Here is a 288,358-nt window from a genome sequence, read left to right on the forward strand (position 1 = left end):
ACAAGAACGAGGAGAAGGAGGATCCAAGGAACTACAGGCCTGTCAGCCTGACCTCAGTGTTGGGGAGGGTCATGGAGCTGATCATGAATGCACAGATCACAGCGTGTGGGACAGCTGGGAGATAAGGCCTAGCCAGCATGGCATCATGACAGGCAGGTCCTGCTTTACTAATTTGACTTCCTTCTATGACCAGGTGACCCTCTGGTGGATGAGGAAAAGGCTGTTGTTGTAGTCCAGCAAAGCCTTTGACACTGTCTCCTGTGGGGGAAGATGTAACTGTGAGCAAGTCAGCAAAGAGTTTATCAGACTCCTTGATAGACCCTATCACTGTGAAACTTTGGGAGTCTGGAGTGTAAGACAGAGAGCAAATGGGATCTGTTTGTGTCTAAGGGTAAACAGGAGGTTCTGTTTGTATGCACTGTTAATCTTATCACACTTAAGAAACCTTTCATCCTTTATCACTGTGTTTTGGGAGAAGTTAGGCCAATTAACTGATTAGAGGGACAGGAATTCCTGGCTTGTAAGTGAATGGTATATAAGATGTCTGTTGAACACAATAAAGCAGAACTATTCGGAGAACTATTCTGATGCTACAAGAAACTGTAAGAGCTCTCTAACTCGACTGAGCGCCAACAGGCTCCCATAGTATTCTCCTGGAGAAGCCAGCAGTCTGTGGCTTGAACAGGTACACTCTTTGCTGGATAAAGAAATGGCAGAAGGGCCAGGCCCACAGAGTTATGGTGAATGGAGTAAAATCCAGCTGGTGACCAGTCATGAGTAGTGTTCCCCAGGGGCTGGTATTGGAACCCATCCTGTTTAGTATCTCTTCTGATTATCTGGATGAGGGGATTGAGTGCATCCTCAGTTTGTTGCTGGCAATGAGCTGGGAGGAGATGTTGATCTGCCTGGGGGTAGAAGGCCCTATAGAGGGATCAGGACAGGCTGGGTTGATGGGCAAAGGCCAATTATATGAGCTTTAACAAGACCAAGTGCTGGGTCCTGCATTTTGGTCACAACAGTTCCAAGCAATGCTTCGGGCTCGGGGCAAAGCTAGCAAGCTGCATGGAGAAAAAGGATCTTGGGTGCTAGTGGACAACCATACAAATGTAAGCCAGCAGTGTGCTCAGGTGGCCAAGAAGGCCAATGGCAACCTGGCTATCAGAAATAGTGTTGCCAGCAGGAGCAGGGACGTGATTCTGCTCTGTTCTCAGCTCTGGTGAGGCCACACCTTGAATACTGTGTTCAGTTTTGGGCCTCACACTACAAAAAAAGACATTGAGGCCTTGGAGCGCGTCCAGAGAAGGGCAACAAAGCTGGCAAGGAGTCCGGAATGCAAGTCTTATGAGGAGTGGCTGACGGAAGTGGGGTTGTTCAGTTCGGAGAAGAGGAGGCTCAGAGACCTTCCTTATCGCCCTCTGTAACTCCCTGAAAGGAGGTTGAGGTGAGGTGGCATTTGGCCTCTTCTCCTGTGTAACTAGCGATAGGACAAGAGGTACTGGCCTTATGCTGTACCAGGGGAGATTCAAGTTGCATATTAGGAAAAATTATTCTGTCATTGAGACATTGGCGAGGCATTGTAACAGGCTGCCCAGGGGTGTGGTGGAGTCACCGTGCCCAGAGATTTTCAAGACAAGGGTAGATGTCACTCTGAGTGACGTAGTCTAGAGTGGTTGTAGGCATGGGTTGATGGTTGGACTGGATGATCTTACTGGTCTTTCCAATCTTAACAATTCTATGATTCTGTGATTCAAATATGTTTGACTTCTTAAAATATTTCAGAATAATTACTGGTGTTAATAGGTTAGGGATGGGCTGTCTAAGGATGCCAGCAAAAACTCTGGCTTGAAGATTATCCTTTAGTTTCTCAGTACAGTTTACAGGAACCTTTCTTACAATATGGTTTGAAACCCATGGAAGATAAGGTAATTGAAATAAAAATATTCTTTTACTTACTAAATATTGGGATCAGGAAGCATGCTCCTATCCTGAGCTCTTGTGAGCAGCTGTTCTTCAGTGTGGGCAGAACTGAGCAGGGAACTGGGAGCTGATATGACCTACCAGGGGCTTACATGCACCCTTCTGTAACATCATGTTTCTGCTATGAATCATTTTTAACTTTAAAAACAAAACAAAACAAAAGGACCCATTCTTCTGCAGTACATTTTGTGCTGAAGAAGCTGGAGGCGTGCACTCTAATCCTATCTGGCAAGAAAAGCTGTCTGCAAATATGAATCAACAATTCAACACAACACAAATGTTGGACTTGTAACTGCAGGCTGTGGAAAGAAAATTGCCATGTTTGGCAGGGACCCCCAGCAGTGAAATTAATTCTTCACAACTGCACAGATTTCATCCAATTATAACAAAAAGTAACTATTTATTATTATTATTTTTATAAATTACAGGAAATTCTGAGGAGTAAAGGAATTTTATACTTCCCAAAGGATGCTGAAAAACTGTTAGTGATTCAGGAAAATGTGAAGGGAAGAATCTGAAAGTTGAGAAAGGTATTCAAGTGAGAAATGAAATTAACTTTATTTCATTCATTTAAAAGACAAGTGAAGTCTGTTTGATAACTTCATAATTTGTTATTTCAGGGAGAAGACATTGCTAGCAGTCAAAAAAGGAAAGAAAGAGGAAAAAGGATGAAAAGATATGCACAGAAATTACAAATCCAGGAGGTAAAAACAAGGCAAATTCAGCCTGGGAGTAAGATACACTTTGTAATAACATATAGGATGATCCACTGGAGTTGTCTTGCTAATCAGAAGGCCCATGGTCCATTTTTACAGGGTGATCTCCATGGTACAAATCTAAAACCTTTAGTTATTCTGCATTCTGGGGTATCCTAAAGTCATCTGGAGCTGTCTGCACCTTTAAGGCTCCTGTTCCACAGGCAGGAGGCTGTAGCTGTTTGTAGTGGAAATACTCAGTCACAGCTTGAAGCAGTGATTGAGCACCTGGTGGAAATGCAGGGCCAACCCAGGGGAGCTCAGATGCATGCAGTGTAGTGAGTGACTGGAAGGGGTGGAGCCAGGATGCACCCCTTCCCAGACCTCCTTTAAGTGGCAGTGGGGGCAAGGGTGTCTTGCTGGAGATCTCTGCCTTTGTGGGGTTGGTGAGGATCAGCAGTCATCAGCAGCTTTCACCCTCCTTCTCCCCCACTTCTCCTCCAGTGTCTGTGGCTGCTGCACTTGGGCTTATTTTCACTTGCTGCAGCTTTGCAGGTTGCTTCCCTGCTGTCATTGCTGTGCTTTCCATCGCATCATAGCGTTATGCTGTTCTAGTGGGCTGCTTGTGTACCCTTGTGCTCAAGGTGGATTTTGTTGCAGTACTATAATACGCTATAATTTAAACAGCAGCTCATGAAGTGGCTTGCTCTCACAATCAAGAGTGAGAAGTGCTTGCTACTGTGCAGAGAAGACTACTGCAGGTTGCTGCCTGCTGACACCTATGGCTCCACAAGCACTGCATCAAACAGCTGCAGGTAGGAGAAGATGGGGGCTGCGGATAGGGGCTGATTACTCAAAAGCTGTGTTCTGAGTGAGCATCGTATGGAAATTGCAGGCACTTGTTGGCAGCATAGGGATAAGGCTAGGAGGAGTGAACACTGGGATGCTATCCAACCAATCTGTAGTTGCAAGAGACAGTTTGAGTTCAACATCTGTACTTGGGCTTGCCTGCAGGAGTAGAAATGATGCTCCTCATCATTGCAATGAGCACTCACAGAAAGGTTTGGCTCTGTATTTCATTGTATTTTCTTTTTTCAAATTGGTGTGAATATGAAAGGAGAGGGAAATAGTGGCAGCTGAACCCATCAATGGAACCAGGTGAGCTGGATACCTTGTCAGACAAAACAAATGTGGGAATTTCTTTGCATTTCATTTGCCATTTGTTATGGCCAGATTGTGTTGGGCTGTGTAGTAACCTTTTATTTTCTGAAACACTCGTTCTAACTTTAAGACAACATTTAACTCACAAGTAGTCCTATAAAAATCATTGAGATTAGATTAAGGTGGTACTTAACATGATTAAAGACTATAAAATTAGATGTTACTTGTTAATAACTGCTATATCTGATCCTTATAGGTGTTTTGAGGTGATGGAGGCTTTAGGTATCAGAAGATCCTCTGTATATTAAAAAGGGCTGTTCCAAGGTATTATAGCTTGTGATCAATTTTTTTCTGCAAGCCATAGTGATTTTTTCCTTGAATATCTCAACACTGTGCCAAAAAAAAAAAAAAAAGTCTAACTTTGCTACATCAGGAAAATTGACTTTGTTGATGAAAATGAAGTATTTAGTTGTTGATGCTGTTGAACTCTCAGAATTGATACCATTAAACTGAAACCTTTAGATCTTTGCTTTCTGTAACCAAAAGCAGCAAATCTGAGCTGCCGCAAGGCAGAAATGAGCTGCTGCATGTTTAGCTAAAAATTGCTTAGCTGATTGCTTAGCTGATCTCTTGCATATTTTCTTAATATTTTTGCCTTTGGGAGGGCTATTTGTTATTTCAAAATGCCTTGGCCTTAGTTCATCTGCAAGACTTCATTTATCCTTTGGAAATGCATAGCCTTCAGAAGCTTGGCGTCTTCAACATCCCAGACAATGAATTACTGTGGCTAGAAGTCTCTGGAATGAGAAAACCCTCCTCCACAAGAACATAATTTATTTATTTCTTTCTTTATTTTTACAGAATTGGGATTTGTTCTGGGGAAGTTGGCAAAAAAAAAAAAAAAAAATCAAAGAAAACAGATTTTTCATCTTTCCCCCTTCCCTCCTCAACTAAACGAGGGAGTACTGGTGCTGGGGCTTGCTCTTTAAATAAATGGCATCTTTCTCCTCTCTCTTGGCAACAGCAGGAGTATTCTTGTGTTGTATGACAAGGCTAGCTGGTGCTGTATTTATCTTGTAGCTGCATGCATGGTTGCAAGAGGTCGTTCAGTACGAGAAAGGCAAGGAGCCAACGCGCTTTAAAGAAAGTTCTCCCATAATCTGGCTGTTTGGGCTGGCTTAAAGACAATGCTACATAGTTTCAGAGGAGTGATGAATATCCTTACTGAGATGAGATAAAAGTTTTCCCCAGTTGTCACTGGAAAGATCAGGGCTTTGTAGAGAAGGGGAAACATTTTTTTTTTTTTTAATGGAATTCAACAAATGTTTGGGTGCAGAAGATGAAGAAAGAAGACAGGAGGGTGGGAGAGATGATATTAATAACGTTGGCAGTAGCATTGGCAGTGAAGAACTGGATTTGGTACAAATGTACCTTACCTTTTTGCCTGAAAGATATGTGAAAGCAAAATCCACCTTGGCAGTGTACCTGATGTGCTGGTTATTGCTGGAACTCTGCAAGGTAAGAGATTTCAGTGCAAATATGTGAGATTTTTTGTTAGCTGCCTATTTACTTAAAAGGCAAATTAAGCAGTGCCTTGCTGATGTATTTGATAGTTTATTAATATGTACCAGGCAGTTGTCTTCACTGTTTGTTGTAAAAGGGGCACTGCAAACATTGACACTGCACCCAGATCTAGGTGATCCATCGGGGGAGCTCTTACAGGGGCTACTGCTACAGTAGAACACAGGGCACTGCACGAGTAATTGCTAGCTAGTTTTTACACTATTACTTCATTTCAAAATATTTGTGATTACTTTAGATTGTGTTCTAAATGAAATTTCTGGCGGTGCTCTTTATTGGCTTACATCTGTCTCTTGTGTTGGGTGGGCAACAGAATGTATTTCAGTTCTGAAAATGTAAACAAAAGTATAAAATTGAGATTTTGGAATATATTGTCAGCAATAGTGGAGAAACAGTGTGCAGGCTGCAGTGGGACTTAGCTTAAATGTGATCTGATCACATCTAATGGAAATACTTTTGCCTATTGTGTTACTCTATAGGAGAAAAAGTAAGATATTGGGACACTTGTAAATGCTGTCTTCATTCAATTTCACTTTGCAGAAAGCTGTTTTTATTTTCAGACTTAAATAATGAAACATTCAGTCCTACTCATGTGATAATTGTAAGGTTTAAGTTGAAGCAGAGAAGGACTAAGACCTGTGAGATCAAAATAGTGATGTTTTATGTATAGTGTTGCTGTATGAATAAACCTGGAATCTGTACTATGTCTTCCTTTGTCTTTAATGCAACAATACAAGCCCTGCTGTTGTAGGTATTTAACTGATGGGTAAATCACCAGATAGGCCAAAACAAACGTCAAAAAAATATTTCCTGGGTGTTTGGTTTTTTTTTTTTTTTTCAGAAGTATGTGATAAGTAGGAAGTACATGGTGATGTGGTGCAGACCACAGGTGTGGGACCAGCCTCAGCCTCAGCAGCAAGAAACCCTCTCCTACAAGCATCTCTGTGTGTGTTGGCTGCTCCTTTTCAGAAAAGTTTAATTGATCTGGTTGTTCCTGCTGTAGTTTGACTCCTTTGAAACTGAACACGAATTCTTAAGTTTTAAGAGCCTTAAGAGCCATACCTCAGTCACAGGATAAGCGAGAGGCAGATATCCAGCCGTCAGTCTGGGTGTATCCAGCAGTTTCAGTATCTTGGACTTGTTGCCAATGCGTACATTTTGGGGACATTACAAGTGCAAGAAATGTTAAGTGGCACACAATAGTTCTGTGCACACATGCTGTATTTTAGAACACACAGTTGTATCTGCACGTGACGAGTGGCAAATAATGTGTAGGGTTGGACTGTTGTGAAGAGGCCAGTGCTTGATGGGAGGAAAAGCATGAGATGTCACTACCATGCAGGGGAGCAGGAGCTGGCAGAGTGCAACACAGGAGGCCCAGCATCCATTGAGCTTAAAACCTCACGTAAGCTACACAAAGTTCTCCATGTGGACTGAGCTGTAAATTACACAGTATCATGCAGAACTTTGCATAGTTTGTGACTGAAGTAATCTATGATCGCTCCATTTTTTGAGTGGAGGGCGTTTTGTAAATAACAGGCAGTGTTATTAAAACACACAAGTTAGGAGAGTCGCTCCTGTCTGTATCTGCTTGCATACAGCATTACACTTGCACATTGCATACAAGACCTCTGAGAAATGAAGGGACAAGGAGAAATAAAACAGCTTCTGTTAAAACTGTAGACTTTAGAAAGCTCTCTGAGAATCTTACAGTGTTCTGGCTAAGCTGAGAGGATAATCAAACTTTTTTTTTTTTTTTATTACAGCAACATCTAGTTATTAATTCTGCTTTCTTGCTTCCTTAAAAACTGTTAAGATTTGAGACCATGTGTATGGGGTTGCTGAATCACAGCCTGAACCTCTGATTGATCACCTGAGGTGAGCAATGAGTCAGCCACGGGAGCACAGGTGAAGGCAATTCAGCTGTGCTGCAGGAAGGGATGGAGCCTGGCTGCACCTCTCCTAGAGTCATGTAAGAGCTGACTGCCAGTGGGGAAGGATCTCTTCTGGAGATCCCTTCTCTGGAGTTTTGCAGCAAGCCCAGGACATGGGTAAGCTTTCTAACTATTCTCTTTTTGTTATTATAATCTGCTTAGCCCAACTCTCTTGTTTCTCTCATAATTATATAACATCTTTATATTCATTGACTATACACCAGGTTTTCTTATTTCTTGACACTCTTCCATGACTTCGGCCTCTTCCACATCCTAGTCCATTGAAAGAGCACTGTTTTTATTCTCCTTCAGACTCAAAAGATGAAAAAGCAGGTTCAAAAAACAGTGTTTCTCTTCCTCAGGTTCTGTAGCATGGCAGAAGCCAGTAGGGCTGCCCAGCGGGACAGCCAGCAGCTGGAAATGGTGCTGCAATGTTACACAGGCATCTTTTTTTGCAACCTGTGTGGCAAAATCAGTTCAGTTCCTCACCACAGGTTGGGCTCTGGGTGCTTGTGGAGTGTCAGAGGCTGCCTGTGACTCCTCATCACCCCTGTCCCCAAAGGAGAATAGAGCTGAGTGGCCTTTCTTTGAGTGTAAGTGGTGGAGCGAGATGCACACAGCCCACAGTCTTCAGTCTTCTGCAGGCTGCCCTCTGGGAAGCCTCTGTTATGTGTCTGAAAGTAGGCTCCAGGTTTTAGGGGTTCTCTGCAACTTGTGGGGGAGAAAAAAGACTTGGGACCTTCCCAAATATTCCACATACAGAAAGATAGTCCTTTGAGTTGGTTCTCCTTTTCAAGCCCCACTTAGAAACACTGGATAGTTATAAAGAAAGAATTGTTAGGCTCTCTTTCAAGGGTGCCTGTGGACAGGTAAAGCTTCTTGCAGAGAATCATAGAATGACCTGAGTTGAAAAGGACCTCAAAGATCACTTTGTTTAAATCCCCTTGCTGTGGACGGGGTTGCCAACCACCAGACCAGGCTGCCCAGAGCCACATCCAGCCTGGCCTTGAATGCATCTATGCAGAGATGCCTTTGGCTAGATGGTACAGCTTGTCAGTAGGAGGAGCTTTTCTAGTCTTCCACCTCTAGTCTGAAGTAGTTGCTATCCAGATGCCTTATGAAATGGTGAGGTTCTCCACTTGGGCTAAAATTTCTTGCAACCGGTAGACCTGAAATGTAACAAAGCCCCTTGGATCTATACAGCTGAGTTGAAAACTTGGTGGGAGCCAGTCTAGTGCCCACTCTCACACTTGGGTGTTGCTGTTGAAGGCATTAGGACTTCTATTATTTTGTAACTATTTTCTTGTGTCAAACTGCATAAAAGTGCACACAGATTGTGCTTAGTTGGTGAGATACCAATCTCTCTGCGTTCTGTTAGTGGCTCTTTCCATCACAGACAATCCCTTTATTTTCCAGTTCTTGCCTGCTCAATGTATTGTGTCCAGAACTGCTACTTCACAAAGAAGCAAACAACTTCAGAAACATCAGTCAAGTTTTAGAAACAAATGATTAAATTAACGCAGCCTCTTCTGGGCCATCTCCCTTTTTAATATTTTTTTAGCTTGACTTTTACTTCAAATTTTAAACACTGTAGGACTGGATTATTTCAGTGTATGTGGCAGTGGTAAAGGTGGATAAAGTCCCTCTGAGGTTTTCCTATATTGTGAAGGAATTCTCTAACCATTTGACTTTGTCCACAAGGAAGTGTGGAGGAAATAATTGCTTTGTGTGTCACCCAACTGAGGGAAAAAAGGATGCTGATAGGCAAATTTCAGTCTTTTGTTATTGCTGACTTCTAAAAATTCCTCAGTGGAAGCACAGCCCCTTTTGGAGTTACGATTATCATATTCTATGCCTTATTTCTCATTCCAGCATCTATACACAGCAGCCTGGATGTTAAAGATGTGGGCAATTTCTTCTGGAGAGCAATCCCTCTGTGGATCCCAAATGACAGCCTCTGAAAAAGCTGTCTATTAAAGGGAGGAAAGATGCTTTAGGTGTATCATTATTTTATAGCGACTGTGTATGGGTATAATTATTGCCTGCTGTTACCCTATTTTTAACAGTCAGTGTACTTGCTGAGAACACTTTACCTATTATATTTTTTAAGCAGCAGAACATTATGTTTTGGAAGCCCACATTTTGAGGTACAACTTTCTCTTTTACTCTTTTAATTTGGTCCCAGCCTAATTTACTGTGGTCACAGAAAGCATTTGGCACAGCAAGGAGCGGAATCTTGATCTACAGCGTGTGAGACAGGCTTAGCCCGTGCTTCTTGTTCTGTGCTGGTAGGTGGCAGGCTGGAAAATGAAAATACTGCAGTGGGAACTGGCTGACTCCCTTCAGAGTTATTTTCCAAATGCCTTAACATAAGTGCTGGTTGGAAACCGAAGCATGGTTTTTATAGTTATTTCATAAGCTTACATGCTCTTGCTTCTGTAATTCCTCTATCTTCTGAATGCTTGCCAATTTCAGCCATACCTGACAGAGGCAGAAGCTGCAGAGTTCATATGAGGGAGGCAGAAGTCAGGGAATGGAGACAGACTGAACTCATGCCCCTCCCAAGGGAAAGGCTTCTGCATACATTTGTCCGTTATCAAACATCACATGCAGTGCCAACTATTTCCATCTCCACTCTGGAGAACTGTAGATGCATAGGAAACCAAGTCTGGTTGACTATGGATCCAAGACTGTTGGTTCAGCTGCTTGCAGAAATATGTGTTTTCTCAGTGAAGTGTTCTTCATTTGGCTGCTAATGGAGCTCCACTGAAGCTCACTGTTAGCCTCCAGACCTCAGAGGGAAAGCCAAGATTTTTAAGAAGTGCAACTTGAGACAGCTTAAGAGGGATGTGTTTCAGGAAGCCCTAAGCATTCTCTCTGCCCCTTGGAATGCTGGAATCTGCCTCAGATGTATCAGTGAGGATATTCAAGCTCTCTTTGCTTATTTAATCAAAACCGCTGATCTTTAATTTGGGGTCACAAGCTGTTAGGTGAATGGCCTGATTAGATACATACTTAGATCTGCTCATGATGTTTTTGGAGTTATGGGGCTTATTTTGTTCAAGAGAAGTATTTCTGATTATTTTATTCATTTTCTTTCATTTATGCCCAGATTTTCTGGATTCATTTGGACTAGAAATAAGAAATTGTCTTATCATGACATGGTATTTAGAGTGCTGGGTAGGACCACCATATGACAACCGCAGTCATAAGGCAATGAAATGGGAAAACTGCAGAGTATTGACAGAAGGCTTCATTCAGACTGGCTCTTCATTCTGGGCAGTGATTTGGCTCTTTTTGAGTAGTGTAAATCATTCAGCATATGCTGGGGAGTCTGATTTCCTCCTGTGCCAATCTAAATAAGCCAAGAACAGTATTTTTTCCAATATGTTTAGTATTCATCAGGCCATCTCCCAGATCCAGCTCTGAGTGACACCCAGTGTGTTCAGAGAGGGCATGCTGTGAAAGGCTGGTATGCAGAGCAATGCTGGAACATCCTTTATAAACCTGGGGAATGATCCCTGGAAAACCAGCACGCCTCACTTTTACAGCTCATTCTCTTAGCATTACCACATCTTCATTTGTATGCCTGTGTTTGGAAGCTACTTGTCTGTTTAATGGTCTTTTCTCAGTTAGCATAGTTATCAAACTGTGCTATCAATCAAAGCTGAATCATCATCTTTATGTGTTTAGGTTAAGCCTGGTTCCTGAAATGAACCTGTCCATGCAGACCCCTGCAGTGCCGGAGCTCATACGTGAAGGGAAGGCTTTCTTGCTGAATTATTACTTCATAATTGCTTAAAAAAAAATCAACTGTCTGAAATCCCATGTGACTAGTAGAGAACAGGGTGGGCTGAGAACCTGCAAATAGATGACTGAGAACAAATTATTTCTTCCTGTGAGTGCTGGAACACTTGATATTCTTCCTAGAATGTTTCTCATGATTGCAGACATCTAAGGAGGTGTTTTCAGTCTGTCCCTGGTTATATCTGCTGGAAAAAAAGCAGAGCTGGTGATGGACAGAAAAATTAAGGTGCTCCAAGTGTGATTATTTACAAAATGGATGAAAATTAGCACGTATTGCAGAATTTGAGGTTTGACACCTGCAACAAAAAGCAACAATATGTTGCCAGGTAGCACAGCATCCAGAAAACCACAAACATGCTTGGGCAGGACAGTGTTAAAAGCCAGCTACATTGCTCTGCCATGCTGGAACAGGGAATAAAATCAAATTTGAACTTCTAAATATCAGCAAATGTATCCTTTCCACACAACTCCAATTTTATTTGAAAACTTGTGTTTGCGCTCAGAAGCGTGTGGAAAAAGTTCATCTTCTGGAGCCATCTGACCTTTAACCATACCATCTCATTTCCTGTAAAAGTGATATCAAATAATGTTTAATAAAAAAAGCTGTCCTATTGCTTTTAATTTCAGTAGATATATCCTACTTTTCCCTTGGTTGAAAGGAAGTTTTTCTCTCCTTTATTAAGTCTCAGCTTTGTTTATGGATGGCATTGGTGGATTTATTCATAGATCAGAGGAAGTAGTGTAATTCTGCTTATAATCATGCATGAACCATCATTTTGAGTCTAGAAAAAAGAGAATGGTGAGATAAAGCTTGTCCTTGTGCAGCATGCCAGGTAGTAGCGCTGGTGTTCAGAGAACCTCTTGGTAACAGGGGAGTAGGACAGAAACGTTTCCTAACATTTCCTTTGGTTCAGGTACAAACTCGGTACAGCATAGGTACCTGGACAGATTTTCAGGGTGCCTGCCTAAGTTTGCCACTCCAATTTCTCCTACTGACCCTCAGCCAGAGGTACTGCTGCTGCCACAGGGCACTACAGGAAGATGTGAATCTGCCCCTGAAGCACAGCTTTCAGCATCGCTGCTCACTTTAACCATTACAGCTGACTTTGTGTCAGCGTGATGCCTTCCAAGTGGAACGAGTCCATATTATGTCCTCTTACGTTATACAGGTGACACAAATCTATCCCTGGGACTTCACCTGGAAAAATGGGGCAGTACGTTGTGTTGTGGCGTTAATTATTAAAATTTTCTGTGTTGGCTACTCCTGCTCTATGGTGAGACACAGAACTAGCAGCATACAAGTTACAGTTTTATTTATGGCTCCTTCTGTATTTCTTTACCTTTTCCTCAAAATTATGTACGATATTGATTTCTGGAGAATGATATAAATGCCCTGTACTACTTACCTGGGAGAGAATGTCATAGACAAAAAGTAGAGTGAAGGCTGTGTTTTCTGCAGAGCTCAACTGAAAAGAAGGAAAAAAAAACAACAAAAACCTCCTAGTATTTAGAAACATCCAAAAAAGGTTTTTTTGCTGCCAATGCAGACAATTTTTGCGTTCAGACAAAGTTATGGGGTGGGGCAAGCAGAAAGGATTAATGCTGTTTCCATATGAATAAGTGTTTTTGGAGAGGTATTATTTGCTGTAATCCTATTAGCAAAACAGAGAACCCTAGTACAGCTTGGTAGCTAGTCTCTCCCTGCCGAAAAAGAGACCCAGCCCTAAGGTGTGGTGAGAAGCGTGGGGGAGATGAACTAAAATGTGAGAGAAACATTAATGTCAATGCTCAGGAGAAAATAGATTTCATAACGTTGGCAATAAGAGATTACATTTTTTTCCTCTACAAGTCTCAGCTCCTGGAAGCAAATGAGTGAACAAGGACATTACTTAAAAACAAAGACGGCTTTCAGGTGTAAAATCTGAAATCATAGTTTCCAGTGTAAAGGTATTAAACTATGAATATTTCACACTTGGAAATGTCAATTGTCTTGCAAATCATTTCTTAAGAGCTTGGATCAGTTTGTAACGGGTACTGATTGTAACAGCTACTGACTTCTGTGCTTTGCTTAGTCCAGATGGAAATTCTAAATGGTGCAACCACAGCAGTGTTCATTTGGAAACTGCGGCCTTTCATTTCTCATCCCGCATTAATAATGAGCCAGGGTAACCAGCAGAGAGTGTAGGGGACAGACATCAAAATGTGTTGGAAGCATGAAAAGGCTTCCTAAAAAGAAATGAAATAGCGTGTATGCTGCTGGAAACAAAGGCTCCTAGAGCAAACCTGCACTACAGGCCTTCTGTGAACTTTAGTGTGGGACATTTCTTCTGGAAGTCCTGGATCCACCCCTCTCCTGTGGAGGGGACAGCTATTACATTGCCTATTAAATTGGTACTTTTCCTTGAAGCCCATCACAGCCCTTCAGAAACTGTCCTTGTTTGAATACCAGTTTGTCAGAGAGCTAAGAGTCACAACAGATGATAACAATAAAGATGTGATCTCATGGTATTCCAAACTCTCTGAAACTAAGGCTCTGTGTACATCTTGGTTTTTGTAGACGTGCTCAATTTCACTCTGTTTTCTTTTGGATGTGTTAGCTCTGGAAGATAGTACTTCTGACTTGGCTACCACATGGCTTGCAGTGCTGTTTGCTTATGTCAGGGTACTGCTGACCTGGGTCTGCTGGGACACAGAAGCCTGGCCGGAGCTAGGGCTCATGCAAGCTCTGCTCTCCAGAGCTCTGTACTGTTGGTCCACACACAGTCTACTGTATATGCTCAAACCAGTGTTACAGTTCCAATACAGTAGATTTAATCCTTTCCAGACTGAGAAATTTGCACCACTCTGTGTGAAAACACTGGTGATCTCTGTTCACCTATGTTTCTTCTTGAAGCTTCCTATAGGGTCTTGGAGAAACTCTCCACCTCTGTGACTTGTTCATTTTTCAGGGAATACTGGCCTATCCCCACCAGGAAGTACATAGCTTTTTTGAGAAGGCATGTGTCTATGTGCTCTGTATAACAAACCTCCAATTTGTGAGGTAGCCTCTAGCTATCTCTGCAGAATGGACAAACAGAAGCTGAAGAGGAGACTTGTTAGTGGGAAAGGAGATCTGAAATTTGAATGCATCCTGGTTTAATCTGGGATGAAGATTATTTTTAGTTCATAGTGTCTGCTATGGTGCCATGTTGTGGCTTTCGGAGAAAAACAATGTGGGTAACACAGCGATGCTTAGTGGTTGCTGAGCAGTGCTGCACAGAGCTGAGGAAACTTTGATTTTCACCTTCGTGCGCTGCCCTGCCAGTGAGGGGCTGGGAGGGGCAGAGCCAGGGCAGCTGCCATAAGCTGACCTCAGGGATATTCCGTACTGCATGGTGGCATGTGGAAAACTATGAAACTGGGGAGTTTCAGGAAAGCTGCCACTGCTGGGATTGGCAGGGCAACAGTTGGTGAGTGGCGAGCAATTGGTTGGGAATCACTTCTTTTGTGTGTTGGTGGGAATTCAATCCCACACCTTTGCTCCATGTGCGTTTCCATGTCAGACACCACTCTGTCAGACTGCCCCTCTGATGCCATCTGTCACCAACAACACCAACAAAATATAATGGGACAGTGGAGTTAAGGTTCAGCCTCTAGTGCCATCCCACCAACATCTGCCTCTGATGTCATGGGCCAGAATCATAAATAGGAGGCATTACTTTTGAGCGGCTTGTGTGTAGGTACTGTAATGCTATAGATATATTTTTATCATTGCTATTCTTCTCTCCTCCTTTCCAGTTGCAGCAAATAGTTTTTGATTTCAACCCATGAGTTCTACTTTGTTGGTTTTTTTCCCAACTCTCTCCCCAGTCCCACTGGGAGAAGGGTGTGGTGAGCAGCTGCCTGCCAGGTCAAACCACAACAGAATGACACCTACAATTTGTATGTTAAAAAGCACTGAAAATTTAAAGAACACTTTCTACAGCTCTAAAATAAACCTGAAAAATTGTAGCCATTGCTGAGAAGCTTTCACAACTCTTTGGCTTTTAATGTTTTTTTCATTTTCACACTATCAGCGAGTTTCCTGTAAATGTGATATAGGTTGGTTTGCTTAGCAATAGGGATTAGTACATTAGGTTAGGAACCAATATATTAGTTTAGCAAAAGGAGTCCATAAGTGATAGTTCTAAAACTTTCCATTTCAGTCTTGTTTTTCCTCAATAATTTTGCACTGGGGACATAATAGCATACTTTTTATCTTCTGCCTCAATGATTTTGCCTCATGAGAAGTACTGGAGTCACAGTAGAATACTTTTATTTTTTGCCTCAAAACATGCAAGGACATTTTCCTCGGATTCCACATACGTTGTTTTTAAAAAGTGGTTCATTATGGCCTAACAAGCAACGGAAATCTTTCAAACTGGGGAAAAGTGAATGAGGGTGAGTCAAAGGGTTCAGTGATGAAGCTGATGGTGAAAAAAGGGGAAGAAGTAGGAAAGCACTGGACCACCCTGAATACCACTGAGCCTGCCCAAAGGGCCATTGTCACATATTTATGAGACATTGAAAAAGAGTAAATATGTATGCCAAAGTACTGCCTTTGTATGTCTCAACTGTATAAATGTAGAACCTGAACTCTGAGAGTGTGCGCTCGCTTGTCGAGTTACCCGGTGTGCATCGTGAGGAATAAAGGAATGCTACTTTCTAACACCACACTGGAGCTAGAGAGTTTCCTTCCCGGATTTCAGATGACAAATGGATCTTTGAGATGGTTTAATTCTGTCTCTACAGAAATGGTAATCTTTGTAAAATAAAGAAATAGGGAGGTATATCAAAAAAGAGCCCACAATTAGAACAGGGAAAAATGAGCAGGGAACAAAATGGATATTCTAGAAGTTGTAGTAAGCTTCACTGGCAAGGATAAATTGATTTTTACTTTAAATTGAATGCTGTTTAAATAGTTTGAGTTTCAAGAGTTGCATATGGTGACAAATGGTTCATCCTCTTCTACTCTCAACAAAATGTTTTACAGTTTGTCTTAAAGTTCCCAGGTCTGCAGTGTTAATTTGAACACAGAGGTGTTAAGTGATTACTTCAAAAATAGTTCTTACAATGGAAGGGAGGTACTGCATCAGGAAGAACAGGAATTCTTACAGAAGAACAGTGGGGCCAGTGATATTGGTTAGGTTCAAGTCATGACTTATGCTGAATTGCAAAGGGCTTTATATGTATAAAAAAGCAATAAATAAATACACCCAGTAGAATTTGCGAATCCAGTCTTGGGAGTAGTGCCACTGACAGGACCATCATCAATATGCAAAGTTCTTCTATATAACAACTTTTTTGGTAAATTTTTTCATTTGTTTTTAGAAGACTTCTAAGACTGCATTATCTTTAATCGGTTAAGTAAGCTTTGGGGATCACAGGAGAATTTTCCTCCTGTGAGTGAAAGAAGTGCGCATAACCCACAGTGTTTCTGTAGCCAGGAGTTCTTCCTCATCTTAAAGATCATAGATTCAGTGAGGCTGATGAGTGAGGGAAGTCCTCAGACATACAGGAAAAGATATCTGGGAAAATGCACATAAGGAAAGGGGTTTGGGATCACTGCTCAGGCAGAACAGTATACCGTTATTTTTCTGTAAGGCATCAGAGTAGGCAAAGTACCAAAAAAAAGGGCAAAGCTTTCAACATTAGAGTTTTATTTTACTCCTTCATTTCCAATGCAAAGTTCAGGGCAAGTGCAGTGAAGTTTGTGAACCTTTCAGCAATAGTTGGCCAAGTTTCAAACAAGCCTGAAATGGTATGCGGTTTTGGGTGCAAATCGGGTTGGGTTTGATCCCAAGCCACTTGAATCACAGCACTTTCATCTGCACGCAGCTTTGTATTTCAACCTTCATTGCAGTCCAGATCCTGAAAGATTTCCTTCTTGGGGAATGTCCAGCCTTCCTGGACACTTTTGCCCTTCAGAACTTAAAGGGATGGCATGTAATTGCTTTCTTCCCATTCAGCTTCTGGTTGGGCATTCCTGGGAAATACTCTCTGTGTTAGATGCTAAGCCCTGGGACCCAGATAGGGCAGCTTTTAGCACTGATTTTCTGGTATGAAATGGAGAAGTTCCTTTTCTTATCACTTCAGTACTGTTGTCACTGACTGCTCCCCAGTATTTCATGTCTATTGTCACTCGGGCAGTGAATAAGGAAACACCCAGTTCTTCCTAGTGGAATGTGCAGCACTGTTTACATGTAAGGACTGATTTGCAAACACCTCTCAAGTAATGCAAGCCTGTCAGCATCTACTTTTATGAGACCAGTGTACAGAAAATAACTACCTGTCTGAATTGTTCCACTTGTCAACTACTTCTCTGCTAAAGATGTTAACAACAGGAGACAACTTCGTTTGTGGATATTTTTTGTTGTTATTGTTTTAAGTGAGATTGCACAGATAAGAAATCTTCCAGACTGCTGTTAAGCTACCCAAATGCTGCCTTGTATACACTTTGAAGCTGCTTTGTTCTGCAGTCCACAGCAAAATCTAACTCTTCAAACAATTTAACATTGTTCAGTGCCTTTTTTATAGTGTATTTTGATACAGATCACATAATGTAATCTCTTCAATTCGAATAGTGCCTTTTACTTGGGCTGCGTAACCCTGAGAACTGCTTCTCATAAAAAAACAGATAACCTAGGTGTGTGATTTTTGTAGCAGAGTTAGTTATGCGTGCATGCAGCTAACATGAGGGGAAAATCTGCCACAAACCTCCTTTCCCACCAGTTCCTGCCTTTATCCTTGTTTGCTACTTCTGTCAGTGCTTCTCTTCTCAGACCAATTTCTGCTTTCAGCCCTCAAATGCTTCCTTCCCCAGCCCACGCCCCAGGATTTTTTCCATGTTCTTTTCAAACACAGATACATCTCTACAGGATGTAGGTTACACAGGTGAATGTGTTGGCATGTTCTGAACCTGTGAAAGCAAAGCTCTCACCAGAAGTCCTATATTCCCACAGGGTTTTATTGCATCCAAACTGAGAGTATTATTGGGAGCAGTAAATGTTTGCAGGATAAACAGAATTTCTTCATGGAAGCACAACAAATTGCACCACGCTCTGCCAATCACTTCAAGCTTATCTTCTAAGCGTTATAGAATTCAGGATTTGCTTCTGATCTCACCTTAGCTTTTTCTAATGTTAATTCCAAGGAAGGGAGTTATGCCTTACTTGCATCACTCTGAAGTCCAAGCACACGTCAGGACATTCTGGGATCTTCCTGAATGAATTCTCCTGCTGGAGAATTGCGCACTTGATGGCTACGTAAAGTTAGCCTCAGAGAGCTTCCAAACTCAAAGTCTCGTGTTAGAAAAGTTCTTTGGTGTCCACATCCAGATTGAAGTTTCAATGTGGTAGAACCATATAAACATGATTATTCTCTTAGAGCTGGTAATCTTAAAGAGAAAGGGTAAGTGAAGGGATTTGAGCATGCAGTCTAATTAGGGTGCTGCTAGGCATGGATTTCTAGCATTGCCTTTTTGCAGTGTGGTCTGCAAAGCCTCCTCCTCCCTCCCTCTTATGCTGAGCTCCTTTCTAGGTAACTGCTAGACTCCATTTTTCTAACTGCTGGCTTTCCCCCCTCTTCTTTTAACCCACCCTCCCAGAGAGAGTCCTGAATACATAAAAAGCTTTTGCAGTGTGCCCTGAAGCATGTATACTGATGAAGCGAATACACTGTAATTATGGATAGCACAATGCAACATCATGAAGCGCCTTTATTTACAGCTTCTCTATCATGAGAGCATAATGAACAGATTCAGTGAGGAAATGCAAAAGCAGATGCCTTTGGCTGGCTCCTGCTGTTCTCTTTTTGGCAAAGACAGAGGGACGAGTCTATCCTGGGACAGCCCCGTTGAAGTCAGATGAGTTACACCAGGCAGGAACTGGAACTTCTTTCTTTCCTTCTTTTTCTCCTTCTTTTTTAAAGAATTTGGTTGCCAGATCTCTTTCCCCTGACTATCACAATTTCTCTTTCCACAGAAAGCCTGTGAGAAAAGACTCTCTGCTTCCGAAAAGGTAGGATAACTTTTTAGTCACTAATGGCTAATTTCCTCAGCGGTAAGCAGTTCTGTGCTTCTCTACAGATGCCTGTAATCAAAAACTTAATATCTAACCACCTACAGGAAAAAAAAGATACTGAAATCCTAAAATCTAACTTATGAATGAGTCAGGAACAATGGAAAGCAGTGACAATGTACTAACACGCAGCTGTGATGCTTTAGGTGTATGAAATCTGCTTAGAGCTGGCCTAGGTATCAGCATACAGTATTACTTGAAATGTGTAAATATACCCTGCGTGTTCTGAGGTGCAACGTTAGACAAAGCTGCTATGTGTGGATATCTGTTGAAACGCCCCATTTTCTGGAAACTTTAGGGAAGAGGAACTGGTGGCAACTCGTAGAATCAGCCATATTTGGAAATGGAAATCTTTAAAACAAGTTTATTAGGGCATACCTGGGATGGCAACTCATAGAACTGCTTTAATAGCAGAAGCTACCAGGACTGCTGATGCTTTGTGCTTGCTAGTGCTGTGGCTATACATGTTTTTTTCCTTTACTGAGGGCCTGAATAGAGCCTCTCATATAAAACCTGCCATTTACAATTTGCCTTTTGCTGAGGCCTCCTTTGTGTTCAAGGCAGCTGGCAAAGGGTTGACTCCCCAGAGCAGAGTCTTGCCAGCACTAGCTAATCAATATTCAGCAGCGTCCTCTCCTCATTACAGAGCCATTGATTATCTCTGGAAGGTTGCTCCTCCTGTGTGAGTGTCATTTTTCAGCCTTTTCCCTTTAGCTCCCTTCCCCCAAGCTCCCATGAGGAGAGAGTGCTGGGATGGAAATGAGGTTCCACTTCAGAATGTGAATAGTTTGTCTTCAGATGTCAAAAGTGCTTGGAAAGTAGGTTATTTCTCCACTGCCAGGTTATTGTGTGTATCAACGTTGTACTTTTAATTTCAGCGACTTTCCTAATGACTGTAAACCGTGGCCCTCAGGGTATTTGTTGTAGTTGAGTTAAGCAGGTTGTATTAGTTACAATGAGATTTGGTCTCCTGTGGCAAGAGGGAAAACCCACATCTTTTACACAGCTGTAGCTGACCTTTCTGACCTCCGGCACAGCAGAGGAGAGCTGTGGCTTTATGTTCCATGCCATTCGCATGCAAATAGACCGGGAGGCTCATGGGGAAACGAAAACACGGTGCAAGCCCTCATCTGACATGCTACACTCAGATTATACCCACATGCACTGCACAGTAAATTCCCTTTCTCTAATACAGGCCAGTGAGCTGGTTTGCATGGAACAATACCTGCCCCTCACCCTGCAGTCAGTCTGGCAAAAATCATAGCTGACTATCTGCTTTTAAATGCGAATATGGGCATACTAAGTCACCAGTACTGTAATAAGTCAACAGAGAACTGTGAGATAAACACGCATTTATTCCCAGTGGTAGTATAGATGCCTGATACGTGGATGGATACAAAAGACCTACTTGAACAATTGTTTTGGTTAGTTAGAGTTCCATACTTCATTGTAAATACGGCACTAACAATCACAGCACAGATTACATGTGAAAAATGCAAGGTTTAAGTCTCGAGTGTGGAAGAGACAGCTGGAACTAAGAGATATGTGTGTAAGAAAGGTGGTTGGTAAAGCACACAATGCTCATCTCCACTAAACTAGTCAGTTTGAGGTAGTATCTCTGCAAAGAGCAGAAACTATGCTGTGCTGTGACTGCAGGTATGGAGTGACTCCTCCAGCAGAAGAACTGAGCCTGTTTTGGTGGGCACTAATTGAGTACCTAACATTCTGTCTGTAATAAGGAAGCTGAAAGGCAATAGCTCCCAACCTTTACCCTGCTTGTCTCTTGGCTTGAATCTGAAGTAATTGCTGCATTGAAAGTGGACACCTTTTCTTCTCCTGCCCTTACCACTGGGTGAGGATCTCCAAGGACAAGCAGACTTGCTGCCTAGTTTTGTGCAAAGCACTAGGGAACTAGAAAAGTTCCAGGGAACTGAAAGCCAGAAATATGTTCTTGCTGTGGGGCTTTTCCAAGAAAGTGATGAGGTGCTGGAACAGGCTGCCTGGAGAGGTTGTGGATGCCCCATCCCTTGGAGGTGTTCAAGGCCAGGTTGCATGGGGCCCTGGACAGGGTGATCTTGTATTAAGTATGGAGCTTGGTGGGCCTGTATGCATCACGGGGGTTGGAGCTTGATGATCCTTGAGATCCCTTCCAAGCCAAGCCATTCTATGATTTCATGTCTCCTGTGGAAGATGGTGGCATTCACTCTAGAACAAACGTAGGTCAGACCTGGTTAGCACCTGGCACTGCTGTGCCTTGGTACATGTTGCAGAGAGGTCTGCAACATGTCAGGTACTGGTGGTTTAGCCCTGGTCTCCAGGGGCTGGTTGAGAGCCAGCTCTGTGACCACTGCCAGCAATCTGATCTTGTCCAATGATTAGCACGTATCTGAGAGATGATGGCAGGAAAATGGTGAACTGGGATTTGTTTCATTGAGGAGCTTTCCTGTCAGCTCCCTGTCTTCCTGACAGAGGCATGTGTGATCTGACTGCCAGTGAAGTTTGGTGAAGCCTAAATCAGTAGTTAAAGTAGAAGTGGACAATGGAGAGACAATTTCTCCTCTGATGGAGAGGGAGCTGCTCCTGGCACGGCAGAAGAGTGGCTCCAAATGCCTTCCTGGTTGTCAGGAAGTGTTTTCTTTCCGGTTTCAGTTGTCAGCCCGTGGCTATTAAATAGCCCATGGCTATTTTCAGCAAAAAGGCTGTGTTGCTATTTGAGGGACGGGATCCCTGAGATACAGTTGCATAATAAGCTTGGAACAGATATCATTCTGATCTTTCTTGTACTTCCAATTTAGCTTTCAGCTGTCATTAATATACCTGAGATATATTCAGAGGATGAGGAGAAAGACTCATATTATGCCTTGGCCAGAGAACGTTACCAGTGTATTAAGTATATCTTAAAGAATAGCATTACATTCCCTTTCCTCTACTAAGGGGAATTCTTCCTGGCCCATTTTTACTGACATTAGCCTGTAGTAATCACATCAGTGAAAAGTCCTAGAGGGAAAACCTGAATTGAATGTTTCTTGCTAATGCAGCACATGGAGTAAAGGAAGTTAACATGTTTGAACCCCAACAGTTCACATCATTTGCCAACAAATCTGCTGCTGACAAACTGGCGGAGTCTTCCAGGGTGCAGTGCTTTGGGATGTGGTTGGGTGTTAGGGATGCAGTGTGCTCTCAGGGGTGCAGTGACAGCCAGTGGGCTAAAAAGCAGCAAGCTCTTGGTGAAATACTGTATGAGAAATCTCCTAAGAGATGTGAAATGCCTCCAAAGCCATCTTGTGTGTTTGGCAAGTGAAATCTAACCGGTGCAGACATTTTTCCATCGAGATTTTTATTATGCAGATTATGCCTTCTGGCTGCAAAATGACATTTAAAGTAACAGAAAAGATTTCATATGAATAATATATTAAATATACTGTAGTTCATAGAACAAGGCAAACACACAGTTTCAGCTGTAGACTGTCCTAATGTTCAGTGAATTAAACAAAGTATTCAGCACCATTGATTCTGTTTACGATCTGACGATAGAATTTGCATCATACATTAAACGCATTCATTAGACCTAATTAGCAAGAAGAACTCTGAATTTTAAGCGATGTTTCTCTTAAAGAGAGACCATCTAACTGTCAGTAGTGCATTTCACTTGGCTAGCTTTACCTTCACTAATATGAGGTAAACCTAAGTCTTATCTAGTTAATATTGCTGGCTAACCTTACTCCAGTACGCTCCAGATAGTCTCCTTCAGGTAAAACTAAACTACTGCCATGTTTTATATTAAAAGAAAAAGGCAGTGCTCTGGACATGTCAATAGCTACATAGAATTTGAAGAAAGAAGTGTAAAAAAACAACAAAAAAACCCAGAATTTTATGCATGTGAGACTGAAAGATGTTCTGAGTGTGTGTTATATTGATTATGAAGAGTCTGCATCAAATTTGAGGATGTTTTTTAGTGGAGAAAGATTACGTGTTCCTGGCTTGGCAGCAAATGCAGAAAGGAGGTTACAGAAATCATCTGTATAATGGCTTTTTTTAGTTGTAAAATCATGCATCAGTGTTGTCATGCGGTCAAAATAGGCATTGTGGATTGATTTCCACAGGTGATATGTCAATGTTCTTATATTTGCAAATATGGCAAAAGAAATGTCCTTTGGAATTCATGAGTGCAGAATAAAGTTTTGAAAGATCAAGGCTTTTGTTGAGAGTGTTATTCGTGTACCTTTAAAAATCCCTTGATGGACACAGATACGAAGCAATAGCCCATTTTGGGGGCTATGCAGATTCTTAGAGCTACTTTATGTCTATAACATCTACAGACTTCTCAGACTGCTTTGGTCTGAACCAGTCAGTCTGCTCAAACAGGAGATGGCAGCGATCACTGAACACTTGTGGACAGCGTTTTATTAGGGGACTCCATGAACTGAATATAACACTGTCTGGAAGAAATTAAACTCCAGCATCCAGAACTGTATGGCAGGCTATGCAGACTTCAGCATCAGGTATGCAAGTTCAGACTCTGCTGTGTACTTACCATTAAGTTAACAGCCCAGAAAGTACCTTCAGTGATCCTTGTCCCCAGGCAGAGGGCTGGTGAGCTCTTTGTGCAAAAATCAGCATTTCACACTGCAAACAGAGCAGACTTCTATTACATAGAAGTGAGCTCTTAGCCTGCACAACTAAGTAGCATATTCTAGTGTTTTTTCAGTCCTTGATTAAATGCAAGTAAAAAGACCTGTTAAGTAATCTGCCTTGTGTGTTTATTACCTAAGTTATGACAGTAAAGGTGCTATAATTCTCTGCTGCTTTCCATGCTGAAGCTGTGCCAAGTATTTTCCCCTGAGCAGATGAAGTAGAATGCTGGCTATTCTGTTTGCTGTCTGTGCAGGCTTTGAAAGCAAAGACAGAATCTGGATTAATTTGTCTGCAGTTAGAACTTGCTTGCATTCTGGTACTTCAAAGGTGGTTTTAGGAAGAGTACACTGTGATAGGTTTGTTAGTGCATGACAGCTGAATCTGTCCCCACAACAATTAATCTTCCCAGACACTTGCTCTCATCATCAGCTTTCTGGTAACTTGTGCTAACTTATAAGGAAGCACTTGTAATGACTATGTCCTTTGAAATGAAGGAAAAGAGAAGGAAAACAAGATTTTAATTTTTTTTATGGTAAAGAATGAAACCAAAAGAGCTTAGAGAGGAAGAGCTGTGAGAAGAACACATGGTTTACAGAGAGTCAGGACACAATTCATTATCTTTTCCTTGTAATATGCCCAGACTTTTCCCATTCTTTGTACAGAAGTTGTCACCATGGTGTTTGAGTACCTTCTCCATGGATTCAGTCTTCCAGTGTATCCGTGATGTAGCAAAAGGAGAATGAGGGGTGGATGCAGAAAATAATTTGCTTAAAGTCATTTGGAAAGCCTGAGATAGTGCAAGGCACTGAATGCTAATACCTAACCTTCACCTAATATCTATCCTTTATTTTAGGAATGAATGAAGTCCAAAGGCTGAAAGCAATCCACACTATTATTTCCTGTAATTATTTACTTTTTATATTTACTCAAACCCAGGCTAATCTACTTGTTACTCAAGTGACTCAAGATTATTAGCTTCAGTCTCTCTTTAAAATAAAACTAAAATTGGCATATTATTTATGTTCAGAGAAAAGAAAGCAATGAAAAATGGAATATTTGAAATCTCCCACGTGAAATTGATGAATGCTTTCATATTCATTTGCAATTTCCTCTCTAGACTCATATTACAGATTCAGGATCATAATTAAGATTTGTGTTCTGCCAGTTATATATGTATTTTTTTTTTTAGGAAAAAAACATAGCTATTAGATTATTATCTTTACCATATTTTCTTGAGGGGACATTCTGTGAGTCTTTGGACTCAACATAACATATATGTGAAAGTATTTAAGATACTTCAAATTATAATAACAAATGACTGAGCTGAAACCTTGGAAGATGAAGCATTAAAACATACATTCCAAGTAACATTTGCTTGCTTGCAGTCAGATTGCTACAAATACGTTCTCTGCTTTTTTAAAAATTTTTTAAATTTTTTTTACAGTGTTTATTGTAACAATAAGTAGCGTAGAGGAAAACATGGCTAATGTGGTGAATTTGAGGGTGTATTGAGGGACAAATATCTGTAGGAAATTATCAGTTCTAGCTTTCGGGGAAAGGAAAATACAGGACAGAGATCGTGCATTGATGCAAAGCCTCTGTTACAGTTGAGCTTTATATTGTTACTAAAAGATAAATGTGTTAAGACTCTTTCAACATTACGACAGTGGAGCTGAGCAAAAAAAGAGACCATTATCTACAATATCTGTCAAGACTGGAGAATGCACTGTGCTAGCCTGCCAAGTGCAGGATTTGTTCATTGGAGGATTGTCTGTTCATTTAGTCCAAAAGAGAAAATGATGTAATTTCTTTGGTTCAGTTAGTTTATTGTGACAATTTTTGGAGGCTAATTATGAAATCTCAGCAAGTAAATCTAAGCTCCCTTTTTCTTGTTTTACTCTCCAGGTTTACAAGATGATTTAAGATGTACTAATTTGACTGGCAGGAGTCTCTAGTCCTGAATTTTACTCAGAGGGTAACTTTTTGTGACAGGAGCAACTTCACAGTGGAGCTATCTTGTTTCACATTTGTGGGATAGAGGGCAATAACAGAGCATGCTAGGAGTGTGGGGGTTTCTGTTTGCTCTGGGGGATTACATTTGCGTGATTTACTCAGACGTAGGAAATCTGCTGAGACTGTGTTCAGTTTTGGGCTGCTCACTTCAAGAATGCTTGAGTATGTGTGGAGAAAAGCAGTGCAGCAGGTGAAAGGACCAGAACACATGGCTTCTGAGTAAGGTGAGGAAAGCAGATGGGTCAGTCTGGAGGAGAGGGGACAGAGGAAGGACCTTATTGCTCCCTGCAACCACCTGTGCTAAGGCACAACCAAGAAGTCTCGAGCATTGGAACTGGTTGCCCAGGGGAGTAGTGGAATCCCCATTGCAGGAGGTGTTAAGAGACATGTTGCTGTGGCACGGTTGGGCTTGATGAATCCTGAAGCTCCTTTCCAACCGAGCGGACCCTATCCTTCTGTGGAACAACCAAGAAGGAGGGGGTGCAGCCAACATCCAGCTTGAAGTGTAGGCGCTATGCAACAAGGTGGTGGGTCAGGTTCAGCCCAGGAGCCGACAGACTGCCACAGAAGCAGGCTGTCACAAGTGGTGTCCTCCCAGGCTGGCGGTGGTTCCAGCACGACCTCCCTCAGTGCCAGCACCGCTCTGCGCTTGGTGGCTGGGCACGAAACCCCCAGGGCCTCGTGTGAGCTCAAAGGCCTTCAGGGCCCGGGGTTTTCAAGCACATTTTATTGCTGCCCTTTAACTGCAGATCGCTGTGCCTTAGTGCGATGTTATTCCAAACGAGGAGGTTTGACACGCATTTTGTCCCCCAGGCACTGAAACAGGCCCGCCCTGCCCCGCTCCCCGCCCGGAGCCACGGGACGGAACGGCGGGCGCTGCCTCCTGGCGGCCGCGTCCCTCAGCGGCTCCGGGCGGCGTTTCTATCCGCAGAGCAACGAGAGCGTCGTCCTCGCAGGCTGGAACCATCAGGTGTCAGCCTTGCTCTGCTATCGTCCTCCCACAGGCTGCCTTCATCTGCTTGCCAGACACATAAGACGAGAGCTGTGACCTTTCTTTGCTATAGGATCATAGGATCCTCAGAGTTGGAAGAGACATTTAAAGGTCATCTAATCCAGCTCCTCTGCAATGATCAGGGACACCCACAGCTCCATCAGGTGCTCAGAGGCCCCTCCAGCCTGACCTTGAAAGTCTCCATGGATGGGGCATCCACCACATCTCTGGGCAACCTGTGCCAGTGCCTCACCACCCTCACTATAAAAGACTTCTTCCTTTTATCTAACCTAAATCTCTTTAAGCTTGAAGCCATTTTCCCTTGCTCTGTCATCACAGACTCCACTGAAGAGTCTGTCCCCTTCTTTCCTGTCACTCCCCTTTAGATACTGACAGACTGCCCTCAGCTCTCCCCACAGCCTTCTCTTCTCCATCTGCACAGCCCCAGCTCTCAGCCTGTCCTGTAGGAGAGGTGTTCCATCCCTGGGATCATTTTTATGGCCCTCCTCTGGATGTGCTCCAGCAGCTCCATGTCTCTCCTGTGCTGAGGACCCCACATCTGGACGCAGTGCTCCAGGTGAGACCTCACAGCACAGAAGAAAGGGGCAGGACCACCTCCCAGACCTGCTGGCCACACTGTTTTTGATGCAGCCCAAGATGAGGTTGGCTTTCTGGGCTGTGAGGGCACATTACTGGCTTATGTCCAGCTGCCACCCACCAGTGCAACCCAGGTTATCTTTGACAGGGCTGCACTCAATCCCCAGCTTGTATTGGTAGCGAGGGTTGCCTCAAACCAGGTGTACTTGGATTTGTCGAACATCATGAGGTTCACCTGGACCCACTGCTCAGCTTGTCTGTGTTCCTCTGGATGGTGTCCCATCCCTCTGGTGTGTCAAATGCACCCCACAGCTTGGTGTCATCAGCAAACTGGTTGAGGGTGCTCTTGACCCCACTGTCAATGCCACTGATGAAGAGTATCAGTCCCAGCACCCTGGAGGCACCACTCATCACTGATCTCCATCCAGACATTGAGCCATTGACCACCACCATCTGAACTCAATCCTGCAGCCAGTTCTTCGTTCATTGAAGAGTCCACCCATCAAATCCTTATCTTTCCAATTTGGAGAGAAGGATGCTGTGAGGTACTGTGTCAATGGTCTTACTGAAGTTGAGACAGATGATATCAGTGGCTCTTCTCTTGTCCATTGATTCAGAGGCCACTATGTTAGTCACACAGGATTTGCCCTTCGTGAAGCCATGCTGTTCTCCCATATTGCCTTCCTATCTTCCGCGTGCCTTAGCATAGCTTCCACGAGGATCATCTATGTTTTGATGTTAATTCTGACATTCTCTACTCAGTTCTGAAGAACATGTATTGCCTTTACAAATCCTAAAAAAACCAACAACAAAAAAAAACCAAACACACAAAAAACCCCACCCTTGGATCTTAAATGGTTCTGACTAAACAAAGTCTTCTTAAAATAAAACCCAAATGGAAAAGATCCAGTTGTCAGTCTGCTAAACACCAAAGCAAAGCCCCAGGGAAATGAATGTGTAGTAGTCAGTGGTCTCACTGTTCCTTGGGGGCTGATAGTAATAAACATGGTATATGTCCAGGGGGAACATGGCCTGGGCAGAGAGGAAACCTCTGTCTCGTGTGGATAATGGGGTAAGGCAGTGCAAAAACTGATTTATAGGTGTGAATGAAATCTAAAAGACAAACATGCATACATTTCATAGATGGAAGACTGCTCAGGAAATAGCATGAAAGAAAGTGAAGAAGAAAGTAACTATGATGACAAGAAATAACTCAAAACACTACTGTTTTTTCTTTATCTCCCTAAAGACTGCAGGTCTTTGTTTTCAGGGCATGAGCTACTGTTTGGCAGGATTCCTGAACCACTCTATCTATTCACTTCGTGCTAATGTGAAAGTGCCCAGACTCCCTGGAAGGAGGGCTTTGTTGGAAACCTTTCATTACTGAGGATTAGCTGTTTGGTAAACCCTCCTCTCCTTTAATAGTCTGCGGAAGTGCTGGCTAATGAAGGGCTCATTGTGGTGGTGCTGTGAGTGTGGGACTCGAGTCTATTTTATTGCTCAGATTTTGAGCCAGGGTTTTTTTAGCTCCCAAGGAGACTGAAGGGAAACTGAGTCACACTCTTCGGCTCTGTCAAAAACATTTTTAAAAAATTTGCATTCCTTTCTCAGTATTCTTGCTGAGTTTATGGTCTAAACACTTTATAGAATTGCAGAATCACTAAGGCTGGAAAAGACCACTAAGATCAACCATCAACTCATCCCTACCATGCCCACTAAACCTTGTCCTTTGGTGCCACATCTGCGTGTATCCTGAACACCTCTAAGGATGGTGACTCCACCACTTCCCTCGGCAAACTGTGCCACTGTTTGACCACTCTTTCTAAGAAGAATTTGTTCCCAATATCCAACCTGAGATGACCAAGAAGCTACTTGGGAGGACATAGCCATACATGCCCATGCTCTGGGCTATACCAGAAGTGCATGTCCTTGCAAGTCCCCTCTCTTCATACCTCACAATCCATTGGGATCAGTGGAGTTTCTTGTCAACTAGAAGAAAGGGAATATGGAACACGTAAAGAAGCCAGAAAAAACCTCCACCAATTCACAGATCTGCTAGCTGATCAACCTTCTCCAGGTTCAGGTGAAAATCATGGACCAATTCTCCTGGAAGTGCATTTACGATGACTGGAAGTTGTCAGCATGGGTTTGCCATAGGTAAATGATATCTGGCTCACCTGATTGCCGCCTTGTGATAAAATGAAAAGATTTGTAGCCCTACAAATGATTCTCTCACATTAACAAGACTTTCGATGCCATCTCTCAAAATACTTTTGTATCCAAGTGAATATGTTATGGTCTGCATGACTGAACAATCCAGGGTAAAAAGTAGTTGACTGGACAGGTTCAGAGGTGATTAGTTAGCAACACTCTGCCTGGAGACCAAGAGTAAGGTCTGCCCCAGCACTGGTCCTGTTCAGCACCTTTATCCCCAGTGTGGAGGAGATGACAAAGTGCACTGGGAGAGGTGACAGTTGGCTGATGTGCTTGAGGGCAGGACTGCTATCCAGAGGGGCCTTGACAAGCCCAATGAATGTCAACAGAAGCCTTAGAAAGAAGACTTAGAAAGTGTTGTGCTGAGGACTGTGGACAGCTTATTTGAAACATTTCCTTTTAATACCGACGTAAGAACTGAAAGAACATGGGTGCCAGCTTCAGTTCATAATGCAGCTGTACAGCTCTTGACGGAGCCAAGTATGGACATCCTCATCTCACCCTCCAGTCAGGTGGAAGATGTGACAGGCGAGTTTAGAATTTATTTCTTCACTGATAGTGTTCCTTATTTGTTTTAAAACCCAAACCCAAGAGATTTAAAGTTTGGCTACTGATGTTTTTGTATTAGTTTTTTTTTTTTTTTTTTTAAATCAAAGTGATGTGCTAGAATACACTCCATTTTCTATGAAAAATATTTCAGTAAATCTTAAATAATGAATAAGTAGGGTTGAAAATCAGTCTGTGACGTCAAGCAGGATTTTTTTGTCTCAGTAATAAATCTCTTTCACTAATACTCCCAAGCCATTAGTTATATACAAAGGGGAAAATAAATGCAGTGCCAAGCTGTAACACTGTAAAAAGATTAGATTATTTGGTTATTTACTGTGGGGGAAAAACAAAATAAAACAAACAAAAAAAGCAACCCACCAAAACATACAAAATATTCAAAGCTCGTAAAGATATGGAATCAGTTAAACAACCTTCTCATCTGTGGATTTGTTTTGCTCATTGCTTCACAAACTCAGTGCTCTTGGGATGCATCCAACTGCTTGTCGTACCGCTTTCTGATACACGCAGGCAGAATCACGATTGCCCTAAATCAGAGCACAGATGGGATACAAGGGGAAGAAAAAGGGCTGGCTGTGGTCAGCCAAAAAGCACTTCTGAATCCTAGTGAAGGAACTGCAACAGATCACAGTGACCCAGAGGAACGGATGCAGACAAAAATGTAAGTCAGTGCACGTGCACGTCTGCTGCCAGAGTGCCTACGTTGCAGCTGTGTTCTGTGGTCATTCATGCTTGATGTGTGGGAAGAGGCAGTGTCTGAGAGGAGCAAATATCTGTATGAAAGTCTAATTATGGAGTCTGGACACACACAACTGTTCAGCAAGCCTCTGCACATGAATCAGGGCTCATTGCTGAGACTATTTAGCAGGGGCATCAGCATCAGATTTATGTGTTTTTCCTGTCACTGTGTTGCTATTAAGTTGAAAGGTGACGGACAGAGATCCCATGGGACTGATGGTTTCTGTGTTGTTCTGTAGCTGGTTCCTAGCATAGACTTCTGAATGTAATCGAACCTTCCTCTGCGTCAGTGGGGAAACAGAGGATGTTGAGGTCAATATGGAAGTGTTTGGGATGAAAGGGCTAATTTACATCCATTCCCACGCCATATAATGGAAGCTGTGTGAACTGACCGTTCATAGTAATTGTCACAGTAAGTGTGTTCCTACCTCTGGGTTGCACAGGGTGCATTGCACTGCATTGGGTGGGCTGCATGGGGGCTGCCAGCTCACGCTGGGTGTGCTGTAAGGCTGCTGACAGCCCAGGGGATGCCTTGGGGCACCTGGCTCCCAGAGCTGGGCACAGCTCCACATCCTGCACTCAGGACCTGTGCAATGCCAGGCATCATGTAGGTTTGCTTCCACCCCCTGGCAAATTGCTGTACAGATAACTCACATCTTTGGTACCTTTCCTGGTGTTGTACCATGCTCATACCAGTTTTCTTTTGGGAAAGCAATGTGCAACCAAATAAAGATAGTTGGCTGCAGTGTGTTTGCCCAGCATACCTCCCTGCTGCCCCATTTTTCCTTTCCATATTGCAGATTTCCTGAGGTGCCTAGGGATGCAGTGTTTACATATTGAAATATCTTAGATCTTATTAACATTCACATAAATATAATTTTTCTTGCCAAAGATATTTTAGATGAGTGGCTTTGAAAACCATTTTAATTACTTAATTACTTAGTTGTACTGCTTTTGTAATATAACATTTTGCTCAAAAATGTGTGGCTAAAATCAGAAAAACATCAAATTTGGATTCGTATGCTCCCAGTAATGTCGACTCCCTAAAATCTGTGCTGAACTTCCTGTGTTTAAATGTTACCTGGTAGATATATTTTTTATTTCATATGTGAGTTTTCCCTCTTACCATTGGCCTTTGCTATCTATTAAGGACCATCTTTTACACAAAGTCAGGCCAGAAGAAGTTATTGCTAGATGAGATGCTTGATCTAAAGTTAAAGCCTGCTTAATTCTGAAGTTTCAAAAATAAAACTGAAAGGTGGTTCTGGTCGGATCCCATGTTAGAAATCTCAAATACACTATCAGGCCAAAAAAGATTTTGATTTAGGAAAAGCAAAAGTGGAATAATTCTCTCTTGTTGTAAATGTATGAGAGGCCTCTGTTCCCCATGACTTGCACTGTTGCTTGTAGCACTGCAGAAGTGTTTCCTTTCATGAATTATTTTTGGAACAAATTTATTGTGCTACAGGAGAGTCTGAGGAGATGTCTTTCACTGTACGCCCAGCATTAATACCCACTGAAATCTACACAAGATGCCAGCTAATCTTCAGCTTTGTAGTTCCAAATCCATACACAGTCTTATTCAGCCTCATCATTTATTCTTCTGTGAAGAACTCCAAGCACTTTACATAAACGGTTGTGTTTTGCTGGTTTACCAGTGCTGCTTAGGCAGCAGCCAGAGTCTGATTTGTAATTGAAATAAGATAGTAGCTGTCTAATGGTTCTCAGTGTGATGGTGTTCCCTTGGAAACGGGAAGTTCTGAGGCTTTCAGCATCTCTGAGAACAATTTTTGTCATAGTTGGCAGCAGTTTGCCTCCACCCCAGCTCCCAGCTCCTTGCTCTGCCATGGGAAAAGCTCTGCCAAAAGACCTTACCCTTCTGCCAGGTCCTGGTCTCAGGCCTCGGCTCATAGTCAACGTACAGTGATGAGGGACCCTGCGAAAGGACTGAGGACTCTTACTGTACAGTTGTAGATGAACTTATGGACACAGAACAGTAGCATGGAAACCCTCCTAATACTGAAGGAAAAAATGCCTTTCTCTTTCAAGCTGTACTCGGACACAGCACCTCCATCATCAGTGGGTATAGATAGTGCCCTCCTTCTGCACATAAGACTAACAGGAATATTAATTCACCAGTTAAATGTGACTGCTGAAAGGACAGAAGCATTGCTGCAGTTACTAGGAGTGTGATGTGTTTATTTAGACTGCACAGACTGTGCCCCAGGATGTTCTGTGGGAATGTTTCTGCAATGTTCATGTATTTCAATGCTGAACCATATAGGAATCTTCTCTTTAGATTACTGGCACAAACTACCACCTAGGCTTTCTTGTTTGACACTGGGCACGTATCTTCTGAGGAAATCCTGCTCTGCTAGCAGAATCATATTGTGATCACATCATCTGTATAAAGCAGTATATGCTGACCCTCCTCCTGGTATCAGATGAGAGCTTTGTTATAATGTAACAGAGAGTAATTCTTCCAAATAGAGTCCTTTTTTTTAACTTTAAAGTTAAAAAGCAAGCAAAAGAAAGGAACAAAAATCTGTTTGCATACCCCCAGATTTCCCTTTTTTCCCCCAAGCTCTCTGATCAACCAGTAAGTCACTGCCTGTCCTCACATCCCTCCCATATTTCCACCTGTGGATGCAGCTGTGCTGTCACTGCTACTACAACTTTTTTTCCAAGCACTCTTCCAGTCAGAAGCCCAGATCTTCCTGCTGGAAGCCAGTATATGAAGTCCCATTTTCCTGCAGGCTTGTTTAAGTCTTCCTCTTTCCACACTGTCTTTGCTATCATGTAGTTTCTTTCTCCAGATACACAGCACCTTGTTTGATGGCAACCTGAATTCCATTTTAAATTGCCACATTTGAACAAAACTTGTGAGCACTGTGGGAGGCACAGGCCCCTTCAATATGGCTATTACAGCCTTGTCATCTAGTGATAACACTGGTTATTAACCCCTGGCAGGAAACACAGAGTACTGAGTGGTTACACTCTTGTTTTTCAGACTCCACAGCCAAACTAAACACCAGAGTTTCCGAATGTTGAATGCTTGACTTCTGGTGTCAAGTAATTTGACCTCTGGCTTTGCATTGATCAGACTGGATGAAATACTTACGATCTTAACCTACTATATGGCATTTCTCTATTCCATCTACAAACAAACAGCAAAGTAGAAACTGCTGGTGGATAGCATTAATCTCATTGAGTAAAAACAGTGTGAAAATTCCTGAATTGCTGTGTATGTGAAATAATTTATTTTTTCTTTTTTGACAACATTTCCAACTAGGCAGACACAGCTGTATTTACAATAATGCAGTGTGGCTACACAAGTTGTCCCCTTATATCTACTAGAAGGATATACAGTATTTAATCAAATATAGTGGCTTTCTTTCAACCAAAGCCTGTCTTCATCTGAAAATGATGCATACTTTCCAAGGTAACAGTGAAGGAAAGCCTCAGTCCTTAGGACAATAATTAGGGCTTAACCATTAAACTGAATTCATGAGTGCATAAAAGATTTTGAAACTTATTCCCTGTTTATTGATGTTTTGTTCTTTATAATTTAGAGTCTTATTCTATTATCATAATTTACGTTTTAGAACACAAGTGCAGAAGTCTTCTCAAGATATCTATTTGTTCTGTATTACAAACCTTATTTTGCTGTGTCTTGATCTCATATATTTGTGCATCAGATCTTTGATTAATAATGGTGGGTTTCATGAAGTCATACAGTAAGTAGCATATAAATGTGTTACAAATGCCTTTCCTTTTCATATGTTAATTTTGCAATCATCTCATTATCTTTATAGTCTTCTTTGTAAACGTGCTTTGCTTGTGGTTTTATGGTTTAGACATTTCCTTTCTCTTTCTTTACTCCATTATTCTACTTAAGATGAATGTCAGGCTTATGTACTCAATATTGTACAGGCTCTCTCCATGGTCTGGTAATTTCCCATGTTTTTTCAAAAATACTTGTGAATTCACTGAAGTTACCTTGTTAACTTCCAATATCCATCTATAAATAGAATTGAGACAGCAAATCTTTAGCTGACTTCCTCTCAATTTCTACACCAGTTCTTTGTGATAGCTACTTATAAGGCTGTCTTAACTTCATGTTAATGATTACTTTCTATTGTTGAAACAAAACATTCAGTCTTTGCCATTTCTCAGCTGCTAATTTAATCAGTTTCCTTTTATCAAAAAAAAAACGGCTCTTTTGCAGTTTATATTACCTGTGTAATAAAAGTTCTCATCTTTCCCTAATCTGTCACAGTAACTTCATAGCATCGTTTGAGTTGGAAGGGACCCTTAATGGTCACCTAGTCCAACTCCCCTGCACTGAACAGGGATGCCTGCAACTCAAATCACATGCCTGGTGCAGCCTGAGCTTGAATGTCTCAAGGATGGGGTATCCTCCACATCTCTGGGCAACCCGTGCCTGTGCCTAACCACTCTTATTAATTAGAAACTTCTTCCTTATACCCAATCTAAATCACCCCTCTTTTAGTTTGAAGCCATTTCCCCTTGTCCTGTCACAGCAGATCCTGCTAAAGAGTTGCTAAAAGACCCTGCTGACAGGCTGCTCTCAGGTCTCACTTTCTCCTCTCAAGGCTGTGCATCCCCAGCTCTCAGTCTGACCTCTCCAGGAAGGTCTTCCATCCTTCAGATCATTTTTTGTGGCAAACTTCTTGCACATTCTCTGACTTACTATGTCTTACTGGAGCATTTATTCTTTCTCACTGTCTTCCTTTTTTGTCCATTGTAGTTAGAGGTATTCTCAGTAGAGAATTCAAATCATATTGAGGTTTCTTCATACTTCTAACTATGCTTCAATGGGAGAACTGTAGTCTGTTGAAAAATTAAATATTATAACTTTGAATCTCCCCCCATGTCTAGACTACACTACTGACTACTTCTTGCTCTTGAATATTCTCGGATTTTAATTTTTGTATATTTGAAAAACCTAAATTATTATACCTTTGAATTCTATTATCTCAGTCCTAAAAAAATCACAGATATTGTAGTCAGTATTGATATTATTATATTGTCTAATACTCAGGTCCTTAAATACTTATGTTATCCCTCATTTCCTCTAGTGAGTCATTATTTTTGACATAGATTCTTCAGGCAAACTTGAGTTGAAGTTGTATGTATTAAATAACTTCCTCTGCTACCAGGAAGCAATGAGAAGATTTAATATCTTGCATTTCCTGTACAAAGAAGTGGTATAAGCGTGGCATCTATAAGTTGAAGGGCAGCTTTGGGTCAGAATCAGCTCCAGGATTAGAATCTGTGGTTCTCATTTAGCCTTAAGGGCTGACCTCAGCCACCCAATCTCAGCCTGGCAAAGCTCCCCAACCCCTAGGCAGGCACTGCCTACTCAAGGTTAGTTCCTCCTCATTTACTCCCTGCAGGCTTACCCACAAGTGGTCCATCTGTAAATAAGTGAGGTGAGGCAGAAATGTGGAAGTTGCTGTGGCTTTCGCCTGGCCTCTGCCGGGCCCAATTCCCTGCGTGGGGCTGATCTGCAGAACCTCCTTCCACCAGAGGGCAGCGTCAAAAGGAGTGTGATGGGCCGCCTGGCTCAAGGTGAGACAGCAAGGAGCTTGGGGCTACTTCTTCTGCTCTTAATTTCCTCCATTTAGCCACCACCTATGGCATTAAGCTTAAGGAATGCTTCCCACAATGAAAGTGAATGCAGTGTTTTTTCCCATTTCCCCACAAGATCCATCCTCATCCTTAATGTGAGCTAGTCACAGTACAGTTATTTGTCACCCCAAACTACAAGAAGACGAAGCTTTAAACATCCAGTAATGCATCAGAAAGATGAATGTGCAATCAGCGTATCCCTGAGCTCCATCCTTTGCAGATCTGGCACACTTTCTGCAGTCTAAGGAAGAGCAGAGAAGGTTGGCAGCTATTGACAGAGCTCAGCACTCCATCTCCTCCCTTTATGAATGGTATAGAGCCACTTACACATACTTTGTGTGTGGCTAGTGTCAGGCCATCAGCAGAACTGCAGAAGGCAGCAGACAGCACCATTATCTCTAAGTGACCATAGTCTGGAACAAATGGGATATGGGATGAATGAGGGATGAGAAGGTAGGAGAATGACCAGTTAACCTCTAAGGCAGGCAGGAGTGTGCCTGCACTGGTGCAAAAGTGAGGTCCTGTCAGTCACCAGAGCTACAAACAACAGAAACTTTTCTAATTCTGGAAACTCTCAGTATTACCCTGTGAAACCACAACTTATGCAGTGGTGGCTGCTGACATGAGAGCAAAGGCTGACCTTTCTTTCCCTGCCAGCATGCCTGTGGTTCTCCATAACATGCAACACAATGGAGACACATTGGTGCCTAGCATTGTTACTTCTGCCCCTACTTTGTACACTGAACAGTGATAATAAAGCTAAGTAAAGCTTGAACACTAAGTGAGTATTGTTCATTCCTGTGCTGAATGAAGGTTGGAACTTGTGGAAAACACTTTACGTTGCATAATTAAAACTATACTGTAATACTTAAGAGAACTACTTCAGAGTCATACTGATAAACTTAATTCTGATGGTTCTTAATGCTTGAAAGTTTGGTTTTGCAACTGGTAATCTTCCTTTAACCCTCCTTCATACGTGTCACTTTCACTTCAGAAAGCTTTTTTTCCTCACAGACAAGTGAATTGAAAAGCAGTAATGCTGACAGCTCCTTGTTCCCCAAAGGTAAAACGCCAACTGACTTTTTCTATCCCAATATCTCTGCATAGAAGAGCCATGGAAGAGCTGTGAGAACAACTGCTGGAGAAACAGAAGAGAGTCTTTCTGAGAGGGGGAAGCTCTTTAACCAGGTGCATGCTTATTTTGTATATTTGAGCTGGAAAATGCTTTCATTCATGGGATAGTCAGAAAGGCTCTTTGTGGCAATCTACAGTCCCTGTTCTACCAGTTTAAAACAAAATCCAGCTTCCTTTAAGGGGAATTTTTTTGAGCACTGAAAGAAAATATGCAGAAAAAAACATCTATTTCAATGCTCTATTGCAGGTGCCATCTTGTAGCTCTTACAACTGTTTAAAGAGATTTCAGGAACATCTCTTAATGCAAAACTAATTTGATAGCATAACCATTCTGCCAAGCTCTGACAATGCAAGTATACAATTTTAAGTTAACTCATTCCTCTTATGCAATATTAAATTGTGATAAATTTTTATTTCTGTGACACTACATTAAGTATCATATAGTGTATATGATATATATATATTGTTACATTCATATAACAGGATACAATTGAACAATTCACTTGAAGACACTGCAAGCTAATGGTATTCAGCCTTGTCTTTAATTATGCCCCACTTCTGTACAATAACTACAGCTAAAGAGCTCAAATAACAGAGTAAATTATTCTGCATAATTGTGAACTGTGAAGATTTGATTATTGTTTGATTCTGTCAAACTATAGTTTCCAGAACTGAATCCTTTTTCAAATTAAACTCAGTATTTTAGACCTTTTACCTAGAGCCTTGTTTGATGCTAGTTTTATTATTTTATTTCAGTAATTCTCCTTTTTTTTTTTTTTTAACATAGACCTGTTTTTTGTAGGTTAATAATGCTCTCAGTGCTCTCACATATTTGCACACTGTCAGGGCTTTGAGTACCTTGCATTCTCTGTTTGTTGTTCCATTATAGCAATTTAGGGCAACACAATTATCCTAAGGAATTGGGAGCATAGTAATAAAATGCTGTATCCAGGAAGGGCTGAGGTAGGAATAAACATCCAAGCCCATGGGTGTCCAACCTGCTGTCTTGCCTGGGCTGCACAGAGTGAAGAGGAGTTGTCTTGGACCAATATTCATAGGATGTTCCAAAAGTAATGCCTCCTATTTATTTACATGGAAACTGAAAATTCTCAGCTACAAAATACTATTTTCAACAAAGGCATCACCAGTAGCTCTTCAGCGATGAATAAGAGCCTGCATGCCATGCTTGTCAGAACCTGCACCAGCAGAGATGAGCCGTGGTCACTGTCAACTCCTCTGGAATGCACCACCCACTGCCTCTCTCTTCTGACATCCACTGGTTGGTCTCCAAAAATGTTCAGTGTCAGTGCATGTCAGTGGATGCAATTTTTTCTGTGTGGAAGAATTCAATTCCATACCTTTGCTCCATCCACACTTTCATGTCAGCTGCCATTCTGTCAGACTGTCCCTCTGCTGCCATCTGCCACATGGCAACAAAATGTAGGAGAATGTGGGTGGGAAGGTTCAACCACTACTGCCACACCACCACTCTTTGCCTCTGATGTCACAGGCCAAAACAAACAGGAGGCATTACTATCAGAGCAGCCCTTGTAAAATATACAAAATACTTAGCATATAAGTAACCAAACCAACATTTTTAATATTTTTTATTAAAACATTAAAAAAAAAGAGCAACAACAACATAAAACTAGTGGCATGATTGACTTTGTGAAACTAATACGTTGGTCTGGTTCAATGGCAGCAATTAAATTTTTTACTGAGCTCTCAAGGTGTTCTTCAGAGGTCTTAGATGAAATTTTATTCTTCCTGTACTTCATCCTTGACAGCTGTTCACCACTGTACGTGCTGCCAAAAAGCGATGATATGAGTAAGACGTGATGGGGAAGCAAAGGATATTTATCCCTTGTAAGAGAGGTTTCATCAAAGTCTGGTGAAGAGACATGATCAGGTTCTTGAGCTGAAGAATTCAACTCAAGAATTTATTTCCTTTCATTTATTTCCTCCATCTGCGGGCTAAAACCTGTGTTTCTAACTCTTTGGAAGAATACTCTTGCCCCTCATATCTCAGGGATGCGTTGAATTGTTTTGTGGTGGGAGTATTCTTCTGCAGTCCCACTGAAACTCTTCCGCTCTACGTATTGCAATAAAAGATCAACTGAAGTGACAAAAAACGAAATAGAGCATTACTCTTCAGAGGTCAGCACCTTGAGTGTGGAAGTTGTATGGACTGGAGACAGCGACAGCACAGCTTGTGTCTGCTCAGTCGTTTCACTTGATTACTCAAAAGCATGTTCTGGTGTCTCCTATCTTGTGTCTTCTGTTTCTTTTTTATTACATTTCCATTCTTTCCAAAGACATGAAGCACCTCAGTTCCACCTGACTTTTGTCTACCTGCTGCCAAAAGTGTTCCATATGAGCCAAACTTCCTAGATATAAAATGACTTGCAAGGACATCTTAATATATTGTTGTTCTAGTTTGAAATAAGTTAAATTTATGGCAAACCAAATTGCAATAAGATTGGCAATGGAAGTGTGACTGTGAAAGCACCTGGCCAGTGAAACTTCTTTCTGTTAAGTTACCTTCCTTCTGCTCTCTGTACGTGGTGGAGTTTACACCTCATTTTGTTGCACATTTTTCTTCCATAACTAAAACTGTCTCACCATGTAAGGCAAATCGTTCTGTGTGCTTGTATTGGGTACTATGTGGCAGTCTTGAGGAGGTGTGAGTTGAGAAGAAGCCATTTCAAACACAGTTAAAAACAAAAAATATACTAATCTGCTCAATTCCAAGTAAGGTTGAGAGGAAAGCTTGCTAGCCATGGCTGTCATTGGCCTGTTTGCAGCTTGTGTCCTCTCCCAGGAGGTACCAGTATAAAGTGATTGGTATGTAGTGTCTTAATTCAAGTGTAATTTAAACAGGTAGTTTTATATGTGATTAATTATGTGTGAAATACTCTGCAAAACTCTGTAATTTAGTGCAGCGAATGCATAAATACATCCCATTCCCTGTGTTCTCCTGACAAGAACATCAGACAGCGCCCTGCGCATGTTTGCTTTTGAACAGACAGAATGGTAAAACTGGTTTCATAGAGTTCTTCTCTGAGAAAATACCATTCATCAAACATCCTGAATATTAAATCTCTCTGCTTGCTCCCTAGAAAATGAAGTAGTAAAACAAGCCTAACAGTACATGAAACCTGTTGTAGAATAATTACAGCTGAAAATGAGTTGCCTGCTTATGAGGAGCATTGAAAGTGTGATATTTTTCTTGTAATTAAGTCTTTTCTACTTGCTTATATCATGGGAGCTAATGATTCTTTCCTATTGGAAAGGTGTAGCAAGTATTTGGAAAGATGTAGACCACAGTGCTTCCAATACTGAATAGCTGCACCTCACCTCCTTCACCTGATCAGGAAGGTGCCTGACTTACAAGCAAGTTCAGGTCTTGCAAACAGTATTGAGAATCCCTTGAGATCAAATGATGCTTCTGATATCCGAAGGATGCAGTGTTCCTGGAAAAAGCCGCACGTTGTATTTTAATTCTAAACATTCTGTGAATCCTGGCCCCAATTAAAAAATAGGATACTATAAACAAACAGTGAAATGACAGCTGAAATGATAGGCCTCTTAGTATTCATGTTTGAAATTTTTTTCTGATATTTAAATGTCTCTAGAAATTCGTCTCCTTTCAAGAAGACATTAGGTATTAATTTGAACCTACCATGGCTTACGGGGTTATATGGAAACTATTCTTTAATATGCAGGGCTCCTTAAGCAAGAAAATTATACTGAGGTAATGCTTATTATCTGAGAAATTTATATGAAACCATATAAGTTATCTGGATATATCTTTCACTCATTTGTGGGAAACTGGGCACATGGGCTTCCGCAATAGCGGCTGCTAAGTATGAGATGTTCCACATAGGCTCATGTGATACAGAAGAACATGTGGAGGAAATCAGATTGTTTTTCTATACTGTTTTCCCAATGGTTGTTCAAGTGGATATTAATTACAGAACACAGGATCCCTGGAAGTAGAACCGCAAGTCCACGTGCTTGAGAGAAGGCTTGCACAGAGTTAAAATGAAGGTAAATCAGTCTTCTATGTGGCTTGAACTAATGGTAGGAAAACAAAAGGCCTTAGAGAAAGCTGTGTTGTGGTATAGAGAGGTGTAATACAGACAGCCTTCCTGCTGCTCTAGTGTTGCCTTCATTAGAGAAAAGGTGTATTGAGTTACTCGGGGATACCATCTAGGTGGAGGTACAGCCGCTTGAAGTTTTCAAACCCGTTAGTAGATTTAGAAAAAGGAAAAGCTGTGCTGTCCACAGCTAAAATGGATTTGCTTAGCTGAGGAAGATATCCTAGCATTAGATGATTGGAGGGTAATTAATTTAATGACAGATAACACAGCTGTTTTTGTAGTGGTTGTATGACCTTGATCAATTTTCAAACCAGAATCAGATTTCTGAGGTTGAAATGGATGCATCTAGAATTCTTTTACTCCTGAACGAGTAAGGCAAATTATATGAAAGCGTTTCTTTTCTGCTCTGCAGTAGTTCAGCACGATGGTTGGTTAGAAGAACTTTAAAGAATTACTTCAGGGAAAACACTTAAAGAATTGAGATAGTGTTGGCAATACATGAAGTGGCGTGCTGCTTTCCTAATGTGTCTGTGTTGTCTCAGGAAGAGTAAACTCAGGTAACCTTCTGCTTGTAGAGGAGCTTGCTGGGATTTCCCCCAAAAATCAGCACATAGGGAAAAAAAGAATAAAATACTGTGAACATAAACATTGCTCTGAAGAGATGATGGCAAATGGAGAGTATGGCAAATGGGAGGTTCTTTCCGTGACTGTCTGTGGGTTTCACTGTCTTGGAGCTGTGCAACTAGTTTTGTGTGCATGGGGCAGATGGGATATGACAGGCTTAATCTTGTTTTTCTTGTTGGTGACTCACCTGAGCTTTAGTGCATGTGATTTGAAACCCAGTGATTAAACTGCAAGGACTGAAAGGGCAGAAGGAATGCCATGTCCTGTCAGGGGAGTGCAATTTCCAGCACGGTTTGGTGCACCAACAGTTGACAGCCTGAGCAAACCATGGTCTTCTGATCTTGAATTTTCAGCAATCACATGAGTGTTTTGCTAGAACCTTTTTAGAGTGTATCATACTATGTAGGAAAGAACACATTTTGTGGGGAACCAAAGAGAGCATCTGGCAACCTGTTAAACTAGTAGCTAACCTTGAATGACTAAGAAATATGGTTCATGTCCTGCTCTGATAGACTGTGAAATCACAGACAATCAAACTGTCTTTCAGTATGATTACTGATGTCGGGCATACACCTAGAGATTGGGATGCAGTGACTTTGTCCCAGTTTGAAACATTTCCCATTCTTTCCTGAACTGCACTTCCCTTCAATATTCTTCCTTTTCTATGTCCTTCTTCCCTTTACTGCTGATTGGAAAGAGGTTTCTCTGAGTATTCAAAGATATTTATGAAAAATTTCCTACTCAAAAGAGCCAACTCTAGCATGGAGAAGTAAAATCTAAAAACAAGGAAATCGCAGACATGATACAATACTGCAGGAAAAACACATACAGGAGGACAGACATAGCGAATGGATGTTTGAGATAGTATAGAATATGTATGCCATGATTTCCTGGGAGAAGGAATGCTGTCAGAGCAACAGTAAGTAAGAAGGAAAGCAAATTAGTCAAGATTTTTTATTTTAAATGCACAGAAATGTTGTTTCTTATATTGTATATACAGAGCTTTGACCTGTGTGCTTATAGATTTGAGTTGATCTGCATTTAATATTTGTCACTGTAAAGTGCAGCAATATGTGACAATAATGGCATAATTTGGGGCTGTACAAGCTATTGTGTATCATGTTGACATTGTTTATGTATATACAATCTAATTGTTTCTGCTACAAGTGAAAACATACTGTGCTAACAACACCTTGGTTGAAAACATGTTGGTTATCAAGAATAACATTTGGATGTTAATCAAAGGTGTAATTGTACAAAGGGTACAAGTACTTTGTTTTTTAATCAGTTTTGATGTTATTCTTGAATGAAGAACAAATCCTATCTCAGATAACTAACCTTGTGATATTACCTGCTTGGGAAGAAAGCTCTAGACTTTCTCACTCCCCAGTGATTAGCAGTGGGATCAGAGTCGTTTGAGTCGATCAGACAGTCGTTTGTGGAAACTTCTCTGTTGTGTGTGCACTATTTATTCCTGGAATGGTTTCATTAGAGCTTTTGCTCCAGACACACCTCTCCGTAAAGTACCCTGCCTCTATCACTTGCAATAAACGTACTGGATTAGAAATCTGAATGTCATGAGCCTTTGAAATAGTATCATTGTCCTAACTGGAATCCATCACTCAGTTAAAAAGTGTTGTCCTACCCCCTGTCTTATCACATCTCCCCAGCGGCCCGTTTTTCTTGGTTCCAGGCCCTTAAAGTGGGATTCCATACCAGAGAAAGACTCTGACCTAGTAAGTCTTTTAATAGCCTCGATATTGGCCTTTTTAATGTTGTGTCTCCCATCAGAGGGTAATACGTAGAGCTGGTTCATATCTCTTTCTGTCCATGTACCTCATGGTTTGGCACTATAGCCTTAGCTCTTTGTCTGCTATCACTGTATCTCATCCTACTGGGGGTGCTATCAGCTTCTTTGCATTTGGGACTGGCTGATGCAAAGAAAAGAAAGTGGATTTTACATACAGTGTAGGATGCACTGAGAGTGATGGGCTGGATTCTCATTTGCACCACTGTAATGTTACCAATTATGCAGAGGAGCTATTAACAACAAACTTGAATGATAATTGCCTTGATAATTGTCTTGATTATAACTTTGAGAAAATTGTCATGAGTTTCTGAATAAGTTTGAGAAGAAAAATACATTCATTACAACCTGCCATTTTCCTCATCTGCCTGCGATGCCACCACTTTGCGTCCAGCTGTCCAGGAGCCTGTGGGGAATTATAGAAGTCAGTCTCAAATCTAGCTAACTTAATACCAGCAGGACTTCTCTCAAGGCAAAGGAAAAATTCATAGAAAGTTACTTTCGCACTGCAATTTCCATTTATTTCTGCTGTGCTGAGCATATCTGAGCGTGGAGTTGTATTCTGGGCTTCAGTACTTTCTTTGCTCCAGACTATCTCAGGAACCAGTAATTTTTTTTCCAGAAATTCTGTTTGGAATTAATCTCACAAGGCTTCGTTACAGTCAAAGGTAACTACTTCCCAGTTATTTTTAGTTCTTTGCTCTGTAGGATTTCTAAGTGAATATGAGTGAGGTATATTTTAGACCATAGCAATAACTCTCTGCTGAACTAAGTTACCAGATCTCTAACTCCATATTACTTCTGGCTCCAGTTTAGAAGAGTATGTTGGAGATTTAACCAGCTCTGAATTGACTTTGCAAGGATGCTGTATCTCACAGCCTGGGCACATTGAATTGAGGTGTCAAACTTGAGCAAAACTATCTTGATCAGCCTATGCGTATGGGACTGAGCATGTGGTGACAGCAGTGACCTTCCTGCTGCCCACGGCAGCACCAGCGGCTCCCAGTGTAGAGTGAGAGAGATCAACGTGCGTGCCTTTACACATTTGTAACTTCCCTTCATAGTTAGATCCATGGCTTTTAATGCTCACACTTTATGATGCTTCTTTACAGTCTCATAATTAAAGCAACTTCTTCAACTGCCCTATTGTGTAAAGCAGACTTGACAAATTCTAACTTTGTTGCTGTGTGCTAAGGTGAGTAAGCAATAGAATTGTGTTAGGCAATGGTGGCCAGTGTTAGTGCATGGAGATTTCTGGCTTAGTACAGCTAAGGCTGCAGTAAAGCACAGAAACAACCATCTCAGCTCCTGAAAGTGTCATTTCTCGTTATAAACCCAAAACCTTTAACCTTCTATAAAGACAGAAAACTCACATCACAGGGGTGAAATTCAAGAGGATTCAAAGAGTACTTGAACCAACATGTTAGGATGAGTCAAGAGGTATCTTTTTAGAATAATGGCAACCAAATGAACTGCCTGAGGGCAGATAAGCAATTACACAGTAGATGAAAGTGTCTGACACGATCATTCAGAAATCAGAAGACCTGTTTGGTCACATGAGCCATCTTGCTCAGGAAGTTAGTGAAGGCTGCCTGCACCACGTCCCTTACTGCCCACCTCAAGGTGACAGCTTAAAGTCTGCATTGATGGAGCTTGTTGTTGCCAATTGCAGCATTTCAGAACACGATTTCACTAAACCATAAACTACGATTTCACTAAACCATACTAAATGCCACATTTAATAGTGGACATTTATCTCTTTACCAGAATGAAAACAATGAAATCTCTAGGCTTTGTAACAACATAGGACAAAAAAAGTCATTGCATAAATAATCACCATAATGAACCACAATCCCCTTCCTTGAAAGTCAAGTGTTGCTCCTTGGAGGAGCCTTTCAAAACCATGTGATGCTCTCAGAAAAGGCAGGAGGGCAGGCCCAGTCCCATCCCCATCTCATGCTGACCAGTGCACACAGGGCTTCTTACCTTTGAGCTCTGCAGCCATAAAGCTGGAATGATATCAGCTAATTTTCTAATGTTTTGTTGTTTTGGAAGCCAATGTGATAATACCCAGTTATATTGATCTAACCCTAGAGAATAGTACATGCACCAGTCAAGGCAGTTGGAATCATGGGAAGCAGATTCCTCTACTAGTGGTACATCAGTGGTGTTTCAGTGCTGTTTGTCTGCCTTTAGAGAATCCTGGCCTCAGTGCTCTGCGGGGTTTTGGTACCTAACTTCAGTCAGGGGGTTGTGGCCCAGCCACACCACATTGCCAACCCTGCTGAAGGCAGTGTCTCTATGCCTGGGACTCCCTGTGGTTGTACTGTTGTCAGTAAAGCATTGCAGGATTAGGGGAATACATTCAGTTTGCTTGGGGAAGCAGGTTGAAATAAACCAGTCCAAGAAATGTAACAGTCTCTGAGAAACAGCTCTGAGCTGATTTACAGGAATCTGGTGAAAAGGTCAAACGTCCCATTCCCAGCACACAGACACATGAAGTGTGGAAGGACAGCATGAGAGCTGGGCAGCATTTGTCTCCAGTTTTAACCATAATTTCAGAAACTGAAAGAGGAGTCGAGCTCTTGGGGCTCCCCCTGGGCAATAGGAATGATATGCTCCCAGTGTGCTGTTTGCAACACAGGCAGTTCTGCAGAAACAGAAGGATAGCAGATACAAATCTGGCCTTTGACATGCATAGGTTGGTTCTTATTAAAAAACCTTCTCTCTGATGTGAATAAGGCTTTGTTTTCCTCTGTAAAAAATAAATGCCAAAGCAGTTCAGGGCTGGACCACCCCAGTGGCACTTCCCTCTGCCCCAGCCAGACTCTGGTAGGGCCACCCTGCCCAGTGCTTGCTGCAGCAGGGAGCAGGACAGCAGGACTGCTTGGGACATGCAGTGTACAGGGAAGGCTGTAATGGCAGTCAGTCATCCTTAAAAATAACCTGAACTTCAGAGTCAACAAACAAAAGCATTGCAAGCTCTCAAGCCAGGCCCATTCCCCTCATAGAACATTTGTAAAAATATTATAAATGTATGTATAGTATTTTATAGACTATATACTATGTATTTATATTTGTAATATTGATGTACATACATATCTTTTAAAACCAAGATTTAAAGGAGAGCATGTTTTTATCCATGAAATCCTATGAAAATAGCAGGACTGAATTTCACCGAAGCAATACTGCTGATGGGCAGATCAAACCACAGACTGCATTGCATTTACAGCCCTATGTTGCAATTTAAGAATTATTGGCCTGGCTTAAAACAAGTCAGGTGTGCCCTTCCTCATGGCTGTGTATACCTAACTGATGCTGTTCCCACAACAGCAGAAAGGTCTGTGCGTGTTAAAATACAGCTTCCTCCTCTGGAGTGTTTGATTTATGCATAGGTGTCTGATTTGTACATACTACCAAAACAGTAGTATTTTCATTTGAAACGAGCTGGCAAGAAGGGCTGCTGGAAGCTGCAGGGGGGTTTGCAGCACTGCAGAAGCAGGCTGTGCCTGACTGCTGGTGAGGGCAACTCCAGGGTTGCCGTCTTTAATTCTAAATCTGCTGTGAGCAGTCTACCTGTAAGCCTCTGTCCTGGCCAGATGTTGATAAGTTCTTTGCTACGTGGCATAAATTACATCTTCGTGTTGCTAAATGTTAGTCTTAAGGGACTGTAATGTTTAGTGAGAAAGAAGAAACGGGCGTTTTCTTTACTCTTCTGCTTTTCAAAAGAGTTTTCTGCAGTTTGCCCTCACCTTAAAGACAGTACCCAGAAAGCTCATGCTGTGGGAGACTTTGCTTTTAAATGCTGCAGCACGCATAATGCTCGCTGACTGAACTTGCAGTTGGCAAATGAAAAGCTGGGGGGGATGTACGGGAACATGTGCTGTCCTTTGTAGTTCCAGTTCTTTTAGAAGCACTCACAAATAGCTTTAGTTTCTTTAGCAAATACAATGGCATCATTCTGGGCATGCCTAGTAGAAGTGTTCTGGGGCTAGTAAACTGTGAACAAACCTGTTTGCATTGCTGTACTGTACAGCGCGGCGCAGATAAGCCCTAATTGTTATGCAACTCCTTAGCATAAGCTCCTGGCATGGCTCATATGCTTCTCTTGTACTAAGACCGTCCAAAATAGCAACAAGAAAGCATGTAACTAAAGACATAGCAGGAGTGTAGGAATTCACCCAGGCCTTCAATGTTCTAAAGATTGAACAATTCCTCATTTTAAAGCTTCCAAAATGCTAAGCATTATGTATTTTCTTCGGAGCTTCTTCAAGGTAAGCAATTTCAAACTTTTCCTAAGTGTGGGAGTTTGTTTGGCTTAGTTTTGTTTTGGCAGGAGAGAAACTTAGTTACGAAGCCTTTGTATGGGAATGTAGAAAGCAGTTTTCCTGAGAACCGGTGCCCACTAAGAGAATGCACTCACCAGGTTTGCCATTTGCCTGCTGTGTTAACATCTGTTTTGTAGAAAGCGGTTACTTTCTGCTAGAATAAAAAGGAAACCCTTATTCTGGCTTTGTGCTGGGAGATAGTTGCATGACGAAACCTATAAAACTTATGGTGTAAGCAACATCAGTAAGCAGGGAGTTGTCAGTAGAAACAGATGCATGTTGAGAGGCAAAATGAAGTTGTGATTCACTTTTATTATGTTTTCCTGAAGCGTTTTGTTGTATTTTAAGCATGCCAAATCAAGCAATTGAATGCTACTGTCATTGCAAACATTTAAGGTAGAAAATGAATTACAGGACGTTGCACAGAACTATAAATACATGCTTCACATTAAAGCATCCCGATCAAAAATCTGAGCTTCAGTGCAACTCCGTGAGCCAGTTTCCTTTCCTGTGAATGCAATAAATTCTGCAGCTCAGGGATCTGCCTCTGCCTGCTCTTAGTCCAAGGTGGTTGGCTGTGCTGTGAGCACGGCGGTGGCTGCCGCCCCGCTCACCATTATGGCTCAGCAGGGCCGTGAACGTGTGGCAGCTCTCACTGTGCTCCAGGAATGACATGGCCAGATGATCTGGAGAAGTGTGGACCAAAGGAACTGAAAGTTTAATTGGATTAGCAAATATTGGATTATTCTGCCATCTACAATATTAGAATTTTAAGTGCAACAGACATTGTGCTGACCTAGAAGGAAAATACTTAAGGAATAGAATAATTACAAGCAGCTGAATTTCCCACTTGCCATTACGTTGTCATTTACAAATTTTCATGCTAAACTAATTCTAGGTAAAGCATGCTGCAGGACTGCAGTCACTACTGCAAAGTCAGCAGGAAACCTTAGCCCAGAGTCTCTCTGTGGAAACCAATTGCCCGTCGGTGAGAAAAGCTACAGTCAACACCTGCTAATTGTACCTGGCTCATAAAAAAAAACCAGTGACTCTTCTAAGCCAAATGTAGGCCGTATTTTTGGCAGCCTTCAGTAAGGGGACTGTGAGGAGCTGATCTTCAAAATTGCATTGAAAATAGCATTGAAAGTAACAGTTGCATTGGAAATATCCACTTAGCTTTTCCTCAATTACCTGGATACATCAAGTGCTGCATTCTTTGAGAGGCGGAAATGAGGGACAGAACAATACAATGGACAAGTTTTTCTCCAGTCCTGGGCTCTAGCTGTTGACTCTTTGTACTGGTAGTGCTGTTTTATCACACGGCAAGCCTTTGGCTTTGAAAAACTTTAGCAAAAAACATGCTGCTAAAGTGTATGTAAATGAATTTAAGGTGAGAGACTGTATACTTCTTTGTGTGTTAGTACTTGAAAGAGACTTTGTTGTTATTTATTTATTTATTTGCATACAGATGAGACCTCTACAGCAGTGTTAAGCCACTAGAGCTTTAAAAAACAGGACTGACTAAACAGAGTGGTAACTGTCAGCTCTGTTATGTTGGTTGCTGGACCCATTCTGAAGACGATCTTTTAGTAACAGCCTTGTACTGCCTCTGTTGGTTTCAGTTTGAGACTGACACAGGTCAGTACATATATACAGGTTTCATTTTGTGTTCATTGACTTGAATGTGTCAGCTAAGTCTGTATGACTTTTTCCAGAATGGAAGTCAAATTAAGTCTATTTTAATGGCAGTTTCTTCTCCTTCTCCTTCTTCTTCTCCTTCATCTTCTTCTTCTCCTTCTTCTTCTCCATTTTCTGTGAAGTTTTTATGGAATAGAGAGCCTGTAACTGAAGCTGACTGAGACACATATATTGCTGTGTTTTACTTGTCCTGTGCACCACACTGCACTCAGGCATTCCTGTAATTTGTTAAATGCCCCCAAATAGCTTGAAATGTAGTTTTGAGGTCACAGAATCACAGAATGGCCAGGGTTGGAAGGGACCTCAAGGATCATGAATCTCCAACCCCAATGCCATGCGCAGGGCCACCAACCTCCGCATTTAACACTAGACCAGACTGCCCAGGGCCCCATCCAAGCTGGCCTTGAACACCTCCAGGGATGGACGGGGCATCCACAGCCTCTCTGGGCAGCTGTTCCAGCACCTCACCATTCTCTCTGTAAAGAATTTCCCCCTGACGTCCAACCTAAATCTCCCTTCCCTCAACTTAAAACCACTTTCCCTCATATTAAGGTCTTTGCCATATTCCTTAATATGAGTTAATCTCCTAAGATTCCTAAGATTGCCAGGAACTCGAGAGGTACCACCTCCTCCTGACTGAAGGAAAAAATAGCTTTGACCGAACAGCTAATAGCCTGGCCTCAGCTTTGGGACAAATGGGAAAGCTCACTGGCGACACTGGTCCTCCTCTGGGCTGCATCAGGGGCTGCTGCTGGTAGAAGAAGCAGGAGGAGGTGGGAAGAGCACAAACCTGCAGCTGCAGCTGTAGGAGGGGTTGCTCCCCAGGCTGCCTTCGCTGGGCTCAGCTGGGAGGTTTCCTTGCTAAGGCTCTGAAGCACTGTGGAGTATTCAGCTGCTTGTTGGAGCAGCCTCCCGGCATGGCTTCTTCAGAGGAGCTGGGGACCAGCAAAAGGTTGAACTCTGATGTGACACCATCACTGGCTGTTAGCCTAACGCCCATCCTAACTTTTCATTCCTGCCCTTTCTAGGGGTGAAATATTAAAGCTGTGCTTGGAAGGCATGGGAAGCTGTGCAAACAGAGCTACAGGCCATCCTGCTCTGCCTCAAGTTCGCCGTCTCAGGCTAACTGAATTGTTGCATCCATGTCCTTAAATACACAGGCATCTGCACAGTGTTAAAAGCATGCACTGCTTGTGTTTCTGTCAGGCCTGCAATAGGTTCACAGGGGTGGGATTTTATCAGGTCATGCTGTGATAGCATCACAGCTCTCTCACTGCCTGCTCAGAGCAGACACAAAGTTGCACACACATTTGATCTTCTGGAGCTGTGTTGGCACTGACATGCTGGTCTATCTTGGCCAATCAAGATTTTTATCTCTCATAAGAATCCATTTAAGGGTTTAATATGTTTATTTTTGGTTCTGCCAAGACAAATGGAAAAAGATATTGAAATTGATGCAGACACGCAACTGCATTGGCTTCAACATCTGTTTTTTTTTCTGCTAATTTAAATAATCTTTTCATTAAAATATTCTGCATATCTGTACTCTTGCTTTGGTTTGAAAACATGAAATTTTCATAGCAAATATCAAAACGTAACTTCTAATTAGATGATAACTCAGAACTCTCAGATGATCTGTATTTGATCAGTTTTTGTGAGGTGCAGTAGCAATGTTTGCAGAAGTGTATTATTGTTTTCCTGAACTGCAAAACCAGAAGATGCTGACTAGTACTGCTGTGTTTTATGACAGTCGTAATAATCACCGTGCTTTCACTGATGGCTTGGAGCATTTCAAAACAAGCAGCCTGTTGCAGTTATTTTCAATTCTCATCTAATACCACCGGTACAGCAGTAAACAAGGCACGGATGCAGATCTGCCACTAATACCTTTAATGCCTCTAAAATAGTACGCCTATTGTTCTCTGGAGAGCAAAGCTCCAGGCCACTAATACCAGCTAAACAATCCCTGGCCACTTGGAAAGGCCCGTGTCTGCCTGAGCAGCGATCGCTGCCTCGCCAGGCATGGGCAGGGCTGCAGGGAGCCCTGCTGCTCTCCTAAGAGCTCAGGGCACTGCTCTGGCATTTCTGCTCTGCACAGAGACCGTGGCAAGGCTGTGGCAGCGTGCTGTTTTCTCAGGTAGTGTGTTTTGGGCAGGCCTGTGGGTGAATAGGGATGGTGCTGGCGGAGACCCATGGTGTGTGAACGCCCCTAATCGGACTGTGAGGTGCTGCATTGGAGGAGAGGAAAGAGCACCTTGTTGTTGTTCGTTCCTTGAAGCCGCGTTATTGCAATAAAAGCTTTTGCTGGCCTATTTAGAAAGGATAACAAGGTTCCGTTGCAGCAATACTTAAGTAGAAGATCCTTTACCAGAGAAATGTAAACATGGTCTGAGATTGCAGCTCTTGTGCATATCTCTGAACTATTACCTAACTCTGTTCCACCTGTACAGAAGTAGGTTTGCTTTTATAACAACTTGTTTAGTTAGAACTGGAGTATCTGAACACAGCACATGATGATCTTCAGGAAGCAGTCTTGCACAGCTGCAGAACATCCCAAATCAGATTCAGTCAGATTCACTGTTCACATTTCTCCTTCTCATTGACCACATCTTTAATTCTGCTCAGAAATCTGTGTGTCCTCTTCCTGGCTAGTTTTTGCAGACTATCCAGCTTAGATGTTGGATCTGAACCCAACTTTGCTGGTTCTCTCTTTGAAGAATATGTAAAGATCAGATTTACATGAGTTAGACTAAAGAATTTATCCACAATATACGTGGACAATATATATGTGACTTAAGAAATAACACATCATATTTGTAGTAGTTTTAGGTCTCACATCTATTTCATTAAGCAGCCTCCTTAAATGTTAGTTTTCTGCCTCAACTTTGTTTTCAGTTCTTTTTTTTTTTTTTTATGACCATCAATCCTATACCTGGGTTAATCTTTGCTAGTCTCAGCATTGGCACCTCTATGATAGCTGCAAAATGGACATTAAAACAATGCCTGGCTGTTGTGCTCTGAGGGTGTCCCTTTTTCTCCACCAGACATTTCCATAGAGGCAGAGACCCTGCTGAGTGGACATTCCCTTGGAGAAGTCAGAATATGAAAATGTTTCTTGTCATCCACACAAGTGCTGGTTCAGCTGTAGGCAGCTGTAACATGGCTGTTAAATGAGGCCATGCCTTGACTGTACCAAATTTAGCTGAAAAATGACTCCGGATTTTTCCATATCTAAAACTAAAGGATGATTCTGACATGCAGCTGTCTTAGAAACACATTTATCAGTTGTTTACCATCTAATCTAGATGGTGTGGTGATCACTGCTGTGATCTTAGGGCACGCTCAACTGTTAGGCAAGCAGATATGCTGTAGATATCCTAATGATATATTAACATTTGGCATCCAGTGAGTGTGTGCAACCTCGGGTTTTAATCTTCTAGATATTAATGTGATCCTGTATGGTGGGGTTTTCCATGCACTAATGCTCCAGCTTTCTAAATAGTAACCGAAACTATTAAGAACAGTCAAAAACTCCATCTCAGCATTGGGTGAGAATTGCCTTCTTGTAAAACAGGCTGAAGAAGACTGTCAGTGTTTAGCTAATGACCTGCTTGTAGTATAAATTCAACCAAGCCACTATAGAGCTGGAGCTAGAATGACAATGTCAGCTTAGATCTTGTAGGAACACCTATGGCAACTCACAGTGCTTGAGTAACTCTACAGGTAATACCAGTATAAGCATCTCTTCATTACAAACTTACAAAGAGGGCTGCTGATGTCTCGTTTAATGAGCAAAACAACAAATTTGTATGACCACATGTATGGTTGTAAGAACCCACGGATTATACGTACATGTAGAATGAATATCATACTTAGTGAGTACTTATTTTTGCAAAAAAAAAAAAAAAAAAGACTTGTGTTTTTAAGTGGTTTGAAAAACAAAACTAAGTGCCTCTGAGAAGGTATTTATTTCAGCAGAACCAAATTAAACTGTAGATGAATGCTTTTCAACTCGAGTTAACTACCGTCTCTTAATTTTAACCACTGAATGTAAAATGCATTGGTCAGAGGGCATTTTCCACTGAAACAACACGTATGATGGCCAGAATTAAATTTTCTAATAATAGCTTGGATACTAAGGGAGGGTGGAACTTACATATTTTATTTCTGCAATGGCTTCCATCTAAAAAGCATTTGTTTCTTGATAGTGCATCAAACCACAGAGTGTATGGCAAATGCAGCCTAGGGTGCAGTTGGTCTTCTGGGCTACAAGAGCACACTGCTGTATGTGGAGCTTTTTGTCCATGCAAGGACATGATACCAGCTGAGAGTATGCAGCCTATGCTTTCCTGTATCAGAAGCAGATCAACTACAGGGATTAGGCTGAGCTAGTTCACAGATCAGTTTAAAGAATTAGCCTGAAAACACTATCAACTGAAAAATGAAATGGGGTTTGGGTCATTCATAGCTGTTTTGTCAGTGAAGATATGCTAAGGAAGGAAGTGGTAAATGAACTCTCACCATTTCTGAGTGAAGAAGGGGAGTGCATAATGCTGGGAAGAGTCTTAATGAGATATAAAGGGAAAGGTAGAACTGCTTAATATTCATAGTATCTGAATAATTAGAAGACAGAGTCTCTGAGGAGTTGTGAATCTTTGACAGTAATGGAAACTGAAATAATGGCAGCCGGGTAATTCCTGATTGACCTGCCTGTATGTATATAGATTAGCAGGGATGATAGAAATGCATACATCATCTGAAATACTGCTGCAACAGTCATCGTGGTCTTCAGTACAAGAGTGTTATTATCAGTCATGGAAGGTGTAAGCAAATTCTGTGTTCAAATCATTGACGTGTGTGATAAATATCATTTCCATATACGATATCTAACAACATTAGTTGTTTGTAGGTTAAAGCAGTTCCAATAAAAGCAGTAATTTATGTCTTAGAAAAGAAAACTTGGCAAATTAGGAGAATGCATGTGAAAGGGTGACATCCAAGGATGAGGAATGGTGTGTTTACAGTGAGAAAGAGGGGGAAATTCTTGAGGGTCTTAATTAGTTTTTGTTTAATCAGAGCTCATGTTGTATTGAGATCAAGATTTCCTGCAGAGTGATCACTGGTAGCTCATCAGCAGATTGTCATATCATCAGAATCATCCCTTTGTTGGCTGTGCTGCAAAGCAGTGAAGCTGCTTAGGAGTCACAGTTTCCTTTTCAGAGATGGAATCTTGTGCAGCAAGAATAGCTCTTGGTGCTGAGAAACTTTCAGTAACATTATTGAGGTCATGCAGATGAGCATTTAACTACCCAGATAAGTAAGATTTCAATTAATATGATTGTGATCTTGTAGCACTGAACCAATGTTCCTTAAGAAAAGAGTTTCCCCTGGTAGGCAACAGACAAATGAAGAATGAAAATCTGTGTGATTAAACCACACCGCAGTTAAAAATTACCAAGACCTACACATAGCCTTAGGTTCAACTTTTGAACCCACAAGAATTATTGCCTGATTCAAACTCCTAGGAGTCAAGACAAGTTTCCATGAGATTAATTGTCAATGGCAAAATTTTTGTGGTTTAATGCAATATGCAAGAAGAAGATTAAAATAATTAAGACTTTCTTGCAACATAGAAGCACTCCTGGCATAGGACTGCCTTGTTCCAGGCACTTCAGCGATGGGCTGGAATCTGTAGAGGTGTTTTACACATCTCACTGAAACTGCATCTTTCATATCACACAAAAATAAAGGTGAAATATTGATGTGGTCTTCAGTGGGTGGGTCTCGCCAAAATGACAGGTAGGAATTCACACAATTGAATTGTTCTGGCAGTGGATGACTCCTGATTGTAATACTTCTGCATCTCAACTCCCCTCCCGTGAGCCAATTTTCTAAAATGATGCTAAGTAGGTGGAAACTAATGAGCAAGCTGTTACTCTTGGAAATCACCCATAGTTGGCTTGTTACTGATTCAGTGCCCTGCGCACCTACACTGACAAATGGATGACAGCGTTCATGTTCGAGTGAAATGCTACTTCATCATATATATATATATATATGACCTTTCTGAAAAAAGAGCAAGACAAGTGTTTTTCCACTTCACTGCAGTTCCATAAACATTTTTACTTCTGTTACTAATTTTAAAACAAGACAACAAAACAGTAATGTGGTCATGCAGGGCCTTGGGTAAGCCTTGTTTGTAGAGCCTGGCTCTCTCTACTGGCTGAGCTTAATATTTTGAATAGACATCTCTGAGCAAGTTTGCAGTCTCACCTATTCAGTCGTAAATACAACTTCAACAAATCTGTTGACAGCAGGTGAGCGTCAAACCCTTTGTATTCCATGAGTTTTTTAAAGAGGTTGAGTGTAATAATTTGAGATGCAAATAACCAGCTCTATGAAGGAGCAGAAGGTTTTGAAAAGCAACAAAAGAAAATCATACATTGTCAGCTGAGCAAGATAAGCAAAGTGAGTCTGGGTTAAGAATTGGTATTTCTGCAGTTCTGGGAGGGGAAAAATATCTTCCTTATGCTGTGCTTATACTGTGTCCTTATTAATGGAGATAAAATTACACACTTTGCGTAAGGAGTAAATTACTGCCTATCTCAAATTCTAATTTATATGTTCCAGTGTTTAGTGACTGAAATATAAATGACAAATATATGTCATTAAATGGTATACGAGATATACTTTGTTTTTTGATGAGAATTGAGATGCATGAGAGGAAAGTCTGGAAAAGGTAAGAAGTGTTGGGAAGGTGGCCATGGGATAGTTTGAACTGTAAGAGAGATCAGATCTTTTGAAAGTCACTGTTCACTAAATCTGACCCCTCTGTCTTCTGCTGACACTGGGCCTGAACACTGTTGGATACCGCTCAGAGCAGTCTGCTCTGGGTAGCTAGATCTAATGCTGACATTCAGCACACAGGGAGCTTTCAAACAGTGAGAATCTGAATGCATTTGCAAGCACCAATTGGTAGAAGCAATCATGAGCAGGTAGATAAGACAGTTAACTTTTATACTGCACTGTCATCATGCACAAGATTATTCTAGAGCACACGTGGTTACTACAGTGCTTGAGCTGATGTCTGATACCATATTTCTGTGAATGGCAGTATTTTTTATCATACAGGTTCTGTAATGCTTGCTGGCTGGTGATCGTAGTAAGGCATGAAGGCAACTTCAAAACTCTATGCAGGTTCATACACCTTCACACACAGCACGTAATGCCTCCCTGTCAACACAGATAGATTTTTGTTTATTCTATATTTCAGTTTAGCAGGTCATAAGGCCCTGATGATTGAACCTTAACATGACATCCCCTGGTAAAGGCTCATCCCAGCTTCAAGAGGCTGTTTTGAGGCAGATTTAGATATTTATCATCAGTTACAACGAAGGCAATTATTTCATCAGAGGGAATGGCTATTCAGGAGTTGTAGACCAAGCCGTAACACCCCAGCCAGCTTGTGTGCTGACAGTGAAATAATATGGGGCAAGATGGGGATTGATGTCACAGCAAAATCAGCTCGGATGTCTGGGCAAACACGCAAATCTGGAGCTTGCACAGAACCACTGCTGCCATACACATAGGGAACATGTCCCAAGTCAGCAGTAAGGGTCTTCTCTTTTTTTGGTGATTTTGTGTATGTGTTGTTGGTGGTTTTTTTTTTTTTTTTTCCTGGAAAACTTGGCTGATTTATTTGAGGAAAACAGTGAATACTACCTTATGCTGGGTTTGGCCATCTTCAGAAGAATCAATCTTTTTGATCACCCATCACTCATGAAATGTTTTTCTGATCTGGAAGAGGACATTTTAATGATCCTAGTGGTAACATCTTGTGCTTCCTGAACCAAAAGGGAGATCATCTGTAAAATTACCTCCAAAATTCATCTCAAAGATAGCTATTTTACACTGCTCTATATACATCATTTCAGAGGGTGGTGAGGCACTGGAACAGGTTGCCCAAGGAGGCTGTGGATGCCCCATCCCTGCAGGCATTCAAGGCCAGGCTGGATGTGGCTCTGGGCAGCCTGGTCTGCTGGTTGGTGACCTGCACACAGCAGGGGGTTGGAACCAGATGAGCATTGTGGTCCTTTTCAGCCCAGGCCATTCTGTGATTCTATGATTCTATGACATATATGCATGTTATATATACATATAATCAGGTATGTATATGCATAATATAAACAGTACACATCTTACATTGCTGTAATCCACCATTTCAGCAAAAGAAAGTTCAGAGGACATTCCCTATGACATCTTTGAGTAGGAAAGCCAGAGATGTGCTGCAGTACAAGAGCAGAGGCGTGCTAGTGCAGAGGCATGCAGCTCTGGTCACGGTGTACTCCCCAGCTAGTTGTCTGGTTTCTGAGCATACTTCTAGTGCAATAGAACTGATTGCACCCTGTGCAAAGTATCAGCTGGAGGCCTAAAAATCGTGTGCCGCTCTGCGTTCTCTTCGTTCCTTCTCCCAAACAACAGAACATAGGCAAATCAGCCCCGCATGAAACAAAAGCAGATCTGCTTCCTCAGCTGTTTTCATCTTGCTCAGCTCTGCCCATCGCATTCTGCCTGCTAGGCAGGTTCAGCAGGACGCTGTCAGTGTTTTGTTCAGCCCTGCTGTGCCGATGAGACAGGCACGTCTCAGCCTGGGGGAAAGCAGGCTCGTGGGTTGTTTTTCCTCTAGGGAGACAGGTTTGAACTCCTGAAAAAGTGTAGCCTACACAGACAGTTCTGAAAGGAGGAACAGAAGCCAAAGTCAGCGTGAATAATTACTCCCAGAACTTCTCTTTTGTGTGACAAAATTTAGGAGTGTGCTAAGATCCCCGGTGTTCTGCCGTCACACCTGGCCTCGCATGCAGCAGGCGGTAAGAGCATGGGCCTTCACACCTGCTTTCTGGGCTGCTGTTTCATTCTTGCTACTGCTAGTTTGCTGTTCAGGTCGTTCATCATTCAGCGTCCATCTCACAGGTCTTTGCCAGAAAGCTTGAAGGAATTGTTATAACTGTGGTTTGCAATGTGTTTTTTTCTTTTCTTTTTTTTTTTTTTTTTCCATTTTGAACCTTTGTGACATTTGTTCTTCTGTAAAACTTAATGAAATAGCAAAACTTTAGCCTTTCTGTTTGTTTCTCCAAGTCACGATGAGGGCATTTGCTCCAAGTAATTTGTATTTGATCTTGGTGTATGTACCATTCATAGCTTTCCCAAGGCTGAAAGTTTCTATGGCAACTAATTAACGAAGATTAACTTTTCTTGTGGAGCGTAAGACTGGAGTACATCTTGTTTTGAGATGTAGATAATCTCTTCTCTGTTTTTGGAGGCTGTGCAGACAGGTGTCACAGGCAATCTGTTCCGATTTACAGCTATACTTGGAAGGCCACGGGGCTTTTCTGATAGCTTTTTTCTTCCCAATCCTAACACTCACTTGTCCATTTACCTATGTACCTTAGTACATAACAGTTTCTCAGCTCCTTTAGGTTTGAAGCACATAGAAGGAAACCACTCTCAGCTTTTGCTACCATTACAATTAGCCAAAGCACACACTAGGTCTTCAGTCATCCAAGTTTTGCTAAAACAGACATGTAGGTGAAAGGCATTAAAAAAGTGTCACTGGAACCTGTTCTAAAACAAACTGGGCTCTGGTCCTCCCGAATTATTGTCTGTACTAAGAAACAAGTAGTTGATTTCATAATTAGCGTTTTCTCATCTGTGAGAAAGTGGCTAACAGTGCTGTCATTTTCTATTCATGGGAAAAGGGGAGACACAAGCATGAAAACTCTCTCATGAACTTTACTATCAACTGTACTTGGGTAACATCTGCTGTTTGTTTCAGCCACACTTGGGTGGCACTTGTATGAGCAAGAGTCTATTTATTTTTATGTAAGGGTAAGCCAGGGAAAATCAGTTTATATTTGATTTTACTCAAATATCTGACCAACCTAAAACTCACTTTGTTTGCTAAAACAATAGATTTTAAGTGAAGGTGCTTTTAGATGAAATCAAAGGTGGTGGCTTTTTACAGTCTGAGAATATAAGCCTTACATCCATCCATTTCTTGTCATTCAGTATCAAAATGCATTAAAAATAAGAATGGCAGCCTCTTTCAAGTTTTGCTTCTGATCTCCCTTTCTATCTGTGCCCTTCTCTTTTGAATCAGTGATGAAGTGCCTGGCAGTTCTTTACCTCAGTCCCATGTTAAGCTATGAGAAACTTCTCCCAGTACTAACGGTTTAGAGCTGCATAAGAGTGGTAGCACTCTATTTTCTGCTTTGGAATTACACTTTAGCAAAATGCTTTGTTTTGCCTTGACTTTTGTACCTTCTTGATGTGCAAAGCATTTTTGCAAGTGAAGCCCTTTTTACTGCTGACCTTTTTAATAGGCTTTGGTGGTACTTCAGCTAGCCAACAGGTGCTAGAAGTGTTGTACTCGACTGAGCTCCACTTTGTCTCTCAGGCCTTCTTATAAAAAGGTAGTCTTCAGAAGAACTTGAAAAATATCTCCTGAATAGATTTCTTTCATCCTTCCATTAGTACAGCAGCTTCTCTTGCTAAACTTGCATGCAATGAGCTTGACTGACAAAACAATTTTTGTCAAGGTCTCTCTGTAGCCATTCAGTGCTGCTTCCATTTGCATGAATGGTGCCAAGTGCCCTGGAAATGATGACCGAGCCCCTGAAAGCTGTGCCACAAGCCAAGACCACCCACAACCAGAAGGAATCAGGCACTTGCAACCTGAAAATGTACAGATGCCGCATGTAGCATCATGGCAGCAGGCATTGGGCAGAAGTGAGAATGGGCAATAATGTGGAAGCTGAAAGGCAGTAATGAATTGGACTGTCAGAAATCTGTGAGGAATCGTGTTGTTCACTGTAGCATAGTGGTCTGACTTTTACCAAATCCTGAAAGGCGCTTTGAGTAGCCATCTGCAGCTTGGGTGAATTGTGTTCCAAAGCTTGTTTCATCCTTGTCGTGCTCCTGTTGCCTGAGCAATACCTCCAGCATACCTATCCAGCATGCTAAAATCTTCAGTGTTTATGTGCCTTGCCAGAAGAATGAGATGTCAAGGTAGAACACAATTGTCCTGGAGAGGATTTAATTCATTTGTCTGAAATCATGCTTGTGGAATTCTGCTGCAATTAGCAGAATATGGATCTATGCCAATGAATCACATTAGTTCTGGGTTTCTGGGATTGGAACTGGGCTCATTGTATGGTGCCACTCAAAAATACACAAAATCAGTTTTTGTTGCATGGGGCATGTGGTTACCATCCTCTGGTTCTTCTCTCTTTTTCTTTCGCTTCCATTTTGACACACTTATGCTGTTTTAAGAACAATCTTTCGTCATGTTCTTAACTTGGGGAGTTCAGTTAATAGGCTGTATTTCTACTCTCGGTTCACTCTCAGCTTTTATTCTCAGTATTTATGAACAGTCTAGAAGTTAGTTACAACTCAAAAACTATGGAATTAATTGTGTCACAATAGAAAAACGAATAACTGCTGAACATTCTGTATCAGCATGCATGATTGCTGCGTACATCTGGCACCTCAGATACCATCTCACTCTTCAGAATAACTTGTGCTTGAAAACAAGTCCTCGGGACACCGGAATCCTCAGGTAACACCTCCTGCCTGAGGACAGGGAGCAGTGTGGGGTGGAGGCCTTTGCCAGCAATGTGTTGTGAGCAGCCATGGAGTGGGGGCAGAGAACAGGGGATGATGAGCAGGAACTGCTGGGCAAAAGGCTTTTAAAGAGTTAATCCTCTTCTTATTATCCATGCACGTACAGCATTGCTAAAAAAACAACAACAAAAACAAAACAAAAGAAAACAAAAGGTGATCTCTTGATCTGATTTTTGCAGGTTTTCATAGGTAATATTTGTGGAAGTTTTCCACAGGCAACAAAGATTCTCTGTCTCACTGTATTTTCCCGAAAGAAACCTTTAATCATGGAAGTAGAATAACCTTTGCTCACTGAGAACAGTATTCATCCTATTCCAGTCTCATAAATGAAGCTTTCAAGAGAGAAGAAATAAGACTTTTACTTCTATATCAATAGGGATCTTTTTTGCCCCCAAATGAGGGGAACAGAACACAAGGCTGTATTCTTGTGAACAGGGTACTAAGAAACCCCACTGAAGCAAGAATTCAGTCTTGGAGATAAGTGAACCTTTTCAGATCATGTTATTAGTCACTCTCAGTCTTTGATATAGAGGTATAACATTATTTTAAAATTATTTCTAAATGTTTAGGGCTTGCTGTGCAACTTGCACATTGTACAATGTGGACATTGTAAATTTAAGCTGATGCTAGGGGTGTTCTTTTTACCATGCTCTTGGTGAACAAAGCCCTGGGCCTGGAAAAGAAAACTTCAAAACTATAATAATCTATGGGAAGAATGTGAAATTTGCATGCAACTGCTTAACGTTAGACAGAACAGTGTGTTTCCTTGTGCTGGGTTGTGTACCTTGTACTGCTTTGTTGTCTGGTTTATTGGTGTCTGTCTTCCCCAGAGGCAGAAGTCGCCCCAAGAGAGAAAGCAAATGGTGGTGTTGGTACTTTGCTCCTTTGGGGTTTCAGTTTATGCTTGCAAACATGAACTGAATGAGTTCGCTCTCTTTGAATAGCTCTGTCTCCTTGGTAACTCCAAAGGGAGAAAAGATGTTGGGAATGCCCTTACAAACAGCAAGCTAGAATAGAACAGAATAGTTCAGTTGGAAGGGACTGTCAAAGTTTGTCAAGTCCCGCTGCCTGACCAGTTCAGGGACAACCATTAGTTTAAGCATGTTGCTGAGGGCAGTAGCCAAATGCCTCTTGAACACTGACGTGTATGGGGCACCCAGCCCCACCTTAGGAAGCTTGAAGAACTCTGTGCTGTTCCTGTGTGTCCCGCTGGCTGTTCCTAGGAGCAGAGAAAGTACCTCCCTCTGTGCTTCCCTGCTCTTGAGGTGGCAGGAAGCAGTGAGGTCACCTCTTGGTGTCCTTTCAACCAGACTGGACAACCCAAGCGCCCTTAGCTTCTCCTCATGGCACACACCTTCCTGCCCTCTTATCAGCTGGTTGCCCGGTGCCCTGATGTGTCTGGATCCCTCTGCAAGGCCTCTCATCCTTGCAAGCAATCAAAAGCTCCTCCCAGTTTCATACAGCCAGTCGACAGCACCTCCCAGTTTAGTGTCATTGGCAAATGTGCTGAGGGTGCACTCTGCTCCTGCGTCCAGATCAGTGATAAAAGCACTGAACAGAACTGGACATAGAACAGAGCCCCGGGGAACTCTGCTGTGGAGTTCACAGTTCAGCCAGGCCTGTATTTTGCTCTGCTTGCTTTACTTGGGGTACAGTGGGATTGCCTGCTGCTGGACTTTTAAAATGTGGTTCTTCCATCTATTGTGGACCCCTTAAACTTTCTAGTGCTGATTCCCATGGAACACTGCTAAATAGCTCCCTGAGAAGCTTAATGTCCAGGGTAGCAAACTGTGCTGACCTTTTTTCTCCTTCCACCAACAGTTTTGAACTCGACTACTTCATGTTCACTGTGTCCAGCCACCTACCATCACCTCTCCACAAGGCCTTCCCTGTTCTCAACAACAGGGACACTTGGTTGGCTCACTCAGTATTCATGACTGGGAATCATCTTTCAGAATTTCCCAGAATTTCCCAGTGCTTGTCACAGCACTGTGGTACTCCCAGTCTGTGTCTGGGGAATTTGAAGTCTCCCATAAAGGTGAGGGCTCACCCAGAGCTCATTGTGCCACTCTAGAACTATTCTTCCTCTGCATGTTCTCCAGCCAGCAAAGAACTCGCAGTGAGTCTGTCCAAAATGGTGTGAATGTGAAACAGCCTGCCATGTTCTGGGGGGACACTGAATCTACTTGTCTCTAGAGAATAAGACCTTAACAGCAGGTGTTTCCTAAACTGCATGTTTCAGTAGCAGACCAGGTACTTGGTTTTTATAACTTCTTCCTCTTCTTTTCTCTGCATGGCCAAACACAGATTTATACCAAACACATATTTTGCCTGCTGCTTGTTTTTAGTCATTTCCCCAAAGCAGACGCTAGTAAAGCATCTTCATCTATGTGAAGTCTCCTGGCCTAAAACACAGTAGGGCTTCTAAAGAGTTCTCAAAATGCAGCACTTGTCTTGTTCTATGTCTAGGTAATTGCCCCAGGTGAGAAGCTCTGATATCTGCCAGTGTCTTTTGTTCTCTTGAAAATAGTTGTTGGGCTCTTCCTTTGACTTTCTGAGCCTCAGTTAGTTCTTGTGAGAGCAGTGTATTAAATGAACAGCTCCTATTCCAAATCGTTTAGAGATAGGACCATACATAGGACCTTACAGGACTCAGTGTGCATGCGCTGACTTTGGTATGCCAGTTTGGATGTCTTGTCTTCTCAGAGTTGTACAGACAATCTTGAGCTCAATTTTCTGGATCTCTGAGCTGGAGGCATGTGGCCCTTATTCATCAGAGAATCTTCACAGCCACAATATCATCAAACTATCTGACCTAGTGTGTCCTGACTCATACAGAAGGCACCGTGCACAGCTTTCCGCACCAACCCATATAGATATGAACTAACTTGTGTGCTAGGTGCCAAGACTAACAGGAAGCACTCATAGTAGAGCTTCATCTGAAATCCCTCTTTCCTCCACTTTGAAGACAACAGTAGAATAAGGTGAGGTTTGAATTACCATTTTTGCAATTAAACTGTTTGGATTTTACAGTCAAAAACAAGACAGTTGCAGCCTGGCTGCAAGAGGGAAACAATCTGCAGGAGGTGGAGGCCAAGTTTGAGGGTCTCAGCTTACTATGTGTGTGCAGAATTGTTATCTTTATCCTTTGCAGCCCTCCTCCTTGCTCTGTTCTCATTGTGAGGAGGTCCTTTAGTACAGGATATCAGAGCTTTAGGAGCTTTATAGCAAGGTGTTGTTACAGCCAGCTCTGGATTCCCATTCAGGATGGGGCATGAGGATGGAAGAGTGGCCTCATGATTCAGTATAACGTCTTTTTAGCTGGTGGTGAAATGATTGGTCACAACAAAATGTATCAGTTTCAGTATTGGCACAGTAGTAAATATTGGATGGGGAAATGAGGGCTAGTGTTGCTCCAAAGAGCAGCACAGTGACCCTAAGAGGGAAGTTGCCAGGGTGTATTGAAGTTGTCTGCAGACTGCAGTATCTGAGACATCCTGGTCTTTACTTGCAGGGGGAGGAGATGCCCAGTGAAAATGTTTTGCAGGCATATGTAGGAAAACTGAGTTTAGGTTTACTGAAGTGTATTATGGAATCCATATGTAATCCTATGGGAGTGTTTAGACTTTTCTTTTAAATATCCAGTTGAGAAGACAAACAAATACTGCCTTTCTACTTTGGTAACTATGGTAAAACCAGATACTTGTTTGAACTTTTAATTATCTGTGCAAGAAAAAGCAACAAGAAAAATGGTATGACAAAAGTGGTGAGAGGAGTTCCCTCCGTTATGGCTATACAGTTTGGGTTGGAGCTCTCGACTCCCTCAGGATTCCTAAAGAAGTGTTTTTGTTCTTTTATGACTTATTCCTGCCACACACAGCCATACTCCTTCTGCAGAGAAATGTTTGGAAACTAAAGACTGAACAGAGTAATCAGGAGAGCTGCAGAGACTCACTGAATAACTGAACCATCAGAGATATGAAGGAAGTGTGTTCTGGAGTACCGTTGCATAACCTTGCACGTTTTTACATGCTGTGTTCTGATTTACATTGTACTTTAGAGGATTATTACCCAGTGTTGAACTTCAACTTTGATGCACTTCACCTGAAGTTGAATGTTTGAGCAAGTGGAATTCTGGCAGAGCACTTGTGACTTGTGCTGATCTGCTCCAAAGCTGTTTCCTTCCAGCCCAGCTCTCCCCTGTGCCTCCCCATCAGCAGTGCAGCCTGCTCGCAGAGAGCAGCGGGTGTCAGAAGCAAAGGCTGGGCTAGGTCTGAGCTGAAGTACTTTCCACATTAACTGCTGTGTTGCAGTTTGTGCTGTAAAGCTCAGGAAGGGGTGAGGAGTGCAGTCTGGAGGAGAATGCAAGATGCATTGTGCTGGTATCATTAGAAAAAGAAAACTCTTTAACTCCACTGTGGTGTTAGAAAGCTGGTATTCCTTCATTTTTACAATACTTACTGGGCAACTTGACAGATCAAGTGTGTACTCTTGGAGTTCAGGTTCTGCATCTGAACAGTTAAGACATATATGTGTAATACATTGGCATACATATTCATTGTTTTCTAAGAGCTATCTAATATATGCTAATGTCCCTCTGAGCATGTGTGATAGAGGGAAGAGGGCCCATAGTGATTGCAGACCACCTACATCCTTCCCTTTATTTCATCTTCCTCTTCATCACGGTGCCCTTTTGCCAACCTCCAGCTGCTTCCCCCCCAGCATGCTAAATTTCCATGGCTTTGTTGTGTCATAATGAGCAACTTTCTGTCTTGGTGCACTGTGACTCATAACAATATATATGAAACCCAAGAAAAAGTCCTTGCATCTGGTGGATGCCAAGATAAAGGTATTCTGTTGTGACTGCAGTGCTTCTGGGGAGCAAGGATCATTCAGAAAAACAGGGCTGTTCACATACTAAACTATACTGCTGAACTGGAAAGTTTTAGAATGAGCACACACTAATTCCTTTTGTGAAACCATATATTGGTCCTCAAGCTAATATATTGATCCCTATTGCTAAACCTGTCTGTATCACTACACCTGACAGGTTTGCCAAAGGCTTCAGTTCCACTCCTACAGATTCCCAGTGGCTATCATCTTGATGCTGGGAATTATTGTGTGGCCCAGCAACCAGAGCCTTGCAGGTGTACATTGCTGGCTGAACATGGCACTGAGTTCCTGGTGCATCTCTGCACCAACGTGGGAGCCAAGTATCTGCGAGCAGTGTGCTCAGTGCACAGCTCTCTGGTTCTCCTCAGAATATCCAGGAAAAGAATTTTGAAAAGGTTATGAATATCAATGCTTTAAAAATTGAGGGTGAGGTAGCAAAGTGGCGGGTTTTTTTAATTATTATTTTTATTTTCCCTGCACTACACAGGTCTAGGAGGATTAAGTACAGCTTTACTGTGTCAGGAAAACTCCATTCAAGAAGAACGTGGTGCTGGCACGCTGAGCAGAGCGCTGTGGCCGGGCTCCCCCTGCTGCCACAGCTCGTGTCTGCTCCCTTGTGCAAAACTTACAGCGCTTCCCAAAAGGAAAATTGTATCCTTCCTGCCCCAGGTCACAAATTTCTCTTTGCTCTCACCTGTGCGGTGATGTGAACGCCGGTGGTTTCTCGTGCTGCTGTGCTGAATGCTTTCTGAGGGAACGTGGTGAGTTGGCATCTGCTGCTAACATTACAGTCCAGGCTTTGTGCCTCTTCACCTTTGATAAAGTTTCCACTTTAGTTTGTTATCAGTTTTTCTTCCATTTCGGAACAGAGAGCCATGACTCAGGCTGGACTGTCTGGAAGCTAGGCAAGCTATGCTGGTACACTCAGCACTGCTTCAAACCACAGAGTGGCAGCTTACACAGTTCAGTTCTCTCCTCTCTCTATCAGTTGTCCTTATTGCACTGCATTTTGCTTTTAATCATAAGCAGAACACCGACTGACATATTTTCCAAGCACCCACACTTGCTTTTCCAGTTTTAGGACTTGTTCGGGCAGGGATTTCTGCTTCAGTGCAGATGTGGGTTACTTTATTGATGGCTCCTGGTGAACAGGATGAAATGCCCACACTTACTTTCCTTGAGGCAGACTTGGGCTTCAAATCCATTAACTTCTCCAAAGGCATTGACCTCCAAAGTGTGCAGTTGTCCTCATTGTTTTCAAGCAGGAACCACCCCTCCAACAGGGTAAATAGAAGAAATGCAGAGGGGAGAAGGCAGGACATGTCCAGCAATGATGGGGACTTGTGAGCTTTAAGAATGAGTGTCTGTTTTTCCTGGTCTTTTGTACCAGTCCAATAGCACAGTCCAATTTTGAGAATTAGAATTTGAGAAGCATAATGGAAAGCCAATAATCATCTTGTTCTCTTACTACTTTCTGTGGCCAGCTCATTTTTATTTTTGCTGCTTTCTGAAGTATGAGACAGATAATCTTGTCCTTTGCCCTCTTCCCAAGTGTCATGAAGGTGCCAAGGGAGCAGCGGTGCAGCTGATCAAACAATTGCACAACAAAGTAAATCAATTTTCTTTCCTGCTTCACTCAACATTCATTTCCACTTCTCAGCTTTGATCAGTAGCATTTATTTTATATTCTCTGATCTGATCAAGTATTTCAAATCCAAGTGGTTTAACAAGGTTGTTGTTCTTCCCTGAGAGCTAACTACGGATAATTTGTGATTATTATTTTTAACAGACCGTTGTTCAGGCTGGGATTGCTTTTTGTCCTTTTGGCCAGTAAAGCTCTATGAAGCTGGAGATGCTGCCAGTGTAATTTTTTCCCCTAAGGAAACCTTACTTTTAGAAATCTGGCTTTGCATGCAAAAGTTACATAACCAACAATTCTGCAGTAATTAATTGCAGAAATCACAACATATTCTGGTCTTGGCATATAATCTCAAGCTTTTGAAGTTTCCAAAGCTCTAGTCAAACACCTGTGGGTACATATCTAATACCTAGTGACTGACCTCGGACAGCAAGAGCTTTTGAGGCAGAACAGTAGGGCTTGGCAGTGACTTGGGCTCTGCGTGCCGCTGAATGTGTTTCCATTTGTGCCAGTGCTTAAGCTGCAGAACCATGCAGCAAAATATGTCAGCCATGAATCTGATGCTTCTGATTCAACCTGGTTTTGGCACCTTTGCATCATCATGTTGCGATCCTAAATAATCTTTCCTTTAAATGTTATCCTCTCCAAGGGGTGAGTGCCTTGGCCTAGGATGGACCCCACAAGCAGAATGACAAAGGTTGTGTTAGGAGTCACAGAGAAGGCATAACATTTCTGTCATTTCTCTGTGGCTGTGGGAAGCTCTGCATTTCATCATATGATGGCAACATGTAAGTTATAAAACTATCACCACAAAGCTCTTAAAAGGTAGGGAATTTGTAAGGATGTAAGGGTATGGGACAAGGAATTTGTAAGGAAAACGATTACTTTTTGCTGGGTCAAATTGTGTCCTTGGAAAAAAAAAAAGATTTAAAAAAGTCTGATTTTCTTTTCTAGGAAGAATAAAATGAGATTATTCAATTCCTTCCCTACTGTGAATGCATTTGTGTGTTGTAAGGGCAGGAGATGATGCTTATTGAAGCAGAAACCACAACAGGAAACACCTTTGCTATTGGTTTAATGCTGACCACAGTATTTAAGGATGGAGTCTGAAAGAGAGCAGTAAGGCAATGTTGCCATCTGCTTGTCCTGTCCTTTTTCTCCTCTTTATGAAATCTTCTGTCAGCTGCTGGAGATAAGACACTGGACTGGGTGGTCTGATCAGGTGTGATCTCTCTTCTGTTGGATGTAGGGGAAAGGAAATGCAATATCTGAAACTCGTTTTTTTTGCAATCCATGCAAAATCTTGAAGATATGAAGCAATAGTCATCAGCATGCGCTCATTTGATGAGTCTCAGGCAGAGCTTCTTTTAGTTCATTACCTGATATGTATGTCATTGCTTGGTTAGAGGAACCCACCCTGGCCCTGAAATTGCCCACATTCAAAGCAAAATGACCATCTTGATTGTGAGAACTAAAACAGCTTCAGAGAAGAGCCCTGAAGAGCTGCACTCCCTAGTGCCAATAGTAAGGGAGATGTGCAGACTGCATGCACTAACCTGGGCATCACCACAGCCTCAGAGTAAAGCCACAGCTGTCTCAGAGAGAGGTGAACAGCTCTGGAGGGCTATAAGAATGAAGGGTGGTTCCTGCATTTGGCTTTTATTCGCCTTCTGTATCCTGGATTGCATCACGAGAAGTGTGCCCAGCAGGTCATAGGAGGTGATTCTGTCCCTCTGCTTTGCTCTTGTGAGACCCCACCTGGAGCACTTCATCCAGTTCTGGGGCCCCCAACTCAAGAAGGACATGGAGCTGTTGGAGCAGGTCCAGAGGAGGGCATGAAGTTGATCAGACAGCTGGAGCACCTCCTCATGAGGACAGGCTGAGAGAGCTGGAGCTCTTCAGCCCAGAGAAGTGAAGGCTCCAAGGAGACCTTACTGCAGCCTTCCAGAACCTGAAGGGGACCTACAGGAAAGCTGGGGAGGGACTTTTTATAAGGGCAGGTAGTGAGAGAATGAGGGGAAATGGCTTTAAACTGGAAGATGGTAGATTTAGAATAGATATTAGAAAGAAATTCTTTCCTGTGAGAGTGGTGAGACACTGGAACAGGTTGCCCAGTGAGGCTGTGGATGCTCCCTCCCTGGGAGCACTCCAGGCCAGGCTGGATGGGGCTGTGAGCAGCCTGGGCTATGGGAGGTGTCCCTGCCTACAGCAGGGAGTTGGAAACAGGTGATCTGAAAGGTCCCTTCCAACCCAAACCATTCTGTGATTCTAGGATTCTACGATTCCAGTTCTGAACATGAAGATGGCCAAGAGAAAACAATAAAACTTGAGAAGTCCTCTTATATATGGACAGCAGGGTGCTGTACTTTATGCTAACCTTGAGCCCCACTAGAAGACAAGCTTTCCATGGAAGCTGATTATTTAAACAAAGTAGATGGCTCTTTTATTTCTGATATGCATATCAAGCATGGCTAAATCAAACTATGTAAGAATATTAGCCTTACTTGTTTTGGGGTGATGTAAATCCAGTCTGGGGGTAAGGTCCTCCAGGGTAGGGAATAGGAACAGGCTGCGTTTCTAAGGGATGAAGAGATCCCATGTGCATCTGCTAAGGTGTGTGCACACTGCTGGGCCCTGTGCTATAAATTAGAGGTGAGTTCAGAGCATGTCAGCTCCACCGTGGGCCAAGTATGAGTCTGTGTCTGGGCAGTTTCCTCTGATCTGTCACTGCTTTCTGGTGCAGGATGGAGATAATCCTCAACAGCAAAAATCTCAATTTGAGGAGAACAAACTAGTTTTCCTTTCTCTCTGATTGCTCTTGAGCTGCATCTGATTATGTTTTTGTCCAATCTTATCCAGTTGCTGATTTCTGTGCTGTATCTGCTCTTATCACTTCCCTGCTTGTGTCCTGTGAAGGATTCCCTTGCGAGGAACTCCCTCGACTTCCCAGTGCAGATTGTACAGTGCTGTCACTGAAAAACCTCACCCAGTAAATCTTGTATGAGCTTCAAGATCTCTGTGGGGCAATCCTTTACATGTAAACATGAAGCAGGATTTTCTATTAGCATAAAATCTTCTATTAACCACGAGCCTTCCTATGATGAATCCCCGATCTGAATTTTTGATGAAAAACTGCAGGCTGAAACTGCTGGAGGGCCCTTCCTGCGCTTCAGATCCACTTGCATGAGTAGTTTGGAGGCAGAGATGCTGGAAGAGGGGTTGTGGAAGCCACGCATTTGTGTGCTGTTTGTTGAACAGATGGGTTTGCATATGCCATGTAATAAAACTACTGAGAGGTGATGAGGACACAACCCAGCTTTGGATCTTTAGTGTTTCAGAGAAGCTGTGCTTATTTGAAGCAGCAAAAAATATGGTCTAATGTATCTTTATTTGAAACAGTGACAGCAGGGATGTGGGGGAAACTGAGAGTAGCATTGCTCCCCAGACTGACACAACACACACCTTCCCATTTGTGCTAAGAAATGGATTTTTGGCTGACCGTTCTTGAAACACATTTCTATGTGACAACTTGATGTTGTCTCTGAAGGTCCTCAAAAAGCAGGTGTGTTGCAGCTGGTGGAGTAAGGGTAGGTCGCTATTCTGGAAAAACAGAACGAAGATATAAAAAATGCATTCAGTGTTCATTGTTTGGTGATGCTATCAAAATAGGAAACTGTATTCCACAAATCACAGACTGGTGAGTAACACCTTCACTCAGGAACAATCCAGTGGAAGCCATAACATGGCCTTATGCTTCAGAACTGTCTCCTTTTCAGACAAGGGTTTAAATGTGAGCACCCTGCTTGGTATATATTACTTCTGAGAATGGGTGAGCATTGTGCAATGCCAAAAAGCAGTAGTCCTGTGAACTCATTCTCAAGTTGATTTAAGCACATTTATGGCATGATTTATAAAATACATGTTGTATTTAGTTAGTCTCGTGGATTCAGCGTGGTAATTCATGTTGGATTATTACCCAAGTGTTCTATAAATAAGACCCGCTTCCCTCATTGAGCTGTCCCAATTAATTACTATGGGAGCACTAATTGATTTGGCAGTACTCCCTGCTGTTGCTGAACATTATCCAAACCTCTCCTGTGTTTGCATTGTTGCGGCTTAAAATGTGGATGACACAGCTAAACGCCAAGTCAGCACATGCTTCAGGCACTCTGATGCTTTTGTTTTTTCCTGAGAGAATAAACTAAGAATAGTTACACGGTTGCTCACAGAGGTGGGAAGGCTCTCACACTCCCAGTTCTCAGGGGCTCTGAGACCGTTTTTCATGAAGATGAAAAATAAAGTATTGGTCCATGGATCACTTTGCTGACGTAGGTCCCCACACTGCTCATCAGCCTTCTGCCAGTTACCTTTGGCCTCTGATCCCTACTGCATTGGGAATAAAAACAGTGGGAGCATTACATGCAGTATGTGTTATCTGTCAGATAGTTGGCTTGATGTACAGTTATTTCCTCAAATGGAAGAAAGAAAGAAGCAAACAAAACCACAATACATTTCAGTTATGTGAAACTTCAGAGATAGGAGCTCTGGAAAAAAATGTTTCAGGAAAGAAATGTTGCTCATCTCATCTTCTGGGAGCTCTAGGAAGAAAGTGAGAGCCAAGGCCTTCTTCCAAAGTCCAACATCTGATGAAAAATATTTTATCTTAATTCCCCATATTTGTTTTAAACGACAGCAGACGAAGTTGACAGTGTAAATTCTGCATGTTTTAAGTTGCAATTGAGAGCTTCAGGTATACATGATCACAGGAGTATCAGAATTGGTCCTATGTTAGAGATCAGCTATGGTCTGGGCTTTAATTTTGATGCTGATCTTGATAATCTTGATGTGAATATGAATCTCATCATCTTTTGCAGTTTAACTGCTGTTACACTGATTCAAACTCACGCTGTGCTCATGCTACAGACAGAAGCCTTATGGCACAACATGAAGCAAGTCAAGGCAATGCTGGAAGTCCGGCAAAGCCCAACTGAATTAACTTCTTTAAACTGTCTGGTGTCCCACAGGAGAGGTTAAATTAGAACACTATTTATCTCACCTTGGTAGACACACTCGAGACATGAAGCATTCTACCTTGGAAAGAAGACAGAGGGCAGGGGTGCAAGGGGCAGTTAGGACGCAGCAAAAGACAGATTGTATTTTGCAGTGCAAGTCTCCACTTATACCAATTCAGTGCTGCAAACTTTGTGTGAGCTCTTCTGCACAACAACAAACCTGAATGTTTGCCCTGCTGAAGTGGTCCCATTGCTAACATCGTAAGTGTTTAAATTTGACATATCCTTAAAATTGGACATGGTTCACTGAGAAGAGTCCAAACAATCCCTTCACAATTCCACTTTTTCTCTGTAAAGCAATAACAGAAGAGGCTTCTCACCCAACCCAGGAGGTCTCCCAGCTATTCCTGGTTCTGCTGAATCACACTTTTTGTAGGAAGTCACCATTCAGAACCAGTGAAGTGCCTGGTGAGTAATGAAGGATTGTCTAAAAGCTTCTAGGTGAGGCTGTTGAGCCACGCTCTGCCTGCCTCATCAGAGAGCTGTGCTGGGGAGCAGCATATTTGTTGTGATAGCTCAGCGAAATACAGCTGGTGAAGAGTAATGTTCTGCTGGGGCAGCCATTTGCATCGAGCGTGCCGTACCGCGTCCACCTCTGAGGTGTTCAGTGACCACTTGGCACATGGGGTCCAGCGGCCACTGAAGAACTGGATCAATGATCTCTGCCTACAGAGGTAAGTAGGAATGGAATTAACACGGCTCTTCCTGAGCAGCAGCTGCTGGCACGAGCCCTCGCACCCCTTGGGCCCAATCCATTCATTTCTCATTCTCACTAAGGGATGTGCTCCTTGTGCAGGCTTGTTGCTGCTGCCTTTGTTTGATGCGGTGATGCCATACACCCATGTTGATGAGGAACCACTTAACAGATATGGGTCTTCGTGGCAATATAATGTTCCTGGGATTCAGCACCACATATTTACAGTCTTGTATGGAATCTGCATAATTGTAAAATAATTGTTACAGGTTTGAGCTCAGACTACTGAACTTATACGGTAAAGTAGGAGCCCCTGGATTCAAAGTTACGCAGGAGTAAAACAGAATTGACCTTTTGTGCTGTCAGTATGGGGAGTGGTGTTTTTCCCAGGAGATTCAGGTCATTAATATTAAATACTTTGGCATATGATAGGAAAAACTCTTTGGGACTGAAGAAATGCATCTGAGTGCCTCAAGTTGCACCAGGGGAGATTCAGGTTGGATGTTAGGAACAATTTATTCTCCAGGAGGGTGGTCATGTGCTGGAATGGACTGCCCAGGGAGGTGGTGGAGTCACCATCCCTGTAGGCGTCCAAAAAACGTGTGGATGTGGTACTGAGGGACATGGTTTAGCTGGGAAATATTGGTGGCACGTGGACAGTTGGGCTGCATGGTTTGGAGGTTTTTTCCAACCTTGGGGATTCTGTGATTCTATGATTCTTGAGGTTATTGCTTCTTTACTGAGTATTGCAGTCATCCTGTTTGTCATGTAACCCTGGGGTTCACAGCTTTCCTTGGATGCTCTATGCTTTTAAATGGGAAATATAAATATACGTGTTACTACATGTATTAGTCTGTATATTGCTGACAGTCCTGACATTGCCTTCTTTTTTAAACACCACTGCTTTCAGTAATGTTTTGCCCCTAGTGAGCTGTAATCACCAGTGCAAGGAATCTGTGAAATGCCAACTGGGAAGCCGGACTTCATGAGTTTGCAAAGTGCTGTTGTATCTCCTATTGTTTACTGAGATACAGATTTAATGCCAGCCTTCTACCAATCCTGATCCTGTTAATTTTATTCAAACCTAAATTTATTTTTAAACTCATTATCTTAATTTTACACACCAGTGTTGATGTGGTTCTGCAGTAAAAGCTCTAATAGCACGTTTGCCTGTGCTGGGGAAAATACCCCTTGCAATTTTTCTGCATTTCCTGCTGTTGATGCTTGATGAGGTTTGTGATCACAAAAAAATCTGTCAGCTCATCCTGTAGGACCTGTCTCAGTACTACAGGGTGTTTGCAGTATCATCTTCCTTTAACTTTATACTTGGTGTATGCACAGAGGGCAAATCAAGCTGCATTGCAGTGTTTGCGACATACATTTGAATGAATTTTTGAATGAAATTGTCAGGATGTCTTTTCATACCCCTCTCTGAAAGGCGAAGTCCAGGTTGTTTAGTCAGGCTAGACATTTGTCACTAGGGGAAGCCCCTTGTTTCTTATTTACTGCAGTCTTGTGGATACTTGTTTCCTGCTCCACAGCGGCCCAGATGGCTTCCTTTTCTGTTTAATCCAGGCATCTCCTCCTTTCTTCAAAATCTCAGCATTTGTTTATTGAGGGAGACGGGCGCTGGAGATCAGGTGACAGTGCAGAATTCATCCTGTGCTGCCTCGGTCCCTCACCCTCCTTCTCACTGGGTCCAGCTGTGCCCCTGCTGCAGCAGGAGCAGAGATGTGCTGTGGCCGAGGTGTTCCAGCAGCTCCTTTCTGTGCCCTGACACCTTTTTGCCATCATGCTGCACTAGATGTTCGCTTCATGCTTTTCAGTGTCCATTTCCAAGTAGTTTCAACCAAGGTGCTGTTAGCATGTGAGCTCACGGTTGCAAAAACCTTTCCTGGGAAGGGCTCTCTGACACTTGGCTTGTCAATTTGGTTTTGCGTGGTATGTGATACGTGCTCCTCTCTTTCATTAGAAGTCGGTGGCTGAGAAGGAGGAGAGGAGCTCTTCCTTTTGGGTTGGGGAGACTGTGTTGAAGAATACAGGAGAATAACTGCATTTGTGCAGTTGAGCAATGAGGAGAATGGTGGAATGCAAAGATAGAGATACAACCAGTGGCGTGGCATGGTAGTTGTTTTCTCTTGTTTATGTTCCAGTAATGCTGATGGTTCAGGATTCCTAGCCACTGGGGGTCAAACCTTCCTATGGAAACGTAGGCAGATCTGTGGATTGACCAGCACAGGTAGACCATGATTAACCCTAGCGGGTAACCTCATCATTAACCATGATGATGATGGGTTTTACCCTGATGGGTAAAAGTGGTGTTCTGAAAGCATGGCAAGCAGTGAGCAGAAAAAGCAGCCATTGTTAATCATGTCATGAGCATCCAGAGATCTTTTTTCTTTTCAAAATGACGAAAACCTTGCTATTAGTTGGTACACAGTACATAATGTATAGTTCTTTAACAGCAAAGAAGGCTTAAATCTTAAATCTGGAACAGGGGACTATTTGTAGTAATTTTGGCATGGCATTTAAGAAAAGCCTCTTGTGTTTCTGTGCATTCTATGAATAGAATGGAGATTTTTGTCAGGCCATGAAAGCTGTCAATGCAAAAACAACCTTCTGGCTGTGCAGAATTCTTTGTTTTGTTCTTACTGAAATATAATTGACCTCAAAGCTGCACTGGTGGAATGTCTAAATGTAGATCCTGGGATAAACTGAAACAATAGACTGCACAGTTCTGTGCCATCTGCAAGATGGCTGGAAGCCACAGTTAGCAGCAGAGTGGTCATTCCTACAGCTGGTGTTCCATAGAAGGGGAATTTGGCTTCACAGCAAACCAGAATTTTAGTTGCTACTGTTTTGAAACTTCCTGACTGAAAAACCTCTGTTGCTGTTATAAGTAATGTGAAATCCTGACGTTGCTCATAGGGAGATCTTCTAAGTGCCTGTTTGGAGCAGGGGTGCATGACATTGATGTTTTAGATTGGAAATAGAGCCTAAAGGCAGTGGGATTGCAAGTGCTACTCTTGCCCTGTGCCCTGGAACAAAAACTGACAGGAGAGCATCACCTTGTTCTCCATAGGTTGTGGGCTTATGAGTGCTACCTTGATGCAATGCCTTTTGGTACTGAATCCTTCTTCTGGGAGGCTACACACTGCTGAGTGCAGAGGGGCAGAGACATTTCTTTCAAACACGTTCAGCCACTGTGAAACCCATTCTCTAATTGTTGAGAAGTTAATGTGGTGGGCGAAAATGGGCATTGTCTCAGAAATTCTGGTGTTTTGGTGCCATCCTGCAAAAGACAGAAGGCCAAGAGATGTGCTCAGGATTTTTTCAATGTTGTATTGCAAAGTCATCAAGCTCCAAATGGTTCTTCGTAGCTGACAAGGTGAAAAGCATGCTTCACAGCAAACATACCCAAAGAACTGGCTTTCACAGTGGTAAGGCTGCACCACACATTTGGGAGCTGGGGCTGCAGAAATGCTGGTTGCAGCCTGTGGAAATGTGCAGATTACAAACACAGATACCGAGGATGCAATCTGTGATAACAAGTCTGCTGAAATGGGAAAGATGAGGAAAAGAAAGAGAATGATGAATGATGGGAGACTACACTGATCTAAAAAGAAGTGTAGATTCATTAGCAAAGCTTGCAATGATAAATGTATCATCTTAATATTTCGTTGTCCATAGAGTCATGTAGGTATACAGCTTAGTTTTACCTGTTGGTTTTCAGCCAGTAGGACTTACAGAGACAATCTATGTACCTTGCCCTTTTCTGTTCATGTTGTACTCATGGGCCTTATCTTCTGTGGCCAGATTCAGAAGTATATCTTTTTCGAAGAAAAGGTTTTGTTCCTCAGTTGTCCATCACAAACTTAGAAAATCAGAATGCTTTATTTACAAAAGTAAATAGTGCAAAAAGTGCAAAAGAAACAGTTGTGCCCTTCATTTAATTCAGTGACTGCAAGTATTCTGGGTAATGCACCGTTCCGTGTTTCTCGTATTTCGAGTTCCAGGATGATGTCTCCTGGTACGTGCACAGGTGTGCATCACGCCTCAGAACAGCAGCACAGCAGTGGGTGGGCAATGGCAGGGAAAATGCCTCCGATGCAAAGCAGCTGTAATTACTGTTGAAAACTGATGTTCAGCCACACTAAAGTGGAGCAAAGTAGTAGTTACAAAAAGGAAGGACTTGTTTAAAACATCATGTTTTCCATTGAAGCTGTTGATCTTCTTATTTATAATGTAACTGAGTTGTTTATATTCCCAAGTCAGCAGTTTCAAGTATGATGGAAAGCAGAAACATCTAATCTTCCTTCTCTGGTTTGTCCTGTGCTGTAATCCTTGTAGACGAGAAGGTTTAGGTGATACTTCAGAATTATATTTATGCATCATTTTAAACCTTATGCACATTTTATTTGCATATTTATGCCCCATTGCTGTTCTTATCTTTCTAGGGCACAACGTGGCTTAATCATGTCTTAACAGTGAAGCCAAAGTAAATGGAAGCTCAAGATGCACACAGCTCTTTGTCAGTGCTGCGCTGTTGAAGATCAGAGTCTCTATCGGTGTCCTGAACACTCACACCATTGCTTAGGTTCTGCAATGCTCCTGCCACTGACAGAGCTGCTGGCAGTGATGTGGCTGGGTGACCTGTGAGGACTGCTGCCTCTTGTATCGATGGCATCCTGCCACACAGTAGGCACTGAACACAGAGCTTTCCTTCCTGCTGCCACTCATGTGCTCTGTGATGTGGAGCAGAATGTGCGTGTGTGACTGTGCCTTACTGTCATCCCTTGTATGCCTATCCTGTGCAGGCAGGACTCTTGGAAGGATATTTCCTGAAGGAGCTCTCTGTAGTGTGGCTGGATTAACCTTCTCTTCCCTTGTAAATCTCTTTGGCACTCCCAGAAACGTCCCCTTCTCCTGCTTGGTCAGCTGTTTCTCCTTGCTGAACTTCTGTCTCGAAAGAAGGCACAGGCACACCTGCACATCTGGTTTCTCTTAAGTTAGATAGCAGGTGGGGCACTCAGCTTTTCCTCAGCAATTATCTTGACATTCCTGTAGACTTTGCAGAACTCTCAGGAAGATAATTAACACCTCCAAGAGGAGCAAACTTCCTTACAGCTAACTAGTAATGAAATGTTCTACTAGGTGGATTTGTGAACACCTTATAGTTTATCAGGGTAAATTCTTTCATTTGAGAACGTTTCATAATTAAGGCAAAGGAACAGTAGCAACAAAAAAGCACTAGGAGTTTAAATTAAGTGTCTGAGTACAGCTGGAATCTGTATCTAACCCAGCAGGTCCATTCATACAGGACCATTTGTCACAGCAACTGTCCGCTGCCACCATTCTGTTCCCAGGTAGGTTTCTGGCCCTCCTGTAGTGGGATTCACCTGATGGCTCCTGGGGACGTGCATGGCAAACTGCTTTCACAAAAGCAGCTTCTCCAGCTCAGAAGAAAGAGTAGATGGAGATGGCCGAGTCAATATTGCTGTCAAATGACTCATTCCTCACCAGGATCTCTTGAAGGTCAGCCATGGTTAATGAGCACCACTTGCTCTGTGTGTGCAGCATAGTCTTTCTGGCCATCTCTCCATAAGTTAAATTTTGTGTCACATTAGACTGAGGTCAGATGGTGTGTTTTTGACTCATTACATTGTAGAGGTCAAGACCTCTTCATTTGAAGAGATGTTTTAGCTTTCATTGAAGTAATAGAACCATAGAATGGCTTGGATTGGAAGGAACCTCAAAGATCATCTAGTTCCAACACTTCTGCCACAGGTAGGGTTGTCAGCCACTAAACCAGGCAATGTATCAGGATGCCCAAGGCCCCATCCAGCATGGCTCTGAACACAACAAAACCACTTTGTAGCGTATCTATGCTTAAGTCAATCTGATTTCTTTATTTGATTTTCCACACTACACAGATAAAGGCTTTCAATACTGATTTTTATAGGCAGATATTCCAAAGGAGGCATCAAGAATCATGCCTCTGTTTAAAAATCCATCTTGGAATACCATGAAGGGGGTAACTTTATTTGGAATCATCCTGTTTGAGCTTATTTTCTTTTCTATGAAAAGTAGTGATTAGAATTGCCACAGTGGCCAGGTGGATTTGCTTAGCCCAGCATCCTGCATCTCTCAGCAGTCGAAAGATGTCCAGGAATAGCTCTAAGAGTACTACAAACATATAGTGAAGCTTCTCCAGAGTGTGCTGTCAGCTGCCAACGGTTTGTAGCTCAGGGTCTTCAGTCAGAAAAGTCTCTTTAAATATGACTGTCTTTAAATAGGTTCAGATATAATCAGGAGCTGCAATAGATTGCAATAGATCAACAATTTTTGACTGCTCGCACAATGTTTTCAGAAGTAGAGCTGCAGGGGGAGCTCAGGCTTAATGAGCTGCTGAACTAAGGGGACTGAGATACCGAAGTCTGAACTGCTTCTCCTAGCTTTGTCTTATTTATTGTCAAGACCAAAACTAATAACATCTCTAAGCCTCCTTTCTCTGTGTGGTAGGGGAACTGGGGGATGGCACAAAGCGTGCTGTGGGTTCATATGTGAAAGGATGTCTCATTCAGTGTAGAAATACATAGGTCACTCAGAAAGTACTTCCTTCTCTTTGTCTCCATGAAATGACAGCAGATACGGAGAGCACAATAACACTGTTTGATAGAGCAAATTCTCAGCTACAAAACTCTTTTTCAACATAGTCACCACCAACAACAATGCATTTTTTGCCAGCGATGAACAAGGGCCTTCATGCTCATAAAAACTGGCACTAGTGGAGGTGACCCACTGCTGCTCTGATGGCATCGTTGCAAGAAAAACATTCCCCATGCAGCCCCTCTTTCATTGGCCCAGGTAGATAAAAGTCAGAAGGCACCAAATCTAGACTATATGGTAGGCATGGTGGGACATTCCAGCCAAGATTGTTTTGCAAAAAAAAGGTTATCTTCTTCTCTGGCCTGACTCTGGAATTTTGAGCCTTCAGCTTAGTCAGTGTCGTGATGTAGCAGTCAGAGCTGCTGGTTTGTTCATGTTCCAGGAAATTCAGAAGGATCATTCATTTCTTATCCTGCACATCTTTACTTTCTGATGGCTGTGTCTTCAACTTTTTCTTCAGTGGGGAATTCACATGTCACCATGCTGTGGATTGCCATTTTCACTCCGGCTCATTGTGGTGTCACCACATCCTGTCACTGGTAATGATGCAAAGCAGGAAACTGTTGCCTTCAGCCTCATATTGGTTTAATCTGTCCTGACAAACTTGCAGACAGCGTTCTTTCTGTTCCTGTGTGACCATTCATGTGACCCACCTGGAGCAAACTTTGTGATACTCCAATATTGCTGCCATTGTTTCCAAAGCATCGCAGCTGATATGCAGCTTTGTACACAGTTCCCTGGTTGTAATTGGGCCAATTTGTCCAAATGAGCTGATCAAGATGCTTTTCATTTTGCAGTGTGATATGTCTGCACGAACATGCTCAGGTCGTCTGGAACACGGCTTGTTTTCCATGCTGATGTGGCCACACCACCCATCCTCACTGTGCTACATCCACTGTTTGGTCTCCATCACTGTTCAGCAAGAATGAATGTCAATGGGTGCCACTTTTTGTCCATGGAGGAATTCAATCCCACACCTTTGTTCCATCCACATCAGCTGCCATTCTGTCAGACTGCCCCTCTGCTGCCATCTGTCACACAGCAGCAACACACAGTGGGATACTGGTGGGAAGATTCAGGCTCTACTGCCATCCCACCAACATCTGCCTCTGATATCATTGACCAATATCATAAAGCAGGAGGCATTACTCTCAGAGCAGCTCCTAAATTTGGAAGACTGAGATTCAGAGTCCACCTTCCTCCATTCTTTCTGCAATTATTGTTCTAGTTCATCTGATCTTTTAGGAAAGGAAACATTTCTTTATATACCCAGAAGTGCCTGAATAGCAGCTTGCACTTAAACAAAATACATGATCTAAAAGTTACTTATGCTGCTGAAACTTCACTATTTTTCAGTATTTTCTGACATCATTGGCATATTTCACAGATAGTTTTGTCCAGCTTAAATAAAGAACTGTTAAGAATTTTAACCTGATAGAAATTTAGGCAAAAGGCATTGCAAACACATTTATTCTTTTTTTTTTTTTTTTTTTTTGGTGTGTGTGTGTGTGTGTATGTATCTGTGTACTGATTGAGATGAATAACACTTTTTTATTATGTTAATTACAATCCACCTCCACCTCTTCTTATGTCTTTTTTGTTTGCTAGCATTTGGTAGCATTCACCTTTTAATTAGTGCTCAATGCATTAAGAAGTAAGGAAGTAAATCAGAACACAGAGAGGTGACGGATAATTGAAAACCATGTTCTAGTATTTAAGGCGCCCATATCCCGCCCAAGTTAGTTCTCCAGCTGAGCTTCTCCAGTTTCCTTCAGGATTTTTGTTCAGCCAAAAAAAACCCAGTTTTGTCTTATTATTGTTAAAACAACTGATGAATTCTCCTGAACAAATGGCAGTGGCTACTACAGCATTTCAGTGAGAAGAACATATCTTGGCCTGTATAGGGGTTTGCTGTAGAGAACTTAACTCTGAGATATTTGAATGCAGGGATGGGAAGTGCAGAGCCCTCAGGTCTCTGATGCACAGCGGACACGTAACAAAATGTAAATAAGATCTACAGAGTGCTTCTTAGTAACATACACATTCACAAACGTGCAGGGCAAGCAAGACATCTCCTTCCTTCTCATTATCTGTTCTACAACATGCACTTTGGAGGTGCTGTGTTTCCAGTTGTACCTGTATGTGATCACAAACTCGGAATGGGAGCAGCGACTGACGGCAGCTCTGGGAAGAGGAAAAGCCTGGATGGAGACCTTGCTGCAGTTCTGACGTGACTCTGGGACTGCAGGACTGCAGCCTCTGCAAATGGCTTGTGAAACAGTGCCACTCTTACTTGGGTTAGCAGGCTATGTCCAGGAAGAAGACTTTCTTGGGCATTATTTTTAGATATGAAGACATAAAGAGCCATCGGTCTGCATCTATTTGGGCAAATATATGGCAGCCCTGACTGTAAGTGCAATCTCATTTCCACTTCAGCCTTGCTCGCTTCCTCACTACACCTCAATGGTATGTGGGGTTGTTTTGCTGATGAAGGTTGTGCTCAATGGCCATGAGCAATATTTTGTGTACCATTAAACATGGATTTTGTGTTCAATTCCCTGTAAGCTTTTGACAGGCTTTGCTATAGGATGTTGTTGAATGCAACAAAAACTGCTCCTTTCCATTTTGTCTTCTTTCCTTCCCATGCCCATCGAGTTTTCTCCTCCTGTGCTCACCTTCCCCCACCCTGACTGCCTGTGTGGGAGGAGCACTGCATTTCCTGCCTGGCCAGACAGCTTGCATTGGAAGGCAGGAGTCTTACATGACAAGCAATAGCTTCCTTGTGACAAGGCAAAGCAGTTGTTCCTCCGTGTTCTTGCTCAGTGGTGGTGGGAACACCATGAACCTGTATGGTGGTGGCAGTGAAGACTGGGGAGCTCCAGTTGCATCTTGCTGCTGGTTTACATTGCAGAAATTGCTGGAACTGTAAAGTCTCTTGGGTCCCAGTGTCAGAGGCTAAGTGTGAGTTTTTGGCTGATACAGGAAACAGATGAGTGAAAACTGAAGCTTCCTTAAGAACTACTCTCCCATCTTTGGATATGAAAGGTTAGAGGATTTTTACAAGCCTGCTTTCAGCTGCCTCCTTTGAAGAAACGATGAAGAAGTTTTCAGGGCACATGAAGCCCAGACAGAGCGTGGTATTACAGAGGTTTCAGTTCAGGCAGCGGGCGCAACAGCCAGGTGAGACTTTTATGACCTTTGCTTTGGCATTGCAAGAATTGGCATCAGCCTGTGCTTTTGGCTGTTGGCAGGAGGAGCTGATCCTGGAGCAGCTAATTGACAAAGCAGCAGACTGGAGAATTCGGGAGAAGCTCTTGATGGAACTTGACAGCTTGACTCTGGCCCGGGCAGTGGAACTGGGATCACAAATGGAGAGAATGTTGCAGAAAACTTACCCAAGGCTTATTTTTGCACTGACAAAGCAGTGGGAGGACTGGAGTGACAGGAGTAAAATCTGGAAGATAAGACCAGGTAATTGCTGTAAACTGTCGTACTGCTGGGAACAGAAGAGATTCCCAGCCCTCACAACAAAGTATCACCAGGAGAAGCAAAGCCAGTTCATCCCATCTTATCACAGCCCAATGTCATCTGCAGCAGTTATGGGGATGCAGCACTTGGGCCGGCAACTGAGTTCTGCCACTTCAAATACAACACACAGGAGAGCCAGGCACTGCAAGGTAGGCAGATGGTTGCAGAGGGACTGGAAAGGAGTGATGGAAAGCTGGACAAGGGACTGGACAGTGGAAACTGTGGGTCTGATGCTTTTATATAGTATTGACTCTAGACCATGTTACAGTCCTAGCTAATATTCAACCACTTGAACACTTACATGAAACCTTTCCCCTCTAGAATTAGGTTATTATCTGTGTGACGTTACATTCCGCACTTTTGATTTTTGTCATTTGCAAGAGTTAAATTTTATGTGAAGGCTTTAGGTGGGTCTTGATAATTGTGAAATCAGTGTCTGCTCTTGTGGTGTATTGCTGTGTTGGCTGGAGGCTTCTATTAGAAGCTATCAGAGAAATATTGCTATTCATGGAGTGCTGGTTTTATACTAGACAATTTATACTAGACAAAGCTGTCTGCTGTCTTTAGAAAACATTTGTACCCTGTAGGAGCAGAGTTCACTTCTATAAGAGCTAGGATTTGTAGAAATCTCCATCATTTCATAGCCAGTGTGCTTTGTAATATAAAGGTTGTGTGATGAAGCATCAGATTTATATACATATCTGTAAATGAAGAGCATAATTAATAACATATAAGGAGGGGACAGGCCAATGAGCATCATAGATTTGACTTTGTATCTAGCTGAGGTACCTGTGAAATAAGATCATAGAATCTTGGAATCATAGAATTGTTTGAGTTGGAAGGATCCCTTAAAGTCATCCAGTCCAACTCCTGTGGAATAAACAGGGACATCTGCAGCTGGATCAGGTGCTCAGAGCCCCATCAAGCCTGACCTTGAATGCCTCCAAGAATGGGGCATCCACCACATCTCTGGGCAACCTGTGCCAACATCTCGCTCCCCTTATTGTAAAAATTTTTTCCTTATATCCAATCTAAATCTTCCCTCTTTTAATCTGAAATGCTTTCCCCTTGTTCTATCACCACAGACCCTGCTAAAGAGTCTGTCCCCTTCTTTCTTTCTATCCTTACATCCTACAATGTGTACTGGCAATGGGGGGTGCCACAACGCAGGTGCAAGACCTTGCACTTATTCTAGTCATAGAAGTTCTGCTGCAATGTATGTCTGTTCACAGTATTCTGCTCTACTTTAGTCTAAGGAGAAGACAGGAGGATCAGTTCCTCCTTCTGCCTCTCTTTTTCTATTTTTTTTTAATTAAAAATGATGTGATTCTAACAAGCACTCTTTGTTTGGTTTCTCTCTGTCAGCTAAGTGGAAATAGCCATTTGTGTAAAAAAATCAAAGGGTTGGGAAGAAAGTGTTAATAATTCTAAAGGAAACTTTATGGAGGCAGATCTCAGGATAGGACAGTTGTTTGCAGAAGTGAAAATAAAAGAAGAGAAGCCAAAGCACAGTCTGTGTGGAATTGGGCACTTTTTAAACAAAGTGATCATCAGTGGGCTGCACAGAAGCAACCTGAAGTGTTCTCTCTCAAATATCCTAAGAGGAAATAAGGTTTCTGTGTGGTTTTAAGAGGTATGTCAGTGCATTGCTTCCTTTGTTATTACTGAATTCCATGCTGTGAGCCAAAAGGCAAGCTGCATCCCCTTGCAGCTGCCCTGTCTTCCCCAAGGCAATTATCTGTGATGAGCTACCATATTGCAATTAAATGTTTAGACTGGCTTGAACAATATTGTACCTCTAACATGACCATGATATAATAATGCCTGTTGTTAGTGCTGTTCCTGACAGGTAATGAAAAAAATACTGAGGTTTACAATGACTGATGTATGTTGCATAGTCAGCAGTGAAACAAGCAAAAAGGCTGACTGCAGAGAAATGAGCTGCACTGAGGAGTGCTCTGACCCAGAGCAATGCCAACCGGGATCTTCAAAGACATCAACATGTGTGATTTGCATCTTTTTGTTTCCTTTCAAATGTCAGTTGAACTTTGTGGTTAGGGCCAATGTTGAGGTCTGCTTTGTTAAGTGAAGTTTACAGCTTTTTGGATGTTCATGACGCCTGTGTGCCATTTTTCTTGAAATGACCTTGAAAATGGTATCAAATGAGACACAATTTCTGCACAGCTTTCTTTTGGCCAAGTGATGATTTGGAGTTAGTGCTGTGCTCAGTAAAATCATCTGGTGGGAGGCTGTAGCTGCTGTATTTGTGATTCTTCTCTGAAAGCGGGCTTTGGGCTTACACAGCGCATCTCCAAGGTTGAACAGGTAAGCTTCCAAATCTTTCTATGTGTTCAGGTTAGCTGAAGTGAGGCACTGTGGAATGGATCAAGTGGCTGGAACTTGATCGCCCCTGGCTGTGTGTTCCCTAGCTCTTGGAATGGCTGTTTGCTGATCCCCAGGTGGATATGCAGGGCATCTGTGAGCCCAAGAGCAGGTGAAGAACAAATACCTCGGTGTCACCGCACCCAGCCCTGCCTTTTGCTCACAGATCTATTGCACTGGATTTTCTTCTGAAAGACCTTTTCCTCTTTTCTACACATTGTCAAGTTGGAGAAATTGAGTGGGATGAGTTACTGCAGTTTGTCTCACCTCCTCCCATCCTGTCCCCAGCCTCACAATACTAAACACCAAATCCTTGCCACTGAGCTAATGAGTGATGTCATCAAGATAACACCTTTTGGGGACAGCAGTTTCTATTCAGTTTTTATTCTGTCTATAAGAATCAACCAACCAGCCAACCAAACCCCACCAAAACTGGTACTTCAGTGGTAAAATTTAGGGAAACCAAAATAAACACTGCCATTTTGCAGTGAGATCCTTTCTGGACTAAGAAGCGGAGTGGTTCTTTCAGTCTTCCTTCATATGTTATTCTTTCTATAACTCTCTTTTCTTTTCCAAGATGTTCTTGGGCTCTTTCTGAACTCTGCAACTAATACCTGGTTACCTACATTTGCAGGGCAGCCCAGGTTACTCCTAGATCTGAACTGCTAAAGGACTTCTTTGCTAATGACTGTTCCTCCTTGTCACCTCTGTGTTACAATGACATATTCCTCTGGGCCTGAGTTCCACAGTAAAGCAAGCAAATAATCACCTGCAAGTTAGTAATTATTGAATTAGAGGGCTACAAGGAGCCAAAAGGGGCCTTCTCATCTGTCTTTCCACTGGAGGTCAGCTCTACCAATGTCATTCCTGCCAGATGGGTATCTAATCTGTACTTAAAGACTGAAAGTGATGGCTTCTCCATATTAGCCCCTAGACAATCCATCCCCAGCTGTCATTTTCCATGTTTTGTCTTGTTTTAACTTTTATCTAGCAAGAATCTACTTCAATTTTATGTTCTTTGTTTACCTTCTTGTTTCATTCATTCCAGAGATCACAACCTTGTAGCAGCAGTCAAAGTCTTTTCACATTGATTTCTCTCTCTAGATTACCACTGTTCTTTCCCCACGGTTTATTCACCTTGGTTCATTCTTGTTCTTTTGGGTATTGTCAGTTGCTGCTTGTATCCTGATGTAGGTTACATATCAAGCTGAGGTTACAATTCCAGCTGAGGCCTTGCCCATCACAGGCTTCCCATGCCACTGTAACATCTATCTCTGTTGTTTTAGCCATGTGTGCAGTTGGGAATGTCAGAAAATCCCTCGGAGCCACTGAAATGAATGAGGCAGGAATCTCATGGGAAAAGCTCGGCGGGTAGTTACACTGATTCACTGACATAGTGAGTGTGTATAAATGACTTAAGTCAAATCGTGTGACATCATCAAATGAATTCATGGATGGGATAAAAAGTTCCTAAGGATAGGCAGAATCCCACAGGATTTTGTGAGAAAAGCTTTTTGGTCATGCAGAATCACACATCCCTTGTGGGTCTTGAAGTATAGGGCAGGGCCTCAATTCCTCTCATGAGTCAGGAGTCATGACTTCAGGAGTCAGGATTTCATTCTCCTCTGCCCAGTCACTTAAACTTGTGTTTATGGCATAGCTCTGAGGTAGGGAGGTGTTACCATTGTTTTACACAGATGAAATTAAATACTCAAAGTCAGAGCAGAAGCAAAGCATTATGGTGCATACTGAGCAACTATTCCAAAAAAGACAATGGAATCTTTCCTGAGCCCAGGAGCTAAAGGCCTTGTGCCCACAGGTCACAGTGTGTAGTACCCCTTATCTTCACTCCAGATCTGAAGCCCTGGCAAGCATTCAGTAGCAAAGGCTTGCTTTGATCCTCACAGTGTGCCATGTAGACGCAGAAAGAGTTTGAGCCTGAGTAGCAGCAGTGCTGCCTGATTGCGTTTCAGCTGCAGGCCTGGAGCTGATGCAGTTCTCTTGCCGCCAGTGATGGAGTTTACAATACCTGTAAATAGCCCTTCTTCTTCCCGTCATGTGGGAGGAGCAATGAAAACAGTGAGCAGAACTTTTTTTCAAGTGGAACAACTTCATGCAGCTGAGTCTGTGTCTTGCAACAGCCTTGCAACTAAGTTTTTGTTGAAGGTTGTTACCCTGTGCAAACCGGCACACTACTTGATCTGTTCTGCCTGTGAGAACTTGAGGAGATTTTTCTCAGCCGCTGTGTAGGGAGGAAGAAGGGAGCAAGCACACTGTTTGCCCTGGAAGATCTCACAGTAGGCTGAGCTCAAATAAAGTGTGAGGATGCAAAGTTGTGCTGGATTTGAATCCTTCCTGAACTCGGGAGGAAGAGAACTTTAGTCTTACGTCAGAAACTCATCCTTCCCATGGACTGCTGACACCCAGATCTGATGCAGTCTGTTTCTAAGAGCTGTCTCTGGCTGCAAAGCCTGTAAACTCAATTTCTGTGCATGCAGTATTAGCAAGAGTCCAGAAGACAGATTATACTCTTCAGGGCAAACATGTAAGTGTCAGCTACTAAAGGTCATCAGGGGCTGCTGATGAGGAGAAGTCCTCAGGAGTTTTATGCATATGGAGTGATGTGGTCCAGGAGTTAGCCTGAAGGTGAAGGGCAGTGACAAGAAAAGGAAGGAAAAACCTCATCTGACTGTCAAAAGGCAGGCTGACCTTATTAGCAAGCTATTACATAAAGCTATCAAGAACATGCAATTAGTGATGGTAAGTCAGACTGAGACATATGAAAGAATAATGCTTCTATTACTGACATCTCGTGACAGGGTGCAGGTTATACAGCATCCCTCTGAGTCTCATTGAACTCATCCCAGCTGATACAAAATGACAAACGTGGAGAAAAAGTGTAGTATTCTCTTTCATTCTATATGCTTTATTCCCATCGATGCCCATCTCTTACCTGCTTTTTTGGGCCCATTCTTTCTTCAAATGCAGTTAAGAAACAACCTGAAAATGTATTAAGTGCATTTCTTTTTTGTCACCCCTGTGGATCCCTGGCTGACATACATACATACATACCTTTTAGTTATCGTCTCTTTCCTTGCTGCCCTTGAAGTTTTTTCCTCTGTTTACATAGTAATCTGTGTGAGGAGGCCTCAGCTCTCGGAGAGATATTAGATTCAACTGAGAAATGAAGAGACAAAAATAATGAGCTGAGATGGGCTCAGCTGCAGATGCCCTTGTATGTCTTGAGAGAGTCATTTATGAATATGTAAAATGAAGGGATTACTTCCTCCCTCTCCCTATTCCCCTCCCTTTATCTTACATTGTAAACACTTTGGGGCAAAGGCTCTCACTGTGTTTATCAAGCACATAGCATAATTAGGTCATAGGCTTCATAGCATCCAGGAACCCAGCAGCAAAATGTGTCAGCAAAAGAGTGTTTGGGGTTATTATATTGCGACTGGCATGACCACAGAGATAATAGTTCAAAAACAAACAGCTTAAAGGAGAAGGAGATGTGGTGGCTGAGCGTAATGGGCAATCTGTGATGGTGCTTCCATCGCAAGGAGGCCAAGACACGTGAGGAGATCAAGAAATGCACTGTCAGACACAGCCTTGTGTCTCCCAGTCTTCACCGAGACCCTTTCCATCAAAGTGCTCTTTTAATTAAGTCTGCGTTAAAGTATCTGCAGACTGATCTTCTTGATTAAACAAAAAAAACCTACGGTTCTCAAAACTGAGTGAGTGACTGGATTGATGTATGGAACAAATAAACCGTGTATCTCAACCCTTTTCACCTGACCTCCAACTTCACTGCCTGGACACTGAATAGCTGGGCTCTGGGGGAGCATCAGCTCATGTCTTGTGGCTATGGTTGCACAAAGGAAACTTCTTGGACTATACCTTATCTTTAACAAAGTGTTTTATTCAGCAGCTTTCTTCTTCAGATGAAATTGTCCTGTCTGTGGAGTATTTACTGCCTTCCTGCTCCTCAAATTCAGCATTCCTGGTATAATTTCTCAGTAGATTTAAACAAAGTAAATATGTTTGTGCCAAAGTGTACCTACAAAAAATGGAAAGACAGAAGTTAAGAAATACATGATACATGGCATGCTCTGCTGCACCAGAGCTTTCCAATTCTAGCAAGAATCTTACAGGTTCCCACTCAGCAAATTACTTATTTGTGTCTTTAGATACTCTTGACGTAAAAGTAACCGTGTTCTGTTCATTGAGCAGGACCAATATCACTTTCTGTTGGTAGAAGGCTGTCAGTACTTCTAGCTATCTATCAGAATAGCTCAAGAGTTCAGTGAGTGCTCTGTCTTTCCAGAAGGATTCACAGAGTCCTTGTGCAGGATTTTTGGTCTGTACAGAGCTGACTGTTGTTTCTGCCAGAGAGCTCAAGCCTCTCGTAAGTGCATCTACCTTAGAGAATGAAGAATAATAAAATTATAGAAAAGCAGATGTACATTTGCTTCTGTAACTGTGAAGCAGGAGCTTCCCCGTGGCCAAGTACATTGCATTTCTGTGTTGGCAGAAATTGTTTTCAGTGAGGCTTAGTTTCCTGTTTCCTGGGAACTACACACCTCTTCTCACTATATACTGTGATCATGTATCGTTGTGATACAACGTGATCATAGCAACTTCTGAGGTATACCTTTTTCTTCTGAAGTACTTCCAAGCTTTTATCTGTTTGAAATGCAGGGAGGGTGGTAGAATATTAACTTGTAAAGCAAGCAAAAAATATTCCTATTTTCATGAAAAGGAAATAAAATCTAGCAACGTAGGCCTTCCGTGTGTCAATGTTAATACAGCAAAGCAATGCACTCCCTTTCAAATCAGCCAGCAGAGGGAGTATAGCAATGCAACAAAAGCAGAGTTTCAAAGTACAGTGAAGCTGCTTGAGTCTTTATTTTTTGCTACTCGGGTTCCAGATTTTATTCACCATTGTATATTGTATTTTTTTTTTTTTAATGAAGAAATTACATTTTAATATTTTAGAACTGTTACAGTATTAATAATTGATACGGTTTAATATTTTACATCTTGAGAGTGAGCCAATGCTGTTTGTGCTTCTGCTGAAATCCAGGATTTGCTTTCCTGCAAATGAGCTGTCAGTTTTGAATGTAGCTGTGAGAACAAATCTACAAATATTGTCACAATACTGGCGTCTGATGTTGCTACACTGATAAAAATGCACTGCTGCTGCAAACAGCACTTCTTGCGTATTTCTCTTCTACTTAACACAGCGATCTTTAGCCCTCTTCAGTGCCTCATCTCCTCGTCTGCTGGGCAGTCCTGCTGTGGCTGAAGCTAGAGCTAATTCCTTGTTGAGCTCTGTGACCTGCAGCGCAGTGAGAGACTGGAATGCAGGTTGCGTTTACTGAAGGGAGCATGAATTTCTCTGTGCATGCTGAGTCTGATCAGGCAGCCTCTAGATGGCACCCAGCCTACGAAGATGCCACGGGTTGGCCAGCATGTTTGATCTCGGCCAGATTTCCTGCTAAGCTGTATGCGTAGAAGTGTTAATGTCAAAAGAGGGAGGTAATGGCTTTGGCTTTGAGCTAGAGCAATATTTTCATGTTGGATTGGCTTGCTGGAAGAAATCAGAGAAGCCGTGTGAAGTGCAGCAGGCCATCTGCTTGTGGCAGTGTTCTGCTGACGAAGTCCTGCACCATCCAAGTGTCAGGGAGACAGCATTGCATTGGGCAGGTTTACCTCTGGGAGCCTGGGCTGTAATGTAGGAGCATGCACTGAGCAGAAATGCCACGCTGCCACTCGAGCTGATGAGAGGGCAGCGTGCACTGTGTTTTTCTCAGCTGCTCTCGGAGTACTCAGATACTTCACTGATTCTGCGCGTTTCTTTTCATCTTTGGTTGCAACCCCTTCTCTCTCTTGCCTTCATTGGCACTACCACCTCGAGTAGCTGCCACAGCCTTGTGCAATTCCTTGCACATTGCTGCTAATTTTGGAATTGCTTAACCATTGGGAGGATTTCTGGTGAAGGCACTAAGTACAGCTAGAGCAAGACACTCACACAGAGGACATCTCTGTGTTGTTTCCTCCTGTCAGTAGTTGCTAGCGTAGTTCAAGTTCTCACAAATCAACAGGACTGGCTTTGAGATCTTCTGTTTCAGCAAAAAGCAACTGTTTGAGAACAGTAGCAAGGTCACCTATCTCTTGCAAAAGAGTGAGATACATTGTTGTATTGACTCTATATATATGTGGTCCGTATATAAAAATGTAATGGCTTATGAATGAAACATCCTGCAGCAAAAGATGCAAATAATACAAATACAGAATCTGGTCTCAATAAACAATGATACAAGACTTCCCCACCAAATAAATCACTTCCTACTGCTCCACTGGGAGCAAATGTCACATGGCAGCATCGCCAGCCCTCAGTTTGCTTTGGTTTGTCATTGTAAAGTGGCAAAACCTTCTGTTTCAAAAGTGCTGTTACATAAAAGTCACTTCCTGTAGATCAGCATGCTCAAATCAGAACAAAGTTTCAGGGAGAATAAATGCAATTAAAAGACCTGCTGCAACTCAAAACTCAATTAGCAATTCTGATCTGGCTTTGATGGAGAGTGCTGCCAAGACTGTGATTGGTGTTCCAGGGGAAATATATTTTACTTTCAGGATTCAACATGTACATTGGAGGTGCAGACCTTTAGATCACTTCTGTAGCTCTGCTTTTGACTTGTCAAACCTGGTGAACAGCCCCTTTTTTTTCAGTTTCAAGACCATTTCCCTCGCCTGGCTCAAGTAGTACATACTGTTTGAAGGTGAACAGTAGCAATCTGAGATATTCTTATTGTGTACCTGCACAGCCATCCAGGGAATCAACGCCATCCTTACACATAGCAGACTTTGTGTGGATACTTGGTGGATATTTTGAAGCTTCTGGCTTTCTAATTGTAACTTCATGCGAATTAATGCTGATCAGCATCTTAGCTGAGAATTACTACCACATGTCTACTCATATCTCATGATTGTAAGGAGAGGACAGGGCTACATCAGAGGAGCTGTCTCCATTCCACAAATCCTATCAGTGCACACAAGTTGCCAGTCAGGGGAAAAACAAACTGTATGACAGCTGGTTGGAGCAAAGGTCTGTCCTACAAGAGGCACTGAGAAGTGAGAGACAATAGACAAAAGTCAGGATGGCCCATGTTCAGGGCTGGGCCTGTCCCAGGGATGATGGCTGACGTTATTAACTGCTGTCCTTCATAGCTAGAACTAGATTTCTCCTCTCCCATGAGGTTGGGAGGCCTCCCTTTTGATTGCATAAATTTTCAAAATACCCACCAAAAAAAAAACAAGTAATGAATTTGGTGGTGAGGTGGTCGCAGTCTGAATATCCCAGCATAGCTCAGTTTGGAATGATAGGTGGACTGCAAGAGATCTCTGCCTTATTTTTTTATAATTTAATTCATAATTATCCTTGGGGACAGTTGGACATCTTCATTACTTTGTTCCTACTTGCCTGAACAGTTTTTACCTTAGTTCCTCGCCATCTGTAAATCTGTGCACAGAACGCTGCTGGAGAGGCAGTGCTGTCACCATGGAACAGCTGCTGCGGTACTCACTGCTGGGTGAGCCAACTGCTCACAGTTTGTGCTGCTCACTCGTTAGGGGAAATGCTGCTCTTTGCTGCCTTGATGCTGGTTGCCTGATGGCAGTGGCATTTGCCATTCTCGAAGGGCCTCAGTTGTATGTATTGCTGATAGCGTGCAGTAAAGGACACATTGCTCTACTGATGACGTGACCCAGGCTGCAGTTATACTGCACTTTGGTCAAGTTAATCTGTGTGATCTGTGAGCCACTGAATCCTCCTCTCCCTCCTCCATTCAGTTCATATTTTTCTTTCTTTGTCAAGAGAAAATACCAGTCTTTTCATTGAGTCTTGACAGAGATGCCTTGAGTGTTCAAAACTGCATGAGAGAAAAAGGATAAACGCACTCTCATGAAAGGCTCTCGGAGCTGTCAGAGACCTCCCTTCTCATTCCAGCTTTTTATCTGTTTCAAATCTATTCTGTTTCCTCAGCTTATCACAACTCCCTTTGGAGGTAACCCTGTTTTCCTAGTGCTTTCCCTTTTCCAATTTACCCTCTCCATTTTGGAGTCTAAAATCATAAGTTCTGTGATATATCCTCTGATATGATTTGTAATTTGACTTCCTGTAAGTGTGAGGACTCAGTTCTCTGGGATGAAGCATCTTGATGGAGGTGACATGCAACCGAAGCCAAGGGACCTCGTGTTCTAATTTATGGCTGCTGCTCATTTGTGTTTTGTTCTTGATGGGTTGTTTTGTTTTCTTCCTTTCTGTGTTGTTGTTTGTTTTTTTTTTTTTAAATATCTTCCACTGCTCATTATTTCATCTATTTTTGGATTTTGAAACGTGCTGACCATTCTAGTGATGACTGTAATCACAAGCTGGTGAAAGAGGCCTCCAGCATTAGGGTTCAAATGCTACTGACAATGTAACTTCTCAATCTGCATATCACTGAACTGTGGCTGGAGTCAGCTAAATATCTTAGTGTGTCCTCCTGTTGAACTTCCACAAGAGCTGTGCCTAAAGCTGACAGACAGCAAGTGCTATTTTTACCTGAGGAAATTTTATGATTTCATTGTCTACTTTAAACTTAAGCAATATGTAGGCTTCTTTCTGATGGTTAAAGAACAGAAGATCAACACTCCCTCGGGATGGGACAAAGACATTTCCTAAAGTTGACAGCGTGGCTTTCATCTTTTTGTTCTCAGTAAATGATTTGTATGTGCGCTGATAACTTAAGCATGTAATGCTTAATCCTTCTAATAAATGAAATCAAGTATTTCTTTCACCTTTGGTTCAGGCTTTGGTATGGGTGGTATCCATTACAACAGCTTTGCACTTGGATGTGTATGTGTATGTACATTTGTGTCATCTGGACAGTAACAACTGTGCTGGTTTATGGCAGAAACTGCCTCCTCAGATATGAAGATGGATTTTTAGATCTACTTGCAAGGGATGGTTTCCATTTGACTTTTTTGAATTAAGAAACTTTAAGAAAAGAAAACAGTGGATTTAATACACGCTGATACCTTTGGAAGTTATACTTGACATTTTGCTCATTTATGATCCTGAAGTCTTTTTATTTATTGTTTTTTTTTTCTGTCTCCTTTCTATAAATCACTGATAAATAATTCTTTGTTGTTTATTCATAGAGCCCAGAGCCAGCTGACAACTACGTCAGTGAAGGAGAGTTTGAAGATGATCTGAGTTCTTCTGGTCCAAGTACAATAGAGCTGGAGATACGTGGATCCAGCCAAGACACCGATGAAGACTATTTTGAGACCCTGTCACATCAGAGTGGATCTTTGTCAGATGTAAAAACTGAGCTTTATGAGAGTGCATCAGAGACGGAATCTGTTGCCAGTGATGTAACAGGAGAGACTTGCTTGGATTCAAACTGCCTTTTTACAGAAAAAACAAATCTGTCCTGTAGTGTTCCTACAGCCCTGTGTGAACTTAAGTGCTCAAGACAAGCAGAATTCAGTCAGCAGGTGCAGTTAGACTTGTCTTCCAAAATAGAAGTAGCACCAAGCAAGAATGACTTTTGCACTCACACTACAAAGTCAGAATGCAAAGTGGGTGTTGACGATCTAGCATTAACCAGCAGTACTTCCAACACAGGGAACCAAGTGAGTGAAGAGAGCATTATATCAGAGACAGATAGAAAGTTCATAGTAGGGTTCCAAAATAAAACAGAGTTTGACATCAGTAAAACACAGTCCTGTACCAATTCAGTATCTACCGAAGATGCTGTTACAAGACAGAAGGATTGTCCTGCAGTATTAAGCATTGCTTTTTTCAGAGCTAACTCAGAAAGTTGTTTGATTTTACCTGAGGTACAGCAACTTTCCTTCCGGTCAGATGTAGCATCAAGCTGTAGTTTGCCTAATCTCCATTTTGAAACAAATGGACCTTACCATAAAAGTTCCACTGAGACATCCAACTATAAATGTGAACTAGAGTCCATGTCTAGTGTAAATTGCAACAGGACGAGCTCCGCTGGCAATGAGGAAACTACAAGTGAAAGGGTAAGACATGGCAGTACAGAGGCCATGTTGTCGTCACATTCGGTTTTTTACCAGCACCACTTCAAATCAAAACCTTCAACTTGTGAAGATACAAGTTCAGAGATTATAGGACGTAAAACATGGCACAGTGTACCTGAAAATATCAGTACTCAAAGCGAGGCAGAGTATTTGGTGAACTATATTCATCCAAAAGATAAATTTAGATGGTCTTGTTCCAGAGTACATCTTCAAGGACTTGATTTTGAATACACTTGGAAAAACTTAGGAAGGGTACCTGTCAGCTCTGAAAAGGCAGTCAGAGTAGAGGGCAAATTTGGCATTGAAAGATTCCTTCTTGAAACTAACATAGACTCAAATGAGCTTTCTCAACCATCAGGCACCTTCCAGTGCCCTGATCTTTATTTGCACCCTGAACAGGAGGGTAGTGGCCTTAGTCCAGAAGAAGCAGACACATGTATGGGTAGATCCTCATCCACCCAGACCAATGAATGTGAATGTAATCGGAAACAAAAGGAGACTTCATCTACCCTAGGCTGTGAACCAGTGATTATAAATGCTCAAGAACTTTCAAAAAATAATCAGTATAAAGTTGAAAGAGATCTGAAAGCAGACAGATTCCCTTCTGAAATTAATGTTGAATTTGGCATTGATGACACTGAGAACATAGCAACTTGTCATGTGGGTTTTCCTGCTGTTGTGGAAAATGGAGATTGTAATTGGGCTGTAAGCTGTGTTGGTACTGGTAGAAGACAGCAGAAATGTTCAAAGGAAAATGTTCTGGAATCAGAACTGTCACGTATCAAGGTCGTGATAGGTGAAAGAAACGCAGATGATCCTTCTAACCTTGACTTTGGCTGGAAAGTCCTGGAAACCACATTGCAACCAGGTGTCAGTAACACTGAGATAGAGCACACAGATACAACACAGCAAAATACAAGTTGCCAGACTGGTGCCTTAAGGAGTCCCTCTGAACCAGTAGAAAATGAATATCCTACTCATCCAGGAAAAGATGGAGACAGTGTCTTTGCTGTGGAAATGACTCCCACATTAGATAGTGTGAACCAGAGAAGTCACCTGATGAATCAGTCTGAGTTAAAGTCTGCCCTGATTATAATATCTGTAGAACAGAAAGGATTACAGTCCAAGACACTGAATGATGACCCTTGCACTGAAACGGTAACTGGAACATTGAGAAATGTAGTGAGAAAGGATTTGGTGGATCTTCATATTGCCAGCAAAGCTCATCTTGAGCCAGAGAGAGTTCTGAGTGAGTACTGTGGCTGTGAGGAATCAGTTTTGGCTACCTCTACTGGTAATGCAGAACCACTCCACGATGGAGATACAGCTGAAGGAAAAACAGACATTTCACAAGAGCAGAGCAAGAAAGTAGTTTCCTCCTTTGCACTCACCTCTAGTAATTCCACAGTAATGAGTGGAAAGGTAGAATTCAGCAGTGTCAGTGCTCCGTTGAGCAATGACGTGCTTATTGCAGAAAATCCTGCAGATAAATGTGAGGAAGTACTGCTAAAATCTGACAGCAGAAGCAGTGTTATGATCTTTGAGATAGAGCCACACAGAGCAAAGACTGATTTGGAATTAGAGACAGAACAGTTCAGAAAGCCATGGGCTGAAACTAAGGATGACCAGGTGACTAAAGAAGAGGAATTCCAAGCACATCAAGGCAGAGAGGAAGATGGATATGTAACTAGAGTGGTAGTGCTGGAAACATGCAGTGTAAGCAACCTGAATGAGGGAGATGGTTCTTATGAGGATCTTCAGGAGCCCAGCAGCACCTCTGAACAAGTGGTAGGAGATGAAGGCTGCAGTCGTTCAAATGAACCAAGAGGTATTTGTGAAGAACCTCCTCCTAGGGAAGCAATGGAGGCCTCTCCTGCAGAAAACACAGCTAGCTCTAGAAAAGACAGTGCATGGAATCTAGACGTGTCTGATGTCTTCAACTATTCTGTGAAAAGGGAGGCCCGCAGTGCTTGTTGTATGGGCCTGGATAACATAAGCACCTGCAGTGCTAACAGTGAGGAAATGGATGAGAATTCACTCCACGTCCTGGGAAGTAACAGCAGCCTCTATAAAGCTGTGCAAAAGCCAACAAAGAATGGGAATAGTGGGAAAGCTTCCAGGTTTTTCATTTTCTCAAAAATGACATCTTTCAGGAAAACTAAGCCTGTCACAGCTGACAATCAGGGAAGCAGCAGTGTCCTTGGCAGCGGGGCTAAGACAGAAGAACTGGAAGGTGGGAAAGAAGATGAAGACACTGAAAGTTTACAGTCCTTCAAAAGTTGTTCGTCTGGTTCTACTTTCCACAGGAAGGAAAGCTATGCCTCTGAGTACTCAGACGATGATGATTTATTTTATGAGAGGCCTGCAGGATTATTCAGTAGAATGAGCCTGAGGAAGGCTTCTGGCTCTGGTCGAATACTGATGGAAGATACAGACACAAATTCAACTTCTCCCATACTGCCTGCTGACAAATATGCAGATGGACTCATTCCAGGTTCATCTGAAAGCAATGACAGTGAACCTGTGGAATACACCAGGATTAGAAAGTCCTTTCCTGAAAATGAATATAAAAGAAACAAAAATCCTGAGGGCAAGAAGTTCAGAACAAGGTTGGCCTTGGCACATAAATCCCTCTCAAGTTTATTTGAATCCAAATCTCCAGACAAAGAAAACACTGAGCAAAGTTCAAAAATATCACTGAAAAATGAAAAGGACAAAGCCAAACTTCGCCAGAGCGCCTGGAAAGCTTTTCTAAAGAGCAAGGAGACAGATGGACTAAAAAGACCTATCTTGGCAAATTTGTCACCAACGCAGGAGAGCATCAACACAACCAGAGGCCATCTGATGAGAACAGCGTCAGCTGAGCAACAGGATGGTTCTGATGGACATGCATTCTTGAAAACAGAAACAGCGAATGGTTCTTCACTAGATACCAACTATTTTGACACCTCTGTGGAGCCTGTTAATGTCTCTTCACCTACAGGTATGTGGAGAAAACGATTACAGTCCCATGACTTGGGCATCAGATACTCACAGAGTTCAGACTGTGATGAAACACAAGAAGCTCTGGGCAACAGTTTTAATGCTTCTCTAGAGGAATGCTGGATGAAATCTCCCTTTAGCCCCTCTGATGTGCAGTTACCATTTAATCAGTCAAGTCCATCATGTCCTCAGCTGTCAAATTCAGAAGGTAAAGATATGCCTTGCAGGCCCATGAGTCCCAAACCACAGAGTCCAAGATCTACTTCCCAACGCAAGAGCTTCCGTTATCCTGGAAGAATATGTGCCACGTCAATGATCTCTCTTGGGAACAGCTCTGCAGTTGACTGTGGTTTGGAGGCTCCTGAGAGACCAAAGACACTGAAACCCAGAGGTAGTCTCTTGCTTTCTGTACACTCGTTGGACAACGACTACCAGAGGGATGACAGTGGGATAAGCAGTCAATCCCAGATCAGCTTAAACACGGCTTCTTCCATTAGTGACGTGCTCAGAGATGAGGTGAGTTGTCTACAAATGATGAGGTGGTGCTTTGGTTTGCAGAATCTTTCGTTTCAATGTGGTTTGTGAATTCCAGTGAAATTCTTTAATGGCTAAGTGAACACAGTGATTAGATTGGTGCATAAATATTCCTCTTTGTCTAAGGTAGGTGGCCTTACTTAGTCTGTTAAAGACTATAGGGACTGATGTTTTATTTAAGGGAGGGTTTACCACAGAAATCTAAATGAATAGATTCATCACAGCGTTGCTAATGCAGAGTACACCTCTGACAAGCTACATAGAAGCCAGCCTGTGACCCCATGCTATTGGTGGAAAGGAAAGGAGGAATCAAGCATTGTAAGTGTTATATACTAAATAAGGTTCTCAAAGTGAAAAACAATACAGAAATCAATTCTTGCAGTTACTTCTTAAGAAGAAAAACCTCCATTTCTTTAGACAGTGAGCAGCTGTTTTTCAAAGTATCACCAGTATCAAAGTATCACCTTCTGAAGTCACCATAACTATCCTTGAGGTGCCACTAGGCATTGTGTTCTGCCTTTTTTGCAGCAAATGGGAAAAAAACATGGACTCTCTCTGGCTCTCCTTGTGATACTGCATTATATTCTAATCCTGGTCACAAATTAATTTCCCCTTGATAGCTCAGATCTCAATGAAAAGAGTATATCTTTAGTAGGGATCTCTCAACTGGTTGAGCCCTTTAAAAGCAGAGACTTCCTACTTCTGGAGGCTTTTAATCCCAGAGACAATTTCCCAAATCATAAGGCACCATGAGCTTAGGAATCTCTTTCAGTGGCTAAACACAAACCACCAGAGTGACTGAGCTTGAGGTGAGATCCCAGGACCTGGCTTTTCTAGTATTGCTGCTGATGACTTTTGACACGATCAAGTTGGCAGCAGTATTTTGTTGAGCAAATTTTCAAAACTGTCATTTGAGATTCTCTGTCGGTTGCCTCTCCCCAACCAGATGCTTTTTCATGAACCTGGAGCTGCTCGATCAATTCTGCAGCTAAGGGCTGGTTGTGCGCAGCTCACATGTGCTCTTGCACAGCTTTTACAGTTGATGCTGCCTTTTGTTTGTCACATCCCAGGTTGTACTAGAAATTTAAGATACCCTTCAAAATGATCATAGCCTATGCTTACCTCTGTTGGTATATTACCTTTAAAAAAAAAAAAAAGAAAAGGAAGAACAAAGAGGATTAATTGATTGGAACAGACTGTGGGAGGTCACTTCATTCCATGTACTTCTGATAGGACCAGTGGCAACACAGGGCAGACAAAGCAGTAGGTTGTTTAACCAAGTCTTGAAAACCTGCTGTGCTTGAGATTTCACCATCTCTCTGGGAAACGTGTTCCTGAAGAAATTCTTTTCCTAATGCCCAACCAGGACTTTCCAACAGTTCCTGGTTACTTCTGGCTACACTGGCATCATAAAAGAGTTCAGATTCATCATCCATGCAACTACAGATTTCTTTTAGACTATTCTCATATTGTCGTTAGTGCCATTTTTTCACCTTGAATAAACACAATTCCCTCAATTTCTCCTTACATATTTCCAGTGAAAAGTTTTTGATTGTGGTGTTTTTTGTTGTTCTCTGGAATCCAAAGAGGCATGTGGGTAGCAGTAAGGGCAGTGAGGGCTGTAGTTCTGGGATTGCTGTGGGCAGAAGGGGAAGAGAATTTGCTTGAAAATCTTTTGTTTTCATGGGCATCAACTTAACTTACAAACTTAATACCTTCTGAACAAGACACCTGCATATTACAGCAGCCTAGGGAAATGCAAGGTACTCAGCCTATGGAAAGTACTCATAAAACATTGCCAAAAGACGAGGCCTGTCAGAAGATGAATAAATAATTGATTTGTAAGTCATAACCAAAAAGAACATCTAGAAAAGAGTAGAAAGATGAGGCGTGTATAAAGATTTCAAAAGGCAAGTCCAACTATGTGATCTTAAAGGTTCCTTCTAACCCAAACCATTCTATGATTCTAGGATGTGACCATTAGGAGCAAATCAGTAATCAGTTAAACTGATTGCTAGATGAAATAATTAAAACTGAGAAAAATGTAAATGGTGCCTAAGTCATATAAAACCAGTTTGATTTTACTGATACGTCTGGAGGCTGCAGAAAGGCATCTCAGACTGGATAAATGTAGCTGGCATCTTGAATTAAAGCAAATGTCCCAGCTTTCAGGACACATCATCTCATCTGAGTATATAGGGCTTTTGCTTGTTTCCATTTTCATGACACTGTGAAAAGAAGTAAAACTGCATCCTGATGATCTTTCTTATGTATGTGGATAAGTGAAAAAGTCATAAAATTAAGTTTAATGGTGAAATTAGAGAAATCACTTTCTGTTCCACATCAGTAAAGGCATTACTGCTAGATGAAGGAGCAGGTGTGAACTTCCTTGAGGCTTTATCTGTGTTATAGCACTGTATCAGACTGCAATGGCTCAGCTTCCTCCTGAGACCTACCACATTGGTAAGTAACCCTTCTCATGAAGGCATGCTCTAGCATGATGGAGCTCAGGACATCCCCTCTGTCATTACATGCTAATGGCTGTTAGCATTGTTCAGATTGTAACCAGGACAAAGATTTTGTGCTGGAAACTTTTGAGGCAAAAGAACTCTATGGAATTACCATTTGCCCACGTGGCAGGCCCTTAACTGCATGTTTGCAACCTGATTTCACTCAGGAGGCAAGAGCAAACTATTGTGTTATGTTTGATGCTTGGAGTCTGTGCAAGGTCTTTGTGCTTTTCTAGGCACGGAAAACCAGCAGGATACACTTTCATTTCTGCCTAGCATCTAATAGATAAGAAGCCTTCCTAGACTATGGTATCTCTTGCCAGTGGCAATAAAAAATTGATCTGAGATTGTTGGCTAATTGAAAAGAGAAGTGCCTGCAGTGGTTTAGAAGCCTCATTGTTTGGGTTCTTCAAATAAACTGTGAGAAACTGGGGATGTTGTCAGGATACAGCATTTTCTTTGCAGAAAAGGAGACTCCATTCATTCCTTAATACTGTTATCTCCCACCAGTTCCAGTATAAAAGCTGTAGTTTTGTGCAAGCACGCTATAAAAGCAAATGGGAATGAAAGGTGAAACTGTGCAATTCCTTTATCTCAGGCCAACATCAAGCAGATATGATGGATGGTAAAAGAGCACCATCAGAAAGCACAGGGATTAATATATCACACCTGCAGGCATCAAGGAAACCTTTTCACTTTGTATAACTGAAGTGGGAAAAGCACAGATGAACAGGACTGGGCGTTATGATATTTTCAGAGGCTCTATTTTGTTAAATAATATGCAGGGTGACCCAAATCCCAGTGATGTTATTGTAACATGCCATCTAAAATGAGGGTGAAAAGGGCATTGTGCTGTGCAGAAGGAGTGTGTATCAGCTGTCTCAAAGGGCAGCAGAGCTGCTGTTTCAGGGTGGGTACCCTGAGCCCATGGAGGATGCTGAGGGTGGTTTCAGCCATACTTCTGGGGAAACATTTTCCTCTGAATGCTTGTGGGGCTACACAACTGAGTGTTGCCACCTTCTGTTCAATCTGATTTGAAGCGGACAGAATTTCCTGTGAACAAACTGTGTGTTTTCACCTGCTGTTTGTAAAACAGGACTCTAAACAGCAATGTCCAACACCACCTGAAAAGAGGCCAAATGAAAAAGGGGTTCCCCATCGCAAAAGGAGGTCCCCCCAGGTTCCAACATCCCCACGCCCTTTCTCCACCCTTGAGAACAAAGCCTGGAGGCTTTCCTTCCTTGCTCCAGATGAAAAAGCCAAGGAGATTCCGGAGAGCAGGAGGAAGAGACCTAAATCCCTCTATAAGTGCTTCAGCTTCGATGATATTTGGATGCAGAGGAACCAAAAAAGGAAGCTAGAGAAGGAGACACAGCCAGAGAGAGGGACTCAATTGCAACACTTCCCAGAGGACCAGTTAAAAGTAAGAACCCACACACCGTCCTCCTCCTCCTCCTCCCCTGGCACTGTCTTTCTCTCTCTGCTCTGGCTGTTTTCTACTATTAATCATGTTCATGTCCTTCTGCTTTGTCTGGTGCCAGTTCTCGCTGCTTCTCTCTGGGTATGGCAGCTATGGATGGAGACTGATTATTTAAGCACTAAACTCTCCCATCTCTAGAGGAGATGGGTTTTGTAGTCACTGCAAGCGAGCAGCTCCTGCCCTGAGCCCCGTTGGACAACGGGATTGCCCTGTGGGCTGCAAGATAGGGAGAGCAGGGACAACATCACAGTTGCCTTAAATCAGTGTAAGTGAAACTTTAAATCTCTTTCAGTGCCCTGTGGTATTGCTGTATAACTTTAAAAAGAGACCTTAACATCAGATTTCCCTTGGAGGCCAACTCCATGGGGCAAGTTCCCACTATGAAGTGCCTTAGAGAGTACTGTCATTGGAGTTTTAGCAATGGGTAATCTCCTGCCCACTGGGGAACACTTCTAGGTCAGCATTATGATTTCTCATGACAAACTTTGTGGCTGTTATGACTCACACTGATGACATCTGTTACTCTTGGATCCAGAGCTAAGGTCTGTTCCCTTTAGGGAGAGCCAGGATTCTGTACCCAGGAGCCAAATTTAGAATTTCTGGGGAAAAAAAAAATGTGATCAGAGGGACACCTCATGCAGCTCCTGCTGATAATATTGAGAAAGCTTCTAAGAATGCCAGACATTGGCTGGTAGTCTTCTCCTCAAGACAAGGGCCTGAGTCTGTGCTATTCTGTGCTTATAGGGTTCTTCAGAAAATGTTGAAATGTTGTCAGTTGAGGCTTGGGTGAGTGCCGGGTACATTCTGGAATGTTTGTCTGCTCTGCTCAGTGAGGGTGCTTTCATGCCTATGTGTTGAAGATAAAGAATAATGCTCCTGAGGCAAAAGTGCATATTATGATTTCTTAAAAATAGGAATTATGTTATTTTTCTGCCTTGCCCAGACTTCCAAGGGATTGCTCTGCACTGACGGAAAATGCATCGCTGGGCTGGTTAGGCTCACTAGTGAACAGAAGCCAGTAGAATAAGCTAAAAATATTCCTTACAATTGCTTAACAAGCATGGATAGTGATGGAAATACAGCCCATGCTGCAGGGCATGCTCACCAGCACAGAGACCATAAGAGCCTCTGAGAAGAGCAAGCAGTTACCTCAATAGCATCCCTGGAGCCATCAGATTATGCAGCTTGCAAGCTGCCTGCTTTGCTGACTGACCACACATCTTGATATTGCCAGAAAACAGCCTCTTCCTTAAGCATTTCCACCCTTCTTTCCTGGTGCAAGCTTAGCTCTCAGTGGTGATGAGCTGTGTAATGGGCAGCGCTGCCCTGCTCCCATTGAGCTCCCCTCACTTAACAACACATGCCTGGGGGGCTGAGTGGCTTTTCTGGTTTATTCTCCTCTGGGTAGCAGAGGTGAGTAAAAACAGAGCAAGCTTCAGAGGAGAAGATGCCTAGCAGTGTGTAGTTAGATTGGTTTGGTTTTGTTTTTTACTATCTCTGTTGATTTTAGTATTATTGATCCTTTTTATCTTCGTGAGCAGGCCAAATTTCATCAAAACAAGTGTGGAGATTTGAGGGCTTTTTCCAGTCTGCCCATATGAATGCATTCCTTGCTCTATACTTTTTATTCATAGTAGTCCTTGTGCAGTTTGTTTTTCCTGTTGTGTTCTGTTTTGTGCAGTGCTCTATTCATGTAATAGTGCCGGCTTATTCATGCCCTCAGATGTAGTGGGAGTGCTGTCACAAGCTACAGTGTTTGGGTGCAGCTTTAGAAGGATGCCAAAAATCCTTCTAATAAGGAGAAAGAAATAAACTACCACAAAAGAAGCTTTGTAAGGTTTTTCATTGTCTGCTGCGCTTTTGCAATTGAAACAAGGCAAATACAAGGAGCTTTGGAGATCTGAAAATGCAAGTCTGATGTTTCCTGCCACATGGCTGCCTGGGGACGCGTGGCTTCAGCTATGATAAGTCACACTGTGCCAAGTCAGGCTCAGGTCAGCGTACAAGGTGATGTAATGCTGCAATATTGGGGAAACAACAGAACAGAGCAGGAAAGGGAGGAACAGAAGGTGAATTCTTAACCTGAATGGTGATTTCTGATAGTATATCACTGAGATCAGTACAGACAAATGAGCACATTGGTTATACAAAGCTATTCTGAAGGCTGGCAATTGGGAGTCAGAGGGAGGAGAACAGGAGAGCAGCTTTTAGATAAGAAATGGCCGTCAGAAACAATTCTATTTGTTCTGCTGAGGCACAAGGAGTTGCTGATCTGCCTCAGGTGGGAACAGCCTGTGGAAATCCCTAGAGCCAAACTCAAAGCTTGATCCAGCTGTCCCTTATAACAAAATACTACCACTAACAAGCTGGCAGCTTCTGATCTTTTACCTCAAGATATTTACATTTAGCTGGTTGTGGCAAACCTTTGAAGGTAGTGTTCTCTAAGGTGGAACAAGAGAAACTTTTTTTTTTTAATGCAGTATAAATTCTCTGGCTGGAACACAGACAGTGCCCCAAAACACTGATGAATGTAATGGTGACAGACTCTGTTTTGAGATTTATTTTTGCAAGTTGCTTTAGTGGTATCTTCCAGCTGCCTGCCCGTCTGCTCCCATCCTTTTTCTTCCTGTCATAATAAAATGGTGGAACCTGACTGTTTAAGCCTGATGCTTCTCTAGCACACAGCAATAGAAGCAGAGATGTGGTTGCTATATGCATGCGTTAAAGCACAGTTTCTGCACTGCCAAATTAGAGAGATTCCTAAAAGGCACAGTGGGGACTGAAACCACTGGGGTGCAGTGCAGCAGAAGCTCTATCTTTTGTTTCAAAAGACAAATGCAAAGCTGTGAAAAAGAGCTCTTTAGCTTATTGCCCCGAGTAGGGCACCTGAAAACCTAATTCTTTACGCCATCCGAAATAAGGAAACAAAGTTTTGCGGTGCACTACCATAACTATGAACTCTGTGGACACCTCAGATGCACTTCAAGTGGGCAATGAATCCCCTTTTGGAGAGGGGACTCATGATTGAGATGTCTTCCATTGACAAGGTACGGGCACACAACAGAGGTAAATGCTTCACCCAGACTGTGCAAAAGAGCACAGTCTTAATCCAAAGCAGAGAATGTAGAAGAGAGGATCTTTACTCAGTTCTTGTCCCTCCTTTTCCCTCCCCTGTAGGGTGGGGAAAACCCTGCCTGCTTTTACTAACATCCCTGCAAGCATTTCCCTTCCTGGCTTCGGGCTGTACAAACCTGCCTCCTCTGCTGCACAAATGAAACACTGCCTGTACCTGAGAGCTGCTCGGATGTCCTGGGGGGCAGTAAGAATAAACCCTGCCTTTGTTGCTGCAATAGCCCTGGTGCAGTACAATAATGCTTTCTATCATGTTTAACATAAATAATCTAGGCTTTGATATACTATATGTGATAGAAAACATTGTTCTGCTTAAAACTAGGAGGCAGGATATAAATACACACACACACACACATATACATATGTACTGAGCTATAGCTCAGTATGTTGTCTGTTTTTGTTGATGTTGCTGTCTCTGGAATGGCAGGTGTTCCCACAGAGGCTCTGGTGTGCTTTTCTGGACAAACTGGTACTGCTGAGGTTAATTTGAGCAGAGTTCTTGCTTCCCCTCTGATGGTATCCTATTTGTTTCAGTACAGAAACTCCAGGAAGAATTAAACTGAGCAGAGAGCAGGTGGGTCGCTGCAGCAGAAGGAAAGGGCTGTAGGCACGCAGAGCTGCAAGATGGCTGTGCCCATGGGGACAGTGCTTACTGACCTGCTGCCTTCCAGGTGGTCTCCCAGTCACCTGTGGTCACTGATATTTTCTGTGTGTGCCAGCTGTGACGGGCACGGGATGGAGAAAATAGAGGAAAGAATATACTCATACAAGCAGATCTGCATCATGCATTAAGGACTGCAAGTTTCAGTGACTTTCATTACAATCTGCATCACTTGTCCTGACGGGCTGTGAGCACCCTGACCTACCTGAAGGTGTCCCTGTCCTTTGCAGGGGGGTTGGACCAGATGGCCTTTAAAGGTCCCTTCCATCTCAACCAGTTCTATGGGTCTGTGATTGTCAGATGTTCTGCGGTGTTGTGGGGTCTTGCTCATTTTTGGATATCTGATGAGAAAGTAGGTTAGTCTGGGTGGCTTAATGGCAGTGGTTTGTATGATTTCTTTAAAACAAACATACAAAAAAAAAAAATCTCATTTTTGTTTATATTAAGCCTGACCTACTTTAGCAGTAGATATATTGAGCTGTCTGTATGTATGCTGTCTACCCATGCTGTTTCTCTCTCAAAGCAGCAGAAATTATAAAGTTATAAATTCAATGTATCAATGATTTAGAGTTTTCAATGTTTCGTGAAGTTCTCAAAGTTTTATAAAAACTAACCAAGCAGGCGGAGGGGATCCTATTTATAACTGAAAGGAAGGATGTAGTGTTAGATGTGTCCTGTATGGCTAGGTACTGTTACTAACAGATCTTTGAAGGGAAAAGCTTTATTTAAATGCCAGAACAGAAATTATGCCACAGAGTTACAGGAAATAAGACTTAATTAGTTCTGTAGGTGAGACTTCTTGTGGTATGCTTCCTTCTCCCACACTATGTACTTCAAAGGAAAGAGTGTAACTTTCCGTGAGTACAGGTATGCGTGGTACTATGCTAACTGTAAATCCAGTACCTGACTATCCTCTTCTCCTGTTATTACCTTGCAGCTTTCTTTGCCTTCTCACTGTTTTCTGTCTTCTCTAGCCGCCCACGTGTCTACTAACAGACTACTTACACGACCAGGCATGAGAACGGAAAGAACTCTGTGACCAATGCTGTGTTTTGTTCAGCAAGGTATATGTGTGTACTATACATTGGTTTTGTTTTCCCTCTCTTGTTGAAGGCTGGAAGAAGTCCATCCATCACATCTACCATTGCTCTTGACATCCTACCACTGAAACTGCATCCATTTTCCCAGAGTACTCCGACAGGCCTGGACTGCGTGGGCTGGAAACGGCGCGTCACCTTCCCTGGTGTGTACACTAGTCTTACTTCAGTGTGAATTGTTAGAGGATTAAACCCTGCTTTAGTGAGTATGGCAACTCATAAATGCTCTAACTTATTTTTGCTGAACGTTCCATCCATGTCTCAGTAGAAGTCTGCTTAAAGGCAACGGTTAGCTTTATAGTAAAGGAAAGGTCACTAATGGCAATGATAGTGTGCTTGATGCAGAAACACTTCTGTTGTCTCTAAGAATTCCATCTTACTTGGGATGATGTCATCTATATCTCTCTCTTGAATTAGGTTTCTACAGACTCCCTGCTGTATATTTGCTGGAGAGTGCTTACGGTAGGTATGGTGAGTTGCTAATTAGGAACTAAAGTAACTGAACGAGTCTCTAGAGGTAGAATTTCCTGTACTTAAAACAAATCATCTTAACAAGCATACTGTATTTTCACAAGAACTGTATGTGAGATTTGCTGCCTGCTTCGTTTTCAGTCACAGATAGTTTTTAATGTAAGTCACAGATTGTTAAACAGTAAGATGCATTTTTGCTAGGTTTTTAAATTCTCCATTGGGCGGTGCTGATCCAAACACTGCACAATCTTTGTCGTAGAACTGTGGGGTGGGATAAGAGAAACACTGCAGAAGAGTTGTTTGGTAGGTAGGAACCTAGGCAGGAGAAGCTGAGTTCAGTTGGATGCCAACCTGCCATTTCTGCCTCAGAAAGTCTCTTTGTAACACTGATTAAATGCTACTAGGCTTAAATTAAGGGACCATAACTGTGCTAATTACGTCAAAACTGAATGGACTACTTTGCTTTCCAATGTATTGTACGACTTGTGCACAGAATCACAAAGTTCCACCTGGAAATAAGTAAACAGACTGCTTGTTATTGTGGTGTCGGGAGCCCAGTCTCTGCTCTCTCAGCACTGAGGGCTTTGATCATTTGCTGTCACATACATCTGGCATTGCCCCCACGCTTATGACCAGCTCCCTGGTTGAATTCAGCTTCAGCTCTTGGAAATCCCAGGTGGAAACCTGCCACTGTCAAGATGTCAGTGCATCTCTGACTTAAGCTAGAATCCCTAAGTGCCACTGCCATAGAAGTAAATTGTGAGTCACAGCTGATAGAAATTTAATGATAGCTCCCTCAGGTCCCAGTCGGGAACTAAAGCTGAGGCACCCAAATTCATACATATATGAGGAGGAAGAAGGGAAAATGTAAATGTAGATAGATCCACTGGTAGTCTTCTAGTTGTTTCTATGCCATCTAGACATGAGATACGAAACCTGAATCGCCTACAATTCATACAGTATTCTCAAGAAACAAGTGAGCTTCACATTGTGACTTCAATAATTTAGTGTAAATGCACCAAAACATGCTGTACATGATTTACATGATTCTTGCACAGCTTTGTTGTGATAAATGTTGCTTTTCATAAGCTTGTAAATAACGTCAAAGATAAAGTGAAATGATTAACTAGTTCATTTAATCTAAGTTTGAGGTTCTTAACTCTGAAGTTGCAACTACTTGCATTAATGATCCCAGCTTATTCTTTAACCATAAAAGACACTGGATATGAAAGTGCTATGAAGTATAAAGCTGTTTTATATACTTCCATGTTGAAAATACGAGCAAAATACTCTTTCCCCAGGTTTGCTTATTCACTTGATCAGCTTTTTAAGGGAATGCTGCAGTGACTATTGGGTATAGGGTATGGAGTCCTCTCTAGTTTTTCTAGTTTTATTTTGACAACATCCCAGCCAGAAAGGTAGCACGCACTGCTATGGAACTTGTCATGCATTTGGCTGTTTACCTGAGGATAAGAGCACAGCTGGGTACAAACTCACCTGTTTTAGCCCAGGCCAACTGTTCCCAACTAGAATATATCATGACTGCTGGGAGAAGGGCTTGATTTTTGATATCATATCTGTTGTGCTTACTAGCTTCCTATGACCAGACGCTGGCATTAAAGCGTTGAGACATTGTTCTCTCTGCCTATATGTCAAACTGGGACAAATGATACAAACTCAAACTTACCATATTCCAAGACTTGGATTCAGCCATACTGTGGAGCTCTGATCAAGTTTTGCATACTGCCTTCTGTCACCTTTTCTGTCCAGAGCAGCCATTTGAGAAAACTTTAACAAGCCAGTAGATGGCTCTAACATCTGTGAAATAAAGAGCAGCTGAGGTGGTGCTAATCTCTATTCAGTGAAGATGACTGAGTCTCGACACTCTTCTAGAGAAGTATAGAGGTTAGCACCCCCTGACTCCAAGGTTAGCAAAAAAGTTGACTCTGCTTGGTCAGGGGTGTTTAAATGATTTGGAAGAACCTACTTGGCTTTATCATATGCTTCAGCAGGCACTACTGATGAATATCAAGTCTTTCAAACCCTGCAGTTGTATTGCCTGGCTTACCACATTGCTTGAATAAGCTGAGCTACAGTGAAATATTAGTCTGGGGACACAGGAACACTTTTCTTGCTTCAGAGCAGCTTCTGAAATCTTAGGAAGAGAAAATAGCTGACAGAGGGGGCCCAAAACTTATAGGAGAGAGCAATGATAAGATAACAGGGCTTTGGGTTTTAAAGCAATGGACCAGCAATTTCTTCTTCTTCTTTTATGTATGCTTTTCTTCCATGTCTCTCTGCTGAGCATGATACCTGTTCATTTGCATTCCCCATCTCTCTGCTGAGTCCAGTACCTTCTTATTTGCAACTGAAGGTACTGCCTACAGTTGTGTTGCATTGCTGGGAAGCTGTTTGATGGATGGTGAATGCATCTGTGAGGATGTAGCTGAGCCTGGGCCCTGGTTAGGGGATGGGCATTCAGAGGTTGGAAGCTTCCAGCCCACAGGTCTCGAGCAGAGAGGCGCTGCCATCTCTGAACTTCTCCACAGGGACCCACCAGGAGAGAGACACAAGGTGACCCATTGACAGACGTGGGCAATTGTGTGAGAGTTGGATGTGTATTTCCTAGAAGTCCATTCTCTCACTGCTCTCTCTGTACTTTACAGCTAGACAATTTTCTGGTTTCTTACCTGACTTTGTTATCTTCTCACAGATGTTTCACTCCTGCTGTTTTGCAGAGAATCCGTGGAATTTTTAGGTAGGGTCATATATATGACCTTAAACTTTTGAGGTCTGTCATCTCCCCATAAAGAGAGAAACGCATAACTAGTGCGTTACAAGATCTGGTTCATCTCATATCACTGTGCTAAACATACATTATCTAAAATAATCATTTAGATGCAGGCTGGATCTTCCCAGCAATTTTACCCATGTTTTGTCAGATTTAAATAGCCACAGATCTTTAACTTTCCTGCTGTGCTGTCTACAAGAGATGCCCTGGTGTCTATGGCTGTGCTGACATTGGTTATACCAGCCAAAAAAGCACAAGGTCGTTCTGACAGATCTGTTCTGATGGTGAATGTACTGGGGTGCCTCAGAAATCTTGCACGAGCAATGAGAGTAAGCAAGCCAAATTCTCAACATCTGAGGCTTTAGTGGAGAGCATGGAAAACAGTGAGCACTTAATAATTCTGAGTTATCTTCTGTCCTTATTGGTATAATGGAAAGTTTTTATCAGAAGCAAAGGCTGTTTGTTTACTCAACATCATGTGGCCAACTTTCATCTCCTTTTCCCAGCTATAGATGGGCTGTTAAGCTCACACTTGGCAACAGTTAATGTGAAGATGTTTGACAGCCACTGGAGAATCTATTCAAGAGGGAAAATATTAGCTTTAGCAACAAGACTTTGTTATGTCCTATAAATATTTAGCAGTCCTGTAGCTCAGCAGAATAGCAGAGCTATTTATTCCCATTCTCGTCAATTTAGTTCTTGAAGGGACACAGAAAAAAAGCGAAGTGCAAATCTTCAGTGGTGCATCACTGTAGCTATAGCAAGAAATGCCAGTTCCATTCTGATTAACCCACAGAATTCAAGTGGATAGGTGATTAACCCTGTCGAATTCAAGTGGATAAGAAGTAGTCTCATTACCTACTGTATTTTCACTCTACCTGTGAATCACAGCAGGGATATCAGGCCTTGTTTACTCCCAGCTCTGTGCAGTCTCTGACAGCGTGTGTTTGCTCAGATTTTCACCCAGCATTAAAAGCTGGGCCAAGCCATGGCTGAGTTCCTGAATGTTTTGTCGTAACTGGTTGGGTGGGACTGTGTACATCAGCTATTGGGGTAAAAGACTCAGTAGGTCCATAAAAAATTTCTGTGGGGATGAAGAGTAGAAAAGAAGATCCTATCAAATCCTGAGTGATTCTGCTGGTTAAAGGTATGGAAAATACAGCAGAATCCACCAGAGACTGAAGCATCCAGCAGGTATCCCAGCTCAGCTGCCCAGGGCTGGGGCTGGCTCCCCTAGCTTGACCATGCTGCATGGTGCCAGCCCTAAGCTGTAACTGGAGACAGCTGCTGCTTTGGCAACTTAATAGTACCTCTTGTCTCTATCAAGTGTCACAGAACATCAATGTGCACTGAGAAAAAATAAGCCATGAGGTCTGTGTGAAGGCGGAACACCTCTGTGACAGCAGATTTTAAACTCTAAGATCACGGTTTCCACTGATTTCCAAAGTCTGGCTTTGAAGCATTTTCCCTGCCTTCCCATTGCACTGCAGCCTTTCCAGTGCACACACACAGTGTGCGTGCTGCAGCAGCACCTTCGGCTAGGATTACAGCACGCTGCCACTGAATAAATACATTCTGGTATTTGCCAAGAGCATTTAGGCCACAGTGTGGGAGGGGTAGTGGAAGAACAGATGGAGTGTCCTGAGCAGGCTGGGGGCAGAGATCTGCAGGGTGAGCGCAGAGCTGCAGGGCCTCTGAGTACTGTCTGGTTCAGTACTGCAATCAAAAACTGATAAAGGCACTGAGTTTTCTTCCTTCAGGTGACCCAAGCATGGATTTGAAGGAGCAAGAAGTGCAGCTGGGGCTGAATTGCAGCCTCTTCAAGATCTGCCACATCCCTTCCCCTTCTTGATGCACTGTGCTCCAAGTCCAGCAGTCAGCTGCATTCAGCTCTGTGGTTTTAACTTACCTTCCCCCCTGTTCTTATGGTCAAGCAGTGTTTTTCTCAATTTGTACCTTAGTGCAGACAGTTCTACGAGGACCTGAAAGGATCAAATCAATAGAGAGGTGTGGTTCTATTGCAGGCAGCGGACACCAAATTTCCTTTTCTGTACTGGGAGTCATTAGAGGAAGGTATTTGGTCCAAGCAGCTACATTTAGAAGACCATTGGAGGAATTTTTTCTTAACAGGCTACTGGAGAGATGTTGTACTTTTTTCCTGTAACTGCAGATGTGCTTCTTGTAAGGAACAGATAGAATGTTAAGGACTCAGAAGTTGCCTCGGTGTGTTTGGATGCTCTCAGTGATGGCGAGCAAAGGACATTTTTTTCATTAAGTATTTAATAAGAAACATAATGACCTAAAGTACTCCCTGATATCGCACAGATTGATGGGGGTCTCTGTTGGAGCAGGCTGTGATGGCCACATGAGAATGTGGCTTTCTTCAGACAGAATTACCTACTGCAGGCACAGGGCAGGTCCTTCTGTATTCTTTCAGGCTTCACTTTATAGGGACGTGCTGCATCACGTGAGGACAACAGTGAGGACCTCTGAACTGATACAGCATCACTGGCTACTCTGCACTTGAGGCTGAGCTCTGACAAAGATCGAATGCTGAAACAGAGCCCATCCCAGGGCTACAGTTCAGGAGTGGGTATTGAATCGTTCAAAGCTTGCAGCTGCAGCTTCCCTAAATCTCAATTTGTGTTTTTTCCGGCTTTGATTTCATTTGGAATTCTTTTTCTGAGGACTTATAAAAATAGTTTTTTAATAGCAGCAGCAGCCACAGCCAGCTCTAAACATGATTAGTTTATATGTTAAGTCCTTTCTGAGTTCTCAGGGGAAGCAGACAACACAAGGTCTCTCTCACTTGGGCTTTTTTTAAAAATGCATGAAATTCTACTATTCCCACTTATTTATTTTTAATCTGACAATTCCACTAAATTAAGAGCAAAGATTTCTGTCCCACCCTCGCCTGTTTTCATGTCTCGAAATCGGCTTTAATAAAAATCATCTGCTGGAAGCTGCAGCTGAGAGCAGCTGAGCTGCCACAGCCGGAGCCTCCTTAGTGGACCCCTATGATGTCAGGATGCATCGAGATGAGCGGAGAGGAGGATAGGAATCCAGCTCAGTGCTCAGACAGCGCTACCAGGTACCACTGCCCTGCCAGCAGCTACAGAGCGCTCAGCCCGTTTCCTCCCAGCACAGCAGAGCCCCCGGCTCTCCCTCCTACCTGCCTGCATGAGGACCCAGCAGTGCCCCAGTGAGTCCAGCGGGGCACACAGTGGAGAAAACTGCAGCAGCAGTGGAAGCTCTGGGCTCTCTCCAGGTTCGGATTCGGACAGCAGTGGGGTGGTGTGCGGTAGTGGTGGGATGAGAGGTGTCCTGTCCAGGTACTGGAGCTTGGAGAGTCTTCACTCTGCCACAGGTAAGAGCTGCTTCCTTTTTTTTGTTTTTAATGCTATTGCACTGACCTTGAGAAACCAAATGAAGCCTTCTGGAAAAGAGTATGCCATTGGGAAACGCAGTCTCTGAGTCAGGAGAAATTAAAAAAAATAATAATAAAGTTGTTTGCTAGCTGACCCCTCTGCAGACTTGCAACTGAAGCAGAGCAACACCGAAATACTTCTTAGATCAGAAGGCAAGAAACATTTTCTTCATGGCTTTGGAAATAGTGTTTAGGCTTCTACCTGATAAAAGCTTTAGCAGCATTTCATATTTCAGCTTAAATTTATAGAGCCTGGTGTCAGAGCTGGCCCTTCTGTGTGAAAGCTAGCAGAGTGCTGCTGCCTTCGGAACGTGTCCGAGCAAGGTGCTGTGCAGCACAGGAGGGCTGAGGGCATTTGCACTGCTGCGTGCAGAGAGAAGCAAAGAAGGCTCCCTGAGCCAGCTGTTCTAGTTCTGTTTGTATTTTCCTGTCCTTGGTTTAAATTATTTTTGCACCAGGGATTTAGGAAGTACGTTCACACAGCCCGCAAATGTTCTCTCTTGTCTGCATCCAACATCCTAGTTCTTAGTAACTGATGTGCATTCTTAGGGTGTGGGTGCTAGAACCCCAAGCATGGGAAGGAAGCTTTCTCATTCCCAGCTAATACTGGCAGAGGAGCCTGGCAATGATTTTAGTGGCCAGCAATCACTGAGCTGTTCAGTTTGTTGCTTGCTCATTACAGTTCAGAGAGATTTTTAGCAGACCTGCATTAAATTAAATTCAATACACAGTCTGATAGTGATAGGACAACAGGGAATGGCTTTAAACTGAAAGAGGGAGATTTCAGTTAGATGTTAGGGGGAAATTTTTTACTCAGCGGGGATGAGGTCCTGGCACTGCTGTCCGGAGCTGTGGTGCCCCATCCCTGGAGGTGCACAGGGCCAGGCTGGAGGGAATTATGGGCAGCCTGATTTAGGGGTTGGCAATCCTGCCCATGGCAGAGGGTTGGAGGGGTACAAGGTCCCCTCCAACTTAAGCCATTCTGTGATAAATTAGTTTCTCTCTCAGATAAATTCAGACGAGTACCTTCGAGGCCACCAGTATGTGCCATTTCCTACATGGAAATATTGGATGCTTCCAGCTAGAGGCAAGGCTTAGTAAGGGTTTTAGGTGTAGTTGAGTGTAATCCACCGTAGCTGCACATTCTTCTAATTAATGAAAACTCTTATAGCTGTACCTACTACTGCACATTTTAGGCTGTTGAATACAAATTCCATTGCTGCTTTGGAGTCCTCAGCTGAAGTGCAAGTAACTGCAGCAGGGCAGCTGGCCTGACTTCCTAAATCCACACCGGAGCTTTCAGATGCTCAAGAAACTCAAAACACCTATGTTGGTGTCCTGAGAAACCAAGGCCAGGAAAAAAAAGGTCAGCAGGGTGAGATCAGACCATTGGCTCTCTGTTTTGGGGAAAGATCTGTTCTGGAAATGCAAATGATGCAGCTCTGAGACTTGGCAGCATCTGCTGACTCGTTTTCTCCTGTACCTGGGAATGTAAATAACTCCCAGCATAGCTCTGACACTGGCATAAAGTAGCCCTGGTACTGGAACCTTTTAAAAGTGTTTGAGAATTGCATATAGGGCAATAGCTTTAGCTTCAGTTACCTCTGTCTTAGAGGATTTGCTGCCAGCTGTCCTCCACGGATGCACTTTTGGGCTTAATCAGGTCAGTTGCTATAAATGATGTACAGTGATAAAAATGATGTGAGGCTGATAATAAAAGCAAACTTTGCAGCTGAGCTTCTTTTCCTAAAAGACCTTCTGTTCCTACAGCCTTCTTGTTCCCAAGGATGTGGGGCACGGAGTCATGTTGTGGTGCTGCATGCATTTAGCACGTAATGTAGAGATAAGAGGAGATAGAATAGGGAACAGACTGAAGGCAGAGAGAAACCAAATCAAGTTTCATAGTTACGACATCGATATATCAATACATTAAAAAAAGTACTACATACTCCTTGCTACCTCAAAAATACTATGGCTGGTGAGCATCTTGTCATATATGGATGATGCCTGAGTGGGTTACCTATATGAATAATATTTGTGTCAGAATTAGGATTAAGCCTTAAGAGCAGAGCATCTCCCAGAAGAACTTACAGCAGTAGCCAAAATGCATGGCACGCTCCAAGATGTCTCTTCACCTGAACCAGGGAAGCACAGGAATCTTCAGCCTCCCAGTTTGTGCGGCATCAGGAATTCAGGGAGAAGGTCTGAAGTGTCTGCATACATCACAAACTGCCCAGTGCTGTCTTTTGTAAAGCTGTGAAATGAGTCCATTCCTGTTTTCAATTTATTTCTAAGGGGTTCTGCATTTTCAGGAGTGCTCTGAGGCTGGCAGGGGGACTTGCCAGGGTTCTTGGTGGTGGCTTCTCCCCTAGTGTGAACACAAACTTGTCTAGAGGGATCTTCATACTGAGGTTGTTCTCTGATGCTTCAGAGGAAGAAACTGAGCAGTTGGAACATGGAGGTGAAAGAGAGGGAGGAGGTCTTTAGTGCAACTGGAACACAGTAGTCTGAGTTTCTTTAGCATAATTTACATTTCAAGAGTGAAAAGACAGAATATGTGTGTTTACACGGAAATATATTTGAGAATGTAAGTCCTCAGAAATGTGAGCTGACATCTGCACAGAAAAGATGGATAGTGTTCTCCCAAATTCACAAGGGGGGAAAATGCAGTTTTCGTTCAGTCTTTCTCTGCAGTCAGTAATGGAGTACAATTTCTTTTGCTTTGAAATGGACTTTTTTGTAATGAGTTGATCAAGAAAGTAAGTTATATGAGACAAAGAAACAAGAAAGAAAAGATCTGTTGATGCGACTCAAATGCCATTTGGAAAAAAAAAAAAAAAGAGCAAAACAAAAAGACTGTCTTGTATGAAGTGAGAGAGTCTATTTATTTATTTATTTATTTTAATGCCAGTCAATGGCATTTTTGGTCTAAATGTCAATATATGTTACATTACATGGGAGAGTCCTTCTCCCTGCAGCTAAATATAATCACAAAAAGAGGGAATGCTTTGCAGTTCTCCTGAGCTCTCCATTTGAGGATGCCAGAGGACTTCATAAAAGTTAATAACCCCTTACATATGGCCCAAGAGGCTTCCAGAATTTGATTTAGAGAAGAAGAGGTATGGGTCATTTATCACTTGGGATAGTAGCCTTGCTGTTTAAATACCTGCCTTTAAATACTTGTGGGCAGTTTCTGGATGTTTGGCCTATGGAGTGCTCCAGTGAGAAAATGAGTGGGAGCTCTGGTTGCTCAGCAGTTCTGAAAAGAGTCATCCAAATCAAAGGTCAGTGTTGACAGTGCTCCAGCAAGTGATTCAGTGCCACTCTGGGCACTCGACTGTTTCCGAGGCCAAACACCAAATCCCAGGGCACACTTGTATCCCAGGCTCACGCTGCATACATCCCACTCAGCCCTGTTGTACAGCCCTGCTGCAAACTTGGTTTCCTTTAGAGTATTTCCAGAATCAGGCTTGTGAGAACATCTCTGTTTTTCCAGCTCCTTTGTTCCTAGTCCAACTCCAACATCATTTATAGTCTGTTTATTATTTTGCTTGTCCAAGCAGAGAAGAACTGAAAGAGCATAGAAAGGTGGGGACAGAGAGGGGTCACAACTGGTAAGCTGGTGGTGGCTGAAGTTTCTGTGTCTGTGCATATTCAGCAGTTGTATGGACTGTACTTCAGTGCTCCTCTGCTCCGTTTTATCTCCCTAAATGCGGATGTGCTCATCTGCTGCTCTTGGGAATACGGCCTTTAAACCACAAGAAAACGAAGTATGGGCAGGGAGTTATGTTTTCATATGGAACTTAAACATAACCAAACATAAGTCTCCTCCAAATAAGTGTTTTTAAGGCATACATTTCGTTATTATTGCTGATGAGGGAGTCAGCAACAGAGCTGTGGCAAATGGTTTGCAACTTTCTCATTTGGAAAGAGTTTTTTTTTTTGAGCTCGCTTTTTTTTTCCCTTGTCCTTCCCCTAGTCCTGCCTTTGGGCACTGATGTCTGTAGCTGTGTCCATGGGCTGTGGTGCATAATTCACTACCTTGTCTTTCTCCAGAGTCACCTAGACAGCAGGAGCTAAAGAGATCACACAATGGGAGACTGGGAGACTGATTTAAGGTTCGGAGTGTTTTGGTCTTCCAAAGACCAAAAAAATATTCTGAAAGCGTGCACTGTAGCATGTTGATCATGATGATGTTGTATTTCAACGCAGAGATACAGCTGGGCTCATGGATTGTGTTGTAGCATGACCAGTGTGTTCCACCCCACTCGATATATTTCTGCTATCACCTGCACAAACAATTTCCACTCATCTTCTCAACAATTCATCAATGATTTTTATTTTTTTTTAAGTATGGTGATTCATTTCTAACGGCAACTAATGCAGTTAGGTAAACCTCGGGTAGGTGGTGAATGGGCAACCTGGTCTAGTATTAAATGGGGAGGTTGGTGGCCCTGCCTGTGGCAGGGGAGTTGGGGATTCATGTTCCTTCAGGTCCCTTCCAATCCAGGCCATTATGTGATTCTGTAATTTAGACAAAGAATTGCAATATTAATGTTCCTTGGCTGAACTAATGAGCCAAAATAAGGATTAAGTAGAAGTTTCTTATTTGAAAAATGCTGCTTCCAAATGACGTGTTGTGTTGCCAGCTGTGATTGGTCAGATAGTGAGGGCATCTAACCACCATCGTAGTGCTTGAGTTTAGTCCAGTGGATGCAAACTCAGTGAATTTTGACTGTCTGTGAACATGGCCAGCTAACGCATTCAGTACACTGACAGAAGTATATTTTTCAGTGCAAAATATTTTCCAGCTTCACAATAGAAAATAAACTTATTCAGATAGTGTTAATGTGGGAAGAAAATCACATTTCTATTCCTCTGTGTGCAACAGAACTGCCTTATGTCAGTGCCATTATTTCGATGTTCTAATCATGCTTTAATACACTGAGTGGTTTCTTTTTTCAGTTGACTTTCCCTTGAGACTTTTTGCTTTGTTTTAAAGGAGCAAATGCTTATTCTCACTGCATCCCAGTGAGGTGCAGATTAGCACCTGTGCCTTCGAGGAGATAGATGTCCCCATTTTGCTAATGCATGATGATAAATCTCTGACAAACTGTGAAGCTTCCATGGGTGCACATCACCTTGATCTTCTTATGTTCGTTTTTCCATTTCTTTATCTGCTCTCAAAACAACTCCCATGAAGGATGTTTGGGTGGTGAGTAATATTCCCCTTTCTGAGGAATGCAACATCCTCTAAGTCCATATTTCCTCAAAGATTCATTTACGTTTAAAGCAGCCATTGAGATCAACACTCCCTTTCAGGTTCATCCATGCTTCAATTGCTCTTATATTTTAAGATGGAAGTGAAACAGCTGTAAGTCACCTGATTTGGGTACTGCCAGCACTGCAGCTCTTGAAGCAGGAAACTCACTTGGTCCAAGAGTGTAAATGGAAAGGGGAGCGAGGTGTGAAGCCTACCTGATGGGCAGAGGCTTGGAGGAACTGCTGCAGGTGCTGCTTCATCTGAACCTACATCATGTTGGTAACAAAAGCAGTAAACAAACAGTGCTTGCAAATAGCACATACATTGAAATGCTATGAAGAATGTATGTAATTGCCTGTAAATTATGAACATTCACTACTATGGCTTAGCAGTTAGAATAAACGTTACAGTTACTTTGCCATGGGGATATACCCTTCAACTCTTCAAACATGTCTGTAAGGAAGGTTCTTCCCCAATAAGGTTTTGTTGTCCAATTCATCTGAGACACAATAAATATTTTTGAAGGATTAGAGAAACATAGCCCTCTTCTGAAGGTCAGTACTCACCTGTAAAGATTTCTGCTGTAATTAAAATCTTGCCTTCTCTCAAAATCCTTTGTAGTCTGAGGTTTGTTTAAGCCAACCAACTAGTTCGGTAGTTTGCCTAAAAGCATCAGTGATGAGTTGGGTGTGCTAAGGTGCACAGGGTGCTGTTCTTCTGAGCAAACCCAAAGCAGTCTTTGTAAGTGGGAATGCTGAATGCCTGAGGTGGCTGGTCACAGAGCCCAGGTAAAGGTGGTGTCCATGCACATCAAAGCAAGACATTAGCTGATGTGGCCATGGCTTTCTCCCGGTGAGCTGCCTTTGATCATGTTGTGTGAACACACAAGTGTTGTCAGATGTCAGTACAAATATACCATGGCGTATATTTGTCTATACAGGTAGAGCTGTATTGTTTTCCTCAATTCCTTCTAATCCAGGAGCAGGAGATTCCTTGGACTGAAACGCTGACCCAAAAGAGCACAACATTGCTTGCCAGGGAGTACAGACAGTCCTTTTGCAATCCTTTTGCTAGAGTAATAACACAGTGCTCCTGAACTCATGCGTATCCCAGGCAGCCAGCTTCCATGTGTGCAACAGCCCTGTATGGAAGCAGATTTCTATTAATGTGTTTGGTACCACCCTCTTGTATTGGAAGGTAAGCTTACATGCAAGTGTTTATTAAATAACTTAAAGAAATCTTTGTTTCAGTTGAACTAGAACGATGCAAACCCTTGATATTATCACAGTAATGCATTATGGTGAGAATAAAAGAAGATAAGGCTGCCTATGTTTTCCTAACAGCTGGTAGAGCTGTGTTTCTAGGTGGGAGTGAAATAGCAGGAGTTTCCCTTTCGGTTCATAGAAATGGTTTCTGTTAGATGGTTTTGTATTAGCCTCTCTTTTATTGAAGTGCCTCCTTGTAGAGGTAGGCAAAAGATGATGTGATAGGAGTATGATGATGTGATGTGGTAATGATATATTAACACCAAGTGATCGGTTTAAATGGGTAGAATTAAGCTGTTTATGCTCTTCCCCTGCCAATGAAATCTTTCCATGCCAGGTATTAAAAGCGCTCATCTAAGTATGAACCAAGGTCACTACTCAGATGCACACACAAAAAGACATACTTGGCATTTATAAACTGCAGTTCATAAACTGCTTCAAAAAAGCAAAGGAAGAATGCATACAGTGAGCGTGCACTCACTGGACTGAAAGAAGCCTTGGCAGTAATCCTTTTAAGAGAGTTTATTATGAACAGACAGTGTAGTGGATTTGAAATATGTTAATCGTTACAGCCTTAAAAGCATGAATAAATTAAAAATATGCAGAAACCATCTGTATTGAAGCTTGCTGGCTGGATCTGTCCTCTTTGTAGAGAGCAAAATAATTTTTGGGAGGCCTTTATCTAATTTCAGTTCTGCCATGATGGTTTAATGTTGGTAAGTTCCGTAGAATTCAGGCAGTTGGTCAGGCTTTCTTCTATGCACCTATGGCCAACGTTGGTATAATGCTCACCTGTGTTCATGCTGCCTTTCCTGGCTTGGAACTTCCAGTTGGCCCCCAAATTCTGCTTGTCCATCATCTCAAGGGCATTGGAGGAGTTCTTCAAAGCTACTCTATGCTACACTAAGGACAACTTAGGCATCCTGAAGGCTCTCATCTCTGATGGTCAGCTGTAGATAACTGCTCTCTCTGGACAGCTAACCTTTCTCAGTAAAATAATATGCTTCCAAGGAAAAAAAAGACTTGAGACTTGACCGTTGAACAGAATTATTGAAAAAGCCACTGAATCAGTAGCAGCAGTTGTTAGTTGTTAGTTTTGAGTTAATTATTCCTGATATCTCTGGAATCACAAACGTAGATGAGTGTGACCACTGCTGGGTCAGCTCCTGAGACTCTGCTTGGCCACATAACAGGGTGTTTTACAGTTAAAGATGGTGACTCTGGCCTGGCACTCTGCCTTCCTCCCAGGCTCTGCCATTCCTTTTCTCAATTCTTGTTTTTGAGAAAGGCATCCTGAATCCAAATGCTTTCCAGCTGTAATAAAAATAAAAGATGAGGGTAATTATTTATTTTTGTGTTTGATTTTTATGGGCATATACAACCAATCCAGGGAAGAGGAGAACCCTTCTTCCACTTGTCAGAGGGCTTGTCAGCTATTGTTATGCTTTACACTTCTGTTAGGGCATTCACTGATGGGCAGCACCACCAGTGCTTTAACCTTGTGACTGGATGTGACCCAGTTCCTCTTCCATACCAAGCAAAGAAGGGTTAGTTCATGAGTTTCTCAGTGCATCTTGGCTAGGAGCAAGCTGTGTGCAGATGAGGGCAGAAGCAGTTTCTTCTGGTTAATTTCTAGCCTTTCATATGCCCGAGGCTTTTCACTTGTGTGGTTCACTGTGCTGGGTGGAGTATTGATCCTTTTCCCTGACCAGGCAGCAGTGGGGAGATGGAAGCTTTTCCCACCTCGTTCCTGTTGTAGTTGGTGAGGAGGTTAGCTGGTTGGCTGATCTGATGGGTACTAACTTTCTTTAATCATACTCTTCCTCTCAGAGAACTGAAACATTCCCTGCTTCAGCTGCTCCTGGAAACTTTGCTTCCCACAGTAAGTTCCAGTTTTGCTCATGGGCTTTTAAAGCAGGTCTTTCCCCACCTTGAGTCTCTGAATGGGCATCTCTGGAGACCAGCTGGGCCAAGTGCCCTGCTCCAAGTAGGATCACCTACAGTGTGCTGCTCAGGGCTTAGCCAGCTGTGCTTTGAATATCTCTAGGAGAAACTCCATAGTTTCTCTGGGCAACTCGTTTCAGGCTGTGACCACCATTACTGTAAAGTTTTATGTTTAAATAGAACTTAATGCATTTCAGTAAGTTGTTGCCATCGCCAAGGAGCCTGGTTTTGCCTTCTTTGCCCTCACTCCTGGCAGATATTTATACAAATTAAGATCTGCCTGAGCCTTCTCTTTTCCAAGCTGAGCAGTCTTAGTTCACTCAGCCTCTCCTTGTATGTCAAATGCCGTAATCATCCCTGTGACCATTTGCTGGATCCACTCCAGTACCTTCCTATTTTCCTTGCAGTCTCATTGGCATTGGTTGTCAGCTGACTCCTGGCTGAGTTTAATATGCTCTTTTTTTGTGTCCTGGCCACCTTAATGATCATTTTTCTCCTTGTGGGTAACAGAGCAACTGGTACCACATCTGAGGCTTTATCTGGTAAGTGCTTTCTTCGGCGGAGAGGGGAGGTAGATTGAATTTTCTGAAAACAAAGCAGAAGCAAATCTTTTCTGTCATAGTCGTGAGGATCAGAGTTTGCTGACTATTAACGCCACCGAAAGCCTCCCAACTCACATCCTGTTTTATCAGATGAGGACGTAGCAGAGAAGAAGCTTTGTGAAGACAAGGTGGAGTTGCTTAATTGCAGCAGATCTTGCAGCTGATGGCTTGTTGGTGACATGCACCTGTGCAGACAGTGTTTGGTGCCTAAAGCTTTGATAAAATAGCATTTGGTTCTGTAGTCTGTGATTTGCATGCTGGGGGTGGGGAGTTTTTTGTTGTTCTTTCTGTTTGCTTCTTTTTTGTGGCTTTTGTGGCACAGTTCTGCACTCAGTAAGCATGCCGATGTAAACTGAGAGCTACCAGCTGGCCAGGGCTGCTCCTGCTTTTCTGGAGTAATGCAGGGTACTTGCTGTATCGCAGACTCAGGCATGGTGTGCCTGTGAAAAAGATCTGGCTGCACAGTTTATGCAGAAGTGAGGACTTGTGTGAAGTATCTCCAGAAAGCACTGAGGCAATGTGCTCTTCCAGCACGTCTTGCATGTGGTTTCTGTGCTATATACACTGAGACTCATTCAGCCTCTCTATTTATAGCACTCAAGAAGTAACAAGTCATGGCACAGAAGGGACCTACCCCATGCTGGACACAACAGCATATTGTTTCACTGCTGTAGTGCTCTAATTATTAATCCCAGAAACCTATGTTAGAGGCTAGTGTGCTTGTCAGAATGAGCATTTATGAGTAAATGCCATGAATAACCCAGTTTAAACACAGCATCCCTTGGCTGTGAATGTCATCCCTTGTTGCCCAGCCTGTGGCAAGTACACAGGTGACCTAGCAATGGCTCTGACATGATTAAAAGTATTGCTAAAGGAACACTTAAATAGGACTCTCTCCTGTAGGCACTGATCCAGATTGTTTGCTCCTTGTCTAAGGATTTTAGGAGGCTCTGAGCAGAGGTTTGGGAAGTAGATAAGAATGCTGGAGAAAAAGGGGGTTGGTAATTTCTGGCTTTGAGTGCTCCACCCATGGCAAGCAGGCATGTTAGCTTCATTCGTACTCCTTTCCTCTCCTAGGATGCCTACAAATAAGGGATAGGCTTATGTGGGTTGCTAGGCATTGTCTGTAAGATAATCAAAAGGAAAACAGAGCTGGGCCATAGACCAAAAACATTGCTACAAGTGCCCTACTAGGGCCATCGCAGAGCTCTGACTCCGATGCAGGTTGGAATTTCCTGGCTCTGCACGCAGCACTGAAGCAGGAGCTCAGAGCCACGGGACTGGGAGCATCCTAATGGGCTGTCAAACATGGTCTGTGTGTACCCAGCCGTGGTGAACCTTGCTCAGCTGTGAGGAGGAGGAGGAAAGCCCTGGCAAACCCTGCTGTTGGATCTGAAGATGTCAGTTCTTTGCTTCTGCTGGTTTTCTACCTTATGAGAATGGGAAACAAGTTAAACCTTTCATCAGCAGTTTATGCTCCATTGGCCATGTATCAGAGAAGTGAGGGTGAAGCTCAGCAGTATTTCCTTCCCTTCTGCAGCAGGACAGTGTGAGTGATGGGTGGCAGAAATGTGGTGATAGACAACCACAGAGCATCAGTATCTCAAAGGGCCATCACTGACTCTTCTCTTCTTCTTTGGCCATGGTCATAAGGAAGGAATTGAGTTTAAATACAGTGCAGCAGAACACCCTCTAGTCACATCTCTTCCTTCTCTGTTTGTTGAAGGCAAATATCTATATTTGGCACATCCTAGACTGTTGTCATGGAAATGGTTGTATTGACACATCCATAGCAGAGCAGATCTGTCGGTACAAAAGGATCAGAAGGATGATGGGTGAGAAAGAAAGAGGCCTGCTCTAAACATCTTAGTGTTTGTGATATCTGTTCTACAGCTTCTTAGCTCCAATTGGAAGGAAGCATATTGCTGCTAGATTAGGTTTGAGCCAATACTGAAAGAATTCTGTAGAACATTACTGAACATTATACTCGATATACTCAGCCCCAGTTATAACAGCTACTTCCTCCTAACTAGTGTTAATGCCACTGCAGCACAGCAACATCTCTACTTAGTCCCTTTACCTCGTATTTTAGCTTTGATGAGATATTGCATGCTCTTACAATGAGAAAATGCTCCTAGCATTCTGAAATGGAGTCCCCTTCTATCTCATTCTCTGTGCTCCCCATTAAAATACTGTAACTGGAAACTTCAGGGAATGTCAGACGTTTCTCCCTTAGCAAGTGGAAAAGAGTCATATCTGAGGCATAAGTGAAGGTAAACTTACAGGACTTTTGGCAGCCAGATTTCATGCCTAATGTGCTTCCTGCAGCTGCCAGGTCACCCCGTGCTTCCTACAGGACAGAAGGTCAATAGTGAAAAGGGGAAGGAATAGAAGAAAGAACACTGAATGGATTTGCCTTGTGTCAGAGTATTTTCACAACCTGTGTTACTGGGAGCTTCATGCCAAGGAGAATCAGGAGATAGGAAACTTCAGAGGCAGCGAGAGAAGCTGCATCCTGTGTTTCAGATCTGGGCTCTGCAGGGGTCTGTTCTTCAGTGCCTGAATCTGTGGGGAGAGTTCCGTTGCATTATTATTATTATTATTATTTTCTGTGAAGCACACAAATAAAGGCTGGTACACACTTAGTAAAAGCCATGCTGTTTCTCTTGCAGTTGGGTATGTATCTGTTGTAACTCAGATACTCCCCAGGTATGCCAGAGACCACAAATCATTACATCCACGCTGTAGATAAGAATACCCTTTTCTGGTTCCATGTCAAAAATCTTCATTTTTCATAATGATCCAGCTGATTTGATAGAATGCAAGTAAAGGTAATGCCTAGCCCTATATGACAGCTGTGGCGTGGGCAGCCAGCAGCTAGAACCTAATCCTGCCATGCTCCCAACAAATCCCAAATGCTTTAGTGGCTTCCATTCTTTCCAGTTGCAGGAATATTTGTTACCTGAATTCCCAGGAAGTGGAATTCCTGGACTCTCATGAACTATCTGTAGTAATCAGATGGGTAAAAGGTATTTGTGCTTAAATTCCTCAAAACTTAAGTGTTCAAAGACTGTGCTGCACCCATTTCTGAATGGAAAGTACATATTTGATGTAAAAAAGAAGGATAAAAAAAGGATCTTTGGTGTTTTAACGCAGACAGCCTCTTTCCAGGTGATTTCATTGCTCCTCTGTGCATAAGGGGAACTAGATTGGATTTTACATTTGTGTAGAAATTTGCAAGGTTAAGGGAAACACTTCAATTTTGTAGTTACTTCTATGACAGCTGCTCTGCCTTAGGAAGTTTCTGCTTCCTTTGGGTTTCTGTGGGCCTATTGTGAGCTGGCCACTCTGTAAACATGGGTAGATTAAGGTTATGGAACCCATTATATTGCTTGTGTCCAACCAAGGAATATCAACAGCAACCTGGAACTTGTTGTTTATCTTTGATAAAACCTAATACTGAAAAGTATTCTGTAAACTTGACCCTTGACTGTCACGGCAAACGAAATGAAAGATGGTCAGTGCTTTGGCTTCATAACCCAAGGATAAAGTGCAGATTAATTTCTCCTTCATATTTCTAGTAAGATAGTTTTCGTGATCAGGGGCAGCGTATCTGTATTGCTGCCCTGGGCACAGCTGGCAAGAGCTTTGGACTGCAGGATATGGTTGTAGCTGAAAAACAGAAATGAACAAAATAGAAAAGGAAATCTAATTGGAAGAAGTCCCCAGGCAGTTTGTTTTTCATGGTAGAAACAGGGGGAGACACTGAGATGAAAGGTTTTCCCTAAAAAAGTGACTTCTTTATATCTTTCCCAGCTTCTTGGAGCAAAGGGTCTTCTAATCTATGAAGTAATCTTTCTGGATCAAATTAAAGAAACCCCGTCCCTTAGGAAAGCATGGCCGGTTGGCTGCTTTCAGTTCACTTATCTGGGGAACTTTTTCTTTTCTATCTCGCAATGGTAATGTAGAACCTATATATGTATGTATGTATGTATGTATGTGTGTGTGTATATATATATTTATGTGACTACTTTTGAGGCAAATGGCAAATGAATATTAACTGTGCTGTTTACATAGCCTGGTAGAAAAGCTGGAAGAAACCTCTGGAACTTAGGCATCCTGATGAGTTGTATGTTGACCTTGGTGGTAAATGAAGAAATTTTGCTAACTAACCATTTTAAACATGTAGAAAAGGTGTGGAACTGCTGTCCTTTACTGTCTTCTTTCAGCAGAAGCAGATAGAAATCTCTTCTGATGCTGCAGTGAAAATTCTCACAGGGCGCAGAAGCAGAAAATACCAAATGCAAAAATGCCCTCATTCGTGCTGCCAAGTTGGCTGATGCAGAAAGTCCAGCTCCATTCTTCACAGTGTGAAGCATTTGATGCACAAGCAAGTTAGCCTGGCCAAAACTTGTTCAGTTAGGCATTGCAGCTCTCACCAGTTTCAAACAGGCAATGCTTTCTCCTTCTGCTCTTTGGGGATCCAGTCTGTGTTTAGTGGTGGCTGTAAGTGTGGTAGATGTTGTCTTTGAGGAGCTCAGAATCAGTTGAATCAGCCAGATTTTAAGGGCTGGGAGGCCTTATCAGGAGGTGCAAGGTTAAACTTTGTGATCAGGTTCACAAAGGCGACTACTTACAGGTGAACCTGTGAAGTGTTTTACTGGCTTGTTTCATTTGCCCCCAACTGCCCTGAGTGGGTGCTGTGACTGCTGTCATCTTCAGTTCTTCTCAGACATGCTGATGTGGCCAACTTCTCTCCCCTCTCTTTCCCTCCCAAATTTCCTCCCTCGTCACTTTCTCACTGCAGAATGCCAATCTCACTTCTATACAACCTGTCATTTGGATTTGATTAGGTGAGAGTAAATGGGAAAAGACCCTTCAATTTTACTTGGGCTTCACGAAAACTCTGTTCCCTGCAACCCTGTAGCCTGGAGACCTATCCCTATGGCATAACTGCATTCCTCTATTGGAGGCACCTTCATCTCATGGCTGCTTGTCTTGCAGTAGAGCTGTGGCTTTTTTGCAGGAGTTGGACTCATCTCACATTGTGCTGCTGGCCTCTGCTGTAAGCAGTGGTAGCCTGTACCCTCTGCTGTTAGATGTGCGAAGCTTCCTTCAGTTTCAAGTCCAGATAAACTATAAAGAGGGCACAACTGAGATTTTGCTAGCTGTAAAGCAGCAGAGCTTTCTAAGTTCAGGAGTGCTGGGTGCTCAAGTGGATCCTGTTTTACAATGCTCGGTGTAGCCTGTAAGCATACTGCTAGCTGACTTCAGTTGGCTTTTATTTTTGCAAAAGTAAATCTTGGAAGTGTGCCTGGAATTACAATTACACTTTTCAATAGGTCTTATATTGCTTCTATTGCTATGAACCGAAGTCAGCTTCTGCAGGAAAGAACAGTAGATGTGCTGATGCATGTGAGAAGATGCTATCTTATGGAAAGAGAGTTTCCAAAACAATTGCATGGTGTAAGGTGACAGGGAAAACTAAGAGCTAACTTGCCTGGGAAGTTAGCTCTGACTCACTAAATCTTGCTCTGTTTAACACTTAAAATCAAAATCCAAAATAGAGATTTTTTTCCCATTAGATATCTCATTCCCATTTTAAGATCCTTGCGCTCTGGAAAGTAATTCTGTGATCAGATCGCCTTCTTCAACAGCTGAATGCAATTGTAGATATATAGCACATGTAATATATAAGACATAACTTGGGAGTGTCTTCTGCCCACGTTCACTTTCTTCACCATGCAGGAGAATTTTGCATAAAACTGGTTTTGTGCTTTGAATCTAATTTTAATGGCTTTGTCCTTACAAAGAGCTGTGTAGACTGAAGTAACCACATAAAATAAAAACCCACTCAACTGTCTGATGTAGGGGTCTCATATAATAGGCCTTCAGGGGAATGCATTTGAAATTGGTGACTCGAGCAGTGAAAAAGCAATTAGCACTGTGTGTCAGAGAAATGAACTAGCTGCACTGAGCACATGGAAGTGGAGACTTTCTGTGATATCAACAGAAAATATCAATGGTTTACAGTGGGCAGCTTCTCACCATTATTATAATGGCAATAGGCATGAATTAAGAGGTTACTGTTGGGAGAAGCTCTTAACTGAGACAAAAAAAGAGGCAGGCATGCAGAAGGAATGTTTCAAGTAGAGCACTCAGTACTAGAGAGAAGAGTACACTACTAATTAGACTGTGCCTTAAGCATAGCTCTGGTCTGCATGCACTGCAGATTTTTGTAATAAATAGACACGATGGCCAGTCAGGTTATTTGCAGTTAATGCTAATTTATGATTTAGAACAATCATATCTCTGCTTTGTGTCAGATGTTGCTTGGGAGTCTGGATTAAGTAAGGACAACACAAGGAAAGCATGAGATTTGTGCTGTACAGTGCAGGTTTTATGAGTAAGGTCCACTGATAGAGAGGTATTCCAGCCTTTCTGGTGCATATCTTGTGCCTCTGGTTTGGAGTTGATAAGCTCCCTGTCAGGCTGGCATAGCTGGCTGCAACCCTTCCTGCAGACTGCAGTCAGAAGCAATTAACCTCTGGCATTGCTCATGTGGAAAGGAATTCAAGGAGTGGTCAGTATCCATCTCAGATACATTTTCGTGGCAATAAATACAGAAGCTAGCATACAGTGGTCTAAGTTAATGAGGAATGGTGTATTTTATTTCTGTTGATGCTTTTTTATTTCTATCTCAGATGAAGATTGTAACTCATTTCTAACATGAAGCACCTATTACTGGATGGGACTATTGGAGTGACGGCAGGAAATAGATTGACATCTCGGGAACTCAGTTCTACCCACATGTTTTTGTGCTGGACTTCTGAATTCTGTGCATTCTCTCTCTAGCAGCAGCAGACTGTGAGGTAGTGAAAAATACTGATTTTTGTGCTGGGACTTTTCTTTGTCTGCATAACGAAAGCTTTTAACCTCAGGTTTAATGTCATTTCCCCAGTGTTTCCAATCTGCCTTTATAAATCGAGGAAGTAGGTTGTTACATGTGAGCGCCTGCCAGAGGAAAAATATCTTCCAGCCCTCAGAGCCATGAGCCAGTGAATGGATGTCTCCATGTGCTTCAACTGGATCACAAAGCACCGTTCACCATGGAAGATCCTCTGGTCTTTACAGGCAGCTGGCTCTTTAGGAAGGCCCTGAGTCAGCTAGTGCAGGCACCTGAAGCACAGGAGCTTGAGAAGAATGAAGTTGTATGAATCTAGGCACTAATCTCCATTTCCCTCTGTGTTCTCACTGGGGTTTTGTGGTACTGGTTAGTCTACATGCTAAGGCGGAGGTCTTGGATGCTAAAGCTGAGAGATTGGAGGCAGTGGGATATATTTTCTTTGCACTGACTTTCAGAAGTTCTGTGCTGCCAGGACAGCTACAACCAAAAGAATTTCTTTTCTCTGAGATGCTGATGGATCTGGGTTGGATTTAGTTTTTGCAGAAAGGAGGGTCTGCCACCCTGGTTGTGTCGTGTGACGTGGGTTGGTGGGACATGCCAACCTGCCTCTGGTTGTGTAGCCTTCCCTGTAGCACCATGAACTGTAGGACTGTAATTGCTTAGCAGAGACAATTTGGAGTAAAGTCTCTTTCTTCTTTGACTAAGAATAGATGCGATGCTTTGCCATCTAAATGATATTCACCATAGATGGATATGTTTTCTTGGAGACAAAGGATCACCTGTCTGTGGTCATGCTTTCTGTTTGATCTGATGGATCGCTCAGGCTTGGCTGTGGGATGAGAGGAGAGCTGGAAACACGCTGCACCTTGTCATTCCTGAATGGGCACCACGACCTCTGTTGCATTTTGATTTTGGAGACTTTGTTGTTGCTACTGATGGGTTTTTTTAGCTGCTAGCTGAACTCTTGAATGATTCAGTGCAGTTTCTCTTGCAGAGCAATAGAGTTTTTAATTATATCCTTATTACCTGAGGAACTGAGTTGAGAGCATCTCTGAAATCTTAGCTTGACACCAAAAATGGGATACATGATAGGGCTATCATCCACAGCAGAGATAGAAGAACCAAAAGTATTAGCCTCTGGAGCCAGTCTGAGAGCACATTATGTTTTTTATTTTATTACTGTTGTCTTTAGAAACTAAGATGTACTTGCTCAAGTTTATTCACTTTCTGAGACTAATTTATGTTCTGAGCTCACCCATGACGTTTTCCTTAGTGCTATGGAATTTGGTTGTACTAATAGTGAAGGAAAAATCCAGGAGGTTAACCTGGAGACGGTCATAATTTATGGAAGGAGGAAACACAGTGAGAAATGTCATCATTCTGGTTTTCAGTTACATAGGAAAACATGAGATTCTTTTTGCCCAGATATTATGGCAGACAGAACTCCAGACTTTGGCTGCAACTATTGCACAAAGCAGAGTTAATCACTCTGGAACCTGGGAAGCTAATTTACTATTTGGCTCTGAAAAATGAGAAGCCTGGGAATCCTTATGCAATGCATATTTGGGAGGAAATAACTGTAATGAAGTGAAAAACAATGAGTGAGCCCTAAATGAACACTTTTGGAAAAATGCTGCAGATCAAATAAATTGTTCTAAGACTTCGGGAGGTGGGCTATCAATCCAAGGCTCTTACTTTGAACAAATGTTCATTACTGTATACAAAAGCTACATAGGCCAAGGTGGCAAATACCATTTCTGTTTCCTGCACTTTTCTAAGGAATCTTTGCTATAAAAGCACAACTTTTTTTTGTTATTGTACTGTGACCTGTGAAGAGCAAGGGAACAAGAACATGAGAATTTGAAGACCCTTCTGTTTGTACATTACAGAAGGAGTTGCTTTAAATTTAGAAACTGGACAAGCTGTGTAAACTTCTCCTGCATTCTTGGTTATTTGGTAGGATTGCTTGGATTGCACAAAATTTGTTCAGAACTCTGTCCTGCTTCTGAATGTTCTTGGCTCTGGTTGGCTTCACTGGCAGCTGTGAAACGTGCAGTTCTGTCCCAGCTATGCTGAACACATCATAAGAATGAGGTGAAGATTGAGTTCAAAAATCAAATATATTTCCAAAAAAGATAAGATTCTTGTGTTTGTATTTTACATTTTAGTCTCCGCCTCCACATTTCAGACACCTTCTAGTGGTTTCAGGATGGAAGACAATATCTCTGTCTTGAGTCAGTCATCAACTAGCTGTCGTTGTCAGGAACAACAAACACTTGGGAGGAAAAGAAAGTATTATAGCTGATTATAGGTTAATGCACTAAGACAAGTTGATTGCATTTGTACAGTTGAAGAGCATAACTGTAAAACATCTGATAGGTCAGATCCTCCAACATTAACAGTGACCAAAATTAGCAGAAACTTGACCTAAATTAAGATTGTAGGAATTCAGTGTTTGTAACTGGTTTCAAGGAAAGATTTCAAAGCTTGATGAGGGAAATCAACTTTTTACATGGGTCGATAGAGACAGGACATGGGGGAATGGCTTTAGACTAAATGAAAGGAGGTTTAGATTAGATGTTAGGGGGAAGATCTTTACTGAGAGAGTGGTGAGGTCCTGGCACAGGCTGCCCAGAGAGGCTGTGGATGCCCCATCCCTGTGGGTAATTAGGGCCAGATTGGATGGGGCCCTGGGATCATCAAATGTGCTCACTATACCTTTCAATAAGGATTCCTACTTTAAGATCATCTTTCCACTCTTAAGCTGCATTTTTTTTAAATTAAGGCTGTAAATGATCCAGCTCTAAAGACTCAGCTCTTCCACACAGGAAAAGCAGAAAGTTTTTATTGTATTCAGGACACACGGATGTGGCATGGGTTCTTATTTTGTTCTCCGACTGTATTGCAGAGTCACAGAGTTGGGTCTGGCACGGTGTGTAGAAGAGCTCAGTTAAGCTGACTTTTCAGGTTGTATGGCAACTGTTGAGTCATGGCCTGAACCACTGATTGAGCACCTGGGGAAAGGAGCCGTCAGCCCTGGGAGCACAGGTGAAGGCAGAGCAGCTGTGTGAGCAGAAGGGCTGCTCATTTAAGGGCGGAATGCCACTGGGGAAGGATTTTTGGTAGGAGGTCCCTCCTTAGTGGAGTTTTCCCTGCAAACCTAGATGTTCAGAGACAGGTGAGCACCTTTCCTTTTCCTCTGTAACACTATTCCATTTGTGCTAGTCCCTTTGCTACTATGCTCCTGTATCACCCTTTTACTGTGTGGACCTTTCTGATTGTAACATAGGTAGATGAGAACTTTAGCTGTGCTGTGCAAAATATGCTCGTTGTCTCAGCCCTACCCCCAGAAACAAGTGTCCACATAGAATCACAGAATCATCAAGGTTGGAAAAGACCTCCATCATCCAGTCCAGCTGTTCACCTGCCACCAATATTTCCTCACTAAACCATGTCCCTCAGTACAACACCTAAAGGTTTCTTTAAAACCTCCAGGGATGGTGACACAACCACCTCCCTGGGCAGCCTGTTACGGCACTTGACCACTCTTTAGGAGGAGAAATTTTTCCTGACATCAAACCTGAACCTCCCCTGCTGCAAGTTGAAGCCATCTGCTCCCATCCAGCCACAGGAGAGGCTGACTCCCATCTCACCACGACCTCCTTTCAGAGAGCTGCAGAGAGTAGTGAGGCCTCCCTTGAGCCTCTTCTTCTCCAGACTAAACAATTGAGATAAATGGAAACGGACATTTCTTGCCAGGCATTAATTCATCACATCATCCCACTAGGTTCATTCCTAAATAGGACTGAGGATCTGTGAGCTCCTGCACACAGCTCAGACGGCCTCTGCTCCACCTGCTCTGCAAACAGATGATGAACATGTTAAGTGGTTTGGCACTATGCTCATTTTTCTCAAGTGCTTACTTCCATCAGAGCTGAAGGGACTGCCTGGGGATGTGCCCTTGCTAACCTTGAAATGATCACAACAAGAAAATGAATGAATTCCTTTTACTTCTAAGTGTTCTCCATGCCTTCCTCTGTCTGCAGATAGGCAGAAGATTGTTGGCTCTTCTTTCCATCTCATCTTTTTTCTCTTTCATCTGGATTCACCGGCTCTTATTTTTAGATATTTAGGCTTTGATTTCTGAAAGGGAAGAAAAGGAGTTTCTGATGAAGGAAGTAGGCATGACCATCCTTTTACAAAAGAAGATAAAATGAAGTATTTCATAGTATGAATGTTTGCTGAAGGAGAGCAGGCTATTCAGTGACACAGACTATTTGTGGCTTTACTGTGAAGAAGAATGAAATTCCCATTGGTCAGAGGTCAGACCCAGAGGAGCTGCTTTTAGGGCAATAGCAGCAGCCCTGCTAGGAAAGTATTTTTTCAGAGATTTTTCTACTTGAATAAATTCAGTTTGCACAATGGAGTAAGGAATACCTCTTTTTTTAGCTGACCTCTTTTTGGCTTCTCAGCTTCTTTCACTGTCTAATAGCCAGAGACAAGTGCTATCTGAAATTCCTACAGTTCTTTGTCCCTTTCATTCTCTGGCCACCTAGCAAATACTTGCTATTTCTGGATTAGTGCTGGGAAAAAGACATCTGGGGAACTTTAGGATAAGAGAGTACGTGTCAAACAGATGTCAGGTTGACTAGAGCTGGAAGATGAGGTATAAATGTCTGACAATACTGAAGTCCTTTGGTATGCAGTAATACGTAGAGGGCAGAAGTACTGGATAACCAGGATATTCTCAAATTTATGGCTGTTTTACTGCAATTCTGGGATAGAATTGGGAGCCATTCTCCCATAGCTCTTTACATCTATGCACTGTAGCTGCAGAATTCCTCTTTTTCTGGATGTTCTTTTTTTTTCTTTTTTTAAATATTCTTAACTGTGCTAGAATTTGTGTCTTGAGCAAAAGAACCAGACCTGGTGATCTGGATTCTGATTCCTGTATTAACCTCCTGCACTGCCTTTGGGAGTTACACCTGATCACTTTAAATAAAGGAGAAGAGAAAGATGTTAGAGCCATGTTGGCATCCCTTACCTGCAATCTTCACCCCACCCTTTAAATCCGGAGAAGCGAAAAACAGGGAGGAATAAAAATACAGTATTTAGAGCCATGTCTTATTTTATAAGCATTCTGTAAATGCTGAATTAGGCTGCTTTGTACCATCAGAACAACTGTTTGCTTTTTGTTTTTTTTCTTTTTTTTCCCCCAAGGAACAGTAATTAGCTGATTGTGTTTGAGCCCAATTGCCAAGACCAATTCATTAATACATCTAAGATGCGCTGAAGAAAATTACCTTATCTGACCTGTTCTTGCTTAGTAAGCGTGTTATTTAGCAGTGCCATTAAGTCTGGGGAGCAGCCTTTTGCTTTAGTGTTTTCTGTGAGACTATAACTTCTCCTGAGTCACTCATTATTATTATTATTATTATTTAATACACGCTTTGGGCTCTTTTCTTGCACTACTGCAACCTGCATCCAATGTTGATCTGCAGGCAGAACACTCTTCATCCTGTTTGAGGTGACAGGTGGTAGTTCTAGAGAGTTTTCTGAGAGAAATGCATTTGAACTCAGGTTCAGCAATGCGTGTCTAAACCCAGGCAGCTTCTGTGCCTTCTGCTCCAAGGTGGTCAACAAATACCGTGCAAATTTGTGTTGCTGCTTAGAATGCTTTCCTTTGGATTTACCATAAGGTGACTTCTGCAGCGTATGAAAGTTTGTCTCATAAAGACTTATGTCAAGGTTGTTGGGGTGTTTTTATTACTCTGTGAAAATTGCTTGTAGAATGTAGGTCATAATTTCACAGGGAAAAGTGGGTCAAAGTTCTTACGGAAACACCAAGGGTCTCCTGATACTTAATGTATGTGGAGCTGATACATCCTGTACACGTTTAGTATACATGCCATCATGGGATCTGCATCTCATCCACTGAAAGCATGAGTAGGTCTAAGCTTATAATTGGAAGACTTTACCCAGTGCTGCTCCTATCCAACAGACTGGATGGCCTCAGGGGAAGTCTGTGATGCACAAGGAATGTGGGTCTGCTGCCAAGTGCTATAAAATGCAGAGATGACAGCTCCGTTCCACATAGTACTGTCTAGAAGGATGCACAGAAATATCTTATGTGATGCTGGTGTCTTTGGTTTTGAGCAAAAACAGTAGTAAAGATCGCTGAAGGTCTGTATCATCTGAAGTGTAAACTTCTATTGTGCCTTACATTTGAATTTTTAAAAAATGGAGGAATAATTTTGGAGTCTCTATAGTTATAGCTATATAGTTGTAACTATATAGCTATAGTTTTCTAATGGTTTGTTTCTGTTGTGATGACAGACTTCTTTATTACGTGGCATTGCTGAGTTTTGCTAGATTAAGGTCTATTAAAATGATGCATTGTTTTAATAGCTCTTAGTGTATTTAGTCAGAATTACTGTGTAAGTCTAACTGCAGACTTAGTCACATTGATTAGGCTGTTGATCAGAGTGAAGTTTTTGAATAATTGAAACCAGTTTCACACCACTTAATCACCAAGTGTTGCTGAAATAGCCATTAATATCATAGCCTCTGGTAAAGCAAGAGCAACCCTTGCAAATTCTCCCTTCCTAGACAGAAAGAGAGATTGAAGCATACATTAGGTTTTCAGTGGTAAATGGTGTGGGTGTGATTTCACAGAATCACACGGAATTTTAGGGGTAGAGGGGACCTCAAGAGATCATCAAGTCTAGCCCTCCTGTTAAACCCTCCTGTAGGTCACAAGAAGGCTCCCAGATGGGTCTTGAATATCTCCAGAAAAGGAGACTCCACAACCTCTCCATGCAGCCCGTACCCGTGCTCCGTCACTGAGACAGTAAAGTTTTTCCTTGTGTTAGTACGGAACTCCGTGTTCCAGTTTCTGCCCATTGCCCCCTGTTTTACATGTTACTTGCCACTGATAAGAGTCCAGCCCCATCAACCTGACTCCTACGCTTTACAGATATATAAACAATTGTGAGATCTCCTCTCCACCTTTTCTTCTCCAACTCAGGAGTCCCAGGTCTCTCAGCCTTTCCTCATCTGGGAGAAGCTCCAGGCCGCTAATATTCTCTTTGGCCCTCCACTGAACTCTTCTAGGAGATCCCTGGCTTTTTTGAACTGGGGAGACCAGAATTCAGATCTGTCCAGGTGTTTGTGAAATTTGAGTGCTTGATATTTTAGTCTCTGCACACAGAAGAGGACAGCACACAGTTTTCCAGAGGACCTATTCTGCAAAACCAAGCTGGGGTCTGTTATCCATCTTTCAGCAAGGTCATCCTTCTAGTGGTGTGAGCATTTTCACTCACTGTTGTCTTAAACGTTGGTAGCAATTCCTCTCAGAGTCTGAATTCTGAACGGGTAGATTTAGTGATGCTTTTTAGTAAAGTATGTGTGTATACATATATATATATAGCCCTCTCTGTTCCCAGCAGAACCATTGTAAGCCAGTATGTCAAGTGCTTTTCCTGCACACATCACTAACGATGTGGTTCCAGATAGCTGACTGCACGTCCCTTGTTTGCCTGTCAGATGCTACAGGGAATTTGTGGAGTATGAGCTTCCTTTGGGACAGACCTTCAGGCTGAGAGTGCTAATTAGCACTGCAGAAAAGGGAAGTCTGGGGAACCGTTCAGAAGGAGACTTTAGAAGTAGGCTGGCTTGTTGTTTTTTTCTCTTGGTAAAGACCATCTTTTCCACTGTTTAGTAGTATTTGTAAAGAGAAACGCTACTTGAGCAAATGGCTGCAGTGACAATGTTAGCAGCGATGCCTGTGCTCTGTGCCGAAAAATCCACTTTGTTGAACGTGGTATCTGAGCCTCTACCATATGTTAACAAGAGGGGATGGGAAATGTTGTTCTGTCTGCACGGGCCAAAAGATGGGGAAGGTCAGAAGTCAAAATGTTCTCTTTCCCCTAGAGAACACACCAACTCACATAACTCATTCCCACACATCAGTCCCGAGTCTACGGTCCTGCTGTGTCTTGGAGGCAGTTCTGGCCTGCCATTTAGGTTAAAAGTTAGCTTAAGCTTCAAGTAAGTTTCCTTCTGGCAGCTCTCCCATGCCTTTCCCTGCAGCACACCGACAGACCTCTTCAGTAATGAGTGACTGTTCACTTGGAGTGAGAAATGCTATTCCAGGATGATCTCTTTTGCCAGGTGATGCATGAGTATGAAAAACTTGCTGTTAGGAGTTCTGCATCATTGCCTTTGCTGGCTCTGTGGCATTTCTTTGTGATACTCCTGCAGTGTACGACCCAGAATCTCTTGAAAAGGGTGCAGAACAGAGGAGGGAGAGAAACTAGTTCTCTCCTGTTTGAAAATACCCATGTGTTGATTGCTTTATGCCAGAAAATTTGCTAGTTCCCTGAATCTGAAAACTTGTTACTAGTATTTGCTAGTATCCTGTTACCTTTTTAAAATTATATTTCATATTCTAAAGACATTAAAGAGATATTGAACTCATCAAAACAATGTACATTCTTTTCTCATGAAGACAGCTTTGATGACTCTTAAGACTTTTCCCTCTATCTGCTTGAACTTTTAAACCAATACAAAAGTGGCTGATTAGGTTTTATTTGTTTATTTGTTTGAAAAAGATACAAGTAGATAGTGGTCAAGAGGAGCAGACCATAATGTGAAGATAACCATCGTGTGAATGTGAAGGGCAGACACTGAATTCAGTCTTAATACTGTCAACAACTCCTTTTCCTTGCCCTAGAATTCATTCTCTGAAAAGCTCCCTAGACATGATCTGAACTTGACAGCTGAATTCTATTTCTTCTTAAACTAATCAAGAATTTCTATGCTGTACGAGCAAGCCGGGCTTTGCTTTGCTGTACTAATAATGACATCACAGAATCACAGAATGACTGGGTTGGAAGGGACCTCAAGGATCATGAATCTCCAGCCCCCTGCCACATGCAGGGCAACCAACCTCCCCATTTAAAGCAGACCAGACTGCCCAGGGCCCCATCCAGCCTGGCCTTGAACACCTCCAGGGATGGACGGGGCATCCACAGCCTCTCTGGGCAGCTGTTCCAGCAGCTCTCTCTCTCCCCTCTCACAGCAAAGAATTTCCCCCTGACATCCAACCTCAATCTTCCCTCTCTCAACTTAAAACCATTTCCCCTTCTTTGTCCTACTGTTATCTACCCTTTCAAAGAGTTGACTCCCCTCTTGTTTATAGGCTCCCTTTAGCTACTTGCAATTTAGGTTGCAGTGAGGTCACCCTGCAGCCTTCTTTTCTCCATGCCTTTGCTTCCTGAATGACAGATCAATTAGCAGTGTGTTAACTTCAGCAAGGGTAGGATAAAGCCCTACAAGAGCATCTCCTATAGGTTAATAACAGTGCAATAGTTAGTGGAGAGATAAATGCTTATCACTATGAATCATTTGTTGAATCAATTTTATTTCATCATCTTCTAGATAGTGGTATCTAAAATGTCCAGAGGGAACAATTTGGTAATTCATCTGTAATTGATATGAGCATTTTGTGCAAATAAAATGCCTGATCTGATAACAGGTTCACAAACTGAAAGAGCAGGTTGGTCAGCAAGTGGGAATGAATATGAAATAATTTTCTTGCTGCCACCCTTATTTTTGAAATCTGATTGGAAGCCAAAAATGTTCATTGGAAATGTTCATTAAAACAATCCCCAAAGTGGATTAGTCAGCTAGTTCTGGAATAACACTAACAATTGTGTTCTGCGCTGCTGGCCTCCTTGCATCACTATTAATTATGAAATTTAGCTCTTTAGCAGACTGCTAATTAAATTGGGCTGCACTGATACAGACAAGTATTGTACCTCTTTGTATTCTCTGCCGGCATAGTCTCGTATCCTGGGGATGTCACAAGGAAAAGCCAACCAGTTTGCCAGTTTCCCTTCCTCTAGGGATGCCATGTCACACTTCATTTGACTGCTTGTCTGTTACAGTGATTTTTCTCCCTTCTTTTCTGTAATTTTAGAATTGTTTATCTAATCTTTTTTCAAGGCGAGAGTTCAGTTTGACAGTGCCTTTTTGACTTGGTTTAAGGGCTTTCAAGCAGTCAACTCTGTGATTCGTTCAGTTCTGAAGGTGGTGTTGGCTGTAGAAACTCAAGGCAAGGACAAGAAGTTGCTGCTAGTAACTCCTCTGTAATTGTAAATACTGTCCCAGTTCTATAAATGTGTTGAACTCTTAACTCCAACCATCTTCTCTTGTGAGACTCCCTTCAGCTCCGAGTGCCTCACAGTGCTTTGCTCTGGTCAGACTGTGCCTCATTTCTCCGACCTCACTGGGAAAAGGTATTCCTTTCTTCGTTGTATCATGGGATTTGTTTTCCTCTCGTAGCTAAAGTAGCTGAATGATGGAAGCTGAGCTTTCTCTAACTTCACTCTGTGATTTCCTAATGATGAAAGGATGCTGAAGGAGACAGTAGTAGCAAAAGTGTATTTTTTTATCATCTCGATGAAGGAAGCCAGCTAATGCATACCGAGCTGTGACTTGCATCCTGTTGCACAGCTCTTTACCTTGACATCTTCATAAGATAAGGCAATGGTCGCAACATTCTGATTCAAATGTTTCTGTTAGAAGAGTTACTGTGATAGGAAAAAGCCTACGATGTCCCACTGAATCTAGATGTTAGTGTGGATTAAAAATAGTATGCGAAACTAAATGGTCTTAAAACATTTAGCACGAGAGGATGACATAGTTGCATTAGAAAAACGTATACCTTCAGTGAGTCTGCTATACTGAGATCCCAAGGTCAACATGCACATAGAAACAAAGAGCAAGCTGGCTGAAGGATTCTTTCCTTCAATATTCATCAATAATTCATTCAATAAATTCAGAATTCCCAACCTAAAAACCAGTGAACATAAGTGCAGATTTTGAACAAAAAGACCCACTGCAAATAAAAGCACCAATTAATCAGGACTTTATACCTTTACATACCTAAAGGAAGTAGCATGTAGTTAATTTCAAACAAGTTTCAAGGTGTTTTTTAGGGCAAAATTTTGTTTTGATTTCTTCTAACTCCTGTGGAGAACTGAATGGGTGCTCTTCAAACAGAGAAGGCTCAGATCCATTGAAAAAACATGGGTATTTCCAATGGAGTCTTTACTGGGAAATTGTCATTTTTGCTCTGGACTGCAGAAAGAATTCTTGCCTCAAGAACCTTTTTACATTTACTGCTTGTTGCTGGAGTGGCAGGAGTGCTGACTATTGCCTGCTGGCTGCAGCTGGCCACTTCCAAGCCTGCGGTCCATGGTTTGTTCAGCTATGTGCAGCTCCAGAACTCAGCATAACACAAAATCTTGCGCAAGACAGCATGGTGGATAGAAAGGTCAGGCCAAACAGGTCAGACTGCATAACATGGTAGACCAAATCTAAGCTTTGTCTCTCTGTATTATCAGTTCCCTACCTAATGTTTGTGTTTCTCCCTTCTGTTTTGCACTTGTGAATGGGTTACTTTGTGGATATGCGAAGCTCCAGCTGTAACTGTTCTGTTTGTGCTGTACATTCCCTGTTCTATATTTGGACAGGCTTTAACCAGCACATACAGCATCGGGTGTATTTGGTCCAGGCCTGGCTAGCTCTTTGACAGACTACAGATGGTTTGTTCATCAGTCTGTTACCTAGCTGCTTATCAGTCATGCTTTCAAACTTGAGTCCTCGTTTCAGTTGCATGGCTGCAGTCCTCAGATTTCATTTGTTTCTTTGCCTGCCCAGCATTGCTTCAGTCCAGAAATGGAGTCCTGCAGCAGCCCACACGTGCTTCTGTTAGCCAGCGCCTCCTGCCCAGAGCCTGGAGATGTGGCAAGGCAGCAAACAATCCCTGCTATGTGGCCTGGGGAAAGTCTGTTTTTCTGCCTTCCATTCTGTGCACAGGGATAGGTTCTGATCTTCAGTCAGGAGCCTTACACCTATCAGAAAGAAGAGACCTCAAGCAGAAGTGTTCATGGTAAAGCTGGGAAAGCCTAGCTCTAGAGACGAGGCAATGGAAATGGGACAGAGATGCATGGAAGATTGCAGCTCTTTCCCCTTCTGCCCTCACCCTCCATGAGGTGGAAGAGTGATGGAACTGATCTTTGGAGGAAGCAAGAAAGAACTTCTAGGTTTGAATCAAACCAGGAAATGGGTGTGGTAAAACCATCCAGGGCAAGATTTTGTAGCACAAGCAGTGTTTCACAGACTTGCACAGAACTCTGAAAAAGACTTCAGTCAGGCAGAAATACTGTATCCTGAGAATTGTAAAGGATGGAGTTGTACGAGGAAGAGTAATGTCCCTTCCTGTAACTCATCCATATGGGCTTGAAGAGATCCACAGGAAGAAAATGTGATCAATTCAATTTAGTCTGGTGTCATAAAACGATGATAGGATCTTATTTCTTTCATCTGTATTAAATCCTAATGCACATTTCTTTAGGGAACTTATGTCATCATAGCATTTTATTGATTTTAACATTGTGTGCAAAGTAGTTAGAACTAGAAGTTTCAAAGAAATTGGAGCCCGACCCTAGTATGTTAAAGCATCCACATTCCCTTAGTCTCATGAACCTTTCCTGTACAGCGTCCTACCAAACTTGATTGTGAAGGGATATTATGTGCATGCCCTCTGAGGTGCCAAGGCAGGGATTTCAATGTCTTCAGACAATTCAGAAGGATGGCCCAAATTACAGCTGAGCACAGGGTGCCTGTTAGAGCACTCTGGAACACTCCTGCCTGTAGATTTGGCTCCCTGTGCTTTTTCTTGTAGATGTGGAGCTGGCATCCTGGCAGGTGTTTGGAATGTTTGTGACATGCAGCAGAGCAGAACCCACCTCTTTACAGGCAGTAGTGTCAGGCACAAGCATCTGACTTGGGTTGCTTCGTGTGTTTTTTCCCCAGTGGTGACTGATCCTGTATTTGTCATCTCCAGTTGGTGTAAAAGAAAATATAGGACCATCAGGGTCTTACCAATAAGTCTCAAATAAGACTCATAGTCTCAAATAAGCCAGGGACTTATTAAATAATCTAAAGTAACCTTTTTCTGTTGTCAGCAAACTGATCTAGGTTGATCCAAAACTTATTTTTCAGCGATGTCTCAAAGCCCGGTAGGTTGTCCTGTCCTCATAGCTGCTATTTAGAAGGTTGTTCCATGGCCTTTCTGCAATCTTCTGCAATCAAAATGTCTTTACAGTCTTAAATTTTCTTGCATGATTGTCCTTGTGCCCGGTAGTTCTTACAGTTTAGTAGCTTCTTTTGTCACCTCAGAGTTACATGGGCATTCCTCTTCCAAGAAGCCCCTGTTAATCTGCTGACCATAGGGCATCGTTCACGCCAGGAGAACTGGGCTCTGGGCTTAAAGATTGTTTCCTCAAACAAGGATACTTCTGTGATTTAGGAATTTTATGCCAACGGTTGAAAAGAAACTCAACTTCCTTTGACTGATGGGAGTTCTCCTCACAAAATAGGTCCTTAAATAAAAATCCCCCATGCAGGAATCTTCGTACTCCTGTTAGTTTTCATGGTCTTGCAATAAAGAGAATCCTCAGGTAACCCACAAGCCAGACGTTTCTGAGCAGAAGAGGTTAGAGTGCTGGGGATTTGTGGGTATCGCAGTTGAGCAATAATTAACTGCCATCAGTTAATGGTCCTTCTGCACCGAAGAGACTCTTACCATTGCATTTGCATAATAAATGTAAATTTCTTCCAGAAACACTGTGAACAAATAAGATGTTTGGGTTGTTGCATCTGGCAGCTTCTGTCTTGCATGCTTCTCTGACAGTTACAGCTAATGCTGAGTTAAAGATTTGGACCTCCTAGGCTCTGCATTAATGGCTCTATTGAATTCTTTGTATTCCTCGAGATTTGCTTATGTTGATGGAAGAGATGATATGTTAATTTAAGCTGTGTGGGGGAAAAGTGAATTCCAGCCTTCCTGGTGTGTATTTGGTTGGCTTATACTGAGAATCACTTAGAGCTTTTCCTCATCAGTGTAAACAAGTAATTCTCACTCTGTTTTCAAGATATTGCTGTTCTATCGGCCATCATGTGTAGGTGATTTTCTTGGACACTTGAATATAATCTTTGCTTTGATGTCATAAAAAAAATTGTTTATCCTCCTTAAAAGCAAGATATCAACATTTGGAACAATGAGAGGTTGGACTACTGATTGGCTGATGGATTTGCATTTGTATCCAGCTATTTTACAGGGTAAGAGAGTCTGAGGAGGGATTTCTCTCAGACTGAGACAAACTCTGGCTTTCTGTTTACTAATCAGCTTTGGATTTTAGCTATATTCCATGTACAACTGAAAGTTAAAGGTCTTTTACATCTGCTGAGATAATGTGGCATTTATTACCTGCGATACAAGTGTTGTAGACTCCATAAATGTAGTAGAACTTGAGCTCCCTTTCTTTGAGTTTCCTTAATTGTGTGTACGTTGTTGAAGGAAATGTGTCTCTATTCTCACTTCCCAGCCACTCAAGGAGGAGCGTTCTCATAGATAAGGTACAAAAAATGTGAAGCAACATCAGAAAAATAGAAAACACTGGCTGAGAATCATCTTTACCAAGTTAGGCTGTTAGTAGTGGGTTATCTCCTATCTATTTCCTCTCCAACCCTGTCTTTTGTGTTTTGTTTTTTTTTTTTGTCATTAAGGCTCTTTGTGCCTTTTGAAGGCTGCTGAAAGCCTTTTGAGTTCCAACCAGCAAGCTGTAGCTAAGCAGAGGACCAGCAGGCCACCACGGAGTGCTGTGTGGCAATTTGTGTACTTCTGATACTCGTTCAGCATCGGTGATGTGTTTGGGACAGAGTCGTTTTTGAACACTGGGAAATAAGAGCTTTTAAATTAGAGTCCTTTGTGAGTTTGGGAGTACTGGGAGATTCCATGCCAGCATGAGTCCAATAGAACAATAACATCCTGGCCTGCTGCTAGCGAAACAGCATGCATGTGTGCATTAGGAAGCTTGTGATGCACATCCCGAACGTGACTGCTGGCAAGGCACTTGTATTCCCAAGCAAAGTCACAGGAATATCCTGGCTTGAGTACAGACCAAAGGGATAATGCGCAGTCTGAATTGCAGAGAGCTGATTCCGTAACTGTTCTGAAACCCAAAAGTGTATGGTTCTGGCATCACATCAGCTGCTTCTGGATATTGTCTTCTTCCCTACTATTTTTTTTTCCTATACTGTCATTACTTCTAGGTGTGTGACCCAGCTTGCTAGCCTTGGTGTCATATCTTTTTGCAAGGAAGCAGGGAGGCATCCTGGGTGTTTGCCTCTACCGAAAGAGAAAGCAAGGTTGAGGCATGCATAGCAATGGAAGGACCAATAAATGCTACAAGCCTCGGCTTTGGCTTCCCATTTTGCAAACCAACAATTGGGTACTTGCTGCAGTTTTTCCTTTGGGCAGACTGGATGTGTGACCATTCTTCCACCTGGATGTCCTTGTGCAGACAAAATAGCAAATTTTAGTCTACTGAAAACATTGTAGTGCAGTAGCAGAGAAGTCCCCTCCAAATTGCAGCCTCATTCCAGTCTCCATGGTACAAGCAGCCCTTCAGGGTGAGGCTGTTCTAGGGAGAGTGGTTTTCCAGTGCAGTACAAAAGAGTCCTGCTGCTGACCTGATCATGCAATAACTGGGTCAATAAAACAGGAATCCTGCTGGCCAGACTTCTTGAAAAGTAGCCTTTTTGTTTAACCTCTACCAATAACATTGAGTACTTACTTACGTACTTTTATTAATATTTTTACATGTGGTAACCTTAGGCAAGTCTTTTCTGTCTGCATGTCACAGGACATTATGATCTGAAAGGATGCTGTCATGGCTGATCGCCATTGGATAAGATGATTACAAAAACAAGTCTGCTTTCAGGCCTGTTTACAAGAGCCCTGACTTGGTGAGTCTCTCTCAGTGCTAAGAGCTCCAGGGTTTGATTGACTGGGGGGTGCAGTGGGGCAGTGGGCAGAAATTACTCTTAGTTCTGTCCATGGGCATGATTGCAGGTACTGACATGCATGAGATAATGGCATAGCAAGACTTAAGACTTAGAGGAGCGACGAGGTCTTGCTTCAGTTTCACCACTGTTAGGAGCAAATTGCTTCATCTGTTTTTACTATCGGCGTCGTATCACAGCTTATTCTCTTCCGTACTCCCACCTTGCAGTCCTTAAATTGCCCTGGAGAGTGTGTTGTGATACACTCTGAAGTTTCTTTTGAGTAGTACAAGGAGCTCTTCAAAGCTTTTTGGAAAAGAATTCCTGTTATGGTTCTGGAATAGGCTCCCTGAGCACGTGCCTTAAGCTGGAAAGAGTAATTGTATGCTTGGAGTAAACGGGCAGCAGATTGGTTTCCACAGGGACATTATAGACCATGACTAAGAAGTGACTTCTGCAGAGCTTTGTTTGATGACAGTATGTTGTTGTGTGTAAAATGCATTTTATAAATTGAGGCAAATTCATCTGCATTGGCACTGGCATCTGAGAGGTTATTGTGCATTCACTGTAACCAGAAAGGCACAATAACAATTTTATTCCTAGTTGGCCTGTAAGCAGCTTTGGGATTATATTGCAAAAAGCTCTGTGGTGCCTAGCTTTCATGTATTTGCATTAAACCCCAGCAATTTCAGGAAGCATCTGAGTTCTCATGCTGTTGATAGCTTGTCTCTTCACTGAGGGCTAAATGGAAGAGTACCTGGCTGCAGGTATGGCCTGTATCATCTAAAGATGATAAAGTGAAAGAATGTTGCTTTCAAAACATGGGTTGCATAAGCAAGATCAGAAAACTGTAAGCTACCAGGTCTTCTGGGCTCATGGTCCCTACTGGCTAGGTATGACTGCAAATCTGCATCAAGTACAGGAGTAACGATGTGCACCTCAATTTGAGAACAGGGTAACAGCTGAAGAGGACAGCTGAGGTCAGGTTTCCAGCACCCAGGCCTGGGAGGGGCTGGTTGCTGCCTCAGACCACACTGCAGCACAGCACACCACATGTATCGGTCTGCTGGGTGAAGAGCAACTGCAGACAGGGTTGATGTAGCAATGTGAGCATAGAACCCACAGTTTAGCCTTGGATGCTAAATTTGCGGTTATTGAAGGCTGTATTTCTCTGGAACTTCACATGGAAATCAGTATTTCCTTGCTGGAAAGATCTGTGGATAAAAGTCTTGAAAGTTAGCTTTCACCTGTCAAAGCAGAGCTCTGTTAAAGACTTCCAAGGTAGTTCTGCATGAGCAGATATGTCTCTGTGAGTTAGATCTCAGTAGTCAGGTTGTGCCAAGGGCAATGATTAACAACCTGGCTAATTAACCTGTCTGAAACAGTGAATTGCTGGATCTGTGGTCCAGGAGCAAGGTCACGGTGGGCTGGCGTGGGTATTGCTCCTTCCAGTTTTAATTTAAAAACTTTAAAATCAATTTGTGCTTCCAGAAGCGCATGCTGTGACTGTAAGCTGAGGCACTGCCTTAAACTAACAGCCTCATTCCTGACCCTGGCACAGCCGTGCTGTGCTGGTTGACCACAAGGTATCAGGTGCAATACAGCTGGCAAAGCTGCGGTGTTTGCTGCCCATCTTTGGACTTGGAAAAATGTAGATGAGAGTCTGAGTCAATTGTTAGCTGGCTCCAAGATCTATCAGCTCTCAGCATCAGCCAGGTGCCTTTGTTGTGGAGTGGCTTCAGGCCCTTGTGTTCTCCATTCCCTGCAGCACAGGCAGGATCCCACATGTAAACAAAATCTCTGTGAAAAATGGGCGTATTTACTGAGAGAGAAAAAAATGCGAACTGCAGCTTGGCCAGAGCTGTTTCTTAGTGGTGCTTGGAATGAAGCTAGGGGTGCTCCAACTGCAGACTGCTGTTCGCAGGGCAGCGGCGTTGTGCGCAGCTCTGAGCTAACTGGAACAGGGCGGCATTATCAAGCACAGCTGTTCCATCACTGCTCACACAGGCAAACAGCACAGCACAGACCTTGCCGGCCAAAGCCTTTCAATCCCGATGAGGGCTGAGCGCTGTGTGGGCGCTGCTCGGCTCCCTCCAGCAGCTGCTCCCCGTGGCTGCAGGCGAAGCTGGACGGGAGGGTTCTGCTCAACTCCCTCCCCGCTGTGCCCCGCTGGCTGCTTGACCTGCTGTGCAGCACCAGACTGTGCTCATCCTGCTTCCCATGGCCACTTCCCTCTGGGGGCCGGAGCAGCCTGGGGGTGAGCGTGGTCTGCTTGAGGCCTCCGTGGCCTGGATCCCGCTGGGCAGCGCTGTATGGCCTGGGCTTTGCAGGGGGCAAGCAGCAGCTCTTCAGCACGGCCTGCCAGTGCTCCCGTGGTGGGATATCTGGGGGGCAGCTGTTGTATCTGGGGGATGTTTGAACCGACACCAGTAATAGCATCTGAATGCTTTTCTGCCGGTGACTGCGTGTAATTAAAAGCAAAATGTCACACAGCAGTGCTGGCTGCACTTGTCTAGTGAAAATGTGACATGGTGAGTTGGTGGCGGCAGTTAATTAGCTTGGGCAAACGATCTCTTGCTGTGGATGTTTACCAGTGTTATTGTATTTATAGTCAAGCTAACTGGGTAGGAAAAAGGGAAAGGAATGCTGTCTGCCCTTTTGCATTAGGGCAAGCAGATCATCAAGCTGTGGGACTCCCTGCAATGCAGGGAACTTTGCCCTGTGCCTTTTTACTCTGATCTTTGATTTTTAAAAAGCGACAGAAAAGCTTGTCAGTAGGAGTGTCTCCTGAAGGGCATTGAGCTGCATGCAACAGGAACTGACAAGGCTCTTTCCAGGGCCTGAGCGAGCCACGGTCAGTAAGGGATGCTGGGAGACAGTGGGTTCAGCAGAGCTCTGAGTGCATGGGAAGATCGGGCCCCAGTGCATGCCAGCAACTCACGTGGTGTTCTGAGTGCAGGTGGAGGGAGGTGCAGCAAGAGCACTTCCAAACTAGAGAGCAGGATTGTTGAACACACTGTGCTGGGCTTTGAGCAGGTGTCAGGCGCCTTTCCAAGTGAATTGTGCTGACTTTGCATGAAGTGAGCAATGCCTACTATTGCCCAAAATACAGTGCCCTTAATTTAAGTGAATTTGGCTGAGTTCGTGGTGAGCATATTCTTGTTGACGAGGCTAGTCTAAAATGCACTACATAATCTTCTCTATCATTTTAAATAATGTGAGCTTGAACACATAGCATTACCATTTGAATATCTTGAAGCATGAAATACAGTGAGTAGGTATGAAATAGTGCGTGGGCTGACTTGTTCAGCTTATGTGTCATTGTTTAAAGGATATATAGTGCTTATCTTTTAGTACCACAGTTAAAAATGCTGTGGAATGAACTGGAGAGGTTCCAGTAGTAAGTAATGAGAGTAATCTGAGGAATTTGATCTATGGGAGATATCTGGATGATTTAAGAGTGCAGTAGAGGAAAATGGGGAAAGATATGAGTATTGAAATATACCCCCCCTCAAAACAAACAAACAAAAGTATTGCAAAGGAAGGAGGAGTGGAAGAGGCAGGGAAATCTGTAGTGAAGAAAGCACAGATTGGACATTAGGATAACCACTGAAAAATATTGTCTGTACAGATGATGAATTCTTGGTGAAGGTCTTGAGGAAGAGGTTCATAGAATCACAGAATGGCCTGGGTTGAAAAGGACACCACAATGCTTATCCAGTTCCAACCCCCTGCTGTGTGCAGGTCACCAACCAGCAGACCAGGCTGCCCAGAGCCACATCCAGCCTGGCCTTCAATGCCTCCAGGAATGGGGCATCCACAGCCTCCTTGGGCAACCTGTTCCAGTGCCTCACCACCCTCTGGGTAAAAAACTTCCTCCTACTATCCAACCCAAACCTCCCCTGGCTCACTTTAAAACCATTTCCACTTGTCCTATCACTCTCCACCATCACAAACAGCCGTTCCCCCTCCTGTGTATAAGCTCCCTTCAAATGTTGGAAGGCCACAATGAGGTCTCCCTGGAAGTTGGATAAATCTTTCCCAAGAACTACTATGATAGTTGATAGAGCTTTGTAGTAAACTAATGGGCAAGAAGACACTGAGGTTTCATTTCAGCCCTGGCTCTTGTAGGCAAGGTCAGAATGAACTTTTAGTAAATTCCTTAAATTGTATCTAAATTGATATTTTTGTTTTATTGCTTTACAGTAGATAACTTTAGTTGCATTCCGAAATTGTTTAGTCTAGAAAAACGTCTGTAAAATCCTTTCTGCAGAGTTAGGAGACAATAGCTATCGCTTAAAGCTATTTCCTGCTCGTTTCTTATATATTTAAATGCATTTTGTGTATTTCTAAATGTTAAAGATGACTTTATAGCCCCTTTCCTTTCCACATCCAGTGACATTTGCAGATGTCTGATTTGTGACTAGTGGAGAACTTGGTTGTCCAGATGGTCTCACAGATATTTGAACTATGTGAGTCATGCAAGGAGCAAGTCCTAAATTGTGTAGGGTTCTAGGAGACTTAATACCCAGTCTTGGGGAACTTATCTGTGGAGAGCCTTCCTACAGTTCCATAAAGAAACAAAACGCATCGCTCATGACTGATTTAGATAGGACAGCATTTAATCTTTTTACTGACATCATCAATTTGTAGTGTGTGAGACAGAATCCAGATGCCAAGTGCTATCAGGGAATGTTTCAGCAGCAGGGTGCAGGGTGCTGCTTAGTGGTTAATGGGACATGCAGATTTTGGTGGCTTGCCTTCCAGCAACGCTGTGCTGTGTCTGATTTTTCTTGCCTTCCTGATCTCATTCTTCCTCTAACACAGGTCAGCAGTCACTAAAAGTGGTATTGTGTGCCCATGGGGTGTGAGGGTTGCAGATTCTCCTCAGAAGCTTCAGAGGCTGTTTCCATGTGTTGTGTATTTGTAAGTCCCTGCATACAGCTGCAGACTTAGTCATCTTGCAACAGGGAGATAACTGGGAAAGATGGAAGGAAATAAAAATTCATCTCTGGACCAAGAGAAAACTGAAGCCAGCTGTCAGCACCCTTCCTACTGGAACCACTAGACCATGGGTCCTAGGAACAGAATTTTAAAGTTGGACTCTCAAGTCAGAGTTTATATGCTTCTCACCACTGGATAAATACCATCCATTGGTCCGAGAGTAAAGGGGCTTGTTCCAGTTCTTGAGCTGTTTCAAACTTGTTTCTGGAACCTATTTATGTGGCTTCATATCTTGCTTACAAGGCTCGAATCAAATACTTTCACTACAGTGAAGATTGCTGGGGATTATATTCAGCTAGGTAGCAGCAGGAGGGAAGCTGCCCATCTACAGCATGCTGTGGGTGTGAGTGAGGAGCTGTGCTCCTTTCCGGGGATAGGAGTAGGAAAACAAGCTGAATATCTTGCTGGCATCACTTTGCAAAAGCCTATGTCTGAGACAGGGGTAAGGAGTGTGCTGATCTGGTCAGAGAGCCTCTCTTCACTGCATCAGTCCCTTACCCATTAATCCCTAGGAGGAAAGCTGGTGGACAAGGAGGATTTCTAGAGTCTCTTGAGTTGAGATACCATAGTATTTGTAGTGTTAGGGGATGATTCTTGCATTCTTTTTTTTCTTAGAAAATTGAATTAAAGTAGTAGAACAAAGAGAGGCATATTGTGGTAGGCTTACTCTGTCACTGCACTGTGCCGGAATGTGTTCAGAAAATACTCTGCTCCCCCACCCCAGTATATGGGGGATGTGGATCCTGCCTCATCAGAGAAAGAGACCACTCTGTCTCATAGAGGTATTATGGAGATGGGTGAAAGGGGATTTAGGCTGAGTACAAATTTTTAGTCTCTTTCTTAAAAGCAGAAAATAATTTTCTGCTTGTAAATGTGCTTTAGTAAAAGAGAAGAAAATGATGTCACTTGGAGTAACACAATAATGCGATGCTTTGTACTCTGCCTCTCCTGCTGTTCAACAGTATGTTTGGCCTTACTTTGCTTTTTTCCACATCCCACTGAGGAAAGCAAGAATTTACTTGAATATGGTAACAGCCTCGCTCACTGATCTCTGATTGTAAATGAATAATTAAGGGGGTGGGAAGGAGATATTTTATGCTATGGGCCCTTTTGGGGCATCCTCCTGTCTACTTTTTAATATTACATAAAGTTGTTGCTGTCTGTTTTTGAGTAGAAGAAAAAGAGGTCATCTGAGTGAGTCTGCCAGGCAGTTCTGCATGCTTGCTTATCTTGCTACTGACTCCTGGTGGCATTTTGCATCTGTGATGGCTTAGGGATAGTGTCTGCTTTGGAATCTCTACACCGTATCATCTGGGCTTTCGTTGTTTTCTGGATCGAGGAGATAGCAGAGATTTTAACACAAGGACTTTGTTCTGCCTAAAACTCCTATTTCTAGATAATAAATTCTGACTGTCACAGTGCCAACGATGTAGCTTTTTGTGCCTAGGAAAATACTGACAGAAAGCTGACTTAGATACAAGCGTAAAATCCTACAGCAACTCTATCCTCCTGCAGTTGTATTTCAATCTGCTTTCAAAAGGGAGATCTAATTGTTATTATTGTAAGGAAGAAGATAGATGCTCAATTGAGCAGGTAGCATCAATTACAGTAAGGTGGAGTTCCTACTATTTCTATTCCCCCAGAGGAATGGGAAAATAATGATAGCAATAGAAGCTACTTCACACAGACCAAACTTGGCTCTCACTTGGAACTGTGATTTTGTTGGTCAGCTTTTCACATGTTCTAGCAATTGCTGGGGAATGAGCAGGTGTGTGACAGCCCAGAATATCCAGTGTTTTGTACAATAGCTCTGCTGCAAAGTTGCCACTGGGGAGCATAGAAGCCTTCTTGTAATTTCCAGGGTAATTCTTCAGCTGACATAATTTTGGAGCTGGAAAAAATGTACTGACTTCTTCCTCAATCCCTAATCTCTTCTACCAGTCTGAGAACACATTGCTGGGGATAACATCCTGATAATAAGCTTCCTAAAGGCTGCATTGAAACAGCAGTTTCAACAATGAAGTTGCAGATTGAGTGGTGGAGTCTTTGGAACCGTGATTCTCTTAGACCATAGCATCTGAGTGCCAACATTGCTGGATTCCAGGCACACAAGCCATCTGCCTGAATGACAAATTGTACCTCTGGTGATCCCAGCCACTGCAGAATGTGATGAGCAATGATGAGTGCAAGTAAAAACTCACGTATTTTGCCTATAACATTGCTGTCCCCTCATGTGAAAAACAGGAAGGCTAACCTCAGGAGAGGCTGTCGTGTGTTTTTGGAGTGGGGGTACTTGTGATCATAGTGTATGCATTTGTGTGTCAGGCTGTTTTTCATAATTTCTCTGCTAATATCCCGTCTAGTTGTGAATCTGTCTTCATCCTTCCCACCTAATTTCAGTCTGTTCACCACTAAGAGATGTGTACGGGGGGAGCACTTTTCCTTCATTGCTGAAAGGAATTTCTATCCTGTATGAGACTGGAAATGCCATGCTGTGCTGAACCCAGGCAAGCACAGTTGTGCTTGCTTCAATTGCCTTGCCATTGACATTACACAATTGTGAAATTACACAACCAAGGATCTGTGCAATTTGGTGACAAGAATTGATTCAATTTTTTAAGATTGCTGTGAGGTTAGCAGTGAAAACTCATACAGCTTGGAAAATGTCCTGGAATCAATTGGAGACAGTGCTGTGTACAGAGCAATTATTCCCAAGAACAATTTCCAGTTCAAACAAGCTCAGGCTGCATTCAGAAGCAAAGGACACTGGAGTCAAGGGGATTGTGCAAGTTCTGATACACTTTGACATCCGCTAGGTTTTCAGCAGGAAAGATAAGCAGGCGCCAGGAACACAGTCTAGGAATGGTAGGGTTTCCTGCCTTCTGTAGAGCTGCACCTGCTGTGTTCAGAGAGGAAAAGCGTCCCACTTTCAGAGTGTGTGCCTTGCATTTGGGCTCGAAAGGAAAGGAGGCAGACAGAAACGTAATTAATCAAGGTGGGAGGAAACAGGATTGTAAAGAGATTCATATGCATCATTTGCTTGTCTAATGGCTCAAACTCAGCTGTATGACTGCCTCCATGACTGTAGTCTGGTGGAACTTGGAGCTCAGCAAAACTGAGGCAGGTGAAGATCGGGAGGATGCAGCTGGGTGTGATGGTGGTCCCTGTTCTCCTCTCCTCTGTCTTATTGTGAGCACTGCAGAATCTGGAGGAGGGGATAGCAGAGTTCAGCACCATTTGTTTATCTCAACAAATTGGTGATTCGTAAAGATTTTCCAGTGCACCTTAGGATATTTTGTCAGTAGAAAGCACAAACTGAATGGCCTGAGGTGTCTTTTCTTTGCATGTGTGCTGTTGCCCTGAAAAGCATTGCTGGCAGGGATGTCTGTTTTCATCAAGTCCAAGTGCTGAGGTCTGTTAATCATTTTGCTTTTCTAGGCTGTGGCACTGCCACCTAAGTCAGGCTGATAATATGTGCTGCAATTTAGCTGCATGTTCTGAATGCAGCATGTCAAATATAAATATATGTGTGCTGCATTCACACGGCTTTGTGGACTTAAAATGTATCCTGATTATTTCTTTTTCATGCATTTTACAGCACAATAAACCTCCACGATCCCCAGTACATGCCTCACTCACTGGTTTAATCACTAGAATAATCCTCCGCTAAAGCTCCTTTAGAATACAGCAGCAATACTCTAACTATTCTCTTATGCCCCTCAATTCTGGGTTTTGTTAAAAAATGTATATATATATCAGTAGGCCAGAATCTCCCATTACCTCTTCTGGGGAAAATCTGCAGGAATTAAGGAGAGCTGCTGCAGAGCTGCCTTGGTGTGCACAGCAATGCAGCAAGCAGCACGTGCCCAGCCTTGCTGCTTCTCTTCCTCCTCTTGTCTCTCTTTACATACTCTGTACTTGTCAAATAAAACAAATGTTTGAGATGCTGAGAGCATTGGTCACTGCCACAGCTGAGATAAATGGCTTTCCGGGCAGGACGGACACCTTCTGGGGATTTGTTTTAGGGGTTGTTTTTCCTATTGGAGGAAGGAATTTATTTCTTTTGACAGTAATCTCCTGAGGGACTCTTTCCTTTATTGATACTTCAGTGTTCTCCTTTGAGTTAATAACCCCGCACTGCATAGTCTGTCACACAGAAATGAAGTTGGGCTTCTGGTGTAGAGGAATGCCACGTATTAAATCTACAAGACAGGGACAACAGCTATGCCTTAACTTAGAGGAAGATGCGGCTGCACAGAACCATTCAGCTGAATATGAAAACAAGGCAGCAGCTTGATTTCACAGAAATACAATCTGAATGGACGGATTCTGTGTTTGTACTTCATCCAGGTTATGTCATCAGCCAACTTAAAATACACAGATACTTACAAGTATTCCTGTTGTTGCATATTTTTTTTAAATATGCCTGAACTGTACCTTGCTCTTGTAGCAGCTTTCTTTCAGAAGAAAATCATTTGTTTGAGAATACGGGGTGATTGGTTTTGTTTCCCTTGGCACCTCATTTTGAAATATGCAATTAAAATACTAAGATTATCAGCCCATAGGATTTGAGCCAGGAGAGTCTGTTGCTTTTCTCAAAAGATTTTGATATCCAAGAGTAAAGCTGCACTTTTATGATTTGATTCAGTATCCTTAAAAGATAAATCTAGCATATTTTGAGGAAGCAATAGCTATGCCATATGGTATGGGTCTGTCCAAGGTCTCGTGGCAGATCTTCAAGCTCTGTCTGCCTCTGTGATCACCTAAGATTTTTGAATGTTAACATTTAGCTGACTTGAGTTCTTGCATTGTATTATATGGAAATTAAACTTTTGGTTTGCATGAATGTTAGTGGACATTCTTCCATTTCTCTACACCTCACTGTTCTTTTCAAATCTGTATTTCAACTGAAGCTCTGCTGACAGCATCTTCCTCCGACCTGTTAGCACTGCACTCTGTCTCACATGCAGTGTCAGGAAGGAACTCAGAAAGATCATATAAAAGAAAAAGTTTTTAGCAAAGAAAAATTGAACAATGACTCTCTGTATATTATCTGCACATTATAGCAACAGATGCTGTGTGGACAAGATGTCCCGGTTTGGATTCATCCAGCAGCAGGGAGGCCCTGCTTAGCTGTTGAGATCTTTGGTATGGGAAGGTGGGGACTGGAGGGAGGTCAGGCCCCTTCTATGCATGTTCAAGTTCTTTCTCTACTGGCCCTGTGTAGGTGCATTCACCATTCTTTTTCTCATTTGCACACTTGTGATTTTTGTTCTCTATTACAGACAACTAAATAGCAGTTGTTTTATTCCTTTTGGTAGCCTATGTGAGAGGCACGCTGCTTGTGCTCTTGTTCCATCTGAGATTCAGACTACAATTCAGGCTTGGGACTACAAGTTGTATTTCAGAGGCTTGTTTGGCTTGCAAAGGGTTGATTTTGGTATGCAGCTGTGGTTTTTATCACTGAAGGAAGTGTATGGAAAAGCACATACAGTTATTGTAGTTGGCTGTGCAGCAGTGAGATCTGATTTTGTAAAATACAGTACTTGTAAAACACTGTCCCCAGTTGTCAGGGGGTTTCATTGTCCTGCTCTGTTTAAAAACAAATACAAATAATGCTAGTATAACCTTCATGAGAATATAAAAAATGAATCTACCTCATATGTTTAGCTGACAGTCTATAATATGAAATTAGGAAAGCAGACCCCAGCATTAATTGTGTAAGACTTCTATGTGCACTCCCGAACTCCAGAACATAGGTCGTATTTTATGGTAAAAGTGCCATCTATTGGCACGTGGCAATATTTGGTGTCAGTGGCACAACTGAAGTTCAGTAAAGTTGCTGTTCCCGTCTCAGAAACTGCCTCCTGGCCATGGGTGCTGGGAATACAGTGTGTGCTGCCTCATCCGTGCTCAGAGTGCACATAGAGCAGCCTCGGAGGAATATGCAATGTGGGTGATGCTGATATGTAACTTTAAGCACTGACATTCAGAAAGGCATTTTAAAATTCAGCATTACCAGCAGGAGCAGGCTTCTAAGGGAAATTTGTAAGAACAGGCACAGGGTATAGAGCTTCCAGCAGTGTCTGCTCTGCCGTAACTAAACACAGGAGAAGCTGAACAGAAGAAACTGAACACTTAAATTTATCATTCTACATGAACATGCGTCATGTTTAAGACTTTTGGAAAACAAGGTTAATTTAAATTTAATTTCACTTGGCATGATGCTCCTGGAAGAAATCCTTTGCCATTTACTTTAGTTCTGAAAAAGCGACTTCAGGAACTGAAGGAGCAAATCATTGTGTAAGTAATAAATCACAGAGTATATTTGAGGATAAAGGTATATTTTATACATTGAGTGCCTTTTGTAGGTGGTGTGGGGTTTAGGTTTTTTGTTTCTTCTTCCTCCATCTGTCAGGTAGATGACCATTGTGGCTGGAGAGAAGTTTGGAAAGCCAGAACATAGAACCATAGAATCACAGTATCCTCAGAGTTGGAAGGGACTCTTAAAAAACATCTGGTCCAACTCCTCTGCAATGAACAGGGACACCTACAGCTCCATCAGTGCTCAGAGCCCCATTCTGCCTGACCTTGGGCGTGTGCAGGGATGGGGCATCCACCACATCTCTGGGCAGCCTGTGCTAGTGCCTCATCACCCTCACTAAGGAAAAGACTTTTTCCTTAGACCCAACTTAAGTCTCCCCTCTTTTAGTTTTGAAACCATTTCCCCTTGTCCTGTCACCACAGACCCTGCTAAAGAGTCTGTCCCCTTTTTTCCTGTCACTCCCCTTCAGATACTGACGGGCTGCTCTCAGCTCTCCCCACAGCCTTCTCTTCTCCATCTGCACAGCCCCAGCTCTCAGCCTGTCCTGTAGGAGAGGTGTTCCATCCCTGGGATCATTTTTATGGCCCTCCTTTGGACGTGCTCCAGCAGCTCCATGTCTCTCCTGTGCTGAGGACCCCACATCTGGACGCAGTGCTTCACACGAGCTCTCACAGCACAGAGCAGAGGGGCAGGACCACCTCTCTGACCTGCTGGTTGTTCTTCTTTTGGTGCAGCCCAAGGTGCGGTTGGCTTCCTGGGCTGCAAGAGCACAATGCTGACTCATGTCCAGCTGCCATCCACCAGTACCCCCAGGTCCTTTTTGTCAGGGCTGTGTTCTATATTTTCATCTTCCAGCTGGTAGTGGGGCTAACCACGGTCTAGAGTGCAGGCCTTGCACTAGGATTTGCTGAATCTCATGAGGTTCTCCTGGGCCCACTGCTCAGCTTGTCTCGGTCTGTCTGGATGGCATCCCATCCCTCAGGCGTGTTGACCACACCCCACAGCTTGGTGTCATCTGCAGATTGGTGAGGGTGCACTTAATCTCACTGTCAGTGGCACTGATGAAGATATTCAAGAGTATCAGTCCTGGCACTGACCCCTGGGGGACACCACTCATCACTGACCTACATCCAGATGTATTTCTGGAATTGTGAGCCTGGAGCAGAGTCTTTGTTTTGATTTTGTTTTTTTTTAATCCTTTCTGGATGAGACAACTCCTCTGTCTGCTTCGGAAAGCTAAGGGTTGGGAACTCATAAACATCCAATTCTGTGCAGTAGATTAAAGATGTGAAATTACCAAAGGGAAAAAAATCTGCTTTTAATCAACTGCTTCTTCAGCATGGGTGACTGGTGTGCTGACTTTGGTTTGTTAGCCCAGCTTTCCATCGGTTTTGTTTTCATTTTGAATTTTGCTATTTCATTTAATAACAGAAACAAAGCATTTTCCTCTTCTCATTATATTGGCATATAGGACCTAAATAAGAATCATTTCTTAAATGGAAACAATAGCAGCAGCACTGTGGAATTAAATGTTTTATTTTGGGGGGGTAATCACAGGAAAGGTCAGATTTGTCATCTTTGCCTTATAATGTTTGTCTTATAAGCTCAAGCAATTGATAAAGATCTTCAGGTTTGTTGACCAGCTGTACACTGGAATGTGCAATCTGAATTGCTCTGGAAGGCACTGTCCTTGTATCAGCTGTGGTTTTGCAAAGCTACACATTCACGTCAAGTTACCAGATATTGTTTTGACTGCTTCACCCATCTCCTTCCAGAAGAATGTCCCTTTTCTGACATGTGCCTGAGGTAGAGCTGTGTTTGGCTGTACATCATGTAAGGGTGGAGAAGGCTTCACCGTTATCCTCTCTTACCTTTTTAAGGGATCTTGCTCAGTTTAGTTGCTGCTAATCAGCAGTGATTTTCTTTTTATAATTGAGCCTATTGAGATTATGTTGCTGCCTGTGTTAATATACACCTGTCTCTTAATTTTGCCATCTTCAGCTGAGGTTAGCTTTTATGGACATCTCCAGAGTATCCAAAAGATTATTTCTGTGCAATGATTTGCAAGTGCTAATGTGTCATTTTGAATTCACAGTTCAGAACGCACACAGCATCTCAGACTTGTGATTTTGCTGAACTGCTGATCTTACCAATTTTGCTATTCTTATTTCTGTGTTGCAGCTTCCAGTAAACATTTTAAGTAATTAATTTAATGATTAGAGGAGCACTGACCAACGTGACCTTGCCAGAATGCTTTCTTCTTTTAAAGGAGATGATTAATTATGGCTTCGAAAGGAATTATTCCAAGAGGAATACTGTTTCCCTTGGAAGAGTTTTCTTGCCGTAGCATAAGGTTGCATCTGACGTGTTCAGCTCTAATTCAGACCTGAAGCTGAATGTTATGAAGTCTCTTCTAATAATGTACCTTACACCAGTTTTCTGGGAAACTTAAAACTGTTGAATGTGGAGTCTGTTTCTTTCATGATAATTGAAAACTTGTTGAGATACATCAATCAACAAGTTCAGCATCCAAGGTTAATTCTAATTGGCCTGCAGTAATTTATTCTGCATCATTGGATTCCCAGGGAGCAGGTAGCTGATGACAGGCAGCTCTCTTCCTACTACAGCATGAACAGTACTGATTGCATAAGGCTGTTAGACTTGTCCTTGACTTCTTAAATATCTTTCCTAAGAGTACTGCTGCCCACCTACAGTTTGAAGTTTCAGTGCAGTCTCTTTGATTTTCACATATAACAGGTAGTGTAGGCTGACCATGCAGGGACTGTGGCTGCAGATGGAAGGAACAATCCAGCCGTACCAGGAGGCACAGTCTTCTCCTCTAGGTCTCTATGTTCCAGCATTCTTCACCCATCTGTTTGTAGAGCTGGTCTTCTATACATGTGACTATCAGTATTAGATAGCAAAACCAATAAGTCTTGGACTATTACAGTGAAGTCTGCACTCCCAGAAATGTAAATATCCAATATCTGAGTGAATTTGACATTTCCATTTTATTTCCTTCAGTAAGGTCCCTGTAAACTGAATTACTTGGCTATCCTGCACCTGTCTACCAGTGGAGATGCTCTCATGTCTTTGTTCACTCAGAACAGAAAGGTGGAATTGCGTTTGGCCACGTCAGGCATCTCTCCTGTAGTTTGTTTGGAGCTGCTCTCTCAGATCTGTTCTAATTAACACGAAGGAGGGATTGCCATGGCCACTCAGAGCTGAGTTCTGCCTCCTTTGTGCAGCGCTGTGTGACCCAAAGATGTGCACTAAAAAAAGCTTGATCCCCAAGCTGTCATGGCAATTGCAGTTAAATAACGTAAATCCTTGATTTCCTGTTTTCTCTTTGGAAATATTTGCCAGCTTGATCTCAGGGATTTTCTTAGAACTGAGATTAAAGTAAAATAGGGGCAAAGGGATTTCTGAAAGGTGAAACATTTGTGCCAGTATTGTTAATGAGAAGACTGTAGCCCTGGTATGAAACCAGATCTGTTGCATGTTGCATGAAGGCTGGTCATTCAAAATAATGTCAGCGAAACAATCTTACCGCCTCTTGAGACTTACACTTGATAAATGCACAAGAGCAATTGAAAGCCTTCTCATGGCATTCATTTTTAATTACTTCTGTGGTACAAGGTCATAGATATAAGCCACGTGTCAGCCTGGGTAGCTTCACAAAGACAAAGACTAGATTTATAGCATTATGCAGAATTCTGGGAAAGAAAGAAAGGTCACATTTTTCAAATTTAAGTGTTCAAAGTTAGCCTGTTAAATCTGTCTTCAGACACTTATATAAGCAACCTGCTTTTCAGAAGTACCAGGCAGTGGCTCTTTGCTGGCAGTGGTATGTGCCCAGTGAGCCTGTGTTCGTTGTATTGATAAGCCACAGCTGAAGGAGATGGGCCTCGTTTCAAGTTCTACTCTCAAATAGTTTTATCTTGACCAAAGGTGGCTGCATTTAAACCATTATCAAAATAATTCTTCATTCTTTATCATTAAATATATAATATAAATTAGTCCATCATAAGGAGCTCCCATGCCTCTTTCTTTCTGCTGCAAGTTTGACAGTTGTGAAAGTAGTGTAAGGAAGTTGCAAAGTGGGCCAGAATGGGTGCAACATTTGGAAGTCATCTCTGATGTGAATTGCTTTACTTCCTATTGAGTATTCTTCATAAAGATGACTGTAGCTACTCTTTACAAACTGGTCTTCCCCAGGCTGGTAAGGAAAGTTTGGTGCATGGTGCAATTTTCTTTTTTCCAGACTGTGACTGGAAGAAAGCTCTGTGCTTTATCACAGCTTCACTTCCAAGCTCTCAGTCTTCTGAGGGGTGTACTGAGATGTAGAGACATAAAAGCACTGGAAGTTTGGAAATGTAAATTAAACTGGAGGTTCTTATAGCATGTTTACATTCTTTCCTTTCTTTAAAAAGCATTGTAGGAGCCTATGATAGCTTGATTTTCTGATACAGTACTGTGAATTTTCTTAGGTAGTTGTTTTAGAGGTGAAGCCAATGTCACAGCTGGATCAATTTAATTAAAGCAGACAAGGGCAGCATGAGACTTGGGAGCTAACATCAGCATCTGCATTAAGAAACTCCAAGTGCCTTGAGAGTAGCTGCAGAAGTAGGAGCAATAACACTTTCTGAGAGGGCACGGGAGGAATTTTTTCAATTCAAGGTTCTCATTTGAGAACTGATGATGATTTTCCAATCACTGGCTATGTCTAAACAGTGCTAACTGCGTATGTCTGTGTTGACCAGCGAGAGCAGATGCACTCCTAAAAGCAAATACAAACAGATGAAGTCTTATTGAAAAGCCCTTTCGGATTCACATTTGTTAGGCCTGTCAGCTGCACTAACACTCTTTGATGTTGCTTTTACCTTCTAGATTTGCTACGTTAGATGTTGTCCACAATAAATAACTATTGTACTCATTTCCTGGTTCGCTTACTCAAATTTCCTTGGTTGTTACACATCTGGGTAAGAATACATAGGTGTAGAGATATGAACGTGGTAGTTTCATCTTTGCAGTTGAATTGAAAGCTTGCTTGAGGTTACTGCTGATCTGAGTTGACTGTACTATACTATGCAGCTTCAAATATATTTGAGGACAACAGCGTGAACAGTAAATCACCTACCAGACTTCCCAACCAGTACATCCTACTGAGGATACAGTGAAGAATGTGCCTGGGTTCTAGAATGGATTTGACTGCGAGTTTTGATGGCTACAGTTGATTTCATGCTGAGATTGTGCTAAGGTTTAAGGGACTAAACTGGAGTTGGTCCCCACCACATTCAGCACTGTCCAGGTGTAAAGTAAATAGCATTTCCAAAGACATCCGTCTGAAAAAAATAAGTGCAAACAGGACTGGATGGATGAGTAATCAGACCTGAGCAAATAAACAACAAATAGAGTAGGAGGACATGCCTGCTTCTTTCCACATCAGTAGCTGTGACTGGAGCACAGCCAGTGAATTAGTTGTTTGTTCAGCAGAGGTGCTTTCCAACAAAGGAGCAGGCTTTGTGTCAGGACCATAGTTTTATGCTATTTTCTGTTTTTCCCATCATTTTCACAATTTCACCACTACACTGCTCCCCCCATTGCTCCCACCTGTAATGTAGCTCAGTGAGTGAGGAGTGCTGCACACAGCATGGTGGGCACGGAGCGAGGGGTACCATGGGAAGCAGAGCTGTAGAGCCATCCCTCTTCCCATAATTATCTCTGCTGACCAAGAGAGCCGAGAGCTCTTCCTTAAGCCTCACTGCAAGTCATTTAGTTCCTAAGTGGGATTTGAAAACTTTTTGAAACCTGGGTGGGTGACCTAGCACATTATTGGTGGTGAGAGTTACCATAGGTGACCTGCAGAGTTGAAGAGCTGTCTCCTTTTGGTTTCAATTGTGGACTCGTTCATTGCTTTGTCTAATTGGGAACTGGTTTTATTCACAACAGGAATTCCATTAGAGGCATTGCACCAAACTGCTGATTTCGTTTTGATATGCTGAACACTTTCCTTTATTAATTTTTCTTTATTACGGGAAGATGAAGCTTGCTTTCTCCCCTTAAATATTTTCTGCCTCTCTTCCTTATGTTCTATTTTTACTTTTCTTTCCCCCCTGCAGATTCATTTCCATTACCTGTTCATAAATGTAATCACAAAGGTCTTAGCTATGTAAGGCTTGGCTTTGCAGGCACATGTGCATGGTTTGTGGTGTTGCTTTTTGTTGGTTTCTTTCCCATTATGAAGTTCATACTAATGGGTCATTGTCCGCTTTTTGCTAAATCGCCCCTTGTCCTTCCCTCTTCCTGTTAAACCAGCCCACAGCCATAAGCACAACAACGTGAGAGGATCCCTCAGCACAGCAAAGAGCCGCAGAATGGCACTGCTGGGGCAGAAGTGGGATGACATCACTGATGGATTTCACTGTGGCAGCTGCACAGGGACCTGTGTAGATCAAGCAGCTGATAAATGATGCACGCCATTCAGAGTGGGGTGGGTGGGTGCTGCAGCACAGCAGTGGCAGCTGTGGCAAAGAGAGGAAGGTGGAGGGCTGTCTTCACCTGTGCAGGGGCTCCCAGGTTTGTTTCCCACCTCACACACCCCTTCTGTCTGCTTGGTGTGTTGTATCTCCTGAGCTCCCCTCCTCCAGCTGCAGCTCCCTGCGGGTGCACATAACTGCAGCCTTCTCTGCTCAGTGAGGCGGTGGGAATGATGTTGTTAGCTCTGAATTAATTTGCTCTGTGAATGTAAATCAGGCTCCTACTGTTATTCCAGCGAATTATTTTAAATGTAAATGCCACGTAGAGACAAATGTGTGGATGTGATGCTGGAAGAGCATACTTGAAGAGAGATACTTCCAGTACACTGTTTTTGTTCCTTTTGTCATTAATATGTACTTTTAATAAACTGTGGATGCTGTTGGCTTCCAAAGCTGGCTGCAGCCATCCCTTTTTTCCTGCCCTGTCCTCACCCCAAAAGCTGCGGGCTGGCTGGCTTTGGGGAAGCTGCCTGTGACCTGTTCTCCATCAGTTCTGGGTTACTGCTGAGGGCTCTGAGCCAGACCATGGCAGGAGCTCCCCGCCAGCAGGCAGCCATAGGGTTCAGTCCTGCTGAGCCGTAGCTCTGGAGGCACGGAGCTCTCTGCTATGAGGTGGGCTGTGCCTGGGGCCCAGCTGCTCTGGGGAAGCTGTGCTGGAGATACATCCTGTTTCTCCAGGGAGGGTGGGAATCTGTTTTGATGGTGCTAGGTTTTTGGGTTTGGGTTTTCTAGCTATTTATGTCTTGTGTTCACTACTTCTTTGCACTTAGAATGTGTAAAGCAGGTCCTTGCTTTTGGAGAGGAGCTATGACGTGGTGAACAAATTCATTTCTTGTTGGGTCTCTGGAATATGTTTGCTGTTCCTCATCACTCAGTGCCATTCAGCCCTTCAGCCCATTCATCTTCTGGCTGCCCATCTGTAAGATGAACATCACAAGGCCCCACTCCTCTCTTTCTCCCCACCTCTCTGTTAGGCTCACTTATTCTCCAGGCTCAAGTCAGCTGATGACCCCCAGGAACAAGCAAGCACCCTACATGCAGGCAGGTCCCTGCGAGCAGCAAGCATGCCATTCCCCGTGGCCCAGGGGCAGCAGTGACCCTACAGGCAGGGTGCAGCCAGCAGGCTGGGCTGGCAGGGCCATGCAGGAGGAGCTCATCCCCCTGTGAGCAGTGTCCTTTTGTGGGAAGCCCCAGGCTGCAGGGCATGTAGAGCAGTGTGAGAATGAACCGTGTACCTCATTCCTCCATTTTGATCAAGCTTTATTTACCCACGCTCTTCTCCAGGATGCTCTCACTGCTCTGTGTCCTTGAGGTTATTCCTTGTGTAGACACCTTACTCTCTATTCAAATACAAAAAAAGGGTTTGTGCACACTCTTGTCAGTTGGTATTGGAAGCGTTATCCATCAGCTTTTGTGCTCCTGTACCATGAATTCTGAGCTTGCTCTTGGATTAACAACAGCAGAATACAGAGTTGTAATGCTTGCAGAGAAGAATGTTGTACTACTGTTTGTGACACCCCCTCCCTACGTTCCTCTGTATGGGATTTGTTGCCATATTTAACAGAATCTAGCATGACAGCCATATGAAATGTGGAGAAATCTGCTTGAGCTAATTGGATGTAACTTGGAGCTCAGTGTTATTTTTAACAAAGTGTTGCTCTCTGCTGTCTGATTGCCAGTGCCAGGTCAGATCCGTGGCTTCGGGAGGACACAGAAGCCAGCTGCGGCCGCATCAGTGGATTGCAGTGTGACATGGAGATGAGCATTTGGTGGGGAGGGGAAGTGGGGCACCCAGACCAACTCCTGCACAGTAAAATACTTGTCTGTCCTACTAGTGCTGTGCAGCTGAGAAGCTGATAGACTGTTTTAGCCATTTCGGCTAATTTGTCTTCAAAGATTTTTGTACGGTTCTTGCTTCTTTTCTACTTGACCTAGTTTATACTGTGCATGTTGAGTCATTACCTACATTTAAAGCCTTCATTCTCCCACTTCCCTGATGGATTTTTAGTGCAATGGGTCACCGTTTCAGACTGTTGTTTTATTTATTTGTTTGTAATCTCTTCTCCCATGTAAGCTGCTTCAGAGCAAATTCTGGCCTTTTTTCAGTTCTTCCCTGGAACATAGTGTTTTTGGGAAAACAACTAATGACTATCTTATACCATTCTGTCTTAAAGGACTGAGAACTTCTGAGTGGTTATGGGCTTCATTTTTTGGTAGAGTATGTCCATGTGAACTTTTATTTTTTTTTAAGAGGATTGGAAAAAGGAACTTGACTCTTTTCTGAGAGGCAGGTCAAATCAAGGCATAGAGACTAGAACTGTGTTATGAGCTGTCAGATCATGGCTCAGCAAGAATTTAAAAGAATGGTATCTGATGAAAGCCACAAGCTAGGTAGCATTAAGTTCCTTGTTGAGAACAAGGGGTTAAGGACATCATTTTCTAACTTGAGAGAAGCTAAAATGTTTTCCTAGATTAAGGTAGATGATTATTCTGAGTGAAGGAGAAGCAGTTCATACTTTCTCTGTTCTTCCTCTTTCTCTGCAATATTTTCTTCCCAACTTGTCTTCAAAGACTTTTGTATTATTCTTGCTTCTTTTCTATTTGACCTAGAAAGCTCTGCTTTCATTATAAGCTCTTGTTCACCTCTCTGTCCTGAGCGTCCATTAGTCTTGGATGAGTTTCCAGGTTTAGGTGATGAGTATCTTTGCTGTGCTGTATTTGATTGTTTATATTTTGAATTCAATAAATATTTAGTTCAAGAGCAGCTCATAAACTCATCATGTAGAAGTTAAGTAACTGCACTGAACTGACCAATGCTGCAGTAAATTTACACCTCACTCTTATTAGGCATATTTTTGATGCAGCCTTAATGTATAATGAACAACTTCACATGTAATGAAAGCATTGGCAAGGATGATGTTTGTAGGTCTTGCTACAAATGGAATGAAGTGAGAGCTCAAAAACCAGTCCAACCAATGCTTTCCCTCTCCAAGCTGTACAAGATCAAGATAAATGCTTTTATTTCACTTGTTCTGCAAAAGTTTTAAGTATGACATGATATATAACTTTGACAGGAGTAATGATGGCAGTGTCTGCATTTTCACTTCACTCAGTCCCTGTAGAGAAGCCATGTTAAGCCTGTTAAACTCAAATTATTAATTACATCAGCTGCTGTCCTCTGCATCATGTGTGTCTTTCTGTTAGCTGCTTATTTCATGCATGGAAATTTTCTGTGAAGCCCACCTCTTTGTCATGGAAACCATTTTTCTAGCAGTTGCTATTCCAGAAGAATATGACTTCAAATGTTTTCTTTAATCATTAGCATTTTTCACAGATTTTGAGAACTCTTGCCTAGGCAGGTATGGGATGAGTCATCAACTTGCTCTGAAGTGTATTTGCTCTCTTTTGTATTTCTTTCTTTTTCTAAGATCTTGAGGAGACCTTAGAAAAAGGTTCCTGCCTGTGAAAGAGAGGAATTGTCTATGCAACAAGTGTGGATATCATTTTTTCAGTGTCATGCTTGTGTCTTGAGACTTCAGCGCAGGTGTTCTCTGCAGACTGCTGAGCCTCAGCTTCCTGCAGCTTATTCCATGTTACTTCAAGCAGAACAGCCCTTCTGTGCTGGTGATGCTCGAGGACACTTCTATAGCAAGTGCTCAAGGGGGTTCAACAAAGTGCTCAAAGTGCTCAAGTGCTCAACAAAGGGGGTTCTCGAACTGAATGGGTGGACAAAGAGGAAGGTGAATGTTTTCCAAAGGCTTAGAGTTTCCTTGGCCTGAACTGGGAGACACAAGCTTTTTACCTTGCTATTTTTTCTGTAAAATCACATTTGTGTTCTTTGTCATGGGCATGTCTAGTTTCCTTGTCTCTTCTCTATGCTGTTATCCCTTACCCCTACCAAGCTCATATTATTGGTGCAGCACTTCTGAGGACTTTGTGGTGTATAACCAGTGAGTTCTTTTTGCTGTTGCAGTGATTGCTGATGGGGCCCTGGACAAGACAGCTCTGACAGATGATGTGGGAAGCGAGGAGGATCTGTATGAGGACTTCCGCAGCTCCAACCACCGCTATGGCCACCCTGGGGGAGGCGGAGAGCAGCTCGCCATCAACGAGGTACTGTGCTGGCAGCTTCTGGTGGGCAGGGGGAGGAAAGATGTCAGTCCTTGGCTTGAACTGCAAGATGGATCCAGGACAATACTGGTCCTGGCAGAGAGGATGAGTCTTCAAATGTCGCTTTCAGCTGGTTAATGGTGGGGTCTGAGCTTTCTTTGAAGGCACTCTCCCTAGGAATGGAGGACAATGAGCAACATAATAATAGGATTTAGGAATTTTTTTTTCTGCAAAAGTATAATGGTATTGTCTAATGCATTAGAACTGGTATCCTGTTAACACAGAGTGCTTTTTTCAGTGGGGTGAATTAATAAGCTTTTCCATTGGAAGAGTGAAGAATGTTTCTTACACCCATACATATACAGACATTCTTCTTTTCCCCATACATTAGTACCTTCACATGACCTTCACTAAATGAGAAGGCAGGGATAAGATATTTGTTACATTTTCTTGTGGCTGAGCTATAACTGAGATGATGTTGACTGGAGCTCAGAGCTTGTACATAGTGGTCATGGCCTGAGGTCTCTAAAAGCTACCAGTTCACTATGAACTGCATAGTGAGGATAACAGATTTTTTCTTCAAAACAACAGCAAATGTTCTTTGAGCAGTTTTCCTGCTGCTTGTGCTCAGAATTCATGACTACAGCCCTGGAATGTTGGGGTAAGGAACAGACTTGCTGTATTTTCTTCCCGTGTTGTTTACATGCAGCGATTGTCAAACCATGGCCAGAGCTTTTGCTCTAACCTCAGCAGTTTTGACTGGTTTTGCCCTAAACAGAGGAAGTTTAACTTCAGTAATTCTTTAATTTTTCTTAATTTCCTGCACACAATGTGTTACACTTAAAGGAAATGCAGCTTACCTGTGTATTGCGTTTGTTGAGTTGCGTTCTCTCCCATTAACCTGATATGCTCTTGAGAGAGGCCCATGCACCACAGAAGACAATCCCATACCATGCGCTGAGGTTGTCATGAGAGAATTTGGCTTTCCTGCCATTCAGGTTCTTGACTTGGCAACTCTCTTCATTGTGGCTCATGAAACATGAGCATCCTCTAGACTTTTTTTTTTTTTTTAAAGGAGAATGCAAAATATTTTACTTCTTTCCTTTTATTTGCACTTTATTTTTAAAGGAAATCTTCACAGCTCTTTAAAATCAGAAAAATTATTTAACTTGGCAGTAGATCTCTATAACCATCATATATGTTGTGTTTTTCTCTTCATCGTTCTGTTATTGAGGACATTTGGTCCTTTTTTATTAGTTCATTTTATTTGAGTAAAATCCCATCATATAACTCCTAATAAGGAAAGCATGTGAATGTGTCCAAAGCAGGTATCATTTGTATCCTCTTTGAAGTATGTGTGGGTTTGTTGGCTGGTTGACTTGAAGAGACTATTTTATCTCTGGCACATTTCCTAGAAGCTTGCCTGTTCAGGGGCCAACAAAGCTGTAAGAACAGGCAGTACATTATTTACTTTGTCAACAGATTTCTAGGGGTAATGAATCCATCACTTACCTCTGCTGAGCATTAGTGCAGTGCTTCCCTATGCAATTACTTCCTGGAACAAAAGAGTGCAGTGACATAAAATCTCTTAGAGGTGAAATACTAAATCTGTGAGGTACGGATTTTACATGAAGAGAAATCTTAAGTGCTGGAACTGAACTATCTCCAATAGCTGGGAATCAGAAAAGCATCAGCCTTCAGTTTGATTGCTGGACCAGAATCTGGGTATAGATTAATCCTGACTATTTCCAATACTAACACTAGGAGTGATCTAGAGTGTAGACACCAATGTCCAGTTGTTTTGTCAAGTCTGCTGAGCAGTCTTGTCCTTGTTGCATTGTATTCCAAATTGCATTTTATTGGTCATGGATAAGGAAACTATGGTAACCACATTGTTCTCAAACCTCTCAGAAGGAGCAGCTTTCAAATAAACAGAGAAGGCTAAAATACACTTTTAAGGCATTTGGCAGTACAAACCTTGCATTTAAAAAAAATAAAGCAACTGCTGAGCTTAAGTTCATTTTGGATCAAGAGAAAATGGTTATGGAATAAAAAAGAAGCCTTTCATAAAACTCGAATAATTTGTTGGCAGGAAGACAAGAGGAATAAAAGAACTGGGAAGGTTGTACAGAGCCCACCTAGGAAGATCAGCATGAGTCAGTGTAGGAGCCAAGAAAAATCAGTCAAAAAGTAATAAAAAGGGTTTGGGATGGGAAAAGAGGCTGGGGAAGCAATTTTCTGGAGAAGTCTGACTGATGCTCTTTCAGATGTAGATCTTCACGAAAAGAGATTTTTGTTTTTTGATTGTCCTTGGTGGAGTTTACTTGGTGGTTGCTCTAGGTAAAGACTCTATCCTTTTCTTCTGCAGCATAAGTTGGTAAAATGTGGCAAGAGAAAGTCTGTGTTCTAAATGCACTGTGGTTCTGACTTTGCAGTACGGAATACTATGCACGGGGTAGGCACAGTGTAAGGCAGCATGAAATATGGTACCTGTAGGCTGAAGCGGAGGAGTTGACGAATTAAGCATGTAAAAGCCTGCCTGCTGAGCTCTCAAGTGATGCCAGAGATAATGAGGAAAAATGCTATTTATCAAATAGTTGGCCTTTGCAAATGGTCTTAGGTGTGTTTGCTCGGACATTTCTGATAGGCAGCCAAGAGTCTGTTCTGCCCTGCCGCTGTGGAAGGGGCTCCTTACAGCTATGGGCTTTGGGAAAAAAATGCTGTTGCAATTCAGCACAGAGGTGGAGTATTTGCCTTCTTTTAGCCCTGAAAGCAAAGCAATAAATGTTTGGAAAACAGTAGTGAGACTCCCTCTATTTTCCTTATCTCTTCTGACTCTACGTTTGATAAGCTTGGAATTTGGTATGTGAAGTCTTGTTCCTGAGGAAATGCAGGGACCCACTGGAATCAGCAGTTCAGGACTTTATGATTTTATCTAAGATGTATAACATTGTTGCCTTGTGTTTTAAAATGAGAGTATTGCAATATGTTACATATGCTCGTGTTTTTTACCAGTGCTTGTTGACAGGATGCAATTAAGCTGATTAGTCTAATGTACATATTCCTGATTTAACAAAGTAATGCATATAGAAAAATGTTCAGGAAATGGCGTAAACAAAAATAATCTCCCATTTTACCAAAGACAGCAAATGTTCTAACAGTCCTATCTTGTCTTGCCAAGAAACATGCAACTATTGCTGATGAGGCTCTACAGCATTTTTCTTGCGCTAAACTCTCATCTCTCACTGAGAATTTATCCTTCTGGAGTAACCCAGAGCTCACCCAGGCACACCCAAGTGTAACAAGTAAGATACGTAAACTGTAAGGAGATCTGCTGAAAATAAATAGATAAATATAGTTTTAAAATACCAAAGAAATGTTCATGCAGGTCAGAACAAAGCGTTTCAACTTTGTCAAATACAAACGACCTCCTTCATGGCACTTTGGCCACAACAACCCCGTGCAGCGCTGTGGGCTTGGGGACAAGTGGCTGGATGAGTGTGAAGAGGAAAGGGACCTGGGGTGCTGGTTGATGCTTGGCTGAACGTGAGCCGACAGTGTGCCCAGGTGGCCAAGAGGGCCAACGGCATCCTGGCCTGCATTAGAAACAGTGTGGCCAGCAGGAGCAGGGAGGTGATCATCCCCTGTACTCAGCTCTGGTGAGGCCGCACCTCGTGTTCAGTTTTGGGCCCCTCACTACAAAAAAGACATTGAGGCCCTGGAGAGAAGGGCAACGAAACTGGTGAGGGGTCTGGAGCACAGGTCTTATGAGGAGCAGCTGAGGGAGCTGGCATTGTTCAGTCTGGAGAAGAGGAGGCTCAGGGCAGACCTCACTGCACTCTACAACTTCCTGAAGGGAGGTTGTGGTGAGGAGGGGTTTGGCCTCTTCTCCCTGGCAACAAACAGAACCTGAGGAAATGGCCGCAAGTTGTACCAGAGGAGGTTTAGGTTGGACATGAGGAAGAACTTTTTCTCTCAGAGAGTGGCCAGGCACTGGAATGGCTGCCCAGGGAGGTGGTAGAGTCGCCATCCCTGGCAGTGTTTAAGAAGAGTCTGGATGAGGAGCTGCGAGATCTGGTTTAGTGCTTGTGGGAGCAGTGGTGATGAGAAGATGGTTGGACTGGATGATCTTATGGGATGTTTCCAACCTTGTGATTCTATGATTCTGTGATTATCTATCTGTATTCATTAAAACTTCTTGTGCTGTATAGGATGACAAATTCCGGCAGAAAAAAAAAAAAAAAACAATGCAGCAAAAGCTTATAAAAGCTTATAATCTCTTTTTCTCTTCTCTTCTCTCTCCTAATAATTTCCAGGCGGAAAGCAGAATTAATGATCTTCCAGCATAATGAGCATTCCAGCGTAATCTGGGAGAGGAGACTTGTTATCACTTTTCTATCTCAATGTGTGTTGCTCTCCCAGCTGGCACTAAAGCAAATAGAAACCAGTTAACAAATACCCTTTCCCTTTTTATTCTTCTGGATCCTTCATTCCTACTTTTGTGCCTTGCATATTTCTGCAACCAATTTCTGACAGCTGTGGTTCAGAAGCAGCAATTATGATTTATTTGAGGAGCATTGTAGTCAGCTCCTTGCTGTTGAGGACAAGAATTAATGTTTTCCCTGATGGACATGAATCTTTACAGGATCTGAGTTTCTGGTCTTGTGTGCTTGCATACCTTGTATATGAGAGTGTTCAGGGCAGAACTGGAGCAGAATTGCAGCAGTTTTTGATACCCTATGTGTTTAGTTTTTACAGTCCTCAGATCTGAAACTTCTGATGTCATTGCAGAGGGCTTTAAGCAATGAAATTAGATGAAATCGGTATATCCAAACACTATATAGCAATTGTGTCTCTCCAAAGGCCACGATCCGGAGCTAAGTGCTGCTGGGGGTCACTAGAGCCACATTCCCATTTTGCTATGAGCAGCTGCAGCTGTCCTGAGCTGCTTTCCCCCTCCCTAGCATCAGGACATCGCTGAGGCAGGAGTATGCATACAGGCTGCCAACACACGTTAAATACACACAGAAGTCTTTCTTCAACACATAATTTTTTTTTGCTGGACTACACCAGACTTTCTCTAAAATAGCCCTACTAATCTGATACTTATTAGAAACAAAACAACAGAAAAACTGGCTTAGCTTAGTTCCTGGGGCAAGAATAGCACTCAGGGATCTGCCACACTTCCAGAAAAAATGCTGAGGTGTTACAGCAGAAGGGGCTTTGCTCATGCACAAGGAAATGCCTGCTTTGAGGGGACAGCCACTGCCTTCCAGGAGCAAAGCTGAGGAGGGAGCCTCTGTGTTTTGCCTCTCCGTGGTGTGTGCGCTCCAACATGGACAGACATGCTGAAAGAGGGGGTGGCACTGCCCAGACTTTTCTCTGTGGCTGTAAAACAGACCTAAATATGTCACTCAAAGGTAATAACTGGAGGCTACGTGATAGCTTTAGAGTTCTTACGTCAGCCCTGCCAGCTGTTTAATTGCAAAGACTAACAGCTTCTGTTCTGTTCACACTTGTTAATGATGGCTGTGTGTGCTGGGGACTTGTAATGCTAGCAAACAGCAGACATCATTAAATGTATTCCTAGTTACCGGCCTGTAGAGTCAGGCCTGGCTCCACAAACAGCTTTCCCTTTGAAGAGGAAATGATCCAACATTTAACTCCTGAAGTTACTTTTGCCAGACCGTCTCCAAGCCTGCCTGTGTTTTTTTCAGCATATCCATAGGTTGCTAGCACTCTGCCCGATCCTCCTCATCACTTACAGGAAACACAGCACGACTGCTGATGCTAATAACAAGTTGTCTCTTTGTGGTGAAGGCTCCAACCATCTTCAAGTGTTCTGGCAGCGCCTTACGAAAAGCTCCAGTAGCACAGTGCTCCCTAGGGCTAAGGGTTACGTTGGCAGGAGGCCCTGGCTCCATCCCAGCCTTGCTCACACAAGGGCATCCACCTCAGAGCCACTGGGATCTTCAGTCCTTGCAGTGCGGCACTGGAGGTGGTGTGGCAGGCAGGCCTGGCGGTGCTACCTGCACAGGGCTCTCAGCTGCACCTGATGGCAGGCTCTGTGATCCATGTGCTTCCAATAGTGCTTCCTGGAGTGGTGCTCAGTCAGCTCTGCACAAGGACAGCCAGTGCTGACCTGAAAGTGAAGGACGGGGATGGCACCATTCACAGGTGGGGCCTAGCTTTCATTGTGCCCTGCCTGATACAGTGCAGGACTTGCCCTGCTCTCTGTGTCACTCACCTACTTTGGGAACTTGCTTCTTGATTTTCACAGTCCGTGGTGACACCTCACTCCCTGTTCCATGATAGAACGTGTGTTAGCAGTGCCGTGATATTTGCATTTGGAGTGTAAGTTAGACTGCAGTTTGTAAACTCTAGAAATTGTAGCATGATGGTATACAAGAGCGAGTACAGCGAGTCTGTCGTGCAAAATCTTGTTCTGACAATTCACCAGCCAATGTCTTTATTTTTAAAATAGTTAGGGATGTCTGCACTCAGTTTGCCAATTCAAGAAACACTTGCATCAGATAACTGTACAATAACAAAGTGGATGTCAGAGTACAAAGGTCTGCTGAGAGAAGGGGATAAAGGAGGAATGTGATGGAGCAGGAATGCTGGGTAAAGCTTAGTGTAGAGGTTATTCCAGGTTTAAGTGCTTGCAGAGAGAGGGGTGAGCATATCTGGAACGAACTGGTTTTATACCATGCCTCAGGTTCCTCTCAGCATGCCTTTGACATTAAAAACTTCTTGTATTTGTTCTCCTCTCTCCAAATCCTGACTTAGAGCAGCTCCTCTCTGCGAGCTCTCCTTTTTCCCCCTAATCTCCAGAATGCATTTGAATCATGTGGTGGAAAAATAAAGTCCCTCCTGACTCTTCTGGCCCTTCAGGAAGCACTGCTAATCCCTCCAAAGATCCTTTCTTCAGCTTCAGCCCTGTCCGCTGACCGAGGGCCCTGGTCCTACCCTGGCCGAGGAGGGAGCAGAGCAGCGAGCAGCAAATTCAGCCATGTTTTAAAGAAGGAGCATGTTCCTTGCAGCTGCGTTTTCCTGCTTTGACAATAGCTGCAGAACTGTGGGAGCTGTTTAAAGAAGAAATGTCTGTGAGAACCAGGCGTGCCAGCCCCGCTTCTCTTGGGAAATGCTCCATCCCCTGGGACACTCGGTGCCCCCAGCATGTCCCATTGGGGTTGGTTCTACGCCTGCTCCCGGCAGAGCAAGGGAATGTGACTGGCAGTAACCCCACTGCTCCCACACACAGCACACATGACCACTGATGGCAAACACAGCAGCCCTTGTCTTCAGCGGTGTGGGGCAGGCTGGTGATCCCTGCGCAGCATGTGCCTGCCAGCCAGGCCTGCGCAGGGCTGTGGGGAGCGCCCAGGACCTCGCGACAGTGGTAGGGTTGTGCTGCTTCACAGCTGTTGGATGCCACGTGCAGGTTCTCTGAGCTTCTGGGTGAGGGCAGGTGTGACTGAAAAGAGCAGCAACCTAAGAAGATCTTGATGGGAGCTCTTTTTTAGTGCTTTATCTATCGTCTGTGGGAGGATCCTGCATCTGGACATCTTGCCACTGGTGGGTCTTCATGTCAGCAGGCTTTGTCAAAGAAAAAGCAGTCTGCTCGAACAACAGACTGAACATCCCATCTCCTCGTGCTCGTGCTGACAGATGCTTTGCGAGGAGAGCAGAGGAGCATCTTGTGTGTTAGTATGGAACAACAGTGCTGGGGCAATCCATTTTGCATTTTCACTTTGTTGATCATTTTGAAAGCCACTGTTAGACTGTATTTACTTCACATTGAGAGCTGCTCTCCAGGGCCTGTTGTTCTGCTGCCGTGGGCAGCATGACATGAGCACAGAGCACAGGGACATGCTGTCTGGGGATGTGAAGTGGCAGTAACCATGCTCTTAGTAACACAGAGGACCTTACAGCATTACACATTGTGAAATTCCAGGCAAATTGTGGACCTTCGACAGATGGTTTTCCATTTTAGAAATACATGATCGCATGCAGTTTAAGAAGCTGTACTTGTTCTGATGCTTTTAGGTGGTGGCTCAGCAGTGGTTTCAATTCACCTGGGAGCTGCAGTTGTTGCCAAGGGTTAATTCAATACAGAAGAGCCTGGATAGTCGCTTAGTTTGGATGCTGGGCAAAGTGGAATAGCGGGATATTTTGAAGTTACATAAATTCTTGGAGCAGATGTGTTTTTCAGGTAGCAATGCTTTCTCCTCCTCCATTCCATTCACAGTCCTTGTTTTCAGTTGCTGAACTGTGATAGAGGTCCATCCATTGAACATGTAACAAAGCTTGATTTCTTCTATTTGCAAGATGCATTGAAGTCCATGGCAGCCGGTGTACCACGCTGAGCTGTGCTGTGCAGTCGTGCTGTGCAGGCCCACTATGAGCTGGGGAGCCAGGATGTGTATAGCAATTCCCTGTCCATGTCTCCTGTTAGTTACTGGCATATTCTGCTGAAGCACCTGCACTGTTTATTACACTTATTCATTTTTCACTTTTTTGTACATAAAACTTTCACTTCCCAGCTCAGCTGTGACAATATTAGCACACTCCATTCATCAGACAGGCAGGATTGTCCAAATGCTCCTGACCTTGTAAAGCTGAAAACTCAGACAACCTAAGCCTTGTTTACTCCATTTGCAAGCAAGGTGGCAGCTTGGGGATAGACAAATAACTACTGCCATTTTGGTGAAAAGTAAAGGAAAGGATGCTTCTGTACTTATATTAGACTCCAACTGCTGTGGGCTGTGTGCACCATTGGGCCTCAAGCTGCTCTGCCTTCACCACTGGCACTGCTTTGAGTGACAGCATCATTCCCTCAGAGTGCTTCTGTTCCCATCTGACTGAGGAGAGCTCTTAGAGGAAGACTTGGAAGGAAATGATTGCAAATCAGATTCCAATGAAGACTGTGCAATCATTATACAAACTAAATCCTACTTTCCAACAAGCTAAGAGAGAAAACCTTCCTCTTCTTATGGATGCCACCTTTTACAGAAAGATGTCTGATCAGTGAGGAGGAGGATTGAGACTTTATTTGTGTAGGGGAGAGTGCTGCATGGCATTCCGCAGCACGTGGCAGGAGTTGTGCTTTGTGACACTGTGCATTATCATGGGAGTAGCATCCTCACGCACAGACCTTGCAAGGGGGATTCAGTGCATGGGGTTGGTGACAGAAGCCAGGTTGCAGTTGCTGGCACTTCCAAACTTCTCCTTGCAGGAGGTCTGAATGTAGCATCCAAGAAGGAACCTACTTTCTCCTCTCAGATAGCTTTTCAGGTGTTCAATCAAACTTCCTGTGCTTTTGCCTTCAAATACTTAAATGTGTTCATGAGCTGCCAAGACTTCAGGAGGTGACTGCAGAATGACAGCATACTGGATTTCAGAAGTGGCCCAAAATTGTGTGGCACCAGCAGGGCAGCGGCCAGCCTACCCCTCTGGTGTGTGTCTTGGTGAGTTGCTGGGCTCTGCTTCTGATCAGAAGCACCAAGAGGCTGGAGAAGATGCTAGCTGCTGCTTTCAGATGTGCACAGCATATGTGGCCATGCTTCCTTTTCACTTGGACTGCCTTCCCCTAAAGCTCCCAGCCCCAAAACACTGTTCAGTGGCTTATGCCCAAATTCTGTCTGCTGTCAGACAGACAAGACTTACAGAATGCCCAAGAGCTGAACAATACTATGAATCAATTCTAACCTTGAAGAACTTTCAATAAGTAGAAGCCCACAGTCTCAGGGAGCCAGCTGTAGAATGTATGGGAGGGAGCTGTTTTTTCAAAGCTCTTAAGGAAACGCAGGGAAGAAGCTCAGGAGTGCCCAGGAGCTCAGGCAGCCTGCAGGTCCATGTGCTCGGTGTGGAAGGTGCAGGGCCTGGGCCACGAGGGGAGCACAGCTTCATCCTGCCTGGTGTTCTTTGTTCTATAAGTAGGCTAGAGATAGGATGTGCAGGATCTTTAAGCTCAGAAAATGGCACACTGATGTACTTAGAATCATAGGATCATAGAATCCTTAGAGCTGGAAGGGACCTGTGAAGGCCACGTAGTCCAGCTGCCCTGCAGTGCACAGGGACACCACAGCTGGATCAGGTTGCCCAGGGCCTGATCAGCCTGGCCTTGAAAGTCTCCATGGATGGGGCATCCACCACATCTCTGGGCAACCTGTGCCAGTGCCTCACCACCCTCAATGTAAAAGACTTCGTATCTAGCCTAAATCTTCTGTGTGGGCTTGGTTTTTGTTTTATGACACCTTATGATCACATCTTAATTGTTCCATAAGCACAGGGTGACACTTGATTTTGCACTTTCTGCATAACCTCAGCTGAAACTGGTACAAATCTGGGAGAAACTGAACTGAAAGGAAGCACCCAGCTAGGCTGTAACTGAAGCCTGTATCCTTCTGGATCTCTCAGCTGCTGTGCACCAGGATGCACGCAGTGGCGTTGCAGGCCTTGGTGCCAACACTTGAAAGCACTGAGCTGCTTCTGCGGGCAGTCACACAGGGAGGAGGGCTCTGCTCTGCTCGTGCCTGCTGCCCTGCCCTGCTTTGGGTGGCTGTGCTCAGCACCCCGCCCGAGGGGCAGCTGCCCAAACAGATGCGCGGCTGAAGGATGGGGTGAAGTGCCGAGTCATCCTCTTCGTACCGCTCACCCGTCGCGGTCCCGCGGAGGGCCGACGAGCTCCTGGAGCGCGCAGGTGCGGCAGCGGCAGCTCCCCGGCGCCGGCCGCCCCTCACCGCGCCCGGCGTGGCCCCGCCCGCGGTTCCGCCGCTCTCAGCAGCGCCTGTGGGTGCCGCTCGGGCGCCGCGCTGCCGCCGTTGCCCACGGGTCTGCCCCCGGCGCTCCGCCGCCCGGCCGACTTCCCCGCCCGGCAGCGCGCCGTTCAGCTCCGCAGAGCTGCCTGCAGGAGGCTCCCGGCTGCGAAGGGTTGGGGCCGGCGGAGGCAGCCTCGCCCTCCGGCTCCGAGATCCGTCCGTCCCCGAGCCGTGCTCCTCCGGCTGCCGGCGCGGTGCGGTGCGGTGCGGTGCCGTGCCGTGCCGAGGGCTCCGCCGCCCGCTCGTGCCGCCCCCCGCTCACCGCGCCGCGTTGCCAAGGCCCGCGCGTATCCTGGAGACGGCGCAGCAAATCGCCGCGGCCGGAACGCAGCGCCGCTCCTCGCGGGAGGGATCCGCACCGCTCCGGGGCCGCGGCAGGCGGGGTGCTGCGGGGTCCCGCGGGTGCCATGGCCGGGCCGAGCCCCTGCGAGCTGCGCCGCTGATCGTAGCGCTCTGCCCCAGCGCTCCTTTGAGAAGGGCGCTTTTTATTTTTTGTTTCCCCTTTTTTTTATTTTTTATTTTTTTAATTTTGTCCCTGGGCTGAAGCCATGGCAAAGGTCCCCGAACGCAGCAGGCACAAGTGGAGCGCGCTTCACACCTTCCTCCGCTGCAACATGAACCCGGAGACCCAGCGGGTGGTGGTCTTTGTCATCCTGCTTTTCCTCATCGTCGTCAACGTGGTGCTCATGTTCCTCCTGGCGTTCCATTGAGGGCTGCCGGCCGCCAGCTGCGGGCGCGGGGCCCCCCAGCAGGTCAGCATGTGGCTCTGTGCCCCGTCTGCTGTCACCCTGTGTCTCGGAGCATCCCTGTCTCGTGAGCCCTCGCTCCCTCCCCGCTCCCCTCCCGTCACCGCCTGTGCCTCGCGCTCTGAGCCGGAGAGGGGACAGCCCGGGGCTGTGCCAAGCGAGCGGCCTCAGCCCCCCGATGACAGCACAGGGTTGCCCGCTGCCCCACCGGCCCGGTTGTTCCCTTCGTGCTGCTGCCCGTCTGACCAGAGATGGCTGTCCCGCACGGAGCCCTGCACCCACAGCCCGTGCACCGCTGCAGAAGCTGAGCCCGCAGTGCCCCCGGCCCTGCGAGTGGTGCTCCATTAGCAGAAGTGATCGATGGTCGGCGTGCACGGTGAGCCGGGGCCGAGCAAACGCTGCAGCAGCGTGGAAGAAGCGTCGCACTGGTGTTTATCCTCTTCCCTTTGTTATACCTCAGAGCTTAGTGCTGTGTGTACGTGCACGGAGCTGCGGACTGCCTTCTCCAGGCCGGCAGCATCCGTGCCCGGCAGGGAGCAGTGCAAGGAGTGCTCCTGTGGGGCTGTGGGAGGGAGAGCCCCCCATCTCACTGCCTGCCTGCCTGCAGCCCCACGGCTCTGCCGGGCCGCCACGGGGCCGCACTGCCCATCCTCACCAACAGGAATGGGGCCTGCAGGAGGGCGGCCTGAGAGGAACCACCCCGTGCTGCTCACGTCGGTGGTGGGGGCTGAAATCAGCATCCTCCATCCCGCCCACTGGGCAAAGCTCAGCTGGAGCTCAGCCTTCACCAGGGCAGCGCGTTCCTGTACCGATGGCCGAGGTCACTGCAGGCTCAGTGCACAGAGCCGAGTGCTGACGGCTCCAGGGGATGGTGATGCTGTCTGTTGTCTCGTGGCGATGTTCTCTGTACCACCTCTCTGTCTGACTGTGTGTCATGCGCTAACGTCGAGCGACCACGTTGGCTTAGCACGAAGAAATGCAGTGTGTATGGGCTAAGTGCTGTTCTGTTCCACCAGAGCGTGGGCTGTGTGGAGGGCAGCGTGGTGCTGGGCATGGGCAGCACCGGCTCTGGCTCCTCGCCTTGCTGGGAATCTCTCATGTACAGGGAGACTCAGAATTATTAAAGATATCTGACTTGACTATTAATTCTAAATGGTAATTCTATTAATTCTAGCTAGGCTCTGCCCGGGAAAATGGTGGGTATGGCACAGGCATGAGGTGGGAAATAAAAAGCACTTAATGGAGAGGACAAGTTCTGTGTCAGTATGAAAGCGTGGCTCAGTCCTCATATGGCAGATGGAGACTCAGGTGAGCCGCTGGGCTCGGGGATGGAGAACACTTTGGGAAGCAGCTGCAAAGGCAGAGCTGCAGGCAGGGCTGGAGCAGGCTCAGAACATTGCAGCATTCCAGCAGCATTTTGCTATCAGGAGAAGCGAGAGGTCTCAGCTTCACACAGCCCCTGAGTGTTAGAACTGCCAGTTACTGCTGTGAAGCTTGAATAGCTCAAAGCATCAGATGAACTGGGTGAGAACTGCAGGAGTGCACAGGGTCTACACATACACACGCAGCTCTGGAGTGCTAGGTAGGTCAGTTCTGCTCACAGCCCCAGTGTTTGGCTCACACAGCGTGGTGCGGGCAGCTGGGGAGCTGAGCACAGCATTCTGACCAAGAGCTGAGCTGGGATGTGCAGCAATCCACGCTTTCATCCAGCCGAGCATCGTGTCGCTGCGCTGCTCCTCAGGTGGCTTTTGTTGCCAAACAGGGCTGTCGCTGCCTGCTATGCTGTGCCTGGAGATGAGGTGTTGCAGGGAGGAGCTCCTCCTTCATTCTGGCACAGAACTGAGGCAGCTGAGGCTGATGTGGCACAGTGAGGAAACTAACCGTGTGCTGCTGGGGATCACAAGCTGCGAGCAGGCACAGGTTGACCTGCTCCCTCCTCTCTTCCTAGCCCACTCTAACAGCTCTTGCTGTACCTGGGACAGTGTCCTCATTTCCAAAAATCCATCTGTGCTCTGCCCAGCTGCTTCCCTTTGCTTCTGTGACACAGCAAAGCTCCTGTGGAATGGACCAGTGTGTGCCATGGAGGAGTGTGCTGTCAGCCACTGCTCAGCATCCCAGAACGGCCCTGTTGTCTCCAAGGGCTGGGGGCAGACCACCTGGAAGAATCATGGAATCACAAGGTTGGAAAAGATCTCTGAGCTCATCCAGTCTCAGCCTACCACCAATATTTTCCCACTAAAACACGTCCCTTAAAGTGCAGCCCCAGGGAAAGTGCCTTCCCCTTCCTTGTATGGGGCAATTTCACCAGATTATGGGCACCCAATTACCGTGAGAGAAAATAAAAAAAGGTAGAAGCATTCTTGCGTTTAAAAATGATGAGACAAACTGCAAGATCACAGAGTACTGATTGGAGATGTATGTTACAGTGCTGCCTGCCGCAGGTGGTAATACTGGTTGCTAAGGGCATGAGAACGATCTTCCTCGTAACATTTCATGTTAGATTACTTCTCATTTTCTCTTCTCACTCTCTAGCTGGGTACTGGATAACTAATTCTGACATACTGTGTGCATACTGTTATGGCAAGCCCCTTGTTTACCTCTCTCCTTGACCTCATGGCAGACACAGACACCCGATCACCGTAGAGCGAGTTTTGCATGGCTCTTTTAGAACAGGGAGAGCATCACTGAGAGCCAGGCCTGGAAACTGCAGCTTCCAAACAGGAGTGTGAGCAGCACCTTGTTCCCAGAGGGAGCTGGGGGCTTTAGATTCTATCTTTCCCCTTAATTTGTTCTCTCAGGCTAAGCTCATTTCTGTGGTGATAAGTGATATCTGCTATCTTTGTGATTTATTCGTGGAATCTAAGGCATGAGTTGGCCAGATAAGAAACACAGTAAGCATTTAGAATGATACCATCAACAATTATTTTTAATTAATGCTTCCAGTGTTTTGACTAGGAAAAAAAGTCCCATTACACAGCTTAAAAACATGTCTTAAAAAGAGGGAGTGCTTGTTTATACCATTCATTGGGCTGGTTAACTGCAGAATGTGCTGGGAACTGCAGAATAAAATGATGCTGTCCTTGTGTCTTTGTACCCGCTCTCTGGCTGAGATGGCCATGGCAGACGTGGCTGAGGCCCACAGTGCTCCCACGCTGTCTGCCTGGCGCTGGCTGAGCTGGGATGTGCAGCTGCTGGTGGCCCAGATGCTCTCTGTCCCGTTGCACTGCTGCAGGTTCTGTGCTGTGGCACGCAGTGCAAGGCAGCTTTCCTGGGCTGGCAGTGCCAGAGGGAAATTGTCTGCCCGAGGGCCTCTGACCCCAGCTCATCCCACCCAGCACACTTTCCCTTCAGAGATTACCAGCTTTCATCAGGCACCTAGATCCCTGCTGTAGGAACAGTGGCAGAGCCAGCACAGTCTGGGGGATGGAGCTGCCTTCTCCTCCTGCTCCATGCACTGAGCAGCTGCTGGACCAGGCAAGTGGCAGGGAGCAAGCCAGCATGGTGTCTGCGCTTAGAGATCTTGTGCTTGTTCAGTTTTCCATCCATCTAGCATATCTATACAAGAATAGAACCAGCATGGTGTCTCTTACCTGGCAGTGTGTTCGCACTGCTGGGTTGTAGCGAGCATCCTTCAGGGGGTATGTGAATGTTACAGGCTCAGATTCTTAGCCTTGATGCTAAGGCAGCTGAGAGCAGCACAGCAGAACTGGGTTTGACTGCTGCTAAATGTTCCAAATCGTGGTCTGGGTGTCTGCAGATCTGGAGAAAAATTGTATGGAAATACAAATACCATTAGTAGGGATCACATGTGAACCTGAAGAGCTGTACCACATGCTCTCGTCAGCAACGTCACATAGCTTTCCTCACCTCACCAAGCAAGATAGCTACGCCAGGAGACTAAGAAAAGCTAAGCTGATGAGTTGTGACCTGATATTTTAGTTGGGTAGTGAAGAAATTTGCATTAAGCACCAATGGGAAGGTGCCATGTTCTGTATAGGAACTGCATGTGCTGCATTCTCCCATAGAGAGAGGCTTCTTTGCAGTATGGGCTTGGAAATGGGAGCGTGGCTCTGGCCTGAGGCTCTGGCTCTGCTGAAGCCATTAGCTCTCTTCATCCAGATGATGTGGACTTGAGAAAAGTAAGAAAATGGAAATACTCAAAAGTAATACTGGCATTTCGGAAGATCCCAGAACTCTGCTGCTGCTTGAATGGGTCTCCTTTATTTAGCATGGGATATTTGGTGGTTTGGGTTTCTGAGAGTGTAATTAGCTTTAAGAACCATCTGCAGAACTACAAAAGAAATGACTAATTTTTATCTTCACAAATATCAACAAGAAACAAACGCTGGGCAGCTTCCTTTGCCCAGCAGTGACAGAACATCAAAGACTTTTGTTCTTTGCCTTCTGTATCAGTGCTGCTGATGTTCAGATTTTCCTCTGTGCTGTTTTCAAAGCAAAGTATGGACAGTGTCCTTGGTTTAGTGAAGAAAAGATCTGAAGCACTTTGCATTGGGAAGAAGATGACTGGGAAAAGACAAAATAAAAAAACCTCAAGTTTTGGGTCACCAAAAGCCTGCGAGGTTTTTCACCTGGAAAATGTGAGGAAAGGAAGCAGATAGCGAATTCTGCATGGTTCTTTTAGGGCAGGGAGAACATCAGTGAGAGCCAGGTCTGGAAACTGCTAGGTGATCTCGGTTGGCCTTGGTGTCTGCCAGCACCTACTGGTGTTAGGCAGACTTTGGCACAATGCTGTTAATCCAAAGATATTTTCACAGGAGATAGCGGCAATAAAAGTCATTTTATCCTGTTCTTTGCTGTGTGTTCCATTAAAATTAAATGGTGCATGCACACGGAGAGCAGAGCCGTGCCCTGAGCGTCTGGCTTACTGCCTGCTGTGAGCTCAAAGCGACACTGACCTTTTGATAATTCAGAGCGGTTTGCTAGCAATGCAGTTTGTATCAGCTTTAAAATGTTTTCTTTAACCTTATTTGTAAAACAAATTTAGATTAATTTCTCTTGAAGATATAACTGATCGTGTAGCAGCAATCATCAGAGGGCCTGAGGCTCTGGGCCCTGCATGGTTCCCTCTCATTGCCTTCTGCAAAGAGCGGGGTGCCACACTTGTGCTCGCTGAACTCTGGATTGGATGCACTGGGCATGGTGGTGGTGTTCAAAGGCCCCTGTCATAGGGACAGCAGGGGAAAGAGGCAGAAGGGCAAGAATCTTGGCTTTAAGTCCGGTCATGGGAAACACGGTGCAAGTGGGAGCTGTTCTGCAGAGGGAAGGGGATGGGAAAGGTGAGTGGGAATGCACCATGGGACGGTAATCCTACAGATAGTGTGGAGAGGAGAATGGGGAAAGCTTGTCACTTAAGTGACAAAATCATGTGTTAATATCCTGTCGTATCTTTTCTAAATAAAAAAGTTTCTATTGCCAATCCTCGTTAAAATTAAGGCATCAGAAAATGTAGGAATGTGCTGACTAGGTATTTGTTTCCTATCCTGCAGTGAATGCAAACTTCAGAACTGCTGATGAGCTGAAGAGGGAGTCAGTAGGTCTGCTGTCCTCACCTATAGACTGGAATTGACACCTCGTAGTTCTGTGTGTGCCCCAGAATGGGTCCTGTTCAAATCTGAGCACTCAGTCGCAGTCTCACTCCTTCCCCATCTTTGAAACCAAAGAAAATAAGGGAGGAGAGCGTGGTCAATTTCAGGTGCTGTCCCAGCACCTGCCCGGCCCCACTGCCATCAGGTGAGCAGCTGCAGAGGGGCTGCAGCATTCCCCAAAGCACCAGAGCACCCATCAATGGAGCTAGGAAGAGAGGTTCTGCCATAGCCGTGCATTTGGGTACGTGGGATGGCCTGAACCTGGAGCCACAGGTGCTGTGTGAGTGGGAGAGGTGTGAGAAGTGGGTTAGCCTGAAGTTGGAGATACTTAAATCACTTTTAAGCCTTAGAGCGTTTAAAGCTCCTTAAGCCATTTAAAGGCTTTAGATGGGTTTAAAATGCTTAAAACACTTTAAGGCCTTAGATGAGTTTAAGCTGTTTAAGCTGATTTAGAGCTTTAGAATGACTTAAGTTCCCTTTGTGAGCTAAAGGAGGTTTTTAGGTCCTTCAGGTTCTTAATTGTGGAGGCCCTCTTGAGCACCCCTCAGTGGGGATGCAGCACCTCCCCACTCCTGCAGCCTGTGCTCAGGGACTGCTCTCTGAGTGCATCCCAGGAAATTCCTTGGCTACACTTTGGTCCACCTTTATTTCCCTCCACTTTTTCTCATTTGGGCAGAAAAAAAAGCAGCCAGGGGTTGAAGACCAGTGGCTGGTCAAGGAGCAAGATGTGGCCTTGCTCTGTGTGCCTGCTGAGTGGTGCTGTGTGGGATCTGCTCTGAGCTGCATAGAGTGCTGTAGTGGCAATGCTAAATGAAGGCCTGAGCAGTGATTGAGCACCTGGTGGGAAGCAGGGCCAACCCGGGGGAGCTCAGGTGTATGCAATGTACCTGAGTGACCGGAAGGGCTGGAACCAGGATTCACCCCTTCCCAGACCTCATTTAAGAATGAGGACATCTCTTGCTGGAGATCCCTGCCTACCTGAGGCCTTCTGAAATGAGCAGCTCTTTTCCTTTGCTTCTTTATCTGTGGCTGCTCCCTTGCTCTCATTTGCTGTAGCCAAAACTTTGCCACCCTGCTATTATTGCGGTACTTTCCATCCCATTATAGCATTGCAAGTGCTAAGCTCACTTAGAAGCCGTGACAGGAAGATGGCAGCCCTGCCCAGAGGACATCTTAATGTCCTTGTAATTACTGTGTTAGCAATTGCTAATTTTCCAGCTGAACGAGAGTGTTTCTGTACCTCAGGGAACTTATCTGTCTGTGTCAAATTAACTTTTTTAGGACTCACCTTTTCAAGAAGCGGGTAATACAAATAGTCAAAATGGAAGATAATACGTTGGCTTTCTTCAGTGTTTGTTACTAACTTAATCCTGTAAGATCTGTTCCGTAGGGCTGGTCAGGAACACTTTCAATTACAACTTGGGGTAACTGCTCAGGAATACACCTAAGTATGGCTTGGTTCCTTCCCTTGTGTTTAAGATCCTGGATGTGCTAGAGGTTGTATCCAGATACAAAGTGGCCTTGCTTAATCTCTGTGTGAAGCTATCTGTGTTTGGCTGTACGGCATCCTGTGGTACAGCTTCATCACGCACCACAGGAAGAAGTGCTGCTTTTATGTTGAACTTCTCACTGGGCACCACAGGCCTTGCATTAGGAGCTTGCCACTCCTTTCACAAGCCTTCATCTTGTGCTCAGCCTCTGCTAACCTTACTCTGTTGCAGCTTCAAAGTCTGCCAAGCTTGTGCTGGCCCAGAAGCCCTTCCAGTCCTTGGATTAATGTTGCTCTTTGTGCCTTTTATAGTTCTCTGCCTCTTTCTTTTGAGTCATCCCTGACATTCAGACTCTCTGACCCTGATGCTCCAGGCTGATGGTTTCCTAAATCTGTCTGCAGAGACATTCCTGAGGAGCAGCTCATTTAGAATCAGTCGTCTGTGTCAGATGCGGCTTGTGCTACATTTGTCAGCACAGAATTTCATTTGCTATTTTATCACTCAACTCAAAAATCAGCATTGTATCTGTTTGTGTGAAAAGAATATGAAAGTCTATTTCACTTATACCAGAAAATAAATGTCTTAGGCTTAAGTTTAAATAACCATCCTCTGGAAATGTGCATGAAAGATTTAAATGGAAGCTGTTTAACAACTTTATTTACTCTAAACACTACCAGCAACTGCTGGAAGTAATGAACATTTAACCACTAGATGTGATGCAAAGATAACCTTTTGAAGAGTGCTATCAAGTTTGATAAGGACTCAGCTCTTGTTTCTTCACTGCCAAAGCTTAAGGATGTTAGTTCCACAGATTAATAGGCTTTTAATGTACAGGTCATGTGAAAGTGCTGCTCAGGGTACTTGAGGGCACCAAAGGACCTAGCTGAGCAAACAGCATCCCTGGCTGCGAGTGACTGACCCATGCTTCCATTGGAGCCTTCCTAGCCTATTTCAGCTGAAAGTAAAATGGTCTAAAGCAATTCCTGTCTATTTGTTTTGCATTAAAATAATCAGCTGCTGTACCTTAGGTGAGGTATTGGGAACTTCTTGCATCGCTTTGGTCCTTGAAAAACCACGTGTACCTGGGTTCACAGCTGGAAGGCCCAGTGCTGTGCCCTCAATGCCTGGAGCACAGCCCTGCCTCTGGTCTTCTGCCAGGCTGCTGCCCTCCTGCAGTGCTCTGAGGCTTCTCCTGGCCACTGTGTGGGGACCTTCACCTCTCCTCATCTGCTTAAAGCACTTCTGAGCGGGAGCCCGCATTCAGATGGTATAAACAGAAGGGAACAATATACTTGGTGCTAGTCTGGTTTTGTGGAAAGCTGTTCTTACCAAATAAGACACGGTAACTCAGTGCCCACCATAGGCCTACAGATGTCTGTGAGATAAACAGCCCTTGTCCACCATTAAACAACGAGGCTACAGGTTTTGAGAGGAAACAAGAGTGAGCTGTCAGGATGATTTGAGAACTATCCCATTGGGTTTGGCTCAAGGGCAAGGCAGGCTGACTTCTCTGCGTGCTCAGAAAAGCAGCCATCTATGTGCATGAAGCACTACTGTGGGACAAGAGGAAAGCGGAAATTTTTTTCTGACTCCTCTGCCGCACTTGCATGAGAGAATGTGGGAGAGGGACTCTGGGAAAAAGCAGCAGTGCTGGGGTCTGTACTGCAGGGCCAGGGCTGCTGCAGGAGGCAGAGCTGTGTGTGCTGACCTGGCTCAGCCATTCCTTGGGGAATGCAGCCCTCCTAGCACCCATTCAGCTCCCCAGGAAGCGCTCCAGCAGTGCTCTGCTCATCATGAAAGGAGCCTGGTTTGGTGTCACAGAACATTCCATTTCATTGGCACCCTGTTCCTGAGCTATCCTGCTCCTACTCCCTTCTGATGCACTTGTGCTCCTGTTTTTGCTCTATGTAGTACAGTGTAATTAACATCAAAAGAAAGCTATTCAAATTTTATTCAAATAGAGCCAAGTAGCTCAAAGATGCATGCTTCTTAAAGCGATCTCCATCCCTCCTTCTGTAAGCTGTCTAGATCTTTTATCTCTGCATGGATTGCCTGGAGCTCCTGTCAGAACAGGGAATTGCATTGAGGTGTTCAGCCTGAGACAAAGGGCTGAGCTGCCGGCATGTGAACACACAAGAAGACATGGGCCGTGCCATGCCAGCTCCATTTCATGTCCTGGACTTCATTCGGGGCAGCTGTTTGCAACAGCCCCAAGTCCATCTCCTCTTTGGCATGGCTTGCAGTAGCAGTACAGCAATTCTTCCACCTCACACCCTATTGCCATGCTAGCTCGAGTAACCTGCACAGCACTTTCCTGGTGCCTGCCCTTAGCATCCCTTGTCTGCAAATGAGCAGCGAGGCTGCAGCTGCACGGGCTGTAAAGAAAGCAGCTGTAGATGCACAGCAATGCTAATGCAGTGTTAGAGCTCTAGTTGATTTTCAGAACATCTGCGTTAGCACTGCCTCTGGGTTGCAAACAGTGCTGCCTGCAAACTTGCCATAAACAAAGGGAAACTTGTCTGTTTGTTGTGCTGCCAGTTGTTGTAGTGCCAGCAGCTGAAGGTGGCTGGGTTTGTTCTTCATATTCTAATGCTTCTCTTCTAGGGTCTGGTTTGGGGCAGGAGATGGTGGCTCTTCCAGAACACGCATTGAATTGTTCTTGGTATTACAGAGCCAACACGTAGATGTCATTTCGTATGGACAGAACAGTTGTTTTTCAAACCTTGCTTTAATTGCAAAGATCAAAAACAGTGGTAAGATGAGCCGTCTTAGGCCTAGGAGCTGCTATGCCTAGAAATGAGGAGTATTCCCTTTAACACATGCTCCTCTGGAAGATGAACAGCTCTTGAAATATAGCCAGATGATTGTGCTGTCCTCTAACACATTTTGCAGAAAACCTTTTTTCTGATGGCATGTATAATCCTTCCAGGGATATGGAGTAAGAGCTGCAGTCCTTTTTTTCCCCATTAACAGGATGCTTCTCTCTGGGGATACTGCAGCTGCTTGCAGTGCTGCACAGTGACACGGATGCCCAGAGCTGCCCCACAGTAATCACTCTGGGAAAGGGACTGTCACATTGAGTGTGCCTGGTGTTTCTGTGCGAGCCTGGGAACTGCACTTGGGTACAGCTTCGAGAAATAGTGTAAGACACAGATTTGTACAGGCTGAGGGCTAATAGGAAAACAAGCAGTGACTGTGGTGATCGTTAAGTGCTTTGCGTTGCTCCTGTGCCTGCTCTGCTGCTCCAGCACCCCAATGTGTGACCCCAGATGGAGCAATAGAGGGAGGAGACAGCCTGCAGGCATGCCTGTTTGAAGTGGTGTTTGGATAAACTCAGTAAGATAATCCAAAGCATATATAACGTTTTTTCTTTATATCTTGCTTTACTCTGTATTTATCATTCCTCCCCACAAACACGGTGTTTGCTGTCTGTTAGCCCCTAACCTGCCTCTCGGGTGTTGTTTCAGACCTTCCTTTGGATGAGAGCTGCTCATCTGATCTATCTGCTTGCTATGGTATTTGGACAGGTGATGGTAGGTCAGTCCTGACTTTCTGTATTTGGCAAACATATTCACAGTTTGTTCTTGAACACGGAAAATATAGCAGCCCTGGGCGCCTCCTCTCACTGAGGTGCTGAGCCCCAGCCGGCTGGTACCACAGGTATTGATACCATCACACCACTGGTGCTCTGCTGTGCGATCGTCACAGCGCTGCAGAGGACGTCTGTTTGATCTCCCTCTGGCCACAGGTCTGCCACATGTGCCAGCTGCTGCCCCACCTTACGCAGTGCACAGCAAAGATACTTGATCTTGGAAGGAGCCGTATTCTTTCTGCACTGGTCAGGGTTTGTGTGTTGTAGAGCTTGCTAACGCTGCTCTCTGCGGGGATTTATGCACTGCTGTGGGCGCTCACAGAGCCACAGCCCTGTGTGTGACAACAGCTCCACAGAGCCTTTGCTGAGCTTCTGCTCCCCTTTGACCACTCTGTGGCTCAGCTGCTGTTCCTGTGACAGAAGCTACATTTATGCCCACCTGCAGCTGTGTGTTTTGCCAGGGCAGTCCTCTGCCACTGCAGCCTAGGCTGCTTCAAGGCATGCAGTTTGGCCCTGCTGCATTGCTGGCTGGGTTGTAGGAGCACAGCTCTGCATTCCCAGAGGTGGGACCACACCTCAGTGACTGCTTGGCCTGCAGGCAGCAGAAGTGGGCAGTGTGGGCAGCTGGGAACCTCCCACCCTCCCCTTCCCCATCACCCTGATGTTATTTTTGTCAAAATGGATGCACTGCATTAAGCTGCTTCTGGTTCAGTGAAGGGGCATTTGCTATCCGAAGGCAGACTGTATTTGATTTTTTTTTTCCATGTGTCTCCTGATTCACTGTACTGTGATTATCCTGACATTCTTTTATAACGTGCATCTTTTTATAGCTGAGAGGAACAGTAACCTAGAGCAGCAGGTAGCAATGAGGAGCTAACCTAAGATGCACATCATGGATTATGCCTGCAATACGTAGCAGGGGTGACACTGCTGCAATGTGGGATATAGTCATGGACAGTGGTTTTTCTCTTCCTTATGCCTCCTTGACTTCTCTTTCCATTATCTTCCCAGAATTTATCAGTGTGCCATTTATTTTTTCTTAGAAATACAACACTTTGCAGCCACTGTAGAACAACCAAATCCCTTCTCTAGTGGTACATGCTGCTTTCTTGGGGAAATGTTGGTGTTTGGAGCCTCATTTTGCCCAGGCTTTGTGGTCGGTGCATGATCTGTAGTTGCACTTCAGCAGAGGCTCTGACATGACAGCCTATGGGTGCTGGGCAGGTCTGTCACAGCACAAATAAGGTAGATGGTTGGGAATGGCATCACATACCTACAGACACTGTCATCACTGCATTCAAGAGCTCCCTCCCAGTCATGCTGACACTTTGGTTTGGATTATGTATTCAGTTGCTGAGGATTCCTTTTTTCTAGAATAGGCCCTCTATGAGATGTGTTGTAAATAACCACTGGACCTCAGCATAATTACTTGAACTCTCCAGGAGACTTTAAGCAGCTTAAGTGCTATGTTTAACCAATCTAAAGATTTAAAGCTCTCTCTGTCCTAGGTCAGCTCTGAGGCCTCAGAATACTTTCTGCTCTGAAGTACATCTCTAAAAATATTGACACTCAAGCTTTTATTTCAAGGCTTTCCATAGCAGGGCTGTACTAGCAGCACAAGAGCAACCTCCACTGGCAATATGCTGCTCCGGAGCCGTTTGCCTCATGGAGGCACTAATTCCAGACTATCAAATTTACACTTGTGTCTGAGGGATTGGGAACGAGTGCTATTGAGAGCAAGGTCAGCCAAGGCACGTTCCAGACTGGCACCAGCTCCTTCTCACGTGTGTCACGGTGAGCGAGCAGTAGCAGTGCTCATCTGGTTTGGCTCGGATCGTGCCAGAGCTGCGGCCGCTCTGATTGCACTGCTGTTGCTGGGAGCTAACAGCCTCACCTGCTCTGTCCACAGCTCATCAGCGATGGCAGTGTGGTGTATGCAGAAGCCCTCTGGGACCATGTCACCATGGACGACCAAGAGCTGGGGTTCAAGGCTGGCGATGTCATTGAAGTAATGGATGCTACCAACAAGGAGTGGTGGTGGGGAAGGATTCTGGACAGCGAAGGCTGGTTTCCAGCCAGCTTTGTACGGGTAAGAGTTTGATGTTTTTTTCCATAGCTTTTCATTACCACTGGGTGTTCTTTTTCCCCAGATTTTGAGTTCCTCAGTGAGTGCTGAGCACTGTGATTTCTGGGATAGTTGTTCAACATGTGCTTGTCACTGTTCCTCTGTGCAGGGTCACTGTACATTGAGCACTCCCAGATGAGCTGCCATCAGTGTGGAGAATTCCCTCTTTGCAGTAAATCACAGTAAAGGCAGTTCAGTTGTAGGCCCTGGAGCTGAGCTGAGCTGTGCCAGCTGAGGAGCTGCCCAGCATGGTGGTTTGACACCCTGGGCTCCTTACCCAGGGTGTAAACTTAGCTAGTTTGCATCTAAGCACCCAGCATCACCTTTAAGAGAGAGCAACAAATGCTCCTAGAGGAGTCCCACACACAGCTGACAGGTCTTTGCTCTAGGAGTCACTTCAGACAGTACAGATGAGCATGGCTGTATAGAGCAATCCAGACAGCCTCAGCTTACATAGAGCAGAGGTTTGATCCTTCTCCAACAGGGCATTTTGAAACACATCTGAATTCTCTGTACAAGTTGGGGAGGTAAAATTAGAACCTGGGCACTCCTTTCCTTCTGCAAAGAGAAAGACTTTTGTCCTTTGTTCAGGCTTTGCCTGTTGGTGAGGATGTCTGAATGCATTCACTGTGTTAGGGCGTGAGCGCTGCACAGGCGATTAGGTGCCTAAGGGCAGAGAGATTCTTAGCAGCTCAGCTTCTAATCTGGGTCACTTTAGATCATAAGTGACCCAAAATCAGGTGAAGCATGAAAGGAAGTAATCTGGTGTCTTTAGAAAAGGTACTTGGAGAAGCAGAGCAGGTTGTGCTCTAGAAGCTGTGAAACACTTGGTATAGCTTCTGAGAAACTGTCCCAGCTGGATAACTGTTACAAACAGTGTATGGTTTTGCAAGTAAGATTGCTAGGACCAAATTCTCAGCAGTAGTGGGGACAGAACTGCTTTTTCACAGTCAGAACACGCTCCTTTTTTATTTTCATATTACTGACAAGCTGTTGTCCTGGCTGGCAAAAACCTCTAGCAGTATTCCAGGGGAAATCAGACTGATGCTACCCGTAGGGATGCAGAATAACAAGTTATTTTAGCAGAGCAATTACACCACTTACTCTGGCAACCAACTGAAGATTTCCTGCTAATTATCACCAGGTCTCAAGCTTACTGCTGAGAGGGGCAGTGTGTTTTGGGGCTTGGGCAAACCTGCAGGGCTCTCAGTTACTCCAAACAAGTTTCAGGCTGAAGTCTGAGCTTAAGACCAGCTCACAGAGAAAGAAAGGCCGGACTGCGCACCTGCAGGGCTTTCACCCACTGTAGGCAGTGAGTCAGTGCAATCTATGCCTATGTTGGCATAGGGATGGGTATGCATCTTTTATAGAGATATGTGTACACAAAGAGTTAAATAATCCTGACTACAAGAAGCTACATTAAAAGCTTACAGCAGATGTGTTACTGTACCCAAACTGCTTTTATTTACACATGTTGCTGCCTCAGAGTTTTTCATTTGTTCTTTGTGCTGAGATTGATGATTTGTGTACAAAATATTCCCATGGGCACTCTGAGAGCTACTGAATATGCAGCAGCAATGCTTCTATGGAAATAAAGCTTGCAAGTGGAATGCACAAATAAATTTCTCACTATTAATTAAGGTACTTTGGTACTGCTAACGAAACAGATTCTGCAGAGCAGCAGGTCTACAAATTGCTGGTGTTTGGCTCTGCTCACACTGTGCTGCCATCTCATGGGCAATGTGAAGGAACCACGAGTTACACATAGCTCTGTAATGTAATGCCATTCTGTACTGCACTGTATGCTCACTGGCATCTGTTTTTTTTTTTTTTAATTAAAAATAAGTTATCTGTAAATAATCTTGGGGAAGGAGGTAGTGAGAGGGCCTCTGTTATTTATAGTATGGGAATAAAAAAAAGCAAATATTTACTTGTTCCCTTCTCTGTCCCTAAGAGCAGAGCCCCCTCATGAGTACCCAAGCAGATTTCTCTTGATAAGCCATTTCCTGTCCTGATTTTGTATGTAGTGTAGACAGAACTTCATCTGTCTGGCCTTACATTCTGGAGAAATATGCTTACATATTGCTTATCATGGGAAAATATGTTTATAGGTAATATTACCTCAGTATTACACAGCATTCCCCTTCGCTCCCTATCCCAGCTCAATCCTTGCCCCCATTCAGCCAGCTCTCCTTTCTTTGGATGAGCTGTATTTAGCAGTGTGGATGGCAAAAGTGTTGTGTGTCCGGTCCAGCTCCGAGTGAACCAGGATGAACCCCTGGAAGATTACCCTGTAAAGGTAGAGGGTGGCAAAGACGACGACTCCAGCAGTGGTACCCGGCGCTTTGGGATGGGGCAGACCACCAAAGACCAGATGAGGACCAACGTTATCAATGAGATCATAAGCACAGAACGAGACTACATCAAGCATCTGAAGGACATTTGTGAGGTAAAGGAATACGGGGGAAGTGAATGTGAGGACTTCTGTAAAGGAAACTACAGGGTGTTCTGTTTGTGCCCAGGTGGAGGCTTCCTAAGTGGGTAGCTTTCCTCCTATGAATATATAATGGTATTTCCAGCAGTGTCTGCTCTGCTAAATGACATTGCACGCTCAGAAAACAGAAGCCGATTCATTACAGCAATATCCCAAATGCCTCTGTGTTGGGAGCATCTAGTTGGGCTCTGAATAAACGGAATTAATTGCATTTCCCAAGACAGAGAAAAGTAAATGTCTTAGCACTGCTGTCCTCCTTAATATATGTTCTGAGGTAATACAGTCAGCAACTCCAGCCTTCAGGCAAGTTATGCTCAGATCGAAACAACCAATAAGATCTTTCACTTCCAAATATGCTGAGCATTCTGACACCTCTTCCAGAAGTGACATGCTGTCAGATACACTGGGGCAAATTAAGGTAATTGGGAAAGGAGTTTGAAGGACCATAGATTTTTCACTACAATGACACAAAACCGTGCCCTCCAGGAGAGCCAGCTGGAGAAAAGCAGCATGCACCAAACCCCCTTTCCTCCTGGTGAGTCCAGAATTACCTCATATCCTTTGTCACCTCCTTCTCCCTTGAATCAACCAGGCCTTTGCAAATGTGAGCTCCAAACCAGATCCTCAGCTGGATTTAGTTGTCAGTGCAGTGGCCAGCACAATCCCATAGCCTGCAGACAAAGATGTTTTTCACAGGAGAGAAAGCAGCTCTGGGATCCTTCAAGTGCGGGTTACAGCATCGTTTAAGGCAGTGATATGACTGTGGGCTGATTCCTAGTTCTAGCATATTTTGGTTGGCATTAGAAGAAATAATAGCTTAAGGCATGGATGCACTATGAAGGAAGGGGTACCTGACTGCAGTACTGGGGTTTTCTCCTGAAATCCTAGCACCTCTGAGTCAGTGCCCAGCAAGCTTTCTCATTTGGTTTCCTCTTAGGGTTACATTAAGCAGTGCCGCAAAAGAGCCGACATGTTTACAGAAGAACAGCTGAAGACAATCTTTGGGAATATTGAAGACATCTACAGATGCCAGAAGAAATTTGTTAAAGCACTGGAGAAGAAATTCAACAAAGACCACCCACATTTAAGTGAGGTTGGCTCCTGTTTCTTGGAATATGTAAGTAAATTTGACTTATGGAAAGGGGTAGCTGAGCAGGGATTAGGACAGAGGAAATTGATCTGACAAGTTCTGTTTAAATTAAAAATAATTATTTAAGTCAAACCTCCCCCCAGCCAAGTATCCCCTAGTTCTCCTGGCCACAGGTTGAGCCCTCTCTCAGGTAAGCTGTACAAGCACACTGCTAACCACCAATCTCAGGTCTCTCAGCTTCAGAATGCCAGGGGAGCACACCATTTATCCCACAGCCTGCTGTGAGAGATTCAGAGCCATCACTCAGAGAAAGACAGATCTCCTCATTTCCTTCCAATACTTGAAGGGAGCATATAAACAGGAGGGGGAACGGCTGTTTGCAAGGGTGGGTAGTGATAGGACAAGGGGAATGGTTTTAAACTGAGCCAGGTGAGGTTTAGGTTGGATGTTAGGAGGAAGATTTTCACTCAGAGGGTGGTGAGGCACTGGAACAGGTTGCCCAAGGAGGCTGTGGATGCCCCATCCCTGCAGGCATTCAAGGCCAGGCTGGATGTGGCCCTGGGCAGCCTGGGCTGCTGGTTGGCGACCTGCACACAGCAGGGGGTTGGAACTGGATGAGCATTGTGGTCCTTTCCAACCCAGGCCATTCTGTGATTCTATGATTCTTCACAGCAAACGGAGTTTCAGATATACTCTGAGTACTGCAACAACCACCCCAACGCCTGCATGGAGCTGTCCCGCCTCACCAAAGTTAACAAGTATGTCTACTTCTTCGAAGCCTGCCGCTTGCTGCAGAAGATGATTGACATCTCTCTGGATGGGTTTCTGCTGACACCAGTGCAGAAAATCTGCAAATACCCGCTGCAGCTGGCTGAACTGCTCAAATACACCAACCCTCAGCACAGGTAGGTCAGCGTGGTGGGAAGCAGAATGGCAACACCTGTCTCATGGAAACAGGCTGACGCAGAATTGCATGCTGAGGGCAGCTTGCTGAGTGCAGCCAGTGCTGTGATTCTGCTGTTACCTTGTAGGAACCAGGAAAAAAGAGTATTCTTTGATCTAATACATAACTTTCAATTACAGTAGCACTGGGCTTCCCTGTCTGTTAGAGACCTGACGTTACTAAGTTCCTTTCATTATGGTGCTTTTCTGGTTTCCTTGGCCCACGTATCTGAGATACCAGCACATACAGACTTTGGAATTTGTTCCTGGGGTGATATTATTGACAGCTTTGCCTCCAAAAGCACTGGTTATTATAGCCCAGAACATCCAGGTACCCACACGTACAGCATGTCAAGGCTGAGAGGCAGTCATGAGTTTTGTTTGGTGCTTTCCCGGAGGGAAATCATGGCCTACAACATCAGGCCAGTGTGCTCAGTGAATTCTTGCCCTAGCTCAGAAGCCCACAAACCCAGAGCTCCATTTCAGGGTGAAGGCATTGCTTTTGGCTCAGTTAATTGTGTAAGAAAAATGATAAGCCAAAGAAATAAAGCATGAAAAACGATATTAAGGAGAGTGTTGCTAATGGCCCACTGTGACAACTTATTTAATTTCAACACCTGATTTACAGCACTGCTATTTCTCAGAACTGCTTTATGTGTAAGTTATTAAATCTATAATCATGCTGTTCTGATGTTGATCTCATAAGATACAGCTCCTTAATGCAGCACCTGGATGTCTGAAAATTGCATTAAGCTGTGTTGTGCAGAACAGCTCCTTCCCAGCTGCTCCAGCTCAAGCAGCTCCCATTTGAAATCAAGCCAAATCTGAACTGTCTTATCTGTATGTGACAGAATCAATCCTTACATGAAAGCAATAGTGGTATGAATCTGTTGTATCATGATGGGTAACAAGCAAAGCCTTGAAGATTGATTCATCCACTAGAATTTACAGCTCTGCAGCTGAATGTTGTTACTCGCATCCTTCCCTTCCACACACTGGTCCTGAATTTGTAACAACTATATAAATCTGTGTGTCCAAAGCAGCATGCTTCTGAAAAGCTGCCTGCAGCAACGCATCCCTCACACACACTCTACCCTACCCTAGGGATTTTAAAGACGTTGAAGCTGCCTTAAATGCCATGAAGAACGTTGCTCGGCTCATCAACGAGAGAAAGCGGCGACTGGAGAACATCGACAAAATTGCTCAGTGGCAAAGCTCCATAGAAGACTGGGAGGTAAGGCAGACTTACTTTTCCTAGGAACTGAATGCATTGTGTTTATTTCCCTCCCAGCTGCCTACTGTAAGAGCTCTGTAAGGATTTTGCTCAGTTCTGCTACTCTGTGAATTGCTTTTCTGATGTTTTATTGTTTCAAAGGTGTCACCTTTCAGTACAGACGAAAAGGTCTATCACATAACCCATCTAGACCAGCCACCTGATCCCTGGGATTCTTTGTTTCCCCATTTTCCTTCTGAAATAAAATTGGAGGGTGGTCTGATGAAATCATGTTTTTTTCTCACCCATTTTACTGAGGTCAAAATGGTCAGTGCGGACAGAATCAACCCTTAGTGCTTAATAAGGCACACTATTCTTCAGAATAGGCAAGCTCCAATGGAAGAATAAAATGCCTGTGGGCTCAACATGGAAATGATTCAAAGGAAAAAAAAAAAATCATAGAATCACAGAATGGTTGAAAAGGACCACAGTGATCATCTGGTTCCAACCCTGCTATGTGCAGGGTCACCAACCAGCAGACCAGGCTGCCCAGAGCCACATCCAGCCTGGCCTTCAATGCCTCCAGTTATGGGGCATCCACAGCCTCCTTGGGCAACCTGTTCCAGTGCCTCACCACCCTTTATGTGGAAGAACTTCCCAACCCCAAGAGACCGCAATCTTCTCATTTTTTTGAAGCCTAAATTCAATAAAACCAGCCCTTTTCTATCCAAAATGTCAGGCTAAATTATCAGCTATCTTCTTATGTGGTTTCTTTAATGTCAGCAATGGATCAGCTGCTTAGGGCTTTTCCCTTGAACAGGAGAGTTTTCACTTAACATATTATTGCTCTAATCGTACAGCATCACAGAACCACAGGGGTTGGAAGGGACCTCTGGAGATTCCTCAAGTCCAACGCCTTGCTAAAACAGCTTCCCTAGAGCAGGTTGTGTCAGAAAGCAAGTCAAATTCAGTTTCCATTCACTGGGTACCAAGAGTACTGCAACTGTCTTGATATAACAAGGCCTTTTCTTCAGCACAGTGACCCCTTCTCACTCCTGGAAAAGCGTTTCACTAGCAGGGTTTTAGGCTGCATGACCACACTGACCTTGCCTTGTGAGATTATGGGCTTATGTCTTCTCCCTTGTTTTGGGATGGCACAGACCAGTCACCAGACTCTTCTTTGTGCTGCTCTCAGGGTGAAGATGTTCTCGTTAGAAGCTCAGAACTCATCTATTCTGGAGAATTAACCAAAGTCTCCCACCCTCAAGCCAAGAGCCAACAGAGGATGTTCTTCCTCTTTGATCACCAGCTTGTCTGCTGCAAGAAGGTATTTTGGATAATCAAATACAAACACTACTGCAATGCTGAACCACTTCCACAGTTCATTTTGAGTTGTTCTCTATCTAAATCCATAATACTTAATTCTGCTTGCATCATATGAGCTTCTTGCACAGATTGATGTGCATTCAGTGTGGTTTTTCCTCTGGTGCCCCAAGCCAGGTGCACCTGAGCAGAGCAATACACTAACTGCTGGCCAAGTCCTTATAGAGGAGACAGAAGCACCACATTGCTGTTGTTCACACACACAGTGCAGGTGTGCATATGTGTGCACCTATTTAAACAATAAAAGAAATATTCCTTGGTTGAGCAAAGGTAAGGTATCTTCCATTGGAATTTCAGAACTGAACATGCCATTTTTTTCCATTATCTGTGGTGGCTCCTGGTAACTCAGTAACCATTTTATTACTGTGTTGACACTTTTCATACTATAAATACATTTAATTGGCAACATGAAAAATAAAAACTAATTAGGATTTCTTTTTTGCTGACATGGAAAGCTGCATGCAAATACTACTTTCTAACAGCAGCATAATGGAGATTTGAGACCACATCCAGAGTGCTTCAATGTAGCTGATGACGTCCCAAAAGTGGAGATGCCAGCCTGTTATTGACCCCACCAATAGAAGAAACCGAATGATTCCAGTCAATGCAAGCAGACGGAGCTTAGCACTCTGCATTTCCAGAGATTTAAATCCAGCATCATCTTTTCTTACAGCATTATAGTGCCCAACAGAAAGATTCAGTATTCCAGCATCTCAAAGAAAATGAATGCTTATGGCACGGAGAGGACAAGAAACACAAATCTGTATAATTGTGTGATCTCTTACAGGACCTTCTGCGCCGGGATATCTTATATTATAAAAGTCGGATCAACATGGATGATATGGAAATCCTGGATGTAGAAGATGGAAAGGACAAGGACTTCAGTATCAGTGTGAAAAATGCATTTAAATTACACTGCCGCGACACTGAGGAGGTCCACTTATTCTGTGCAAAAAAGCCTGAGCAGAAACAGCGCTGGCTGAAGGCCTTTGAGAATGAAAGGAGACAGGTTCAGCTCGACCAGGAGACAGGTACAAAAAGCAGTGCTGTGATTCAGTGGGTTTGATGTGTTTTTTTGAATACTGACCAATGCACAGGAGTTAGGGGGCTGTGGGGGTGAAATCCATGCTCTGGACTGCTGACTGTAACATGCTGAACGAATTTATGCAGTTGAATAAAGTACAAACCATGGTGCTCAAAGACACTGCAGTATGCTGTCCTCGCAGAGCTTAAGGTCTTTAATGAGTTCAGGCAGGACTGGCAAAATACTCAATGCAGTCACACAGAATCTTGATTATTTTGTGGTATAGCATGTGAGCTGCAACTTAAGGTTGCAGCTCAGCACCACATAGCATTTTGCACACTGCTCCCCTTCCCAGGGGGATGGAGGGGAGAATGGGGGAGAAAAAAAGTAAAACCCTGGGGTTGAAGTGTGTGTGTGTGTATACACAACATGAATGTATGTAACAAGTGATGCACAAGCAGCTGTTCCCAAACAGTGGAAGAGAGAGAGAGAGAGAGAGAGAGAGAGACAGAGACAGAGAGACAGAGATGAACTCCATTCAAAATGCCTTCCACACGTTGCCTTGTGTTATGGAATATCCCTTTGGCCAGGTTAAGTCAGCTGCCCTCACTCTTTTCCCTCCCAGCTCCTTGGATCCTTCACTGAGAACAGTCTTGGCTCTGTACAACACTGCTTAGCAGCAGCTGTAAACATTGATGTGTTGTCAATGCTGTTTCTCTCAAAGAACCAAAGCAGCATCATACCAGGCACTGAGGAAAACCACTTCTACCCCAGCTGAAAGCAAGACAGCTTGACATAGCAGCATCTGCACAGAATACAATCAGTCAGTGGTGCAAGAGGATTTTCAAGTTTCTGTCCAATTAGTGCTTAGTTCAGACATGGAATCCAATGAGATCTGAGCTGCAACTGCTCTGACCTGGTTCTGTCAGCCAGCAGGGAGGCGTGCAGGCAGGTAGGGAGCCTTGCAGCACAGGTAAGGGGAGCTGTGCACCTCTGGGAGGAATTTTGACTCATGACCTCCCACCTCAGGCTCATTCCAACCTGTTTTTCTTACCGCCTCTGCAAGCATGCTCCCATGAGGTACAACGTGATGAGCTGCTGCTGACAGCCCCTCTTTTTATCTTCAAGGTTTTTCAATCACAGAGATGCAGAAGAAGCAAGCAATGCTAAATGCCAGCAAGCAGCACCACACTGGGAAGCCAAAGGGTGAGTCACTCCTGAGCACAGAAATGCTGCTAGCTCTGGTGGTGGCACTTCTGTTTTACACTGCTGCTGTTTAATATATGTCCTCTGTGGGCTTTGCCTTTTTCTTTCCTTTTTTTTTTTTAATATATATTTTGAAGACTTAAGGTAGTGACTACTTGCTGCTGTGTTACGTTGCTTGAGTTTGGGTTCTCATGGGCACAGAGTTGTGAAACAGGTAGGGAGCAAATTGAAGCAGTCACTCTCAGCTTGCAGATCTACAGAAAACTAAAATCATTCTCATCTAAGAATGAAGAACTGTAAGCAAGGCATCTTATATTTAGCAGCACAATCCATCAAGGAGACAGAAGGCCATGCACTGATGAATATTAAGCATCCAAGAACTGCATGATATGTAATCAGATCACTCTGTAATCTCTCCACAATTGTCTTCAGAATTGTCCTGCCATTTAGTTTTCCATATTGCAAATCATTCACGCTCTTTCTAGTAAGTTCCAAACATTCCATCATTCATACCAGCACTGTCCATTCAGCTGTCTTCAAAGGAATATTGACTCCAGTCAGGACTCCATGGTCCCATCTCTACCAAGTCCTGGTAGCCATGAGCCTCTATTAGATCCATTTGGTTACCTCTCTTGCTGTGGCTGCTACAGCTCTCTTCTACTGAGTTCAAACTAAGAATTCATAGCATTACCTGGGGACCAGTGTCAGAAAGAAGCACTTCACCCAGTACCCAGAAAAAGTCTGTTTTTTGGTTTTTTTGAACTGTATGGACAGTGCTCAGACATGGCTCTTCAGATTCAATAGAGCAATTCTGCTTGCTAAAACTCCACTGCTGTGGATTTCCCCATGCTTTTACCATGCAGGATGTCATAAACAAGTAAAGGCACATGAGTATCAGCTCATGAGTTTGTCACTAGCAATGAGCTACAGCTGTTTAGCTGCACCTTATTGTTGACAGAACATCTGTCAGTTACGCTTGGCATTTCTGGGACTTCCATAACACTAACACTGAAGGGCACTGCTGAAATAAAGAGTAATGCTGAGGCAAATCAAATTCACTGTCCTGCAGCTTTAATGGGTACAGGGAGGGTTTGTGTGCTCAACTCACGTGCTTTGCTGTCTCCTTGCTGTCACAGCTGTCACCAGGCCATACTATGACTTCCTGATGCGACAGAAGCATCCCACCCTGCCTACCACGCTCCCACAGCAGCAGGTCTTCATGCTGGCAGAGCCCAAGCGCAAACCCTCGAACTTCTGGCAGAACATCAGCAGGCTGACACCCTTCCGGAAATAAGGACAGCCCCGCATTTGTGCCTGAACCCCTTCTGAGAAAGCACTTTATCCACCAGTCCTAGGAGGTGGAGCCCAGGTTCTTCCAATCCTTTGTTTACAGAGGATGGCACGTGTGCTCCTGCCTTCTCTATTTATCTTGCAGACCAACTGACCCCCTGGCTCTGAGGTGAGACACTGCATGCGTGCTTGCACACGCGTGCATCTGTGCTAGGTCCCAGTGAGCCAGCCTTGCACAGCACTCAAGAGACAAACTTCCAGGAAGAGATGAGAATGGAGCCTGATCTGTTTCATCTGAAAAGGTTTTGCCTGTCAGCTGTACTTTGAATCATTCCATTCTGCTGTGACCACCGCTGCTGTCTGGCAGCCTACCAGCTCTGTCCCCCACTGACACGCTCAGAACAGCTCAGTGTTGCTGACATTGTATGTTTTGCAGGGAGGAGCAAACCCTTCTGTTCTCTGCCCACCCCTGTTCCCCACCTTTCACCTCAAGGACATGATCCTCCTACGCCCTTCTAACTAACTCAGTTAGCCTCTGCTGGCACTCAGACGAGACAACAGTGAGTATTGCACTGTGACCCTTTTCTTCCCTTTAATTCAACAACACTGATGAACAATATGGTTTGTTAAACGGTGCCAACCAACCTGCAGCATGAGTAACATTCAGGAGTCACTCTAGTGGGTTCGTTACATAAGTTAGAGAAAAATGTGCCTAAATTAATACTGTACTCAACTCCTTAGATTCTCTTCTATCATTCTGCCATATTTCCTGGCCAATGAAAATGCTCATTGTTTGTAATGTGTTTATTTATGGTATAAACCAGAACTGTGTATTTTGTAAGTCTGTAATTGTTCTTGTCAGTTGTTAACTCAATGCCTGTTTTGTCTGTTTTATTTTTATTTTTTAAATAACAAAAGATCAATATTTGAAAACTGCTCCCAGAAGTCAGAGTCTGCAGTTCAATGGCGTAAGAAAGACTGAAACCACAATTGTTATGCAAACTTCTACAGACTCAAATTATTAGAGGGTTTTGATACCTTTACAAACAGACATCCTAAAGCTACTTACAACTGGCCAAGTTTTGACATTAAAAGCCTCACTTTAGGTACCCAAGTTTCAAATGGTGGCCAAGAGAAACTCATCTGTACCTTGGTTAGCAAAAAGAAAGATTTGCCTTACCTTAGTGAGAGTTAGAAGCCATATTGACCTAATTCCCTAGCTTAGAGACATCTTGTGACAGCAGAAAGTAGGCACTCCTTTGTTCCAACATGATGCTATTGTAAATGAGCACTAACTGCCTGCTGAGTTCCCAGGTCTGGTGTTTGATGCTGTAGCTTACTGAAGTTTGGTCATCCAGGGACATCTGAATTTAGTAGCATGTACAAAGTCATTCTTGCACTATATCTTCTCCCCAGACCAGGGGCTACATTTAATTTCATAAAGAAACTTGTAAAAGTGACTCTGTCTGTGTCTGACGTGTCTTATCCATGTAAAATTGTTTCTCTTCAAAATCATTGTTCCTCTCGTAACCTAGAATGTGCTGCTCAGCAGCAGAACCATGCTAGAAGGCCTCAGTGAAGCCAACCACAGAGGGCAGGCAGATGGAAGTGAGATGTAGTACAAGAGATGCATCCACCCATCACTCAGAACATGGACAATGTCCATGTCAAGCAAGTCAGCAGCATCTAATTCCCAGACTCCTGCTAGTTAAAAATGATAAGGAAACATCAATAAAACCATTGGGGATAAGTAAGCTCACTCTGAGTAATATAGAATTAGAGAGGATCATCAAGTTGAAGCTTGGAGGAGAACGCAGCTGTTCCTTATGGGCCCTGCCCACCTGCAGTCTGCTGTCACTGTTTCTGGGAAAACACGCAACTCCATGCTCTTCTCCAAGGCAGAACCAGATGCAACATCACCACTTGATGCAGTCCTCCACAGAATGGTGATAGGAAACCACATGAGAAAACCCTTCCACTCTCAAAGCTGCCTGCCTGTGAAGGTGCAGCGCGCTCCCTCCCCTTCCACATCTCTCCAAGCAGCAGGAAAACGGGGCTTACCAAGCAGGACACATTCTTGAGCTGCCTGCCTCGCAGTAACTTGAACCAGCACAATCATTTGCAGATCTGTTCTGGCATTGCCAAAAATACATCTGTGGTGGGACGCAGCAGTCAGGAAACCAAGGCACTGGGGCATTTACAGGAACAGCCTTTAAACACTGCATAACCAAGCATAGTTCAATAAACACAGACAGGTAAAAACAAGAAAATCTGCACTGCTAACCTCACTGTGCTCAGCACCTTCCCCTCTCAGCAGCTCTTGCTCCTTCAGCCCACACACCTGTATCCCCTCTCTGTCTCCCCATGGCCTGGAGCACTGTGCAGTCAGAGCTGACAGCACCCAGCACAGAAGCAGCAGTTGGGCTGTGCTGCCTGAAACAAGAAACAAGTCTTGATCACTGGAAGGAAAGAGGTTTCAGGATTTTGGGGGTGCGTGGTGGGAGGAATCCGACTCCGTAAGACGGCACTGCAGTAAAGCCCATTTCCTCCTCAACAAATAGAAATATTTGAAGTGCCACCTCCCAGGCCCATGCCCTGTATGCCTTGAGTCGCCTCCTGGGCTGAACTGCAGATAGGCCTGTCCACTGTGTGGGTCCTGTAATGCTGCTGCCCATCCAGTTGGCCTGAGGCCTCCAAAAACCGTGCTCCCAGCTGTGGGGACGTGGCCTACAACCCCAGGCAGCAGCTACACCATTGCCCAGTGTGAGCACAGTGCCATTTCACGTTCATCCTTTGCATATGCACACTTCTTTTTCTGGGGAACAGGCCACTACTACCAGGCTTGCATGAGAGAGTTTCATCCTCCGAAGCGCTGAGCACAGAAACATTCCTGTTGGACTTCACAGCACCCAGAATGCTGAGTGATTACCCTCAGTGCACTGCACCCACCACAACAGGGTCAGCTTTGCAGAAAACATGCATAAGTAACAGGAGGCAATCGTTAACTTTTGTGTTTACCCTGAATGTCTGCACCTCTCCTTTCCTCTTCCATGTCTGTTTTGATTGGCCAGGAAGAAAAATGCATTGGCATGGGATTGATCCATTTGCTGAGGTTAGGAGCTCTGTACTTGAGGGAGGGGGAGGAACGCTGGATTAAGGCAGCCTGACCCAGGCCAGAAGGGGCTTTGGGAATTGATGCAGTGCAACCCAACACCATGTCCTGGAATAAGCCTCAGTGGCACGCTGCATCAGGTTGCTCACAGCCTTGTCAGGCTGCTGCCAGATGATGGATGCTTGATGCTGCTGCCAGATGATCAAGAATGAAGGTTCTCCAAAAACTCTGGGTCCCAGTTGAGCAAAGGACCAGCCATATTCTGAAAAAAGTTACTGCACCCATTTGAGGGCCTATTTGCACCTTCTGATACCTGTTTTTAATGTGTATTTTGTAGTACACGACACTTCAAGTCTACACTGAAATCACTCCAGTACAAATTCCCATCTATTCTACTGAATGAAATGGGGTGAGAACGGCACAGAAACTACACAGCACCCAATGCTCTGCAGGTACTTGGTGCACTAAAAGACATCCCCACACCAACACACAGCTAAGAGCTGGCTACTAGCACCTCTGTAGCAATACTTAGAACAGTACATATGCATCAAGTCACTGAAGTTGCCAGATTACTTGCCATCTTTTCCAGAACTTGTTTCATATCTCATCTCATCAGTGCACACAGAAAATTTATATAGAGAGACTTTATAGAAATATAGAAATGTTTTTAAGTGCCCAAACAGACTTCTCTAGCCAAACATCATCCCAGTGAAAGAAAAGTTATTTATTTACAGCAGAGAGAAATATATTCTCCCTGAGACTGCCTGTCAGTAATATTCTTAATAAAGTGGCTTCAGTTGGGATCCTGCTCTTGTAAGGAACAATTGGAGAGAGGATCTGATTCCTTATGCAAGACTGAAATCAGGTATAAAAGTTGATCACACAGAAAGAGTGGCAACCTTGTAACATAGCAGGTGGAGTTACAGCACTAATTAACAGGTAAGAATCCAACCACACCCCCACATCTGTACACCCATTTGTGCATCTGCACGGGATTTCATCAAAAAATGACATCCTTATTTCCTATCCAGTACCAACTTCACCAACACAAAACCTGAATGAACCGTGTATCCAATCTTGTGTTACTCCACTGATTTCAAATGATCATGCACTCAAGCCATCTCATCTCCTAAGTTCTTACTGAATAAATGGTAAAGTGTACATGTGCTATAAAGATGTGCTAAGCAGAGTAACCGATACTGCATTTCCCTCCTCATCTTTCATCCGGATTTTCAATGGAGGCATTCAGCATTGTACTGTCAAGGAGAATTGTCAGAGAGAATGCATGCAAAGGACACAAGCTTTACAAGCTTTCTATGTGTGCACGTTAGGTGATGACCTTGTAGACCTTCCCAAACTCAGAGTAAAGGGGTTTTCTGACATATGAGCACCAGGTTAAGTACAACTTCTGTCAAGCTTTCTGAGCATACCAGACAGAACCGTCTCAGATTCACCAGAGAAGTCTACCTGAAGCATGACCAAGCAGAGACAAAACTGCAATACTCACCTCCCCTCCTTTGGGATGAACCCTCTATGTGACCAGAAACATACATTTTCATGCAGAAAAACAAACAAGCAAACAAACAAAAAAAACCAACCCAAACCAAACCAAAATGAAAAATCCTAAGTTCCTGCACTGAGTCTGAACAGCAACCACTCAACTCGACCCAGGGGTTGTTGGGTGGTCCTGGTTGTTTCTGGTTGTGAATGCCCTCTTCCCTCCTGTAGTTAAGTGCATGGAAAAATTCTTGTGAAAAGCAGTTGTGTTTCCTAATGAGCAAAGCCTGAGCAGACTCCACTCAGGCAACGCATGGGCTTATGTGAACCAGTCACAAGAATGGCTTGCTGAAGCTGCCACTCCAACCAAAAGAACAAGTGGCTGCTAATAACTCAGTTTCTACCTTTAAAAGAAAAAAAGAATCTCTATTTTGTATTACCAGTCTGGAATTATGGAGTCAGATGGACTCACTGGAAAAAAAAAAAAATGCTTCCAGTTATGATAGCATCAAAAGCAGTACAAATTTTTTTTTTTTTTTTTTTTACATTTAAACCAAGTTCAAAGACATTTGTTCCCATAGAGCCAAACACTTTCAAGAAGCAACATTTAAGATCTATGATTCCATCATCTTTAAGATCTTTATCTGAAATATTGTGGGGTGCAGGCAGGTGAAAGCCCTTCTTTTATCTGGCCTCATCCATGGCCTCGCTGTGGACAACCCCAGCTGTCTGGGCACTGCCTGCATCTGGGTGGCTGAGCTTCCCAAAGCTCTCAGCAAGCCAGGCCTCCACGGCAGTCATCTGGGAGTAATGGGCATCCAAAGCAATCCTGGATTCAGACTGAAAACACTGCATCTCTTTGGATGCCTGGAGACAGAAATGAGCTTTTCTTAAGTTCTTTCATCTTTTGCAGTATAGAAAAAGAAGAACATTGTCAGCATCTGTGCGGTGCTACTGCTTACAGCAAATTCCACTTCTGATGTTACTCTTATTGCTACAACTGTCTTCAAATCTCACCGTCTGCCTACAAATGAGGGTTGTGGGTTGACAGACGTTGTCACAGCAAATACAGGACAGCATCGAGTCCAAAGGCTGTAAGAATGAAGCTATTCCAGCTTCATTCAACTGCTAGAGCCTCACCTGTACCTGCAGTGACTCCAGCTTTCTGCCTGAGCCAGCAGGACCTGCGCTGCTTCTGACACACAGCAGTACATTGGTCTGAAAAGATCTCAGCCACAACATCCGATACAAACAGAAGGTCCCCATCTCCAAAGCTCCTGCTTAAGTAAGGCTGTAGTATCAAGTTTTCAGGTAAGTAATGGGTTAAAGAGTGAGAACTCTGGTAACGGACTGAAGTGAAAAACATCGATGTGTTTTCAGTTGATGTGAATCTACTGAAGGTGCAGTTTCATTCATTTAATAGTGAGGGCAGTGTTGGAAGCAGTGCAGACAGCTCCTTTCAGAACTCAGCTTGCATAAGACAACAGCCAAAAACACGGCCTGGCAGAAACCAGAATGCATCCCCACGTCTCTGCCGAGTGCTGCCCAGAGATGGGGGAGGTGGGAGGATGAACTCCTGCACGCTCAGGAACAGCAGCAACGTGGGCTTCACTTGCCTTTACATTCACAGCTGCCTATTTTGGGCTTGGGAAAGCCCAAAGGGGTCTTCTTGGCCATGCAGCAATCACAGCTCCCCCTGCCTTGGGATTAACACTGCACACCGTATTCCATTTCTCACCACGGCTCCTACGTTTCCTTCACAAGCTACATTACTGAAATCTCATGGCTTTGGCAATGCTGGTAACTATTAGCAAGTAGAGGCTGCTCTTTCCTTCTGCTTAACTGCCGCTTTCCTCCCTGCAACTGCTCCACCCTGGTGTGCATGGTGAGCTTCTCTTTTGCACAACTTTGCTACCAAAGCAGTTCTCTGTTTTACAGCCTGTGCAAATAAGGTACCCATATACTGACCCCAGACTTGTAGACCTTTGTGTGTGACTGTTTACATATATTTGTGAGTTGGGAAATAAACAAGTTATCAACTTTACTCACGCCTGATTCCATCATCTTCCCATAACACACTGCAGACACAGAAATCAGCCTGTATACCCAGTACAATCAAATGCAGCCCTGTAACTGTATTCTGCACAACTGTTCCTCCTATCTGCCCACAGCCGATTCCCCCATTTGCCAGAACCCAGCCCTGCTAGGCTTGGGGTTTGACATTCAGCAACCTGAAGCAATACACTTCCTACATAAATCTTAACATCAAGATAAACTGACACTTCTGCTTCAGTCACATTAGCACTCTAGCAATGAAAGAAAATACAGCACTCATCTCCACAGTTTCTTGCTACCATACTTCTTAAGGTAAGGCTGGTAAAAGTGTAACTGCAGACACATGTTCCTCCCCCCCTCCTATTTCTGAAGCTTCAAATTGTCCAGCACCATTCCTGCCCAGAAAAAAACCCCAAGCTATTGTGAAACACTACAAAATAGATGTATACAGCCCCAAACCAAAGGTTTAGTTGCACCAATTTTAGCTCACTGCCAATTTTTTTCCCCACCAGGTTTGTGCTTTCTGTCCAGCAAGACCCGTGTCCCTGTGTTACTCATGCAGGTGGGCATCTGCAGCCTCCCTGTGGCTCTGCCATTCCTCCAGCACACAGACACTGCAGCACTACAGCTCCCTGCAGCCACCAAATGCCTCTTCCTGTTGAACATTCCTCTGGTTATCACATCGATCCCACCTTAACCTGGGCTATCAGGACAGGACAGTTAATGGACTATCTGGACTTTGAAATAAAATACAACAGAACACTTGCTCCCCCCACACATCAGTATAGGGAATGTAAAACCCTTTTCTACATCAGCACTGTGATGGATGTCTCCTACAAAACCCCCAGCTACTGAGGATCAGTACACAGCTCCTAACTGCAGCACGGCTATCGACAAAACCATTTCTGCTACCTGGATCAATGAACCAACCAGCAATGGAGCTTAAAATGTAATAACATGTGTTAGAGAAATAAGAACGTGCATTAGAGAAAGCAAAACTTTCTTTCTGTCCCTAATTTTTAACAGGAAAACTTGAAGCTTAGAACTTGTAGCTTTATTTCTGGTCTCTAATGGAATAGTTGTTTTTTGGCTGCTACCAGGTGTTCAAAGCTGCCTCTACAACAAGGGCAGCCCTTGTCAGTACACCTGCCTTCACAGCAAAGAGCCAACAGCCGCTCACACCATTCAATAGCAGAGTAGCAGGCATTACAACAGGCATTGTGAGTAACAAACAGAGTAACAGAGACGTGATGAAATGAAATGGGGAAGTGGGAAAAAGCAGACATGGGCAGACCTTCCATTCTGGTAGTCCCACAAACACATTTAAACAAACAAAAAAATCCCTCACACCAAGAAACCACGTCAAGAACAGGATCCCTTCAACCCAACGATGATCAGAATCACTGAAGAACGGTATTCTCCCTTTGTATCCTCCCTGATTACAGCAGCCCGGTGGTTAGGGAGTATGGATTTTCATCAGCTCCAATGATCTGACAAAAAAATCTTAAAAAGCAAAAACAAAAAAAAACGAGAAGAACTTGTGCTCAAAGTTATGCTCAGCCACAATTGCAGAAGCTCAGCTACCTGACTGAGCAGCAAAAAAAAACGCAAAAAAACATCTAACAGGTAGCAATAATCTCAAAAAACAACCACTTTTTCATCATTTTGATGCAGTTATTAACATGGTATTTTCCTCTTCCACACGTGTTGCTTCTCACAGCAGTGTTCCCAGGTATGTTATTTCTGGATTCCTAGAATGAACAAGGACAGCCTGTTAGTTCGAGCAGCACAGCATGCCATCTGTATCTCTCCTCCCCTGGGATGTACGGACTGCCACTGTAGTGCCATTTACACCCACCCATCCTCTAAAGAAACAGCAGGCTGCCCACGCATTGCACCTACTTATTCTTTTCCCTCGGGGAATAATAAAAAATTGACTTTAAGGTTTATCTGTTCCAGACCTGTCATCTCAGGGACAACAGTAACCCGAAATCAAGTAAACTCTATGGTGTTATGAAATGCTAAGAGTTTTATTTGCTTTGCTTTAAACTACTTTGATGCCCAGAAACATCAGTAAAAGCACCACCAAACCCCAGGAAGCGCCTCAAAAAGGAGCGAGGCAGAGTTGCAGCATCTTTGCAGTTTTGCCAGGCAATGCAAACGTTCCACCTTGGCAAGACTCATTACTGTGCTCTGTGAGCCACAGAGAAACCCTACTGAGGAAGCCCACCTTCACTGATTTCAGTACCTCGCTTTGATTTCACTCATTTAAAGGCAGAATATTTCCTATATGGACCATGTCACCAAAAAACAATCCCACAATAAGCAACACAAGTCAATCTTTATTGAAAACTGAAGTATTAATACATAACAATTCTTGTTACAATAAACGTGCTTTTAAGAATTTAAATCTGAGCTCATCTACTCATTGAATTGCATAAAAAATAAAAAAAGTATGAATTTTCACAATTGAACTGGCTCAGAATGGGATCTCCACTCTTTGTGTTGATGTGATAGTTCAATGCAGGAGTGAGTGATGCCTTAAAACTTATCCTGGAAGACAACATTGACCTAAACTTAAAAAAAAAAAAAAAGTACCAATACAACTGTTTGTAAGACAGTTTTCAAAAAGTCATAAAAAGGAAACCTGTGTCTATTTCATAACAAACATGGAGAACTATTACTGGGGCCTCTTGTACTTCCATTGCATGCACTCACTTTTCCAATTCTTAGACATGAGGGCAGCCAATAATAGCATTACAATTAAAAAAGAAACACACTAACAAATTCATTCTACTTAAAACAAGTCTGTACAGCAGCCAGCTAAAAAAGCTTTCCCAGTTTGCCTGCTAAGTGCCCAAAAGTCACAACAGTTTAGAAAAGTCGTGTTCACTTTCTTGGTGTTGAAACTTCAGAGCCCATACACTGTTTAGAATTTTTTTTTTATTATTTTTTTCACAAATGGACCCTTACTACCTACCTGTGGAATTCAGATGTTTAAGTGTTATATTCAACATACAAAAGAAAAGGTTTCCTCATCCCCCAGATAAACACTGTTCTTCTTCCCTCTCTTCCCTCTGCAAAACACACCTTACCTTCTCCCAGCACACACCCCCAAAAAGAAGTTGTCCTCACTGCTTCAGAAAGAACTCGATGCTCTTTGAGGCTTGCACAATCCTAACTTTGCTGCAGTTGCATCTTTTAATTGGCATTCTAACTCAACAAATCTCATTAGAATTGATAAGACACAACATTAGCAAGCTGACACGTTATGTAAGAGCCATCTCAATGAGCTTAATTCTGCATTGTTTTTTGGACAAGTGCTCACAAACACTTCAACGTGAGGACTAACGGATTGCTTTTGAGCCTCAGCAAACATGAAGGTTGGCCAGTGACACCTGCTGGAGAAAACCACACATGGATCATACCAACTACCAACTACCTACCAACTACTGCACAAACCACATCTGGGCAACCGCAAAGAACAACAACCACAGCTGTCCTCTTTCCCCACGCATTCCAGCTGAAGCATCACTACTGCTCATGTGCCTAACATGGGAGATTTCCATTCTCTGGTACGACTCTAAGCCTGGAGTTAAGTGGTGGCATCAGCTATTCAAGCAAAAATATGTTCTAAACCCAAATGAATGGTGCGTAATACCACGCACGTAATACCACTGGGGAGCAATTCCAAGCCAGTTCTGACCATTTCTTGCTCAGATCCCTTCAGCAGCCTACGACCCAAGTGACAGCAAAGCCACAACACCTTGTGAAGAGCAGTCAGTGTTGAGTATCCTGGTATGCAACTCTGTACCATGAAATATCTTCAGACAACACTAAGACATCGTGGTACTTACGGTTTGTTTCTTCCTCCAGTGGACGAAGCGACACAAGGAAGGACTAAAGGAAAGGATTTTTCTTCCTTGTCTACCACTGCCATCTAAGCTTCTAACCTGCACAGCACACTCAAAAAGCTTTCATGAACAGCATCCCTGTACGGCTCCTAGAAACTTCAGACAGGAGATGGTTACAAGCATAGCAAGATCTAGTAGTAGGATCTCTGTTCTCCTTCCAACTGCCTGGTTAATAACCACCGTGCCACTGACTAGGGCTACATGCTTTTGGTGCCAATTATTAGCTATTTCTATTTTGCTGCTGCTACATTTAAAAGACATTTTCATCAGTTGTCACTGACATAGGGAATACTTCAGTCTTTAAAAAATATTTTACCTAAATTGAACACTTGAAATTTGAATTGAAAAAAAAAAAAAGAAAAAGAAAAATCTATTTTGGACTTCTCTCTGTTATTGCTGCAGTTATCTCTTCAGTTCCAGGTTTGAAGTAGTACTTTTTTTTTTTAATCATATAAAGCTGCCATAAAAGTTTTCTTTTTTTTTTTTTCTTTTTTTTCTTTTTTTTTTTTTTTAAGAGAAGCTTGATCTGAAATGTCTCTACAGCACGAGCTCTTCTCACTGTCAAAGAGCTCTCGTGCAAACATACTGCACATTTATTTATAAAGGAATTCTAAATAGGGAATGTTATATAAAAGCAGGAGAGAATGTTTCATAAGACCCTCACTGTGTAAACGCCTATTTAACGATGTACAACTTCCCCCGCCGCTGTTTTATATCCATGCTTTCTACTATTTGCAACAAAATACCATTAAGATAGTTATATACACACACATACTCCCCTCCTGTCCCCTCCGCACTGTGCTTTTGGTAACTTCCCATATCAAACTGCTGGAGATGTGCTCCACCCTCCCAGTACATTACAACCCATCCGAACTGGAAGGTGTGGTACCTTTTTTTTTTTTTAAAAAAAGGAAAAAAAGGTAGTTTCCCCCTCGTGGATGAATCCCATAATGCAACTTAGAAAAAAAAAAAGTGCTCAAGCGTGACTGCCTAAAAGTTACAGAACGTTATAGGGACCAATTCCAAGATGGCATTTAGGAATCTGAATTGAGAGCAAAAATGCAGGATGTTATGTTCATTCCTTAACCATTTATCTAATGCAGCATTCACTGAAGTTCACTCCTATGATTTTCAAAGCTTTAGTTTATAGGGTGATGAGACAGGAGACAGCGAAGCTCTGAGCTTGTTTTGTACAGTTTCTCCTCAGTATAGCACTGGTTCACACCTGAACTCTTGTTAAAATCATGCTAAGACAACCAAAATGTCACGCTACTTGCAAACTGAACTAATGGCCTGGATTCACACTCACTGTACCACCCAGCATACCTGGCTACTCAAAGCTGCAAACCTGCTACACAAAAGGAATCGTTGAACAGACCTGACTCAAGGCAGTACAGATTCAAATGGTTTGTCTGGGGTAATTTTCTGCTCCATATGGAAATCCCTAAGCTGCAGTAAGTGCTCATGAGTAAGGTTTAAAGTACTTATTCCAACGTCATTAATATTCAAGGCATTAAAACTAAAGGGGCTGTCCTCTGACAGTGATTCCTGAAAAATAATCCTAAACTTTATTTAAAAAAAAAAAAGTAGTAAAAAAAAAAATATGGAGAGTGCTTACTGTAAAAAATAAAGTCACTGAAGGCTCCAACCCCAGTTCACAAGGATCCCACCAGGGCAGAGTACTGGAATGGCAGCATTACATCAGCTCTGATGCTATCCCAAAGTAGCTGCCAAATCTGTAGAGGAGCAGAACACCCCAGAAAAACATTAATTAGATAGAGAATTAGAGAAAAAAATATCACTTCTGAATGGAAATTAGACTACGAAAACGATACAGCCTGATAATCTCTCTGTAAACGCTTAAAAGGGAACAACATTTTATTAGCATTTACTGCATAATTTATTGCAGGCAGAATGTATATTAAAAAAAAATTGCATTTTTCTGAAATTGTAAGTAAGCAGGTCTAAGAAAAACCTTGATTTCATGTGCAACATTTTACTTTGAAAATTTAAAATCTTCCTGGTGAGAATTTTGGTATAGAAATGGGTTCTAAGGCTAGCCCTTTATCACCACTGCATTTGCTTTGAGGTACTGTTTTAAAAATTGAAGTTGCAAGAAAGAATACCAGAAATGACTCATTGCAACGAAATGCTAATCTGCAGTCAGTCTTATTTGTACGTGCTTCCAAGTGCAATTTAGGAAGTTAAAAAAAAAAAAAAAAAAAAAAGGAAAATGCTACAAAAATACATCAAAACGCTGTAACCACCGAATGGCTCCCACTTCCATTACAAATATTTTCAGGAAAAAATGAAACAACCGAACTATCTGAAACTTCTGTATTCTGGCAGCCCTACTACAGCATATCTGTAGTCCATACTGCAAGTAGCTAAGAAGGAAATTGTGTTAAAATGATTTGTTCCCCTTTAACATACTCATCAGGCACACCAGCTTTCCTCAGGATAGCACACAGCTGATCTCCCCATCTGTCACAGAAAGCCCTAATACTTGTTAAACATCAGGAAAGCACGCTGGGTCAACTGCACCTAAGTCTGCAACTGACTACAACATCCTTTAGGAAAAACAACAGTGATCTCTTGAACAGAGATCTAAAGGGAAGTGTTATTCTATCAGTCTGTGTGGCAGTCTCACTGTGACACCATCTTGCACCGTATGAAAGGTAGTACTGGATATGTATCTCCCCAGGGCATGCAATTCATTACACAGGTCGCCTCCTACTATTCCTAACGGCAAGTTTTGCCTCAAGGAAGCTTGCTTTATTTACTCGCACACACAGCATTGCCTTCGTCATTTCATTCTGATCCTTGAGAACAGCTCTATAACACTGAATCCATGTAACAAAAACGTAAAGGTATGAAGTAAACTAATGGCGTGCGGGATTCCTACAGCTTTCCTGCCTCATTTTCCAGTCACTCCAATTTAGTATTTGAATTTGAAAAGAATACATCACTTAAATTAACAAAAAAAAAGTGCCCCTTTTAAACTGGCAATCCCATCAACCCAAAAAAGGTTGAAGCTCTTATCTAATGTATCTTACGGTAGTCTACAAAGAAACTCACTTTCATGATTCTACCTTTTAAGACCCTGCATACATTACAACAGTGCATTAGTGATACAAGTTGTAAAATACTTCTCGGTTCCTTTGGATTTGCATATGATGGTTTTTGCATCAGTCACTGCAGGTAGATTGAGCAAGCTTTGTTTTTGTGTTTTAACATGCATTCAACTAGATATGGATCAGAATAAATTTATACTCCCTTTTTATCATTATAATTAGCTAAAAAATTGCAAGACAGTCCACAAAACAGGATTTGCTTTAAGACTAACTGCTGGAGTTCCAAGATGTAAGATATGCAGCACTGGAAAATCTTCAGTGATCAGGAATTAGTAGTGTTTAGCCAAGTGTTGAAAGCATTCAGAAGAAGAGTCCTGGTTGGAGGCATGAGGGCTTCAGCACCAACTTTTAAACCTCAATTTCTTGATTGCATATCTCCCATCTTCAAACCTACATTGAAGGCACGGAAGATATTCCATTAAGTGAGATACTATTAGAGTGGGGTAAGACATCCTACAACTGCATGCACCACAGAGATAATACAAACACATCAGACATTCAGAAGGACCATACAGTGCTATTCCAGCACTTATCCAGTGGAATCTACAGGCCTGTATGTTAAAAATTCATTACGCTGATTTTCATCTGTGTTCCAGCTTTCCGCTACCATAGCAGTTTTGTCTTAGAAGGTGGTGTCATCTTAAAAAGTACTTTAAGCCTAATTAAATTACCTTAGATTAGATACAGTGAAATTCTCACTCTTTGCACTAATGTAATTTGACATTTTTGGCTGAAACAGGTTTTTGTGTGAAACGTTTCAGGTTTGTGTTCTGGAGCACAGCATCAAAGCAAAGCCCAACATAGATGCTGCTCTATTAACTCAAAAGGCAAATTCTGAACTCCCAATCATTGGCACAGAAACCCAAAGAGAGTTAAAACAAAGTTAATAATGTTATCATCAACTACACTGACAAAGTGAAAAATTCTAGTTCAGTTGGTCATTTCATTTCAAATGGAGCAGTTATTGATACAGACTCAAAAAACAAAAACCAGGAGCAAAAGTGAGGATCCCCAAAACATTAATCTTTGGATTAATTTGACACACACATTACACTTCCCCAGGTCCCACTTCATAGTAAGATTTCAAAAATCAAATCTCTTTCCTCAAACCCACGATCTAATATTTATGGTCCGTATCAGAACTCGTCCTCCCACAGTGACTACAAGAAGCACGAGCTGAAGCTTACCAGAATTCCCCCCCAAATGAATATTTACTAATAAATAACAACAACAAACTGCTTTCAGTCTAAATCAACAACTTACACTGACTGCCAGGATGATCACCACTGTGGGGGCACATAACTATAGGTTGGTGTTCCTGGAGCCCGATATGTGGGCATAGTAACTGGATGAGGGGCTACTGGAGTTGGGGAATGAGTTGTCAACAAAGTTCCTAGGAAGAAGAGAACATACATATATTTAAAAGGAAGCACACATTCTGGTATAGAAAAACATACAGGAGAAATTAAAAATCTTACAGCTTGCTCATGTTCTGATTTAAAATTACCAGCCTCATTTTGCACTCCAGACCTAACCTTCCTTCAAACATTTAAGCAACTGTATCATTTTGATGCTTAGTCCAACACAAAGATGCTCATTACTTACAAACAGCTTTAGCAGAAGCCTTGCAACATAAGCAGATTAATCACTGAAATACTTTTTCCCACAGCCAGCATTACAGGCCAAAAGAATATTCGATGGTAGAGATAACTCGACTGACAGATCAGAATAAATTACTTCTCCTGTTTGCATTAGCACAGATACAGGTTTTTTTTTTTTTTTTTTTTTTTTTTTTTTTTTTTACAGACAGGGGGGGTTCAGAAACAGGCTGAGATAGCAGGATCTTAACAGCTTCACTCTGCAGTGCTTTCTAACGATAAAAAATACCTGGCATAAGCGTGCCCACACACGAAACTGAAAGCACTCCAGTTAGTTCAGTTTGTGTTACTTCCCTAGATCTGAGATTCCCCCAGACTAAATGATCAATTTGATGAGATAAAGAATAATCTGGAAACAAGTTCACGGCACTCATTTTATAAACTACAGAATTGAGAATCATTTGAGAGAATGTGGACAATCCTTAGTGAGTTACACTGAGTAACAAAGCACAACACTCCTCAGAAAAAGACTCACAGATGAGTCGACATAGCAGTTAAACATCATCTCCAAAACTCTGTAACTCAAAGACTGTGGAGTTAGGAAGCAAGCTTTCCTAACAATTGCCCATGACAGAAAGGACCCCCGTGCAGTGCAAACACAGAACGTTATCTCAACACACAGAGGTCAGCAATAGAAGGGCGGCCTGAGAGCAAAGTGCTTGGTTCAGCCTTTAAAGGCTGCTGTCTTCATCCAGGCACAGAGGAAGGTTTGGAGAGGAAGAATTCAGAGCCTTTATGTTGATTAGAAGCAAAGGATACAAAAACAGATGAAATTCCATAAAGATACACAAAATTACCGTGTTACTGTAACACCAATAATGCTAATATCTCCATCACTACAGATGATCAAAATATGACTGGAAAAGTAACCACCCAGATCTAGGGTGGAGTCAGTGTGAAGATGCTGGTCTGGATAACCTACAAAAGTCCCTTCTAATAGCACTAAGGTTATGATTCTGCACAGTACGTCTCTGGCATCGCATTTTATAACGCAGTAATGTTTTCCCTCAAATAAAGCAGAGCTTCATGAAGAGGACACAAGGGTTAGAAGTCCACCTACCTGCTGACATTGCCATGGTAGTCCCAGCCACCATCCCCATGGTCACACCGTTTCCTCTTGGTGGTGGAATAGGAGCAGGGTACATGGTTGCTGGCATGCCATTAGGCTGCACAACTGTGGTGTGGTGAATTACGTGGGGTGGTGCTGCATATAAAGGCTGTGTGTAGTAAGTGCCTTGCTGTTGAGAAAAAGTAAGTTAAGCAATTACTGTGTACCTTTTGGGGAAAATAAAAAACATGGTATCTTCTTTCACTAACAAATGTGGTAACATTTAGCCCTTCATTTTAAGGCACTTAGTATAACATTCAATGGCAGAGGCAAAAATAGCTCTCCCATGCTGTCTGCACCTTCAGCAATAAGGTCTCTGTTTCACATCTTTTCATACATTAACACATGAAAGAACATCTTTCACAACTTTTTATTCAACTGGTTTTGGTTAAGAATCCCAGGTTTCTGACAAATCCAAATACACTGAGCAGTCTGGATAAACCCTGCTACATGCTCATTAATCCCCTTCAACCAACACACCATGCGAATTTCCTCTACAGAAGCACCTACTTTTCCCCCAAATACCATGTTTATCAAAGCTTCTTCATTCTGTCCTTTCTAGCAGTTCTCAACAGTTTGCCTGTTAAGATAGTCTCAACAATTTTCAAGAGTTTTGAAGCCAACTTGATAACTCCTTAAGCCATAACAGAGACATCAAAAAAAAAAAATAGTGCTAGCTTATGACCATTTTTGACAAACTGCTGTAGTAGTTACAGTTTCTAGCACTCATTTTTCAAGCTACTGAAACTACTCTGCCTTCAAACATTGAACATTTTATAAATGAGCAGAGTGTAACCATCGTGTAAAATGAAACATAAAAGTGCACACATGTAAATGACTGCATTAAGAATTCTCACTGTTGGCAGCTAATTATTCTCTTCAACCCCACGAAGGAATAAAATGCAAGCAGATATTACAGTGTAGGCAAAGCAGCACCCAACCAGATAAGAGTTGTTTGGCTTTGATCACCTACCTGTGCATATGGATTCTGCTGTGGATAGGCACTTCGGACTGGATACACAGCAGTCTGATAGGGATTTGGTGATGAGGAATACGGCGGGACTGCACCACTGGTGGGTGAACAAGACACTTTATAAGGAGTGCCTGGTGTATAACCTGGAAACAAAGGTAAATTTGCATTAAAAATATGAAAAAAGTGTCAGTGCACTGCTTTCTGATGTCACAGGCAGCAATTTTCTTAATTGCTGATTTCCTTTGTCTTCGTGTGAGTAGCCTAGCCTTAATATCCATGTACAAGTTATATTTTATAGACAGTACGGGTCTCAACTTGACTGTCTCAACTAAGAATGAAGAGTTACTGTATTACTGCATCCACTTGCTTTTCCACTCACTGGATTTTGTATAAAAAGTGGCTTTGGATTTTAGTAGCAGTGTTGTTAAACATCTGGATTCAATGTATTAGACAGTACTCCTACACAGGAGAATTTGGTACATGTTAATATCCGCCCATCTCAGCACAACCAATATTGTAATGACAGGAGATGATGGGTAGCTACCTTCTCCAGAAGAAGAAACAAAGCACAAGAAAAACAGTTTCTAAGGTCAGAACCTTTCTAAGACCTCAAGATGGCTTTTTGGAGAACAGAGACAAAAACATGACTCCTCCACTTCAACTGAAGTTTATTCATATTTGCTTGTTGGCATTTTCTGGACTACCAAAGGCAAGTATGAAAGAGATCCTACCTTTAAAATATCAATGTTGTGGTTCACTGCAACTGCAAACTAAACTCCAAAGGCACTTGAGTATCTTTAAATTTCCTTTCAGTATACTCCAGATATAGTCATACCCTTAATAATCACTTAAGAATTATTTTTATACATTACAGCAAGATGGCAACTCCACTTCTGCAGGTATAAGTAGCAACTGCTGGCTCAGGTTCTACCTAAAGACAGACAATTCTTTCACAATTCCTGCAGCCCTCATCAGAGGCACAGTCTCAGGATTTCATGAAGAATGCAATGGACCTATGAAAAGCACCACTGCTGCCACAGTACGTTGCACATTACAACCCCTAAATTATACTATCAGTGTGGGAATACGTTAACTGAAGCACCCAGCACTAATGATAGGGTAGTAAAAAACAGCTTTGACCTACTCCAAGAAAGCACCTGTGCACTAAAGAAATCTCAGGTCTTACATGGGCGACACTAGAAAACCCACAGAGTAGGTGTTCCTGTAAGCCCCAACAGCTTTTCTTCATTCTTAGTTCTTGGTTCTAGTAACTTCTGAATTTCAGGTTACTGCTTAGACACACCTATTACACATACCTGTTTGGAAGGTAGGATTTGCTCCAGGATACATATTAGGGGAATAGGCAGGAGCAGCCGCTGCATAGCCCATTGGGAAGCCAGCTGGAAGAAAGAGTACATCAAAGTTATTTTCTAGATTGACTGCAAAGCCTAACCAAACTTTATTCTTCCTGTACACCCTTTAATTGAGATGAACCAGCAGATGCCTTCTGATGATGCTTTCTCAGTGTGCCCCTCCTCTCTGAAGCCACCTGAAGCTGAAGGGGACAGCTCGGCAGTCACAAGGGCCATTCTCTTCAGCAAACCTTAATGTTGGCCACACAGTATTAAGTTAGACAGACAACAGAGTTCTGTGCAATATCCAAGATTCCCTAAGTTTTATGACCTGATGAAAATGTTCATCTGGTAAAAAAAACAAACAAACAAAAAACAACCTCTATTTCACATAAATAATGAAATCCCTTAAAGTCAGAGCACCTCTGACTTCCCAGGAGAGAGAGAGATCACAAGCAGAAAATGCAAAGCAGCCTCAGCTGCTTTTGATACAGATACACTACACTCAGGTGTGATAGAAGACAATGTTTTAGCACTGTGCTAAAACACAGATACTCAACAGAAACAATAAGTGATCCACTCAGGCACCAGCAAAACACAGGGAAATACTTCTGCACCAGCATTCGTGAACCATCAGGGCTAAATTATTATGCAACTGACATTTCAAAGATACAAAGTTTGCTAGATTTTAACTAAATAATTTCATTGAGATATTTCAGATTTTATGGATAAAATGCAGTGACTATTCACATCATCACTGCCAGTTTCAAAACGTTTCTCACATTTGAAGCATCCCTGCTTTCTCAAACTCCGAAGTCCTTAGAGTTACTCTCTGCAACAAAAGCTATGCTTACCTTGGGACTGACTAAGTTTTAGAAAGCACTTTGCAAATGTATCAAGATACGTACAACTGGCATTGCTGTCAGCCGGATCCATTCTGACCACTTAAGAGAAGCATTAGGCTTAAAATCAAAGATAACACACAAGTCATAACAACTTTTCAGAGTGCAAACAGCTCTGAAGATTTCAAACTCCCCAGCTCCTAGCAAAAGTCCTCCATACAGCTCTACAACCTGACTGCACAACTGCAGCATTGTTTCTTACATAACTTTTCAGTTCTCCATTCTTCACAGGTTTAGCTCCACAAAGAGCTCTGAACCAGAGAAGTTCAGTTGCACCAAACAGCAGCTTTAACTTCTAGATACAACTTTAATCCACATGAGAACACTTGGATATTGATTCCTTGCTACTGTAAACCAATCCAACAACTTCAAATAGATGTAGTGCAACACAAGCAGCTATTAAATATGCAACAGCCTTTCAGACACAGCGCCTTCAAATAACAACTCCTCCTAGCTGTATGCTCATTACTTTCTATTATCATGCAATCCACGTAAATTCAACGACCCTGAAAGGAGAATCTGTAGTTTCTACATTAGTAGAGGCAAGAGAAGGAAACTTAGTCATGCAATTATTTTAAAGAAAAAAATGATGTCACAGAATCATAGAATGGTTTGGGTTGGAAGGGTCCTTTCAAGATCACCTAGTTCCAAGCCCCCTATGTCTATGGGGGATATGCTGGTCTACTTTTCATTTTACAGGATGTTTTGTGTTTATTCTATGGTCTTTAAGTGTGGATGAGACAGCTCAGTAAGCTCTATCAGCAACACGGGCAGAACTGACAAGGCTGAACTCAGGAGTCACACTTCCAGAAACTGACTAACTTCTGCATGCAAGAATGTAAAGCCACCAGCTTGAAATACAGCAATTCAAGCAACATTTACACCAACTTTCCTTAAATTCCGTGTATTCAGTTATTCCAGTTTATGGCAATGCAAAGACCAGCAGATCTATCCATGTATATACAGACAGTAGTATCTATAACTTCCCATCTTTTATTCTATCGTTCCTGTGTTGTTTAAATGCTACTTACAGGTCTGTAATAGTCCATTTTCGTAAGCAGTACTTCAATTCACTTAGATAAGACTAAACGATGACTGAAAAGCAACGTGTGAACAGTTCTAAGTACAAGGGAAACCCTGGTAAATATAAATCTTGCTTAGAAAATGAAAGGAGATAAAAATATCAGTTAGTATCAGCACCCTGTTGCATCAAAAGAGGGGTGCTGGCAAGGCAAGGGAGGGGACAGTCCCCCTCTTCTCTGCCCTTACGAGGCCCCACCTGCAGCACTCCAGCACAAGAAAGGTGAGCTGCTGGAGCGGGTCCAGAAGAGGCCCACAAAGACGCTCAGAGGGCTGGAGCACCTCTCCTGTGCAGAAAGGTTTAAGAAGTTGGGCTTGTTCAGCCTGGAAAAGAGAAGGCTCCTGGGATATCATGGCCATCCAGCACTTACTGGGAGCTTATAAATGGGGGACAACAACTTTTAATAATGCCCAATAGTGATGGGGACCAGGGAGAATGGATTTTAACTAAAGGAAGAGAGATTTAGATTAGATGCTAGGAAGAAATCAATTATCTAGAGGGCAGTGAGGCCCTGGCACTGCTGCCCAGAGCTGTGCATGCTCCATCCCTGGAGGTGCTCAAGGACAGCTTGAATGGGACCCTGGGCAGCCTGAGCTGGCAGGGGGCAGTCAGCCCATGGCAAGGGGTTGGAAATAGATTATTATTAATGTGCTTTCCAATTGAAGCCATTCTGTGAGTCTGTGATGTACACTGTAATAATCTTTATCTCAATTTGAAGACAGACTTGACAAATCAATTATGAATATAGAGATAATCGTACTGCAATTGACATTAAGTAACTGCTGCTCACCTTATGATAAAATTATTCTAGTCCATATAGCCAATTAAGATGGAGAGTAAGACCATCCTGCAAGACTTACAGTTACACAGCATCAGCTTTACAATTCACAACCATTCCAGTCACTCAACAGACTTAAGCACTGCAATACAGGACTTTTTTGCCTTATCAATACTGTAGAAGAAATTCATAAAGCTACACTATCTTGAAGATAAAATAAAAGTACCTAAAATGGAATCAATAGACAGAAAGATAGAAGGGCCTATAGAGATCTAATCAAAAGCAAACTCACACATCATCGTTTAAAGAGGGAACACAAAAATGGAAAAGAGGAGCTCCAGTACTTGACTGAAGTTGCAACACAAATTTTACAACTGTACATCAGTAGGAAGACCAGTACAGAGATTATTAACATGAACTGTTGTGCTGAATGACTTCTAGCTCCCAACACAGATCGACCTGACTGTGAAGGGAACACATTTTGATGCATAAAGTCACAATACATAAAAGTGGAGTTGATCAACCACGCAGACTCTCCTAGAATGGAATAATTAACTTATACCACAAAGGTTTAAAAAAAAAAAAAATCTGCATCAAGAAGCTGTTTGAAATGCTTCACAGAGGAAATGGTTTCTTTTCAGTCTCCTTGGAAAGTTTTGTCTGTCCACATCTAATTATTGCTTTATTAAAGTTCTGAACTACAGAGAGATCAGAAACCAGAATCCTCACACTGAGAGTTAGGTAGGAGGGTGGAAAACAGCGAGAAACCTGAAAACAAGTGAGAAGCAAGGAAAACAAGAAATACATTTACTTCTCTGTTTTTAAAGTATTTTTTGGTCATTTTCTTGGTCCAAACTTCAGTGCTGCTTTCTCTTCTAATTCTTGTTAACAGTATCAGTCAACTAGAATAAAGAAAACTGGTTCCTCATCTTGCAGGAGATAATGATGTGAGCTCCCCAAATAAGTTACTTTGCAAGACATGTTAAGATTATAAAACAGTACAACTAACACAACTTTTGAAATTCCACTTTTTAAATTAAAAACAAAACAAGAAACCACAAACAAAAGATCACCATATACAGAACCCACTAATGAGCAATTACTCCTTGATTGCAGAGACTAGCAGACCAAAGTTTAATTGAAAACAAAAATAAGGGAGTTACCTGGATAACCAATTCCTTTGGCATTTGCATAGGGAACCCCAGAAGATCCAGGGCTATACACAGGATTCATGATTCCAGTAACTATCAGGAAAAAAAAAAAGAAACATAAATTTACTCAAGTACAGTGAAAGCTTGACATCTCAACAATTAAAAAATGTAAGCAGAACTGAAGAAAAGGAGTAAAAAGCAGCAATTCCACTGCTCACACCATCAGAAGACCACAGTTAGAAAGCAAGACGGAGTTATCACAGAATTATGTTTCAAAGCATCACTAACTCTCATTCAGATAGAGAATCTCCCACAAACGCAGTATTCTCTGTTCAGTTCATGCTTCCAAAACAGTTCCACCCCGAAGAGCTTCCCATGGCACACAGCTCCACAGCCCACTGCAGGAGCAGCAGGCTTCCCACAACCTGTTGCTTACCACCTACTGACGCTGGTTTCCTCCTTTTCTTCATCGAAGCATCCAGCCAAGGGATGCAAATACTCACAGTCTGTTACTATTGGTACAAGACCAGGATTCCAATCCTTTACCACCACTAAATGCAGCCGTTGTCAACAGCCCAAGTATTGTAGAAAGAAGTGGAAAGAGACCTATATTTGAAAGCTAGCTCCATTACTGCTGTGTTCTTCAGAGCATGAGATGAGCTGGCAACCGGGTCCACTCATTTCTGTTCTGTGTATATTCACACACCATAAAGGTACCTATAATTAGCATTGCTGTCAGGAATAAAACCAAGCACCGTTTTCAAGCAGGCCTCAAGCAGACCATCAAGGCAAGTAAAATGGCACTGCAGATGTGTAAGCCTTTCTAGTAAGTCTGTGTACATCTAGGAACACAAATCACATCAGAGCTCACCAAGTGTCTCCTGCAAGAGAACTGTTTGCAACTACTCTTCTAATATTTTAGAAAAAAAAAAATCCCCATATTTTAACCCAACTACCTTCAGCCTTCTGATTCTCTGCGTGTATTTCCAGCTGCTGTGAGTGCAGGTGTCAGTCTGTCACTACAAACAGGTTCTGATGGCACAAGAGGAGGCCTTGCTATGAAAGCAGATTTTCTCACTACTGCTGATACCTGGTATTTGAGTCACTTCCTCTTCTGCACCTCGAGATGCACAATCTTAAAGAATACTGTGTTGTTAAGCAGTTACACCACACTATTTTAATTACAGAATATGTTATGGCAGCAATCTGAGCTAAGTCTATCAAGATAGGTGCCCTGATAAACCTTTGGTAAGCAACCACATGAAGCACGAGCAGTTTGCTTTCTACAACAAGTAACACTAAGAACAGCTCTGCTGCAAGAGTCTCACTATTTTTGCTTTATTCAGGAACTGGTGAGTTTTAAGGTCGCTCCCAACCCAAATCATTATGTGATTCTATGGAAGGGGCTCTAATTTACTTGAGAATTTCCAGTCTTCCCTTATTAGTTCCCTCCATCTCATTCACATCTTTGCTTCTCTTCCACTGTTGAATTTGTCACGTTTTTGCCTCCAAGTTTATAAAACCTCTGAAAGGCTCAACTGTCAACTGAGGGAAGGATATACCCTTCTACTCAAAACAAACATACTCCACTCTCCCACAAACCCATATCCCTACAAATACCTCCCTGCAGTCCATGTGAAGGAAAAGAGGAGCCTTTGATCGCACCGTGGCTCTGAGTGACAAGAAGGAAGCAAGAAAGAAGCCTGGGAAAACAGCAACAGTGCTCTATAAATATTTGAGTAAAATAACAAACAAATAACCAACAGCCATTAACTCTATTAGCAGTCAATGACTGCGGGAGGACACAAGGACATACATTCTGGGGGATGGACAGGAAAGGTCAGGCAACTCAGACTTGATCTTTAAAAGTAGTGATTAAGAAAGGGCAGAAACTACGGCACTACAAAGCTGCTAACTGGCTTATTGGAAAAAAAATAAAGTCAATTTCCACTTCAAATGAAACCATGCCTTGAAACTCACAAGCACTCATCTCAGTCGCACAGTTAAAGCACACGCACACAAGCACAACTTCAGCTGTACAGGTATGTGATTTTTACCGCTGCTGCTTTTGCACTGAAATGCACAGAACTGCCCATATGCAAAAAGCACGCAAGTTTTTATACTGCAGACAAAACTTTGGATCCAGTTCTAATTTAAAATAATTATTTTCAGGCCTTCTCTGAAGGACCCAGCATTGTGTAAACATAATTATACACTATTATCCAGCGGTTGCAATCGTTCCACCCTTTGTTTAATTGTACTTGGAAGCGCATCTGTTACACTGGAATACAGAACCCTGCAGTCCACCTTTCCATAAGGCCTAAAGTCCACATCAAACACAAGGAAAAGCAGTCTGAGGAGAACCCAGAGATGCGTGTTTTTCAGCCTTTCTGTTGGCATCCCCTCCAAAGCATTCTCATGCTAATGTGTATGTATGTAAATGTGTCTACAGTGCATCACCTGTATAAAAATTGCACAGTCAACTGCATATAAATTACCCAGTCAACTAATTCCTTCAGCTGAAGTGAAGCTAATCATATTTATTAAAGATACTTTGATTAAAAGATTTTGCAAGCATGCTTGGCAAGGGCAAATGCTTCACCTTCCATTCTTTCCCAAAGCCAAACAATCCAACAGTTTTGACAAAGCCTGTTACATCTCATCCTGGGACAGACACGAGGTCAACCACCCACCCTCTTTTTAAAGCCACGCTCTGGGGAGCTGAGCACAAAGACCAACTGCCACCAGCGCTGAAGCTCCAGCACTCCACATGCAATGCTCTTTTCTTCCCGCAACAGGCAGAGCGAGCGCATTTCTAGGAATTTTTGCTTTTTGAAATTATTTTACAGAGAAGTATGAATGCAAAAAAGGAATAACAAAACGGGCTGTAGCAATTGCACAGATCAGTATGGTGGGAAAGGTGTTACACTACGGTGTGATGACAGGACCAGCACGATAAAGGAAGGGCAGAAGATTGCTCACCTGTATCAGAAGATTCCAGGTTTGCAGGGGAAAGCTTCACAAGGAGGGGTTTCCAGAAAGAGATTCTTTCCCCAGGGGCAATCACCTTCAATGAGGTCTAAGAGAGGTACAGCCAGGCTTTGCCAGCCCTTCCCATCTCACAGCTGCATTGCCTTCACCTGTGCTCACAGGACTGACCAGGTCCTTTCTCCAGGTGCTCAATCAGTGGGTCAGGACAGGACTCAGCATTTCCATACACAGGCCCATCAAACTCCATGAAACAAATAACACTCTCCTTTTTGACATACATGTTTTCTCACTGTTTATTTTCAAAGTTATACAGAAAAATTGTTGGAACAAGATCTGCTGGACACTCTCTGCTCCTTTTATTATAATTCTACCCCAGGAGTCAGGGAAAAATCTCTCTTGATTAAGTACCTTGCCTAAAGCACTCCACCATGTGCACACTACCATTTTCATTCTTGTAAGCTAAGCAGACTCTCATTAAAACACTACAGTACGTCACATCTGTCCATCCTTGAATACTTTCAGAATGCTCTTAGCATTCTAAAAGAGGAACTTGTAAACAATTCCTTAGTAGATGCTAAGTTAACTACCATCTTTGGAACGTTCCACATTTTCCCTGTTTGATTTCTAGTCAAAGCTTCGAAGAAGCAAAATTCCTGAAAGGAATCTCAGAACTGCAGGGGTTGGAAGGGACCTATGGAGATCATCTACAGTCCAACCCCTCCTGCTGAAGCAGGTTCCCTAGAGCAGGTTGCACAGGAAAGCATCCAAGTGGATTTAAATATCTCCAGAGGAAGAGACTGCAGCATCTCTCTGGGCAGCCTGTGCCAGGGCTCTGTCACTCTCGCCGTAAGGAATCTGTCTCTCGTATTCAGACGGACCTTGCTAAGTTCTAGTTTATGCCCCTTGTCCTGTCACCAGGCACCACTGGAAAGAGCCTGGCTCCATCTTCCCAAGCCTTGTCCTTTAGCTGTTTATACGCATAAGATCCCCCCTTAGCGCTCAGTGCTCCAGGCTGAACAGTCCCAGATCTCTCAGCCTTTCCCCATTAGGGAGATGCTCCAGGCCCCGACCATCTTTACAGCCCTGCACTGGACCCTCTCCAGCAATTCCCTGTGTGCCTCAACTGGAGAGCTCAGAACCAGCCCCAGTGCTGCAGACATGGTCTCCTCAGGGCAGAGCACACTGGGAGGATCACCTCCCTCACCCTGCTGGCATCCCCAGGTACCACTGGCCTTCCTGGCCACAAGGACACAAATCCAGTAGTTCTTACTCTAAAAAAGTTGTTTGCACTGCTACATAGCAAAGAAAATTATTCAGTTTCCAAGGGGCAGACTGTGATTACAGAATCAGCTGCATTAGTGACTGCCAAGACTTCAGCCACTTCAGAGGAGGGCCTGACATCAGCAGGAATTCAACACTTCAAGTCTTCCCACACAGCATTGGTATTTGCAGGTAGCACATGCTACACTTCCATTCAATCTAGATGTCAAAACAGCTAATTGAATTTTACTAAACAATATTGCCCCTTGATCCAAAAAGCGCAGGGACCCGTGGATGTCCGTGATGGATCAGTGCTTACAAAGAACTGCTATACCTCCTGCTTCCAGCACGCAATCCCGCTCTGGCATTCCAACTGGGAAGCGAGACCAGCGCAGTCCATTGGCAGGATTCTGGCTTCGCTGGAGTTTTCTGGGCAGAGGTAGCTGCTCTGTTTCCTGCCCACCAATGTAAGAGAGCTGAGACACATCACCAAACGCATACAACTGCACTGGTTCCAATGCAAGAGAGAGAGCAGGCCCAGACAGCTGCAGCACAGCCTGGAGTGGTGGAACCACAGCCTGGAGAAGGACAAGTAGCACATCTGCCCAAGTTCACACACAAAGCAAAAGACAAAGCTGGAAGCACCATTCACAAGCAAAATTTCCTTTGTTGCTCCAGTTACAAGACATCCCTTTCACAGAGGATAAGGAACACTGACAAACATCCCAGTTTCTGATTTGTGTGCTTGTGTATGCGCAGGCATTCATTTTGTTACCTTTTAAGACCAAACAAGAATAAAGCACTTAAGAATGCTATTGGTCTGAAATAATTAAAAACCCTTATCTGTAAGTCTATTCTACTAGTTATTTGGAGTTTCTTTTCATTTTTGAAGGCTGACTGACAGAACTGAAATAGGCATCCATTAACAACAATAGCACTTGTGCAAAGTGTGAGGAAGGACTGACACAGAGTGCCTACATGTTGAAACTGCAATATAATTAGTTCCGTTTATCATTCATACAAAGGAAACCTATGTGAAAAACTTAGCATTGAGATCCTGCTGGTGAACCAATTTCATTTCTACATTATGCTGTTCTGGTCTTCCAAAGCATTTCAGCAACACAGCAACATCACCAGTTAAAAAAAATAAAAAACCCACTACATCTGTAACTATAGAAAAACTTAAACAAATGGATTAGTACTTCTTGAAGCCTGCAACTCCTTGCTTATTGCTGTTGCACAAGAAGAGGACATCTGCTAACTCCCATCCTTGCATCTCCAGCATAACTTGGAGCTCACATATGCCAATGCTATTACTTGAAAGATGTGGAACTGCACAGCAAGTTTATCAATTCCTTAAGAGCTTCAGAAGCCCGTCTATTGCCAACATTGGGCAAGCTCACCAACAAGGAGACACATAGAAAACTTAAATCTGAAAGATTTAGAATTTCACTTCACGGAAAATCCCATTCATGACATCCTGGTTACATTTGCAGGCTCTGCTTCCCAACAAATCGCTGTCCCATGGCACACATTCCTTTTGGAAACGAGAAGGAACCGTCACAAGTTCCAAACAGAGAGGGGTTCGCTGATGGACGCTCAGCCTCTCCCACGGCCTGAGCTGAAAGGTGAGGTGTGAAATGAGCACCATGGAAGGCACAGCAGAGGTGTTGTGACACCAACGAGACACATTACAGTTCAACCACCTCGGGGCAGACACAAAGCCTGGTCCCGCTAAGCGGGACGCACAGCAGGACGAAGGGCCCAGGAATAGAGCCGTTCGCGCACTGACAGCCAGCAGCACTTCAGACAGAACTTCCGACACTTCTCAGAGCTGGAGTTTCACCCTTTGTTCAGGACGGTCCGGACGAGCGCAAAAAGCACAGCCCGCACCGCGGCCCGGCCACGGCTTCTTCCTCCCTCACCTCGCAGAGGCAGCGGGACAAACCCGCCGCGCACACCGCACACCGCCCGGCCGCACAAAGCAAACGCGTAGATGCGGCGGCGCAGCGCCCGGCCGCGGAGGGCCGCCCCGACACCTGCTCCGCGCTAAGCTTCGACGCGGCCCCGCCTGGCGGCCACCGCCCGCCCGCTGGGGGACGACGGCATCCCCTCCGTGCCGCAGGGCGCCGGGCCCGGGATGACGCGGACGCGGCCCGCAGTCGGAGCGCGGATGGCCGCGGGCCCCCCGAGGCGCCTTACATAAGGGCCGGAGCCGCTCCGGAAGCGGGTGCCGCTCGCGGCCGCAGCGGGCCTCGGCGCCGGGCACTCACCGGGCTGCGGCGCTTCGTGGTGGCGGTCTCGGCTGTCTCGCCGCGTGCGTAACGCGTAACGCGTAACGCGCGGTGCGTGCGTGAGGCGGCGGCAGAGGGGCGGGGCCGGGCGGGCGGTGCCGCCTGTGAGACGCGGTGGCCGCCAGGCAGCTCCAGCCGCTCCGCGTCCGGCCGCACCGAACAACTGCGCACCAACGCGGCGGCCTACGTCACTTCCGGGGGCAGGGAGGGGGGGCGCTTGCGGCCGGCGCGGGGGCCGGGCGCCCACGTCACGTGACCGGAAGGCCTCGGCTTCGCCCTCGGCACGTGACGCCGCTCGCCCGCCTCTCCGCCGCCATTTCCGCGGCCGGGCTCAGGGAGCGGCCGTCCGTGCGCGGCACGGCGTTCTGTGCGGGCGGCTCTTGTTGTGAGAGAGCGTGGCGGCCGGGCCCGCTCGGAGCGACAGTAGGCCTCGCGCGTTGTGGTACAGAGCTGTGCTGTCCTGTGGGAGGCTGGCTGAGGGGGCGCAGCGCTGCTGGCCGTGCTGACGTGACTGCAAATAAAGGCCGCTGTCAGGCTCCTTGAGAAGCTGGCGCTAAGAAGGCTGTGCAGGTGGCAGATCAGAGAGGTTGAAGTCCTGTCTCAACTGAATCTTAGGAGGAAAATAATAAAGGCCTTAAGCAGCATCCCAATAGTGCTGGTAACTTGTTGCTAAGGGCACGAGGCAGTGCTCAGTGCCGTTTGGCATCTGTTGAGGAAACTGCCGGTGCTTAGAGGCAGCCGGAAAGAAGGGCATTTGTCCAGACACAAACAGTGCCATTAATTCTGTGAGGCTCTTTGCAGGCACTGTGACTAATGCTGCCAAGAAAGATGGGGCTGCTGCCATGAGAACGTAGTTCTTAGTTAATCCTGGGTTGCATATGGACGCATGACATTGTGCTGCTGGAAAGGGCGATGAAAACCAAAGCACAGCAGGTAGGAGGCCAGTGGTTGTCAGGTGTCTGTTTAGAATTGGTGACTGTGCACTGCAGCAGCATTCTGTGCAGCAGCTCTGTGCTCTGGCAGTCTGGAGAGACAAATGTTACAGATGAACCAGCAGCTGCTTGCATCCCAGCAGTGAGAACAATATCAGGTACTGCATCAGCTTTTTCTCTGAGAAGGGCCCAGTTACAACAGGTTGAGCTCTGGCCGACATGCAGCCCATACAAGTGGGCCTGGCATCCCATGGGTTTACTGACATTGCAGGGCACCTTGGAGACCTACTGATCTCAGGGAAGTAGTTTCACTACGTTTTCTTTGCTTAGGGATATGCCATATGATTAACAGCCTTTTCTGCTTCCTCACCAGTCACTGTTAATAAAAAGCTGATGGGTATTACTATTCTTACCAGATGCCTAAGAGTACAAATATGCCTAAAATGTATAACTCTTCTCGTTTTTCCAGCTGAAAAAAAAAAAAAAAAAAAAAAGTGATACAAAGCAAATGACAAAGTGGCAAGGCAAATTCTTGCACAAATAAGCAAATGACTGCTTTGTGCAATTTTTATTCTTGTGTAGTAGGTATGTATTGGTTGTATGGTGCATCACTCCTGCCAGCCAATAAAATACAAACAGTATGTGTGCGTAAGAAAAAAATATAAGGGATGGAAATGATTTCTAAAAACTAATAAAGATGAAGACTTCTTAACGCTTCTGATGTTTCTCTCTTACACTGTCATGGTTTCAGTATTAATATGTACAAGTGATAACATAGCAGAATTGCAAATTGATTCACAGCTTGCTGACGTTTGTGACAGATAGAACACCTTGCACTTTTCTAATTATCCTCATATACCTCCCTCCTATTGCAATACAATATCCAGTAATGCAGTGGCACTGGTTAGTCACAGAGGTAGACTGCAATGAACAGAGAGTTGTTACACTGACTTTGGCTACATTGCAGAAAAACTTCTACCTTTAATATTGAGACAGGAGTGAATGTAGTGGTAACTCAGAAAGATGGTGTGGAGCACTACATACAACACAGTACTTCTCCTTTGATTGCGATTTGTTTTGGTAAAAGGAGAGAGACCTATCTGCGGGAATGAGAGCTCATAACTGCTGCAACCACACTAATACTCCAGCAATTTGTTGATGTAATTTACACTTCAACACGTGTTGGAGAGGACTCGAGTTTTAGTTACAAGGAAGCGACAGTAAAGGCAGTACAGGAAAAAATACTATCTATAGAGAAAGAATATTTGCTTTGAAATAAATTCTCATGTTTTGTGGAATATTACATATTTTTGAGAGAAAAAAATAATCACCATCCCCCCGATATCCTGTGTTGCTAAAGATTTTCTCTGCTGTCACCTGGATCATCTGCGACTGTTTGTATTGCTGTGGGAAACGTGTACCTTCAGCACCTACGTGGACTTGCCCTGAAGAGAGCTGCCTTGGATAGCCACTCAGTGGCCGCTAGAAGCTATTGCATTAACGTGACAATTGCTTGCACCTGAGTTTTCTCGTTTTCATTGTATGAGAGCAGTGCTTATGTAGCACCAAGGACTTTCCAGCAAGGAGCTGGGTGATCACAAGATGCTAGAGTGGGACACAGCCAGGACAGCTGGCCCAGACTGGCCAAAGGGTTGTCTCAAACCATATGGCATCATGTTATGTAATGAAAGCTGGACAAAGAAGGAGGAAGGCGGGATATTGGGAGAGATGGTGTTTGTTCAGGGGAAGTTCTTTACTATGAGAGTGGTGAGGTGCTGGAACAGGCTGCCCAGATGCCCCATCCCTGGAGGTGTTCAAGGCCAGGTTGGATGGGGCCCTGGGCAACCTGGTCTGGTATTACATGGGGAAGTTGGTGGCTCTGCCTGTGGCAGGGGGGTTGGAGATTCATGATCCTTGAGGTCCCTTCCAACCCAACCATTCTGTGATACTGTGTGATTCTGTGATTCTGTCTTCCCTGTTACGTGTGCTGAACCCTGGTTTCCTAGGCATGGCTGAACATCTGCCTGCTGATGGGAAGTAACAAATGAACTCCTTGTTGTGCTTTGCTTGCACACAGATTTTACTTTACCAAGTGAGCTGTCTTTACGTCAACTCATGAGCTCTCACACTTTTACCTTTCTGGTTCTCTCCCACATCCTATCTGGGGAGCGTGAGCAAATAGCTGTGTTGTTCTGAACTGCCTGCTGGGCTACAAGTTGTTATATCTTAAACAGTAGGTTTGGGGCAGTTTTGATCACCTTCAGCAGGTAAATACTATACTATTATTTATAAGCATTTCTCATTTTTTACTTCCTCCATTCCACTCCTTTCTTCACCATGCAGAAGCTCTTCTCATGCTCCTCCCCCTTATTTTTTCCTTCTGTTGTTCAACAAGATCAAAATACCATTTCTGTAGACCTTAGAACTGTCTTCATCATTAAACATCTTAATTGTGTTTTTTTTCTTTTTTAACTGAATACTTAGGGTACCAAACACAACTCAATGGCTGAACCAAGAAATGTGCATATATATTATGATTCTCTACAAGCATCTGCTAGAACCCCGCTGACACACAAAACACATAAATATAGCATGCCATTTTGCCCAGTTCTCCTCCTTTCTCAATAGTGGGCACATTCTCTTTTCATGGGAGTTTAAGTTCTTGAGGTTGATGTATAGGACACATGCTTTTCCAGAATCACAGGCCCATCACAGATATATTCATCAGGTACACAAGACCAAAACAAAACGTGGGCACCAGCTGTAGCACAGCTTTAGCTCAGATTCAGGAATGAAAAATGAATTGAGCAAAACCATTACTTTTGATTCTGTTTTAACAGCATCAGGAGTATTTTCCCTCACTGCATGCCTATTTTCTGCATACCTAGCATAAAGAAAGTATGCTCTGCCTCAGATCTTTCTCTCAATGATTTTTCTTAACAGACATTTAACATTCTTAATTCCAAAGCATAAAATGGTAAAAGTAGTTAATATGTAATTTAATATGTAATTAAATAAGCAGATTAAATGCTGTTTCCATTGTATTGGAGAACAAAAGTGTACAACAGCAAACATGGTAACAACTTGATAATGATCCAAATCAAATGTCTGAAAGCCAAGAATGAAATCAAAACAGAACTTGAAATGTGTGTAAATGTCAGTGCCTTGTAGAGTGCTCAGCTCTACTCTGCGATTACACAAATAAATATAAACCCATTAGGTGAAATCCTTCATCTACTGATTAGACTGCTTTAATACTAAATGGAAGCAAATTAACTACAAAACTACAGATAAATGCTTACTGTCATACAAACTAGTATCACTACAATATAATTCCCAAAGAGTTTTATAAAATAATGTCTTCAGCGTTGCCCTATATTTGCCTGAATCAAGAGAACAAGGAAAAACACTTGGAAGAAGAAGCCAATTAATATTCTCTGTCCCTGTTCTGGAATCTGTGGTTATAAACTTGCCATTTATGCAGGATGAACGTAGGAAACATACATTTCTTTATAGAATAGGCTGTGGAAACTAGAATAGACTTTACGTTTGCTTATCAAATGGAGTGGTGAAAAAGCCAACACCTGAACTGAAGTCAGTGATGCTCAGCAATCCATGCTGCATGGGTAAAGGGATTTCACAGACAGCTACGTGCCACTGCAGCATTGGGCAGGCTGATAGTGTTTGAAAGCACTGTGTGTGCCTGTCCAGGAGAGCAAGAAGACAGAGAATCCAAAGAAAGCTGTCAGACTAGCTTTGGTTTCGTGGCCAGGATGAACTCTTCTGGCCAATGGCTAACTGAAAGAGACTAGATAATATGAATAAAGCAACTGTCTTTGCTTAATTTTTCCTCTGTCCAAGGAAATGGACCTTTGCATATTCTTTGTAAATCACAAGGGCTACATCAAAGTAACACACTACTCCATTCTCTGGTTCTTCTATTGGAAAGCAACTGACAAGATTCCAATACTGACTACTTACTCAGGTCAAGCAAAAGCTACATTCTTGATTTATAATTCGACGTTCAGTGGTATTCTGTGTGTGTAAGCTCGATAGGATGGATGGAAACAAGAAGAGGACTGATTGATTTTGCAAGGCAATTTGGGAGGTGCAGGGAAATGGCTTTGTTAAAACCATGCAGCACCTGTTTAACGTTAACCACATGTGAAAGTCTCACAGGAGAGTCCTTCTCCTTTTCTTCCTCTCTGTTTCTGCTTTCACTTCTTGTCTCCAGTCTGCACTTGGACCCAAGCAAAGGCAGTGGGAGATCATGTGCCATTCAGAGCCACAGCAGCGGGCTGATGTCACTTGGGGATGGAGCACATGCAGCCAGGCAGCACGTAGGAGTCCTCAAGGACTAAACAGTGCTTTATGCAGATGGAAATGTAAGCAAATTCAAACTATGAATTTTAGCAAGGCAAGACCAAGTATGTGAGAGCTGAATTTTTTCAGAGGATTAAAGCTTGGCCAAATATGTGTTGAGTAGGACAGCAAAAAGTCTTGTCTGTGACAGCAAGGCATTGACCCATGTGCCCTACAGAATAAATGTCCCAGTGTTTGCTGGTGAAATAGCTGTAAGAATCTTCTTGAAGACAAAATATTGCTTTTTTTCTACAACCACCTGGCTACAAGTGACAAAATGCTCAAACTTCAAATTATCAGCACAAGAGAATTTTCTGAAATGGAACTCAGTTATAAGAAATTGTAAAATAAAGATTTATATTGGAATGTGCCAGAGAATGTTCATCATAGATAAATGATGTGTGTGTGTGCCTGTACACCTACACACAGTACATACTTACACACATACAGTGCTGCTACATCACTGAAGATTACATAAACAGAAATATCCCCTAATAATTAAATGTGCTGGTAGTAAAACTAAGCAATCAAAGTGGGACATTTGAAGGATGTTAAAAATGTGCAAAAAATGTTCAAAGTAGCTAAATGTTGTGTGAAGTTATATGGGTAGTTGCTATTTACAAATGTGGTTACATGCTGTTACCCTGGAAACGTGGGGTGGAAAATAAAGGACAAGTGTAGCTTCATCTTGAAGCAACTCAGGCTGGGAGGAAAGCAAAAGCTGGCGTTCCTCCAGTAGCAGAATAATGGCCTCTCCTAAAGAACGAGCAGTATGTTTCACTGTACTTTTACAGTGCAAAGTTTCGAGACTCCAAGCAAACAAGGGCAAGGATAGAATGATAGATCAATAGCTTGTTGAGAATCCTATCACAGTACAATTTATTCTTTTTTCTTTGCTATTTACTGCAATACTAGTAATAGTAAATACTGAACGTTTTCTAAGTCTGCTTCAAGTTCTTTTGCATCGCTTCCAAGCATACAGTCCGCTAATATCCCTATGGACATCTTTTTTCTTATCTGTATTTCTGCTTTGACGAGGGAAGCATGCTGTAAGGATGTGACTTGTTGCCATCAAAACAAGCTTCCTGAGAACTACAAAAGACACAGAGAGATGACCACTGGCCCTGGACATTTTTGTGACAATTTTAAATGTGGATCAGTTGGCAGCATAGACAGAACAAGTTAGTCCTAAATAAAAGGTGCACCGAGGGACACCGCAGCCAGCACTAAGGCTGAAAACCAGAAAGCCACGCAGATGTCTGACAAATTTGTCTGTCTTCTGGGAATCATTCTGGTGCTGAGAAAGCCCTTCTGAGACAGATGCCCACAGCCACAGACAGATGCCAAGTCTGACTGCAGACACGGATGCCGCACCTGGCAATGTGGTGTTGGATCCCTGGGGTGCTCCAGGTGTCTGCACTGATGGGCTGGCACATTCAGTGTGCAAGGGCTAAGTGACCAGCGAATGAGAGGTCTTATCCATAGGTTGGAAGTTCCACTAAAGATGTGATTAAAATCCTGATTCGAGCTTGACTTGAAATGCAGTAAAAACAGCACTCTATCTCAGTTCCCTTCTCTGGGCCTGGGAGCTGAGCTCCGCGTGTCCCACAAAGCCCTGCATTCAAAGGACGGCAGCAGGCCAAGAGCTGCTGCCATGTTCTTGTACACTGATCCTTTAAGATGAGTGTTTGAACCTCTTTGACATTGGTCTGTCTACTGTTGTACAGTTGGTTCTTTTCTCAAGCCACTAGTTCATCTCTATAGGTGCATGTCGTCCAATTGACATCAGCTGCAGTTCCCACCTATTTGGGAAGAAGTGCCATTACTGCTGTATGGAAGGAAACACCATATGCAAAAATCAAATGATAATGGTTCTACACTTTTGCTCTGATAGATAGCTGTCTCCCTAAAAGCCACATCTGAAGCCCACTACTGCAGAAACATCCACTAGACAGAGCCTTTATTGGGTAAACATATTACCCCCATCTTTCTATTGGATGATCCTGGGGAAGTGAACCTCCATTCAGTATGGCTGTTCTTCATTATCCCAGTGCTGCAAATTGACAAGCCCTATCGTCCCTCCTCCCTCATTAAACATGCATTTCTTCAAGTCCAGAAAACACATTTATGATGAAGTTAAACTACATTATAGAACTCCCTCATTTCCATAGCACAGTGGCACTTCACAGAGGCAAATCCACAAGACATTAATGCAGTAAAAATGCCGTATTGCATATCTTTATATAGGAAGTGTTTTTGCCTACTTTTTCTCATGCTTGATGCTAAGCTACCACATTAAACTAGGGCTATTTCAAGTCATTGTGGTACCCTGGATTTTTCATTCCAGTTTCTGAATCAGCCAGTAGATATGGCAAAAATCTGAACAGAAGCGCTTCCTACAGCCATGGATCTAAGGAGCGCCTTCATTCTACCAAGTAAAATGTCATATTTTCAAGATAAGAATGTTCCTGCTTTTCCAAATAGGCTTCATGTGAATAACCAATGTGTCAGCTCCATGACTAGCACTGTGGTGCAAGTGCTGGGTGCTCCCATAGCTCAGCTGGACATAGCATGTTTATCAGGATATTCTGCTTGACTCTTCATTCTTTATGTTTTTCTTTCGCTAGTTTCTTTCTCTGAAGAACATGGATTTGTAAACTGGTCTTGGTATGAAAGTAATGCCTTTCTTCCACAAACTGAATGCTGGATTTGGGTGTCTCTGTTTCACAAACGGTAATTGCTTTCTCAGGAGTACATTGGTGTGTGTCAAGTTTGCCAGTGACTGTTCAGCCCTGCTCGTCTCTAATAAAATCTTCACTTTTAGCACAAGCAAAGCACAGAATGTAAAGGCTGACTACTTACAGCCTTTACTTACAAAAAGGCCAGGTGTCTAAAATTAAAAGATTAATTTATTTCATTTTTTCTTTCAGCTTAAAAGAGTATCATTGAGTCACAAAAAGAATATTACAAATATCGACTTCATCCCAGTGAGACATTTCTTTTGATAAGCAGCAACATACGGCAAATGAAGACAATTCTATAGTACCACATATTGATGAAGTGAAGAACCATTAAACCTCTGCACGTTGACTGAATTTACTAAGAAAAGGAAGGCAGTAAGCACAGTGACAATAAGTCACGCACACAGATACAGACAATATGCCATTCACGGCTCTCTGCATTGCCTTGACCTTCAGAGCCCCGCGTTTGGCTATAGAGACAATGCTTGCCATGGAGATGTATTATTTTATGCTGCTTAATGACTACATAGAGCTATTCCAAACTCCATTAAACCTAATATTCTTTCTATCATCCCTTTTCCCTCAATTAATGCAAACCTTAGAGGAAAAACAGGACACAGCTTTGACACATCTCTGATAGATTTCAATCCTGTTTGAAAAGAAATAGAAGGACTAAAGTAATAATTCTGAATATCCTGAGCTCTTATACTTTCTGGAGTGCCTAGAAAGTCCCAGATACACCTATCTACACAAACTCTTGATGCCTGACCTAGTAGTACAAGTCTGATCAGTTGTGTGGAATTTCCCCTGCATTTTCCTTCAACCCCAGCTGACTGACCTCAGCATCACCCCCTTTTTTTTTTCTCTTTCTCTTTTTCTCTGCCAACACAGAAAGCTAGAGCAGCTGTGCTTAAGAACGAATAAAACAAAACCCTCGTGGCAGACACAGCGGCTGCAGCCACGCCGTTCCTGGTTCAATCCAGCGCCTGTTCCTGGAGCCGTGTGACCGCAGCCAGCTGCACTCACAGCCCTGTGCCCACAGCTGCACACTCCAATGCCAGCTGGCTGCCTCTGGGCTGCGGCAGCACACGGACTGACAGACACTGAGGATGCGGGACAGACAGTGTGGGCTCTGCTGTTTGGGATGCAGCTGTGTGCGGTGCTGGGAGAAGCAGAGCCTGAAGTGGGTGCAGGTCTTAAAGCGAACTGAAATCTGGAAACAGAACAGTTATCCACCTAGGCAAACAGTTTCAAACATGGCAGTGGCAAGTAAGGACAAGCTGCAGAGAAAAGCACATTGGTAGACTGCATAGCCTCCGAGGGCTATATTAAAACAAGTGGTGTCAGGTATTTCTGAAGTATTACAGGCTTGTACCAACTGTATCTCACCTTATGACGGTTCCTGAGAGCGAGAGCTGTTCTCTGTGCATGTGAGCCAAGACAGCCTTTGTTACATTTGATCAATTCCTCTGTGAAAATGACTTTTTAAAGAAATCAGTAATGTATTCTGAGCTACAATAACCATCATCCGCAGACATGCTGCTTTCATAGCACTTATGCATGTGACAAGAGTGCTAGAAGATGTAAATCAAAAGAGCATTTTCCTCGGCTGTCCCCAGCTCCTTGAAAGCTCTGCTTATTCCCTGGTAAACTGATGTGCTCAGTGTATTAGTGACATGAAAATAATCGGCCACTGTCCTTAGTGTGTATCTCACTCTTTGCAGTCCTCTCAGCTGAGCTGGCAGAGATGACCCCAGCAGTGAGGGTTGTTTCTGCAGCTTTGTGGTACAAAGAGTGACACTGGAATCAGATACCTTACTCTTCCCTAGCTGGCAGTCTTTTGACACAAGGACAAAATTGGCCTCCTACTTCAGCTTGGGATCATTTTTGCCTCCACTTTGTGTGAAAGCAAAGAGTTCCTTGGAATGCTGGAAGTTTTGATTAGCGTAAGTGCATGGGAGTAAACTGGAAATGATCCATTTGCAAAACCTGACATCTGTGCTTTATTTCTGCTATGCTTGCAACTAAATGAGGAGAAGATGCAGTTTATTCTTCTAACAAATGATGTATAAAATACATCTGACAAGTCTGTAAGTAAACTGTTCGGTATACTTGTTGCTGTCTGATAAGGAGAGAGCATTGCTGTAATCACCTAATTTGAAGCTCTTCCTGTCAGCATCTGCTCATGACTTCAAAGCAGAGAATGGAGGTGAGAGCATTAAGGCACACAGAGGATCTATGAACAAAAACAAAAGGGAAGCATGCAAGTCAATTAGCAGCAGAACTCAGCAATGATAGCAGCATTTTTAAATGTATATATGCTTTTTAACCAAACCAGCATTTTTTGGGTACTGTCCCCTCCAAGCAAACAGCTGACAGAGCTCTACGTGGACTTTGGAGAAACACCTGCTCCTAAGCAATGCAATCACTTGAGGTGAGCTACAGTGAGTGCAACAGTCACTATTTAGATAAGCCATTATTATTATTATTATTATTATTATTACTATTATTTTGATTCAAGGCGAATGAGCAAACCCCTGCTCTCTGTGCTTCTTCAGTCATCTTAGACATTTTCAAAACACTTCAAAGTAGAGCAGGAAACCTAGATCAGGATTTCTCTTTCCACTCGGTTGTAGGCCCCTTGCATACCTGAATTAGGAGCAGTATCTCTCTAAGGTTTATGTTCATTCAGTGGAGAGACAGTGGTGCCCTCAGACAGCGGCTGGAATTTGAGGTGGGTGGAAGCAATGCCTGGAGAGGCCTTTCTGTCTTCCAGAGATGATCGAGGGAATTTAGAGTGACTACATCACTGGCCCGGTGTGGCCTAAACAAAGATTATCTGAAATTGGATGGGATGAATTGGTAACACAGATGTATGAGCAAAAGGCTTCAGAAAGCTAAGAAGGAAGACGCCACACATTCCTCAGGTTATAAAACTGATTCCTGAGTGCTTCTTTAGACACTGCATAGGCAAATCTGGGCCTCTAGCTATACAAATGGGGACAGCCCAGGGAAGCTTCCACGAGGTTGTCATGCATCATAACTTGGCTGCTTTTATTTAAGCACTGAGGGATGATACTACATTACAGTGGCTCAATGGCTGGCAGAGAGAAGGGCAGCATAAGGTGACTTTTCAGAAATGAAACCTCTCCAGATCAATAATTATCATCATAGGCTCATCAAGTTTGGAGAATTGCAGCCTTCAAAGAAGTTAATTTTCGGAGTTACCCACTGTATCAGCGCAGCAAAACAACCAATTAGAATACTTTTCTGCAATCCAAGAATCTCAAAACCAATTCAAGGGCTTTCAGGTTCTCCCTCGCTGGGAATTTTATTTAGAGGTAGAATATTCTCGTTGTAAATCTTGATCGGGTTAGATACAAACACACGAGAGCTCCAGAAAAGTTAGGGCAGATGTATTAAAAAAGGTGATACGCTGATCTGTTTGTAATAAGTGCTGCAGAGGAACATGAATTACCCGATCCTTAGATTTTCAATATGGAGATCTCTTTCCAGCTCCAAGTCCCAGGGGGCTGCCAAACGCCAGGCTACAGGAGCCAATCCTTGCTGAATGTGAGAAGAGGGGATTTTTTCTTTCTTCTTGCACTGTCCTCATGGTTTGACTCAGCACAGGTGCTTATCGATAGGAATAACCCCAGGAAAGTCAGTGCCTGACTGATTTGGGATTATTAGATCTTCAGCTGTGCTAATTCTGAGGGAAAATAAACTCTCTTGATATGCCTGGAACTTTCTAAATGCCTATTTTGCAAGCACTTTTTCTCTTGCTTTTATCACAGTAGGCCAGGCTGAGACCAAAACCCATTGCAAACCCTAGTACTACACAAAACACAGCAGGAAGAATTCATGTCTCACAGATGTTAAATTTTTCTGAAGGTCTGTAGCTTTTTCAGAATCTAGAATGACACTTCAGGAAATAATGTTTGCAAAAATTGCCTCAAGCCATGTCTTTGGCTGAATTAATTTATTTGCAGGCATGGATATTTACTGAATGTTATTGCACAGTGGCAAACCAGATGGTGTACCTTGAAATACAGGCACAGGTGGCAATAAAAGTACGGTGAAATCACAATCCATGAAATCACTCTATCTGTTGTTCTTGCGTGATTTTGAAAAACACCATTCTGCATTGCAGCCAGCTTATCAACCCCCCCAAAATAAGCAAGTAGCACCCAAACTAGTGAGTTGGATTCAGAAATAGGTTGTATTAACCCTTTTTTTTTTTTTTACCATGTCTTATAAATGATAAGTATCTGTGAGAGAGCTGTCTGTCTGCAGTCAGTGCTCAGAGATGCCCAAACCTTTGTCGCTACCATGATACAAGCAACAGCAGAACTTCCAGTTTCTGTTTGCTGTTATGTCATGAGTCAAATCAAACCAAGAGCTCTTTAGCGTCAGCTCTGAAGCTTGTTTCATACAGATGAGGTTTTCAGCAATCGATGCACACACACTGTCACAATCAGGGGCATATTGGCTCCATGCCTGGAGTTTGATTGTTCCCATCATGCTTTCTGCAAAGTGTATAGAAGTCGTCAAGTAGTGGTCTCTTAAACTTCTGTATATGAAAAGGACGTAAAATATGGAGAGCTCCATCTTCTTTAGATTTGTCAGCTACTGCACAGATGTGTGTAGCATTTTTCACACTTTCTAAATAGGGGCTGTCTCTTCTGCTGCTGGCCCAACATGAGTATCAACAAAGGGGAAATACCTTCTGTGCTTGAAATAACCTCACAATTCTCACTCTGCAACGTGCAAACACTTCCAGATCTGACAGAGAAGGGAAATACAAAGAGGTAACAATTTGCTCTGCCCCATTCCTGAAGGTGTTCAAGAACCATGGAGATGTGGTGCTTATGACCATGATTTAATGGTCAATATTGCTGGTAGGTGGACTATTGGACTCAATTATCTTGGAGGTCCCTTCCCACCTTATTGAGTCTATAATATTATTATCTTGGCAACATTCAGGTAGTCAGACCCTGAAGAACTGTTATGATGTCAGAAGTGAGGGAGTGAAGGGTGTTTCCCGGCTGGACCCAGGTGTACCTTACCATCCTTCCTACAAGAGGGAAACCTAGGTGCAGGCTAGAAGGAAACTATCCTGTAAGCCAGTCAGATTCGTATCCAAACCATTTCAGGTCAGAATGCCATCTAGAGGGAGTTTGGCTTGGACAGAGAAGATTTTCCTGCATATTTTCTGAGCTGCCCATCTCTTTCCACCTCTGTAAGTTGGATGCTGATGCTATGTGCTGCACTTTCTGTTCTCCCTCTTGCAGCCTACAAGCATAAAATGTTCTGCTTCAGGATCTGTGTCTGATGTTCAACCCAGTTACACTGCAGATGGCGTCCATGGTCGGGTCCTAAATCACAGTGTTATAAATGAGGGGGAAATTTTGACACAGCAGTTCTGCTATAGTAAAACCGGGTAAGGTAAAACACTATTTGACATTGTGAAAAAAAATATCAAGTGGTGCAGAACAGTACGTGTGAGATATAGTAATGCCCACAGATGATAGAGGGAGGCTTGAAAAGAAGAATTAAATGAGAATGATTATTTAAAAGAACGAATACAAAGCAGTAGATGAGGTGAAGCACTCTTCCATGCTGGCGATCTCTGTTCTGGGAGAGATAATTGCCTCTGGCTTGTCTTAGCAGCAGTAAATGGTACTATGCTGGGTGGCAGCCTTCCTAAGGCAAGTTGGTCACATCTCAGGGGGAATATACAGCTGGGCAGGAGTGTTTCTTAGCAGATCCTGGTTGTGTATAATGCAAAGGGCCTTTGTGGAAAGCAGTTGTCAGATTTTCTGTTTTCACTTGGAGAAAACCACAATACTTCAGGACTGTATATGAGAATCACACTGTGGAAATAAAACACAGTTTTATTCAAATAGCTCTACCCTCAGCCAGAGATCCTGTTGCTTAATCAAAGGGCATGCAGAGGCCTCTGGGAGATGCACCTATTGGCGTTTGCTGCTATAAAAAGCAGTAGTTGAGCACGAGCACTTCCTACGCATTTCAGTGCAGATATTACACACCACAATGGCTCCCGAGAAACAGCCAGTAATGGTTTTCTGGTGTGTGACAAAGTGCTCTGACTCCTGGAAGAGAAGGTAAAACAATACAGGGCCTCACACGACACCTTCAGAAGACAGCATGGTTTCCATTGAGCAGGATGGCTCCCGCGTGGCAGGCTCAGCATGCATTGAAAACAGCACAGAGCGGGGTCTTCTGAGCAAGGTGAGGGAATGGACTTCCAACTTCCCATTCCCATGAGCTTTATTCTTAAGAATAAAGACAGGCAAAACATGTGCCTCCAAACCAACAGCCCTTCCAAAGCTGTATAGCAAGCAAGCTGTTCCTGAAGATGGGACAGACCATAATAGTGACCAGGACTGTGTGTTGGTGGTCATTGGACAAAGACAATCTGACAGGGGAACCTAAATACATGTGGACTTGGCACCAACAGGTTTCTCCACATTGGTACAGACCTTCTAAGTGACTGTCCCTGTGCTTTAGTCCCTTCTATGAAAACAGAGCCTAGCTGCTCTCACCACCTCTCCTTCCTTCGAGATGTCTCTCTGTAGACTGCAAGCTTTAGTGTAAATCTTCTCCTTTAGCACTGTTAGATGCTAATGGAACACTGCAGTCAGTGCCAAGAGAAGGTGGGAGTCAGAGCTCAGGTACTTCAGAGGCGACTTCTCATTGGTGCTGTCAGGCCCAAACAGTCATTAGTGGCACAAAGTGTACAACAAAGTGGTACGAGTTGTTTTCCCTGCAGGAGCTTTTCTGCAGAGGCCCTGATAATCCTGTGCTTTTCAAAACTGACAACAAATAAAAGTGAAATCCCAAACCCCGCTGCTGCCAAACAGGCTGTGTCACTGACAGCGGAATGCCCTTCTGGTGCTGCGGCCTGCAGGGATGGCTGATAGATGCAGGTTTTCTCCTGTCTGTTTGTTTTTGATCAAATGCAAACAACAGAAGCTGACGATGACATCCCAGGGGTTCACCCAGAAAATTCCTCAGCTTCTGGCTGACAAACTTTTGTTTGTCTGCTGCTCTCAGTGTGCTCAGCAGCCTGCTGCCCGGAGGGCTGCAATGGCCTCACACCGTGAAGCTGCTGACAGCATCTCATTTGGACTCGTTTACAGCTCTCCCTACTGTTTCCTCTGGATCAGGTGCCCAAAGAGCTCATTGTACTGAGCCACAATCACAGGTCTGAGGGTGAGAGGAAGTATGGCTTCATTTGTAGGTCACGCAGGTGAGCAAGCCTCTCATTCTCACCGTCAGTGTGCCAATGCAGCATTGTCCTGCTTAACAGCAAGCCTTATTTTTAAAAGCAAGTTAGGCTTTTCTCAGTTTTTAAGCTTCAGCCCCATAGGTTTTCCTAAGATACAGGTATGTAAGTTGTTGAATTGCTCCAAAAATGCAAATTTTTGTGTTAGTGCAGCAGATTGTTGCTCACATCACCATTAGCAAAATGCAATTCTCTGTGGTAATGAGAGCTGGGAAGCAAGAGGCACAAGCCCTGCCTGCCTGTCTGCTATCACAGCATGCCTGCATTGTCCCTGCATTTGTTCACTTTTAACGACGATGTATGAACACAAGTAGGAAATCTGAAATATAAATTCTGCAGCACTATCATGAATTTACGAGGACCCTCAAGGAGATTTAAACAGTTATGTTGTGGGCAGCCAAAATTGAATGTACACTGGAGAGATGAACCCAGCTGCATTATGCCAAAGAATCAGCGGACACCATACAGGGCTGCTCCAAAAGTAACGCCTCCTATTTTACGGTGTCGGCCCATAGTGTCAGAGGCAGATGTTGGTGGGACGGCAGCAGAAGTTGAGCTTTTCCACCGGTATCCCATTGCGTGTTGTTGCCGTGTGACAGATGGCGGCAGAAAGTGGAGGCAAAGCTTTCGGAGCTCCCACGTGACACCGGGTTCCCCCCGGCTCAGGCTGAGCAGCGCGGGCAGTACCGGTACAGAGTTGGGATGCAGCCGTGCCCCGCTCTGTGTGAGCGTCACGGAGCAAGCCCCTTCTGGCCTCGAGCGCGCTGCTTGGAGAAAACATTTCGAATCTTTGAGTCTTCGTTACACTTCCACGGCGCGAGATCAGCACTCGCACGTTTATCATCATTCCAGAGAAGATAAAGAAGGAAACACAGCCTCAGTGTCTTGGTTCGATGGGGCAAGGGAACGAAGCCGGGCATGGGACCCGGGCACAGCCCGCCCCGCCCCGCTGCCATGCCGTGTCCGTGCGGCACTGCGCTGCACTGCGTCCCCGCGGCCGTGGGTCGCGGCCCGGCCGGGGCGGCGCGGCGGGCTGACGTCAGGGCGGGGCTGGCACTGCCGGCCGGCGGAGCGAGGCCGCGGCGGGAGCGGGGCGGCGGCAGGTAGGGGCGGCCGGGGGACGCTGCGCGCGGTGTGCCGGCCGGGCCGCACGGAGCTCGGGGACCCGGGGCTGCCGGGTGCGCGGCGGGGAGGCGCGACGCGGGGCTGCGGTGTGCGGCCCTCCCCGCAGCGCCCGCCGGCCCCGAGCCGGTGCCGAAGGGAGCCGCGCGGCTCGCGGTAGGACCGGGCGCCGGCAAAACGAGCGTGGCTCGCGGGAGAGGGGCCGCGGTTCGCTAGGTGCGGAATCGGGAAGTTCCTGACGTAGACGGCTTGGTTGGTTTTAAAGGGGAGGATCAGTCGGGTGAGGCCTGAACGCCGCCGAGTCCGAGGCTGTGTGTCTGCGGCTGTGCGGTGGGAAGGCGGCGGCAGCCCGGCACCGCGGGGCGCGGCAGCTCCGTGTGCGGATCCGCGGTCTGACGGCTGCACCCGGCGCCCGCAGCAATGGCGAGCTGCACCACGGCCTAAGCTGGGTTCGCAGCTGGCTTTTCCCGTCAGCTAGCTAGCGAGAGGGCGACTGGAATACGTGGTTGGATGTTCCATGCCGTGTTCTGTATGAGGGAGCGGCGGGGAGCGGCCCCGCACCGCTGCCGTGTTTGTCCTTGTGCTCCATGAAGGGCGTTCCTGCCTTTAGGCTTCAGCCACAAACAAACTTCTCCCGAGGTTGGTGACACAAAGCTCTGACTTATCTGTGTTTAATTCCCACTTCCCGTGCTGGTCACACGGAGCTGGCTTCACAAGCAGATACTGCACAGCTGCTGCTTATCTGCCACGGCTCCCCTCTAGCTCTGGGAATGCTCTTAGACACGGTGTGGGCTGAATGTAACACTGCGTTGGACTCCCAGTCAGTGCTTGCACTTAAAAAGGATCAGACAAGAATATCGAACTGTTTTTGCACCTCCTACTTCGGTGCTGACAGACTGTTCTGTGTCAGTCATTGCCCTCTATCTGGAGCAGAAGTTTGGGGCACTGAAATTCTGTGTCGGGAGAATGGGAGAACGCAGTCCGTGCATCTGAGATTACGCACAGGGTGCAGTGTACAGTGTGCAGTACAGCTGGAGCCCACGCTAAGTGTGAGATGGCCTGCAATGTGAGACTTGGATTGTCAGGCCCCTTTGTTTGTCAAGAGACAGTTTTTCTTCTTCATTTCTTCCTTCTCTTGTGTCTAAGTTGTATCTAATTATGCTGTTGTGTAACAGAGTAGGTTTAAAGGCAGCATCGAACGTTCTGTAGCCTAATCTAGCACTTGCAGCTGAACGGAAGTTCGTGCAAGTGCTTTATTGGCTCTTACACTATTAAAAGGCCTCTGTAGATACACAGGGATTTCACCTGGAAGATGTGGAAGCACCAGCAGAGTGCTTCCATTCCTGGGAAAAGGATGCACAAGAAGAGAGATTCCTTGTGAGGGAAATGTAGGGAAGCACTTATTGGGGCAGCAAAAGAAAGAGGCTCAGGCCCTTTGTCTACATGGAGGAATAAATTGGCCCCAATTTCAGAAACCCCCCTTCTGTAGCCCAGTGACAACAGGATGCTCTGAGCCGGACCAGGATTCTAGCAGGACAGGAGTTTCATGCTCCTTTTCATTGGGCTGTCAGCTGAATGTTTGTTTTCCCAGCAAGCTGATACCAAAAACAATACTAAATGTTTGCATTGGAGTTTCAACCTTAGCTACACACAGCATTCCTTCAGTATGAAATCCTGCCGGCCATTCCCTATAGTTGTATGCTACAGTCTTTGCCTAGTAAGAGTGATAAATTCAGGGCTTTCAGCAAATAATGAAAACTCCTCAGCAAAACTGACATTCTCTTGGGAAAGTCTTTGCTCCTTGATAATGACATGTGGAGCCTAAAAAGCACAGTCAACACTGCACCAGCTCAGAGGAGGTAAACTGTACCCTGCCAGGTCTGATAATAGGTGCTGTTACAAGGTTGAAATGCCTATAAAAAACGTAGTCAACAGCCATATTTTTTGTAAGTAAGTTTCTGACTTCAAAAACATTCCTTACCTGGAAGGAGTTCCTGGGGCTGTCAAACCTCATGCTGCTACAAGAGCAATGTTACACGGCAGGTTTAAGCGTCTGCCTCTCCTATTGGCTTTACAGGCCCCTCTAGTAATTTCCAGAAGATGCCACGGCCTAAGAGTGCTTCTGTCCTTGCTGTTCTAGTTCTGTCCAGATAGTTGTGTTTCCATTAGTCCCCCCTAGAATACCACTGTGCTAAAAAATAAAGCTTTTCCTCCAGTATATTCGATGTTTGGTCTGCTTCCTTTGGCTTGCTCGCACACTGGAGGACAGCGGCAGAATGCTGAATGTCAGGTGTGATAGCTTGGATTTCATGTGGATCTTTCCCAGGCCATTTCGAGCTTCATTTAAAAGCTGAGGAGAAATGAGAATGTCACTTTATGGGCTTAACTTTTACTTATTTAAATTCATCTTGGATGCAGCTGGTGACAATTTGAAAGGCATACAAGTCATAAAAACAGCTTTCTCCTTCCTGCTCAAGGTTAAAATCTTTCAGCTTTTGTTTTGGCTGGACTTTGAATGAAAAGCAAAAAGTAGAAGGGGAAGTACAGAAAAAGGGAAGGAGAGTGTTTGGTAACGGGAGACTGCAGGATAAAAGGAGCACGTGTATGTCAAGGAAACAATCTGTACAGCAACCGGTGGTGAGTCAGGGTCACAGGCCTCTTCCCCATTTTGTGTTGTTTGTTTGTAAACTTGTGCTTTTCCCACTTTAACTGATGTGTCTCTGACAGTCACATCAGATTGAATGTTTGTTCCACTTGCTAAGATCTAGAATACTAATTGGGCCTTAGTGAGGATCTTCAGTTGAGATGTGTCTTCTCTATCTGCAGTACCAGCGGAGCGCAGTGTGGTATTGTAACTTGACATGCCTCTTTCTAATGTACTGCTGTGAAATACTGATGACTGCTTCCTCTCCTTCCTCTTCTTGTCCACCAGATTAAGCAACAATGGCATTTGTGAAGAGTGGCTGGCTGCTTCGTCAAAGTAAGTCACGGGGCTCTTCCCTCCTTTTCTCCCCACTGTGTCTAACTCTTTAAACAACACTGCAGCAACTCAGTCATTCCCAGGTGTTATTTCTTAAGCAGGTCTCTAGTCTGCGAGTTGTTGTCCTTGTTTTTTGAGTACAGGACACTTCAGAAAGGGATCTATCACGGCAGCATTTCCATGTTACCTTTGGGTGTACTAGTGGGAAACAGTGTATATCACATCTGAGGTGTCTGACTGCTTCAGATGCTGCTCTGTAATTAGTGTTACGTAAGCGGAGACTTGGAAACTTTGCCTGACACCTTACATTAATGTCTTCAATTAGTCATGCCTTCTGCTTGTTCTTGCAGTGGGATAGAATTAAAGCACCAGGCTATGCCCTTAAAATACACTCAGTTGCAACTTGGAGTAATAGATGAAATATGGAACCCAATTCTGTAATGTTCTAAAGCAGGAATGTGGTAGGACAAGATTTTGCTTGGAGCCTGAGAATGCCATTGTCCTCCGGGGGAAGGATATCTTGGTTTTATTAACTTTAAGACACAAATACCTTCTAATATATGCCTTCAAAAGCGACTGTTTGATTTTAAAGGCACTATTTTGCGGCGCTGGAAGAAGAACTGGTTTGACCTGTGGTCTGATGGCAGTTTAATATTCTATGACGATCAGAATCGCCATGATATAGAAGATAAAATCCACATGAGAATCCACTGCATCAACCTCAGAGTGGGGAATGAATGTCAAGGTAACAGTGAGACCTTTGGAATTTGTGTACTGAGAGATTGTTTTGAACATCAGTGACTGCCCAGCACACCATTTATAGCACTACTTGTGCAGAAGTAAACATGCCTACGAAGTGTGCAGCTTTATTGTTCTTAAGGGAAAAAAAAAACAACCACAAGAACTCTCCAACTATTAAATAATTCCCTTACAAATGTTTGTGGGGTGATATCATCATGTGATAGATGAGGTTAGTGCTTGGTACTTCCTTTTACAACTCAATGAGGACAGTGTACCTTACATGCGAGTGGCAGGTTTGCATGAGAGACCAGGATGTTTGCAGTAGGCTTGTGTGTTTGATCATAGAGCATTACTGGTGAAATTACAGTGCTGGCTGGAGGGAGAGTTGGGATGCAAAATGGGAAACCTTAGCAAATTTTTCTCAAGCGTTACAAAGTTCACCTCTGGCATTTATCAGTACTCCACTTGATGTGCATCAGTAAAGGACAGAAGTGTTGGGGAGTACTTACAGCTTGGTACAGACTGGTTCTGCTGTAAGACTTGCATTTATTGAGAGTGATGTTCAGAGCTACTTACCTTCAGGACATATTCTGAAGAGAGGAGGTTACATTCTAGTTTAAGTTGTTTTGATGTCATGGAAAGCAGCTACAATTGGCCACAGTTTATTTTGTCCAGAGTTTTGCATAAGCTATCGCCCTTCTTGTAAATGGGATCGTGAAATTGTGGTTATAGATTCTTCTTATCTCCTTTTTTTTCCCCAACTCAGATTTCCAGCCTCCGGAGGGAAAGCAGAGAGACTGTTTACTGCAGATTGTTTGTCGGGATGGTAAGACCATCAACCTCTGTGCAGAAAGTGCAGATGACTGTTTGTAAGTCTGCCAAATAATATTATTTTTGCTACTTTTTCCTCTATTATCTTTTTTTTCCCTCTCCTTACTTACTGTCCTTCCTTCAGATTTTCAGAGACATATTTCAAGAAAATTCTTAAGCAGGATTTGAGTTGCAAAGACGATAGCTCTTCTATGAGCTGTCTAACTCACATAGATGCAGTTCTTGCAAACTAACTGCAAGTTTAGTCACTGGAAACACTGGAGGGTGAGAGGAGTAGAAGCATGTTAGTAATATGGCTAATGCAAAATATTCTGAATAGATTTTATTTTCACTTCTCTCCTTCTTAAAGTAGCCCATAACCCTGCATAGCCCAAGGACGTCTCAGTCATTAAAAAGAATAGTACTTCAGTACTGTGACCTTGGCTGTGTTTAGTTGGATAACATCTATCACCAGTGTCTGCCAAGTACACGTGGTTATAGGGCACACTGTCAGCCATACAGCATGGGAGTGTCTGCATGAAGTGTGTGTGCCTTCTGTTCAAGCTGCTGTGCTCTCTAGTCAGCACAGATGCAACTCTTCAGGAAGGAGATACAACTATTCTGGTGCATCTATTCCCATTATTTTGTCCCAAGCATAGTTGCATATCACTTGCCTGTTGGGCTTGCAGTGAAGGCCTTCAGATGTGTTCCTTGTCACGGTCCCTTTCTTGTTCCTTCTCACTCCATCTCAGCTCTGCTAAGGAAATAATTATTTTTCAATCTTGGTGCAACGCTTTGGTGCATTCATTTTACTGTATCATTAGGCTTTGACACATGGAGTATCTAAAACTCTGCTCCTACATTACCTCGAGTTCCTAACGTAGTTTTCTTCATAGAAAGAAAAAGTGCCATTAATTTTTATCTGTGTTCCACTAAACGTTTTTTATTTTTTTGACAGGGCATGGAAAATTGCTCTTCAGGATGCCAGAACAAACACAGTAAGTGTATTGCATAGACTTTATACCGAAAACCTGTCCTAGAGGATTATGAACACGATTAAAGCTAAATAGGTGGGGAGAGGAGTGATCCTCTGCATCACCAGCATGTCACCCATGCAGCCAAAGCCAGGCAAATGTGGACTGGGTGGAAGTGAATGATTTCTGAGAGTGATTTCCCTGAGTGGGAATGCATGTTTGGGAAGCTGGTCTGTAAACGAAGTGTGCACTGAGGCTTTATGCAAAAAGTAAATCTGTAACCAGCAAAAATGGACTCTCTTTTCCTTCTATTTGTGGTCTACCAAGTGCTAAAGGAAGCTTACTGTCAGTATACTACACTTTTGACCTAAAAAGGAAGGTGCTTTTAATATAGTTCCATTACACTGCAGGATGGCTCTTGGCAGAGAGCAAGAGGTGCCTGGAAGGAAGTGTAGGTATGCCAAGGAGTACATTACCTCTGCATCAGCATGCTATCTGTGTTTTGTAAAGAGGTCAGAAACCAGAAGAACTTCTCTGTGAGTCATAGAGTTCACCAGAATTGTATCTTCTGGGAGTTGTTAATATCTTCTTCCTCCAGACTGCCTTCCAGAATGCTTTTTAGCAGTCTGTCCTTAGATGACTAGATTGAATCAGCCTGAAATGTTTCAGTGGGAAAATGCTGTGTTTTTAAGAAGTTTGTTTCAGTCTTTGATGGGTCACATTAACATTGCCTCTTCACTGACACAGCTGTCATATGATATAATTTAGATGCCCAAAGTGAACACTTGTCATTGCAAAACTATTCTGGACTCAATTGCCTGAGTGCAGCTATACTCATTTTGTTAAATGAGAAGTTAAGGAATTTTCGTCATGCAGAGGACACAGTACTCATAATCTGTCTGCTCTAGTTTTAGTGGATTTATCTTGTTATATGTGAGACAGTGACTCCTAGTTTCAGGAGCTTTTGTTTTTCATGAACCCGATGCGATGCCAGGTGGCATTCAAAACCTGCCAGTGCCTCAACTTCTTCAGCCAAGGCAGAGCCCTGCCATTGAAAGTAGGACAGATAGCTGTCTGCACAAGATACATATGAATTTAGTACTTTCCAGAGCTATTACAGCTCTCCAACTGGACTTGAACTTGGCCAGGGAATTTGAGTCCATCTGCAGGTGTTTGATACAGCTTTCAAAAACACAGAGCCTCCAGCAGTGCCTCGTAACTTCACTGGAATGACCAGGTGATCATCTTAGCTTTGAGAACTGCGTTACTTAAAGACATTTGCAGACTTAAGTCACATGCCTCTATAGAGTTTCCTGCAGCAAAACAGAATACATTTATTGCTGAGATGTGAGCACTCGCAGAGCTTCATCTCAGACAGTGGAAATACCTGCCTCTTCATATAGTGCTTTCAACAGTGCATTTCAAACAATTCTCAGAATTTTTATCACAAGTTTCCTTTAGGATACGTCCGTAATACAACATCAAAAGTCCTTCTGTAGTCCAGTTAGAAGAGCTGATAGGAACATTATCTGTTGACTATTAAAGCATATATTTGTACACTCCAAAAACGGAGCTGTTTCTTTCTTGGGATAAGTCACAGAGAGCATCACTGTAAACTTCTGGTATCAGGTGCAAGAACACATCTTTACGTAATCATCTGTAGAGAGCTCCTTGAAGATGGATTCAGGTAAGTTATCACCTTTGCTTCAAGGCTGCCTTCAAAAAGGGCCAAAATTATATGTAGCATTTGAAAGGTAAATCCTTAAAAAACAGCCCCCAAACCTCTGGATTTAAACCCATCTATCTGCATTTTTTTTTTCATTCTTCTCATGGCCAGAAGCTGACAAGTAGCTAAGAAGTTCTGCTAAAATGTGCAGGTGGCACCACATTTGTTTCTTTTATCTGCTGTTGCAGCACTTGCTGACACCATTATACTAGAATGCCAGAAAGCAGCAAGCTTAATTGTGAATACTTGTTTGTAATTTGAACACTAACAGTGAACACGATGGTAACTTCTAAAACTGAGATGATGAAAAGAGGGAAGGAATCAGTGTGCTTGTGTGCACACACAAATGGATAAGAGATACGGACTTGCTTTGTACACACACAAGTAAGATATTGTATGGCTCCTGACAGTGATAACGATGCATTTGTGGTCTCTCAGTCTGTCTGCTCTCTGAGTAGTTTCTTGCTGCATGTCTTTACGAGGCATTCTCTGCTTTCTTAACATGCAGCAGATCTCTGCAGTTACTCTGGGGGTCATTAAGTTTTAATCTCCCTCGTCCTCAAATTGGCTGTCTGCACAAAACGGTGTTGACTGCTATCTTTCCACGGCATTCAGGGCTACGTGGGATCTGATGTGATGTATGATGAGACAGCCATTTCCTCAGCCCCTCCTCCTTATACAGCTTATGCTACACCATCACCTGAGGTAAGAATTGCAGGTGGGAAGCATTAAAAAGAGTGAGGTAGCAGAAGCAAGCATCCTTCAAGCACCCAAACTGTACCCCCAAAGTGCTGTGTTTCACAGACACATCCGGCTTTAAGGTTTGTACAGATGGGAATGAGGCACTAACAGAACATTCTCACTCCTACTTGAGTGGATCTCCCTGGAAAGGGATAAGGCAGATTTGGCTAGGAGATCTGTTAAGGGGTGGGTGCTCAGTGAACTTAGAAAATAAAGCTTCTTAAAGAGAGGGAAGGAGTTGTTTGGTTAATCTTGAAAACTCTTGGTCATGCAGCCCATTGTGAGAGCACTGAAAGGGTGTAAAAATCAGGAGTTTTAAAAATAGAATTTAATGACTGGAGCTGTCACTTTGAACACATACAAATTCTGTGGTATACAGGATGTCATAGCAACAAAGTGACTCTAGCTCCTGGGTACACAGTTGTTCGGCACTGGAGGAGGAACAGACTGAGGGCTGAAGCAGCATTGCTGATTTCTGGATGTTCTGACTTGTGCAGTGATGCACAAAGGTGCGGTTTGGGATGGTACTGCTTGTTGCACCATATGTGCTCTGCTGCAGCCCCTTACTGCTTAGAACTAGATGTGGTTACTGAGAGCTGTATTAAGGCTAGCATTGGGCTGTGGCTTGGCCTGACAAGCCAGGCCCTGCATCTAATGCTCACCACCCAGGAAGGGTGGGAAGTGATTGCTGCTTAGGAGCATTTCTTTTTCAAGTGGCTGTTCTGAATCCTTTCCAGGATTCTAAGTCAGTGCAGACTGGATATTTCAATGAACATCGAACTGCATTAGAGATGAAGGAGAATTGAACAAAGTGCATAATTGGAAACATGACAAAGAATACTTTTGTAATGGACATGTTTTTTAATTTCACCAGGTCTATGGCTATGGCTATGGTCAGTACCATGGTGCATATCCCACTGTGGGTCCTCACGTCTTCTATGCCTCCAATGGACAAGCCTACCAGTATCCATACCACGGTAATCACTGTCAACCATATTCTCCATGTTGGAGAAACCTGAGTAATTGACACTAGGGGTTGGGTTCAGATATCACGTTTTCAAGTTCCTTTACCATCTACCACTCCTGAACAACAGTGATAGAAAGAAACCTGACTTCTAACTGGAACCAAAGCCCCCTCACCCTTTCACAACAAATTGAGCCCAGTGAAATTTGTATTAAGTGATCTAATGCCCCAGATGTGATTCCAAATATGTAAGTTACTTTACAAACTCTTTTCAAAGTACAAAGAACTCTTTAACTGCAATAGTCAGCACATTTTGTAAGGAAACATAAGAAAGAGCAAGATTAACTCAGTACTCTATGGGGCAAGATGGAATTTTTGATTCATCTGTTGCTTATTTCATCAGTGGCTTAATTTTTACCAACACTTATGTCCAGCTGTGACCTCAGAATTAAATGAAAAAGCTCCAAAGGTAGCTTTGTTCTCAAAGCATTTTCTGTTTGCTGGGGTTGCTGTAAATGAGTATATTTAGCCTTGCAAAGTCTTCTATAGCTCTCAATCTCAATAAAAGAGGAAAGAGATAAAGGTTTACGGGATGCTGTTAGCTTAGTTACCTCAATTTAGGTTTATCTTTGCATATTGAACCCCAGTCCTACAGAATCGGGTGCTTAGCCTAGCATGGATAATTACCAAGTCTGTACGCTCCAGCGCTGTAAATAAGAATCTCTATGTAGGATTTTTTTTTCTTTTTTCCACTTTTGAGGGGGATTTTTTAACATTTGACAGGTTACTTCATTTGCCCTTTCCTTTTTTTTTTTTTTTTTTTTTTTTTTGTGACAAGAGAAGTGCACCAGCTGAAAGATTCTAAGGCTTTCCCCATCGAAGTTAGTAAAGACCTAAGAAAGAGATCGCACAAACACGTATAGAGTTCCGTGGTATTTGCACTACTCCGTTGCAGAGCAGGGGTTAATTGGTGGTTTTTAAGAGTTTTAGGTTAATTCTTTACTGCTGGGCGAGTCTTCATCTGAAAAGGCATGTGGCAGCTGTCACCGTGCAACAGATCAGTGGCTGATGTGAAGGCTGAATTGAAGTATTAAGGAGCAATTAGAGCAAATAACTGATGCATATTTTCTGGCAAACCACTGGCTTAAAAGCTACTGAAGAACTTCACTATTTGTATTAATTTCAAGGTTGACTAAATTTTTAAACCCATGTCTTACATTAAGCCCACCAAAACCTGATGGAATGATGCAAGTAATTCATAGGTTCTTTGCAAATACAGATGCAGATAATGTTCAGTTTTACATTTGCTATGAGCTTTTCTCTGGGATGTTAACCTTTTATAAGGTTAGGAGTCTTGCTGGGTTCCTGCAATTTTTCTAAAATTATGGAGGCTGAACCCAAAACAGATGTTTCTATGATTTTACGTATGATTCTATGTATTCTGTCTTTCTAGCTGACATCATCATAATGTTCAACAGAAGGAAGAGAGGGAAGGGGTGGACAGGTTTTGAAATCCAAATGCATGGTATTATGATCTGCATTTCTTTTGCCCTTCTTCTAACAATCTCTTACTGCCTAGGACCATATGGCCAACCCCCTGCAAACCACGTCATCATTCGAGAGCGTTACCGTGACAGTGATGGAGATCTTGCACTGGGCATGCTTGCTGGAGCAGCGACTGGAATGGCTCTGGGGTCATTATTCTGGGTCTTCTAGACTACTCATTCCTTACCTTTGTAGTTAAAAAAACCTTTATTGTGTGCAATAATATACTGGCAATGTTGTTTACTGTTAAACTTCCAAAAATGCAATAGTTATTTTCTAGTAGTGACATCTTAATAACTGATTCTTAACTGTCCAAAGGAGAGTTTAAAGGCACCAGTTGGTTGGAAAAGGCATGTGCTGCTCTTTGATCTTTTCTGACATAGTAGGTTCTGTAGGGGTAAGGATCAATATGAGCACCAGTGTAACATGGTCACAGTCAGCAGTAACCTTGTGAACATACTGTTAACATGAACACCAGTGGAAAGAATGGCGTTGGGTTTTTTGGGGGGTCTAAAATCCAGTTAAAATAGAAGGTTTATAGAAGACCTAAATTAGCATATATATACTACTGGTTACTAAACATCCCCTGGACAAACACACAGCTCAGCAGAAACTCCTTGGCATTAGGCAGGCTGCCATGCTTAAGGACTTGTGGTTTTTAAGCTTGTCTGCAGACAGTAATGCATTTCCTTAGATAGAATCCTCTGCCTGTCTCTCACACCATCTAGGCGGAGTTGTCCGAGCACGTATGAAGTGAATGGCTGAGAAGCAGCAGTGGTCTTTTCTTATTATCCCAGAAATGTGAATGATCAGTGGCAAGGAAGACCAATATTTGTTGTTCCAGTTCTTCTAATTGGAGAAAAGTAAGAGATCCTTACCTTTGCAAGGGATCTTTTTTTTTCTGTAGAAGTCAGACTCCTCAGACACTGTAACCAACTGCACTGCAGAGGAAGAGGCCATGGTTCGGTATCTCTGCTCTTAATGACTGCTGCTGCTCTGCAGAGTCTGCAGAAGAACTAACTCGAACAACTTTGTCAGAACCCCTCTGCATGCAGTATTAGCCAAGAGACACAAAAAGCACAAGCAGACCTTGCAGACAGGAACTTTGAAATCAGCTGGCTTGCTATGGCTGGGGTAGTGTCTGCCTCTTCTCAGCCTCCAAGGTGTCCTGATCCATGTTCATTACCTGCAACTAGGTTCAAGCGCAGCTGAGGCTGGGTTTATTCCATGCACACTTCCCCCTCACCTCTAACAGGCTTCTTCTTCCCTTTCATGAGTTAAGGAAAGCACTCCAGGGAACCTGGCTGGCTCTGCTTTTATGTCTGGTTCCTTACACAACGTGCTCCTGCAAGCTGCTGTACTATGGGCTGTAACCCAGAGGGCAACTGTTGTGTGTGTTGTGGCCTGGTTCATTATCCTGCTGTAATCCATGCTGAGCTGTGCTTGGCAGAGGAAGGAAAGCTGAGAAGAAATGCACGTGGCTTCCTTAATCAGGTAAAAGAGGCAGGGTGCCCAAGATGAGTTCTTTATAGTAAGAAGTCTTATTTTTATACTTCCACTTTCAGCTTCATGTAATCATACTGTTTTAATATATTAAGGCTTCTTTATATGCTTTCATTCAGAAGGAGATTCATTTCTTTGAGGTTCAGAGGCTTTCAGGTATGTCGCGAAAGATGAAAATAAAGGAAAATTTGTACCCACATAAACTTGTCAATCAAGCTCTGACCTTTTTCATTTCATCCAAAAGTTGTTGTGGCTGTATCCTACATATTTAAACAATAGAGGTCTTGGACAAGAACGTGGATAGCAGCCAGGCGGAAGCATTAAGTTTTCCTGACTCTTAGGACCATCTCCAGCAGACTGAAATAACGGGAAGGAAACAGACGTTATCTTGGCTATATTACTAAAAGTGAGCCTAATCCAGGCAATGTCAGTTTTCAAGAAACTTTGGCTTGGAGCCATATATCAGTGTCCTTTCAGAGATTAATAAAAGATGCATACGTTCTGCTAATGGTGTGCCCCAAAAGGACTTCACTTGCTGCAGGTTCAAAAAAGGACTAAAGCAGAACTTTCCTATTGATAAACACGAAAGGAAGGAATAGTGCTCTACTTAAGTTCTCCCAGAGGCCTGGTACCTTTGAGCTCAGAAGGAGGTGGTGACTGCCTGCAACTTTGGCAAAGAAACATTTCTACAGTTTTTAAGCCTTGAGATCACTGATACATGTCTACACTGCTGCTTAGTTGTGATTTATATAACTAGGTGTAGAATGCTTCCATCTCTTCCTTCTGTGATCTTTAACTTGTAAGAGGGGAAGGAAATAAACATAATTCTGATTCCTTTTGAATTTCATAGCGATTGTTAAAGAATAGCACAAAGTGAATTAGCTAGTAAGTTCAGAGGGTTGTTTTTCCTTTTTTTTTTAAGAAAAAACAGCTGTTGTGCACAGCAGGAGAACATGTATATTGTGTTTTCAAGAGCTAACTGTATCTGAGAGCCCAGCTTCTTCAAGTGAAGTATTTAAGATAAAGATATTGGTCTGGAGAAGAAGAGGCTCGGGGGAAACCTAATTGCTCCCTACAACTCCCTGAAAGGAGGCTGTGGTGAGGTGGGGGTCGGCCTCTTCTCAGAGTGATAGGATGAGAGGAAACGGCCTCAGATTGCCCCAGAGGAGGTTCAGGTTGGATATTAGAAAAGATTTATTCTCTGTAGGAGTTGTCAGGGGCTGGAATGGGCCGCCCAGGGAGGTGGTTGTGTCACCATCCCTGGTGCTCAAGAAAGGTGTAATGTGGTACTAAGGGACATGGTTTGGTGGGGAACTATTGGTAGTAGGTGTATGGTTGGACTGGACGGTCTTGGTGGTCTTTTCCAACCTTGGTGAGTCTGTCGTTCTATGACTCTCGGGTTTAAAATCAAAGCAAGAAATGATCTACTTTTAAAGTTCAAAATGAATCAAGTTTCCATTAAAGATATAGCCTTATGAAAGAGTGAATTTCTCAATGCAAAGAAAATACAAGTCGATCATTTTCAAAACAGATCACATAGTCCTAAACATGTGCTTTTTTCTGAATGGTGCTCTTCATGCTGCAGCAATGCCAGTTATAGCTGTACCAGGCATGTACTTTCCTAGCTGGGGCCTAATACCTCTTACAGCCATGAGAACCCCACCTGCACTGCAGTGTCACTGTTTTTCGTAATGCATACTATCAGTTAGGAATGACAAAATCTGTTCAATAGCAGTTAAAGGCTGTTCAGAATTAAATGGCAGGGCTCACAGAGTCTACACATTCGCATAGAGACTCAAAAGCCATGGATGCAGCCAAGCTTTTTGAGAATGAATTAGAAGCTCTCAGCCCTCTAGTATGCCAAACCATCTTAAAGAACTGAAGCAGGGCTGCCTGCAGGATTCTTAGTGACACGTGAAAACACACCAGCTTGTGCTGCTTAAAGGAGAGGATCTGAGGAGCTAGCCTCTGTGAAAGGGTAAGGGCTTAGGAATGACGGTTCAATAGGTGAAGATTCAACCAGTCAAGCAGGTTGAATGAAGGCAAGAATACACACCTGCTTTCATCAAATGTGTCTGTGTCTTTTCCTCCTCATGATATGACCAAGATATATGTATATGTCATGGAGGGTAGCGTGCAGGAAGTGCTTTTTTCCCCCCATTCTAGATCATTCTTGTTTTTGCACACTACCATAAATGCTGCTTTTCCTATACATCCTTACTAATTTTTAGGAAAAATATCATTAGCAATAAAATTCATATTTAAGTGTGTCTTTATGTCTGATTATTCTAATAGTTCTCATGTAGGTAGTCTGGGGGTGAGCGTATCTTTTCTTTCCGTAGTCACAGGATGTTTGCATTGCAAGGTGGTCAGAAAACAGTGCTGCAATTCATTCCATGCCCCTCCAGTCTTTTCTGAAGGCCTGAGTTATAAGGGCCAGCAAAATGGTAGCAAAATGCAGCTGGAGAGCTGTGGTTGTTGGAGCTGAGCTCAGGCTGACGCACCTTTGCACTCACCACTCAATAAAGATGATGTGATATCCGCACAGCGAGAAAGTAACTGCATTAACTCCACTATACTGAGATTAGAATTAAGGCCTATTTCTTTTTTAATGGAGTTGAAGGCTTTGCCTCAGAAATGCTTAATCTTGGGTATATGCAGAGCTGATCCAGATTTACCATTTGACACCGTTATCAAATCAACAGATTTGTGCTGTTTAGCATGGAAATAAGCAGCTTGAAGCACAGATGTTGCTGTGGGCAAAATGCTACTGTTTGCTCTATTGTATTTTCTGTTTATAAATTGCTGTTAGTGGAGTTGGGCACAATCAATATGTTTGTGTAGGCAAAGACATGACATGACCACAGTAAATCCACTACCTAAAGGCAGGATGGGAACTGAACTTGTGCTTGTTGGAAGGACCGCAGCGCACTTGAAGCACTACCCTTGCTTTCTACACATTTTGCTTTCATAGCCTGAGAAACTGTTTTGTTAGCCACTAATCTCGGAATGAAAACAGAACTGCTGTTTCAGCCGATCGGCTGACAGAGGAGTGTGTCTTGCTTTTCCCCCCAGCCTGCTGTGCTGGCTCTTCTAATTTCACTGGTGCTTGCTTGCATCTGATGTATTCACCAGCCTAAGCACTCTGCACTGCACATTCACCCTGCCCACCGGAGCAAGGCAGTGAGCTAAATCTGTGCAGGGCTTAGCTGTTCCACACTGCCACAGACAGCAGGCTTTGCCTCTGATACTGCTTTCCTTTCTACTGCACCTCCTGTCCTGTTTGTGGCCCCTACTTCTGACAAGAGTGATTAATCTAAGCTGTATTCCTTTGGGTCCCTCTCACGTGTTGCAGCTGAGATGTGTGAAGCATTGCAGAAGTGGGAGCCGTTCTGCCATGTCTGTGGAACTGGAAGGTTCCTTCATTGTGTAGTCAGCACCTATTGGCTAGAAGTAAGAGCTTGGAACAACAGACTGACATCAGTACGCTGGTTTGGAGGTTTCTGATTACCACAGGCTATCTCATCAGCTTTCAGAGCCTCCGAGGCATTTCCAAAAGACTCCAGACTCACCCGGCAAATAAAGCCTCCAATGTATCTGATAGCAGCCTTGCATTGTATGAAAGAGAGCTACGGGAAAGAAGGGGACAGACCCTTTAGCAGGGTCTGCGGTGATAGAACAAGGGGAAACGGCTTCAAGCTTAAAGAAGGGAGATTTCGTTTGGATATGAGGAATAAGTCTTACAGTGAGGGTGGTGAGGCATTGGCACAGGCTGCCCAGAGACCGAAGGCGGCGGAATGGCGCCGGCACGCACAGCGCCTGCACACAGCGGCCGCCAGAGGGCGCTGTGCCACCGGCCATGGAGGAGCGGCTCCCCCCCCGCTCCCCGCGTCCCGCCGGCGCCCTGCTGGGCGGCCGCACCCACCGTCCCCGTTCCTTCCTAAAGAGCACCTCCTGGGTAGCGCACTCCAAAAATCGGCAATCGCAGAGTGCACGGGAAATCGCGCCAAGCTGCCCCACCAGCACTTCCCCTTGCTGCCCTCAGAGCCGCGCGGTCCCACAGCGTTCTCTGTGCCCTCGCGGAGCTCCGCCGCACTCCCGCCTCACAAATAACGCCTGGGACAATGATAACGATCGCATTCACGCGCAGCAGAACCGGCAGGGCTGCAGCCTCTGCAAGACAACGTTTTCCAGCTCTGCTGCTGATTAAATGCAGCTTTTCATGGGAATGCTCGCTGACATTATTCTGAAAGGCCGTTTCCATGCCAAATTTCCATGCTCAAATCCGTAGCTGCTGCAGCTGATGAGCTGTTTATGATAAAGTCACAAGGTTTTTCTTTTGCTCGGGAGGGATCTGTTCAGAGACTTTTTGTTCTTATCGATATGAGCATCATCAGCACGTAATGCTGGTTAACGTCTCCACACAGCTGCCTGGTTCAGCAGGTGGAGGGTAACTACCATGCCTGCTAACTGGTACACTCGGTACACGGACTGAATCACAGGTCTATAGTCTGTAAATTTGTTTGCTTTTGCCCTGACCAGCTGACAAAGGGAAAACAGAGGCGGAAATTTGTTTTTCAGCTACTGTGAAAAGACTGAAGTAATCTATCTCACTAAAATTCCTCCTGATAGGTTAGACATAATGCCGTGTGCCAACCCTCTGTGTGGGCATGAATGGAGGCAGATAATCAGAGGCCTGGAGAAAAGAGGTGAAGCCCCTGTGACTGGCACGTGGCTGTTGGCTTGATTCTGGAACAAATCCTAGTCCTGATTTCTCAGTCATTTATCAACACCACAAGACATTTTTAATTTCCACGTGCCTCAGCCTGCCGATCTGACCTACCCATCTCCTAGTCTCAGAAAAGCAGTTACTTTCCTCTTCCCAGACAGGTTCTGAACAATGGCACCTCTTACATCTTACCCCAAAGTCAGTGTTCTCAGTATCAGATTTGGGTGGTTGAGAAGTAATAAGGAAAATAACTGTGGCTTCCTATACTCTGTAGTTTTCTCCAAAAGATATTCAATCAGCCCCTGCTGCTTTTCTTTTTTCCTTTCTGAAAACTTCACCATTGTCTCGCTGAGCTAAGAAAGCAAAATTGTACACTTAAAGGCCAGAATAATCCCCTTCCATCAATCAATAGCTATATTTCTACCTGCTTTAAAACCAGTTGTTTCAGATGTCACTACTCCAAACAGCTTTTTTTTTTCCTCATCAATATCTCTGTCAGCTGTGCAGATAACCTATCAGTGGAACTAATTGTTGTTAAAGCTGCGTGCCTATGAGCACTCAGACTGGGATGTGTTGTCCTTCTGTGAGTGCAACAGAAAAGCCTGAAATAAATTCAACCCAGGCAAAATGCAAATACTTTCTGGGGTAGGTGTATGTCAATTCAGTTGAACAAATATTTCTGATGTTTTCTTTGTCCTCAGCACAAAAAACAAATGCGGAAATAGTTGCTTATTTCAGCTCTGTCAATAGCCTGGCCCAAGCAGTCAGTGTGCTCTACTTTCGGCACGGAAACAGCTCTGTTGACTAGAATGGCACACACACACATGCATCTTCAAGGTCTTGTGTCACTGGATAGGCCGGCATTTCTGTAAAAAACAAAGCCTGTGAGCATTCTGAGGGGAGGTGGATTTGTCTGCATATGGTGCAAGAAAACAGGCCAACTCTGAACCACTGTAAGCAGAACACTAGTGAATCCACGTGTCAGCTTGCACCCTGGTTTATTGCTAATGAAGGCTCTCAAAGTTTCAAGTAAAGGAAATGCCTGAGCTGGAAACAAAACAGTCTGCTTCTCCTTTCAACTGAAGTTTGACCAAGTATTTCAGAAGTGACCCCAATATGATATTTTATAGAGGCATCTCTTGTGCACAGAATCATCTACAGGTGCTGCACACACAAACACGCTGTATTTCAGTGAGTCTTGGGGAAAAGAAGCTCAGGGCTGCATTTGGTTCTTTCTGTTAAAGACCATTTGGTAGTGCGAGCTGGGAGGTACGACTGTGGTTTTATTCAAATCCCTGCACACCCCAAGTGAAGGAGACACAGTGAGGCAATTCCCATGAAGAGGGGTCTCCCGGCCTGCACTGGGAGGAGGTGTTAACCTGTTGGGCTAAGTACACTATGGGTGTGAGCAGCAGCAAGTGCATCTGAATTGGGATCTTACCACAGATAAAAGCAGGCTTTGATCACTAAAACCACCCAATTTATATATGGGCCAGATGTAGTGAATGATATTCAGAGCTCTCCTGTGGACCTATCCTGTGTTTCCAAGCAGAGGTTTTCACTGTTCCACTGACCATTTACAATGGAGGCATAGCAATTTATCTTCCTTCCCCGCTCTGAAAGATCATTGTTCTGTACAAAATAACAAAGATGGACTTTCTGTGGTATTTCTTAGAGGAAAACTATTCTTCTGACCAGCTCTCCCAAAAGCGTTACTCAGACATGCAGGTGTTCCAGAGATGAACACATAACTCCCACCAGCTAAGCTTACTTTCCTATTATCCAGCAAGATTTCTGCCTCGCAGCTTAAGGAGATAACTGTAATACCATGTGGCAAACCCACAGGTATCAGTTCACTTCCCTGCTGTCACATCTGCTGCCTCCACCTCACTTAACTCTGCTCTGTGCTGTGGGAGGCCAGGTGGCAGGCAGGACTTCTCACAGGACACAAACAAAAGTCATAAAAAGAGCAATATTTTAGTATGATCGACTCCTGAGGCGAGGTAGAATGAAACCCTTCATCTCCTTCCTGCATCTGATCTGCTTTTTTTTTTTTTTTTCCCTTTCCTATGATATTCCTTTAATTAGGCAGCTGTTCTCAGGTGCAAGCCATTTGAATGCAGCTTCATACCACCGAGTTTGTGATATCTCATTTATCTCCAAAGTCACCTGCTGAGCACCCTGCCAAAGCTAACTTAGTACAGCCTGGTGGCAGGCATGCAAGAACACTGCAAATGACACTGCAGTCCACTAAATTCTGGTAGTGGGTCCTTACTGCAGCAATTTCCATATCTGAAATAGAGACCCACAGTTTAATAAATAAAGTATCTTTCATCATAAATTAAGATCCTTTCTCCAGGACTGTCTTATCGTTAGTTCCTTTCATGACTCCACCAAACAAGTGGTCTGCATCCACAAGTTGGTTTCATTTCTGTGGTTGCTCACTCAAGTGCTGCAGTAGGATATCAAGAACAGCACTAACAGCTTTACTTGAAACCATTAGTATGCAACCACAGTTTGCAAAGCTGCGATTACCTCAACTGTTAAAACTGAGAAGGGAAACGGAGAGCAACGCTTCACATTAAGTGAAACCAATTCCAGAACATGTACCTGATGCTGAGAAAAGTGACTGTTCTATTCTTCCACTTTGCCTATCTGCTGGGCTCTATCATTTCAGGAAACGAGTCTACCCCTTTGGGTGATCTCCAGGGCTTCAACCCATCCTTATATCCAATATAGTAGCAATCAATGTTGTGAATACTGCTCAGGCATAACTAGAGGGTAGGGACCTTCAAATGCTGCTTTGCTTCATCTGCATGAACTCGGTGCCACTTTCCCAGGCCTGACTGTTCTGAGTGGGACAAGCAAGGTGAGCACCAGCACCCCTCTGTCCCCAGAGCCCCAGCTTTGAGCTAGATCTTGCTTTTTCTGTGGTTTTTCAAGACCACTGGATACAGGATATGGAGGTTTTGAATCCTTTTCTCTGAAGATTATTTGAAGCAGAAGGATGGTTCAAAGAAAGAAATAGAAGCTTACATGTTCAGTTGGTTGCATGCCCAGAGCTGAAATTCCTGTGCACAGGCCAGCAAGTGTTTGCTACTGTCAGCAAGCTTTCTGCAAACTGCTGTGCAGCTCGGCAGGAACAGCTTGGTGCTCAGATTTGCTGTCGTGATCATGCTAGTTCTTTCTAAGCTGGAGCAGGATCTCAAAACAAAGCAGGAGTCCTGCTTCAAATACAGCACGGGATGAGAGGCTCCAAGCACCACCAGGTAAGAATTTTTAAACATGAGCGTAATGCCTGCAAATCAGTCCCACTGTCAGGACAGTGTGATTGATCTACACCTGTTCTGGGATGGCTCTGCTGGATGAAGAAGACCCGATGTTGGTAGAAAACGAGGCATAGAGTCAGTGCTCCTTGCAGGTGTGCCACTGAGCACAGGTAAAGGGTACCTGGAGCTGCTGAAGGCAGGCAGGGCATGTGCATGCTGTACACGTGCTGTCATGGTGGGAGTACTCTGCTTGAGCCAGGCCTTATGAATACACATTATTTCCATTGTTTCTTCAGCTCCAGTAGGCACAGCTTTACCTCTCTGCATGACAAATACCTACCGGGCAGTGCTTTCTGTTATGAGTTTAGCTTGCTTGACTACCACATGCATCAAGGCCATGACCAGGCATCCTGCGGCTGCCATCTGAGCACCGAACCATGGGAGGTTTTAAGATGAGAAAGGTGGAGGTGGGAAGTGTCTCTGAAGGATGGTAAATCCATAATCGAAATCAGAGAATAAAGAGCCGAGCAAACAGGAGAGCAAGAACAAAGGAAGAATAGATACCTGGACAGAAGTCTTCTGTGGCTCTCAGAAAAACGACCGCCCTGTTGTCAGCCCAACGCAATGAGCAGTCAGGGAAATGAGTCAGTCTTCATTGCATGCAGCTGTGAAAAACTTTCTTGGGCTTTTCTGTGATCTTACCCAGCTTCTCCATGCTGGAAACAATCTAACAATCTTCCTTGGCCTTTTATTTTTGTGCTTTCCACACACGTAAGTAATCAAAAATAAAAAAGCGCTAGGTCTGACAGTGGTGGGTGAAGGAAACAGCTGGCGCACATGTGAAATGGCAGGTCTCTTCTGATCCAGAATGCTTGCACTGCAGGAGAGAACCATAATGGAAGCCACTAATACAGCACTTTAATGAAGACACCCCCGTGCAACATCTGACTGTGAGCAGCCGTGCTCAATGTTGACATGCTTTGGCAATTCTTGTTTATAATCCCACCTACGGGAGAAACGGCGCTGGAAATGTAGCACTGGTACTTTGGTTACAGACTGGAAAACAAACAAAACCAACAACAAACAAACAAAACCAACAACAAACAAACAAAACAAAACAAAACCAACATGTATGAAAATAAGAAAATAAGATTTTAAAATAATTTCCTTGAATAACGATGTTATTCTAAGTTGAGGGGAAAGGTGTTCTACTCCTGGGCCCTGAACAACAGGAAAAACGCTAGGTCAGGTGACCATATGATATCTGCTGTTAAGTTCTGGCTCTCCTACAGCGTCCTAATGCTCAAATTGCTAGGGACATCCACGAAGTCAGAACTCTCCGTTGCTAGGAATCAAGTCATTACTGCCAGCTGAGAAAGTGCTCTTTAGCAAATGCATTGACATTCTCATAAGATGAGATTCTTTATCCTCTTCAGACCATCAGAACATGAATAAGCCAACCGGAAGGCTTTCATCTTGTTCCGTAAGTCTGGAGGTGCACTTCAAAAAGTCTGTTGTGACACTCAGCTACATACAAAGGGGACAGTACAGCAGAGATGATGCAGAAATGTCAAAGTTCAGGTTGGCAGACCAAAATGACTTTCAGTGCAAGTTCAAACAGTAAAAATACCATAGTGATAAGTGTTCCTTTCCACTAGATTTGCTCTGAAGTGTTAGCTCATTCATCATTCTAGCAGTAGCTACCACGTTTGTCCCGTGGTAAACTACTTTATCAAACATAATGCGTAAAGCCATCAAAATTAAAAGACATCTCACAATAGAAGACAGTCTCCATTGATCTCCTTGTGTAAGAGAGCTCATTTACCTACTCCTGAAGCTAGCTGATAGACTCACTTTTTGTTAGCCCCAAGATTTTAATGCTAATGATAGGGAATGCAAATACTGCTTGGCTTAATTGCAAAAAAATAAATTTGATACAGTAGAAAATGCAAAATAACTTTGCACTAGAATCAACCAGTGTGGGGAAAACTATATACCTCAGTGCAGAGTGGGAAAGCACTGGTGCAGTATTTGTTACACCATCACCTTTCATCATCAGCAGGCACTGCCATATGTTCTCTTGGAATACTGGCCCAGAACACCGTGCTTCTTGGTGTCTCACTCAAAACACAGACTGGTTGATGATAACATCCCTGCTGGGACCCAATGGCTGCCTCTGTTGGAATGATGAGAGTGCAAAGCTATTTGGCTTACTTCCCTTGTTGGGGATTTTGTAGGTTCCTATGAATAGGGGAAGTTTCAGTGATGACTCCTATACACACACACACGACTCTTTTTTGCAGGAGCTATAGGATGAACCAAATTAGCTAATCTTTATGGTTTGGATGAGAAACAAGATGAAAGCCTGTACCTTCTAATGCATTTCAGACATAGAGTTTAAATCAGCACTCAGGATTGAATGCAGACAAACGCTCAGCAGAAATCCAGGCATGTCTAAAACAGTGCTGTGTACTTTGTCCAAGCTCAGACACTGCAAATGCTGCTACAAAATAAATGAAGTAGAAAATCATTCTCAGGATTGGTCATGCAAAACTGCACAGCAAGCAATTTGCCCTTTGTTTGCAGCAGCTCTCAGCGTGAGGCTGAGATCAGCCATGTCAGCTGCATTCCCTGAAAGAAGGGAGATGTCTGTGTTTGTCCAGCCTTGAGCTGGCAAGATGCAGACCCACGCTGCTGTGCAGCTTTTCGGCTGTTCACACTATGCTATTCACAGCGTAACTGGAAGTCCACACACATTCCAGGGGAAGGAAAGTTAGCAGCAGAACGTTCTCTTCAAGTCTGTAGTTCTCAGCCATAGCCTGTAATACATTGGCTTTTTTCAGTGAGCCCTTCTGTTTCCTTACAGCCCCAGACCTGGGCTGTCACATACAGTGTGAACTGCCCCATGTCATCTGGTGGATGTTCACCATCAATGACTCTGCCAGGAACTGTGGTGAGAGGAAAACAGTTGTTATGAAGCAGCTCATGTCACACAACTTTTTTTGCCATTTCTTGCCTGCTAATTCAATTCCTGCCAAGCTCCTTACTAAGCACATTTCCAAAACAGTTGATATTGCAATAAAACTTTTTTTTTTCCTGAATGTTTTTAATGAGAAGTTCTGTAAAATAAATCAATTCATATTTCTAAACATTGTACATTTTTTTGTGTTAGGCCTCAACAAAGCACAGGCTGAGCAAGCCACCAGTGCTTAATGATTGCTTAAATGAAGGTATCACTTCTGTGCCATGCTGGGCTCTAATCACTCTAACACAAAGGTCATACTCCTAGCATCTATTCCAGTTGCATATAATGGCTTTTACAGAACAACATGCTTGCAGAGCATACACAGACATTAAGGTATTGTTGTTTAATTTTTAATTTAATGGAAAGTAGATATGTTTTAGGAACAAGCTAAGGGAAACATCTCTGGAATCAATACATTAGGTTCAGTCAGCATCACAGCCCATTAACAGTCCAATACCTACTACTAAGCCATTTCCTCACTTAAAATTCTCAGCTAAATTTTCCTAGTATTCATTTGCAAAATCTTATTTGGGACAATCACAGGACAAACCACAACTCTGCCTCTTCTCCATCTCAAATTCAAGTATTTCTGATCAGCTGCAGACCCTACTCCACTCATTCTTTCCTATCCCATGTCAGTTCAGCTTTGTGATACTCTGACCACACGAAAGGCCAGCTGGGAGGTGAACCCACAGCAGAGTGCCTAGACATTGAAATCACTGATTTCCCCCACTCCACTCGCAGCAGTAAGCTTTATTGCTCTTCAGCTTACTCTACAAACTAGTGATTCGCTAAGCTTTGCAGGGTGTGCATGGGGTGAGGTTCAGACAGGATCTGTGCTACCTTGCTACTGCTTCAAGTGATTGTCTGGAAAGACAGCTTCTGACATTGCAGTTGACATATATATAAAAAAGTGTCCATTTTTTACCTTGCTAACTTACATGAAAGTAGGGTTTGTCCACAGGGAAGTTTACAATATTGATCTACTTTTCTCATCAATACAGAATGTAGCCATTGATTACTACCACCTGGTGTCACTTACAGCTAGAAGTTCATCTTACCATATGCAGTAGCCCCTGGGAGGGTTCATACCACACAAGGTGCTTCCTTCACACCCACTCTGGGATAATTTTCTGCAAGGCTTCAGAGAAGAAAAACAGTAGGTGTAGTTGTAGTACTGAGGGACATGGCTTAGTGGGCAATAGTGGGGATAGGTGGATGATCTTAGAGGTCTTTTCCAAACTTGGTGATTCTAGGATTCTTTGATTCTATGATTTCTTGCATGAAAGAGGCTTTACTATGAGTATAAAAACAGTGGGAAACCCTAAAAGGGAAAAATTCATCTTGAAAACCAGTGCAGCATCCAAGGAAAACAGTTTGAAATAGTCTTAAAATAATAATACTCCCACTTGTGTTCTTAACATAAAAAGTATCAGAAAAGAGAAGGAATAAAGTGGAGCGATAGACACAGATGCTCTCTGGCATGGAGCAGTCCAGTGCCTGGAGCAGCCCAGGGGCCTGCACCCAGCCCTACTAGCCAGCCCGGGGCTGATGCTCACAGCAGCCTACCTAGCCCTGTCATCCTCCGCTAGGAGGATGCCTCAAAAACCTGAGGGAGAGTAATTACCAAAATCAGCACTTTTCACAGCTTGCTTCTGGACCAAGATAATATCACTGGGAGATAATATGCAATATAGTGTTGAAAATGCCACTAAACAGAAACATTCAATCAATGAATGTGGAGAATGCAGCAAGGAGCCAAAGCTGTGATAAACAGAGACTTTTTTTTTTTACTTTCTTTACTGTGGCATCTTGTAAGGACTGGAAATTTAGCCCTTATATAACTGACCTCTGTCAGAATGCAACTGGAAATCTTGAGTCTAATCACTTGCCCCCATCCAGTGGAGCCTTCTGCCTAGCTCAATATCCCTCCTTTGCCTGTCTGAGGGGCAGGATCTGTTCCCTCTGCCCCAGTGCTGCTCAGCCATGTGATCCAGCTTCACTCAAGATAGCGATCCTCATAAAGAACAGCCCTTCTGGATAGGCCTTGTGTACACTGGGGGTAAGAGGCAAGGAGGATGGAAACAAAGTGGAAGAGAAAAATACTTCAGATGACAATAACTGAGAAGGAGAAAATGGCAGAGAATGGCACAGCATCCATCTAGCTGCACGAGATCCATTACACACAGCTTAGTCATTTTGTTCTAAATTTTAAAAGTCATCGAGAGTGCTGTTTGAATTCATTGGTTTAAAAGATATTTACCAAGAAGTAAGCTGTTGTTATCACTGTGTGGCACTGAGGGCTGTGGGATGGCAGGCTGTACCCATGCAGCCAGGAGCTGTACTGAGCGCCTGCTCCGAGCTGGCCCTGCAGCTGTGGTGCCCGTGGGGCTTTGAGGCTTCCCTAGGCTGCATCTCACAGCATGCCTGTGCTCTCAGAAGAGCATCTCACAGTGCAGATCAAGCACAGCCTGCTATGCACTGTTGCCCAGAGCATGGCCAACACTTCCCTATGCACCAGGACGTGCCATGCTACACAGGTGCATGCAAAGACTGTCAGATTTGTTTATCACCCTGTGGCACTGCTTTAAGCTGTAAGAAAATCTCAGCAAAGGTATGTAATTAGCTGGAAATCAGAGCTGTGAGCAGAGCAGACACGTTACTGCTCATCCTCACCACAAATGGGATGCACCAAGGTGGCCAGGAGCAGCGCCCTGCTCACAGGACCAGCATTTTGCCAGCAGTGGCACTGCTCCCTGCTCACAGCCATTTCCTGAGCAGTGAAACCATGCATATCCTTAAGTTATTTAAGCTGCATTTTGTGTGATGGTAATAGCTCCGTAATGGCCTTCATCTGTCACCCATTTTAAATATCCTTGCTCTGCTCACTAACCCATCTCCGAGGGCTCCACTTCTCATCAGACACAAATATTTCTGAGATGTTTCAGAGAGGCACATTTTGGGGGGGGAAAAAAAAAAAAAAAAAGAATGCACGAGAAGAATTAAAAAGAGAACTTTCTAGGAAGATGTTAGCATACCAGTGGGTCCATGTCATGCAACTGAATGAAATCAGAGCTGCCTCAAATCTGAGATTTAATGCCCATCCAGTAATCTTGTCGCAATCACTTTATTCCCTTCTTACATCCATGGAGACTACCATAAGCAAAAACCAGCACAGAGATTTCAAGAGATCTGGGGCTTAGCAAACACCATGGACAAGAACTGAAAGTAGTATCACAGTGATTCCTATTCCGTTTTATTTGGTTCACCTGCCTCCACTTCTTCAATTCAAAGCTACTGGCATGAAGAAAGACCCCCACAGACTTGAGTGGACTTTGAATCACTTATACAAGGGGGGGAAAAAAAAAAAAGCTGTATTTAAGCTTAATTTCTTTCACTACGTACAAAGAATTTTAGATCTATTTTGATTCTGTATCTGAAAAGAAGATGCTTGCAATTTTATTTCATTCACAGCACAATAGAATTATAGGGATTATGTACAACAAAAATCCTCAGCACTCTATAGGATCAAAGCACTATTTGAATATTAATCAACGCTCAGAGAAGATAGCTTCTGTGTTACTATCCTCAGTTTTGAGATTGAGAACAGAATACATGACTTGCCCTTCACCCAACTGTAAATCAGATGAACATCAGACCCCATAGAACCTGCCATGGGGAGCACAGGATTCTTCCCAAGAGGATTTATGTTGGAAATGGGCTCCTAGCTGCCAAAGGATTCTCCCCCTCCTGGTACCCAGGCCAGATGCTGTGCTATTAAATGTCTGTGTTATGAAAACCAGGCATCCTCTCTAGACTGGTCCCACCACTGGACATTTAGGTGCACTGAATGGGATCCTTTTAGGTCATTATGTGTGCTTGAGGCAGTGCCAGTTCATCTGCTTTGGAAGTAAGATGCATACAGCACTGCTCAGGAGTCTTAGGTAGCGCTGGTGAAGTAAAACCAATAGACATAAGGAAGGAGGAAGAATACTGATGCTGGTCAACCAGCTTCACTGTGTTTGCTTAAGCTGTAAACTTGAATAAACAAGTTCCAGAAAGCAGAAAAACCAGGGAATCTAATATGCTAGACTGAACTGTGCTACAGACATTAAAAAAAAGATAAAAAGAAATACAGCTGAAATCCAAATACGGGATCCAGTCACAGGAGACCATCTCCAGAAGATGAAATATTCCTTAAATGATGAAAACAGTAATTCACAAGAATAAGACTCCCGTGAATGATGGGATTCCCCTTCCAGGAAGTTAGCAGAAGTATGATTCTAAAATTTAAACACATTCATCACCAATTCCCCTTAAAATGATTTATGGAAATACCTATGCTTTACTTTTTTTTTTTTTCTTTTCCTTTTTTAACACTTAAAAGCCTGAAGTTCCAGTTCACCTATAGACAACACAAGGGAAAAGCCAGGCCTGGTTCAGCAGCCTGGATCCCAGCGCTGGGGCCTCCATGTTCTCACATGCCCACACATCTGCACCAGAACCAACACCTTGTGAACTGGTGGCCAACTACAGAATTTCACAAAATCTTGGTCCAGGGATGTTTCTGTAAATTGAGGACAGGGAGTTGGCTTGGGCAGAGAGCGTGTTAATGATGGCTGCACAACTTCACGGTTCATTAGGTACATCAGCAATGTTTCCTTTTAGAGCTATAGATTTGAGTTACATTACATCCAATCTAGCTGTGGACTCTAGCCAAAAAAATAAGCCCCATTCCCATCATGTGCTTCAGCAGCCTCCCTTGCCTCAGGTCGTGCAGCTGCACAACACCCAGGTCCAGTTCACTGAGCTCATAGAAAAGTAACTCACCAAATAAAAACAAACTTTTCTACCATATCAGCAAGCTGCTCTAACTGGGGAGCAGTCACACAAGAACTGGAAATGACAGATGCTGAGCACGCAGTGGGAAGCTGTGACCAGATGTGAGCAAGGGAAACTGATCCTCTTCTACCTTCACCTGCTGCAGCCTTTTTCACTTCTACTGCCTAACGCACAGAAGTTCACAGGTCATAGAGATCAAAGCTACAGTCAGCTACACAGTACTTCAGTTCATAACCTTCATCTTTTGTGTACATATGCAATATTTATAGAATTCTCTGGTTTTCCTTTCCAGGGAATGCTGTTCATGTGTGGACACAAAGATCAGACAACTGCATCAATACCACCACACTTTTTGGGCTAGAAGTGCTTGAGTAGTTCGACACACACACACACACACACACACACACAAAGCTATGAGTACATCTTCCAGCAAAGGCCAGATATGTGTCCCTGCTATATTCACCACTGCCTTCTGATGAAAACCTCCATTTCTAGATACGTTGTCAGCTAGAGTTCCCAATCAGCAAGATTTGCTTGGCTGTATGTGTATTGATATTTATGAAGTTGGAGGCCCATGCTAAAAAAAAAAAGACCAAAGGTTGGATTTTATTTTTTATTGAATACTGTAACATAAGTTGGCAAGAGAATACACAGAAAAAAAACAAGCTCCCTTAATGTTAAATCAATGATTCATTTACTCTTTTCATGATTAATTGCAAAGTAGTGGGAACTCTAATGAGTTTTGTGGATGCAGTATCATTTAATCAAAATGAAAAAGATCTGAATGGAGATAACGGATTTTTTTTTTCCTCCCATGTCAGTAAACAAGGAACTATTTGCCCCATACTCCAGGTCCAGGGGAAAGCTGATGGAATCAGTATGGAAGCGTGGACACCGCAGCACAGGAACACCAAGGCTGTTTTTCTTTTGGAAAGGTGTGTCTGTCCCCTTGCTGCTGTACAAGTAACACCTGGCCGAAGTGATGGACTAACACCAACTGGCTAGAGCTGGCCTCCATCTCAGGCTTTCCAGAGTGAAAGGGAACTGCAGATGTTCAGCTCTTGTGCTATTTAGTTTGAAAAAACAAAACAAAACAAACAAAAAAACCCACCACAAAACATAATACAACAGATCACAAGGCAGCAGGTTCCCCCAGTAGTTCACAGACTGACATCAAGTTTTAGCATCTCTCTTAGTACAAGCTACAGTTGCCCCTGTAGACCCTCCCTTCTGAGAGCTGGACTAGCCCTGAGAAGAGGCCAAGGGCCACCACGGCCAAGTGAGGACACAGCAGACAAAGCTCCCTCTGCTCTCTGAAACACTGGGGCTGCCTGGAATGCCAGTCAGAGTTGCCTGCTGTGTTTCAATAGGAAATGGTCCTGGCACACGTTGCAGATTGCTTCACAGAGGAAGACAAGAAAGGAGCAATGCTGTTTTTAAATAGGCCTCTCCCATGTTTGCCCACTGCCAGCCCATGCTGGCAGGTGAGAGGAGGAACAAGTGAGGACTTCATCTGCTGGAACTCAAAACTGGGAGAGAGGGGAGCGAGGATGCCAGCTTGGCACCGCACCATGTGGCAATGTGGTGCCACTTGCAGCAACGCGACTGAAAAAATGCCAGGCATCTGTGCCCTCGCTGTGCAAACCAGAAGCAAGAAGAGCCAGCTATTTCCCTTCCCAGTGATATCTACAAAAATCCCGTGTTATCTAAACTGACACTCAAAGTGACAGCCTCCTGTTGATTATTTTTAACCTAATTTAGCTGATGCTAATTGTACTGGACCTCTATAATTGTGCACAGAGCTTTGTAGCAGCAGTAGGACACGATTATCATCAGCTTCATGGGGATAATGTTATGCCAATATCACATTTGATCCACATTTTCAACACTGTCGAATGCCTTCTGAATATCAGAAGATCAGCATTCATCTCCTGGGAGCCTCAGTTTTCATTTCCTTCCCCTTCCAAGCAGTACTACAGACGTTCCCAGCCCACCTTACAGCTCCACACCAGACCAGTGTGCCAACATTATGTCCTCTGTCCCTCCCAGGAAAGATTCACTTCCACATAGCCTTGACGCAGCTCACCCCATCTCCTCTTTAGATGTGTGCAAGAAGGGAAGTGTCATCTTGTGCCAGGAAGGCCAAGATACCATGGTTCCTTTTCCAGAGAGGGGGAGAATCAATTGCTCCTTCCAGCAAATTCACTGAAAATATCTCAGCAGTTTGTGGAGCATAGCAGCGACGTCTCACATACCTCTGCTGGATGCATGATGATAGCAGGAGGCAGGAGTCAAACACAGTCCAAGCCATTTAGGGATGAACTAAACAAGACTTAAACTCCATCTGGCAACCAAGAGAGAGAAAGCACAGACCAGAGAGCCCTCATGTAAATGCATCACTTAATAAATGGACAGAAATGCATTAAGTGAAGTCTGCAGATAGTGGTCCCAGGTTTAGACTCTGCTATGAGCCACTAACTTATCTAATGACTCTAGAAGCATCAAATGCACAGATAAGAGTGCTGCCTTTGAATGTTTTTGTACATTTTTCTTTAGTGACAGATGAAAGAACTACCTTAGCTATACCTGCTGTTTCCAAAAATATTTTAGATGCTAATATGACTCTGCATTGTAAAGTGGAATAAAAAGCACTGTCTGGTTGCTCTTACCAGCAGCACAGATGCTATCTCTGCCATTTCTCCCAGCAGACTCTCTCAGTTCACTATTTCCTCCTCCCCTCCAAGTCCACTGCAAAGAGAATCTTCTCCCATCAGAACAAGCAAATGGCCAGCTTGTTCAGCTAAAGCTGAGCTCTAAAAGCTTAAATGGGAGGTACTGTAAGGCCAATAACTTGGTTTCTTGAACTGCAAAGTTAGTAAAATGGAGAGAGAGTACAGAAACAGAGGAGAAAAAAAATAATTTGATATTACAACTATTCTTTGGACACTGTAGGCTAGATATTACTTCCTTTTTATTCTAGTATTTTAAACATGCCTAACTACTCATTGTAGTCAAGTGCATAGAGAAGATGTATGCATTAAGGAAAACCAGGAACTTCTGCACAGAAAAAGCAAAAAAGCATAGGGAAAGGTTGCACCCCAGACCTACCTGACCACACCTGGAGGATGCAATAGTGAGGTGACCCTCTTTTTGTTTATGTTACTATGTACTGACAGAACTCCTACAAATAGGAATCAGCTGTGCTTTTAGATACTTTCTAATTGAGTCTATAAAATCTGAAGAAAGAAATCTCTGCCCTGAGCCTGGAACTCACTGGGGTCCTGACAAGCAGTGTGCTCTCTGCAGCTACCACTACCCAATGGGGGTCTTACCTGGGCCCTCCCCTGGCACTGGAGTCAAAAGTCATCACAAGGTCAGAAACCAGTACAGAAAGAATGGCCAGAAGGGGGGAGACAGGAAGAGATAAAGATGCCCTTTTCCCAACAGTATTTTCTATTTATTTTCATTTGAGACCACTTTTCGGGATAGAATGTTTTGTGCCACAAAGTACCCGATCTAATCCAGCTCCTTATGGCTCATAGTAGAAGGTTACTGGTGGATGACCTGAAGTCTATGAAGTCAGTACACTCCTTGCCAATGACTGCAGGATGAGCAGCCAATGACTGCATGGTGAACTGTTGAGAGTGAACAAATACTGTGTGCTTCCACAAATACATTGCTAATGTGTAAGTGTGGTTAATTGCTTGCTACATTTATTGCATTTAAGATCCTGGTTTAGAGGAAGAAAACTCAAAAACCATTCGATTTCAGAAAATATATGTTAGTAATCCACCCATCCACATTCTCACCCATCTCACTGCTATTGGACTACGTGAAGCCAGCCCCAAAGGAGCTGTGTGTCTCCTCTTAATGAAATACAACCATGAACGATCATTATAAGGAAAGCAGGGACTGGAGCACTTCACATAAAAACACATGGACAAAAATACCCCACAATATCAACAAATGTTGATTATTTTAATTTTATATCAAAGGACAGATTGCTATTCATTTTCCTCTGCAGTCTCTGCAGAACTGCAAAGTGTTGTGGAAAGTGGAATGCAAAAGTATTTAATGAAAAAGTGAAAATCCTGTTGTTAAGGTAATCTCATCTGATACCCCTGTGTTGTAGTTACTGGAAGTAATACTCGATTTTAAGAATGGTATAAAGGAATTTTAGAGAGAACAAATAGATCAAGTGATGTTTATGCTTAGAATGCATTCACATAAATTTTTGGAGAAAGTGTAGCAAAGATTAATTGAAATATTAAATCAGTTTTATGGCAGTAGAGGAGAATGCAGTTCATCCCTATTTGTCACTGTACTCAGTAAAGCACTACAGCTTAAGACTTTGATTTACAAATAGTGGAGGAAAGGACCCGAGCACTAGCATACTGCTGGGAATCCCTAAATTACAGGATCTGTGTTAAAAAAAAAAAAAAAAAGTAGTAATTCTTATCTACTGCTACTAGACTGGCACTGCATTATAAATCTAAAATATGTAAATAATAGAAGGACATATTTAGTGAGATTTCATCAGCTCTTGCACATGGCCTGGTTCTGTTCCCTTTGCATTTCTAAGGCACAAAGAGCTAAGCCATGCTCACCATATTTCCTATATTCATGCTTTATTTTGGAACTGCATGTCTCACATTTTATCTCCTTCAATGGATGCTCTGCACAATAACCTACAAGGTTAGAAACAGCAACTACAGGCCCGCGTCCTCCATTATGGTAAACTGCATCATTTTCAGTGAACTGAGAAATAATACCTAGGATATGAAAGCAAGACCTGTATTGAACCACAATTCTCATATGTGAGAAAATGGTTTGAAAAACAGCTGGGGCACACTCCTGTTTTACCCCACTGTGATTTTGCACCTGCTGGTGTTGCCTCATTAGCACATACAGTGCAGTATTATAAACTGTGCTGGTTATAAGACTTTTGCTTTTCTTCTCTGGTGTGCCTGAAACCATTTCAAAATCTTCCATTAACCTTAATGGGCTTTGGAGTCAACCTCCATAAGTGCAGCTAACGTGAGGTCACCCCTGCCTCCTCCCAAACCCAGCTTACTCCATGCTGCTAAGTAATAGTTGTACATTTAGCAACTGTGCTTTAGGCTCATTGCAGTACAGAAAATTTCTTGGCACACAAGAGTGCAAGGACCACCACATTCTATGCCAAAATAACGTATTCAGCACAAAAATCAGAGGTTGAAGCTACCTGATATTATAAATAGCTATCAACTCTGTTCAGTTTGAATGACCTTTAACAGAACACAGCTGATGTTCAGTGCATCACTTGCTCCTTGGTCTACACTGAGCTTTGCATTGACGGGGCAGTCTGCAACAGCAGCACATCAGTACAACTCTATTGCTTCCAGACAGAGCAGAGCCCATTTATCACAGCCATGAACCTGCTCCTCTATTCCATCTGTGTGCTGGACTGCATGTGGCTGAATGAGCAGTCCTGACCACACCAAGAAAGTCAGGGAGGAAATATGTTACAAGATCGTTTAACATTGGTGAAAACTACCAGACCTATGAATACAGTTGAAACAAATTATTCCTGTCTCTGTATTTTGTCTCCTATGTCATGGTCCTGTCTAAACACATGTGTGAATTAAGCTGGCAGAGCTAAGCACTCTTAGGAGGAGGTGGTACAAAATGAACAACTCCCATGACATGGGCTCTGAGTTCACAGTTCTATTTGTTAGCCAACCTTTGCAGGCAAGTACTGCAGATCAGAAGCATTGGGAAATGTCAGGAGCTGCCATGCATCAGTGATTTTTGCTGAAATATGGGCTAGAAGGGACACCTAGCCATGTAAGCAGGCACAAAGGGGAACCAGAAGCTTCGGCCACATGCAGATGACGTGCTCAGTCTGCAAGCCACCATTAGACAGGATAGGTAGCCAAGGTTTTGGTTGCTGAATTCAATAAATAGGCAGTTGAAGAGCTGATGTTGTGAAATATCTTCAGATACCTTACTGCAGACACCTCTATCCTTCAGTCACACACAGCTCAGCCAACAGCAGTTTTGAGATGGGAGACGGAGGTCAGGCCAACACTTCTGTGTCCCAGGACCCCCTCTTGGTGTATTCATAACAGTGTGTCTGCAAAGGGCCTCATCTTTCATTTGGCATTAGAACGTATCCAGGGAGCAAAAGTTTCGGTCTGGGCCCACTCCTGTTTGGGGCCTGAGCTTGTCTGCATCCTGGGTGCCTAACCAGGACCCATGGTACATACTTATTTCAATAAGGTTATCTTTAATATGAGCTGCTAATTCCATAGCAGGAGATTACTTTTTGGCCAGGCAACTTTTGTCTCATGACCTTAAAGCTCTCACAGCAGTTTTTAGTCACAGAAGATTTAGAAAATCACAATTCGGCAATGGGCCCACATTGAAAATCTTCCACATGGAAGAAGGATGAGCTCCTAGGGTAAAAGTATTTTCTGCCTTTCTTAGGAAAACAAAGGCTGGTCAGTGTACAAGGGCTCAGGACTGTTCTGTATCTCTCATAAGAGAGATACAAAACTCTTCTGACTGCATTTTGAAATAGAACTCCCAAGTTACTGTCCTGTGGGAAACCTCTTGGGCAAGGTGGAGGTTTGGTTGCTAGGAGAGAAAACAGAGTGCATTAGGGAAAGCAAACCTATTGTCAACAGGCTTACAAGCAACAGTTAGGAGTAGGCATTTCCACCGAGAAATCCAGAGTGTTTACAAGAGTTTAAAAAGTTCCTTGCGCAGACAGATGACTATGGGGAGAGAAAAAATGAGGTGCCTCCAGCAGTTTGATGACCAACGCTCAAGAACGTTTCTGAATTGCAATGGTGATGCTTAATAAGTCCTGGAAGACAGCTTACTTGCCGTTGTATGTTGGATACAAGGGATTAAGCCCCTGTGAAAGGAGTCCAACCTAGGTCTAAAATACATTATGTTCTTGCTGATTGTAGGACAAGAAGGAATGGCCTTGAGTTGCAGCAGGGGAGGTTTAGGTTGGATATTTGGAAAAACGTATTCCCCAAAAGGGTCACAAGGCATTGGTACAGGCTGCCCAGGGAGCAACTGAGTCTCAATACCTGGAGATATTTAGAAGACGTGGATGCAGTGCTTAGGGATGTGGCTTAGTGATAGACCTGGCAGTGGTAGGTTAACAGCTGGACATGGTAACATTAGAGTCCTTTTCCAACCCAACTGATTCAAGAATTCTTTCCTGAACTTGAGACCTGACAGCCTCAAGGTGCACAAATGGCATCTTTAAATGGACCCTTCCAGCAAAGCATCCCTTTAGACACCATATATGTTCAGGAGCATCTTTCAGAAGAGAAGCCTTTATCTCAGCCCTCCTGTGCTGTAATCCCACCACCACTGCTACCAGCAGCACAATTCTCTGAAACTGCTGGGAAACTACCCTGCCTGGGAAATAGCCTGTTTTCACTTCAGAAAGTCCTGGGATGAGCTTATAAGTAGAAAAGACTTGTGAGATAATATAAGGCATTTTCTGCCAGGGCACTCAGGACTTTTAGCACGTTCATGGATTTTTGCTTTAAGTATAATCCCACATGCACATCCTAAACTGTAATGCTTTAATTGACTTTGTGAAACTATTCACAGCACAGAAAGTAAATGCACAGCTCTTCCTTTCCAATGCTTTGGCACTCAAGCTAATGATGTTCCATGAGTGCACTAGCTACTTGCTGGGTCTAAACCAGCACATCTTTATCACAAAGTGAACGGACTCATTCTCATTCAAGCCAAGTGAGAAATATTCACTTGAGGCAACATTAATGTTAGTAAGAATAACAGAACTCTCTGGGAACAGGACCTACATATAAACATCTGTATTTTTCCTGTCTTCACATGTTTGCTGAAAACACTATTAAATGTTAACATATGGAGGAGAGAGGGGCTTGAAATTTTCATGCAGTCTCCTCAGCATTGCTGGAAAGACAAATGAGAAACTCTGTACTGTCTTCAGCTTAAAGCAGCTCCAACTACATTTTAAAATAATAGCTTGAGAGGTTCTGCATGGAGGGTATGAGAAATGCTCCACGGGAGGTGATCTATCAGAGGGAAACCTTGAAGCCTGAGAAGGAGAGAAAACAATAAATCCCCAGAATAAATATTGAAAGAGGAGAAAGGAGAGAGATTTCATTTTGTTGCATCATTTGACATCACGAGCATGCACAGGGGAAAGCATTTATGTTTCCCACAGGGATTGGTTCTGCAAACAGATGGATAGGGGCTGGAAAATCCAAATTCCAAAAAGAAAAGGTCAAGGCATGACAGAAGTGTATTTCAGACATAGCGGCCATAGAAGACACCTGGTTTGATTCCTTGCTACATTTTCACTGGTTTATGGATGGGTTATGCAAATTCCATACGTGCTGGAAATTTGCATGCATCATCTTAGATTTGCTGTAAAGTGATCCCAACACAGCAGCAATGCTGTGATTACGTTGGAGATCCTGACATTTTTGTTTCAAAGCCCTGTATTCCATCAGTCAAAGTTTTCAAGAGAGGACCTTCCCATTGCTTGTTCTCCGTTTGCCTGACCTGTTCTGTGGCATTCTATTCTTGTTTTAATAGCATACAAAACGGGATGGCAAAGAGGATCTACCTACATTCTTTTAACCGTCAAGTGCCAGCTCTCAAATTCAGACATTTCCACCAAGACGTGGTTAGGTCCCAGAATGACACACAGAGGATTCTCCAAAGATTGGGTCCCTCTCCTCACTGTAAGGCAGCTTTTAGTGTCACTGCTTCTCCTGCAGTAGCACTTGGAGACACAATCGAATCCACCCTGGTGCAAAGGAATTCTTCCTGCAGCACAAAGCACAATTTACCTTTACCCTTTTTCAGATTTTCTTCCCTCTATTTTCCCCATTTGTAAGTCACTGTCTTTCGCCATTATATTATTTTGAGGAATCTCTCAGCCCCATGAAATGCTGAACAGAACGGTGCCATGTTCTTACCTGCCATATAGCCACATCCGTAAGAAACTGTACAGACAGGCATTCACAATGCATCTCATATCTTACTGTAGGCTTAATTTATACACACTGAAACATCCTATTGTATTCCGGAGAAGTACATATAAGCAATTAAATTTAAGTACATACTTTGGGTACTCTTATGATCAGAAAGTATGTATATGGATCCATCATTCAATTCCATCAATTTGATAGATGAAAAGAGAATGGTTTTAAGCTCAAGGAGGGAAGGTTTGGATTGGATTTCAGGGGGAAGTTCTTTAGAGAGAGAGGTGCTGTGAGCACCCCATCCATGGAAGTGTTCAAAGCAAGGTTGGATGGGGCCCTGGGCAGCCTGGTCTTGTACCAGATCTGGAGTTAGTGGCCCTGCCTGTGGCAGGGAGTTGGAACTTGATGATCTCTGGGGTCCCTTCCAACCCCAGCCATCCCATGATTCTATGATACTGTGACTCAGTGTGTTGTGCTGTGGGGACATCTTAAGCTTCACCACCCAAACCAAAGAGAACAACACCAGCATGGAAATGTTTATAGCAGCTATTTTCTCTGGTCCTCTATGTTGCTATTGTAAAAGCTCTAATATATTATATAAATAAAACAGAAAACAGGTAGCATATCTCATCAGAATACATAAATTGAGACAAAGCTTTTTTCAGTATTTTGCTAATTTTTTTCCTCTTACTCACAGTCATGCATCTCAAAGGACCAGTTGGTTCTGTGTGTGTTATTAATGAAGCTCATCAGGCAGAAGATGCCCGAGCTTTAAATAAGCCCTGCTCACAGAGCAGC

General features: G+C 43.5%; 3 protein-coding genes and 1 long non-coding RNA gene across 5 annotated transcripts; 3 read left to right on the forward strand and 1 right to left on the reverse strand.

Annotated features, from left to right (window-relative positions):
- The first annotated feature begins 18,543 nt into the window (after nt 1-18,543).
- On the forward strand, nt 18,544-217,810 carry ARHGEF4 (Rho guanine nucleotide exchange factor 4). The gene is made up of 16 exons (XM_085233195.1): nt 18,544-18,564; nt 19,156-19,191; nt 96,119-100,510; nt 104,135-104,461; nt 109,425-109,554; nt 109,826-109,870; nt 169,838-169,977; nt 194,141-194,320; nt 196,611-196,805; nt 197,788-197,967; nt 198,613-198,845; nt 199,987-200,116; nt 201,291-201,422; nt 202,266-202,509; nt 203,631-203,708; nt 204,845-217,810. The coding sequence occupies exons 1-16, from the start codon at nt 18,544-18,546 to the stop codon at nt 205,000-205,002; spliced, it is 6,621 nt and encodes a 2,206-aa protein (XP_085089321.1). The 3' UTR covers nt 205,003-217,810.
- On the forward strand, nt 180,411-182,689 carry LOC146543587 (uncharacterized). The gene is made up of 2 exons (XR_014885728.1): nt 180,411-181,919; nt 182,004-182,689. It is a non-coding gene; the product is annotated as an uncharacterized LOC146543587 (long non-coding RNA).
- On the reverse strand, nt 213,985-234,454 carry FAM168B (family with sequence similarity 168 member B). The gene is made up of 7 exons (XM_085233454.1): nt 234,238-234,454; nt 227,726-227,806; nt 223,766-223,849; nt 222,450-222,592; nt 221,429-221,606; nt 219,974-220,103; nt 213,985-219,100 (listed from the first exon to the last, which is right to left on the reverse strand). Exons 2-6 carry the CDS (start codon nt 227,793-227,795, stop codon nt 219,991-219,993), a joined length of 588 nt encoding a protein of 195 aa, XP_085089580.1. The 5' UTR covers nt 227,796-227,806; nt 234,238-234,454; the 3' UTR covers nt 213,985-219,100; nt 219,974-219,990.
- Nucleotides 234,455-250,557: 16,103 nt separating this feature from the next.
- Nucleotides 250,558-264,981, forward strand: PLEKHB2 (pleckstrin homology domain containing B2). Of its 2 annotated transcripts, none has more exons than XM_085232699.1 (8): nt 250,558-250,708; nt 253,660-253,707; nt 254,300-254,452; nt 255,215-255,317; nt 256,217-256,256; nt 258,574-258,663; nt 259,574-259,676; nt 261,243-264,981. In XM_085232699.1, the coding sequence occupies exons 2-8, from the start codon at nt 253,671-253,673 to the stop codon at nt 261,377-261,379; spliced, it is 663 nt and encodes a 220-aa protein (XP_085088825.1). In that variant the 5' UTR covers nt 250,558-250,708; nt 253,660-253,670; the 3' UTR covers nt 261,380-264,981. The 2 variants fall into 2 exon arrangements, with proteins under 2 accessions (XP_085088825.1, XP_085088826.1); XM_085232700.1 differs by lacking the exon at nt 250,558-250,708 and adding an exon at nt 250,731-250,943.
- Nucleotides 264,982-288,358: the final 23,377 nt, after the last annotated feature.

The sequence above is a fragment of the Meleagris gallopavo genome, chromosome 11 (assembly GCF_905368555.1).
Source record: "Meleagris gallopavo chromosome 11, MGAL_WU_HG_1.1, whole genome shotgun sequence".
NCBI classification, from domain to species: Eukaryota; Metazoa; Chordata; class Aves; order Galliformes; family Phasianidae; genus Meleagris; species Meleagris gallopavo.

Coding starts and splice junctions, on each gene's coding strand:
- ARHGEF4 (XM_085233195.1), top strand. CDS start 18,544: ATGATTATTCTCTTAGAGCTG. Junction 19,192..96,118: donor GACTCTCTGCTTCCGAAAAG/GTAGGATAACTT, acceptor GTTTATTCATAG/AGCCCAGAGCCAGCTGACAA. Junction 104,462..109,424: donor TCCCAGAGGACCAGTTAAAA/GTAAGAACCCAC, acceptor CTCTTGTTGAAG/GCTGGAAGAAGTCCATCCAT.
- FAM168B (XM_085233454.1), bottom strand. CDS start 227,795: ATGAATCCTGTGTATAGCCCTGGATCTTCTGGGGTTCCCTATGCAAAT. Junction 223,850..227,725: donor CAAAGGAATTGGTTATCCAG/GTAACTCCCTTA, acceptor TCTTTCTTCCAG/CTGGCTTCCCAATGGGCTAT. Junction 221,607..222,449: donor AGCAGAATCCATATGCACAG/GTAGGTGATCAA, acceptor TTTTCTCAACAG/CAAGGCACTTACTACACACA.
- PLEKHB2 (XM_085232699.1), top strand. CDS start 253,671: ATGGCATTTGTGAAGAGTGGCTGGCTGCTTCGTCAAA. Junction 253,708..254,299: donor TGGCTGGCTGCTTCGTCAAA/GTAAGTCACGGG, acceptor TTGATTTTAAAG/GCACTATTTTGCGGCGCTGG. Junction 259,677..261,242: donor CTACCAGTATCCATACCACG/GTAATCACTGTC, acceptor CTTACTGCCTAG/GACCATATGGCCAACCCCCT.